Source organism: Heloderma suspectum, chromosome 4 (genome assembly GCF_057233095.1).
Source record: "Heloderma suspectum isolate Gila_16-S chromosome 4, 16-S_ref, whole genome shotgun sequence".
Lineage (NCBI taxonomy): Eukaryota > Metazoa > Chordata > Lepidosauria > Squamata > Helodermatidae > Heloderma > Heloderma suspectum.
The window spans coordinates 5,943,255-6,225,184 of NC_139461.1; the positions used below are offsets into that span (position 1 = coordinate 5,943,255).

A 281,930-nucleotide genomic window follows, 5' to 3' on the forward strand; every position below is an offset into this window, starting at 1 on the left:
GCAGCTTGGGACCATGCTATGCCTCCTCTCATATGAGCCTGCTTGGGTACAAAGATCTTTGGGGATGCCCTTTTCTTGGTACTGGCACCATCATAGGCGCGTTCGGTGGTGAAGTGAGAGAGGGCCTTATTGGTGGCCACTCCCAAGCTGTGGAACTCTCTGCTGAGGGAGGCTAGGTTGGCTCCCTCTCCACTGCCTTTCTACCAGCAGGCAAATATGTTTTTTTTATTCAAGCAGGCTTTGGCATGTAAGCTGGTTTGTGGCTGAAGGGGGTTTCAATTGGTTGGTGCTGCCTATTTCTTTTATTGTTGTGTTTTTAATGAATTTGGTTTTATTCTATGTTTCAATTAAGATATTGTTAATCTAGAGTGCACTGTTAGCTGCCTCGAGCAGCGTGTGTGTGTGTGTGTGTGTGTGTGTGTGTGTAAATGCAGGATGGAAAATAAATAGGCCTGCAGAATCGCTGACTGCAGTTGGGGAAGGCAGCTGAGAGACAGGGACTTGTTCAAGTTATCCAGCAATGTTCACAGCTGAGCTCTGATACGGAATCAGAAACCCTCCTGCTCAGAGTTCACACTCCATTGGAAAAACATTTCCTCACATTAAATGCACATGTATCCTCTCTGCTGCACTGCTGACAGGGGAGTTTGTCTTTCCCCACAGGAGTTATGATCAGTTTGAACTCTTTGTATCCCAAGCTTTGCACGCATAGACACAGGTCAGCCCAGGCAAGGCTTGAACTCAGGTGTCCGGATGCTGGCACCTCACTGGGCAAGGTGCTCCAGCAGTCTCCCTCCGCTTTAAGGCAGCTTCATATGTGAAAGACACATGCACCTGCATCAGGTTTTTCAGTCAACTGATGCTCACATAATAATACCACACACACGTTTTGAGATTGTGTCTGAGACGTCGTCCTAGGGCACTAGGGACCAGCATCTGCAGTAGACTGGTGTGGGAGTCACTTCTGCACTACCTAGAAAGGCAAATGCGTGGACAATTAAACCAGGGAAAGGATAGTGTAGATGGTGGGGTTAATGCAGCGTAGCTCAGGGGTGGAGCTCCTGCTTTGCATGCAGAAGGTCCCAAGTTCGATTCCCAGCATCTCCAGGCCCTAGGGCTAGGAAAGAATCCTGCCTGGAACCCTGGAGAGCCGCTTCCAGTTAGTGTTGGCAATACTGGCCTAGATGGGCCAAGGTCTGACTCAGTATAAGGCAGTTTCTGATGTTCCTAGCTGGAGCCGGGGAAGATTCCCAAGCAGTGATTCAATTTAGCCCCACCCTAGACTGCTTCTTTCCTTGCTGAATTGGCCTTTGTGAGGAAATCCCCACCCCAGCATTGCTTGTTTAAACCATCCTTCCCCAGCCTGGTACCTTCCAGATGTGCCCTTCTCGCTGTGGACGATTTTATTTAGTCTGTGTATCAGGCTCCTCTTAATGGCGTACGATCAGATTCAGTTAAAAACAGAAAAGTGACCATCATGTGGTTGACAACTGTACATGAAATGCAGGGGTGGGGGTGGGGATCTTGTCCTTTGCCCCAGGCAACAAAACATCATCAGCTGACCCTAAAATTAGAGTTGCACAAATTAAAGCTGCAATATGTTTAGGGCCACCAGTGACACAATCTGTGATTCTGTAAGAAATGCACAAGAGCGAGATGTCAGGAAGATTATTTTCCCCGCGCCCACACCCCTATCTGCCCAGCAGGGCTCAGATGTTGTAATCAGTTCCCTCTCCAAACACCCCCCTCCCCACTGGTATTTGAGGGGGGTTTCGAGACATCCCAGCTATGAGGAAGTGGCAGGAGTGATCTCCTGGGGGAATCCCCGAGGTCTCTTGCAATCCAAGATTCCTTCATGCTGAAAGAGTTCAGAATAATCTCCCATGAATGGGAAACACAAAGCCAGGTGAGCCCATGGTTTCCACTTGGCCTGAGAAACTCAGAAGCTAAAGGTGCACAATGAAGGAGAGAAGAGGAGGGAAGGAAGCCAGGACAGGGCCTTTTGTCCCAGTGCAAATTATTCTCCTTCTCCCCAGGTGCATAATCACGTCTCCCAGAGAGACAGAGGGGGGAGGGAGAGGGCGAGTCAGGCAGACCTGACTTTGTCATCCATGGGATGGCAGCTTGTACATCCGCCATGAAGAGCCTAACTCTTCTGTTCTATACGGTGCCCGGCACATGACTACATATGGCTGCGTTCCTTATGCCCCTGTGTCATCTCCAAAAGAACCAACTGGAGCAATTGCACTTTGGATGTGCGAAGTACTTTTACAGTCTTCATCATGCTCACAAACCCCTGTGAGGTGGGTCTCTCCTGTGCTCATTTCACAGACTGGGAACTGAGAGAGAGGCAGTGACTTCAGGGGCCAAGGTCTCCTGATGCCAGGTTCCTGCGGTGCTCTGCCAGCCAAACCAGGCTGGCTCACTAGGAAACACCCCCCGTGTCATTAGGCATAAGGGCAAGGCAAGATGGAGGGATGCTATTCTGGAGGTGACGGACTCGAGCTTGGGGGAGCTGGGGGAGACGACGGCCGACAGGAAGCTCTGGCGTGGGCTGGTCCATGCAGTCACGAAGAGTCGGAAGCGACTGACAAATAAACAACAACCACCAGCAGCACACCCAGCGATGCACAAGGCGGTGCTGTGGCGGAGGGCCCCAGGGTTGCCCCTGCCATTGGGCAGGTGAGACGGCCCCCTGGGGTGGCAGGTGCTGGGGGAGCCCCAGCAGCTCCTCCCAACCCTCCGCCACCACCCCTGTGTGAGCCACTCAGCCTGCTCTGCGCCTCGTAAGCTAGCCCGCTGCCCTCAAGGACAGCGGGCAGCTGGGGCACCAGCCTGTCCTTCAGCTCAGCAAGCTAAATGTCTCGGGCCAGCCTCACCAGTACAGCGCACTCTCCAGTTGCTGTTCTCCTGGTTCTTGTTTTTATTTTTACTGTTTTACTGGGTTCCCCCCGCACCCTGTGAAAATTCCAGTCCTGCGCTATCTGCTCACTTTCCTAGCTTCCCCTTTGTCCTCCCTCCCTACAATTTACTCCTGGTTCCACCTCACCAGGCAGCACCAGGGGAAGCTGTTCTGGACGGAGCTGGCCGTGGCTGCCATGCCGGCTGCTCCAGGAGAGAACCCGAGCCAGACGCTGCAATCACCCCAGCATAAGCAAACAGTGGGGTACCTTAGCAATGTCCACCTTGCAAGCACTGCATGATGCGTAAATAGCTGGCTAGTACAGGATTTAAGCACCCATCGCCCTCCAGATGTGTTAGACTGCAACTCCCATCACCCCGGTCAGCACTCCCATCACCCCCATCCACTGGCCATGCTGGGTGGGGATGATGGGAGTTGTAGACCAACACTTCTGGAGGGCCACAGGTTGGGGAAGGAGGGCTGGATTAAAGCAACAAAGAGCATTGTTGCTTTACAGCAGGGGTGCCAAAACCCTTTCAGCCCAAGGGCCGAATTACTCTCGTGGTGGGTGGGGCCAAAGGCAAGAGGGCAGGACCAAAATCCCAGAAGCCCCACCAAAACCCCCACCAGCATATTTTAGCTGGCAGTTCTTACTGCCGGCAATTAAGCCTTAGGAGAGGCATTTCAACCTTTTGGAATGAAGGGGCCGGGGTAGGGGGGTGGGATAACTGTGCAAAAGTCAGGAATCCACCAAATGATTGGGGGGGAAGGAGGGCCACTGCGGGAACCCTGGAAGGCTGGATTTGGCCTGCAAGCCTGAGGTTCAACACCCCTGCTTTAAAGACCACATTAAAGACTAACATAGGGATCTGCCTTATACTTTGTCAGACCGTTTGGTCTGCCCGTCTATGAGTGTGTGCCCTAGCTAGCAGCAACTGTCCAGGAACTCAGGCAGGGCACTTTCCTATCATCTGCTATCTGATCCTTTTGGGTAGAGATGCCCAGGTTTGCACCTGGGGGGGGTTGCATGCAGTGTGCTCTGGCACAGAGCTATGGCTCTTCTCCCAAATATCTATTGTGTCCTCAGCTTTTGTGAATTAAAGATCCACTTCCTCAGATGCATGAAGGGCTGTCCCTAGTTGGCAGACTGAGAAAGAGAGAGAGAGAGAGAGATTTACACAGGTATGAGGGCCGGGAACTGTAGACAGCAGGATTAACAACAGAATAGATCTGTGATCTTTCTGTATGAAGCTCAAATGGATACAAGGCAAGAGCAGGGACAGTTCACAGCGGTTGTAAGTGAGACTGTGGTTCCTTTTCCTATACAGCTGCTAGTTAACACAGCAAAGCTAGGATTATTATGTTATTACAGATTATTGCTGTTGTGGATGTTTACTGTGGTTATCTTGTAAACATTTGAACTTTGTACAGAAATGCCACGTGCGGTATCTCTGCAAGGAGATTGCAGAGAAGCTGAATGAATCCTTTTCATCTGTCTTCACTGCAGAAGATATAGGACAGATACTTGTGCCTGAACTGATGTTTTCAGGAAGGGAGTCTGAGGAACTGAGGCAAATAGTGGTGACAAACGATGAAGTTCTCAACCTTATTAATAAATTGAAAGCAAATAAATCAACAGGCCCAGGTAGTATCCATCCTTGTTGTTGTTGTTGTTGTTCAGTCGTTCAGTCATGTCCGACTCTTCGTGACCACACCACAAATTATGCAGTCGAGTTTCCCGCATTTGGGGAAATCGCAGGGGTCAGGCCTTCCTGTCCTGCGCTTTCTCCCGGAGCATGCTCAAGTCCATAGTATCCATCCTAGAGTTCTCAAAAAACTCAAATATGAAATTATTGATCTTCTAACCAAAATATGCAACTTGTTCCTAAGATCAGCTTCTATACCACAGGACTGGAAGATGGCCAATGTCACACCAACTTTCAAAAGGGGATCCAGGGGGGATCTGGGAAATTACAGGCTGGTTAGCTTAGTGTCTGTTCCAGGTAAATTGGTTGACAGCATTATTAAAGATGAAATTAGTAAGCATATACAAGGACAAGCCCTGCTGAAAAAGAATCAACACAGCTTCCACAAAGGTAAGTCCTGTCTCATTAACCTTTTAGAGTTCTTTGAGAGTGTCAATAAACATGTAGACAGGTGATCCAGTAGACATTGTTTACTTGGACTTCCAAAAGGCTTTTGACAAAGTCTCCCACCAAAGACTCCTGAGCAAACTTAGAAGTCATGGAATAAGAGAGGTCCTCTTATGGATCTGGTTAAAGACCAGAAAGCAAAGAGTAGGAATACATGGTAAATTCTCCCAATGGAGGGAAGTAACTAGTGGGGTCCCACAGGGATCGGAATTAGGACCAATGCTTTTCAACCTTTTCCTAAATGATCTGGAATTAGGAGCAAGCAGTGAAGTGGCCAAGTTTGCAGATGGCACCAAATTATTTAGGGTGGTTAAAACAAAAAGGGATTGTGAAGCGCTTCAGACAGATCTCTCCAAACTGGGAGAAAAGGCATCTAAATGGCAAATGAGGTTCAATGGAAGCAAGTGTAAAGTGGTGCACGCTGGGGCAAAAAATCCCAACTTCAAGCATAAGCTAATGGGATCTGAGCCAGCGGTGACTGACCAGGAACGAGATCTTGGGGTTGTGATGGACAGCTCAGTGAAGATGTCAAGCCAGTGTGCGGCCGCTGTAAAAAAGGCAAACTCCATGTTAGGCATAATTAGAAAAGGAACTGAGAATAAAACTGCCAACATCATACTGCCCCTATACGAATCTATGGTGCAGCCACACTTGGAATACTGTGTCCAGTTCTGGTCACCACACCTGAAAAAAGCTACTGTAGGGCTGGAAAAAGTGCAGAAAAGGGCAACTACAGTGATCAAGGGGCTGGAGCAATTCCCCTATGAGTGAAGGTTCCAACAGCTGGTATTGTTTAGCCTGGAAAAAAGGAGGGTAAGGGGAGACATGATAGAGGTCTACAAAATTATGCATGGTGTGGAGAAGGTGGATAGGGAGACATTTTTCTCCCTCTCTCAAAATACTAGAACCCAAATTCATCCCATGAACCTGATTGGTGGGAGATTCAGGACAGATAAAAGGAAGGACTCCTTCACACAGCACATAGTTAGACTATGGAATTCGCTACCACAAGATGTAGCGATGGCCACCAATTTGGATGGCTTTAAAAGGGGGGTTAGAAAAATTCCTGGAGGAAATGGCTATCAATGGCTACTAGTCCTGATGGCTACATGCTACCTCCAGTACCAGAGGCAGTGAGCCTCTGTACACCAGTTGCTAGGGAACATGGGTGGGAGGGCACTGTCACGCTCATTCCGTGCTTGTGGGTTCCCAGTCGACAGCTGGTTGACCACTTTGTGAACAGAATGCTGGACTATAGATGGACCCTTGGTCCGATCCAGCATGGCTCTTCATACGTTCTCTTGCATTTCATGCTATTTTGGCCCCGCTGTTTGCAATGTTTTTCCCATTGGAGCCATGTGTGTGTGTGTATCTATATCTATCTGCCATTGAGGAACTTCTTCATGTATCTAGGAACATAGGAAGCTGCCTTATACTGAGTTAGACCCTTGGTCCATCTAGGCCAGTATTCTCGACACTGACTGGCAGCAGCGGCTCTCCGGGGTGCCTGGCAGGAGTTTTTCCAGTCCTACTTGGAGATGCTGTGGATTGAACCTGGGCCTTCTGCATGCTCCACTATTGTGCTCAGCCCCTCCTTCTCTGAAAAAGTGGGTTCTAGCCAACCCAAACTTCCGCCCATCTGCCATGATGAATGTGTCGGTTTTTAAGATGCTCCAGGGCTCTTGTTTTGCCAAAACAGGCAGGAGGGAGGCCTGTGGCGCTGGAGACGGAACCTTAATTTCCTTGCTTTGGGCATTACTTAGCCCAGCCATCCCCAACCTGGCACCCTCCAGCCATTTTGTACTACAACTCCCATCATCCCCAGCCAAGCTGACTGTGAGAGTTGTCATTCAACATATTTGGAAGGCACCAAGTTGGGGAAGGCTGACCTAGCCCTTAGAGCAGCTCAGCCCTAGGGGTTCGGTTAAGCCTGGTTGGGGCCAGAGCAGTTGATCCAAGCTGGCTCCTAATGATTATCTTAAGGGTGGGGCAAGATTACAACCCTCAAACCAGAATGAATGGTCCTGCTCTGTTTGCTGTTTGTCTTGGCCACATTGCTCGGCCCATCAAGCTTCATGAGCTTAACCGCAAAAGGAAAGAAGAACAGCCTGACCTGGGAAAGGCCCGCCTTTGCACTTGAAGCCCTTCTGATTTCGCCGAACAGTACGGATGGAAATACTTAGAAGCACTGTCAGAGAGGATTTGCGTGGTCAGTGTGTGTATGCATGCGTACATCGTGGCCAGGTGCTGTGATTTTTAGAAAACCATCCTTGCAGGTTCTTTGTTCTTTTGTAGGTGAGACCGTTTCCAGAATGAGTTAGTCTGGTGCTGCAGAAACAACAGACAGACTTGTAGCTCCTTAGAGACTAGCAGCTTTTGTGGACTTGAAAACTTCCACTGCAGCTGGGAGTTGCACTCAAACACTTTACAGAGAGCACCAGGCTGAAGGCTGGTGCTTACTTTGAATCTGATGAAGCAGGTTCTTATCGACAAAAGCTTTTGCCACAGCAGAACTCTTGAATCTTTACAGTGCCACAATACTCTTTCTTTTCTTTGTAAATTAGAGTGACTTATAACCTAGAGCATTCAGAACACTCCCCGTACATTAGCTCCTTACAATGACTGTGTACGCTAGGCCAGTATTATTACCATCCCCATGTTTTAGGCTGGGGGCAATGGGTAGACAGGGAAAACATTGGGACTGAAGGAGCAACACAGGAACAGAGGAAGCTGCCTAAGACGGAGTCAGACCTGGGTCCATCTAGCTCAGTATTGTCCACACTGACTGGCAGCGGCTGTCTGGGGTTTCAGGCAGGATTCTTTCCCAGTCCTGCTTGGAGATGCTGTGGATTGAAACAGGGACCTTCTGCATGCCAAGCAAGGGCTCTACGACATTGCAGCTTGCCTATGGCCACCTAGGAAATTCTGGGCAGAAGGAAGACTTGAACTTGGGACTTCCTAATCTGCTCAGTTTCAGCCTCTATGTCAGGCTTGCTCATTCCGTTTTGGTTTGTAATAGTTTGCAACTTTAAGCTTTCATCAAACAAAAAAAGAGTTAATATAACATACGTAAAGGAGTGTTGCATTGTGATATTAATAGTGTACTGAAGGGTCAGTCCATGCTTTATGTGGCAGGAAACCTGGGTTGGCCATCATTTGTACACTCAGCAGGCAGCTGCGGCCAACCAATCCTGGTTTCCTGGGAAGTGTATTGGTCTGATGCACATGCCTCCAACCATGTATTTGCCTCATTCAGACTTTAATAGTCTGGTGGTATGCATTAAAAAAAATTAGGTGTACCCCTAAAAATGTAGTGTATAAAGCAGCCCTGTGCACCTCACACACACCCCGCATTAAAGTGATATCATATTCATTGCTTTTGTGTTGTCTGCCTGGACACTTCAGAAGGAGATGCTTGAGGTGGAGGAAAGTGCTTTCTGCTCTTCAAGCCATTGAACCTGGCTGAGATGACCCCTGGGTTCTCTTGCCAACTGCAAAAGGGGTGTGGCAGAGAAGCAACAGGATGATTCAAGATGCCTGGGTAGTTGGAGCAGGAAAAAGCTGGGTGAATCAGAATCCTTGCATTCTTGATCCCAGGTGAAGAAAAGAACAGAGACCTCTTCCCATCGCTTCAGTAGCTGGGTGGGAGAAGCCAAAGGAATGGTGGCAGGTGCATAACCATTCATCATTTCAGATTTATAAAGCACCAACATTAAACTATTGTATAGAGTATTTGCAGTGGAGTGAGCCAAGTGGGATCACAGCTCTTGCGAAGTCATCCATTGTGCCTGCTCCTTTGTTGCATGTGGCCACCCTCTTGCTCCTATCAGGGCTTCCTTCCCCACAAATGTCTCACGGCTGCTTTGACAAGCAGTGTCTAAATCAGTCTTTGTGGCCCCTGTATGAGAAACCTGCACTGCCTAAAACATACATTTCAATTTTATTTTTTTTGGTGGCTCTTTTTTGTTTTTCTATCAGAGGTTATCCACTTTTGTATTCAAAATTTCTGGCACCTTGAGCTGCTCTCCTCTGAGCATGCACAAAGTGCTTCCTCCAAGAGATGCAAGTACTTCTTAAGGAACTATGTGCAAAGTGCCTTTGAGCATGTGTGGAGCATCCTCCTTTGATGAGTATCCTTTCTCTCTCTCTCTCTCTCTCTCTCTTAATGCAGGCTATAGAAAGTAGGGAAATAATAAAAGACTGAACACACACTCCCCCGACCCCACCCGAACCTTCACCCCTTCAGTGCTGGCACCTGGCCTAGAGGATAGAATTCCGGCTGGGACAGTGATGCTTTAACTGTTCGGCAACGTTTCTGTTCGCTTGACGCCGCAGGCACAGGAGCGATTCCTTCTGGGCTGGAGAGGGATCTGAGCATCCCCTGAGGCACGAACCCGTCCAATGCCCCATCTCCTCCTCTTCCTCCGCCCAGCTTGGCTTGTGCGTCCCCTGCCACTCCAGGCGGGATGTGGTGGGTGAGCTCATAAGGGCGGTTGGGCAAGAGGCCGGGGCTCACTCGTTTCCGCCCTGGCTCGGGACGGCCGGCCGGCCCGCGCCTCGTGGCCCTCCCGCGCAAGCACGCCGCCGCCTCCCGCAGGGGCTGCTGCCGCTGGCCAAGGCTCGCCTCTCGACCGAGGCGCGGGATCCGCGGAGCCGGACGGGTCCTGTGGAATGGTTAACCCGAGGCAGTCGCGCCCTGAGCCAATCATCGCAGGCGCCGCAGCGGAGCAGCCAAGAGACTAGAGCGCCAAGCCTCCCGTCCGGTCCTTTCCCGGAGAAGCCTCCCGCCCGGGCAGCGGCGGCGGCGGCGGCCCTCCGCGCCCCAGACGGACAGCCTCCCCGGACAGCCCGCTCCGGCCTGCCCAGCCATGGCCCCGCTCCTGCTCCTCTGCCTGCTGGGGGCTGCCGCGGGGCTGCCCAGCCTGCAGCCCGCCGTGCCGGCGCTGTGGACTCTCCTGGCGTCGAGCGAGGAAGGCGCTCTGCCCCGGGGCGCCGTCGAGGACCTGTTAAATATCGCGGCGGCTCGTGCGCAGTGCCCGGCGGGGCCGTGTGGAAAGGTAACGAGGCCGCCGCGCCGCCGCCGGGTGCAAGCTGCCCCGGCCGGGCTGCAGGGAGACGTGCCTGGGTCAAACTCCAGCGCGGGGGCAAAGGGCTGGCGGCGCCAGGGAGGACGGGGCCGTGGGTGCGGGCGGCGAGGCTGAGGGGGGGAGGCGCCAAGGAGCCGGGCTCCGGCACGCAAGGCCACCGATGGGGCCGGGGGCGCGGGCGGGCAGGTGCGCCAACTCTCCCGACGTACCAGACGGCCCTGGCTCGCTGCCTCCCTCGTTCTGCGAGGGTTTGCTTTGGGGGAGGGGGCGTCGGTTAAATTGGTGGTCAGGGCAAGTTGCAAGACTTCCCGTCCGTCGGGTTTCTGCCTCCTGCCCCGGGACTACAGACGGGAATTTCCTGAGAAGTGTCTGTGTCCGTTTGTGCGTGTCCATCTTGTTTCTGATCCAACGTGTGAATGCACGCGCGCGTGCGCGCACATACACCCCCCCCCCCGTTAAGATGCCGCGCAGCGTGCATCCTGTGGTTTCATCCGCCGGCAAGACTCATTTTGAACGGTTAACGACAGGTTGCCGGACAATGATATTTTGCAACTATAACTTTAACCCGAACAGTGGAGTTTTGAAATTGGTGGAGAACGGGCTAATGCAGAAGAGATGAATGTAGCTCACAGATGAGTCACTAAAGCACCCTTCCCCGACCGGGCGCCCCCCGGATGTGCTGGACTACAATTCCCACCAGCCCCAGCCAGCACATCCGGGGGACGCCCGGTCGGGGAAGGGTGCACTAAAGGCTTCAGGAGTGTGCACGTGTTGGGGGGAGGCAACAATCCCTGGGCAGGAGAACTGGGGTGCTTCCAGAAGAGGCTGTTGTTGGGCAGTTGTCCTGCCTCATTCACGGAATTTGACAGGACGGCCAGGTGCTGCTGCCCTTCATTTGTAACCCTCCTGTGTTTTCCCACGTCTCCTTCCACTTTTTCCTTGCTAGGAAAAAAAAATCCGAGAAGGAGGAGAGGAAGGGATAGCTGCACAATGCCTTTTGACTGGTGGTGTGAGAAGCCCTCCCCAGCGCGAAGCGCTCTGGGGTCACTATTTTCACTTGTGTAATGTTGGGCAGGTATGAAATCGCCATCCCATCCATCTCACCAGGGAAGGCTCAACAGCCCCATAGATTACTGAAAGCAGAGAGGTAGAAGCACAGATTGTGCTCGCTCGCTCTCTTTCAGTGTGGGATTGTAGGTAAAGTGGGGGGGGGGTTAATCCATGCTCCTGGCTGTGAGTACAGAATGGTGGGTGGGTATTTATCCCAGACTAATAAACACAAAGGGACAAGAAATTGATTTTGGGGATATAACTTAGCACCTACAGGACTAAGGGCTGATGTAACAGGGACTAAGGGCCTATTAAATGCATTTTTCCCATCTATGGTGCTGTTTTTAAAAAATGCGAATAGCATTAGCTGAGTATGTGGTGAGGAGGGGAAACTGATGATTAATGGGCATGTGGAGAGGTGATTTAACTCTTTCCTCCCCTACTCCAGTCCTGGGGAAAACCCCTCTTCTGAAGCTAAGGGTACCACAAGGAGGATTTTCTTCTACAGCAAATACTACTATGACAAAGTCTGAATTCAACCCAGTGTGTACATCCTGGAAGAAGGAAACATTGAGCAACATCTTGTTTAACGATTTGCAATAAAGGGCCCCCCATGATATCTGAGCCACTGTTGTTTTGGGTCTCCTAATCCTCCAGGAACACCCCAGTGTGCTTTCCCCAGCAAAACAGGCAAAAGCAGCACCAGTTGGATTTCTCCTTACCATGCAGCTATCAAAGGTGCAGGTGCCCTGTTGGAATTGCCCTGTTGACAGGCCTGTCCCATGCAGCAGCAGAACTAAATGTTAAAGCCTGCTTCTGAGATGGCCAGTTTCTGAACCAGCCCCTGTAGCTGAGCCTTTAGTGGTAGCTTAACCTGCAGGAATTATCTGACTCTGACTCATCCTGCAGATCCAGCCTCTGTTAAAGGCATGGCTACAGGGATCAGTTCAAAAGATGCCAAATGTGCCTGTTTCTGGGGTCCCTTGGAAGAAAGGAGGGGGCTGGGCTGATTGGGTCAGGCCCTGGAGCCCCCTTTGCCTAAAGTGGCTCCCCCCCATGAGGATCCCCTCTGCATGGGACAGAATGTAAGAGGAAAGTCACACCTTATATTTCACTATTTACTTCCAAGAATACCATGGGGTCAGATATCTGGGGGGTGGGTTTGCAAATCTAGAAAAACAGTGGGTTGGATCCAGATGCAGTCATGCTTAGAGTAGACCCATTAAAACCAATGAGTTAGTTCTGACTAGCTTGTTCCATTGACTTCAGTGGGTCTACCCCTAAGCATGACAAAGTCAGGATCCCATATCCAGGAAGGAGGAAAAATTGAGCAAAAACTTGAGCGCCTTGCTCAGCCATACTGAAAATGTACCTTTGGCATCACCCAGCAAGTTAGGGCTGCTCCCCACAACTTGGGCAAAGGGCTGAAAATAAATGAAGAGTGGCTGGAAGACTCTTAAGCCTTGAATGGTGGTGTGGAAGAAGGAATCTTAAGTGCCACTTTGCTCAGCTCTGCAAGACCAGCTGCCGTTGCCCAAAGAGCTGCCTTTTGCAGCTTGCCAGGGCCAAAGGCGTACACACATTTCTTTGCCACCTGGAAGAGCTCCCCCCCCCCTCCCCTCACAAGGCATTATTTGTAAGAATTCTCAATGGTACTTGGAGCTCAGCAGGAATCTGGTCAATTATTAACAGTTCCTCCAGATCGTAAGCAGACCCCATTCTTCTCTGGTAGGAAGAAGCCCCTTTCTCTCCCCATGCCGTCTGATTATACGCTATATGCAAGTGTTCAGTCAAAAGGCAAGGGATTTTTAAATTTTAGCCCATCGTGTCTACAAATATTGTGATATGTCTTTTGGGAAACCACCCAACAAAGAATGAAACCTAAAAGCAAAAATTGTGTCTTGGGGCAACTGGAGTTGCCTGGGTAGTGAACTTCTGACTGTGGCAAAGAATAGACCACAAAGCAGCCTCCCAGTTTTAATTCAACAACTTCTTTTATACTAAAGTGTGTTAGATAGTTGTTAAGTACTAAGCCATTAAAAGGGCTTTAGAAAACCACAGTGGGAATGCAACCAGTCCACAAGATCCCAGCTGGGGCCATGGCTGCCAACTTTTTGACTGATAAGGGCTTCTGTGCCTCTGACAACTGGCTGACAGGCTGTAATGTGGCAGGTGACACTTCACTGCTTCTTCCGCCGCTTCATTTCCCTCTCGGTTAGAACAGAATGTGGTTAGAACAGAATGTTGTCTGCTACGTTTCAGCCTGTCTTGGTTGCATCTCTCTGTTTGGTCAATCCCCATTTAAAAAGCCTGTTAAAAGCTGCAGCCCTTGTAATGAAAAAAGGGAGAATTTTTCTGAAAACTAAACCGGGAAGTGGACTCCTGTCTTTTGACCTTTTCATCCAGTGCTGGAGGTCATGCAGTTGCTTTGTCCCTTGCTCTGCTGGGTTCATGATTTCTGCCCCATGTTTAGCCTGCAAAAACGATGGACTGTTGTGTCTTTTTTTTTTTATCACCATGGTGGCTCGAGTTCAAAAGTTTTGCTTCACACTTCAGGTGCAAAGGCATTTAGACAATGAGAGGCTGTCAGACTTGTGAATCATGCCTTGAATCATCTGGGACAGGATGAAGCCTGCCTCTGGGCAGGCCCAGCTTACGCAAGTGTCCCTCCAAGGGTTTTAGGGAAGCAGCGGCAGCACTCCTGGTTCCTGCATCACCCATTTGTCTTTAGAACTTTCATTTGACTTTTGACTGTCCCAGTCTTGGACAGACATGCCTCTGACCATGTGCAAGCAATGCCGATTTCCATGAATGACTGCAACTCGTTCCCACCTGGGAGTAGAGGAGAAGCAGGCTTTTGTGTCAAATGGGACAGCTTCTGAGCACAAATGAGCCCCCAGTACCTTTTCCTTTTACGAAATTGACCACCAGTGTACTGGAGGAGCTAGGCTTAAGAAGGCCCAAATGTCTGAACCCTCAGAGACTAGAGTCATGGGCAGGGTGGGGTGGGGGAGGGACATTTGCAGCCCTAGCCATTCCTTTGTTAGGGAAATTGCTTGTTAATGGCCCAGGGTGGTTGGTTGATGGTTTCTCAATGGGAGTGAATAGTTGGGAAACATCTGGAGATCTCTCTTGCCTGTTAGCCATCACAGCTACAGAGGAGGAGGCACCCACCCTCCCCCAGTCACCCACCATTGATTATGATGCCTGTGTGAGGGAACAAAAGAAGCAGCTGGGGAGGACAGATAGAAACAGAGGGAGGGAGGGAGAGACTGACTATTTTGCACCTAGCAAAAACCCAGAGTACTGGTTGAGTATGAATTGTTGAATTGTGGGTTGTTGTTGAATCATGGGTTGTCATTAATGTGTGAACCCTGCGCTATGGTTTAACGGTGGGTTGTTAAGCAAGAGCAACCCCAATTCCACAACTGAACAACAAACCATGGGTTCTCTTCCTGAGTTGCTCATGGTTAGCAACCCATACTTAAACCATTGTTCAGGGTTTGCTTGTAATGACAACCCACGATTCATCCCATGCTCTGGGTTGTCATTATGTGCAAATCAATACAGAGAGAGTGAGTATTGGCTGAAGGACCTTTGGGATGCACGGAATCTCTCCCTAGTGTTCTGAAGTAGAGGATATGCCATCCAGTAGAACTACAAATGGTGTTTGCTTCCATTATGCTCTACTTGTACATCCGTAAATAAAATCAGTATTACAAAAATGCCATGAATCTCCAGTGCTCTCTCCAGTCAAGGAAGCGCAGTCCAAGTGGTGCTGCTCCTGGAACTTCTCATTGCTCTCACAAGGGGTGGTGTGAGCCTAATGCTGGTGTAGGCAGTGGGATTGTGTTTCCTTGGAGAGAAAATGTTTGAGCTGGTATGACTGAGCCAGAATGGAGGAAGAAACAGCAATGCCCCTGAGCCCAAATGGAGACGTTGCAAGAGCAAACAGGAAGTGGAGGGGGTGAAACTAAGTGCTCCGTTAATTGTAACACATATGACTACCACGCTATGACTAGCATTTCTAGAAGTGACCAGCCAAACGCCTAATCTTAGAATTGTTCTTTGCTGGGAAATAAAACCAAATGAAAGCTGAGGGTATGATTTCAACACTTACGCTCTAGAGCAGCTACTGACGTTCTGTCCAAAAAACTCATGAAGTCTCATGCATTTTACTCAGGACTTCGCCAGCAGAAAGTTCTCTGTTCTCCTGCACAAGCCCCAGCGAAATGAACACGAGCAGGGCAGGAGCACTCCTGGCACAGCTGCCGTTCATTTCAATGGGGCTTGCGAAGGACAACTTCTTGCGGGGCCATGCCCTCATGATCTCTTCCTCCCACTTCTGTCTCTCACAGCACCCCAAATAAACCCACTGCCATCTCTGCAGGGCTGCCTTTAACTCCCCTGCCACTCACCGCCATTCACCATCACAGTTCATAAAGCTCTTCTAGCTGCTAGAAGGAAAAACACAACCGTCCCCATCTCCCTGCCCACCCTCCCCCACCGCTGTATGGCCTCCCCTTTGCTATGATTCACTGTCTAGAGAGGGTGGGATCAATAAAGCTATTATTTATTTACTGATTTGGCGAAGCCTTTGTTTCTTCCGCACATCAAAAACATTCAAATATTCTGTCCCTTCCTTCCCCACTTGATCTGTTTGTTTCCAGAAGAGGGATGAAGCAGCCAGTGTTTGGGTTGTCCTAGTTACCATCCAGAAAGCTCAGCTACGCTCTGGCCTGGGGTAAGTGGGTGGGTAAAACTTTTTTAAAAAGAGAACAGTGGTACTTTAATCCAGCACCCAACTTCAGTCCAATCACCAATAGCCCTTATAAATCAGCCTCCCCACCCTGGTACCCTCCAGGCGTGTTGGGTTACAACTCCCAACATCCCCTACCCCACATGGGATCCACCTCTTGGACCATGGGTTGCTTACTGCGATTGTTCAAAGCAGGGCTGTCGTCAAGAGTAGGCATGGTTGGGCACCTGCCGAGGGCCCACACCCCAGCAGGGGCCCCCTGATACAAGCCCCCCAGAGTTGTTCCTCCTCTTCACCATTGCAACCTGCTTATTTACCTACCTCTTGCTCTGGCCCAGACAACAGTGGTAAGAAGGCAGACACACTGAGGGAGGGGGGCCATGGAGGGCCCTCCAAAGCCTGGATCCAGCATTCTTCCAAAGGTTGGGTGGTGATCAGTCCAATTTTTTTGTCACTGGAGCAACCCTTCCCCCCACCCCTTCATTTCCAAGTGCAGCTTTGGTATAAGGCTGACATAGTTTCCTTAACCCAAAGTCACATGATAGAGCTGCCCCATCAGAGACGTCTGCTGGACACTTACAAGTGTGCATGTCTTACCACTTTCCCAAATCTGCTTGCTGCATAAACTGAGATTCAGCCCAAATAGATGGGATTGCAGATAAAAGGGCCATAGCTTAGTGGCACAGCGCCAGCTTTCTTTGCATTGCAAAGGTCCCAGTTCAGTCTCTTGGCATCCCCAGCCAAGGCTCCTGGGGAACTGGGACAGATCCCACTCCCTGCAAAACCCCACAGGACTAGCACTGGCCAGGGCAGGCAACGCTTGTGCTACATGGACTGGCGGTCCAATCTGGCAGAAGGTCACCTCACCTGTGCATGGGTGGTCACTGTTGGTGGCTGCGCCCTATACCATCCCGCCAAATGAAACATGGAAGCTGAGAAGCAGATCTGCATCTTACTTCCAAACATGCATGCGGACAGACTGCATGTCTCCAGGGGCACCCAGACACACTTAAGTTCCTGGATTCTCCCCCCCCCCCCGCCAAACCCACCTATATTTTTCCAAGGTTCCCCATTAATTTTTGGTACTCCTATTCCTGCTGGGCACGGGCTGCGGGGAGAGGAGAGCTATGTGTCCCAACCTGCTCTGCCTGCTTTACCTCTTCTTGTTTCGCAGCGAGGAGACATGCAGGCACCAAGAGCTTGAGTGAGAGAGACTCTGACTCTTTGATTTGTGCTGGATACACAGCAGATCTCATCCAGCACCAGGTGTGATGATCCCAGCCTCCCCTGGGGTGAAAGTGCACTACCCTCCTTGGCATGAAGAGAAGTGTGCATGCTCTCCGGAGGAAGAGATTGCTCACAGAGCAGAAAGAGAAGAGGCTGGCGATTGGTGACTGGAGGTTGGACTCGACGGTCTTATAGGCCCCTTCCAACCCTGCTTTGCTATGATTCTATGGTAACCAGATGCAAAGGAAGATAGAAGGCTTCCCGTATCTTTAATAATGGTGCCAAAGGAGTAGTTTCGGCAGGTGTGGCAGTGCTCCAGGGGGCAGAAAAGTTGCACCAGCTGAAGTTACAAGTGTTAAATACAGCTGCCCTACTGCCCACCATTGCTTAGAGAAGAGTTATTCCCCAGCATTATGAAAGAAGGTTTCGTAAACTTCATCAGTATCAGAGCTCCTCAAGTCAAGGGCAGTCATGGGGAGGGGTCATAGCTCAGTGGCAGACTTTGCAAGCAGAAGGTGCCAGTTTCAATCCCCGGCTTCTCCGGGTTAGGAAAAATCTTGCCTAAATTTTTAAAAATTTAAAACCCTGGAGAGCTGCTGCCAGTCAGAGTCAACATTACTGGGCTAGGTGGGCCAAGGATTTGACTCAGTTTAAAGCAGCTTCCTATGTTCCTCAATGTCTAAGCACTTCCAAATTTTAACTCGTTAAAGATAAGCTAGCTGGCTGGGGGCAGGCTGGGAATTGTAGGCCTTTTTTCTGTCTAAATCTGCATAGCATTGCACCCTTAATGTGTATGTAAGTGGGAAACTGACAGTCACATTTGACTTCAAAGGAGGAAACTCCTCTACAATGAGGGGGCTTGTTAAAAGGACCTTGAAATGGAAAGTCAAGAGGGTCAAATCTTCCCAGAATGCTTGGGTGTTACTCAAAATCAGAATAACAGAAGCTAGCCAGAATGCATACCACAGATGAGGAAAGGGGCCACCAGGTCCCAAAGGTCACCAGCATGGTTAATAAGCAGTGTCAAGGAAAGAAAAAGGGCTTCAGAAAATGGAACTCTTGCCCAAATGAGAACAAAAACAAGCACCAACTTGCACAAAAGAAATGCAAGCAAGCACATGCAAATAAGGATTTTGAGGAGGAGATAACATTAAGGCGAACAATTGCAAAATATGTTTAAATACACCAGAAGCAGGAAACCACCTAAGGAGGTGGTTGGACTGTGGGATGACAAGGGAGTTAAAGGAGTGCTAAAGGAGGATAAGAAGATTGCAGAGAAGCTGAATGAATTATTTGCAACTGTCTTCACTGTGAAAGGAGGGGGGCAGATAACCATGGGGACACCTGACAAGCCAGCATCCCCCCGTATGAAACCGACAAGGGTACAAACACCACCTCAGGATGATCCTGCCATGGAAAAGGACTAAGGGCCAAAGCAGACATGACTTTAAATGTGACTTTGCATTTAAGGAGCAGGTTTTTAGAAATACAGGTAGCATCAGCTATGGGGGCTGATAACTGTCAGAACCACAGCAGGCGAGGAGAGGGACTTCAGCCTTTTCTCTCCAGCTGCAGTCCTGAGAATAATCCTTCCTACGAAACTGGCATATACAGGTTTGTGAGGGGAGGTGTGAAAGTGCAAACAGCTCTTTTAGAGGGAGGGATCTTCCTCAGGACTTCAAAACCTGCACTTTAAAAGCAAAGATCTATGGTCCCCTCTCCTTCGATCCCAAGAGTTTTAATTAGCCTTTGAGACAAGTTGAGACTTGCTTATAGCACAAAGACTCTGCTGACATCCAGAATGACTTGCATGCATGAAACACAGTGTTACAGCCACAGGAAGCTGCTGCATACCATCTCAGACGATTTGTCAAGGCAGTATTGTTTACTCTGACTGGCAGCAGTTCCCCAGCCACGTCTCAGGCAGAGGTCTTTCACATCAGCTCCTAGCTGATTCCTTTAGCTTGAGATACCAGGATTTGAACCTGGGACTTTCTATACATGAGTCATCTGCTCTACCACTAAACTGAGGCTTCGCAGCTAATGGTCAGCTTCCCACTTCCAGCAGAAGGCATTTTAAGGGAGGCCTTCAGCATTTCATGCAGGTGGTGAGGTGATAATACACAAGTGGTATACCTGCATATATATATGTATACATATTATATTTATTATATTATGACATCTACATCCCACCATTTTTCTTCTAGCAAGGAACTCAAGGTGGCTCAGATGGCCCTCCTCCTCTCCATCTTATCCTCACAACAACCCTGTGAGGTAGGTGAGGCTGCGAGTCAGTGACTGGCGCCAAGTTACCAGCGAGCTTCATGGCTGAGTGGGGACTAGAACCTGGATCTCCTGAGCCCCAGTCCGACACTCTCACCACTACACCACAGTGGTTCTCAAGGGGCACAGAGCTTCACACTCTTGATGAACTCTGCTGAGTTTTGAATGTGATGAGCTGCTGTGTTGATAAGGCTCCCTATACCCATTGCAAGCGGGAATTTTTTTAAAGCCTAAAATTAATGTTTTCTTCTGTTACGTTTACTTTTTTGCTGATTGCCAATATTTTAAAGATGTTGCCGGGGCTACTATATTTTTGCTCATTTTAAAGTTGAACCCCCCCAATTAAATTATATATTAGCAATAAATAGTATATATTCCTCATGTGGGCAGGCAAGACAAATAAGGTTTGTATGATTTTTTCCTAGATGCCTGCCAAAATGGGAGTAATGACATCTTGCTTTGGCAAGGGATTGAGTCACTCTCTCCTGTTTAGATGGGCAATTGAGTTAATATTTCATAATGTTCCATCCACCTGCAATGCTCTGTGCCCAGCAGGTAGCGCAAAGAAAGAGGGTGTGGCACCCTTATCTCAAAAGGCAAGGGGGTCTCTGCCTCAGCGCACCTAGCAGCACTGACCTGAGCTGACACACAGGCTACAAGTAGTAGGGCCTGAAGCAACTGCTCACACTGCAAATGCTCAGTGAGCCTTTATCACTCAGCAGAGCAAGAGCCAAGGCCTGCATTGTTTGCCTCAGCACTGCTATCCCAACTGATGCAGGCACAGTGCAGCCTAATGCAGCCTACCCCAACCTGGGGCCCTCCAGATGTGTTGGACTACAACTCCCAGCATGCCCCAGTCAACACTATTAGAGATCAAAACATTATGTGCCTCAGAATTAAACAGAAAACAATCATCACGCAAATGTAATCATGGCAGAGAAAAACCCTACATTTCCTTTCTTCAGAGAACGAGGAAAAAGGAAACCTAGAGCTTCTTCACAGGAGGCTTTTGTCCTGCTATTGAGATTGGTTACTCACAGACATTTGTGGGTCCTTTAGATGACATCCTCCAGGGCGTCACCTGCACTAAATTACCTTTATTCGGTTTTTTTTAAAGATCAGAGATAATGAGCTATCAAATTACCCGGCTTGAGTTCCCTGGTGAAAAGAGGAAAACTGGCAATAAGAGGCGCTAGACTACAGCACCATCTAGTGGCTGTATAATGAAACATGGAAGACTTGGGGGAGGAGGACGAAGCATGGGTAAAGGGAGTCTGTCCTGATGCTGCATTTAAAACGGAAGCAGAAAGACCTGTTTTAAATGCGGGGTTTTAGGCTGGTGTAGAGATGCTCCTAATCTGCAGTTTAGCCAAAAAAACCAACAACAAAATTTGACGGAATAAGGATAACTTAACTTTGTGCTGGAATGCCCTATGGGAGGGAGCTAGCTGGACTTCCCACAGTGGGTAGTTCCATAGCCTGGGTGCTACGACAGAGAATAGAGAATATGCCAATGTAACAGCAGACCACATAGCTAGCCAACTCCTTAAGAATGGTAATTTAGAACAAATGCCTTTAGATCATAAGACTAAAATTAATAGAAAAAAGGAGGATGAAACAACTAACCTATCGTCCCCTTTTACTATGGAAGAGTTGAGAAATGCTATAAGGAAATGTAGACCACGGAAAGCTGCAGGCTTGGATGATATTCTTACCGAGCAGATAAAACATTTCGGGCTGGCAGCAAGGCAGTGGATATTAGAACGTTTAACGCCTGTTTGGAACAATGCAAGATCCCTGGTGTTTGGCGAAAGGCTAAGGTTATAGCAGTTCTAAAACCAGGTAAAGAGGCTAATAACCCTAAGAGCTACTGACCAATCTCTCTTTTATGCCATACTTATAAAATCTTTGAAAGACTGATACAAAATCACCTTGCTGTAGCTGTAGAACCCCTGCTTATACCTCAGCAGGCTGGATTTCGCCCCCAAAGAAGCTGTACTGCACAAATCCTTAATCTAACTCAATACATCAAAGATGGATTCCAAAAGAGTAGTGTAACAGGAACTGTATTTATAGATCTAACAGCTGCATACCATTAACCTTAGGGGACTGAAGCAGAAAGTATATGATATAACTAAGGACTTTAAACTTACAAACATTATTAGGAATCTGCTTCAGAAGTGTAGGTTTTTCTTGGAATTCCAGGGAAGACAAAGTAGGTGGAGGAATCAGAGGAATGGTCTACCACAGGGAAGTGTATTAGCTCCAACCCTCTTCAATACCTATACTAACGATCAACCACTTCCTGCAGGCACTACTAATTATATATATGCTGACGATCGGGCAATGGCCACACAAGGGAAAACATTTGAGGAGGTAGAACAACGATTAACCAAAGCTCTGGAAGAGCTGGATCGATGTTACTGCAAAAGCCAGCTAAGGCCAAATCCAGCAAAAACTCAGGCATGTGCCTTCCATCTATGCAATAAGCAGGCTGCAAATTACATGGGAAGGAGTGTTACTGGAGCATTGTACTAACCCTAAATATTTAGGGGTTACTTTGGATAGGGCCTTAACATATAGACAGCATTGCATCAACACTGAACTGAAGGTCAGCGGAAGAATAACATCATTAGGAAATTAACGAGCCCTACTTGGGGCGCTAAACCAAGGATCCTTAAGACTACAGCATTAGCCCTCTGCCACTCGGCCGGTGAATATGCCTGCCCAGTTTGGTATAAATCAGCACCTGCTAGGCAAGCTGATGTTGCTTCGAATGAAACAAGTAGAATCAAACAGAAACAAGTAGAATTACTGGATGTCTAAAACCTACTTCTCTAGATAAGATCTACCTTATAGCTGGCATTGCCCCGCCTGCTGTTCGTATAGAAGCAGCAGCATACAAAGAGAGGCTTAAATCCTCAATATCTAAACAACACCCTCTTTATGGCCTACAACCAGCTCCTCAGAGATTAAAATCCAGGAAAAGCTTCCTCAGATTGACGGAAAACTTTGATGAATTCAAAAGTAGAATGGACTTATGGAAAGCTACAAAGAATCAACCCTGGAGGGAACCAACAGAGGAGCGGGCACCCGGTTCCAATGAAAGCTGGGAAGTTTGGAAATCGATGAATAGACTGCGTACGGGTGTAACAAGATCTAGGGACACCTTGAATAAATGGGGTTATCCGGTGATCTCTGCCCTGTGCGACTGCGGAGACTTGCAGACAACAATATATATGTATACTTGCCATTTGTGCCCTGACCAATGTACACATGAGGACCTTATGACGGCGCGACAGAACACAATTAATGTTGCTAGTTTCTGGGCAAGATTTGTCTAATGTTTATATATTTTAACTTCTACATTTTATATTTTAAATGTTATGTGTTATAGTATGTTTTTTAATTGTGATGCTTCTGACACGAATAAATAAATAAATACTACAGAGAAAGCGCTCTGCCATGTGCCTGTCCATCAACACACAGTACTTCTGATGGGGCACAAAGCTGAGCTCCTCTACTGAGGTTGTTCTTTAGGTATGCAGGTCCCAAGCCGTGGCAGTGGTACCAAGTCCCCGTGGATGGGCTCAGAATGCTTTGAGGCCATTTCTGCTCATTCCTGCCCCATTAGACAGATAGCTGTGTGGTACCTCCTTTCCTTACCGCTAGGAACAATCGGTGTCGTTCCCCCGCCCCCATTTCCTCATTGCTTGTGTTGATGGGTTTCAATAAGTATCTTTCTTGTCTTTGTCCTCACAAAATAAAAAGTGTTCCAGTTTCTCCTATGCCCCTTCCTTCCCATGTGGACTGAGCACTGCAGTACTTCTCTTTCAACTCCCTTGCTTCAAATTGTGACTGCTTCTTTCTAACCATTTGAAGACGCACCATTTCCATGCTCCCCCCGCCCCCATGCAGAAAGTGTTTTTTCCCCTTCAAGTGAGCTGCCTTCATCTGTTGGGTTTAGAGTGAACTTTGTCCTTTTGGAGTTTCAGCTTCCAGTGGTCAGTTTGATGAGCGAGTCTGGCTCAGTTCTGCAGATGTTTAGTATTGTCAAGTAATCAGCTAGTGAAATAAGTCTGTAATGACGCAGATTCTAGTTTTGAATGAAATTCCAGCAACTTACAGATCTATTTCTCTACAAATGGGTAGAGAATATGGCTTGAGTGTGCTGAACCAACACATTTACTGTCTTCATAGAGAGTAAAAAAAAAAAGATAGAGACTTCAGTTCCATTTTTGCATAATGTTAGAAGGCAGTTCCAGAGATACTTGATGGAGACCCCCACCCACCCCTGAGATCCAAGCCACTGCCAGTCAAGATTGACAGAACTGGGCTCAACTGACTGACAGTATTCTCATACCTGGAAATGTATAAACCCTAAACCTTTCTTGTGTTGAGCAGGACTCAGTGATGCATGTCTCAGATTTCCCTGTAAAACATTCAGCTCACCAGCCACCAGTTGCTCTCAGAATGATGCACCACTTCCTAATGTGACCAAGTAATGTGATTTCCAACATATTCAGAAGTGTCTGTGCTAAAGAAAACAACAGGAAGTATAACTGAGGGCTGCTTGATCATGTCTAAATCCTTTTCTGAAGAAATGTGTCAGCTCTGAGCAATAATGACTATTTTTGCAGGAATCAAGTAGGTGTTTCCACTTTATTTCCCAATAATGAGCATTTCTACATGAGGCTTTTATTTCATGCTCATGATTGGTCATTCATGGAAGTTTGTGGGTCCTTTACATGATGTCGTCAACCTCCAGGGCACCTCCCACACTTTCTGACATTTATCCTGCTCTTTAAAAGATTGCAGACTAAATAAATTAATTTATTTTAATCCCCTGTAATGGCCGTGTGAAATTGTGCAGTTCCACTATAGCCACAGCGCCATCTAGTGGCTGTAAAATTAAACATATAGAACTTGGTGAGAAACAAAGCCTGGGAAAAAACAGCCCGTGTCAGCACATGTAAAGGAGCCGGCATTAATCCCACAAAGAATCTGGAAGCAGAAGCCCCAGTAAGGGTGCCGGATTTTAGCCTAGTGTGGTGAAGCCCAATAGGAGATACAAAATATGGAAGATGATGTCTTCATAGAATGATAGAATAGTAGGATTGGAATTTTATTTTCATGTAAGCAAGGTTTGGAACTACACTGAACTCGTCTTCAGATTCTCTCCGCTCTTTCTCTTGCAGTGCATCTTTGCCCCAGATATCTTTGAACTCACAGGGAAGAAAACGCCTGGTGATGCCAACCTCACATCCTCAGGGCTGCTGCACTTCTCTGTTGGCCTGATGTTCTACCTCACTGATCCCATGGCAGCCTGCCAGGCAGTGACAGGGGGAATTTGGGTGGAGAAGGCCCATGCTTTTCAGACCAAATTCTCAGAGGGGAACCCTGCGAGAGGGCCCACGCAGGAGAAAGTGGCTGAACTGATGGCGGTTATCCAGAGGAACATCAAGGGCACTGAGAGAGAAGAGGTAGGAAGGTGGCAGGTGGGGGTGGGGGGAGACAGTGTATTTATTTGTCCCCATGCTAGCTCCAGACATGGGCTTGGTTTATACACAAATACTGTACACAATATTGATTTGGCTTACAGGAATGTTTTTGATTCAACAACTACATATAGCGCCCCCCCCGGGGGGGGGTCAGGGTCAAGAAAAATATAATTCTTGGAATTCAAAGTCTGTCTATTGTTGTTGTTGTTGTTTTAAGAACATATTTTTGACAGAGGTGACCAGGAAATGTGGATTTTCCAGATAATTGATGGCAATGGCCACTGGAAAACATCACCCGGAGCGCTAGAACGGTTTTTGCCTTGCCAGAGCTCCTGTGCATTTAATGCATGGCTATTCTACAGATAAAGCTTTTCCTGCCATAGTGATGCACTGATGGGGAAAGCTTTGCCTGCTGAGTTTCTGTCTGTCATAGTTAAAGGCAGGGGGGTTGGCAACTCTGCAAAATCATCTTGAATGTTAATCATCTGGCCTTCTATACCCAGGAGGAGGAGGAAGACACAGCCTGGGAGTGGCTAAGAATGTGTCATAAAAATGAAACTTGCCCAGAACAAACTGTATGTGCTATTTTAAGTAGTATTTGCAAAAAATGAGCTGGGGGACACACACATTCTAAGAGTTACACAAAAGAGAAAAATCCCACCAAGCATGGTCACTCCTACTGCGGCACTGTGATGTCAAAATGTTCTCCATACAACTCTTAAAGGTACAGAATCAGATGCCTTCTCAGATCAAGAACCCTACTATAAATCTTCAAGACTACCTGCAAATGGCACAATCCTTTCTAGTGAAAGCATTTAGTATTAAATCTAAAGATTTTTAATTAGTTAAATGTGAGAAAAGCAACTTCTGCTCTTACAGCAACTTTCTAGTTAAGAAAAGAAAATTGTTAAGAAAAGTGTAAAAATATGCAGGATTTTTTTATTGTTATTGCTAATGTCCCATACATCTGTTCCTGCTTCATGCTCTCCCTTCCTCTGCTGCCATCTGTTGCTATTTCTTCGTATTTCAATATAATTGAATATTAATTAAATAATAGCATTTATTAGCCAATCTTCAGCCATGGCTCTCAGAGTGACTTACAAAAGAAAATATACATGGCTAAGCTGAGAAATCTCAGCAGCTCAACCTGCTGTCTGATCTACTCTTCTCCATCTCCCAGCCCTGCACAGGAGTGGCCCAGATCCTGGAGAACAGCACCAAGATCTCCAGCCGAGTAGCATCTGAACCAGCTGGGCAGGTGCTCACAGCCATTGCCTACCATGTGCTGAAGGGGGGGTGCTTCCATGCCCTCCCTCCCGAGCACTACTTCGTGGAATACATCTTTCAGCGCTATAGCAACAAGACTCACAACCTCACACTGGAAGGTAAGTCGTTGCACCACCACACCCTGCTGGGGAATTTGGTGCTCAGTCAGGCAGACAATGGCCCAGCGTTGTAGGTGGGTCTTCAGTCCTCCTGAGTCAGGTAGAAGGTTTGCTACAAGACTTACCTAATTCTTCATCAGTTCAGGACAGTTGTGCCTTCCAAGGAGGCTATTTGCCCAGGTTTTCTGCAACATTATGAGAATAAAAGAAAACACACAAAGAACCCTGCTGGATCAGAACAAAGTTCTATCTAGCACAGCATTCAGTGTCCAACAGCAATCAGCCAGAGGTCTTTGGAAGCTCACAGAGAGGGCCACAGAAGTTATGGTTTCTCCCTGTATATCCTCAGCATTTGCTATTCAGAGGTGCACTGCCATGGAACATGAAGGATCCATTTAGCTGTCAAGGCTAAAACTAACATATGACAACTGGCTTCCCTTAATTTGTCTAACCATTTTTTGAAGCCATCTGAGCTACTGGCCATTAACCACATTCTGTGGCAGTGAGTTCCATCAGTTAATTATGCCCCACTGAGATACACTTGGACGCAGTGTAGTCCCCGAATCTGGTATACAACCATCAAAAAGAATGGAACCAACACTGCCTGGGGTGTCCATGAATGTGCTGCTGTAACATAGGGGCTAAAGCTCACACCTTAATCCACCTCCCCCAATCTGGCGCCCTCCAGATGTGTTGGACTACAACTTCCATCACCCCAGCCAGTACATCTGGAGGGTGCCAGGCTGAAGAAGGCTGGATGAAGGTCTGAGTTTAAAAAGCCCCTGGTTCAGATGATCTCACCTCTGCCACCAGCTCCATAAGTAGGCTTATGTACACATGGGTTCCTTGTAGCCACAAGGCCATGGAATGGCCTTTGGCTTAGATGGCTTTAAAAGGGGATTTGAGAAATGCGTGGAGGAGAGTCGGTCCATCAGTGCATGTTCAGAGGCAACTCTGTATGCCTCCGAAAATCAGTTGCTGGGGCAACAGATGAAGGGCCTGCGTGCCCTGCTGCTTCTGGGCTTCCAGGAAGCATCTGGACATAGTTGGGAAATGGATGCTGATGAAAGATCGAACATAAGAAGAGCCCTGCTGGATCAGACCAAGGTTCATCTAGTCCAGCATTCTGCTCAGACAACCAGCTGCTTGTGGCAAGCCTAAAAGTAGGACATGCGTGCAACAGCACCTTCTGCCCATGTTCCCCAGCAACTGGTGTACAGAGACATACTGCCTCTGATAACTGGAGGTAGCATAGAGCCATCAGGACTAGTAGCCATTGAGAGCCTTCTCCAGGGATTTGTCCATTCCCCTTTTAAAGCCATTCAAAGTGGTGGCCATCACTACATTTTGTGGTAGCGAATTCCATAGTTTGACTATGTGCTGTGTGAAGAAGTCATTCCTGAATCTCCCACCAATCAGCTTCATGGTTTCAGCATTATGAGAGAGGGAAAAAATATCTCCCTTCTCACTTTTTCCACACTATGCATAATTTGGTACACCCCTATCATGTCACCCCTCACTCAACTTTTCTCTGAGTTAAACAGTCCTAGATGTTGTAATCTTTCCTCACAGGGGTGTTGCTCCAGCCCCTTCATCATTTCTGTAGTTTGCCCAACTCTACAATATCCTTTTTTAAGGTTTTTGTGTGTGTGTCTTGTATGCTTAAATTAGCAAAAGCAGGAGGAAGATATCCTGAGGTCTCTCTTAGACTTTACAGTCAGACCAGGCTTGGCCTGCCCCCAACTACAACTATTTTGGGTGGTCTCTGACAGAGAGGGCATAAAGTAAAGGTTTTAGAGAGTGATGGTGGTAAGTGGGTCGGCGGAGAAGATGTGATAAGGTCAGTGTCTCCTCTGTGTTTGCAACAGACTTGAACGGTCTAATGAAGCAGCTGGAGATAGGCCCTGAGGCATCCCACGAAGGACATGACCATGGCGACCATGCACATGAGCACAGCCATGACAGCCATGCACATGATGACCACCATGACCACTCACATGAGCATCATGGGCATGACCACAGCCATGGTGACCCTGAGGATCATGACCACAGCCATGGTGACCCTGACCATCACCATGGCAACGAAACAGACCATCACCATGGCAATGAAGCAGACCATCACCATGGCAACGAAACAGACCATCACCATGGCAATGAAACAGATCACCACCATGATGATGAAATGGACCACCATGGAAACAAATCGGAAAACAATTTGGTCCGCCAAAGGCGAAGTCTACCTGTCCCGGGAGAACAGGATGGAGTCTGGGACACGGTGAGTAGCATTATCTGTTATATCATAATTAACCTTGCAGAGACTCTGGACCTTGGTACCCTGGTCAGGATTTACTGGGTACCAATAGTACAAATGTTGCTAATAGGTTTCCCATCACTAGTGAAGGGCCTCTTTCTCCTCCATGTTCCACAAGGGAAAGGAACATTTGACCTGAAACCTTCAGTACCTGTGAATGGTTTTCTGTTTCCACCAGAGAGTGCCCATAAATTAAAGCAGTCAAACCGAAAACGGTCAAGCCCTTCCAAATGTTGCATTTTTCTTATACAGAAAACAGTTCCACACTGCACAGACATGTTTTTCACATATTCAGGGCCAGCCCTTTTGTGAGCCGTGTGGCTCATGCAGGGGAATGGGGGGGCTGTTACTGCTCCCCTACCCCTCACAACCGCAGCAGCTTCAGCCTGCCTGCCAGCCATCTTGTAGGCTTGCATGGTGGTGAAGAAGACTGTTAAATTTAAAACAATGTTTGTCAGTATGGGAAAGCAGCTGGCAGCACTCCGACAAGGCTCTCTGGAGCACACCTTGCCCAATGCTTCTCACTCTGAGGAAGGGGTCCTTTCTCGAAGTGAGGCATTGGGGAAAAGATGGCCCCAGAGAGTACCTGCATTATGTCACTTTGCTGCAACAACAACAAAGTATGTTTAAAGCTTAACTTAAGTTTAAATTGCCCAGAATGCCTCACTCTGAGGAAGGACCTCTTCTGCAGAGTGTGGCACTGAGGGGCGAGATGGACCCGGAAACGTCGAGATTGGCTGCATCATTCCCACTAACGCAGAATTAAAAATAAGGCAACCTGGAGGTGGGGAAGGAGGAGGGTCTATCTCACCTTAGGTGGTACAATGTCTTGTGCTGGCCCTACACATGTTGATTGGTAAATGTGACAAACTACACACAGGTTGCTTTCTGTGTAGGAAAAGTATCATGTATGAAGCACTCTTAGGTGAGAGTGTTGCTGCGAAGGCCACACATGCAAGACACCCTGTTGAGAAGTGAAAAGATCAGATATCTTAATCCCCCAGTGCCAAACAAAATGGCTGCCATGTGATAATGGCACAAAATGGAAGCCATTTTTAAGAGGTCAAGGCTGAGAAGATGAAATTAGATTCACTTTTTGAACTGACAGTTTGTGTGCTCCTTCAGCATTTGGTTTGAAATGACTCTGGGGTTCACTCCAGCAGCTGGTGACAGCACTACGGTCTGCAGGAAGAAAACAAGGCTCAAGAGCCTGTTCTTTTGCCTTTCCAAACAGAACACTGTGACAAGAACGTTGAGCGGTATGGCCTAGTTCACCCATAGCATGCCCATTTCAGCTTCATTGGCTATGTCTTTGCTTCCAGCCCCAATTCAAGATGCTGACTCTTACTTTTAAAGTCCTAACGTGGTTTGGGACCCAAACACTTGAAGGAGCACCTCCTCCGATATCAACATGCCCATTCTTTTAGATCTTCTGCCAAGGCCCTTCTCCATATACCTTGTCCACCAGAGGCCCGAAGGCCACCTACAAGGGCACGAGGCTTTCTTGGCAGTGGTGCCCTGGGTGCTGAATGCCCTCCCCAATGAGATTTGCCTGGCACCAACATTTGTTGTGCCTTTAATAGCAGGTTGATCTGCAGAAATCAGCAACGGAACCTGTTCACAGCATGGAGGTGGCTTCAGATCAAATTGATGTGAAAGGCATGATTACAGGGCCTGTTGCAAGTTGGCAACCCTGCACTCTCCCTCAGATCTGTGTGTTGCTCACGTGTCTTGGGGGCACTTCTTTCTTTCCAGGTCTGCCTCAGCCCTAATGACCTGTTTGAGATTTACGGGATTGATGCTGGCATAGGAATGTCCCGTCCTGATTTCGCTCGCCTGAGTCCAGCCCTGGTGCAGCAACGGCTTAGCAAGGCCTGCTCCACCCCACACAGTCCTCATATCGACGGGCAACTCACCACAGCAGAGAGTGAGTCCATCCTCCACGTGTCTCAAATCTGATTAGTAAAGTAGCTCCTTGATTCCTCTCGGAACTTGTCCAGAATTTAACAACTGGGTTGGAGGTCCTCCTGGGGGTGCTTCTGCCTTTAGAGGTTAGGTGGTTGGCAACCAAGGAAAAGGCCTTTTCAGTGGTGGCACCCAGGCTGCAACTGACACTTTTATTGTTTAGACATGATCATGCAGACTGTTCATTCTCCAAGGCTTTTTATGGGTGCTTGCTATTTTTATTGCCTTGCTCTCTCTGGCTTTATATGATCTCAGTTTGCTTTAAGTGCTGCTGTTGGTTTTTAAAAACGGGTTGGTTGTCTTTTTATTACTGTATTGAATTTTGTGGTGGTAAACTGTTTTGAATTTTTTATGTTTTATGTATTTATTTCATTTATTACATTTCCATACTGCCCAACAGCCAAAGCTCTCTGGGCAGTTCATAACAAAATACAACATGACATAATATAAAAATGTAAAACTATTGGTAAAATCCAACATAAGCCCTACTTAGAGTAGACCCACTGAAATGAATGGGACTTAAGTTAGTCATGACTAACTTAAATCCCATTCATTTCAGTGGGTATACTTCAAGTAGGGCTTATGTTGGATTTTACCCTATGGGATAAAGTAAAAATATAAACCAAAATAAAACCTAGCAGCAGTACAAAGATTTAAAATACAGGATAAGGTTTTAAAAATACAACAACAGAACCACTTAGAAATATTTTAAATATAGACAGCAATATATAAATCTATTAAATAAACAAACAAAAAAATGAAAGTCTAAAATGCCTGGGAAAATAAGCTCTTCACCTGGTGCCAAAAAGACCACAACGTAGGTGCCAGATGAAAAATGGGATGAAAAGCAGGATAGGCTGCTGTCTGTCAACAGGCAACATTTTCCCCATATATGGTGGGAAAGAGCCATTCTTGTTAAATTCCTGCTACAAATGTAACTGCAAAGTCAGAGCAATCCTGCTGGACAAAAATATGCCAGTCCTAGACCATGGCAACTATTTGCCCAGATGGCCTGTGGGTTTGAGTAGGACATAATTCCTAAGTGAGAGACACCAAGTGTTTTCAATCCCTTGCTTGTCCCTAATCCTCATCACTATGTTAAACTGGTTGTGGTAAATCAGTGGTGTGGGGGGGGTGGGGAGAAGAGAAACTCTGCATATGCTCAGAGGTACCAACATCTTTATTAATTACTCCATATGTTTCAGAGATATGAAAACAGGCTGTGAGGTAGCCCCTGGCTTCAAAGGATGGAAAATTGGATTAGAATGGCTGCGAGAATCGTGACATTTCTTTAGTTCATTTCTTTAGATTTAAAAAAAAAAATCTATTCCATTTCAAAGGCTCAGATTTTGTAACACACTCTTAAATCAAAACCTGACTAAAACCCATAAAAGCAAATGCCTGCTACAGTATAACATACTGTGTGTCATATGAAGCTAAAATGATCTGAGCCCCTGCCATCGCCACACACCAGCCAACTATAATAATTCATTTCTTACAGGCTTGAAGCACAGTCCAACAGGACATTCTCCTGTACCAACCTCATTAATTTCAATGGGGCTGGCACAGGAGAAATTCCTGGTGGATTGTGCCCATAGGCTTTGCCAAGCTACTGGGGCAGGGAGTTCCACAGGTGTGGGGCAGGCAGCCAACTGCCTCTGTATGCGCCAGTGCCTTGCAGACTTCCTGCATGGCTGGAACCATCATCAAGAGGGTCTACTGAAGCACCTGGTAGGAGGGACCAAAGGTCAGCAGTACAGCTCATGCTTTGCTTAGATGCAGAAAGTCCCAGGTTCAGTCCTGGCATCTCCAGGTAAAAGGATCAGGTAGCAAATGATGGGAAAAGCCTCACTCTGGCTGGGACCCTGGGCAGACGCTGTCAGTCAGAGTAGTCAGACTAGGTGAGCTAACTGTCAGATTGCAGGGACCCTGCTAGGGCTGTGGGCTCATCCACAGTGCCCTGAGGGGAAGGGCTTGGGGAGGGGATCACTCCATCTGTGGCCTATTTGTCTTCCAGTGCGTTGACTCTCCTTTCTTGGTGTCATTCACTGCTGCCCCTTCCCCTTCCAGAGTATATCTACGGCTCGCTGGCCACCCTGGTGATCTGCCTGTGTGCGCTTTTTGGCATCGTGGTTCTCCTGTGCACGGCTTGCATCAGTGCCTACCAGTATGTGATCCAGCTCTTCGTCAGCCTAGCTGTAGGATCCCTCACTGGGGACGCCATGCTGCACCTCATCCCCACGGTCAGTGCAAAGGGGACGGTCCAGGGGGGTTGAGGCTGTGCTGTGTGTGTGTGTGTGACAATTTGAAGGGTTCAAGTCTGCACAGGTGTGCGTGTTTGTATATTTGCAGAGTAGGTGCATTGTTTGTCTCTTTGTGGGTACTGGGCTAGACTAACCCTTGGTGTGAGCCAGCTGGGTCTTCTTATGTTCGTGTGTGTGTGTGAGAAAACCAGAATGGCTGTGTGTTTGTGTGCTGGGCTGGCTCCAGGTTTGAGAAGGCCCACCACAACATGCCTTCTGACCTACTATGTCGACATGCCTTCTGCCTCCCCCTGCCCCCCGGCAGCACAAGCTTACCTGGCAATAGTGCAGGTTACAGCAGGACTCTGATGGAGCCGCCATCTTAATTTCCCAGAATGCCCCAGAGCAACACTGCATCAGAGCATTGTGGGGAATTTAGACACCAGCTCCCCCGCAACCAGTGCTCGGATTGGACTGCTGGTTAGTGTGTGTTATTTGGGGGGTGGGGGGAGGTCAGGCATCGTGCTGGCCCTGCCAGAGTGCTGGCCTTTGGCCGCTGTGAGAGGATGAAGCATCTTGATGTTGAGCCTACTGGTATGCAGATGTGTGAGTTTGTGTGTCCTGGTGTGTAGGGCTGGTCCAGTCTGGTGATGTCCAAGCTGTGTGCCTATGTGCATTAGTGTGCCAAGAGAGGGGCTGTCATGTGCCTTGAAACATACTGGCTGTATCCACCACTCTATGACCATCAGACTGGGGAGGTCCCTTGCCACATTGTTCCCCCATTCTCTCTGCCGGTATGTGATATGTGATCAGTGACATCGTTCCAAATGGGAACAGGGATGAATCAGGAGCATCACTGTTTTGCCCAGAAAGCATGAGAAAATCTGTCTGTCTGTCTGTAACTACGATCAAGACAAGATATATTTTTCCACCTTCATTCTGGTTAGCTTCATCTTCACTGCAGCTCCCTAAAGACTGTTACTGAGATCTGTGTTTCCAAGTATGTCAGATCAAAGGAAGGCCCTTGGCAAGACAGGTCATCTGCTGATTAAATGAAGCCTTGCCAAACCTGCTCTTCGAGATCGAGCCCCTCAGCTCCTTTGCAAGTTGCTTGTGATAAATGTTATTACAGCTGGGCTGTCAGAGTGCTCAGGTCCTGCTCAGCAAGCTAAGCAGAAGAGATGGGCATATTGTCAATTACAGAGAAAACGATAAGGACTTAAATCTAATCCTTGTCTCCGAGGGACATCGACGCAACCTAGCGTGCAATGTGATCCTCAGCATTTACTAAGATCTTAGTCCCACTGAGTTCAATGGGTCCTTACTCCCTAGTCAGACTGCATGGGGTTGCTGCCTTGATGTTTTTGCTTTAGGCATTCATATTCGAGTATTATCTTAAGGAATGCAAATACTGAAATATGTGCCTTTGTTTTCTGGCCTGCCTTTCGCTGTGGGCCCAAAAGGAAGCCTTACAGTTCTCTCTTGGACATTCAAACTTGGGAATTATGGGTACTGAGAAAAACAAATGCATTTAATGGGCGAGTGAAAGTTTAAAAGTATCTGAATGCAAAATACATGAAATGTGCAAAGAGCTGACAGTTTGTTTGGAAAAAGAACTATGGGTGCATGACTGCATGTAACTCAGCCTTCCCCAACTGGGTGACCTCCAGATGTATTGGACTACAACTCCTAGCATCCTCTGCTGGCTGGGGGATGCTGGGAGTTGAGGGCCCAACAAATCTGGGGGGCCCCAGGCTGGGGAAGGCTGATATAACTCATCACAAGGGCGGGGCCTTCAGAAATTGGTTGCAGCCCCTTTGGCTTCGTGCCCCAAATCACGCTTTGCTCCCACTGTTCTCGTTGCAGTTCTTGGGCCTGCATTCCCACTCCCACGGCGATGGTCATGCACATGACCACCACGGAGCCGAGGGCCACGACACTCTGTGGAAGCTCCTGGCCGTGCTGGGGGGCCTCTACCTCTTCTTCCTCCTCGAGAAGTTCTTCATCCTCCTGGGACACTCAGACTGCGAGGTGGGTCAGCTGTCCATGTTTGGCCCACATTCTCCAAGGCAGCTAGTTTGGGCTGGATGGTGTGACAGAGAGCCAGGGATGTGGACGATGATGCCTGCATTCGCCATCTGCCTCTGCTAGAGGCAGCTGCAGGAGGTTGGGGCGCAAGGCCTGGGGGGCGGGGAGGGGGTGTTGTGCAGGCACAAGAGGAACATAAGCAGCTGCCTTATACTGAATGGGTCCGCCTGTTGGTCCATCTTGCCTACTGTTGTCAACACTAATTGGCGGCAGCAGCAGCTCTCTAGGGTTTCAGGCAGGAGTTTTTCCAGCCCTACCTGGAGATGGTGCCGGGGATCGCACTTGGGGCCTTCTGCACCTGTCCTGCACTTGGAATCATTGCACAGCCATTGTTTTGGGAAGTGCAGTAGTGCAGGGAAAACAAGAGGCCCTGCTACCCCAGTTGGGCTGCCCTGTACCTCCAGTGATGAACACACACACAAACACCAGTCTCCAGGCTCATGTTTGCTTGGAAGCCACCTCTTCTGATATGGAACTCCTTCCTCCTAGTCCCAGATATGCGAGAGCTGACTGTACACTCAGTGGTTAGACTGCTTTCTGGAGAAGTTCAGAGGCAGTGTTATCTTTATTAAGAATGTTAAGAAGAGCCGTGCTGGATCAGACCAAAGTCCTCTCTAGTCCAGCATTCTGTTCCCACAGTGGCCAGCTGGATGGCCCAATGGGAAGCCCACAAGCAGGATGTAAGTGCTGCTGTATTCTTATGTTGTGCCTTCTGAGGCAGCCTCCCCTAACCTTTTGCCCTGCAAATGTTTTGTACTTCAATTCCCATCAGCCCCAGCCAGCATGACCAATGACCAGGAATCCCGGGAGTTGTAGTCTAACCCATATGGAGGGCACCAGGTTGGGGAAGGCTGAGCCCTGAAACTGAGAACAGGTATGGGGCTAAACCTGAAACTCAAGTTAAGCCCTCTGCCTCTGCCCAGTTCCTAATTCCTAAAAAGCGAGGGGTGCGTTTCTGTGCCAGGTGGGTGCCATGCTTCCTTATCTCTTCCTAGGAGGAACTGAAGTCCAGCAAGGGGCACCAGTGCGACCATGGCCTGTCTCTGCAGCTATACCAAGATGAGATGAAGAGGAGGAAGCAGGAGAAAGGTGCTTCTAATGCTGACCTGGTAATTTCCCCACATTAATGCTATATTAATACTTCATCTTAGAGTCTTAACTACATTCAGTCTCTTGCTTGTTTACACCTTGCAGAGGCTGAGATTATTTGAAAGGCTGGAGATATGCCCAGAGCAAAATCAGCACCTCAGTATAGATGAGGACTGCTCCTTTCATCCAGGGCTGGCAGTCCTCATGTATACAGTAGTGGTTATCTTAACTCTGATGCCGAGAGGTGGCTTAGAGGCCTCTTCCACTATTCCAGGACCTGGGACTTGTCTCAGTCCAAAAGCATAAGGAGGGAAGGGGCTGGTATTTCGTGGAGAATCTGCCTTTGCTCATGGCTCTAGCAAGCTCTGATCTAGGGCCAGTACAGTATTTAGCCCCATCTAATGGTGGAGGAAGGAATAACCATGTGTGTGGAAGGAAACATGTGGGCATAGGAAACCACTTTTACGGAGTCAAACCACTGCTCCGTCTAGCCCAGTATTGTCTACGTTGACTAGCAGTAGCTCTCAAGGATCGCAGGCAGAAATAGGACTTTCCCTTCACCTGCAACCTGATCCTTTTAACTGGCAATGTTGGGGATTGAACCTGGGATTACAAAGCAGGAGCTCTACCACCGAGTGAAGGTCCCTCCCTGATTATGCTTGACTCCCCCTTTCATTAAAGCAAAAGCAGAATAAATGTGCCATCTGGGAGGGTGGGGTATGTGCACACACTCTTCAAAGATAAAAAGGAAAAGGAAAATGACCTTGTCACAACATTGCAGGGAAGTGACAGTGGGTCACTTTGTTGCCCTGCATCATATAAAAAGCACTATTGCTGAATGGTTGCTCTGGTGATGGGTTTCCAGAGCATAAGAAGAATCAGCAACCAAATAATTTTTGTAAAAAACACACACCCTACAAATATTTTATAAAATGGTATGGTCAAACTATGTTGTTAACCATTAAAGATATAATCACAAACAATATACAGTACATGCCTGTGACTTTGAGGAAACCACGTAGTCACCATAGCAGTAGATGCTCCATCTGAGGAAGAACTGCATTTTCTCAGATACAGAAATTGCAGTCTGAAGATTGGGAAAAGGCAACATCCTCATTACAGAAGCACAGCCACCAGGAAAGATGTGTAGACTGTGTGCAACAAACAAATAAACATGTGAATTTATTACACAAAAACCTGGTGGTGCAGAAAGCCCTTTCTAGGCTTTAGTGGCAAGAAGTCTTCTGGGCGCATGCTGCAAAAAAGACAAATGCAGTTTTAGGTTGCATCAGTAGAAGTATAGCTTCAAAATTGCAGGAAGTAAGAATTCTATTCTACTCTGCACTGGCCAGACCTCACCTCGAATACTGTTTCCAGTTCTGGACAACACACTTTAAGAAAGATTCAGATAAATTGGAACAAGTTCAGAGAAGGGCAACAAAGATGATCCAGGGACTAGAAATTAAGTCCTACGAGGAAAGATGGAAGGAACTGGTTGTGTTTAGCCTTGAAAAGACTGAGGGGGGATATGAGAGCACTTGCCAAATCCCTCAAGGGTCACACAGAAGAGGGCTGCAACCTCATCTCTGTCATCCAAGACTGTAGGACACGAAATAACAGGCTTAAGTTATAGGAAGGCAGATTTTGGTTGAACATCAGGAAAACTTCCTAATGGTCAGACCATGGAACCAACGGCCCAGGGAGGTGGTGGGCTCTCTGTCGTTGGAGGTATCCAAGCAAAGACTGGACGGCCACTTGGCAAGGATACTTTGAACTGGATTTCTACACTGAACAGGGGGATGGCCTAAATGGCCCCATCTAACTCTATATTTCTACGCCAGGGGCATCCAGCCACCTGCTTTGCCTGATGCTTTTGCACTAAACTGGAAGCTTGGGAAACTGACCAAAGGAAGGGATATGTCTTGAAAAAGCAGGTGCCTTCTTCTGCAGCCTTATAGCAGAACTCCTGCTGGGACCCTCTCACACCTCCTTCCTGCCTGTCTGTCCTTTCCCACAGGTGGTTATTGAAGAGGCTGAATTCGGCCAGGTGCGGAAGAAGGCGCGCAGTCGGGGTGAGGAGGGGCGTTGTGCCCCTAGAAATTGTACTGGAATCATAACCTGTCTTGAGGCCCTCAGTGCCAAAAAGCTGCTTCAATGAAATAGCTCCCCTAGAAGCAAAATAGGAGCTTTCTGTCAATCAAATCCAGTTGCATCTTACATTTTCCTCTATTCCCCAAGCAACTGCTTGAAGTTGTGTCTGCCTTCTGCCTTCTTAAAGAGTCCAGTCCTAAGGGCTGGAAACTTTGCCCTCCTCCAGTTCAAGTGAATTTCTGTTGTGTCCTAGATTCAGGAGGCTCACATGGTCGGGCCAGAACCACAGGATGACCCAGAAATCTAAACCTGGGATCTCCTTCCCCAGGGCTGTCTTGCTTGCTCCCACACCCAAGACATCTCTTTAGCTCCCAAAATTCCTGGCCTACCAAACTTTACTAGAATGCCTTCCTTCATTTAATCCTCCTTCTTTTACAAACAGTCTCTAATCCACCTATTTTCCATATCTGAGGTCCTGGCCATACATTTGCCTCCTTTGGGAAAAATAAAGGATACAGAAAAGAAAAAGCACACCGACCCAGGTGGGACTTGAACCCACAATCCCCAGCTCCGGAGGCTGATGCCTTATCCATTAGGCCACTGGGCCACTCCTGACACACCCCTTTAGTTGCTGGAACAAATGGTGTATTGTATTACTGATTGGATTCCTAGCCTGAGGGCCCTTTGGGAGGGTCACTGGCAGCTCAGGAAGTATCTGGCACTGGCCTCTGCTTTCCAGAAGCAGTCTAGTTATGTCATCTCCTCTGCCAAGCTACAGGGACAAAAGGCAGCCAGCAGGGAGGGAAAATGAAATGAGACTGAGGCCACCATTCCATGCTCAGTGGCACCCTGCCCTGTCATTTTCCTGCAGAGCTCCGCATGCTGCCATACATGATCACCATTGGAGACGCCATCCACAACTTCGCCGACGGACTGGCTGTTGGTGCTGCCTTCTCCTCCTCCTGGAAGACGGGGCTGGCCACCTCGCTGGCGGTCTTGTGCCATGAACTGCCCCATGAGCTAGGTGGGCACGAGGGAGTCAGCAGCAGCCGGGTCTTTTCATGCCTGTAGCATGGAGGGCAGGGGGCTTGGTGGCGACTGGTGAGGCTGGAGGGTGTACATCTTGGCACTTGAGCTTGGCTAGGAGTGACCTCCCCATCATCACCAAGGAAACAGATCACCGAGTCACATGCCCAGCACCAAAAAGCCATGTGGGTGGATCTCTGGGTTCAGGCAGTGGAGGGCGGGGGAAGTTCAGCACTTGGCCAATTTTTAGCTGGCTTTTGTTATAAACATCAGCCTCTGCTTATCGAGACTGCAGACATGTGCTTGTCGATGGACAATTTTTACCCCTGCATTAACATACGCAAAGGAGCCATGTTTTGTCCCTGTCGAAAAGTTCCTTGGGTGGTGCCAGGATGATGAAGGTTTATATTGCTTTTCTTTTTAAAAAACACTCAAAGCAATTTACAAAAGTTAAAAACAACAGCAAAACTTTACATCGGAAATATAATAATAGACAATGCACCACTTTTGCTTATTCGCTCACCGTGGCAAGGGCTCTCAGTGGGTCATGGCAGCTTCCTGATCATGCCTCTTCTAGAATGACGGAGCTTCGGCCTTGGCCATTGAGTGAGCACCATCCTTGAGCAGGGATATTAAAGTGAGTGTCTCATGTCCAGTCCCATTTCCATGGCCAGGGTGAATCCTTCAGGTCAGGATGTATCATTCGGGGAGGATGAGGCTATCAGTGGCTACCAGTCAGGATGGCTATATATGATCTCCAGTATCAGAGGCAGTATGCCTCTTTATGCCTGTTGCTGTGGAACACGAGAAGGAAGGTGCTGTTGCACTCATGTCCTACTTGTGGGCTTCCCTATGGGGCATCTGGTTAGCCACTGTGGGAACAGAAAACTGGATTAGAGAGGCTTCTTTGGTCTGATCTAGCATGGCTCTTCTTATGTTCTCACCTGGGGTGTTGTATGAGTAGGGATGAATGCATTACATAAAATCTGTTCTGTCTATGTTTCACAGGTTGTCAGGCTCCTTTTGTTCTGTTGTCTGCCCATTGACAGAACTGGATTTTGTTTTCGTTTCCGAATTTGCGCAAATTCGGGGGGGATTTTTGCGCATGCATTTTTTCACATGCAAAAATGCACAAATCCCTGCAAAATGCACATTTTCACGCTTTAGCCTATGGGGGAAATACACATTTTCGGCTGGCTTTTTAAAGTTTTTGTGTACTTTTCTATTATGAAATTTGCGCAAAATTTCCAAAGGTTAGAAACATGGGCCGCAAGTCCATGGAATCTGCCCAATGGGGAAAGCTGGTCCGCTGCAGAATCCGCGGGTCCGATTCATAAACTCATAAACTGATTCAACCCAACCCATTTGGTTCCGTTGCGGATTTCTCCAACATCCCTGTGTGAGTCCTGGCCAAGCCCCTCCCTTATGCCTTGCCTCTCCTCTCACCCTCACAGGGGACTTTGCAGCGCTACTGCATGCAGGGCTGAGCGTGAAGCGAGCCTTGCTGCTGAACTTTGTGAGCGCCCTCACAGCCTTCATCGGCCTCTACATTGCACTCTCTGTGAGCACTGGAGAGGAGTTTGAGGCGTGGATCTTTACTGTGGCCACTGGCCTTTTCCTCTATGTGGCACTGTGTGATATGGTGAGTGATGATTCCCTCCCCTCACCTCCTGTCCCAGTACAGGAGGTGAACCTCATAAACTCCTTTAATACTCATTCTTTTCTCACTCCAGTGACTCTTGGGAATTGTAGTTCTGTACTGGGGGCTAGGTATCAGCTGCTTTGGGCATGATTCATGGAAAAGTGGGATATAAATGTTTAAAATTAATAAGCAGGGAACTCTAGGGGAGTTTATTTATTAATTTATTAAATTTATTAATCGCCCATCTGGTTGGTCACCCAGCCAATCTGGGCAATGTACAGCATATAATAAAACAGTTTAAAACAATAAAATTCTACAATAAAAACGTTTTCTAAAATACCCTAACCCACCCCAAAGGTCTGCCTGAACAACCACGTTTTTAATGCACGGCGGAAGCACATTAAAGGGGGGGCATGGTGGAGTTCCCTAGGGAGGGAGTTCCTCAGAGTGGGGGCCACCACAGAAAAGGCCCTCTCCCTAGTCCCCACCAGTCTAGCTGTCCTGGCTGATGGGACAGAGAGAAGGCCATCCGAGGCTGATCTTGTTAAGCAGCCTGTCTGGTGTTGCTGGAGGCGCTCCTTAAGATAGGCTGGGCCGGAACCATATAGGGTTTTAAAGGTCAAAACCAACACCTTGAATTTGGCCCGGAAAACAACTGGTAACCAGTGCAACTCCTTCAGCACTGGAATGATGTGATCTCGCCGGCGGCTGTCTTTAATCAGGTGAGCCGCCGTGTTCTGTACCAGCTGCAGCTTCCGAACCGTCTTCAGGGGTAACCCCACGTAGAGCGCATTACAGTAGTCTAAACGAGAGACCAGGGCATGTACTACTGCTGGGAGCAGATGGTCGGGAAGGAAGGGGCACAGCCGCCGTATCAGATAGAGTTGATACAGTGCTGTCCGGCTCACAGCTGACACCTGAGCCTCCATGGACAGCTGGGAGTCCAAAATGACCCCCAGGCTGCGGACCTGGTCTTTCATGGGTAGCCGTACCCCATTCAACACCAGGTCAACATCCCCCAGCCTCCTCTTGTCTCCCACCAAAAGTACCTTGGTCTTGTCAGGGTTCAGCTTCAGCTTATTCCTCCCCATCCAGCCACTCACCGTCTCCAGACATTTGGACAGGGATTCTACAGCCAACCTTGGTGAAGACTTGAACGAGAGGTAGAGCTGCGTGAAGTTCTTGGCACCTTCACCAAACTACAATTCCCAGGATTCTTTGGGGGCAGCCATGTAAGGCTGCTAACTTTTTTTTTTTTGCCAGGGATCCTGTGTTTTTAACAGCTGTGTGACACAAAGTAATTCAGCAGGTGAAGCGTTTACCCTAAGGGCACTGCATGCTGGGAAAATCTTCACTTGCTGAATTTCAGCTTGTCACACAACTGGCTTTGAGTGAACCTCCCTACAGTAATGAAGACCACAGATATCCTTGCAGGAAAAAAAATCTAGACCCTTAAAGCCATAAAAGTCAAATTTATTTTACAGCAGCTTTCCCCAACCTGCCAGCATGGGAGTTGCAGTCCAACGCATCTGGAGAGTGCCCGGTTGGGGCAGGGTGCTGTAAAACCAATATAAGTTTGGAGGCTGCAGCTGGTTGAGAACAAGGAGGACCTCTGTAGCCTACACAGTCTTCACAGGCAGCCCTATGCAAACTGTGCATGACAGCTGTGAGTAAATTCAGAAGTGCAGCAGCAGGAGGGGGAAATTAAGGAAAGAGGCAGATGAAAACATTTGCTTCAAATCAGGGACACCAGAGGTATGACAGACTGTCTCTTTCCATATACCCCTGCCTGGACCCTAAGATTGTCCTCAGAGGCCCTTTTCTGGGTGCCCCCATCTGATGAAGAAAGGGGCTTTTCTGACCAAGGAAAGGGCCTTTTCAGTACTGGCACCTTGGTTGCAGAATGCCCTCCCCAGAGAGGCTTGACTGGCAGCTAAATTGCATTATTTTTGGTGCCAAGTGAAAACATTTCTATTTTCCCAGGCTTTTTAGTCCTTTGGTTTTAAAAATTGTGTTAGTGCGCTTTTAGATTTTTGCACTGCTGCTGGGCCCTTATCTTGGTTCTTACTCTAGTTTTATTCTGTTTTAAATTTATGGGTGTTTTTTAAATTATGTTTTACTATATTATCGTATTTTGTGGTTTTAAGTTTGGTTTGTGAACTGCCCAGAGAGCTTTGGCTAATGGACGGTATAGATATGTAATAGCTAGACAGATAGATTGGTGAGCCAGTAGTCTTTGGGGCCATTGCTAACCACTGCCTGCTCTCTCTCTTCCTTGCTGCAGCTCCCGGCCTTGATGAATGTGAAGGACAAGCACCCTTGGCTGCTCTTTGGCCTGCAAAACATTGGCTTGTTGGCAGGCTGGGCCATCCTCCTCCTGCTCTCGCTGTTTGAGGAGAATATCACGGTTTGAGCAGACCGCTCTTGACTGGCCAGGCGCTGGCACCTCTTGCTGACCCAGGAGGCATCAGGGCCTCTTGGGACCCGCCTGTGGGCATGGCAAGGTCCAGAATGTGCTTTACCACCAACTGGAGCAAAGGGGTGCAGCACCAGGAAAGGCAGACCAAGACCCTGTGATCAGCCTCTGAACCAGATGTAGGCATTGGCATTCAGAGAGAATGGGGTGTACGCAGACACACTTGTGCATGGCCCGTGCTCGAGTGATGTCCACGCTGCCCGTTCCCCCTTCTGCTATTTATTGTATTTATTATGGCTCTTTTCACACATCCCCCCACCCCCCAACTGGGAACCCCAGGACACCTGTACCCAAATGCACTTCACCAGCTCCGTTTCCTTACAGACTCTCATTTCTGCTCCAGTGCAGGTTGGGCCAGTTCAGTTTCCCACCAAGCAGCAGCGCCAAGAACCTAGAAGGTAGCTGGTGGTTCCCAGATGTGGTGGCCTTTTACCTCTGCCCTCTGCCTTTCCAAGAGAATCATGCTAGAGGAGCACCCTTCCCACTCCCAGAAATCAGCCTCACAAAAGACTCCCACATACTTATATTTGTTCCTTGGTTCTTACAGCCAAGACTTGTTGAGGAGGCCCTAACTCTTCCACTCTTCTGGAGCAGCCTTCCTCAATCTGGACTCCTCCAGTTGTGTTGGACTGCAACTCCCATCATTCCCCAGGCAGCATGGTCACTCCCCAGTTCTACCCCACCACTAGTCATAGTAGACGGTACTGGGCGAGGCTGATGAATGGTTAATTCCATAGAATTAGACATCTTCCTATGTCCAGTTTTCTGATGCACTGTGTTACATTTGAGAAATCGGCCCCACAATGTATTGGCTGGGGAAGGGCTGTGTCCTGTGCGCTTTGGAACTTTACCAGCAGAATCTATGGCCAATTTCTGAAGAGAGGTGCTTGTTGTTGTTGTTCAGTCGTTCAGTCGTGTCCGACTCTTCGTGACCCCATCGACCATAGCACGCCAGAGAGGTGCTGCTGGACCGCTAATCTACCTGGAAGCTGCACCTTTTGATTTGAAGGCCTCTTCCCCCCCGCCAATGCCAGGGGTCTGGAACAGGGCTGTGGATATTCTATGGTAAAGAAAACACACTCTGTATATGTGCCATTGCATTCTAATAATACTTCATTGGTACTTTAAAAGGAATTGGTTCTGTGACCTTGAGCCCAGTGAAGCCCCTCCATGGCACCAAATAATTTATCTGGGAGCCTCTGCTTCTCTCTGCACCTGAGATCCCTTCTCCAGAGAAACACAAACAGCTGTCCAAACACTGAGTTCTTTCCCACCCACCTGCGCTGCATTAGGCACCACAGCTGTCGAACACTCTGGGCAGACCAATGGGTACAGAAGAAGCTCCTGCATCCCCTTTGTGTGGGATCTATTGCATCATGTCTTATCAGTGATAAATAAAATCTAGCAATTTTAACATTTCATACCTGGTGTTGCATGACTTATTGGATCAGGGTAAGAGCTTGGGAAGGGTCCAAGGTAGAGCAAGTCTCTGGGGAGGGGGGCAATTTTCATGGAAGGGTGGATCCACAACCTGGAGGATAAAATGGCAGAAGCACAACTTACTCCCAACCCTAAAGAAAAGATACAGATACAGCATACATGTCACCGTCATCCGTTTTTGCAACAGGAGGGGGTGATGTCAAAAATCCCCCCTCCCCGCCCCCTCCCCACCTGGGACGGGTGCTTCCTAATTTGTTCATAAATGATTTAGAGTGAGGGATGAGTAGTGAGGTGTCCAGGTTTGCTGATGAACTAAACTATTTAGGGCATGTAAAACAAAAATGGATTGTGAATTGCTCCAAAAGGATGGCAGATGCAGTTCAGTGTAAGCAACTGTGACATGTTGCATATTGGGGCAAAAATTCCTAACCTCATATGTATACTGATGGGGTCTGAGCTGGTGTGACTGACCAAGAAAGAGGTCTTGGGGTTGTGGTGGAAAGCTCAATGAAAATGTCGACCCAGTGTGCGGCTGCTGTGAAAAAGGCAAACTCCATGTTAGGCATAATTAGAAAAGGAATCAAAAATAAAACTGCCAAATACTGCCATTAAACAAATCTATGGTGCACCCACATTTGGAATACTGTGTACAGTTCTGATCACTGCACCTAAAAAGGATATTGTAGAGCTGCAAAAGAGGCAGAAAAAGGCAAGTAAAATGATCAAGGGGCTGGAACAACTCCCCTATGCTGGAAGGTTAAAATAAAATATCTGTGACAGTTTAACTAGGAAAAAAGGTGAGTAAAGGGAGACATGACAGAAGTGTCTCTAAATTACGCATGCATAGGGAGGCATTTTTCTCCCTCTTATAATACCAGAAGCTGGGGTCATCCCATGAAGCTGACTGGTGGGAGATTCAGGGCAGATAAAAGGAGGTACTTCTTCACACAGTGTGGAGTTAAGCTATGGAATTTGCTACTACAAGATGTAGCGATGGCCACCAACCTGGATGGTTTAACTTGGACAATTTCTTGGAGGATAAGGCTATTGTTGGCTTCTAGTCGTGATGGCTATGTATTGCCTCCAGATTCAGAGGCAGTATGCCTCTGCATTTTAGTTGCTGGAGAACACAAGCAGGGGGGTGCTATTGCATTCATGTCCTGCTTTTGGGCTTCCCATCAGCATGTGGTTGGTCACTGTGGGAACAGAATGCTGGAGTAGATAGGCCTTTGGCTTGACCCTGCGGGGCTCTTATGTTGGGCATGCAAAAGTTCTGTAACTTAATTATTCAGGGAGCCTCCGATGCCTTACAGCTCAAGTAAGTACGTTTATTTCAGGAGCATTTTTACTGGTGTGGGGTGCAGCTGGTAACTTTAATGGAGTGACCTTCTAAAACATCTCCAGTTTCCCCCGAACTGTGTTACAGATACCAGTGCATCCTCTTGATCAGAAACAGACCAGGAATCCTACTCGCTGGGATTTAATGTTAGGTCTACTTTCTGGTCTGGTGAACTATTTTCCTGTATCTCTGATATGACCGGAACACTTGAGGTTGAAATATTCTAGTTCTTCTGGTGCGCCATGCCCTAGTTGCACCTAGAAGTCCAATTCTGTTCTTCATAACCCTCAATAATCCTCAAACAAGGGCTGAGCCTACACATAGCAGTTACACCATTATCATACCATTATCATCACTATTGGTACACATTACACCAGTGGGCACCAATAGTTATGATAATGGTATAACTGCTATGTGTAGATTCAGCCCAGGTTTCATGCAATTGAAGCGAACTATAGATGTGTGCCCCCTTCATGGATCACTGCCTTGTTGTGGCGAAGGGGCTTGCGTAACTCAGTGAAGCCATAAGCTATGCCGTGCAGGGCCACCCAAGACGGACAGGTCATGGCGGAGAGTTCTGACAAAATGTGGTCCACTGGAGAAGGAAATGGCAACCCACTCCAGTATTCTCGCCAAGAAAACCCCATGGAACGTATCACAAGGCGAAAAGATATGACGCCGGAAGATGAGCCCCTCAGGTCGGAAGGTGTCCAATATACTACTGGGGAAGAGCAGTGGGTATTTCCAAGTAGCGCCAGAAAGAGTGAAGCGGCTGGGCCAAAGCCGAAAGGACACTCAGCTGTGGATGTGTCTGGTGGAGAAAAGAAAATCTGATGCTGTAAAGAACAATATTGTTTAGGAACCTGGAATGTAAGATCAATGAATCAAGGTAAGCTGGAGGTGGTCAAACATGAGATGGCAAGATTGAACATCGACATCTTGGGAATCAGCGAACTCAAATGGACAGGCATGGGCGAATTTAATTCAGGTGACCATCATATCTACTACTGTGGGCAAGAATCCCTTAGAAGAAATGGAGTAGCACTCATAGTCAACAAAAGGGTGGGGAAAGCAGTACTGGGGTACAATCTCAAAAACGATAGAATGATCGCAGTACGAATCCAAGGCAAACCATTCAACATCACAGTAATTCAAGTCTATGCCCCAACCACTGAGGCCGAAGAAGCTGAGGTTGATCGGTTCTATGAAGACCTACAACACCTTCTAGAACTAACACCAAAAAAAGATGTCCTCTTCATCATAGGGGATTGGAATGCCAAAGTAGGAAGTCAAGAAATAACTGGGATAACAGGCAAGCATGGCCTTGGTGTACAAAATGAAGCAGGACAAAGGCTAATAGAGGTTTGCCAAGAGATCACGCTGATCATAGCAAACACTCTTTTCCAACAGCACAAGAGGCGACTCTACACATGGACATCACCAGATGGTCAATATCGAAATCAGATTGATTATGTCCTTTGCAGCCAAAGATGGAGAAGCTCTATACAGTCAGTCAAAACAAGACCTGGAGCTGACTGTGGCTCAGATCATGAGCTTCTTGTTGCAAAATTTCGGCTTGAATTGAAGAACGTAGGGAAAACCACGAAACCATTCAGGTATGACCTCAATCATATCCCTTATGAATATACAGTGGAGGTGAGGAATAGATTTGAGGGATTAGACCTGATAGACAGAGTGCCTGAGGAACTATGGACGGAGGTCCATAACATTGTTCAGGAGGTAGCAACTCAATCCATCCCAAAGAAAAAGAAATGCAAGAAAGCCAAGTGGCTGTCTGATGAGTCTTTACAAGTAGCTGAGGAAAGAAGGGAAGCAAAAAGCAAGGGAGAAAGGGGAAGATATATCCAACTGAATGCAGAGTTCCAGAGAACAGCAAGGAGAGACAAGAAGGCCGTCTTAAATGGACAATGCAAAGAAATCGAGGAAACAGAATGGGAAAGACTAGAGATCTCTTCAAGAAAATCGGAGATCTCAAGGGAACGTTTTATGCAAAGACGGGCATGATAAAGGACAAAGGAGGCAGGGACCTAACAGAAGCAGATGAGATTAAGAAGAGGTGGCAAGAATACACAGAAGAACTATACCGGAAAGGTCTGAATGTCCCTGATAGCCATGAGAGTGCGGTCACTGAACTTGAGCCGGACATCCTCGAGAGTGAAGTCAAGTGGGCCTTAGGAAGCATTAATAACAACAAAGCTAGCGGAGATGACAGTATTCCAGCTGAGCTATTTAAAATGCTAAAAGATGATGCTGGTAAAGTGCTGCACTCAATATGCCAACAAATTTGGAACACTCAACAGTGGCCACAAGACTGGAAAAGGTCAGTTTACATTCCAATTCCAAAGAAGGGCAATGCCAAAGAGTGTTCAAACTACCGTACAATTGCGCTCATTTCACATGCCAGCAAGGTGATGCTCAAAATCCTACAAGCTAGGCTTCAGCAGTATGCGAACCGAGAACTACCGGAAGTACAAGCTGGGTTCCGAAGAGGCAGAGGAACTAGAGATCAAATCACCAACATTCGCTGGATCATGGAGAAAGCAAGAGAATTCCAGAAAAACCTCTATTTCTGCTTCATTGACTACGCTAAAGCCTTTGATTGTGTGGATCACAACAAACTGTGGCAAATTCTTAAAGTGATGGGAATACCAGACCACCTTACCTGTCTCCTGAGAAACCTGTACGAGGGTCAAGAAGCAACAGTCAGAACCAGACATGGAACAACCGATTGGTTCAAAATTGGGAAAGGAGTACGACAAGGCTGCATATTGTCACCCTGCTTATTTAACTTATATGCAGAGTACATCATGAGAAACACCGGGTTGGATGAATCACAGGTTGGAATTAAGATTGCTAGGAGAATTATCAACAACCTCTGATATGCAGATGATACCATCCTAATGGCAGAAAGCGAAGAGGATCTAAAGAGCCTCTTGTTGAGGGTGAAAGAGGAGAGTGCAAAAGCTGGTTTGAAACTCAACATTACAAAAACGAAGATCATGGCATCTGGCCCCATCACTTCCTGGCACATAGAAGGGGAAGAAATGGAAGCAGTGACAGATTTTACTTTCTTGGGCTCCAAGATCACCGCAGATGGTGACTGTAGCCATGAAATTAAAAGACGCTTGCTCCTTGGGAGGAAAGCTATGGCAAACCTAGACAGCATAGTAAGAAGCAGAGACATCACCTTGCTGACAAAGGTCCGTTTAATCAAAGCTATGGTTTTCCCAGTAGTAATGTATGGCTGTGAGAGCTGGACTATAAGGAAGGTTGAGCGCCGGAGAATTGATGCTTTCGAACTGTGGTGCTGGAGAAGACTCTTACGAGTCCCCTGGACTGCAAGGAGGTAAAATCAGTCAATCCTAAAGGAAATCAACCCTGAGTGCTCATTGGAAGGACAGATAGTGAAGCTGAAGCTCCAATATTTTGGCCACCTAATGCGAAGAGAAAACTCTCTGGAAAAGACCCTGATGCTGGGAAAGACTGAAGGCAAAAGGAGAAGGGGACGGCAGAGGATGAGATGGCTAGATATTATCACCGATGCAATGAATATGAACTTGAGCACACTCTGGGAGAGAGCGGAGGACAGGAAGGCCTGGCGTGCTATGGTCCATGGGGTCACGAAGACTGAACAACAACATTTTGGGTTGCATTAATAGAAGCATAGCTTCCAAATCCCGGGAAGTACTAGTTCCCCTCTACTCAGCACTGGTTAGGCCTCACCTGGAGTACTGTGTCCAGTTCTGGGCACCACACTTTAAGAAGGATGCAGACAAACTGGAGAGGGTTCAGAGGAGGGCAACAAAGATGATCAGGGGACTGGAAACAAAGCCCTATGAGGAGAGACTGAAAGAACTGGGCATGTTTAGCCTTGAGAAGAGAAGACTGAAGGGAGATAGAATAGTGCTCTTCAAATACTTGAAAGGTTGGCCCAGTGTGGAAGGTCAGCATTTCTTCTTGATCATCCCAGGATGCAGGACATGGGATAATGGACTCAAGTGACAGGAATCAGATTTCAGCCGAACATCTGGAAAAACTTCCTGCCTGTTAGAGCAATACGACAATGGAACCGATTCCCTAGGGAGGTGGTGGGCTCTCCCATACCAGAGGCATTGAAGACAAGGCCGGACAGCCATCTGTCAGGGATGCTCTGACTTGGATTCCTGCATTGAGTAGGGAGTTGGACTCGATGGCCTAAATGGCCCCTTCCAACCCTACTGTTCTATGATTCCCCCCACTTCACTCACTCAGTCAATCAGCTCACAAATGCAAATCCACCATTCTCCCAGCCACCCATCTCTCTCTGTCACCCTAGAAATACTCACCGTGGGTCAGAGTTATAGAGGAATACATAACTATAACCATAACCTCATTATGTCATGTAACATCACAGTTCCCCTTTTGGTGGGGCTAGTACAAGGCACATCATTAAGGCAAATAAAGTTTTCCACTAAAGCTTGTGCAACTCTAACAGCATCCTGAGCTGCTTCCAGATGAGGCTTTTAATAACCCATTGCCCTGTCTGGTGTGTGTGAGACGCGGCCTGTCTTGCACCCCCTAAGCTAGCTTGCTCCCGTCAGGTGTGGTGGAGGATGCTTGCCTCTGCAGCTCTGAAGTAAGATTCAGCTGCCAGTCCAGTCATAGATGGGGTTGGGGGTGGAGGGGGTCCTTCATCTCAGGCAGCAAGGTATCTTGGGCCAGCCCTAACCCAATGGCACAAATGTTCAATTGTAAAGCAATGCGGGTTTTAAGTGCCCAGGACCTTTGGGGGAAGCCCTTCTTGGTCCTGCCTCATTCAGAGGCAGGCTTGGAGGTGACACAAGAGAAGGGCTTCTCAGCAGCCGCTCTCCGGCTGTGGAATTTCCTGCAGAGGGAGGCTAGCTTGGCACCCTCTCTGCAGGCTTTCCACAGGGAGGCAACAATTCAAGGAAGCCTTTGGCAAGCAAGCTCATGAGTGGCTGAAGGGCGTTTTGATGGGCTGGGCGCTGCCTGTTTCTTTCACTGTTGTGTTTTTGTGGATCTGTTTTTTATATGTTTTAATTAAGGTTTTGTTTCTAACCTGTATTTTATTATTCTGCACCATTTTTGGAGGAAAGGTGGTTATAATGAAAACTAAAAAGTAATAAATCTGCCAAGCCTGGCCCGTGTGGCCAGCGTTGCATTAACATTTGGGATTGGGAAAACTGGCTCTCAGCTACCCCATGTTTGCATATACGTGCAACTGAGGGTGACGCTTCGTGCATCTGATGACGTGCACTCTGAGCCACGAAAGCTGGTAATAAATGTGTTAGTCTCTAAGTGACACTCTACCCGTTTAGCTACTATTTCCAAGTCTATGATTCTATCCTTCTGAGCAATCAGGTATTGGACATCGCCCCATCACTCATTCCCCTTCTGACCAATCAGCCACTGGGAGTCGAAGGAGCTCTGTTTTCCTCTTCTCCACCTCCGCCTGCTCCTTGGCCAATCAGGCTCTGCGAATTCCCCCGCCGTTTTGCCCCTCCGGCGGACTCACTCCTGGCCCCGCCCTTGCGCTTGCGCCGCTCTAGACTCGCTTCTTGCGCACTCTCGCCTCCGCTGCTGCCTCGATGGTTCCGGCGGGGACTGTTTCCACACGGACCGATCGCCCTGGTGCTCCCCGCCGGCTGAGGGGGATTTGAGGAGTGGGGCGGGGGAGGTAAGCCCGGTTTCCCGGGGCGGGTAGCGGTGGGGGGTGGTAGGCAAGGAAATCCTGTGAGGCCGACCAACATTGCTCTCCCCCCAATTTACAGGCAGCCATTTCGACTCTCAGCCCGCCGTACCCAGAATTCTTGAGGCGGATGGCGGCTAAGCACAGGACCCCTGGGGCCAAACGCGCTGGCCCCTGAGGTCGTGGCAGGGATGGCTCGTCTTGAATGGACCCCCGGCTCCCTGCCCTGTGATGGGGAGAGAGCGACTGGCGGGGGGTCCGTTCGAGGCGGGGCTAAAACCGCTAGTTCGCCTCAGGGAGGCTCTCGACTCCACCTGATTTAACCCCCCCCATGGCAAATGCTTGGGTGGGCTGTGATTATGCAGTGGTGAAGGAAGCACACTTCCCTCGTACTCCCCTCACACTGCCCGTATACAAATGTATGGTGCAACCACACTTGGAATACTGTGGCCAGTTCCGCTCACTGCACCTAAAAAAAGATACTGTAGAGCTGGAAAATGTGCAGAAAAGGGCAACTAAACGGATCAAGGGGTGGAGCACGTCCCCTGTGAGGGAAGGTTACAACAGCGGGGATTGTTTAGCTTGGAAAAAAGGAGGGTAAGGGGAGACATGATAGAGGTGTACAAAATTATGCATGGTGTGGAGAATGTGGAGAGGGAGACCTTTTTCTCCCGCTCTCAAAATTGTTGTTGTTGTTCAGTCGTTCAGTCGTGTCTGACTCTTCGTGACCCCATGGACCATAGCACGCCAGGCCTTCCTGTCCTGCGCTCTCTCCCGGAGCGTGCTCAAGTTCATATTCATTGCATCCGTGATGCTATCTAGCCATCTCATCCTCTGCCATCCCCTTCTCCTTTTGCCTTCAGTCTTTCCCAGCATCAGGGTCTTTTCCAGGGAGTTTTCTCTTCGCATTAGGTGGCCAAAATATTGGAGCTTCAGCTTCAGTATCTGTCCTTCCAATGAGCACTCAGGGTTGATTTCCTTTAGGATGGACTGATTTGACCTCCTTGCAGTCCAGGGGACTCGGAAGAGTCTTCTCCAGCACCACAGTTCGAAAGCATCAATTCTTCGGCGCTCAGCCTTCCTTATAGTCCAGCTCTCACAGCCATACATTACTACTGGGAAAACCATAGCTTTGATTAGATGGACCTTTGTCGGCAAGGTGATGTCTCTGCTTCTTACTATGCTGTCTAGGTTTGCCATAGCTTTCCTCCCAAGGAGCAAGCGTCTTTTAATTTCATGGCTACAGTCACCATCTGCGGTGATCTTGGAGCCCAAGAAAGTAAAATCTGTCACTGCTTCCATTCTTCCCCTTCTATATGCCAGGAAGTGATAGGGCCAGATGACATGATCTTAGTTTTTTTAATGTTGAGTTTCAAACCAGATTTTGCACTCTCCTCTTTCACCTTCAACAAGAGGCTCTTGAGATCCTCTTTGCTTTCTGCCATTAGGGTGGTATCGTCTGCATGTCGGAGATTGTTGATAATTCTCCCGGCAATCTTAATTCCGACCTCTGATTCATCCAACCCGGCATTTCTCATGATGTACTCTGCATATAAGTTAAATAAGCAGGGTGACAATATGCAGCCTTGTCGTACTCCTTTCCCAATTTTGAACCAATCGGTTGTTCCATGTCTGGTTCTTACTGTTGCTTCTTGACCCTCGTACAGGTTTCTCAGGAGACAGGTAAGGTGGTCTGGTACTCCCATCACTTTAAGAATTTGCCACAGTTTGTTGTGATCCACACAATCAAAGGCTTTAGCATAGTCAATGAAGCAGAAATAGACGTTTTTCTGGAATTCTCTTGCTTTCTCCATGATGCAGCGAATGTTGGTGATTTGATCTCTAGTTCCTCTGCCTCTTCTAAACCCAGCTTGTACTTCCGGTAGTTCTCGGTTCGCATACTGCTGAAGCCTAGCTTGTAGGATTTTGAGCATCACCTTGCTGGCATGTGAAATGAGCGCAATTGTGCGGTAGTTTGAACACTCTTTGGCGTTGCCCTTCTTTGGAATTGGAATGTAAACTGACCTTTTCCAGTCTTGTGGCCACTGTTGAGTGTTCCAGATTTGTTGGCATATTGAATGCAGCACTTTAACAGCATCATCTTTTAGGATTTTAAATAGCTCGGCTGGAATACCGTCATCTCCGCTAGCTTTGTTGTTACTAATGCTTCCTAAGGCCCACTTGACTTCACTCTCGAGGATGTCCGGCTCAAGTTCAGTGACCGCACTCTCATGGCTATCAGGGACATTCAGATCTTTCCTGTATAGTTCTTCTGTGTATTCTTGCCACCTCTCAAAATACTAGAACCCAAAGGGGTCATCCCATGAAGCTGACTGGTGGGAGATTCAGGACAACCAAAAGGAAGGACTTCACACAGTGCAGAGTTAACCTATGGAATTTGCTACCACAGGATGGTTGGCCACTCTGAACAGAATGCTGGACTGGATGGATTCAGCAGGGCTGTTCTGATGTTCACACTCTGCACATGCTCTGAGGCACTCTAGTACTATTGCATTGGTATTTAAAAAACAGTTCTGGAGTCTTTGGGGTTTCTTTGGTTCCTTTCTATGGATTACTTGTTTGTTACCTTTATATCCTGCCTTTCCTCCAAGGAGCCCAAGGTGGTGTACATGATCCTTCTCTCAAATTTATCCTCACAACAACCCTGTGAGGTAGGTTAGGCTGAGAGTCAGCGACTGGCCCAAAGTCACCTAGTGAGCTTCATGGCCCAGGGAGAACTCGAACCTGGATCTCCTGAGTCCCAGTCCAACATTCTAACCACTACATCACACTGACTCTCACCTTAGGCTAGGGAGGACTAAGAATGCATCACACCAGGACTAACTCCTCTATTGCGCTCAGTGTCTTTCTTGTGGGCTTCCCGTGGGGGCCTTTGGCTGGCCAATGTGTGAACAGAATGCTGAACTAGATAGGCCTTTGGTCTGATCCAGCTTCAGGGCATTTCTTGTGTTCTTAGCCTTTGAAAGCAGCTTGAGTAGTCACTTCAGGCAGCAAACAAGCAGGATCCTTCACAATGTGGAGATGATGTGGAAGTCATAAGTCTCAAAGTGATCAAGTGCAGGTGTGCATAATCCAAGAATTATACTCCAGCACTCTCTGTGATTGTTGCAAGAGATCTGGAAATGTATCTCTTGGGCTGTGCGATGAAGAGGCAGAGTGTCAAGGGCTGGTCTTCATTTCATTCTCTTTGGTTGCTCACTCCCTTGGAAACCAACCCATTTCCCTCCTAGAATCCTCAAACTTCCCAATAAGCAAGATAATTGCTTCAGAAGAGCTGTGAAATCCTCTGTGGAGAATGTGGGAAAACAGAGAGGTGGTCATTTGTGGGTAGGGTTGATGCAAACATGTTTACAAGGAAATTGCTTTTGCTTCATGTACCAAAACATAGATTATATAACTGCATACGAAAGGAGGCAAGACAAATATAGAAAGCTAGCATTTATTACAATGTAATGAATATGAGCATTTCTGCAAACTCATTTGAAAAAAGGGTCTGTAGGCCACACTTTCCAAATTCCATTAAGTAAAGCAGGGAGTCCCCAGGAAATGTCTGCACAGGGCTCAGTGTTGCCCTGACTATCAGCAGCTATTATTTAGGGAAAGCCTAGGGCAAACCTCTGCTTATAGAGGACTGATTCGCATGTTCAAGTAACCTACTGTGGCTTATTAAAGCCATGGTAGGCTTTGGCATGTGCGGGTGGCCATTTTGAATATTCAAGCTGTGACTATGGCTTGTCACGGCATCTGAACCCAGTGAGGGTGGGTTGTTGCTGTAGTTAACAAACCACCCAGAACCCATGGGCTGTTTTAGGGTTGTGGGTGGTTTGTTAACCTTGCCAGCAACCCAGCCAACTATCCCCAGGTTTGGATGTCATGACAAGCTGCAATTGCAGCTTGAATATTCAAAAGCCTGCCGGCACACGCCATAACCCATCATGGCTTAAATAAGTCACGGTGGGCTGTGGTAATAGTATGAACCAGGTTAGTATGTGAACGACGTGGATGGATCAAATATTAGAATTGGCTGAGTCACCCCAAAGTACTTTCCACTTTTCATACATTTTCCTTTCAGCCCTTTCTGTTCTGATCACTTGAGGACAGAGATGGGGAATGCCTCTAGATATTTGTTGGGCTACAATTCCCATCACCCCACACCATTGCCTATGCTGGGTAGGGCTGATGGAATTTGTGGTCCAACAACATCTGGAGGGCCACATGTTCCCCATCTCTGCTCTAAGATAATACACTAGGATGCAAAGAAATTGTTGGGCTCTGACTATTGCAGATTAATTGGGTTAGCCATGTTGTTTTATGCTTATCTGTCAGTTAAAATAAATATTGTACTATCCACAAGGACAACTGTCAACATGGGCTGATACGTGGGTTCAGGAATGGAGTTATGTTACACAGTCAGATTGTGGTGTGGGTGTTGTCAAGGATCTTCCTCTTCTGTTGTTTGTCTGGCTTTTTTGTTACCAGCAATACTGTCAAATGCTAGAGTGGGGAAAGGAGACCTGACTTCTACTTCATGAACCAAGACTGGATATAATATGGGGATGGTTCAAATGTAGAACACTATTCCAGAACATTTAGACTGCTCAGTTCAGAGGGTGCACAGGATGGTTACTCAAGTTGCACCTGTGACCCTAGATTTATCTCTGACTTTGGCAAGCCTGCAAGTCCAAGTGTATGACCTACGCTGAAGCAGAACACGCTGATAACTGATGCCTTTGCTCATGTTCAGGAGTTTCCCCTTTATTTGGCGTGTCCTCCTCTCCCAGCATCGACTGGCTCTCTTGGTCACTTTAAAATTCCCAGACCAGTGATAATGGTTACTAGCTGTAAGGTCCGGTTTCTGTCAAGTTGCAGGGGTGGGCAAGCCAAGGTAAAGCATAGGCGAGGGTAGTCTCTTGCAGGGAACACAACAGCAGAGTCCCCGTGGAATGCCCTCCTTTGGCCAGAGCTGGTTGGTGGATAGGCTGACATCCCTCAGGCCGAGGTTCGGGAATTGCTGTGGGCTTAAGTCCTGACATTCGCCTCTCCACTGGCAGCTTTCCCTCACTGAGATGTGCCTCTCTGCAGGGAGCCTGCTGAGATGTATGCTGTGTACAAACAGGCCCACCCTCCTACAGGGCTGGAGTTCTCCATGTACTGCAACTTCTTCTCCAATGCCGAGCGCAACTTGGTGGTGGCAGGAACCTCTCAGCTGTATGTTTACAGGCTCAACCATGACTCTGAGGTACTCTGAACTACCTGTTTGTGGGCGATATTCACTTTGCTATGATTGTGCATGTTTGTTGGAGGGATGAAAGACTGAATCCTTACTTGATTCCTTTGCTTGTAATGAAAGAGGTGGGTGTTTGCCTTCTGAAAGTAACAGGTCGTGGATTTAACAAAAAACAAAGAACTTATTCTCCATGCAATGTAAAGTTGTCCTGTGGAACACATGAAGTTTTATAGAGGCCAAGCATATGACCTAGAGTCTCAAATAAGGAGGTTTGACAAATATCTGGAAACCTGGCCCAGCAGCGACTGAGAGTTGGTACAGGACCTAGCACTGTGCTCCTTGGACGAGCAGTTCACTCTTAATTTGCCCTGTGACATCCTTGGGTAGTGGCAGGAAGGTGGGACAGATTATGCTGGTCTGGTTAAGGTCTCATTTGCTTGATTCCAGCTTCACTAAGGAGCATACCCTGCAGGATTGGCTGTTTTTTATTGGTGTCATTAATGACTGATGCTCACTCCAAGCATGGATGCTTCTGTGGTATTCCAGCCATTGCTAAACCGCATTAGGAAAGAGAACGTCTGTGAGGACGGGAAGTGGTTCTCTATCCCCCACCCCCCAAACTTCTCTCACACACAAACATACATGCCCTGCATCCCTCCGGCTCTTGTGCCAGTTGGTGATCCTGGTCTATATTCTGAGATTAATTTGGCTTTTGCAGCGGCTCCAGGAAAGAGTAGTTTTGTCCCTATAGGATAGATTTGCTTACACACTGGTTTTAGAAGGAACTGAATGTGACATCCTTTGAGGGAGCTCTGAAAAATGATGAGCGTGTTCCCTAGGAGGATTGTTTAATCCATCCAAAGTCAGAGAGTGCAACTGAATGTCAGAACTGGGGGTTGATGCTGAGGTGGGGGAGACCTGAAGCTGCAATGGCAAAGCCTGAGAGATGGTCTTCAGAGCCATGGAATGATCTGAGAAGGAAAGTATTAAGATGCACTCTTATTAGTGGCAGAATATGAGGGGTGTGCAGTTCTGGAGACATGAGGAGCCCCCTGTTTCTGTAGTAAGATTTACTGCTCCTACCTTTCTCTCTGAAGTGTTAATGTCACTTTGAGGCTGATGCTGGTGCCTCTTTGGCACTTGGCCTGGCCACTCCATCTCCACCTTCTCTCCAGGGCAATCTGAGCAGGTCTGTGCAGCTGGTGCACTGCATTGTAACTGCAGGACTGATGATGTTCTTCTGCTTCTCTTCTAGACCGCAACCAAAAATGACAGAATCACAGGTGAGTGGATGGGAATGTGGGTGGTCTGGGCTGCAGGTGGTAGTGTGTGCTGGGCTCCTGGAAAAGAAATTGTGTGGGTGGGAAGCTACACTAAGGGAGACCCGCTATCCGATAATGCTTCAGAAGAAAGTTGTCCCCTGTTTAGGCTCTGTCTCTACCCCTCGAAGGAAGCCACCACTGCAGTCAGTGGGGCCAGTGATTTCCTTGCCTGGCATGCACTCCCAGGTGTTGTCGTGGGACTGCAGGCAATTACTTGCTTCCAGTGCCAGCTCCAGTGCCACCTTTCTCTCATAGTCTCCCTCTGCTGAAGCTGAAGAGCTACTTCTGGGCTAACCAGCTCTCTTAAGCTCCCAAGAGACCTCTTAGGATGCTTGGTACTTAACCCTCAAGCTTGTCACCAATTGCAGCTCAGTTCAGAAGTCATAGCTCAGTGATAGAGCACATGCTTTCCATGCAGAAGGTCAATCTTGGGTTCAGCCCCTCACATCTCCCATTAAGAGGAACACGAGCAGTAGGTTTTGGAAGGATCTCTACCTGAGACCTTGGGAGAGCCACTGCCATTCAGAGAAGACAATATTGGGATAGATGGACCAATGGCTAATAGCAGTTTCATGCATTTGCTATTCACTCTGCAGTCAGGGAATGTGGAAAGGAATGGCAAGGCCGCAGTCTTTACTGCCTTTTGTTTCCAATTGCACCACTCAGTAGTTTTCTGTGTTACGTCCACCTTCTCAGTATTGGTGGGTTAGACAGGAGATTTATGTGGGGCAGGCAGGAGGGATGGGGCCAGAGTACTGAAGGACAAAGGCAGACGGGGCAGGTCCAATATACAGACTACAAGGAACAGCTCCTCCCCCAACCCCCTGCAAGGGGAAGGCCTTCACCTGGAGCAGAACTTTCACCATCTCAGGCTGGTGTTGGGTAATGTCCATGGAGTTCAAACAGGGAGACACAAGCTGAAAGGCTTGGGAGGCTTATTTCAGGCAGAGAGGACTCTGTTGTAGGTAGGGGGCTGAGATGAAGGGGCCAGATAAGCACTGTGTGTGACTCCAACTTCACCTCTGACGTTGGCTCTCTATGTCACATTCTAATTTGCTGTCTTGCACAGAGGGCAAAGGTCACAAGGAGAAACTGGAGCTGGTGGCTGCCTTCTCTTTCTTTGGCAATGTCATGTCCATGGCCAGTGTACAGCTTGCAGGAGCCAAGAGAGATGCCCTCCTACTCAGCTTCAAGGATGCCAAGGTAGGTTGTCATCTGGAGAAGGAGGCATAGGTAGTCAGATTTCTGGAAGAGCTGTGCCATATAGTGTGTGTGAGAGTGTGAGGGAGGGAGGAACAGTTGTGGCCAGCCATGTTGAGCCTCAAAGCATCTTACAGTCTGCTCTGGCCAGTCTATCTATAACTAGCTCCTAATGGCAGTTTTGCTTGACGTGACATACAACAAAATGAGTACTTGGGCTCAGTGGAAACGGAGCCTCTTTTCAGCCAGCTTTCCAGACCACTGTGAGGAGAGAGGACCATGGAACTCTGAGTCCATTGTGTATTTCTGCAACAGCTAAAAATAGTTTGCATTTTGGGAAGGGAGAGCAATAGAAGAGTAGACGAAGCAAATTGGGGAGTAGGTCATGTCAGTATGAAGCAGTATACAGCAAGGTAACAATAAGCAGAAAACAATAGAATTCCATTGTATTTCAGCCAGCCATTCCACCATTGGATCTAAAAATAGGGGAGGGTAGTAATTATTCAGATTTAAAGTCTTTCCCTCTCAAGGTTTCAGTATGGGACATGTTCAATTTATAATTTTCATTTTGAAGAAAAAGACGAAATCTGAGCAGATGCCCTTCCCGTTAATTCCCTTTTCCTGCCTCCCAGCTCTCAGTGGTGGAATATGATCCTGGCACCCATGACCTGAAAACACTTTCTCTTCATTACTTTGAGGAGCCAGAGCTGAGGGTATGTACCTGAGGATTTGCAGTTTAATTTCAAAAGCCACTGTGAGAGGAGCTCTCATTCATCCTCCGAAAAGTCAAGAGACACTGGCAGGCCTCTCGCATCCCTAGGAAATTCCCTTGTGCCTATTCCCCCCCGCCCCCAATCTTGTCATTTGATGACATTCAAAGCAATAGCCATTAGCAGGTGAGAAGCTCCAGCCAGCCGAAGCAGAGAGACATTCAGACCTAAATGCTCAAAATGGAGTGTGGCACAGGGCACCACCTGCTAGCACTTAGGATGACATCTGCACCTTTCCCAGTGGGCACAACCAAGACTTCTCCCTTCCTAACTCCATCGCAACTCCATGCACTAGTTGGACTGTTTGGAAACAGTTGGGTAATCTCCATGGGCTGAGAGGCAGCATGTACTCCAGATGCAAAGGAGCATGTATGCCAGAAGAAGGACGGGCCAAGGGCTCCACTTGTGCTGCGCTCTCCGAGGCTCATGGCATGCTGTGTCTCTCACTCAGGATGGCTTCGTGCAGAACGTCCACATCCCCAAAGTGCGGGTGGACCCAGATGGGCGCTGTGCGGTAATGCTCATCTATGGCACTCGATTGGTGGTGCTGCCCTTCCGCAGAGACACGCTGACTGATGAGCATGAAGGGGTCATGGGTGAAGGGTAAGACACTGGTCAAGCTGATTGCTATCTGAATGAGAGAATGTCTAACATGATCAAAGGTTTAGGGTAGGTGAGGTTTGGAGAGAGGGGCAGCAATTAGGGACAGGGGACATTCTTGAAACTGCAGATGACTGTTTAAGAGAAACAGAGATATTTGTTCACACAAAGCATACGTTAGTCTGTGGAACTCAGTGCCATAGGATGTTGTTTTGGCAATGAGTGCAAAGGGGTTCCAAAAAGGATTAGATGGATACATGAAAGTCATGAAAGCTGAACCTTGAAGTTCACAGACTGTATGCCTCTGACCTGCAACTGCTGGGGTGTGTTGGTGGTACAGCTGAGGAGGGGTGTTGACATCAGGTCTTGCCTGCGGACCTCTGCTCATGGATATTGCTGTTGTCAAGAGAGAGGATGCTGAGCTTGATAGTGCAATTCCGATTGCTTCTTGGAACTGGTGGTGGTGGAAGGCTAAGGGGAACAGGTTTAAATGGAAGGTGCAGCATTTTAGCTGAGTGTTGTCATGGCTTTTCCATATTTGAGGGTAGGTATATAATCAGTAATGGGGACACTGTCTTCAGAATTTGCAAAGAACAGTTAAGTTAGAAATACAGGTTGTACATTTATCCAGGTTGTGTTCCCTCCTTAAGGCAGGTGGTTGGCTAGCTGTCACTTCAGTTAGCCTCTGGATCCTGAAGAGCAGCCTCCCCCAAGCTGGTGCCCTTCAGATATGTTGAGGCCCTCCTGATGTAGTGCAACACATCTGGAGGGCACCAGGTTAGGGAAGGCTGCTGAAAAGTTTCAGAGTTCAGCTGGCATAAGAAATAAAACCATAATCATAGTAGAAAAGAGACTAAAGCAATTATATTGCAACAACCCAAGGTGGCCTGCTAATCCCTTCCCCCAGATACTAAGCTCCAAAAGTCCAGCAAATTTTTCACCCACTTTGGTAAAGTGCTAAACAGCTGCTGGCCTTATGGGCATCCTGGGCCAGAGTGTTCCAGGTAGAAGGTGCCACCACTGAAAAGGCATATCAGACAAACCTCCAGTGGGGGCAGCAGAACAAGGTCTCTTGGATGATCTTAACACGCTGGGGTGGTGTCGTGGGGTGAAATTGAAGAGGGCCCAACCTAGCTATCATGGCAATTAGCTGTTGATAGTCCTGCACTCCACAAATGTGTTTAATCCTGTAAGGGTGCAATCCTATGCATCTTTAGACAGCTGGCTGGGGAATGCTGGGAGTTGTAGGACTTTTTTCTGTCTAAACATGCATAGGATTGTGCCCTATGCCACCTAAAGGCGGCTCCTCTGGACTTCTGCATGCAGACTATCTGGGGGGGATCCTCACATCTTTTTCCCTGCAGGGTCTCTCTGGCCCCGGTTAACTCCTTCGATCTCTTGTTGCAGCCAGAAGTCCAGTTTTCTGCCCAGCTACATCATTGACGTGCGGGAGCTGGACGAGAAGCTGCTCAACATCATTGACATGCAGTTCCTGTATGGCTACTATGAGCCCACCCTGCTCATCCTCTTCGAACCCAACCAGACCTGGCCTGGGTGTGTCCTTTCTTCCTCCTCCCCCTTGAACATCAGTCCTGACCCTGGCCTTCTGGGCAGAGGCCAGCTAGTTAGCTCCCAGTCTCAAAGGGGAAATGGAACTGCTGCTGCCATTTCTGTCTGCCTGCCTTGCGGGCAGTGGGAGATGTGTGAAGGCAGAACTCAGTTTGCAGATAGCTGAGTAAGAGCTGCAGGGCTAAATGTGGATGAGCTCCACTGTTAGTTGGGGAAGTGTGGCTGCACGGAGTCTGTTTTCCCTGGCCAGGTATGTGGTGTGACAGCACTGGGAGAATACCTGAGGCTTCTGGTGCGAAACCTGCAAAACCGGGAAGGGGGCGCCTGCTGTGACCTAAAGTGCAAGCAAGGCTTTGCAGCTGCCTTTTCCTACCTGGTGCCTCCAGATTTGTTGGACTGCAACCCCCAAAGGCCGTGCTGGCTGGGAATGATGGGAGTTACATTCTAACACATCTGGAAGGCACCAGGTTGGGGCAGGCTGCTTTTCAGAGTTGAAAGGGTTAAGAGCTGTTGCAGTGGTGCTTACTTATTTCTAAAGCACCTACATTTTATAGGGTAAAGTGTGGGTGGCGTAGTAGCAGGGAGGAAATGGGGAGAGGGTATGGCATACAGGAAGAAGGGGAGACAAGAGAGGCTGTTTTAGGATTGAACAGGGAGATCTATGTTTTATGTTTATCCGATGACCCGCCTGTACTCATAGAATTTCAGATAGTTTTGCCATAATTGTGACTTGCTGAATTTCTCAATGCTACAAGACCTGTTGCAGAATAGCTAGAGTTTATTTGAGCCATATCTGTTCTGAATTTTAGAGCCCAAACTTAGAATGTATGTAATAATTATAGAGAGATGACCTTTAGGCACCTGTAGAGTGTTTTCTCCACCGTTGAGCAATCACATTATGCTCCAGCACAGCAGAGGTTAGGGAGCAGGGCTTCCAGGTTGGAGGATGTGTTGGAAATGCTGCAGAATTCCGTACCATTGGTGGTGGGGAGGAGGCAAGGGGTGATGGGCCAGCCCTGGAGCACGTTCAACCCTGTTCCATCCCAGAACTCCATCTGGCATGTCCTCTTCTTTGGATCTGATCCTGCCAAGGACCATTCCCCATTCTCCCCTCCCCTCCCCTCCCCCCTCTCCGCTCCAGATTCATACTCATCTTGAACACCTCCCACCCCATTACGTAGACTATGAGAATGGGGGTGTTAAGTTGCAGAGCTCTTTCCTTCTCCCCCCCACTCCTTGCAGGCGAGTGGCTGTGCGCCAGGACACCTGCAGTATTGTGGCCATCTCCTTGAACATCATGCAGAAGGTCCATCCAGTCATCTGGTCCCTCAGCAACCTGCCCTTTGACTGCACACAGGCCCTGGCGGTGCCCAAGCCCATCGGTGAGAGGAATAATGGCCTTCTCTTGGCTGTAGCGTAGGGAGCGAATAGTGGGAGTGGTGGTGTTGGGGTGTCTGTGTGTAGAGCAGTGTGGTTGGAAATTGTGAACAGCTGTGGGGTGGAGCATTGGTTTTGAATGGAAATCCGAAGTGGTGGCAAAGCTGGTTGGACAATGTGGGGAGGCCGATAGCTTCGTAGGCACACGCTTTGCACATGTAAGCTCCCAGTATCTCCACTTAAAAAGAGATCTAAAGAGTTGGGAAGGATGTCTGCCTGAGACTTTGGACAGACTCTTCTGGTCAGCATAGACCAGGGCTGGGCAACTTGTGGCTTTCCATATGTTTTGGCCTAAAACACCCATCAGCCCTTGCCATTGATGATGTGGGCTAGGGCTGATGGGAGTTGTAGGACAAAACATCTGGAGAGCCACAACTTCGCCTCCCTGGCAAAGATAATACTGGGCTAGATAGACCAATGGCCTGACATATTTCTTCTGGTGTGTGCGTGCGTGACAGATGCCTTCACCCAGAAGATGACATAGAGAAACTCACCTTTCACCAGCTTCAGACCTGTGATTCAGAGTAACAACTCCATCTCTGCCTAACTCTCCTCTCCCCTCCTTCCTTCTAGGTGGTGTTGTGATCTTTGCAGTGAATTCACTGCTGTACCTGAACCAGAGTGTGCCACCTTATGGCGTGTCCCTCAACAGCCTCACCAATGGCACCACAGTCTTCCCACTAAGTATGCCTGCCTACTTTTCCTCCCCTTCCTTTATTGGAGGTTGGTGATCTGCCAGTAACCCTGGAGGTGGAACCATTGCAAAAGGGGTGTTTGTCCCTTACTGGCCTTGAATTAACCAGCTAGCTATATGCAAGCCCCTTTCCTTGTCCCTCTTGTTTCACTTCTCTGTATAGATGTGGGGTGCAGGGAAGGAATGATAGCCAGCTCCAAATCCCCTGTCCAGATCAGATAAGCTGCTGCTGCTGCTGTTCAACATACATTGTTCTTGGTCATGTCGGTTCATGATTTAGATTTTCAAATAATTTTATTGATTTTATTAATTTTATTGACTTGGATTGTATTGGGATGGGGGCAGATGGCATTTTCCCAAACTTTTTCTTGTAACCTTGAGTGCAGTCTGTCTCTCTCGCACACACATATATGGCCAGTCACTGACTCTCAGCCCAACCTACCTCACAGGGTTGTTGTTGTGAGAATAAAATGGAGAGGAGGAGGATTATGTACGCCTCCTTGGATTCCTTACGGAGGAAAAAAGGCAGGATATAAATGTAATAAATAAATATATATGTATATTTATGGAAAGCTGAGGCTTTCAGGTTCTCAAATTCTGCCCCAGTGAGCAACTTGTTTTGCAAACCTGAAAGTGGATGGAACATTCACAGTCTCAAGCAATCTTGCATGATAGAATGTGCTCCAGCGAGGCTATATCTGCCAAAGTAGACAGCTCTTGCATTGTCCTGAGTCCCTGGCCTATGCCCTGCTGCCCTGGGCTTGACTGACAACTCTCTTGCTGCTCTTTCCCCTTTGCAGGAGTCCAAGAGGGAGTGAAAATGACATTGGACTGCGCCCAGGCAACCTTCATCTCCTATGACAAGATGGTGATATCACTGAAAGGAGGCGAGATGTAAGGCTTCAGCTCGTTCTCATGTAACCACATGCAATCACTTTGGCATGTTTTCAGCAGGGAGCTGTTCTGTTCAGTCTTGCGCTGTTTCTGCTTTTGGCAAGGCTCGCTCAGTGTCTCTTGGGATTCTTGCACTATTTTGGCCAGACGCAAGGAGGCTGGCTCTTGCTATCCAGAGCCTTTGGAAACAGAGTGGGAGGAAGACCTCTTGTCCCCTAAACATCCAGACCATAAGAACCTGTTGCCATATGTCACAAGTGCCTTGTTCTGCCACTCAGAGGCAGCCTGATCCATGGTGAAATCAAAGGCTCTGGAAAGCTGACCTCTAAATCTCCCCAGGCCACCTTGCCTCCGAAGAGGCTCCTCCAATGCAGTGCAGTAGATAAATACCGAGTCTGCTTCAGTTTAGGCTGTGTGCATTTAGCTGCTTCTTTGCAGCACCAGTTAAGGAGCCAAGTGCAACTTGGGTGTTTGAACAGCAGCAACCCTAGACTTTTGCAATATTTGTTGGACAACTTGCTTCAGAAATCTAGGGCCAGACTCTTCAGACCATCTAGTTCTGCTTAGTTCCCACTATGTGGCAATTGCAAGGGTCAGTAGAGGAAAACAAGTGCTCTTCTGGGCCCCCCTGATGAGAGTACGCTGAAGCAGCAAAAGTGAGTGTAAGGTCAGCAGCTGGGGAGGGACTCCGATGTATGGTTGGTCTTTCAGCATTTGCCTCGAGTGTGGTGGTCTCTGTCTGATGTGTTGAGCCAGAACAGTGCCAGTGCAGGGCCTGGGTGGGCTCCTGCTTGTTATCCTGCTGTTTGACTCCACCATGCAGCAGACAGGAAGCCACTTGCCAGGCACAGATGGCACAGCCCGCTAATCCCGTAGTTCCCATCACCAGCCTTCTTCCTTTCCCCAGCTACGTGCTGACCCTCATCACCGATGGCATGCGGAGCGTCCGGTCCTTCCACTTCGACAAGGCGGCAGCCAGTGTCCTCACCACCTGTGTAAGTTCTGTTCGGCTGTGGAGTGGGCTCTGGCAGGGCACAGCAGACTCAGGGTGGAGTGACAAGCCATGGCATGGATGGGGAAACCACGATCTGCTTGGCAGCTGACAGCTGTGACACTGGGGTGGCTTTACTCTTATAAATCAGATGGCTGATGACATTCAGTGAATGGGGGCACCTGGTCCTGTTTGGCAGGGATGACCCCCAGAGAGAGGGGCTAGGCCTGAAGAAATTTAACCGGACTTTCAGAGGTGTGGTGCGGGGGAGCAAGGGAAGTTTTGTGTTGGAAAAAATACAAATGTTGCAATGGGAGTGGACTGTTTCTAGCTTTGGGGATTTTTAATTTAGAAAATTGGATGCCTTAAGGCTAGGAGCTATTTGAACACCCTCTTCTCCCTGGCCCAATAATATAAATTTCCATCCTGGCTCTGCAAAAATGCTTTTATATCTACATGATACAGAATTTGATGTATTATTTCTGAGATCAAAGATGTGCATCGAGATTGGTGTTTACAGTCAAATCAATATGGTAGATATTTCAGGTTTTCCCTTCAAGATTCCTGCTATGGTTTTGGGGTGGAAAAACAATCCTAGTAAGAAGTTTGAGTTTGTTTTTAAAACAAGGGTCCAACTTTCTGTTTTTTTAGACAGCAACTTCCAATCAAATTTAAAAAGAGTCAGATTTTTCTAAAGAAGTGACATCTCTGTGGTTCACATGTTTTGTCCACCACAGATTTGCCATGTGAAACAGACCTCAGTCTGGAAGGGTTTAGATGTAATGTAATGGATAGCATGTTGGGTTTGGCCCAGTGCGGCCTGGGTTCAAAGTATGACTGAGCCTTGAAGCTCACTGAGGGACAACCTTGGGCCACCCCCCCCCCCCCAATCTCTCCTACCTTGTAGGATTGAGTGGTGTAGCTCTGGTGTACATTCCATACTGAATGCCTTGGTGCAAAGGCGAGGTGCAGACATGATAAATGTGGCCTGTCCAGCCCAAAGAGATTGCTGGTGGCCTTGAAAGGTTACTAAGCCCAGGGGGCAGTGTGCTTGCCCTACTTTATCTCTGCCCCCAACCCCCTCACTGTCTTGTGGTACTTCTCTGACGTTGTCTGATGCTCAACTTCCCCTCTTTGCCTTTTAAACTTTGCTTTTCACATCATTGTTCTGGTTTCTAATGTTGTTTCCAATGTTTCACTATGTTTTTATTTATGTTTTTTGTGGTTTGAACTTTGTGTAAACTGCCTTGGTGGATCCCAGAAAGGCGGTATAGAAATACAATTATTATTAGTAGTATTGGTATTATTAATAATAATAGATTTGCCTTCTCTCTCTTGGATCTCAGATGATCACTATGGAACCTGGTTACCTCTTCCTGGGCTCACGTCTTGGAAACTCCCTCCTTCTGAAATATACCGAGAAGCTTCAAGAGGCCCCCATGAGCATTACCAAGGACTCCACCACAGAGAAGGTGGTGAGTCCAGCTGGACCTTTCCGTCCCCTTGACCAGAAGGGTGACTGTACTTTAGAGGCTGCCGTCCTCAGTACATTGCAAGTAAGGACGTCTGCCCTTTGGGGGCTTGCCAGACTTCTGCGGTGCACCCGACTTGGCTTGCATTTGTGAGCCAAGCTGCATGGCTTACCTGAATTCCGGGGACTTTTTATGCTGTTTAAAAAACTTGTGGAAATAGACATTTGCACAAATTGCAGCTGCATTTTGCACAAATTATGCCAATTGCGGGCAAAATTTGTTCAGATTATGCAAATTGCACCTGCAGTTTGCATAACTGTCTGTTTCTAAGATAAAAACAATACAGAAAATCTGCCAGCTGGCCCGACTCGCTGCAGACCAAGTTGAGCCAGCTGGTGGAAGACGGAATAGAGTCCGGGGGGCCAAGCTGACAAAAGCTCATCGACTGGATTCCTCTGACATCCCTAATTACAATCCCTGACCTATGTTCATGTGCAGCTTCACCAGAATGGGGCCCTCCAGCAGAGAATGTTGCTGTGTGTGTGTGTGCACAGAGGAGGGGAGCCCAGTATGCAGGTGTCAGCTGAAGGAGAGACCTGTTGGAGTACAAGCTGGCTGGGGTTGCTGCTGCACTAGTTGTGCTGAGTGAATGAACGGAGGCCTGGTTGGGGAGCGGTTCTCCTGGTTGTGGGGGCTGTTGGCTTCCAAAGGCAGCTGGACCCAGTACATGGGGTGGGCAACCTGTGGCCATCCAGATGTTGTTGGACTCCAGCTTCCATTGGCCCCAGCCAACTTGACCGGTGGTATCAGGGATGCTAGCAGTTGGAGTCCAACAACATCTGCGGGGGCACAAGGTGCCCATCTCCAATCTGGTGGGATTGATGAAGGCTGAGGGCTGGGGAAGTGGGGTGGTCTCCTCCTCTTGTCAGCATGTGACTTTCTTCCACTCTCAGGAGGAGCCTCCCATCAAGAAGAAACGTGTGGAGCAGCCTGCAAATTGGGCAGGTAGGTGGCTCAGCCCCACAGCGAAAGGGGCCTTGTTCTCATGGAGGCTGCGTGGGCTGTACCCTCTCTCCAATCAGGGCAGCTGGTATCTTCCATTAAGAGAAAGCCACGTTCTGTGTTAACTTTGCAAATGAATCAACATACTTTTCCGCTTGTTTTGCACAATTGATTCTGCTTCCAAGATCCAAGTTTCTGGTGGGTGCTGCCCTCTTCTTGCCCCCACCGCCCCCACCACTGCCCGCGATAGGGCTTCCAGAGCCTCCTGTGGACTGGCGTTTGTGGCCTTAGACATGTGGGGAAGGGGTTTCTTTATCACCTGGCTGTGTCCCTGGTACCTCCCTCTGTTGCATTCTCAAACGACTCCTCATTCATGTTGATACCAGGATGGCTCATGAGAATGCTCTGCTCTGCTTTGCCTGCTGGTCCATTGCACATCTCATGTGCGACCTGGAATCCCTTTCCAGACATCTTGCTGGCTGGGCAGCTGGGTCTGGTTCATCTCCAGCCTCCAGCACTCTCATCATGACTCATTTCTTCAGGATTGGGGGGGGGGGGGGCAACAACAGCGGGAGGATAATAGAAGAGGGGAAAGTGCCTGGGAATTGCTGATGAGCGGACTCTGGAGTGGGTGGCGTAGAAATAGAAGCCATGGGAGCGAGGCGAGGAGCTATTTCCAAGGCTTCTCCAGGACACATCCTAATCCATCCTGTGCAGGGGGAAAGTCAGCTCCACAGGACGAGGTGGACGAGATCGAGGTGTACGGCAGCGAAGCCCAGTCTGGGACCCAACTTGCCACCTACTCTTTCGAGGTACCCTTTGGCGGTTGCTTCTGAGGCGTGCTCTGAGAGCATGATGCCCACTCCGGCTTGTGTCTCCCTATTTCATGGAGGGGAGGGCAGGAGAGAAGGGCACCTCAGTGCCATGGATTTGATTCCTGGGTGATCTTCCCTCTCCTCTGCTAGACTGTTATTCTAAAGTGGGGACACATCAAAGCATCTCCTTGGGTCAGAAAAGTATTGAGTCTCCTGTACTCATTCTCCCCCCAAGACCTATTTCTTAGGTAGTAGTTAATCCATGTGTGTCTGATGTTCCCCTTTTCTCCGCTGCCCATGACAGGTGTGTGACAGTATCCTGAACATTGGTCCCTGTGCCAATGCCGCCATGGGTGAGCCTGCCTTCCTCTCTGAGGAGGTGCGTACTCTGCTTGTCTGACCCTGTTTCCTGGCTGCCCCTCCTCTTGGCCCTGTGTGGAGGGGGGCGGCTGCTCCTTGCTGCCTCTGGGAGTGGGGAGTAGGATGAAGTCTGGGGACTGAAGAAGAGGCCAAGTGCATGCCCTAAGGAGTCGGTGGAGGAGAACTCCATGGCCTTGGGGCTTCTGCTGTTCTAGAGGCATGATGGAAAGTAAGGGTTTCTACAGGAAATGACAGGCACTTGCTTTGCAGAAAGTGTGAGTGAGGCAGCTCCACCCCAGGCAAACTCCTCACCATGGCTCACATAGAATCATAGAACAGTAGGGTTGGAAGGGGCCTACAAGGCCATCAAGTCCAACCCCCTGCTCAATGCAGGCTGTCTGCCTCTCCTTTTCAGTTCCAGAATAGCCCTGAGCCTGACCTGGAAATTGTGGTGTGCTCAGGCTACGGCAAGAACGGGGCCCTCTCAGTTCTGCAGGTGAGTGAGGGTGCTCCTGGGGAGGGAGGTGCAGGGGTGCACTGTGCGAAGGCCTGGTCAGTGAGGAGAGTCTGGCGCAAGTCAGGTACCAGTGCCACAGCAGGAGCAGCGCCACGCCTGGGCTTACCAGGGCTGCCCCAGAGATTGTTGGAGCAGCCTGTAAATGCCTGGGGACGACAGGGGCAGGGGGTGGGAGGAGGAGGTGGTGGCCTCCAGGAGCCCCTCCAGGAGCGTGTCTCTGTTGGGGTCCTTCTCTGCGTCTTTTCAGCACATTTGCTCTATTCTGTCCCACACAGCACCTCTGATCCCAGCCAAACTTTTCTAAATTCCACACCAAGGCAATCAAAATTCCTGTGTGTAGTGTAACTTCTCTACCCCTCTCTACCTGCATGCCTGTTTTGCTTTGTTTTTCACTGAGTGACTGCCCTCAGCCTTTGGGGGCAGGATTTGAAGGGTCTTCTCAATATCATTTTTGGGAGATGTTTGGATTTTAAAAATTGTTTTGCAAGGAATTTTGCTGGTGATAGGAGAAGAGGGATGAGCAAGTGGTGGGGGATGAGAATAGGTGGCAGGGAACTGGAGATCACCATGGAGGGGGCTTCTATCTAGGGCTGTGAAGATCTCCTCCCCACCCCCCATTATTACATTTGCCATGAAATTTTGCTTCTTGAGAACTTCGTTTACTTGCTGTGTTTTTTAACAAACAAAATTCTGCTCTCCTGGCTTTAGTGTTTGGAAGTCATAGAATCATAGGGTTGGAAGGGGCTTACAAGACCATCGAGTCTAACCCCCTGCTCAATGCAGGAAGCCTGATTCCCAGGCGGTCTCCCATCCAAGTACTAACCAGGGCTGGCCCTGCTTAGCTTGTGTTTGTTTCCTGGTTTCACTTGGCTAAAGAAGGCTGATAACTCCTGTGGACAGTGACTGCTGAAACCTCAGAGGAGAGGGGTGGCTGAATCCAGTTTCCAGCAATCAGAGAGCAAAATTTCAGCGCCCTGCATAGCTGCTTGCTCATCCTCTGCCATTATTGAAGCAAGAATAAATTCTTCAAGGCAGTCAACACCGTGGAATAAATTGAACAAAATAAAACATGTGCCGACTTATGCAGTTGCATGACTTGTGCATGTCACAGAATTCAGCTTTTCTTGGTACAGAGTTTGGATTACCCTGGCAGAGAATTTTATTTTTTAAGCCAGATGGAGAGTCCTTGGCTCTCTAACAGTACAGATGGAATCAGAAGATCCGGCCTTTCACACAAGACCATTTTCCTTGATGGACCTTGCTTCCATGCAGGAAAACTTTGTGTACCCCATAAAGTGAGACAAGTGCACGCATTACAGTCTACATGCAGAATACCTGCCCAGAAGTGATACGCATGTTGAAGGCCCAACTTGAGGGCTGGAACCCTAATTTTCCCCTCTTCCCAATAGAAAAGCATCCGCCCTCAGGTAGTGACAACCTTTGAACTGCCCGGCTGCTATGACATGTGGACTGTGATCTCACCCCAGAAGAATGAAGAGGTGACAGTACGTGTGCCCTCTGTCCTCAGGGGCTTGGAAAGGGGCCATTGAGCTGCCATCTCTTGTGGCAGGGAGGGTGACCTATTGGCTGAGTCAGCCAAATGCCCCAGTGGGAAGCCCAGAAGCAGGGATTGAGGGCTGTTTGGTTCCTGGCAACTGGTACTCAATCTCTCCCCACAGCAGGAGGAAGACACTCTGGGGGAAAGTGCAGAGAAGGAGCCAACCCCGCCGGAGCCTGCAGATGATGGGAAGCGGCACGGGTTCCTCATACTGAGCCGCGAGGACTCCACCATGGTGAGTGCTGGGAGATGCCATGGCGAGCCGCATTGGCCTTGGATGCCCTGCTGAGCGTGCATGATTGGCAGCAGAGGGTGACCCCTGGGAGAGATCAGCCGAGTGGGTGGAGCCATGAGGGTTGGGGCATGTAGCGCTTTGCCAAATGATGGCAGTAGGAGACAGGACAGAACCTGCTCCTGCCCCTTCTCTGTAGCCACCAAGGACCGTGTCAGGAAGAAGTAAGGGAGGTCTGCCTGTACGTGGCCATGTGAACAGCTTGCTTACGTGGAGAAGTTGTGTCTGAACGGGTTAGCCACAGGCCACTTTCCTGGGGGCAATCCCGATTTCAGCCTTCCCCAACCTGGTGGCGTTGGATTATTTTCCCAGGCATTTTAGCTTTCTAAATTTTTATCTTTGCTGTTTTAAATCTGTATTTTAAACTCCTGTACTGCTGCTAGGTTTTATTGTGGTTGTATTGTTATATTGTGGTTTTAATGTTCTATATATTTTAAATTGTTTTATTGTGTGTTGTTTGGTTTTAGTTTTTGTGAACCGCCCAGAGAGCTTCGGCTATTGGGCGGTATAGAAATGAAATGAAATGAAATGAAATGAAATGAAATGGAATGAATGAATGAATGAATGAATGAATGAATGAATGAATAAATAAATAAATTACAGCTTCCAGCATCCCCCAGCAAGCCGTGCTGGGAGTTCTCGTTCAGCACATCTGGAGGGCACCAGGTTGGGGAAGACTGCCCCGATTTGATCCTCCTCACAGGAAATCTTCCTGGTGAAAGGTCCTGGGGGAGAATATTTCCAAACCCAGGCACCCCCTCCCTGCCACCCCCACTGTGCCAGTTCCTTGCTGAGCACCTTCTGCCATGCTTTTTGCCTCCGCCAGATCCTTCAGACTGGCCAGGAAATCATGGAGCTGGACACGAGTGGCTTTGCCACCCAGGGGCCCACGGTGTACTCCGGCAACATTGGCGAGAACCGGTACATCGTGCAGGTGTCTCCCCTGGGCATCCGCCTGTTGGAAGGAGGTGGGTGTAGCTGGGCTCTCCGGCTTAGTTTTCAAGGCAGCCTTTCCTGGACAGAGACCCATCCTGGAAAATGATCCACTCGATGGGGTGAAGAGGCAGGGCGAGATTGCGAGAGAGAGAGAGAAGTGGGTGGACTGGGAGGGCTCCTTTGCCAGGGTTCTGGTGCCACCATCCATTCTGGGGCTTTTGGTGCATGGGGGCGGGGGGCAGCCCAGAGGGGCGTGACCTGCTTCTGTCTGGGCTGAAGGGTCGGGGCTTGAGCTGCATCTCCACTGCTTGTGGCTCTGCCTCACAGTGAACCAGCTGCACTTCATCCCTGTGGATCTTGGCTCGCCTATCGTGCACTGTGCTGTGGCCGACCCCTACGTGGTGATCATGAGCTCTGAAGGGCAGGTCACAATGTTTGTGCTGAAGAGCGACACCTACGGGGGCCGGACGCACCGCCTCACCTTGCAGAAGCCACAGTTGCACCATGTGAGTAGGGGCTCCATGCAGGGTTGTGGAGTGGCCGCAACCTCTGGGAAAGGTGGCAGGTTTTCCTAGAATCAACTCTGCAATGGGAACATTAGCTTTCCATTCACATCGCGTCTTGCAAACTCAAAATCCACTGTCTGGTGCAGATTATGCTGCCCCAAGCATCTCTAAAAAGACAGCCATTTTTGAAAAGGAAATGACGTTTCTAGCCAATTTGGCATGTGGTTTGCATCTGTTGATTTGCATCTGTGCCTGGTGAACTGGCAAAGCTTAGCTTGGTGGAGACTCTCTGTAGGTCTTTTTATCCACCCCCAGAACCCGGCCAACGAAGCCGAATAAATTGTGCAAAACGTACTCATATTTGCTCAGTTTGCGCTGCTTATTTAGGCCTCCAAATTTTTATATCTTAACTAAGAGGACACACCGCCTGCTCAGACCTGAAGATGACGTAGCTTTGGGTATAGGAGAGCAGATTAGGTGGAAGGAGGTTTTTGCTGAAAAGGGAGAAAATGGTGTGTCTGCTTGCATGAGGCAATCTGTCGTTGCCCCCTCAGCAATCGAAGGTGATTGCCCTGTGTGTGTACCGGGATGTCAGCGGGATGTTCACCACTGAGAGCCATTCGTCCAGTTCCCGGGATGAGCTCTCCTTGAGGAGCCAGTCAGAAACGGAAGCTCCCATCCAGGACATCAGGTGGGGCTGAGGACATGATAAAGGGCTCTTTGTTTTGCAAATGGGGGCAGCTGTGCTCAGCCAAGAGGCTGGAGGAGGTAGCAAGGCCCCTCCCAGTTCCTAGACACTGGATCAGGAGCAAGATCCTGGGGAGTGAGGAAGGCAGTAGGAAAAACTGGCTGTGCTCTGCTCTCCTCAGGATTCTCTAGCCTTCCAGCCCTGCCTCATCTGGGGCTTGATTTGGACCAGGGCTCAGGAGGCGCCTGCTGTGTGTGGGGCTAGGGGTCACCCATTTCTCTCTGTGGGGAAGGGGCTAGGCGTTGCCACAGCTGTCCAGGCCTCCCAGAAGTAACTGCCTCCTTCTACCCTTCCTTTCTTCCCCCGGGTGCAGCAACACAGTAGATGATGAGGAGGAAATGCTATACGGGGACTCCGGCGCTCTGTTCAGTCCCAGCAAAGAGGAGCCCCGGCGCTCCAGCCTGCCCTCGGCTGACAGGGACCCCCACCAGTACAAGGCAGAGCCCACGCACTGGTGTGTGCTGGTCCGGGAGAACGGTGCCATGGAGGTGAGACCCACGTGGTGCCCTGTGGAGCAAGCCATGCCACAGCTGGGTCCCCACCCACAGCTGGGCCGCTACTTGCGCCGTCTCTTTCCCCGCAGATCTACCAGCTGCCCGAGTGGCGCCTGGTCTTCCTGGTGAAGAACTTCCCCATGGGCCAACGGGTGTTGGTGGACAGCTCCTTCGGGCAGCCCGCCAGCCAGGGTGAGGCCAAGAAGGAGGAGGTGATCCGTCAGACCGAGATGCCGCTGGTCAAGGAGGTGCTGCTGGTGGCCCTGGGAAATCGGCAAAGCCGGCCGTATCTGCTGGTGAGTGCTGCGAGTGGCCTCCTTTCTGAGAACGAGCCTTGTCTTGGCCGGCCTGCCTCTGAGTCTCCGTCCTGATCAAGAGGCAGTTCAGCATGCGGGCAAAATGGCCCAGCTGAAGCCCGGTCAAACAGATCTGTAGGCCTTCTGGAAGTTCAGTCCCCCTCCGCCATCAAGTGACGGCAGTATCAGAGGCCTCTTGAAGAGGTGTTGAGCATGTCCACCTGTCTGCTCCAAGTGAGCTTCAAAACAACATGGGGTAGGTTTGGTTTTGATCTGGCCTAGGAAGGGCCCAGTCAGAGACCCTCTGGAGCTAATCTCTTCGAACAGTGGTCTCTGCAATTTTTCGAATGGGAGCCACTTTGGCAAAAAGAACAAAAAAGAAATCAGTGTGAGAGGCACATTTAACTTACTACTAAAATTATTAATCAAATGCAAAATTTACTCTAACTGGATGTGCAAAAGTGTGGGGAAAGATGAGTTAATGTAATCCCCCACCCGTCAGAGAAGTCCCATTGTTCCCAATGCGCTTCCTTGTAATTTGTTTGTATATCCCATAATTAAAACACAACTCAAGCAGCAGCACCCTGTTAAGAAGAGCTGTGCTGGATCAGACCAATGGCCTCTCTAGTCCCCCAGCCACCCAATGCAAGCAGGCACAGGTGAGCCACTAGGGCCGCGATTCTGCACACACCTACTTGGAAGTAAGACTCATTGAACTCAGTGGGATTTACTTCTGAGTGGACATTGACTGGTGCTGTAATAGTGTTTTAGAGAAGAGGGGAGGGGAGGCTGGGAAGATGCTAATCATGGGTCTCTTGCACCACGCTCTGGATGTGAAGGGGGGAAACAGTTGTGACAGCGTAGAGACTTCTGGGTATTGAGGGGAGGGGGACACACCCACCTCTCCACTGTGCAGGGGCTTTCTCTTGAGCGGCAGCGGCTGTCCTGCAGGCAAGGGAGGCAGGAGTTGTTGTTGTTTATTCATTCATTTGCTTCCGACTCTTCATGACTTCATGGACCAGCCCACACCAGAGCTTCCTGTCGGCCATCGCCACCCCCAGCTCCCCCAAGCTGGAGTCTGTCACCTCCAGAGGCAGGAGGGGGTGGGTGAAATAAAGGGGCCAGCAGAGGGTGAAATGAAGGGACTAGCAGTAGCTAAGCACTGCAGTGGCTGGAGAGAGAGAGGCAGGGGGACAGATGGGGGCTGCACCTGGAGCCTTGGGGAGCTGCCAATGGCCTACGGGCCTTGCAATGTAGACCGTGGCCTTAGAGAATCATGCTAAGCCCGCACTGCCCTAGAAGCTGCGGTTCAGCCGAGACACAGGCGACTGACTAATTGCTGGGCTTACAGCGGGGATAATTTAAGGTGCTGCGTTTGACCTTTAAAGCCCTGGACATTCTGGGAGCTGGTTGGACTGCCTTGACCCACATGAACCCACCCAGTGTTTCAGATTGTCATCTCAGGCTCTGCTCTCTGGCCTCTTTTTAAATCTGACTAGTTTGGTGAGTACCAGAGATGGGGACTTTTTTGCAATGACACCTCTATTATGAAATCTGTCCCTGGAGGATCTGAGGAGACCCCCACCCCCACCCCCCAGTCTCTGTTTGTGCTTTTAGTTAAGTACACTATGAAAACATTTTTGTTCAGGATGGCCTTTTATGATTCGTTTTTAAATCTGTGTATGCTGACTAGTGTTTATAACTCCTTTTAACTGCTGTTTTTATTCTGTGTGTTTCACTGTTCTTATTGCAGTTGATATTTTTGCTTTTTTACAAAAGTTTGTGAGAGAACTTTCTGGAGGTCAGGGTACGAATCCTTAAAGTAAATGGTTGTGTGTGCCTGGGGGAGAGTTAATGCCAAGGAGGAGAAGCTGGCTATGTGCCTGTGCCGGAAGATTCCTTGTGGTTGGAGTCTGAGGAGGAGGATGCAGGAGCTGGAGGCCCTGTGGGTCTTGTTCTTCCTCCCCTCCAACACATCTGTCATTTGGGAGGTTGGAGTGGAGAAGCCCTGGGTTACCATCGTTTTGCCTCATCCAACAGCTGTGCCACCCTGGCCTGCCAGCGCCAGTCTGTGGACCAGAGAGCCAAGGGGACAGGCTGAAGCTTACTTTACTTCCACATCTTGTTGGCAGGTCCACGTAGATCAAGAGCTCCTCATCTATGAGGCCTTTAACCATGACTCCCAGCTGGGCCAGACCAACCTCAAAGTGCGGTTCAAGAAGGTAAGAGCTGCCCTGTTTTCTTCCCTGGCCACTGGAATGCTCTACCTTCCCTTGCAGTCTGACTTCTACTCTGAAGACAGACTGTCTTTGTTGATCTCCACCAGCCATTCTCCGCCTCCTAATTTATTGATTTTATTTTAAGTAAAAATCCAGCGTACTTCTGGATTCAGCCCTGACCCTGGATGCCCAGGTCTCAGCGGTAGCCAAGAGTGCTTTTGCACAGTTAAAGCCAGTGCGCCAGCTGCGCCCGTTCCTGGAGATGTCTGACTTGGCCACAGTGACACACGCCTTAGTTACATCCCGTCTGGATTACTGTAACGCACTCTACGTGAGCCTGCCTCTGAAGAGCGCTCGGAAACTTCAGCTGGTTCAAAGAGCTGCTGCCAGACTGTTGACTGGGGCTGGCTACAGGGAGCATACCCCTCCCCTGCTAAAACAGCTTCACTGGCTCCCAGTCTGTTTCTGGGCACAATTTAAAGTGCTGGTCATGTCCTGTATAAAGCCCTATAGGGCTTGGGTCCAGGTTAGCTGAAAGACCTTATTCTCCCCATGAGTCTACTCGTGCCCTGAGATCTTCAGGGGAGGCCCTTCTCACCGTCCCGCCACCATCACAGGCATATCTGGTGGGAACACGGGAGAGGGCCTTCTCGGTGGCTGCCCCAAGGCTCTGGAACTCCCTTCCCAGGGAGGCGAGAATGGCACCCTCCTTGACATGCTTTCGCAGGCATGCAAAAACTTTTTTGTTCCGACAGGCCTTTGGGGATAGCTAGTCTGGACCTGTGAGAGTAGGACAGATGGATACTATGGTTATATTTCTTGTTGTCTTTTAATGTTTTGATATTTTATACAATTTTAATATTTTTGATTTAATTATATTTTTAACTTTTGTATACGTCTATTTACAGGTTTTAATTGTACAAGTTTTAATGTTGTAAAGCCACCTTGAGTCCCAGTATTGGGGAAAAGGCGGGATATAAATAATAATATATTTTTATGTCACCAGTCATGCAAAAATATATCCATGCAGTGTACAGTAATAAAAACCGTGATATAAAAATACACAAGTATGCTGTATAAATATGCATAAATAGCTAAAAGGCCTGCTGCTCTTGGTTGCTTTTCTCGTCCTAACCAGGTTCCCCATAACATTAACTTCCGGGAGAAGAAGCCGCGGCTGTCCAAGAAGAAGCCGGAGAGTGTGAGCGGAGAGGAATCGGTTGCTCCACGGGGGCGGGTTGCCCGCTTCCGCTTCTTCGAAGACATCTACGGTTATTCGGGGGTGAGTCTCGAGGGGGGTGGCAGAGGGGGCAGCAGCAAGGGCAGTCTTCTTGTGGTTGGGGAACTTGGCGAGAGGAGACGAGGTCTCCTCGGGGAGTTGCTGGTCTCCAGGGGGAGGGGCTGTAGCTCAGTGGCAGAGGCCCCGCTTCGCCTGCAGGCGGTCACAGGTCCAACCTTGGCACCTCCATTTTAAAGGATCCATTGTAGCAAGGGTGGGGAGAGACTGTTCTCTGCCTGAGGGTTTGGAGAACTGTTGCTGGTATAGGCAGACCTTCTGGGGCTAGAGAGGTCAGTGGTCTGCCTTGGTAGGAGGCAGTTCCAGGTGTTCATAGATAGCCCGGGGCTCCATGCATCAGCCGTAGAAGTGGCGTCCGCTTTTTCTTCCCAGGTGTTCATCTGTGGCCCCTCTCCACACTGGCTGCTGGTGACATCTCGGGGGGCACTGCGCCTGCACCCCATGACCATAGATGGCCCCATTGAGTCCTTTGCCCCCTTCCACAACGTCAACTGCCCCAAGGGCTTCCTCTACTTCAACCGGCAGGTACGCCAGGCCCGGGGCCAGGAGCTGGAGGGTCTGGGCCCTCCCACCCTGGCTGGAATGTCTTGCCTTGTTTCCTTCATTTCCGTTTGAGGCAGCTCACGAAGTGCCTCTGCCGCGGGGGAGGGCGGGTCTGTGAGCGGGTGAGAACGAGGCCTTGCCTGTCTTCTGTGCTGCAGGGGGAGCTGCGTATCAGCGTCTTGCCTGCCTACCTTTCATACGATGCGCCGTGGCCCGTCCGGAAGATTCCACTGCGGTGCACTGCCCACTACGTAGCGTACCATGTCGAGTCCAAGGTAGGGCTGTGCAGGGTGGGCGATGGTGACTTGACACGCACAGGGGTGTGGGCTGGATCTGATACCTCGGATGTCCATCAGGGTGCCGATGTAAAGAGGAAGGAGGCAAAACGTTTAGCAGGCTGTTCTCGGGGGTGGAAGAGAGTGCCCCCTTGCCTCAGCCTGGCCCCAGAACTCGCCCACTCAGCTCTGCACCCCCCACGCCCCACTGTGCCTGCATGTATTCACCCTTCTTGGCAGGTCTATGCCGTGGCCACCAGCATCAACAACCCTTGCACTCGGATCCCTCGCATGACAGGAGAGGAGAAAGAGTTTGAGACTATTGAGCGAGGTGGGTGTGCTTGCGGCAGACAGTGGCTGGAAACCCAGTGCTCTGGGGAGGCTTTGCCCATTCAGATTGGTCCCTCCTATTAAGCTCCTGTGCACAAACGCTGTTGGCAGTCTTTACGCATTCCCTCGCGTGTTGCTGAGATTGTGAGGAGGGGGGAGGGAGGGGGCGAGGGGGGAGCCTGCTCCCCTACTGGCAAAGGAGCCCCCTGCCTCCTCGTGTGTTCAGGGGACCAGAGGGAGCAGCCTTAAACCGGGTCAGGCCCTTGGTCCATCTAGCTCAGTCTTGGTCTGCTCTGAGGGCAGCAGAGCTCCAGCAGGATCTCCAGCAGAGAAGAGTCTTTCCCCACTGGCCACCCAATCATTTTTCCTGGGGGTGCTGAGGATGGTGCCTCAGTCCTTCTGCAGGTAAGGCAGGAGCTTTGCCACGGAGCCATGGCCCCTCTTCTAGCTGGACAGCCCCCCGCTTTTATCCCCACCTCCAGATGATCGCTACATGCAGCCACTGCAGGAGGCCTTTTCCATTCAGCTGATCTCTCCGGTCAGCTGGGAAACGATCCCAAACACCAGGTGAGACGTGGAGGACGCCCAGGGCAGTAGGCTAAGGAGATGCCTTCACAGGCCAGCAGACCAGCCATCCTAGGGCGGGCAAGAGGGAGGGACTGGGCTAGGATCTGGCCAGTTTCCTGGTGTGGAGCCTTGCAGCTGGGTTAGAGCAGAGCTGCATCCAGTCCCGCATTCTGCTTCCTTCAGGGGCCGACCAGATACTTCTGGAAGCTCACAAATGGAGCTTATCCTTTCCAACCGCTCCCTCCCTCTCCCCCCTCCCATGTTTTGGGCAGTGGAAGTGCTTGGCGCTCAGTGGCAAACAAAGCCATCTCAAGATACATCACTGACTCCTAGTTCTCCACCAGAGACTGGTAAACCTGCCTGGGGAGGAGGGTTGCCTCCCCTTGGTTACCTGCAGAGCGTGGGGGCAGCTTGGCTGGGCTTTGTGTGGGAGGGGAGCAGCCCGGCTCTCCCACTCAATCCTTCCCCCTCCCCCCGCTCTGCTCTGCAGGATTGACCTGGAGGAGTGGGAGCACGTGACCTGCATGAAAACAGTGTCTCTGAAGAGTGAGGAGACGGTCTCGGGCCTGAAGGGCTACATTGCTGTGGGGACTTGCCTCATGCAGGGTGAAGAGGTGACCTGCCGGGGCCGGGTGAGTTGAGCCGGAGGCAGGACGGCCGCTTTTCTGCATACTTCCCCCCACCCTTGCCCCAAATCCCTCGGAGGTATTGCCCCACAAGGCTGCCTGTCTTCTTCACCACCGTGGTTGTGCAAAATGCCCCACCCCCTTTGGGCATGCGAAGCAAAGTTGATTCTCCCATCTTACTAAGTGTGTGTTTTGACAACAGTCTGTACCTGAAGGGTTGTTACGGTGCTCAGCACCAGAGGCAGGTCCAATGTGAGTGATCCAGGGAACGTGGCAGAATATCCAGTCCCCAAACATTTGAGCTCAGCACTGGGACACAACAGATGCTTTTAGCTCTCTTGTGCTTGAGTTGCCTTTCCCCCATGGCCCTTCATGGGTCTTATTCCTTTTGAGGCTTGTTGGATTTCCTCAAGGTCCTTGGCTTTTATTTGCGAGCCAAGCTGCAGCCTTTTCCCCCAAATCCAGGAACTTTTCTTGTGTTGTTTTTCCCTGTATATAGGAAAGTGCGCAAATTTCAGCTGTAATTTGCACAAATTCCACCTCGCAAATTGTGCAAATTATGGCCACAATTTGCGGAAGCTTCTATTTATGAAAAAAGAGGAAAATTTGCAAGCTGGCCCGACTTGATGCGATTGAGTCAGGCCAGCTTGTGGGGAGGCAAGCTGAAGTCTGGGGGCTGAGCTGCTTGAAAGCTCAGCGAACTCCACCACCCAGGTGGATTTCTCTGACATCCCTATGTTTCTTATAGCCATGCCATGTCCTCCCTTAACTGAGGGACCCAGAGCTTGACATGATGCTCAGAGTGCAGCAGAACTTGTAGTGTCACAACCTGGGGGTTTCCATCCCTACCTCTCTGCCATGCTCCCTGGGCAGGTGGAGGTTGTGTAGAACCAATATATTCCCAGCAGTGTTGGGGCAGACTGTTGAAAGGGGGCTTGGAGGCCCTCTGAACCCTCCAGATTTGCATTGTGCTCTGGATAGGGTCTTGTAAGCATTCTGGGTTTTGAACTTTTCAAGCAGAAGCTAGCTCATCCCTTGCATGAAGAAATGCGGCAAAGGCTTCAATGCCAAAAGAGTTAGGTTGCAACATCCCAGTCTAGAACAGGCAAGGGTCCCCTCTCTGTCCACCCATTCAAACTGAAAAGTAAATGCATCGCTTCACCCAGAGTGCCAATATATCTCCCTGGAAACATTCCAAGCTCCTCTTGCCATGCCCATGACCTTATGGCAGTTAATGCTGATAAACACAGCAGTATTTTGTGGGTCTGCTTTAGCGCCAGTCCACACATCTTCCCAACCACATTTATGGCAGGGCCCCGTCCCAGACGCCTCCCAGCCTGCAACGGAGAAGAGGAGGAGGCTGGATTTCTCATATAGCAATGCAAAACAGAGTACCCCTGATAGTGCAGGATGGCGCTTTCCTCCTTGCCCACTGCCCCGCCTGTCATTGCAGATCTTGATCATGGACATCATCGAGGTGGTTCCAGAGCCTGGGCAGCCCCTCACCAAGAACAAGTTCAAGGTGCTGTATGAGAAGGAGCAGAAGGGCCCCGTGACTGCCCTCTGCCACTGCAACGGCTACCTGGTGTCAGCCATTGGCCAGAAGGTGAGCAGCCCCTGCAAGGGATGATGGGATATAACTCTCAGGGTGATTATTCAAGACCATGGCTTTGTTGCTCCTGACCAGGGATGGACCTGCTGCAGGAGGCCTACAAGCCCCCTTGGCCAAGTCTCTCTGCCTGCCTGAGCCACAGTGTCTGTCCCTGCCACAGATCTTTTTGTGGAGCTTAAAGGACAACGACCTGACGGGCATGGCCTTCATCGACACGCAGCTCTACATCCACCAGATGATCAGCGTCAAGAACTTCATCCTGGCGGCCGATGTCATGAAAAGCATCTCGCTGCTCCGCTACCAGGAGGAGAGCAAGACGCTGTCCCTCGTCAGCCGGGTGTGGACCATGCAGGGGGTGGATGCGGGTAGTGTCTGGATGTGGCAGGTGGCCTGGCTGAGCCTGGCCCCACTGTGTTGACCCCTCTCTCTTGCCCCCAGGATGCCAAGCCTCTGGAAGTTTACAGCGTGGACTTCATGGTGGACAGTGCCCAGCTGGGGTTCCTGGGTTTGTAGCTTGAGCGTGGCACCTGGAGAAGGCAGAGCCTCTCAGTCTACTGCCAGGATGTTTGCTTGTCGGCGGTGGGGTGTGTGTGTCAGGCAGTTAGATTGCTGGGGAAGGCTCAAACATCCGCCCAGGCTTTACAGGTTGAGCAGGGAAACCCATCCGCAGTTCGCATTGTAGAGACTCTGATCCTGCATTTGGGGTGAGCCAAGGTACAGTCTTTGCATTGCTGAAGTGCACGTCAGTGAGAGTGTGGTGCCACTCCACCTATGCCCAGCATGGCTGGCTTAGGTTCACTTTGTGGCTGAAGCAGCCCTGCTGTTCTGGTTGCAGCCATCTTGAGATTGCTGAGGTCAGCTGCAGGGTCCCATGTTCAGGTGGACTCTGAATTAGAGATCCATTTAGAAGTGACCTTGTTGAGGGGACTGTTAAACCTAGTTAAAATTATATCCCCTAAAAACATCAATTATGGAGCATTGAGTAGCAGGATGTTTTGATGGCCAACAGTACATTTTCCAATCTCTTTTAAACTGCAAGTGTAGCCCAAGATGTCTACTCCCTATGCTTAAAAGTGAAATCAGATCAAAATTTTGCATTCAGCTAATCCAAATTCTGCAGGAGGCCTTGAATCACCTACATAAAATTGTATGTTAGTTTCTTTTTGCATATAGTTCATTCTGCTACTAAGAGTCATGGTTGTGGGGGCAACACACAAAACTATTGGACCCCCCCCCCATTAATCCTGCTATCCAAAAGTCCAGGCTAAAAAGAAAACAAACTGAACTCAGCTTGGGTATGGAGAAGAGGAACCTCTCCCCACTTCAGCTGCTTATAAGGGCAGGGGTGGAATCCTGCCTCATTGGCAGTGTGGATTTGACACTGATGCTGTGTGTTTGTTTGGGGCAAGGGCCTGCAGTCCTCTCCGCTGAGGATCCTGCAGGGCTGTGGTTCTGGCCTGGTCAGGCCACACCAGAGAGCTCTGGCTGAACTGTGCTGCTCTCTTTTGCAGTGTCTGACAGGGACCGGAATCTCCTGGTCTACATGTACCTGCCAGAAGGTGAGAGCAAAGCTAGTTATTGGTTCCATCTTTGTCCTGGGGAGATGTAGGTCAGCCCCTCCCCCTGCTTCCCATCACGAATGCAGTCTGGTTCTTCTACCTCCTCCCAGTCTTGGGGGCTCATAAAGAGTGCACTGGAAGGTGGGCAGCAGCCTGATAAGGGACTTTTCCAGGCTTTCTACTAGCAAGGACTGCTTGGGCTTTTGTAGAGAGATGTTGGCTAGGTGGTCTCCCCTGGGTCTCCCCTCCAAGGTCCTACTTTTTCCATGCTCCAAATGGCCTTATGGTATTTCCTCCTGCTCCCCCAACCCCTTTTGCCTCACGCTCCAGCCAAGGAAAGTTTTGGCGGGATGCGTCTCCTTCGTAGAGCCGATTTCCACGTGGGTGCCCATGTCAATGCCTTCTGGAGGACCCCTTGCCGTGGAGCCATGGACGGGCCCACCAAGAAATCCATTGCTTGGGAGAACAAGCACATCACCTGGTTTGGTATGTGGGGCCAGAGGCAGGTGGTGGGCCTGTGGGACAGGCTGGCAGGAGACCAAAGGAGCCATTTCTGTTAGTGTTGGAAGTGAATTGAACTTGGGACCTGCACTTCAGATTTAGCATGTCAGAATCTAATCCGGGGAAAATACCTTTGAAGTTTGCTTCAAAATACAGCGTTCTATTTTTGAATGTTGACAACTGAATACAAGGAAGGGAATTTATATTTTGGTGAAAACCACTCTTTTCTGAAGGGGGTACATTTCAAATATCCACGTCAGCTGACCTTTTAAAAATTTGATTTTTCACATTAGAGACTTATTAAATGTTGCATTGTGAGCCATGCCCTCACGTGACATCCATTGGGTGGGATGTGAATCCAGGTGGACAAAGATGTGTCTCTGAGCTTGCACTGTCATGCTGTAGCAAAAGGAGCTGACTTGAGCCTTCGTTTTGATGGGAGCAAGAAAACAAGCTCTGAAGGGGCTGCGTTTTTCTCCCCAGCCACTCTTGATGGTGGGATCGGGTTGCTGCTGCCCATGCAAGAGAAGACATACCGGCGCCTGCTGATGTTACAGAACGCCCTGACCACGATGCTGCCCCACCATGCTGGCCTCAATCCTCGCGCCTTCAGGTACTGGAGGGGTCTGGCGCTCATTCTCCTGGCCTCCCCCCACCCCTTCCCAGGTGTCTTTTGTACTTTGTGTGGACTGCGCCTAAACACCATCTGCAATAGCAGAATCTCCAGGGCTGAGCAGGATGGGTGCCTGAGTTGCTCTGGCTTGACTGCTACGTTCATCCCCCACTCCTTGGCTTGCTGACAAGGCAAGGCATTTCCCCAGGCCATCCTGGTTGCTTTTGAGGAGACAGGGACTCGTGTCACCATAAGAACCCCTTTTGCCTGACACGCTGCCTCCTCCCCACCCCTGCCCTCATTAGGATGCTGCACATGGATCGACGCATCTTACAGAACGCTGTGCGCAACATCTTGGACGGGGAGCTCCTCAACCGCTACTTGTACCTGAGCACCATGGAGCGCAGCGAGCTGGCCAAGAAGATCGGCACCACGCCCGACATCGTGAGTGGGGGGGGGGCAGAGCCAGAGCCACCTCGCTGCAAGGCGAGCTCAAGCTGGCAGGGGCGTTTCCCAACTCTCCGACCCTTGTTAGATCTTACTGCCTGTTGTGCTGGGCTGCCTGCAGTATCTGGGCATGCTGGCTTAGTGATCTGTGCTAAAAAACAGAGCCTTGGGAAGAAGACTCTTTAAACAAGGTAAGTTCCTTGAAGCCAGTTGTGCCAGGTCTTGTAGCCTCCAGGAGAGGGAGAAAATGCCCTGACCCTTTCCAGGATCCTCTCTCCTCGCAGGCCATTTGCTACAAGCTCAGCCTCTACTCTTGGCACAGTCTTCTCTCCTTCCTGGTTTCTTAGGAAAGGTTCCTCCTGTGCAAGCACCGAGTCATTGTTGAGTCCTAGAGGGACGCTGCTTTCGCTGGCGTTTTCATGGCAGACTGTGCGGGGTGGTTTGCCATTGCTTTCCCCATTCGTGACTACCTTTCCCCCAGCAAGCTGGGTACTCATTTTGCTGACCTCGGAAGGATGGAAGGCTGAGTCGACCTGAGCCGGCTACCTGGGACCCGGCTTCCGCTGGGATCGAACTCAGGCCGTGGGGAGAGTTTCGGTTGTAATACTGCCGCCTACCACTCTGCGCCACACGAGGCTCAGATCCTGGTTTCTTAACACCCCTGTTTTTTCTACTTTCCCTGCAGATCCTGGAAGATTTGCTGGAGATTGATCGTGTCACAGCTCATTTCTAGGGGTTTCTCTTCAAGTGGGGGTGAGAAGCAACTCTGTGTCCCTCTCACCGCCCCAAGGTGTAAAGTATTTCTGGCTGGGCTGCTTGGGTCCTTATCTATTATTGTATGTTTTTTATATAAAAGTGGAAAGGATTTGTAAAAAAAATCACAATGACTGAGCTGCCTGTTTGTGGAACTGTACAGGACTGGCCTTGAGAGAGGTAGGTGTGTGCGTGTGCATTATGGGATTACATCAGGCACCTGTTGGTACGTAGTTGGGGATTCGGAAGAGGGTAGTGTGGCCCAATGAGCCCAGAGCTGCTGCTACTGGGGAAGCTGGTGCCCATGGCGTTATGTGGGTGACGAGTTAGACAGTTACCCTGTGCTACTGGGGGATTATTTGGAACTAGGGGCTGTCTTTGCCCTCTCACTGCCTGAGGTGTTCTGGAAGTTTTGCTGTGGGCATAAGAGCAATCCAAAGACCCAGCATTCGGCTTCCCACAGTGGCCAACCAGAAGCACTGGACCTGAAGCCAACAACTCTCCCCTAGCATTGCCCTCCAGCCATTTAATGGCAGCTCTCTAGCTGCTATGAAAGATGACTCGAGTGGTGAATGCAATGGTGTGACTCTGTATGTCAGAAGCGGGCACAGAGTCCAAGGAACTAGAAGACTGGAGAGGATCCCACGCCTTCACAGAATCACTGAGAGTGGTAGTCCCACGCCCAGAGGGACTCGGTACTGAGGGCATTTTATTCCCCCCCCCCGCTCGAGCAAATTGCTGAGGATGTTCCAAGATGGAAAAGGACCAGGCAGGCAGCCATAAGAGGAAGTGTTATAATGAGGGGCCAGTTGCACACTGAGGTTACAGCAAAGACATTTCTGGATACCCTGAATGATTGTTCATAGGGTACAGTAAGTTATGGCACTGAAAAACTGTCAGACTGAGGTATAAAGAGACACTTTAAAATTTAAGAAGTAACTTGAGTCTGGACCAGAGTTCCTTAAACAACTGAAATGCAAAATTGCTGACCTGAGAACCTACAACACATCTTTGCAATTGGCCTCCTTCTCAAGGGAATTGGGGAGCAGTGTATTTTTAAGAAGGGAGACAGGAGCCTTACATACCATTTAGCCGCAAGTGCTGCAAAGCTTGCCAGAGGCATCTGGTTGGCTGCAGGGAAGCAAGATGCTGGGCCGCATGGCTCCTTGCTCTGATGCCTCTCTTGCGGTTGTTTCTCCTTTGGGGAGTGGGAGTCCTGGTGAACGTGGGGCCTTTGATTGGGAATCTCAGGGCTGGGAAGGAGCCACTGTCTCCCCAAACCCCACCACCACTGCAGAGTAGACAGGGCTGGCATTGGGGGCAAGGAGGCCACCCTCTCCCACGGCAAGGGTGACACAGCTCTCTTACATGGTCCTGGCTGTAGAGGGACTAGGAAGGATCACCCATATCAGGAAAACCCTCTTCCCGCTGAGGGAGAAAAACAGCAGCTCTCCCATTATTTGTTAGTTCAATGGAAGCAGCATTAACGACTGTCTTCCTCACTAATATGGGTGAGGGGAGGACGGCCTCTGGCTTTCCCCCACAGCCCAGGCATTATGCTTAAGGGGCTGCAACAATTTGCTTTTTTTCACTGCGTTTTAAATTTTATGTAGGGAGGCTCTTTGTAAACGTTTTTCAACTAATGAAAACAAGCAGGCATCATTTACAGTAGGTGCAGATCATCTACACAGCTTCTAAGATGCCTTTTTGGGCATGCAGAACACCTGCAGCCAGCAGACTTTTCCATCAATGCTGTAGCCGCTAGGATTTTATTAATACAAAAAAGGAGAAGGTCCTTCCCCAGTTCGTGGAAATGAAGGCTGTACGGTACTCGAGTCAGGCAGGGCATGCCTTCAGCCACCCTCCCTGTGAGGTTCTGAGCCCACTAGCTCCAGGTTGTGCCACCAGTACCAGGACTTATGCCTGCAGGAAATCATAGATCTCCTTCTGTTCCTCACTGGCTTGCAGGAAACCAGCATAAACCAGGCAGCGCAGAAAAGAGGTAGTTAGCTTCATAGAGATTATCTGGAACCTGCGGCAGAGAGGAAATGGCAGAGAAGAAAAGAGGGACGGGTCAGCAAGAGTGCCAGTGCAGCGCACAACCTCTGTTTGTTATACGGGGGCAGGGGGTTATAACACAGGGAGGCACTTCTCTCCTGCCACCTGGGAGATCCCCATTCCCCATTCTCTCACCTGAGTGCAAGCTCAAACACAAAGCCATTCCAGGCAGCACGGATCCAACGGAAGAGGATGACGTTGCTGAACCCACCAGATTTCCGGCTAACAGCATGGCTCCAGCACCTCACTGCACTGTGAAGACAGACAGCTTGAGCTGTGCGTGTTGCAGGGAGAATCTCCCGACCCAGAGTTTCTTGCCTCTCTGCAGGCAGCAGACCCCCCCCCCCCCCAACCAAGAAGGGTTCAGTGTGTTGGGCAAAAGCCCTGCCAGGCGGATCACGTGTTCTCTTTTGACAGGGCTTCAACACCAGGCCTGCATGCACCCTCAAGGTCACCAGGGCCGAGCAAGCCCCACTTGCCCAGATACCAGCAGCCACCACTGAGAGCACATTCAGGGCCAAAACGGATGGCCCATCCAAAAAGCAACACAAAAAGCAGGCCTGTGCGATGTGGGGACAGGGCAGCAACATCCTGGTGCTGCTTGGCAAGGGGTTGAGATGAGTTCCCTGGCCTAGGAACAGATCAGCAGTGCTGGCCCTCTTGTCCTGAAGCAGCAAGGAAAGCCGCTCTGGCCAAATTCCCCCCCACTGGGTCACAGTGGAAGGTAAAAGACCCCTCTGCCTTTGCGGGTGGCTGCAGTGCAGTCCCCGTCACAACAGTCTGCAATGAGAAGGGGGCGCACAATGACTAGAAAATGCACTCTACTTCAAATGCATTCTTAATTTTGGATGAAGTATAATTTTTCTTCTCCCCAGGCAGTATTTGCCCTAGAAGCAAGGAGGGGGAGAGGCTACACATAACGTGGTATTTGCTATTGCCAGCTGCCTGTTACAAATCAGAATCATCACAAGAAGCCCAGATCTAGAGCAAAGCAGGCAGTTGCCAGCTCCAGTCTCCTCCAAAGAGCAGGACTCCCACACTTCACTCTAGATCACACAGAGAGCAGGTACTACAGAGAACAGAGCACCATGCAACAGAAAGCGCCACAACACGCATCCCTCCCCAAGCAGCGCTTAGACTTTAACTGCCACAGGAGCAGCTACTAGGTGGACCAGCGCTGCCACCATCGGTCAGGGAAAGGCCCTTCCCGGACCTCGTTCTGCAGCCTCCAGGGTGCCCTGCCCACCTTTTGGCCATGATGTAGTAGCGGTCCACCGGGGTCCCCAAGGCCACGTTGATGCCTCGGACGGTGTTGATGTTGCGGAAGACGAGCAGCATGGAACGGGGGAGGTCCTTTAGCACTCGCATGATGCGATCAAAGCGGCTCTTGGCCATGTCTTGCATGTAAGCCGTCTCCTCTCGCGTCAGCACATTGGACAGCGCCAGCTCTGCCATGTTGATTGGCCGCTGCAGCAGGATCTCACAGAACAGGAAGTAATCCTGGGCTGGAGAGAAGGTCAGGAGCTTAGGGACAAGGACCCCCCCCTCCCCCCCAGTGTGACATAATGGCTAAAGGGGTTGGAGCTGGGGCCCAGGAAGGGGCTGGCTCAAATCTTGCCTAGGCTATGAATGCAGCAGGCGGCTTTAGGCCAGCCACTGACAATCCACCCTTCTACAAGATGGAAAAAATATTGACCAGGCAGAGCTCAAGCTGGCCTCTCCCCAAAAACTCTGCATAGGAATGTAAAATGTGTAATGTGGGTGTTGCGGCACTTGTGTCCTGCTTGTGGGTCTCCATGGGCAGCTACTGTGAACAAAATGCTGGGCTAGATGAGCCCTTGGCCTGATCCAGCCTCAGGACTCTTTGTTTCTTCTTAATGTGCTTTCATTAAAATTATCTTCAGAACAAACTGTCTTGTACAGCAGTTTTTTCAAGAATTCGTTTTTTTCAGCCTTTTCTAAAATCATTTTCAGTACTGGCTTATCTTGTGGGCAGCCTCCCCCTCCCCTGGTGCCCTCCAGAGGTGTTGGACTGCAACTCCCATCATTCCCAGCCAGCATGGCCATTGACTGCCTTAGGGGAGGGCTGCAAGGATTATTGGGAAGATCCGTGAAATGCTTTGGACTCTTTTAAACACTTTTTAAGCTGCTCCTCCTTCCAGGGCGGTCACTTTGCCTAGGCTGCTCCACAAACAGCATCAAAGGCAGGCTCAGCCCCCTAACCTGCTTTAACTAAGGGAAGCCGCTGTCTGGGAACTGTGGTAGGTGGCTAGGAAGGCATGAGGCAGGGGGCAGCAGCTCAAAATTAGACACAAGCAGGAGAAGCAACAAGCACGAGCGTGGACACGACACAGGCAGACATGTTTTCCTCGTACTTCCGTCCTCCACACCCCAGCGGGACAGACACCCCCCTCCCCTGAGGGGAGGGATTCTGCTTCTGCAAGGCACATCTGGAGAGAAGCTCAGGCTGCCCCAGTTCATTGTAGCCGCAGCAGCAGCGCTCCAGCTCCACCCTCACCTTTCACACCAAGCTGCTCGGAGCACGCCTGCATGGTCGTGTCGTCACGCAAGATGATCGCTCGCCACAGCTTGCACAGCGCTTCTCGTTCCCTGGGGAACCACAAGAGCCGTCAGAGGTGTGTGTGTGTGTGTGTGTGTGTGTGTGTGTGTGTGGAGGCGGTCTGGCCAGAGACTCATGCTGGGTCCAGCGGGGGCCCCTACTTCCTTCCTTCCCTCCCTCCCATGCAGTGTGCTACCGCATCAGCCATGTTTCTTACTTCTCGTGGAGGAATTCGTACAGGCCGTGATCGAGGAGGATGAGCCGGACCTTCCCATCGGGGCCCTTTTGCACCAGCACTGCAAGAGAGGGGGAGGGAGAGACACAGGCCGTGAAGAGTCTTGCCTGTGTGCTCCTGGCAGAAAGGCGGGGTACAAATGAAGCAAACAGAAGGCCAGAGTTAAGGGCAATCCTTGACCCACAAAGGACAGAACCCCCACGATCTGTCCTTCTCTAGGCCTGGCCGAGCTTGCTTCCCAGCTGCAGGGTGGCTGTTTTTCCCCACCTCCAGTCTGGAAAAGGGCAGCTCCCCTTCCAAACGCCACCTCGTCGTCTTACAGGGGCCGCCCGTTGCCACACCCCTCCTTCCTCTAAGCGCACAGTGCCAAGGCCCGGCAGCCACCACAAGCAGCAAGGGTGTGTGTGTGTGTGCGTGCGCGCGCTAATGGCCCCCAGAGCAGGAGGCCAGAGAGGTGGGCTCCACAGTGCAGTTCCGCGCCCGGCGCCAGTCCAGACCAGCAAGGTGGCCTGCCGCATCCCCAGTCCTGCCCCCTGGTGGCAGCTTTCCCTACCATTCCCTGGGTGCGGGTCGGCGTGGATGAATCCCGTGAGGAAGATCTGCTCGGCAAACGTCCGGATTAACTTGTGGGCCGCCTACAGGTAGACAGGTATGTGGGTGGAATGGCCGGGGGCTCCCGGGTCCTGCCTGAGCACAGCAGGTGGAGGAGTGGAGCCTCCAGCGGCATCCCGTTCCTCGACACCAAGAAAAAGCAGGGGACACACCCCATCGTGCCCACCACAAAGGCAGAACTTTAGAATCCAGCCAGCCCTTAAGGCAGCCTTTGCTGGCTGGGGGATGATGGAAGCTGTAGTGCAATGCGATGGGTGGGACTGAGGTTGGAGAGGTCTGCCTGGAGGCGCTGCAGGAGCACGAATGGCGCTGTGCCTGGGGTGGCACACAAAGGAGGCCAGCTCTGCGGCCAGCAAGACAAGCAGCAGCTCGGGGGAGCGCAGGAACGGCCCCCAGTGTTCTCCATCGCTTCCCGCAGGGAGTGGGCTCCCCGGCCTCTGCCTGCCCCCGCCCCCCCCACTTCAAGTCGCCCGGGCACTCACATCCTTGGGCTCCAGGCCTTGTCTCCGGATCCCTTCTATGTCGTTCATTTTGCAGCCTTCGTAGAAATCAGCTGTCAGGACCCGCTTGGGGGAGGCAGAAAGGAGAGAGGAAGTCAAGGAAGGCCGGCCCAATGTCGCTACACACGCACGCCTGTTTTTCTCCGTTTATGCTGGAAGCACAACCACCAGAGCCGAGAGGATGCTTCTGGGCAGACAGAAGAGGGAAAGAGGCCTCGCTGCACCCACAGGACATTTCTATTTCCACCAAAATACTGGGACGGACCTGCTCAGGCATGTGTGTGGCAAGGCCCCCTGGAACTTCAGAGCTCCTCACGAAACCCCAGAAGGGGGGGGCGGGGGAGAAGGGGAGGAACCCACAAACAAGAGCTATCATTTTGAACATACGTGAAGTTCGTGCCCAAATTACAAGTGCCTTAGCTTGAGGAGTGATGTGCATAGGGTGTGTGTGTGTGTGTGTGGAGAATGAGCCAGAGTAGGGCACTAAGAACTCATACCCCCCAAAACAAATTCAACCTATTTGGGCTGGAAGTGGCCACGTTCCCTGCCCACTCCACCCCCCGCTCCATCCCCCCGCCAGCTCTTTGTGCCCAGACACCCCTCCGTTCACCAGCTACTGCTTCACACAGATCCACCTTGCTGCTCTTGCCCCAGTGCACACGAGGAACCACTACGAAGCTGAGGTGCTTGAGTTCTTGGGCGCAGCGCTCTGAATTGCGCCCCTCGTGCTCAAAGTCAAGTTCCTGAGCGAGCGTCCCCTTCAGGTCCTGGAGGGAGGAGACGGCCGGGGGTGGGGGAGCAGAAGAGAAGAATGGCAGTGAGTGTGCATTGCGGGGACAGTCTCGGCTTGGCCGCACAAGCAGCCACAAGGGATTGGCCATGTTTCAAGTGTGCCAATGAAACTGCGCGCCACCGGGAAGGTGCGACTCGGAGACCCTTGCAGTGTCACAGAGCATGTTGGGGTACCAAGTCTCACAATGAAACAAATTGGGGCAGGGAAGAACGCAGAGATATTGGTCCCCACCCCCAAGAGGACCCCCAGGGGTATTCCCACCACTGTTACCTTCAAGACCCAACTGAACCCAAAACTGGGGTGCATAATTTCTACAATCTGCAACAGCAGCTCCAGCGTACGGATGTCGCTGTCAAACCGGTCCCTCAGGTCAATGTACTGGACCTGTAAAGCGGGGGGAAAGGGCATTGCCTGAGACCCCAGGGCTGCCTGGGAGGAGGGAGACAGCAGCAGTGAAGGGCCCCGCCGCACTCTAGGACTGCCTGGGAGTCTGCAGGCTGGTGCCACCACGAGCTCAGAGGCTGTAGCATTTCAGCACCGCCCACACCCACCTTCACAGCCACGGCAGTGCCGTCATGAAGCCGGGCCCGGTGCACCTGGGCCAAACTGGCGGCAGCAATTGGCTGGTAGTCAAACTCCAGGAAGAGCTGGTCGGCCCTGGCACTGAAATCTTCCAGGAAGAGATCGTCCACCTGGAGCAAGGAAGGGCCCCGTGGAGGGGACGGGAGAGTCAGCGAGAATCTGGTGCGGGGCAGTTCAAGAACAGCTGCTTACCAAGAGAAGAGGAGATCAGACGAATGGGGGCAGGGGTGGGGGCTTCCCAGCTAAAACTTGAGCTCTCATTGCCTTAGGAGCAGCAGGGTGGAAAGAACATTAGGGGAAGGGAAGCTTCGGCTATTGGGCGGTATAGAAATGAAATAAATAAATAAATAAATAAATAAATAAATAAGGGAAGAGCAATCAAGTGGAAGGAGGAGGGAAGTTGCCGAGTTTTTTCTGAGAGGGATCTCACGGTCTGCTGAAACACAACCTCAACACTTTAATAAACAAAGGGAGCCAGAAATGGAATGAGGGGGTTAAATCGAAGCTCTCTTGCATAAGCAGAATGATAGTTACGATTTGCAGGCATGGCCAAAAACAGGGCACCAGACTAGTCAAAAAACAAAATACACAAAATCACTGTTTATTTTTGTGCCAGCACACCCACTGTTTTTGGAGATCAGCTCCTTCCTCAGGGGTTACCTGTAACACAGAACTACATATTGTATATACATACATCCAAAACATACAGCACAAAAACACGATGGACTAATTGACTGCACCCATTCACAAATGCATTACACGCACATCCATCACAAGAACATTCACAAAAGAAACTCATAAATAAAAACCCATAAATAAATGTATTTCCCTCAAGAGATTTTGGGTCATTTTTGTTTTTACAAGAAAGAACATCTTGCCTAAACTTTTCAAGAAAAACAACTATTCCAGAAGAAAAGCCCTAACAGATTTCAATCTATAATAAACTCCGAAAATGATACACTTAGTATTTTGCAGCAACATTTTGAGGATGGAGGACTGGCTTTCCCAATTATTCCTAAAATATCATGCTGCAATAGTTTTAAGCATTTTCCAATGGAGGCTGAAGGCAAATGAAAATCAGTGCCAGCTTCTGAATATTAAGTTATGGATATCCTAATTCAATAGTGGATTTTTGCAGATACAAGAAGGGAAAGAATCATAGAATAGTAGGGTTGGAAGGGGCCTACAAGGCCATCGAGTCCAACCCCCTGCTTAATGCAGGAATCCAAGTCAGAGCATCCCTGACAGATGGCTGTCCAGCCTCGTCTTGAACGCCTCCAGTGTGGGAGAGCCCACCACCTCCCTAGGTAATTGGTTCCATTGTCGTATTGCTCCAACAGTCAGGAAGTTTTTCCTGATGTTCAGCCGGAATCTGGCTTCCTGTAACTTGAGCCCATGATTCCATGTCCTGAACTCTGGGAGGATCAAGATCCTGGCCTTCTTCTCTATGACAACCTTTCAAGTACTTGAAGAGTGCTATCCTATCTCCCCTCAGTCTTCTCTTCTCAAGGCTAAACATGCCCAGTTCTTTCAGTCTCTCCTCATAGGGCTTTGTTTCCAGTCCCCTGATCATCTTTGTTGCCCTCCTCTGAACCCTCTCCAGTTTGTCTGCATCCTTCTTCAAGTGTGGTGCCCAGAACTGGACACAGTACTCCAAATGAGGCCTAACCAGTGCTGAGTTGAGCAGAACTAGTCCTTCCTGGGATTTGGAAGCTATGCTTCTATGAATGCAGCCCAAAAGAGCATTGGCCTCTTTTGCAGCCACATCACATGGTTGGCTCATATTCAGCTTGTGATCGACAACAATTCCAAGATCCTTCTCGCTTGTAGTGTGGTTGAGCCACGTATCCCCCATCTTGTAACTGTGCATTTGGTTTCTTTTTCCTAGATGCAGAACCTGGCATTTATCCCTATTCAATGTCATTCTGTTGTTTTCTGCCCAGCGCTCCAGTCTATCCAGATCACTTTGAATTCTGTTTCTGTCTTCCAAAGTATTAGCTATCCCGCCCCATTTTGTGTCATCTGCAAATGTGATCAGCATTCCCTGCACCTCCTCCTCCAAGTCATTAATACAAATGTTGAAGAGCACTGGGCCCAGGACTGAGCCCTGCGGTACCCCACTCGTTACCTCTCCCCAGTTGGAGAAGATCCCATTGATAAGCACTCTTTGAGTCCAATCCTGTAGCCAACTGTGGATCCACCGGATCGTTGTTTCATCTAGCCCACTTTGAGCTAGTTTGCTCATCAGGATATCATGGGGCACTTTGTTGAAAGCTTTGCTGAAGTCGAGGTACATGATGTTGACAGCATTCCCACGGTCTACAAGGGAGGTGACTTGATCAAAAAATGAGATCAGATTTGTCTGGCAGGACTTGTTTTTGACAAATCCATGTTGGCTTCGAGGAATCACGGCATTGTTTTCAAGGTGCTTCCAGATGGAAGAAAGATGATTGCTTTCTCATCTGCTCCAGAATTTTCCCAGGGACTGATGTCAGACTGACTGGTCTGTAGTTCCCAGGTTCCTCCTTTTTACCCTTTTTGAAGATAGGGACATTAGCCCTTCTCCAGTCATCTGGCACTTCCCCCGTCCTCCATGATTTCTCAAAGAGAATAGACAGCGTAGACAAAGAGAAAAGAACAAGCCTAAGATAAAATCTATATATATATATAAAAAAAGCTATAGCAAAAGTAAAGGACTAATATATTTTTTAAAATCTCTGGCATATTCACCAATTGCCTTTGTTTTATAATATCAGAGGATTCTCTTTTGCAGGGCTGGGCAGTGATATTTCTGCAAGGGAAACGGCAAATATACAGAGACCTTCTGAATGTTGTATAAGACACACAGAAGTCGCATGCCTAATAAAATAGGAAACAAAATGCAAGATCAGCCTCCTACTTGTTCTAGAATTTACAAAAAAAGAAACGATATTAGACCCATGTAGGAAACACTTGGTAACAAGGAAGCTACCCAACAATGAACAAAGACCTGGAACAGTTAGAAACCTATAAATGCTGGGTAACTTCCTTGCCATCAAGCGAGTCCTACGTGGTTTTAATAAGCAGTTCCCTACCTGCAAATACTGGAACCAGCAGTATTTGAAGCAACCTCCAACACGGCGCAAGGAAGAAGCAGGTTGCAACTCTAGAAAGCCTCCGAGATTAGACAGGTATTGTTCTGGTGGAGAGTTCTTGGGTGCCAGTGTTATCACCTCAGTCCTCAAAAAACCTCCCCACAAAAATAGCCACCAGCCCACTGCTAACACCACACACTAAACCATCAACAACACATTGATGTGGAGAAGATCTCTGTGACAGCCTCCCCCAACCTGGGGCCCTCCAGACATGTTGGGTTAAAACTCCCAGAATCCCCCAGCTGGCTAGGGGATTCTGGGAGTTTTAGCCCAACACGTCTGGAGGGCCCCAGGTTGGGGGAGGCTGCTGCAAGTCAGTTGGCACTGTAATCTGAGCCGACCACAGAGGCCATCTGCCTCCTTCTGCCCCACCCTTAAGTCCCACCGCCTGAGCAGTGAGATACCGCCCCCCCGTGTCCCCGACTGGCCCCCTCACCTCGGTGTATCCGCGCTTCAGCGCCTTGTCCTCCAGCACGCGCAGGGTGTTGATGTACTCGGGGGGGAGGAGGTGGTTGAAGGCACACAGTCCTTGGCCCAGCTTGATGTAGAGCCCCCCATTCTGGATGGCACCAGAGACGATGCTGTTGGCCGACCGCTGGTGACAGCCTGACAGGACCGCCATGTACTCCGGGCTGTTCTGATGACAGGGAAGGGAGCGCGAGCAGCAGGGCGTCAGCGCCTGCCCAGCAGAGGCCTCTGCTCCAAGGACGTGGAAATCCCAGCACCCAGGCCCCATTCGGCCTACCAGGCCTCTACTGAGGCTCCTGCCCCAGAAGAAGGGAGAGGGGAGATGGCTCTGCTTGGAGCGGCCAGTACGAGGTGCCCGAAGCAGCTTCAAGCAACAGTTCGCAGGGTCTGACTGAGCCACTGCTGCAAAGAACTGCTGGTGCTCTGAGGCTTGCTTTGAGGCTTCCATGCAGGCCATGGTCCCATCCTCCTTTCCTGGCACAAGTGTGGCCTTCGGGCCAAAACAAGTTCCCCACCCATGTGCTAAGCCTGCCCCGCAGGAAACAAAGGGCACCTCCGAAGCCTCCGCCTGTTCCCCTCTCGGTCCCCCTGGCAGCCACCTCCAGCCCCGCAGAGAAGCGTTCCAGACTGGGCTCTTGGCGGACGGGGCACCACGCGAAATAGCAGTGCTCGCCTCCGTCCCTCGGCACCCTCGCCTCATGAGTGTGGCACCAGCTGCTGTAGAACTGCCTCGACTCCCCCCACTCTACCCGCTGCCCCTCACCGTGCTGGTTCCCTGCATGACATCGGCCAGAGAGAAACCCATGGGGCTGCAGAACTGAGCCCCCCCGCCCTCCCTGTTCAAAGGCAATAATCTCACAGTCAAGACATCCCTGCCTGGCTCACAGCTCACTGGCTTGGAGGGGCCCAGGGCTTCAGACAAAGGCTGCAGGTGCCGTACCTCATCCAGGCCCCGCAGCGAGACGTGGTGCGTCCACCAGTAATCCAGGGAGATCTGGAAGCCCAGCCACAGCGACCTTTGAGGGAGAGGGAGAGGACGAGGGAGGGGCAACTGAGGCAGAGGAAAGGTAGCGCAGCCCCCCGACACCCCCACACAACACCCCCACCCCCTTTGCCCCTGAGGGGCCTCCTTCCTCGCTGGGATATCTGCCCAGGGGTGGACAAGACCCCTCTCCTTCTGCGCAGGACCTCAGGCAGCTTCTCATGCGCTGGTGGCCTCCGAATGCCAGGACTTGGCCCCAGATCCCTGGAGGGGGACCCCTGCACATAAGCAGAGCACACTTCCCTTCCTGCTGAGTGGCCTCACCCTCGCTGGGATCAGGGGCAAGGACCACTGCTCAGTGCCAGAGCGCTTGGCACGGAGAAGATCCCCGGTTCAGCCCCCGGCACAGTTCTCCGGAGCAGGGGCTGGGAGAGGCCCCTCTCTGCCTGAGGCCGACATCTGCGGCGGCGTGGAACTTCCCCAACATGGGCCCTCCAGGCGTCGTTGGATCACAACTCTCAGGAGGATGGGAGCTGTAGTCCAAAACATCAGGAAGGCATCACTCCGGGGAAGGCTGGAGCAGGCCACCTCCCGCTTACCAAGGCCCCATGGCCTGACTCTGCACCGGGCTGCTTCCAGCGCCATTTCCCGGCAAGCCCCTCCCAGCCTTCCCCAGAAATGCCCCGAAAGTGCTCTCGCTTGCACAAGCTGCCTCTGGCCTGGAATCCAGCCTCATTAACCGCGCAACTGCGCTATTTTGCTGCTTTTAAGAGCGTCGGAAGGGCTCGGCTGGATCAGGCCAAGGGTCCGTCTAGTCCAGCATTCTGTTCCCACCCCGCGGCCCAAATGGGAAGCCCGTCGGCAGGACACGCGTGCTGTACGTGAGGCCTCTGAGGCAGGAGGCAGCACAGAGCCACCGAGACCAGGAGCCACCGACAGCCTGTTTGTGTCGCTTCTACGGTTATTGTAGCAGATATTGTTTTAACGGCATATCTGAAGCTGGGATTTTCATACCGCAACTGGTGAACCACGCAGGGATTTTATTAGATTGAGCGGTACGGAAATATTGGTAATAAAATAAAGGCATAAATGAACCCGACGCCTTCCAGATGGGCTTGGCAGCAGCTCCCACCGCCCTGCCTGAGGGATGCTGGGACTGCAGCCCAACTTGGGGAGGCTGCTCCCGCCACTCCAGCCCCCTCCTCTCCGAGGCCCCCCCAGCTTCGGGAGGGCACGGCAGGGGCAGAGGGGGCGCCCCAGGAGCCGAGGGGCGAGCGCGTGTGCATGGCCACCTGAGAAAGCGCCCAGTGCCACGGGCCAGCAGCCGCATCCGCCGCCGCTCCTGCTTCTCCGCCAGGCTGTAGCAGATCCCCATCGCCAGGGGCGTCCCCAGGGCCGCTCCCAGGAACACCTTCTGCAGGAGACCCCGCCGTCCACGAGCGCTGGGGGCAGGAGAGCGGGAGAGACGTGAACCGGGAGCAGTGGCACGACCCCCACACCTCCGGGGAGTCCCAGCCCATCTCCCCGCCTCCTGGCCCTCGCCAAACAGCGGGCACAACGGGGAGCGGCAGAAGGGGCCAGGCTGCGCGGGAATGCAGAGGCTGAATGTTCACGCGGCGTTGCGGTTAGGGCCCTGGACTGAGGCTGAGGAGACCTGGGTTCGAGTCCCCACTCACAGCGCGACTTTGGGCCAGTCAGACGCTCAGCCTGAGCTGCCTCATGAGGCTGTTGTGAGGGTCAGAGGAGGAGGAGGAGCACGAACGCCCCCTCGGGCTCCCTGGAGGAAAAGGCGGGATGGAAAAGCAACCGATGGCAAACGCATCTGAAACCCAAGCGAGGCACAGCGCCCAGAGCCACAGCGGAACAATGGCGCCAGCCGCATGGAGCGGGCCCCGCTCAGAACCAAGCACCTTGCAGGTCAGAGCAGGGCCGCCTGACAAGATAACCCCGTTGGAAGGGAGGCCAGCAAGACACACGCTGTTCCTAAGGCCGTACGCCTCCTCCAGGTGTGCTGGGCTGCAGTTCCCAGAATCCCGCTGCCAGCTACAAGAGCGGGCGTGAGTTACAGGCTGGACAAAAGGCCGGCGCCCTCTCTTCCAACGCCGCCAGTCAAATCAGCTGCAGCCCAGACGCAACAGGTGCGACAGAGCTGAGGCCAGCGGGACTACTTGGGCGTAGATCTGCACAGCTGCACCTTCACCCTAGAAGACCCGATCGCAGCCCACGTACCTGGCTGCCTGCACGGCGGAGCGCTGCCGACGGCGGGGGGCCGGGCGCGGCCAGGGCTGCTGCTTGCGCTGCAGCAGAAGCCAATGGAAGCGGCAGAGCTGCGCCTGGGGAAGAGAGACAGCACCCAGTGAGGGGCCCCGAAGGGCTGAAGACCAGAGGAACTCACAGATGCAGGGAGAGGCACGGCAACGTGCAGCTCACTTACGGAACTCGCTGCCACAAGAGGCAGCCCTCCCCACCATCGTTGAGGACTTCAAGAATGTCTAAGCCGAGTAACGGGTCGCCGCCCCCAGCTCTCGAGACACGGCCCGGGTTCGTGCAAGTCTCTGGCGAGGGTTCCACCAGTAAAGGTGGCCTGGGAATCATTTCAAATAGATAGGTAGATACCTTGGCCCAGGGCACGGTGTGGAGGGCAGCAGCAGCAGCCAGAGCCCCCACTTTGGGCCCTTCCTCCCCCCCACCCCCTGCTCTCCACGCCCGAGACCAGGGATGCACAACTGGCCAAATGCTGGATGCCTTGACTCCCCTCCCCCCGCAGCCAGATTTCCTCCCCCAGCCATCCTGATACAGACCAGGACCCTGTACCAGGGTGGCTGGGGCGGGGTGGGGAGAAGGCGCTCCACTCCCCGCTCCAGCCATCCGCATTCCGGTGGGTCTTTCTCCACGGCTGCTACCAGCGAGGACAGAGCCCCTGTGCTCTGGGGCGCAGCGCCTGAGCCCGCGTCATATGCAGCCCTCGGGGTCAAAAAGGCTGTGCACCCCTGCTCCTCACCAATGTCAGGTGCACCTGTCCTTCTCCGCTTTGAGATTTAGGCGTGACGGTGGCGAAAGGAGTGAGCACCCTGGTGGCTCCCCACCACCACCTTCAAGGGGTCCCAAATGAGCGCGTGCACAGCATGGGGGGGATCTAGGGTCCTCCCCCCAACCCAGTGGAGACAGTGGTCATGGGGGGCGGGGGTCTTGTCCAGCTTTGCATCTGACTCCAGGGAACAGCCAGCCCCAACGGGGATTGTGCCGCGACAGCCGCGGAGGAGTGGAGGCTCTTCCCAGCCCAGACCTCCCAAGAACAGCTGGCAGGAGGGGGCTGCAGTGATGGGGCTGGGGAGACCTTGATCTCCTGTTCCCAGCGCAGAGGAGACTGCCAAGGCTGCTGGGCGCTTTATCGCAGAGGACATCTGCAGGATGGCTCGAGGGGAACGGAGCGGGCCAAGGGGAGGGCCCAGCTAGGCTGCAAATCTCCGCGTTTCTTCCCATTAATAATAGCTCTCATTTGTGAAATGCCAAAAAGAAAGAACAAAGGCAAAGAGGTCGGGCACTGTACAAGACACAGACTGAAGTGAGAATGCAGATCATCTCAGTCAGCATGATGTCACCCTCCAAAAGGCGTTCAAAGGTTGGTCTCAGTCGTGCTGATGACAGGCCTGAAAGGGAAGCCATGATTATTACCTCCTATCGCAGATTGGAGGTGGCTGAGAGTGACCGGGGTGGAGGGGTCTTGCCAGAAGGGCTCAGAGTCACACCAGGGGCTTCCTGGCCCACTCTTCACCCCTGCGCAGTCCCACTCCCAGTGCAACTGCGCATCATGGGAGGTTTCTGCCCAAGGAAGGAGGGCCGGAAGTCCAGCTGCTCAAGAACAATATGTAGCCAGGTGCAGTAAACCAAAGCGGCTTCCTACGGCCGCTATGGGCTGCAGCTCAGTGGCGGAGCCCTTGCTTTGCATGCAGGGCCCAGACTCAACGTCCAGCATCTCCAGTTAAAAGGTCTGCGTAGTAGGCAATGGGAAGGACCCGTTTCCGTTTGAGACTTCAGAGAGCTGCTGATTGTCAGAGGTGGCAATTCTAGGCAAGACGGACCAATAGACTGACCTAGTCTAAAGCCAGGTTCCTAGACAGATGGCCCTGCTCACATGGCGCATCTACAGAGAACCAGCGCGTGTGCATGCATGCGCGCGTGCACGCGCACACCCACACTCACAGGCAACCAGCTTGCTATGTTCGTAACACTGCCTTGGTGGCATTTGGGCAAAGGAGGCGGTACAAAAATAATACTAGCAAATAAATACGTGTCACCCCTGTCAGGACCCGGAAAATCCACTGCAGTATGCCGAATGAGCTGCTTGCAGCGCCACAAGAAGATTCACACAGGCAGCCTGGCTCCTCAGGCCCCCTGCAAGCACAGGAGCCAGAGGGAGCCAGACAATGAGAGGGAGGGAGCGCATTCACGGGAGAAAAGCAGTCAGGGCCCCAGAAAACCCAGACAGCAGCTTCTCTGCAGCACCACGAGCAAGAAAGCTGCCCCCCCCCCCCCCGGTGCCCTGCTCGGCAGGGGGCATCATGACGAACAAGCGCTGTCCCCGTGGAGAGCTCAAGGGAAGCATCCACCTGGTGTGCAGCAGCTGGGGAAAAATGCGAGAGCCACACTGGGGAACCGCCACTGCTGTGATGCCTTTGCACAAATCTGTGGTGTGAGCGTATTTGTGTGCAGTTCTGGTCACCACACCTCAAGAGAGGCTCTCATAGGCCTGGAACAGGGCAACCCAAGCGGCCACAGGGAGGAGAAGCTCCCCTGGGAGGAAAAGCTGTGGATGGATGGGAGGGGAAAATCAGGGAGACGCTGCCAGGATGCGGCTGGGCACACAGGCAGCCTTCTCGCCAACAGCAGCCATTCTTCCACAGAGTTCCTGCAGCAGCTACATCCGCTTCCCCAGGGCTGCCCCCACGTCCACTTCCCTCGAGCAGTTCGGCCTCGGAATGGGTGCTTGTGCACTGATTTCCCAGTGTGCATACCTCCACGCGTTGTGTTCCTGGTGCTCGGAACTGCCCCCATTTCCAGGACTGCACCGTACAAACACAAAAGAAGACGGTAACCAGAGAAAAGCAGCTTCCACTTAAACCTAAGAACAAGCTCCTAGCCCTCTTCATTGCAGAGAAGTGCCCCTTGGTGACCCCTAGGAGAAGTCTCAGAAGACAGAGGGGGCTGCCAGAGTTCTGAGGGGCAGGTGGCAAACAGCTCAACAGCCCCACTTTGGGAAGAAAACGTGAAGCCAGCTAACCTGATGTACCCAGGAAGAAGGAAGCCGCAGACCTCCAGCAAGGACATGGGCAGGGGTTGATGCTGGAACTCGGGGGGGGGGGGCACACGGAATAAATCCCAGGAAGAGCAGCCTCTGGGCCTGGCCCCCAGAGCGCCCCCACAGGGGAAGGCAAGCTGGTGCCCACCAGGGGCTTTGGACTACCACACCCATCGGCCCCAGGCAGCATTCAGGGATTATGGGAGTTGTGGCCTGGAACATTTGGAGGGCCAAAGGTCTCGCTAGTCCAGTGTTCCCCCCACAATGGCCAGCCAGATGTCTCAACAGGAAGCCCACAAGGAGGCCGTGAGCGCAACAGCACCCATCTGCAGGTCCCCCCAGCAACTGCACTGACAGGCCTGCTGCCTCTGAACCTGGGGGCAATACATGGCCATCCGGACTCGTGGCCATTGATCGCCTGATGCTCCAGGAATGTGGATGCTTTAGACCATCCGGATTAGTGGCTATCACTACCTCTTGTGGTAGTGAATTACCTCTGCAAAGAAATCCTTCCTCTGGTCTGTCTTGAATCTCCCTGCAATCACCTTCACGGGAGGGCCCCATTGGGTTCCAGTATGATGAGAGAGGGAGAGGTTTTCCTCCCATGTTCTCCTAGAACTAGGTTTACTGGTTCTCCGAGAAGGGAGAACATTCCTGCATTGAGCAGGAGGTTGGACTTGATGGCCTTGGAGGCCCCTTCCAACCCTACTATTCTATGATTCTAAGGGAAAGCAGCATTAGCCACCTGGCAGGGAGCAAGGAGGGGCCGCCCTTGCCCCTGCGTGGCTCACCTCCTGTCCTTTTAAGCACATGGAGCCCTTCTTGCTACTGGGAATGTCTCCGAGGCTGTCACACAGAAGAGGGCAAAGAGACAAGACCTAATGGGATTAGGATAGATTTTGTTGGACCATTAGGGAAAACCTCCAGACAGTAAGAGCACTTTGGCCATGGAACAAATTGCCTGGGGGCAACTGTGGGTGGTTTCTCCCTGGTTGGAGGCCGTCAAGCAGAGGCTGGGCAGCCATCTGTTGGGGGTGCTCTCACACTGGATTTGCTGCACTGAGCAGGGGTTGGACTAGATGGCCTCCAAGGCCTCCTCCAGCTCTAGGATTCCATATTCAAGCCAGCCAGGTACAAGCTCCTGCTCTGCCTCTTTCCCCGTGAGCAGGAGATAGCAGCCTACTAGAAAAACACAGCTTACATGGTTTGGGGCTGCAATACCTGACGAAGCGTGTCTCTTGGCATGAACCTACCTGTTCACTGTGAGCAACACCTGAGGCACTCCTCTGAGTACCTCCTCCAAGGGAGACTTGGAGGATGGTGACAAGAGAGACAGCCTTCTCAGTAGTGGCCCCCTGATTGTGGACCAGACTCCCCAGTGAAGTCCATCTAGCAACAACATTGCCATCCTTTCAGCACCAGGCTAAGACTTTCCTCTACTTCTGGGATTTTTACTGTCAATTGTTTAAAATTGTTTTTATATTTTCATGTCTTAATGGTTCTATATTATGATATATGGCATGGCATTTTTAGGGTTTACATCATTGTAAACTGCCCAGAGAGCTTTGGCGATTGAGCGATGTAGAACTGGAATAAATGAAATGAAAAGCACTGCTTCTCCTGCCCACAGAGCAGCCTTCCCCAACCTGGTGCTGAGTTGGACTACAATTCCCAGTATTCCCGAGCCAGCCATGCAGCTTGTCCTTCAGACAAGAAAACTGGTTGTCCAGAGAGGGGGATGTGACTTCTGCCCATGTCTGGAGCATCTCAAGGTTGGACGAAATCACAGCTGGCACTCTGTCACCTGGCCAGGACAAATCCCAGCAGGGCCTCCGGGGAAAATACCCGAAACATTTCTGCCGCTGGGTCCTAGAACAGGCCTGGGAACTGGCCAAAGTTCTCCCCAAGCAGCGCAAGAAGCTGCCTTGCTTTGAACAGGCTCAGCAGCTGGTGAAGGACGGAGATCAAACAAGACACCGTTCTTTCGAAGATGTAATACGCGGGGCTCAAGTAACGCAGGCAGACGACCTGCTTCTTGCAGGGAAAAGCGCTACGCCACGAGATGCAGGCAGGTGTCCGCGGCGGCGCCATCCGCCCGGCTGGCCGGCGTTTCGCAAGCAACAGCGGGAATCCGATTCCACCGGAGGGGGAAAAACGCCCCCGACGCAACACCGTCAGGCCTTGTGTCTGCACCGGCGGGCAATCGCGCCACAGGCCACGCAGCTCACCGGGTGACCGACACCGACCCGCCGCCTATCCCCCCTCACAGGGCTGTTGCGAGGATAAAGGCGGAGAGCGGGAGGCTCCCGTGAGCCGCCCTGGGTTCCCCGCAAGAGGCGGAGAGGCGAGGCACGGGCGCCGCGACATGTCACGAACAGCCCCAGCATCACCCCGCCCGAGGCCAGCCCCGGGCGGCGCCGCCCTGGCGGCCGAGGGCTCCGCGCCGCTCCGCGGCGGGGCGCGCGCCCAGGGAGCGGCCTGGGCCGGGGCGGCGGCGGACGGGGAGCGCGCGCTCCGGCGCCCTGCCGCGGCAGCCCGGCCGCACCGGGCCGCAGAGGGCGGCGCTGCCCCTTCGCCCGGCGGGGCGCATCTCCGCTGGCCCCCGCCGGGTCTTCGCGCCGCAGCCTGCCCGGCTCCCCGCTCGAGCCCGCCCTCGGGAACCCGCCCGGGCAGGGAAGGCCTGGGGACACGCGCGCGCGTACGTGGACGCCTCGGGGCTGCCGTGATGCGCTGCGGGGCCCGGCGCGCCGGCCGGGCGGCGCCGCGGCGAGGTGCCGGAGCCGGCCGCCCCCCGGGCGGCCCGCGTGGCCAACGGCCGGGGCGCTGCCGCCCCAGCTGTCCGGCCGGGCCAGGTCGGGGGCTGCGCCTCGCTGCCCCCTTCCCCCGGGAGCGGGCCTGGGAGAGGGCGCCGCCCCCGAGACGCGCGCGGCCACCGCGATGCCCCGCGGGGAGGCCGCGGGAGGGGACGGTCCTCACCGCGCGCCGCAGCTCCATCTCCCGCCGCCGCCGCCAGCCCCAGCGCGCTCGGCCGCGACAGGACGGCTCTTGCGGCGGGAGGAGCCAGGCGGCGCGGCGGGGCGGGGCGCGGCGCGGCCGAGCCTCGGCGTCCGCGGAGCCGGGCGGGGCTCCTCCGGCGCCGGACGCGGAGGGCAGGGGGCGGGCGTCCTCGGCGAGCCCCCAGCGCCGGGGCAGCGGGCCTGCGCACCGCGGGGCGGGGGGCGCTGCGGCCTGCCCCCGTGCCGGCGGAAGGCCGGGCGCGGCGGCCCTGGGCCTGACCCAGCAGGGCCTCCTGATGTTGTGACGCCCCCTCGCAGGGAGGCGCCCCAGCCCCTTGGCCCGCGCCGTGGCCCTCTTCCAGCTCTGCAGTGTCCCTTTTTCGGCGTGCTGGCCGGAGCTGGACGCAGCATTCCAGGGGTGGCCGCGCCACAGATTTGTATAAGGGAAGGATGATGTGGGCAGCTTTATTCCCCATTCCTTTTCTAATTGTGCCTACCATGGAGCCCCCCCCCCCCTCCCGCCGCCGCCGCCGCCGCCGCCGCCGCCGCCGCCGCCTTCTTTACAGCAGCCACACACTTCATCGGGCTGCTCACCACAACCCCAAGATCTCTTTCCTGGTCGGTCACCACTAGCTCAGATCCCATCAGGCTATCCTTGAAGATGGGATTTTTTGCCCCAACGTGCATCACTTTACCCTTGCTTATATTGAACACATTTGCCATTTAGATGCCATTCTCCCAGTATGGAGAGATCCTTTTGGAGTTCCTCACGACCCCTTTTTGTTTTAGCCTCCTAAATAATTTGGTGTCATCAGCAAATTTAGCCGCGTCACTGCTCACTCCTAATTCCAGATCATTTAGGAACAGGTTGAAAAGCATTGGTCCCAATACCGATCCCTGTGGGACCCCACTATTTACTTCCCTCCATTGGGAGTATTTAGCATGTATTCCTGCTCTCTGCTCTTTAACCAGTTACTGATCCATAACAGAGCTTTTCCTCTTATTCCATGACTGCTGAATTTGATCAGGAGTCTTTGGTGAGGGACTTTGTCCAAGGCCTTTTGGAGATCCATTAAGGGCGCAATCCTATCGACCACCTATCCAGTGCAGAGCACCAGAAGCATGGAGGGGATCATCCCCTCTGTGCTTCAGCCATGTGGTAAGAGTAGAAAGCTACTCAGCAGGCACGTGTCTAGCATGGGTTCCGATTCTGCAATGGTAGACACCGGTAAGGTGCAAGATCTTATTCACTGCAGCGAAGCCTGTCTGTTCCAAAACAGAAGCAGCCTCAAATGCTGGTTCTCAAGGGTTTTTATACAGCAATACAAAAAAGTTACACAACAGAATATAATGTGCATGCATAGGTTATATAGGACATGGAAAGTACAGACTACACAGCTCATGTAAACATGTCCTTATGTGGATGTGTCATGTCAATTGATGCCCTTTGGTACTTTGGCGACATGTCTTGTTATTTGCTGACTCAGCGCATTGTGCACAGTTCAAAATTCAGGAAAAGAGAGAGGACTAATGCATACAAGATGGCAACGCTTTGGTTCAAATACATTCAGGTACACTAGTAGGTTCAGGCTTATTTCAACAGCCGCCCTGCATTTAAGGCTAGATAGCCGATTTTGGCTGTCTAGCCATGGGACCTCGGAGCGCAGGAAGCTGCAGCCGGACAACATGTAGGATGTGTCGTACCAGCATTTCCGACTTCCCTGCCCCGCCCCACCCCCAGGAACACCCCGTTTTTGCCGCTCCGCTCTCCTGAGTGTGGAGCATGGGACCATTCCGCACTGCCTAGAAGGCAGCGTGGGAGGGGGTGGAGGTGGGTTCTCAGGGAACCAACCTATCCTATGGCCATCTAGCCGCTGACTAGTGGCTATAGGATTGTGCCCTAAATTACTTTTGGGGCCTGGTATGGTCACCTTCAGCGATTCTGAGGAAAAGTCTGTCCCTTTTAAGGTTTTCTAGGCTGCTTGACCTTATGCTCCCCTTTGATGTACAGAGGGACACCTCCTCCACTATGCCCTTTCCTGTTATTATAGTTTGTATCTGCAGATGACCATATTCCACTGGTTCTCTTCATTCCAGTGTGGTGTGGTGGTTAGAGGCTTGGACTGGGACTCAGAAGACCTGGGTTCTAGTTCCCACTTGGGCCACGAAGCTCACTGGGGGACTTTGGGCCAGTCACCGAGTCTCAGCCTAACCTACCTCACAGGGTTGTTGTAAGGATAAAACAAAGAGGAAGACCACGTACGCTGCCTTGGGTTCCTTGTAAGAGGAAAAAGGGTGGGATATAATGTAATAATAAAATCCAAAATGAAAATAAATTCCACCAGGTTTCTGTTATGCCTACTGTAAGTTCTCCTTTAAAACCAGGCTCTCCAACTCTCCCATCTTGGCTCGGAGGCTTCTAGCATTAACACAGAAACACCTGTGCAGTGTCCCTCCCCAGATGTCTCAGACCCTGGCATGTGCATCTTCTGCTATGGTCCTTAGGCCTCTTTGATGAGCTATCATGGTTCACCATATGCTCACAGCCTCTTCCCTCCCTGTCCCCATCTAGGGAATTGGAAACACCTTCATCTTCATCCCCTAGGGATGATTCAACCTGAACCGGGTGCTTCCCAGGTCCTGTCAGCTTTCCCCCCAGCGTTCAGTTTAAAATCTGCTCTGTTACTTTATGTTAAATGCCAGCAGTCTGGTTCCATTCTGGTTCAAGTGGAGCCCATCCCTCTTGTACAGGCCCGGCTTGTCCCAGGATGTTCCCCAGTGCCTAACAAATCTGAAGCCCTCCTCCCGGCACCACTGTCTCATCCATGCATCGGGATGCCTCGGCTTCGCCTGTCTAGCTGGCCCTGTGTGTGGAACAAGTAGTGCTTCACAGGAAGCCACCTTGGTGGTCCTGGATTTCTAGCAACCTAAATTTGGCTTCTCTGGATTCTGTTTTAAAAACTGGTGTTACATCGGCCACTTTCCAGGCACAGAGGCTGATCTTCGGGACAAGCTACATGTTTTTATTAGAAGACCAACAATTTCACATTTCTTTAAACACTCCTGGGTGGATACCATCCAGACCTCGCGATCTGTTGATTTTTAAGTTGTCAGTGAGGCCTAGATTGTGCTGTGAGTGGCCCCTCCTTAGAGAGAGACAGACAGACAGACAGACAGACCAATGGTCTGCATCCTCCTAGGCTCAATGGGGTTCCGAAGCATGTTCAAGTGTGGCTCACCCCCAAGTCCCTACACCGTCTTGTAGCTAAGCCAAAGTACAGGTCATTGAAGGACCCACACATTCTCCCCCTGCTCCGCCAGGCCTCCACTCCCCCCTTCCTTCTGTTGTTTCCCCCATGTCTATTTTACCCTGTAAGCCCCTTGGGGCAGGGACCTGCCAAACCTATTCTTTGCACAGAGCCACGTACTTAGCACTATATAAATAAAGCATCATCAACGCCACGGCCACCCAGGGTGCAGCATTGACACCCACAGGCTCGGGAGGAGCCGGAGTCAAGCGGCCAGTTACCTCACGTTGCAACCTTGGAAGCAAGTCTCACCGTACTCACTTATAAAATGCTATTTATTTCTTCCTTGGATACCCCACCCTTCCTGGGGCGACTCACGCAGCACGTCTTTTGCCTGAACCGCAATGCCTTCCCTCTGGGAAGGTCCTTCACGGCCCTTCCTGGGAGAAAAATGTAGATGCACACGCCCCCTCCTGCAAGGCGGGCTGGCAAAGAGACGGGTTCGGGAGGCAGGCACGTTAATGGAGGGAGGAGGTTGGCCAGAGAAGGCTCCTGCCCTGCTTTCTCCCCGCAAAGAGCTGTGGGATTGCCCAGTGCTTTGCCGCCAGGGCCGCGGCAACCTGGGAAACTCCCTGCGCGTCTCTCTCCTGCTGACGGCAACCTGCTTCCTGTCAGAGCATCCTCCCAGTGGGGGCCATCATCTTCCAACCAGCAATAAGTACATGATGGAGGCGAAGGAGAGGCCGAGGAAGACGCCAAAGGCACGGGTGAAGCCCAGCCAGTCCACCAGGCTGCCTGCAAGGGTGCTGAAGACCAGCTTGCCCAGCACTTCCAGGGTGGCCAGGAAGCTGTAGTGAGTGGCCTGCGGGGAAAGGGAGGCCATGTGAGTGGAGCAGGATCTTGGACTGTGACCCCTGCCGCCTGCAACGAGCCCATCCGCAAAGGGTTACAACACTACAAGGGTCTGGGAAGCAGGGCCTCCAGATGTTTTGGCCTACAACTCCCAACAGCCCTAGCCAGCAAAGCCAATGGTGAGGCATGATGGGTGTTGTGGGCGAAAACATCTGGAGGGATGAGCCATACCTGTACCCCCCTGGCCTTGAGGGATGGGCCGTACCTGTACACTCTCCTTGGCCTTTTGGGTGCAGTACATCATCATGCTGAACGTCAGGGTTGTGATCAAGCCTGCAATGAAGTGCTGGACACAGATGCTCAGCACAGCTGTGACTGCAGAGGGAGGGGGGGGAGAGAGAGAGAGACAGAGACATCAGCCAGCCTAGAAGCAGCGGAAGGGGAAAAGCATCCAGTTGGCTGGTAGCAGCTTGAGGGAGTTTGGGCTCAAGGCTTTGGGAAGAGCAGCCTCACGTCAGCAAGGCCAAGCAGAAATCTGGTGCTGGACATAAATTCTTGGGGGACTCCATTTTGTTTGTCTAGCAAAAAGCAACATTCTGGCCCTCATGTTGCAAACGTGAATGTGCAAAGTGCAGGCAAGGTCTGCACGACTCCTGTGGCAGGCAGCAGATGCTTCTGAGCACTGAGTGGCTCTCAGCCCCCCAGCCCCCCCTGCCCTTTGGTCCTCTCCACTCCCATTCGTTAGTCTCATAATGTCCCCTGACTGTCCACAACCATCATTTATTTTTATTTATTTATTACATTTATATCCCGCCTTTTTCCTCCTTAAGGAACCCAAGGTGGCATACATAATCCTCCTCCTCACCGTTGTATCCTCACAACAACAACCCTGTGAGGTGGGTTGGGCTGAGAGTCTGTGACTGGCCCAAAGTCACCCAGTGAGCTTCCATGGCCGAGCGGGGACTAGAACCCAGGTCTCCCGACTCCTAGTCCAACACTCCAACCACTACACCACACTGGCTCTCATGACCACTGAATGAGGATGTGGCTTCCAGACCTTTGTTAGCTTTGTGGAGGGAGGGTGAGAAACGCTGCCTGGAACCATGTTCCTCTGCCACACTGCCATGAAAGGAGCAGGAGCCCCTCCTCCTCTGTAGACTCAGGCACCAAAGAAACCCGAGTGAAGCCATGTGCATAACCCTGTTGCGTAGCAGAAGTAGGTGGAACTCCCCCCCGCCCCAGGCTATCCACATCGTCTGGGATCCAGCCCAAACTGGGGAGCCCCAGGCAGGAGAAAGGCTGCTGCGCTGGGCTGCACTCACCTTCAGAGAAGGGCGCTTTGTCTTCATAGACGATCATCAGCAGGATCTGGAAGACGAGGCTGCAGGCACGGAGTGCCAACAAGGCCTTCAGCACAGGCAAGGGATGTCTGGGGAGAAGAAGCCGCACAGGAAGGTCAGCAAGGAAGGCGGCAAAGTCCGCTCTAGGGGAACCAAGCGGGAGGATGCTTTAGCCAGGTTGATCTGCCACGTGTGGGGCCTTGCAGAGAACCAGGATGGGCTGAAATTCCAGATTAGGAAGACAGGAAGTGCCAAATGGCACTGAAACAAAAAATAATCTGGGGCAAAGGAAGTCAGAGGGCAACAGAGGGTTGTGGGCAGGCATGTTAAAAAGGTACTTGCAAATCCCTCCAGAATCAATAGTGAGGTTTTTTTAAATAAAATGCTTCTAATCCTTGTGGCAGTGAAAATGCAGTTTCCAGATTTCAAATAGGGAACCCCCAATACCCATTCCCCCATCCCCACACATGTGTGGCAAGATTTGAAGACAGTCCCAGAATTCCGACTGACTGGGCCAAAGCACGGCAGGAAAGAGCAGCTTCACAGAAGTGAAAGGTCGCACACTGTGAAGAAGCAAAGAGATGTAGATCAGGCGGAGGAAGCAGCACACAGAGTGCCCATTTCACGGACGACAGGCTGGAGCTTCGCCAGACACTCTCGGTGGCCATTTACCTCTTCTTGGATATCAGATGCCCCCCCACTGAGGAGCCGACAATGGAGAAGATCATGGCCACAATCCCGTTCCAGAAGCCAAGCTTCTGCGCAGAGAAGTCACGCTCCAGAAGGAAGAGGGGGAACATGGAAATGGATCCTTGCTCGCCTGCGAGGAGAAGCAAGGTTCAGTTCCTGAAGCTGGCCCTTGACTGGGGGTCTTGAACAGCTGCAAAGACAGCAGGGCAGCCTCCCCAACCCGGCGCCCCCCAGATGCTTTAGACTCTATCTCCCAGAATTTCTGAGCACAGGCTAGGCTGGCTGCGGCTGATGGGGGGTGACAGATTGGGGAAGACGCTGTAGGGACTGTAGTGCAGGGAAACAACTGCGGTTGTAATGGTACACGCAAGTCACAAGATTTAGGCTAGCTCAGTGTGCCATTTAGAAGGCAGAGGCACACACACACGCTGGCTCAGAAAGTTGATGGTGGTCAAGAAAAGGGATTGTGGTTTGTGGTGCATGCCCTCATCCTCCCTTTGCTTCAGGGGAACAGCTTTTGCATGTTTTTGTATGGGTTGAAACATCACGGTGACCAGAGCCAACCGTGGGACAAAAGCCTCACCCTGTTTTCTTAGAAACAAATAGGTTGTATTCAATGTTAGTCCGACCTCACGTTAGACTAACACTGGATAGACCCTATCATCTACCTCCAACATCTTTTTCTTCTCATAGTACTGCAGCTTTTCTAGCAGCAATAAAAAAATCTGCTGTGTCAGTTAATTCCCCCAATGGCCTTAGTTTTAACATATTGTTTTTGTTTCCTCGAAGGAGGAGAAAATCAAGAACCCAAACCAGTAACCCTAAACTCGCCCAATGCCAAGGAATATTCAGTTCATCAGTCACTATGCAGCAACTCATCATACCCCCACCGAAAGTACACCAAAGGGATGCAGGGAATCTTTTATGTGGGGCTGCATTGCAAAAAATGGCATGGAAGGACTGTATCATGTGACTTTCCTGAAGCACACAGATTAGCCCCCAAACTAAGTTATGCTGGGGTCTTTGCTTGCCCTGCTGTCCAGATACCTGCCAACAACTCACCCAGCTTATAGATGAGGACAAAGCCAGCAGTCCAAGGAGTATCTGGCACACAGAGAAGCTCTCGGAGGATGCGCCAGGGGTTTACGGTCCTGTCTCTGACACAGCTGTCCTGAGACGGGTGACTCGGTCTCAGCCTCAGGTCAGAACGCCAGGTAACGACAATAGCCAGGGTGTACACGATAGCCAGGTACACAAAGAGGCTGCCCCAGCCCAGGCGGTGGAGGACGGTGAGCAGGCCGCCCCCCGCCAATACGGAGCCCAGCTTGTAGGCCACCACCTGGAGGGTGTTGCCATACCCCACCTCATCCCGCCCCAGCAGCTGGATGGCTACTCCGTCGGCTGCAATGTCCTGAATGGAGACAAAGACGTTCATGATCAGAAGGATGGTGGCCACAGGGAAGAAGTTTGCCTCTGGTGTCATGAGGGAGCAAGCCAGGCAGGCCAGAACCAAGCCCCACATGGTTAGCAACAGCCAGGTCTTCTTGGTGAAATATTGGTCCACTAAAGGTGCCCACATCACCTTGAGAATCCAAGGGGCGTACAGCACCTTAGCCAGGCTGATCTTGGTAAAGGAGAGGCCCACTGTTCGGAAGTAGATTGGCAGCAGTCCAGACTGGAGCCCATATGGGATTCCTTGGACAAAATACAGCATTCCCAGCACAACATATTTGAGGTTCATTGTTCTGCAACCAGCCACCAACCTGCAAGAAAGGCAAAGGAAGAAGGGCAGGCTTGAGATGGGTAGATCTGCAGAGCCTGGGGAAGAAAGGCTTTGAGCTGTCATGTGGGTTTGGGAGAAGAACGCTGGACTAGATGGACCCTTGGTCTGATCCAGCATGGCTTTTCTTACATTCTTATGACCAAGGAAAAATGGGTTTGCCTATTGATAATGGTGGAAGGAGTTCAGAGTTGGACTCGTTATGCAAGAATATCAGAAGAACCGGGCAACAGATTCAGCTTCCTCTGTGCAGCATCACCTTTTTGCAACTAGAGCTATTATAGAGACATGAGAAATTTGTGGGCAGTGACCTGGTCACCCTCCCATTCTAGAAAGGAGAGATGAGGAGTCTGGGATTCCATGACGTGATTTCATGGAATATGATCCTCCTTGTGAGAGAAGAGTGGGATGTGTACCTATATTTTATTTTTACTTAAGAATACTTACATCCTGTGGCTAGCAAAAAATACCAAAGTCTAATGAAATAATAAAATCACAAAAATGTTTCATAATATCCTAGAGGCCCCCTTCTCTTTTTGAATGAATGCGGAAGCAACCCTCCCACATTCCTATTATTCATGGATATCCTGAACAAAATGGGGAAAGAGGAGTAGAAAGGCAAAATGATGGAAAAGTTACACCCACAGATACAAAAGATAATTTTAGCTTTGTTGTTACAGTTTTCATGGTCTTGGAATCATTTCATTTTACCATGGTGTGTAAACATGAAGGACATCAAAGGCACAATCACTCTTATTTTACCAGGAGTTAATAAAAGGTAACCAGTCTTTTACAAAGTAACAATATTTGGCCTACCCTCTTTGATTCCAAAGGAATTTATTAATTTGCATACAATAGCATAGTTAAACCACCCACTTTCCTGCTAGAATTTTGCATGAGCTCCATTTAATGGACAGGACAGTAGAGCAGTAACCAGATCACCTCCTCACAGAGCTAATGTAGACGCGTCTATTCAGTAATGAGTTCTATCGAATTCAATGGGGCTTACTCCCAGTTCAGTTAGGATGCTTCCAGATGGAGTGGTCCTAACACTATCAGAAGGTATTGTACAGCTCTTCCCTCTTTTCTTTCTTAATGGATGAACTGTGGTAAGAGAAAAGATGGAAGTAGTGGTGGGAAAACACAGGAGGGTTAAGGGTTGAGGATGACATCTGGACCACCCCTTCAAAATTCTGTGAATGTGGCAGGACTGGCATGATAAGCCTTGTCTGGAAGCACCCTTGGCATAGGACTGCAGCCTTAAGGCAAATCCTATGCATGTTTAGACAGAAAAAAGTCCTACAACTCCCAGCATGGTGTCTGGGGAATGCTGGGAGTCGTAGGGCTTTTTCTATCTAAACATGCATAGGACTGTGCCCTTTGTGTATTTTAAGGAGACCTGATTGGGGTTTATAGCAAGACAGTATAGTACTAAATTATGCTTGGTGTGGAGAATGTGGACAGGGAGACATTTTTCTCCCTCTCTCATAATACTCGAACTCGGGGTCATCCCATGAAGCTGACGGGGAGGAGATTCAGGGCAGATAAAGGGAAGTCCTTCTTCACACTGCGCATAGTTAAACTATGGAATTCACTGCCACAGGAAGTGGTGATGGCCACCAGTCTGGACGGCTGCAAAGGGGGGTTGGAGACATTCACGGAGCGGAAGGGTATTTCATTCATTCGTTGCATTTCCTTCCAGGGGCCCCTTTGCTCAGATCCGGCATCAGGGCTCTTCTGATGCTCTTTGCCTAGGAAGCTGCTTTATACCGGATCAGACCCGTCCAGACGTGTGGGACTACACCTCCCAGCATTCCAAGCCAAATGATAGGCGCTGCAGTCCCGCACGCCCGGAGGGCGCCGCTTGGGAACCTGGACCGGTCCCGCCCGCCCTCGCGCCAGCGGCCCGCGGGGGAGGGCAGCGTCTTCCGCAGCGCCCGCGGCTTGGGGCCCTCCGCAACTGGAGAGGCTGCCAGGGCCGGGGGCTTCTCCCACTGAGGGGGCATCCGCAGCTGGGGCGGAGACCCTCAAGGCGGGCGCCCCTGCTGTCATGGCGACCCCGACTCACGCGGCCCTTTCGCGCGTCGGCCGCCAGAGGTCGCTGCCGAGGCACCCGGGGCCTCGCGCGCCCGGCCAGGCGCCCGGCTCCGGGTCTTTGCGGCGGCAGCGGAAGCGGGCGCCCCGCGCAGGAAGCGGAAGACAGCACCGCCGCGCCCCTAGAGGTAGAAAAGGTGTAGAGTCGCACGCACAGCCTACCCTTCGGGGGAGGCGCAGGAGCTGCCCCGGAAGTGGTGCTCGAGGGTGGTCGGGATGCAGCTGCCGTCGCCGCTGCCAGGAGCGGTGAGGGAAGAAAACGGGCAGTTTGTCACTCAAAAGGCCGAAGCTTCCGGCTCCGAACTGAAAGTCGCCGTGGGCCCCCAGCCTCCGGGCGGCATGAGTGGCGGCGCTCTGTGCCGCACCCTCTGTGGCGAGGACCCCCTCGGTTTGCATTGGCCGGGGGGGGGGGCAGAAGAGTTCGACTGAGAGCCGGAAAGGTGACGGGCGGCAGTGGAACTGCTCCCCTGTGCTTCGGGGCATGGAGGGAGGGGCGGCCCGCAGCCCGCGTCTCCCCTCGAAGCCGTCACGTGAAAGGCGGGACAGGGAAGCCGCTCTACCCCCACACGCTGGCCTGCCTTTGCCGCGGCGGCGCCGCGCCGTCGAACGGGCGCCGGAAGCGTCTCCATAGTCGTCCGCGCCCCTTGCTTGGAGCGGCCGTTCTAGGCAGCTGCAGGCGCTGCTCTGTGGCAGCTCGGCGGACCCCGCGCTGCGGCGGGGCGCGGCGCTTCCTGCCCGGGCGCCGGAGCGCCCATCCCGTGGCGGGCCTGTTTAAGATTCCAGGAAGCGCTGTGCGTTGTTTGGCCGCAACGGACCCGCCGAGCCGCCCCCTGGAAAGAGCCCGTCGTAGACGCTCGTCAGGACGCTCGGAAAGGCCCCGTAGGGCAGAGCAGCCTTTCCCAACCAGGCCCCCTCCCCGTGGGTTGGAGTACGGCCCCCACCATCCCCAGCCAGCAGTGGCTGATGGGAGCTGTAGCCCCGCCCGTCTGCAGGGTGCCGGGTTGGGGAACGCCGCAGCTGAGCTTCCCACCTTAACCCGGAGAGCGCTGTTCATCACCCATCGGCAGCATCGCCCCTCCTTGGTTGCATCAGAATACCCGAGTACGGCGCCCCGGCCCTTGGGTCTGCCACAGCGGGGGGCGGCTGTGGGCCTTTGCCCTTGCCAGCTAGCACTTTTTCCAGGAAATCAAGCCAGACTGCTCGCTTGAGGGAATGATATTAAAGGCAAAACTGAAATACTTTGGCCACATCATGAGAAGACAGGACACCCTCGAGAAAATGCTGATGCTAGGGACAGGAAGCTCCAGCGTGGGCTGGTCCATGAAGTCACGAAGAGTCGGAAGCGACTGAACGAATAAACAGCAACTGTGGCCATGCTGTATTCTCGGGAATCAGGCTAACTGCCTTCCATAGGAAGTGTTTCCTGGAAAAGAGGCTCAGGATTGCAGCTACAGTTTGTCCCCTTCTTGCCCCGCTATCTTTCTCTTGTGCATCTTTCCCATTTTAGAAAGCACATGTGCAAAGAGCAGCATAAAAGTTGCTTGCAAATAAATCCCTTAAGTTGTCATCTGAAGTAAAGCGTTTGCAGGAACACCACTCCACCTAATAGTCCATCCAAACATCATGGAGATATTGCAGGGCTGTGGCTGGCCACAAATGAGGCAGGGTTTTTTCTCACAACAAAACCAAGGAGTTGAGTCCTCATCAGACGCGGTAACTGAGATGAGGTGTGGACAAGACAAGCTGTTTCTTGCCTTATTGCAGGGAAGGGGAAAACAACCCAGCAGGTATTTTTTTCCTTTAAAAACTCTAAGAAAGGTAATGACACAGCCTCCCTATTCTACATTCTCTTGCTAATGAATTGCTCTCTTATACTCAGAAATTTGTGCCTACTTCGCTGGCATTTAGCCTTAGCAGATAGGATTCTGTTGAAAGATACTCTGGAGTAAAGAATAATACTCTTTCCACAGAGTTAAATGTCTGTATAATGGTTAACACACAAAAAATAAATGCATGTAATTGGAGTTGCATGCCTGTGTGTGTCTGATGGAACATGTTTTGGAAAAGTTTCAGAAGTTTGTCTAAGGATTATGATTTATATATGGATTGAACTGGGGATTATGTGGTCTGGCACCATGTGGGGGCAGGAAAAGCAGCCTTCAGCACCCTCAGCAGAAGTGGTGATGTTGTGGAAACAAAACCTTAGAGAGGAAATGACAGCAAGGAAAATACAAAGTATAAAACCTTACTTACCATACCAACTCCACTCACATGGAGGTGCAATCTTGCACAATTCTCCACCCATTCATTTTCTGCTCAAATGGCTGGGAAAAGTGAATATTGTTTTAGGATACACACACGCACACACACAGAAACTATATATATTTATTCACAGAAATACACAGAAAATATATTGGGGATCAAGTGAAATATCAGCACTAGATACAGATTGATGGTCATTTCAGGAAAAAAAATATAACAGTACAAGCTTATTTAGAGATACAGACTTAAAAGCCCCTGCATATGCTGTCTGAAGTAGATGTAAGATTCCACCTTTGAGCTGGGCAACAGGTAAACATTTAAAAGTTTCTAACAGCAATATACAAAGCAATGCTCACAATTCTCTTATGAAAGAGGAACTGCCTGTCAGTTCTTAGAAATGATGTTTAGAAATGTCAGTTAACCCTAAACCTCCCTTGATCGGCCTAAGCCTTCTTCCTCCCACCAACTCTAGCATCCTGGAGGAGAACGGGAAGTCATTCAGGCACCCCGAACATATGTACATTAATAAATCCCTAAGAAAAAGAGTTAGAAAAAGGGTTCCAAGCACCCTTCCTCAAGTCAATCAGGACAGATTTTACAAATACATAAAAAAGCTTTATATACAATGAATGGAAAAGCCTAGAGAGGAAAAACAACTATTATCCTTCAACCCTTGCTTATTCCAGGGCAATGGAGAACTTTATTCAGCTGACAAGACTGATTCCATGTGCACTGCAGAAGGTTTGAAGAAACCTCAGGGGGAGCCACAGCCTCTCTCTGGCCTGCAGCAGGCCCTTCCAGCGGCTGAGGGCTGGCATGTGGTCTGTTCCATCCTGCAGTTAGAGCAACCTGTGCATGGGTGCCAGGGAACCCTGTCGTTTTGCTGTAGGAGTTCAAGTGCATCTCTCGAGACTTCTGTGTGGGCTCAACTCACTTCCAGTGGATGATCTCCTCCGTGGCCAAGCGCATGATCTTGTTGAAGTCAAAGTGGATGTACTTCCTCCAGAAACGCCGATCTCTGCCATAAACCTGGGCAGGGTAGCATGGACTGCCTATCAAGACAGAGAAAACCCAATCAAGTTTCCATGAAAAAAAGAACAAAAATGTCACCAGTGAGCAATGGCTCTTCCCTCCCCAATAACTAGGAATTGCTGCAAGTGTATCCAAAATTGGTCTAGATTACTGGGAGCCTCCCTGCCCCCATCATTCAACAGTAAAATGCAGTCTTTGTTCAGCCACTTTCAGCTAAAACAGGATAGTTGAAGTAGCCCGGGGCTGGTAAGCAGGAGAGGCTCAATGCTGGGGTGTCACGTTGTCATGGCGCAATCAGCTAGCTTCTCTCTGGGCCCTGGAGCACACATTTGTCCTCAGGTTCCCTAACTCCTCTATCACCCTACCCCTCCAGACTCCTCAAACTACCCTGTAGCACCTAGTGAGTGTGGAGCTGTAATTTCCTGCTTCATCAATACAAACACCTCTGGCTCCATGAGAGATTTATGGCCAGTCAACCCTTCTTCAGCCATCCCCTTCCAAAAACCCACCCCACAGCTCTCACATCTGCTAGGACAGCATTTCATAAGAGAGCAGCAGGGCTTTTAAGAACTGGATGTCTCTTGTTTCAAGTTATGCCGTTGCTCATCGTCCCTCATTTAGGGCTTGTATAGAGGAGCACATTTCTCGAGCGAGAGGAGTGACTTTTCTTTTAGCACTATGCTGGCATCAGGCCTGAGCCTGCAGAAGGAATGAGAGCTCTCTACAAGCATCGTTGTTGGGGATAGACTTGCTGCAGTACAAAAAAAAAAAAACAGTTTGCAAGTAACAATGACAACACCTATGCAGGAAAAAAAACCCTTTATCCCTGATGTCGTTTTTTCTACACACCTGTTTTCTTGGTGTTTTTTTTTTAATATACTGACACCTGTTGTCACTTTGAAAAGTTTCTTTCCTCCCCTTAACAAAGAGAACATAACAGTGCTGCAGCTGGAGATATCTATATCTTCCATAAACAAGAGTTACAAACGCTTTGATTTTTTTTTTCAAAACGAAGAAAGGCATACAGCCCATCAGAATAGGGGTGGGCAACTTGGGGGGTCCAGGGGTGATTTTTGCCCCCCAGACTGCCCCCCTTGCAGGCTACACTCCACAGGATGTGCAGGGGGTGGGGGGAATTCAGTGGCAAACCACAACAGACCACTAAAAAGTCAAATTTAGCTTGTTCTCAAGCTACATTTGTCCTTTTACGCACTCCGTAGTGCTGAAATGGCCTACCTTTGACCAATTATTCCTGCTGCCAAATTTGGCGATGTGGCAGGACCATGTGTTGTCCACCCCAGCATTAGAAGGTCCAAGCTGAGCCACCCACTAGCCCATCATTGCTGACATACTTAAGGATACCAGTTTTGTTGCTGGCCCTGCAGCAGTGTGGCCAATATAATGTCCAATTATCTTTGTCTTTCTCAGTCTAAGAGATCAAGTCATGACTGAGCAAAAGTTCCTTCTAAGCTCTAAAATTTCCTTTTGTGGATTTCAGTATAATGCCAACATGGTGCTATATTCTGTGTGCTGTTGCTCAGTGCTGTCAGGGTAGCCTAGACCACAGAATCACCAGAGACTTGCACCTTACCAATGCCGTGGAATATCCTGGCCACAGCCCTTCCAGAGAACTTCTCATCTTGGCGGATGGATAAGAAGTTGCGGATGTCAGCTCGGATTTGCTCTTCCCAATCTCGAAGCTGCAATTAGGACGCAAAACCCACAGAAAGCGAGATGAGCGGGGCACGTTACACAGGCCCAATGTGGGGATACAGCACTGCAAGCAAGTGTGGGCTCTTCCACCTGAATGCAACTACTATCAAAACCTTCTTGACAAAATTCACACAGCTGGCAGTGAATTGTTTCCTATGAATTTCAACTTTAAACCAATCCAATCCTTTCGGTTTTACTAGCTCAATATCAATGGCACCATGTCAGATGACTGGTCTGTCCTTGTCCATCATTGCTTACTTTGACTGGAGTTGGCTCTCCAAGGTCTCTGGAAGGGATTTTCCCCCAGCTCTGGCTTGAAGGAGAAGGCGGGGCGGGGGGAGAGGAGGGAACTAGCTTCCCCTCCACACTAAGGGAAGGGTCCCTTTCTACTTGAGAGTGGGTAACGGTTTATTGCCTCCCCCCACAAGGCTTCATTGGACCTTATTAAGCTCCCTAGGGTCTCAGGCTGAAAAGGGACTTTCCCATCATCTGCTACCTGATCCTTTTAGCCAGAGATGCTACCTGGGATTGTCTCCACACAAGAAATAAGTCTCTAAGAGCCAACAGATAATCAGCAGAAAATACAAATAATCACCAGTAGATCTATTCATTGCAGCGGCCACTAACCACTCATAAATGCCTGGGTAAGCAAAGAGGTCTTAGCCTGGCACCAAAATGTTAGTAAAGTTGGTGCCAGGTGTACCTTTTGAGAGGGCATTCCAACGCTGGGGCGCCACCACGGACAACCTGCACCCTTGCCAGTGTGCTCTACCACCAAGCTACGGCCCCTCCTTTGACAAATAAGGGTAAGAAGCAGAAATAGAACCCAAACCCCCTCCTGGGAGACTCGAATGGCAAACCCTGGTCAGACTCGAATGGATGATCAATGCAGTCATGGAGCAGACTGCATCTATGAAGACCTGTTCCTACTTCTTGGGTAGTGTGCAGTAGACTGTGGTGAATTTCCATAGATAGCAACTGACAAGAGGTGTGGAAAGCTACCATCTGGACACTCAACTTGGTTTCCCCAGATAAATGTCAGTGTGATTCCATGTGCTTCAAGAGAAGTAATCAGTCGTCTTTCTCACTTTAATGTCCTGGAGGTCCTCAGCATCCTGCTCTTCATCCAAAACTGTATCCTTCTCAAAATAATCCATCAGCAGCGACTTCAGCTGGGCACTCCTCTCCTCACCCACATGGTCACAGCACAAGGCACAGGTTGGGAAAGCCACACTGCTCAAAAATGCAACAGACACATGAGAGAGTTGAAGGACAACCGACTACACAGCAGTACCCCAGAGAAAGGTTTAGGGATAAACTGAACTTGAGTCAATAGAGGATGACACCTTGCAAAATGTGGATGCTATTATTAAAGAACCTTCATTTCCATGACTTGGGAAATGCATTGCCCTGGCACTGCCCTATTTTCTTTCTGTCTTTCTGCCTTCATTTTCATAGCATTTTAATACCACCCATTAACAATGCATTCTCTGCATGGTGTGCAAAAAATAAAACCCTCCAATATAAAAATACAAAACAAACATAGATTAAAAACAAGTTTAAAAGCATCAGAATAAAACCAGCAACACAAGTGCTCAAGAGCTAAAAGGCACTAAAACAGGGTTTGAAAGCTGAAATGCCTAGGAAAATAAAAAGGTCTTCACCTGGTGCCGAAAAGACCAAAACGTAGATGCCAGGTGAACACTGGGGAGAGATTCCACAACCAGGGCACCATCACTGAAGAAGCCCTCTCCTTAGCAGACACCCATTTCACCTCATTTGGTGGGGAAACCTGAAGAAGGGCTTCTAAAAATTGGCTTGGGGTCTGGGCAGGCATATTAAGGGAGGCGACTGCCCTTCCGGTAACCTGGCCTCAAGCAATTTAGGGCTTTACACAGTGATACCAGCACTTTGAACTGGTCCCAGAAACGGAATGGGATCCAGTGCAGATCACAAAGCACTGGTGTAATAGACTGTATTGGCAAGCCCTCGTTAACAACCTTGCTGCTTATTCCGCACTATTATGGCCACATCTGGAGTGGCAGTCAGTTCTGGGCACCACAGTTCCACCAGGAAAGGCTTCAGGAGTGGGGCGCTCACTCAGCGGCCAAGCTCCTGCTTTGCGTGAGGAAGGTCGCCAGTTCAGTCCCTGACAGCATCTCCAGGTCGGGCTGGGATCAGAAACCCTGGGGAGCCACTGCTGCCGGTCAGTGTACACAACAGTGATCTAGGTGGGCAAAGGGTCTGACTCAGAACAAGGCAGCTTTCTAGGTTCCTATGAAGAGGACAATTAAGGGGCCAGAAAACACATGCATAATAAGAATGGCTGAAGACACCTGCAAAATTCTTCCAAGAGCAACTGAGATTCAGAAGGAATATGCTGACAGCAGAGCCTCAGAAAGCGGAAGGAGTTTCCGTCCAGCCAGCCACCCAGATTTATACCCGGCCTTTCCATCGTCTACCTCTTCAAGGCAGCTTACAATACAAAGGTATTTTGAATAAAGTCACTTTTAGTCTCAGTGGGGGTGATCTTCTGCATGTAGATCTTCCACACTAGATCAGCCCTTCAATAATGCCACCGTGGAGCCACCAGGGCAAAGGACAAGCCCCCTCCCCCCCGAAACACCCACCCAAGTAATCCAGGACCACAGAAAATGACAACGTCTGGATTGTTTGTTCATGCTCTACACCAGTGGCAGGACAAGAAGCAGGGCAAACAGACTGGATATGAGGCAGTTCAGAAATAGAACTGGCTCCCTACAGAGGGTACAGGCTTTCCTTTCTTGGAAAAGTATTATTTAGCTTCATTGACTTGTGTGAAGATTTGGGGCCTACAGAGGCAAAGGGAAAAAAGGTCACGCTTAAAGGCTTGAGGTTTTTGGTGGGAGGCGGTATCCCTGAGAACAGTAGTTTCATTTCCCCAGTTGTTTCATCTCTTCAGGTTTGAAACAATACTTTTGGTTTGGAGGGAGGAGGGTATATAAAGAGAGAGTAAGAAAGACCAGAGCAGGAAGAGCAGAGTCAGGAAGAGCAGAGCACAAAGAGGAATCCTGCCAGACAAATCTGATCTCATTTTTTGATCAGGTCACCTCCCTTGTGGACTGTGGGAATGCTGTGGACATAATATACCTCGACTTCAGCAAAGCTTTCGACAAAGTGCCCCATGATATCCTGATGAGCAAACTAGCTCAAAGTGGGCTAGACGAAACAACAATCCGGTGGATCCACAGTTGGCTACAGAATCGGACTCAAAGAGTGCTTATCAATGGGATCTTCTCAAACTGGGGAGAGGTAATGAGCGGGGAACCGCAGGGCTCAGTCCTGGGCCCAGTGTTCTTCACCGTTTTTATTAATGACTTGGAGGAGGTGCAGGGAATGCTGATCAAATTTGCAGAAGACACAAAATTGGGCAGGACAGCTAATACCCTAGAAGACAGAAACAAAATTCAACGTGATCTTGATAGGCTGGAGTGCTGGGCAGAAAACAGCAGAATATTTAATAGGGATAAATGCCAAGTTCTGCACCTAGGAAAAAGAAACCAAATGCACAGTTCCAAGATGGGGGATACTTGGCTCAATAATACTACAAGCGAGAAGGATCTTGGAATTGTTGTAGATCACAAGCTGAATATGAGCCAACAATGTGATGTGGCTGCAAAAAAGGCAAATGCTCTTTTGGGCTGCATTAATAGAAGTATAGCTTCCAAATCCTGTGAAGTACTAGTTCCCCTTTACTCAGCACTAGTTAGGCCTCATCTGGAGTACTGTGTCCAGTTCTGGGCACCACACTTGAAGAAGGATGCAGACAAACTGGAGAGGGTTCAGAGGAGGGCAATGAAGATGATCAGGGGACTAGAAACAAAGCCCTATGAGGAGAGACTGAAAGATCTGGGCATGTTTAGCCTTTAGAAGACTGAGGGGAGATAGGACAGCGCTCTTCAAGTACTTGAAAGGTTGTCCCAGAGAGGAAGACCAGGATTTCTTCTCGATCATCCCAGAGTGCAGGACACGGAATCATGGGCTCAAGTGACAGGAAGGCAGATTCCGGCTGAACATCAGGAAAAACTTCCTGTCAGAGCAATACGACAATGGAACCAATTCCCTAGGGAGGTGGTGGGCTCTCCCACACTGGAGGCATTCAAGACGAGGCTGGACAGCCATCTGTCAGAGATGCTCTGACTCAAGATTCCTGCATTGAGCAGGGGGTTGGACTCGATGGTCTTGTAGGCCCCTACAAACTCTACTATTCTATGATTCTATGATGTCTCGGTGCAGCCAGGGTGGAGGTACTTGTACTTCTTGCAAGTTTTATTTTTTCTTAATGCCTTTTGTATCACTCAGCAATATTGTGTAAATACCTTTAGTTATGATTTGCTTCTTTTAATTTACCAGTAGGCTGTTGTGGTTAAACCCTGTGCCTAGAGTGCCAGTCACCCCACATCTACAGCCTAATCCCCACGTTATTGGGAAGGAGAAGGTAGAAGAAGGAAGGTGGGACTCTTAAGGTGGCATGAGGTCCTTAAGGAGTTGCTCAGGGGGTCCAGGTCATAAGGGGAACCCTGGCAACATGCTAAGCAGATGGAAGGCTCACTGGGAAGGGGGATGCCACACAGGATTGACAAAAACAGTGGGTGTGTGGTGGGGTGAATCAGGCTCTGCACAAGGCAGCCCAGCTGTCTCCCTCAGCCTGCTTCCAAGGCAGGACTGTGGCTCTAGGAGATTGGCATCCCCAAAGGAGCCCATTTCTTCACCTCTGCTTTGTCCCACCTTCCTCAAGCTTCTTTTCCTTTTAGCACAGGGATGCTATCAAGATCCAAATTAAAACAAAAAAGGACCTAAATTTGCACAATGTGTTCCAAGCTCGTGTGGGAGTTCCCAAGAACACAATTCAGAAATGGAGCCCTGGCACAGCAGAAGGGACGCAACATCCACTGCGCGTTACAGGGAAGGCAGCTCCCTCTCCCACCCCACAAGTGGCTGGAACAGGAACTCTTCTCCCTCCCCACTCCTGCAACTGGACCTTTCACCCTCTCACGCCCAGCATCTTGGATGCAGCGGAGATATTTCTGGGAGGGAAAGGCTAGCAGGGCGTTTGCCAAATATCCAGCCACTCTCTGGTCCCCCGAGCAACAGTGTTTAAGCAGTACTGGTTTGCAGCTACCAACCTCTGGAAGGCCTGGAAGCACACTTGGAGCTGGCGGAGGGCTGCCTTTTCACGGCCCATCACTCGGTGGTACAGGAAGTCACACACAGAGTCCAGCTCCTCATCAGTGAGGTCACCGTAGGAGCGCAGGTGAAAGGAGAGCTCGCTAAACTCCACAAGGATCCTGCTCTTCCTAGGCTCCTGGGAAGCTGATCCACAGGAGGAGGAGAGAATTGTGAGTGGGGTCCCTGTGGTTCTCAATCACTGTCACCCACAGGGCCAAGAAGACTTCCACAGTGCAGCAGACTGCGGGGGAACCAGGAGGCATGCTCTGAAGGCCCACCCCCCATCCCCACCTGCTCTGATTAGATATGGCAGGGGTTCAAAAACTCTAATCTATCTCAGTTTAATCTGATTGGGGCTCAAGTCCCAATCCAGCCCTCCTGGGCCCCCAACTGGGCTCCCCACCTGCCTATACCCCCTCTGTCTGGCCCCACCCCCTTTCCACCAACCACTAACCATTTGGTTTCCAGGCTTTTGCATGTTCCCCACCCATTTGAAAGGGTTGAAATGCCTCTCCTACGTTATTCAGAGCTTTCAGCTCAGGTGTGCTGAAAATCTGGCCCCGCCCCTTTTGCCTTTGTCCCCGCCCACCCCTGGAACCCAGCCCCCGTGAGTGGCTCCAAAGTGAAATTCAGCCCTCAGGCTGAAAGAGGCTCCCCCCCCCACCCCAAAATAAGGGATGGGTGGTGAACAGGATGCAGCTTCTCTAGAAGGCCCGCCCCAGGATGGCCCTTTCCATGCTATCCCGCCAAGTCAGGATCCCTGTTTGGCTACCCTTCTGCAGCTGTGTGTCCCACTGCAGCTGACGGAGGGCTCGTTTCACAGGCAGGACCTCCCAGCCCATGGAGTCAGCCAGCTCAATGACATTAAAGTCCACAGCGCTGGTGTGAGTGTGACTGGTCCCTTTCAGGTGCTGCTGGGCCAGGCAGACTGCAAGAGGAGGGCACCTGTGGGAGAGAGAAGGAGGTGGGGGGTGGCAGGTGAGAAGCCCAAGTGGTCCAGCTGTAATCAGGAGGGAGAGGGCCAAGGTGTACCCGGCAAGACTGGTGCAGGGATGCAAGGAACATCAGGCTCCTTGGATATCAGTCAAGGCTCTGTGTGTCTTCTGCATGATCACACTGAGCAAGCATGGCATTCGGCATGGAACACGGGTCTTTTAAAAATAAGATTTCTAGCCCTCATGGCTACAGAGCTCAGCAGGAAAACAAATGTGCCACGTCTGTGGAAATCTCAGAAGCCTGGACGGGGGCTGGGGAAGAGGGCTGTACAGAACGGCCAGTGGTTTGCAAAGCTCTTTACCCCACCCTGCCCTGGCTACCAGAGACAGAAGAAATGATCATTAGGATCGTTATTTCAGTTTGTATCCTACTTTCCTATATGGAACCATATTCAAAGCAGCTACTGCAAAAACAAATGTGAAACAACAATTAGAATGGTTAAACCATTCCACACGCACAACTACAAAATCTACAACCATAACTATAATTTATTGGTCTATTAAAAGTGGAAATGAAGCCACCTCATGAGAATGTGCTTTGCCTGCATCAATTAACAAGGAAGCATAATCTTCAGAGTGGTTTTCAAGCAGGAGGTGCAATGCAGCTTTGCATCTATCAATGCCTGTAGTCCGAACCCTGGACTTGAGCGATGCCTGGGAACAGTCTTGTCCCTGGGCCCCTCAGCTGCCCATCCAGCTCCCCTCACTGTCTGCTGCTCTACTCCCTGCTTAGAACTAGCACGTCAGAGGACTCTCTCCCTGCCTCACCTTTGAGCCACTGCCCGCAGCTGCTGAGGGCTGCCATAGCACATCACCCGGCAGGACGAGAAGGTGGGGTGCAGGAGCTCCACCCACTGGTGGGGGTGCAATTCCAGGTAGCACAGAAGTGTCTCGATACCTGAACGAGGAAAGAAGGCCACTATTCAGGTGGGGGGGGCACTAGAGGATGTATTTGCTGCTGCTGTACACCCCTCTTTATAATCCTCTCCCTCCACACAGACAAAATCCAACTTCTCAGGGATTTATGCCATCTGTTTACAAAAGCAACCTGCATCTAGTTTAGAGTAAAAATAAAAACAAGCAGGGGACAGAATTGGGAAATCTCCCCCTGCCCCCAGCCTCAACATCTGACTGTGCTGCAGAGGAATGGTGGGCCAAATCTGAGATGAGCTCCCTCTGGCCCCTGGCAAGAGGGACTTGCAGATACCAACAAGGGCATAGGAGGGCAAGTGCATGGGGCAACAGACTGGGGGCAGGGACTCACCCCGCCCCACAGATTAATGGTGGAGCAGGGGAGGTGTGGGGAGTGATTAGAGGGTGGGGAGGCTGCCTCCTCCATCACCAGGCACAACCAGGACATTAGGGGAGGGGAGGGGAGGGGAGGGGGGGAAGCAAGCATCAGCCCCTGACAACCGTCATGTGAGTAGAGATAATATTTCAGCAGTGAGTGGCACATGCGTTCCTGGGACTGTGGCAGGCAGCTAGGGGAGTCGTTCCAGGAGCCAGGGGCCCAGGCACAAAGGCTGCCCTTGGAAGATCTAGTGGGAAGATGGTCCTGCGACTGCGGCCCTCTCCTTGGAAGCAGGCTGATGGCTGCAGCCAGGAGAGGGCCAGGGGAAGGCCGGCTCCTGGCCAGGCTGTCCCCAGGACCTCCTCACCTGCCTCTGAACAGGGATGGCTCTCCTGTATCTGGAACAAGCATGTATTTTGCAGCAGGCCCCATTCAAACAGGATTGAGGCCAGAATCACAGAATCATAGACTAGTAGGGTTGGAAGGGGCCTATAAGACCATCAAGTCCAACCCCCTTGCTCGGTTTTGCACAATTTATTCTGCTGTGGAGATTCAAGGATTTTTTTTTCTTTTTTGACAAGGAAGAGGTTGACGAGGCAAGGTTAGCGAAGACAGGTCACAGCAATCTACTCAAACCATCCCCCCTTCTGCACCAGCAAACCCACCAACATGCAAAATACCCCTCCTGCCCCCCAACTTATAGGCTCATCTCTCATCGAAGACTCTGGGAAGACAGTCTCTGATTCTCAGTGTCAGGCCACCTCACCTTCCTCTCGGAAGTCCAGGGCTTCCACAGTTGGCTGGATTGGGATGGCTCTCTCGTGTCTGAAGCACACTCTTGGTTGTCCATTGCCTGGGTCACGCTGTTCCTCCAGGCCTCCTTCCAAGGCAGCCAGCATCTCCGCATCCCCCACCTCACCACCCTGGGTGTAAAAGGTGCCTGTATCACATATAGGAGACACCAAAGGAGGGCAGCAGGGGAAGGAGGGGAGGGGGACATGCTCTGCAAGGCAACCTCTTTCATCTGCAATCTTTGGCTTAATGTTGCGGGCTGCCAGAGTCAGCTGTGCGCTATTGGCCATGATGCCATCCAATTGTACTGGAATAGCCTACTCTGGGGACAGAGTTTTATGCTGATGAAGGAACTGGCTTCTTCACCCCCTCAAAGGAGATGGGCTAGTACTCTTGAGAGGATTTGATGGACCAGGAGAAGAAGCAGGAGAGACAAGAACCTTGCTGACCTGGACTGGCAGCTGACAATGAACCTCAGGGATACTAGCCTTTCTGGCCTTGGGAGTAGCCAATTCTCCCCTGTTCTGAACAGGTCGTCTTGAGTTTAGCACAAGGTCATTCCTGTGAAGTTGGTAGCACAAGATGTAGTGATGGCCCCCAAACTGGTGGGGATTAGAAATATCTATGAAGGATAAAGCTATCAGTGGCTGCTAGTCCCAATGCCTATACATTATCTTCAGGACTGGAGGCAGCATACCTCTGTAGACCAATCACTGGGGAATCTGGGCAGAAGGGTGCTATTGCATTCATGTCCTACTTGTGGGTTTCCTGCAGGCGGTGGGTGGGCCAGTGTGTGAACAGGCTGCGGGACTAGATGGACCCTTGGTCTGATCCAGCAGGGCTCTTCTTGATCTTAAGCTGGCTGAAACGGTGGCTGCATTTTGGGGGCACAGACAAGCAGTTGTTCGGGTGCCTTGAAAAAAAATTGGGATTCAGCCATGCATGAAAGCTAGATGGTTCTTCACCACATACCCAGAGTCAGCTCATATACCCACAAAGACACACCCAGCCATGCTGGTTCTCAAAAGGCAAAATGCAGTTCCCAGAGAAGTCTCTGGCAAGTGTCCTCTGGCCCCGCCCCGCTCCTTTTTCCTGACCTTGCCGAGCTCCTGCTGCTTCTGGTGAAGTTCTCGGCACTTGCAGCCAGGGAAAACCTTCTGCACGAGCCTCTTCACTGTGAAGAAGTCGACTGTGTCCGTGTAGATGTGGCGCCTCAACTCATGCAGATCTTCACCCTGGAAAGGGAGAAAGCCAGGAATGTGAATTGGGGGACAGGGGGAAAGATCCAGCGAGAAGCTTCTAATCTGGACCGAGCGGCCATCACTTGTGCAGAGCCTACCTGACAGGGTAGTTGTGAGGATAAATGGGGATATCGAATGCTGCCTCAGGTTTCTTGGAAGGGCACAATACGAACGGCATGCCATAAATACACCCTGCATGGTAATGCGCTCAAGGCGGGGCTCCCTTTGGTGACTGGAATGTTCTGCTAGCGCTGAATGCAGCCGCCTGTCTTCTGGCAGGTCTGAGTCACCACAAGCACATTGTCTTAGTGCTCCAGTGTCTGCAGTGGCTCCCCACTGCTTTCCACACACGCTTCAAAGTGCCCGTCTTAACCCACAGAGACCTGAGCACCTTGGAGGCTACGTATGTCAGGGACCACAATTCCTTCTCCTCCCCCATGTTCCACCATGACCTGAAAAACTGAGAAGGGTGACTTCTGGATTGTACCAGTTGAGGGTCAAACATGCAGAAGGGCAGTCTCAAAGGCTGTCCCTTAACCGTGCAGCTCCCTGCCTCAGAGATTTGCCAAAGTCCCAGCCTGAGTATTTCCCGGAAACTTCGTAAAGCCTGGTTTTTATCAGTAGGAGCGACGCAGGAGTCAAGATTGTTTTAGCCTGTTTTTATAGAACTGTTTTTCACTGGGAATGTGATTCTGTTGTTTTTATGGTGTTAGGTTCTTGCAACTTGTTTACCTGCCCCAAGTCCCAGGATGGGGAAAGGAGGAAATGGAAAGCAATTCTCCTTCCACCAATGCTGCACCTGGCCCTGCTTCTGATGCTCCCCATAGCCACTGCCCCATTGTGCAAGCTCTTTAAGGGGGGTCACTGACTCCAAAAGCAAAATTTCATGTTCCTTTGCACAGAATGTGATGTGCAGTGTGTGCGCACGTGCGCCTACCCACAGGCAGCCTGGCTTTAAGCCTTGAAGCAGGAGCGATTTAATTCCTCCCAGAACCTCCCCACAATAAGCCTCACAGGCCTTACCTCTGGGTGCAGGAAGAGGTGGCACTGGGCCGGCTTGCCATCTCTTCCCGCCCGCCCAATCTCCTGCACGTATCTCTCAAAGTTCTTGGGCATGTTGTAGTGCACCACGCCACGCACGTCAGACTTGTCTAGCCCCATGCCGAAGGCCACTGTGGCCACTACGACTCGCAGCTGGCCAGACATGAAGTTCTTCTGCACCCGGCGGCGTTCAGCAGCGGACATGCCTGCGTGGTAGGCATCGGCGATCCATGTCAGAGGGCAGCGGATACTCTTTTTAGCTATGCAGGAATGGAAAGAGAATGGAAGCAAGGGTCACTCCACAGCCCTAACGAACACGCCCTTGATGGAACCCAAACCCAAACCAGGGATTCAAAGAGGCTGTTAAGAAGCTGGTTGCAGACCTTTGTGCCAGGAGCAAGGTCATTCTGCACAGCTACTTGGCCCCCAAATAATTACAAGGTGGCATCCCAGCTTTGGAATGTTCTCCCTTCCCAAGGAGGCTCATCTGCCATCTACTTGGATGTCATTTCAGCACCAGGCAAAGATCTTTTTATTTTCCCAAGCTTTTAAAATGGTTTAATCTAATCTGTTTTATCTCTGCTCATGGTTGTACACTGCGCTTTTAGAATATTGCTGCTTTTAGGATGTTGTTTTCAGCTGTTTTGATAATTTTTTTGGTAAGCTGCCCTGGGAATTTGCCTGAAGTGCCGAGCAGATGTTTCTGTAATAAAAAATAGATCAGCATGAGCCAGCACTTCCTAGGAGCCTGGTCCCAAGTCTTGTGAATAGTGAAACACGTTCCCAGATGTCTTGCCTATAATCCCTTTTTGGAGATATTGTTTGTACTGACCATGCATTAAAGCCATCCATAAGCTTGAATGGCTTCTGGTTCAACTTGCAGAAATACGCTGGTGCCTGTCAGGAAGTTGGGCATTACTTGAATCCATAGGTCTGCTTTCTCACCCAGCCTCCTGCATCTCCTGTCTTGCTGGCTGCACCTACATCCGGGTCCAGACATTCACCCTCTAAACCGCCCACGACAGGTGCATATGCCTCTGGTTTCTAGCAATTTGAGTTGCATTTTAACTGGATAGTTTAGCTTTCTCAAAATCTATTGTGATCAACACCAGGCCTTGGGATGGGGCAAGCTACAAATAAATACATTTTTGACTTAACATAGGAACAAGTACAACGAAGTGCAGGATTCCTGCCAGTTCTCATGTTTCCCAGCCACACCATTTTCCAGCCTGGCTTTCCCAGTAATCTTCAGCCAACTGCCACCTTTTGCTTTCTTCCTCTTTGCAGTGAGGCTTTCCTCCTCCTCCTCAGCATTGGGGGGTTCTTTGAGCGTCACACCCTGGAGACACGTGCGGATGAGCGCTGCAATGCGGGCCGTCTCCTCCCGGCGGGTGCAATAAACAATGACCGAGTCCAGGCTCCCAAATCTCTCCCCTTTCAGCAAGCTCACCAGGGCCTGTAATTAGTTGAAGAGAATCAAGCTGCCAGCCTAGAGATGCAGTACCGCTTCCCTGGCTACTCTAGGGAACGTTGCACCTACTGCTCAGTTTAAGAGAAGGGAGTGCCAAGAGACGTTTCTTATCTGAGAGACAAGGGACTTTCCAGACTGGAAAAACACATCCTATCTAGGTCCTTTTTATTGCACTGATATCCTCCTGCCCTTCCTCTAAGAAATGTGGATCAGCATAGTCACGAAGAGTCAGAAGCGACTGAACGAATAAACAAAACAATTCTGAAAAATAGAGACCCCCACAAGGCCTCCCAGATGGGCGGAGATTTGAACCAGGATGTTTTCCATCTCCAAACCCAACACTACCGCTCTCCATTTACCCTGGGACTACAACCCCCATCATCCCCATCACTGACTGTACTGGCAGGGGCTGATGGGAAGTTGTAGTCCCACACATCTGGAAGGTACCAGGCTGGAGAAGGTAGTTCTAGCTACTAATACCACGTGCAAACCCACGGTTTCTTACAAAATCTTTCTGAAAGTTTTCATCTAAAAGTGGCATTGGCTTCTGCATAGGAACTAAGTAAATCTAGTAGCACGGCATGTTGCTGTAGGTCATAAAAGGAAAACTAGCCCTGTTGAGTCTGCCTAAGTATAGTAGAAGTGCGGCCATGTGTATTCTGTGCTAAAATAAAATCCAGACTGCAGCAAGAAATGTAGATACCTACAAGCTGTTATATAATGAAAATTAGGCCAATTTGCATGTATTTGCTTACTTGGCATAATTTATTACTGTTCTGGTAGTCATGATGTGATATGGGGCAAAATAGCATGCATGGCAAGCAAGGCTGCTGTGCTCTTCAACACAAACCCAAAGCTAATGAAAACCCAAATAGGATTTTGCCCTGAAACATCTCATTCAAAATATTTTCCTAGAAAATCCAGGTGCTGCAACAAGAATTACTTAACTGCAAATTCATATCACGAACAGACACTGAAATTGCTTCTTTTGGTGTAAAACCTTGGGAGTGGGGTTACAGGTTGTGGAAATCTTTGCCAGAGACCATGACTAAAGAGATTAATATGAACCAGGAACCCTATTTACGCACAGGGTGAAGCAGGCGCAGGGCTGTGCTCCTGGCCCTGGCCTGGACTAGCCCTGCCCTCTGGCATCTGTGTGCTGGGTGTGGTCGCCTGCAAAGGAACTCCTCTGCATGAGCAGTTGCTTGCTCAGAGGTGCTCCACATGATTGCGATGCCTGTGCAGCCAGATGTCCTGATTGCACGGAGCCTGTATGCGTGAGCAGATGTTTATGAGCAGGGGCTCCTTTGCAGACAACTGTGCTCAAGAAGTGGATGGAGCTAGTCCAGGAGGCAGTGTTGGGGGTGGACCTAGGAGCTCCCCCCTCAACACACTCACACACTCTGGCTGTAGGGAAGCAGCTGGCTTGGCCCCAGACTTACTTGGTCCTTGTTTCTGTCTGTAGAGACTGAGAGATGCAGGTTTGGAGGGACGGCAGCAGAACGCACAGCAATGCCCTCACCCTCCGCGACGCCCAAGTGATGGGCCACGTCCCGTGCCGTAGAGAGGGTGGCGGTGGCTGTCAGGCCCAAGAAGCAGCGCACGCCCAAGCGATCCCGAAGAACCTGCCAAGGAGATGTTGTTATAGCCAGGCCTCCTACTGTGGAGAGTGTGGGAGGCCAAAAGCTCCCCCCACATGTCTGGGCAATGCTGGAGAAAGCCAAAGTGCTGTCTTTGTCCCAGGCACACTTGCCCCTTGTGCGCGTGCATGTGCAAGCTTTCATGTCATATACAACAGGATGGAAAGGGAAGCTAATATTCAGTGTGAGAAAGAGAGCAAGGTTGCTACTTGTGCAAAAGTTTGAACTCACTTCAGATAAAGCAAGCCTTCTCTGACCTGGTGCCTTCCAGATGTGTGGGGCTGCAATTCCCAGCCAGCATGGCCAACATATCTGAAACACTGAGCCAAAGACTGAGGAACACAAGAACTCCACTAACCCCTTTTTAAAACCAGGTTAGGCATATTTAATTCCCAAGCAGTACTTTGAGAGATGGTTGTACAGCTTTCTCTTGAATATAGGTGCTTACATTTCTCAAGCAAGGGATCTTATTCCTAGAAGACTTGAGAACTTAGGCATTTCTTCACTGGGTCAGCCTGCTCAGTGACGAGACATCAAACCTGGATTTGCAATCCTACGTAACCCTTTAAAAAGTATTTGCTTTCTTCCCCCTATGTCCATAGAAAAGCCCAATGCAGGACTTTAACCAGAATTTAATTTCTGCCCAGACAGAGAAGTATTGGGGGCTCAGCTCTGCTGGGAATATACATCACCACACCTAGAACCTTGGTCCCAGGTGTGTGGGAGTGGTTGTAGATACCCTGTGGTGAGGAAAAGGCACTCTGCGCATGCTCAGAGTCCTACCTGGTCCTCATATACTCCAGGGCATTACTTTTGACCCCTTCTATGTTTCAGTTTTTAGGACAAGTCCAGCATCATCTCCATGAACTTTTCCAGGCTAACAAGACTGAGAGTGCAACCAACCACAAGCAGTCTAGTCTTGCTGCTTTTAGTATCTCCCCTGAAGGGCAACACCCCAAGCAACACAGAGCCACATACTGTCATTTTTGCAACCATTAACAAGCACAACGGTTGCATGAAGTTGGTGACAGCTTTACCAGCCCCTATGGCAAAAGCTGGGACTTTCTCAAACGTCAGGGACCACTTTGTCACGCTCGATCTTCCGTTCTGTAAACTGGCCCCAAGTCCTTCCCAGAACATTGGCTTTTCAGGAGGCTGTGCTCGCTTTGTAAACTTGCACAGCAGCAGCAGCTGCACAGGGCTCAGCAATTTCCAAAAGCCTGCACAAGCCCCTCCTCAGTTACAAGTCCCCCCTGCCTTACCTTACAGAGCCGCAGGTAACACGGGCGGAAATTGTGGGACCACTCCGAGACACAGTGGGCTTCATCGATGCAGGCAAAAGCCACTGGAGGCAGCTGATCAGCAGGTGGGAGGCAGCTGGACCCCGAGAAGCCTCCCCCAACCAAGGCCTCAGGGGAGAGCAGAAGCACCTGGACCATCCCGGCCTTTACCTGCAAACATCCAAGCCCAGCCAGGCAGCAACAATTATTTCCATCTTAGCCTAGCTTCAAAAGTTCAGCCTCTGCTTTGTTTGGGGTGCGTTTCTCTGGACCCTCGATAGGCATGATTGGTTCCTGTTTCCTAGGACATCCATTACTACTGTTCTGAGCAAAAGGCAAGAGAAAAGTTCTCCTGCTGGCCTCCTGCCTCACCCTTCTTTCTGTCCTGCTTTTGGTAACCCTGGTTTCATCTGTGCTTTGTACCAGTCTGGAACTTTAAATTGTCTCTCATTAAGAGACTGAGCTATGAATCAGGGAGTCCCCAGTACGAATCTCACCTCTGTGCCATGAATTTACTTGGTGTCCTTAGGCAAGTGGCCTCTCTCAGCCTCAGTTCCCCCATCTGCAATATGGGGGAATAATAAGACTGACCTACTTTACACAGTGCTGTTGCAAGGATGAGAACGCTTGAAAGCGCTATAGGAATGTGAAGTATGATCATATTTACTATTTACAAGCTCCAAATTAGAGGCTGGGGGGAGTTCAGGATACAGGACCGTCCTGCAGGTACGGCAAGGAGGCAGTGGCCTCGGCATCAGTTGGCTCACCCTGTCTATAGCAGCTTCTCTCTGGGTCTTGGACATGTTGGAATGCATGCAGACTGCTTTCAGGTGCTGAGGAAGGCCGGAGACCTGTGGGAGAAGCAAAGAAGGCGCATCACTTGAGGGACAGACAGGGAGGGACATGGCACTGTGAAGACAGGGGCGCCCTCTCCATCAGCATCAATGGAAGCTGCTGTCTTGCCAGCCTCTCCTCCTGCTTCCCTTGAGGAAAAAAACATGCTGAACGGACTCTAGAACCAGGTGTGTCGAGCCTCTTTCAGCCTGAGGGCCAAATTCAATTTCAGAGAAGCTCTCAGGGGCCACATTCTGATGGGGGGGGGGGCAACATAGCAGCATATTTTAGCTTAAAACTCTTCCTGCCACTAACTCAGCCTTAGGAGAGGCTGGGGGATGTTGACCTGGTGTTGAATGGGGTACGGCTACCCTTGAAAGACCAGGTCCGCAGCCTGGGGGTCATTTTGGACTCCCAGCTGTCCATGGAGGCTCAGGTGTCAGCTGTGAGCTGGACAGCACTGTATCAACTCCATCTGATACGGCGGCTGCGCCCTTTCCTTCCTGACCATCTGCTCCCATCGTTAGTACATGCCCTGGTCTTCTCTCGTTTAGACTACTGTAATGCGCTCTACGTGGGGTTACCCTTGAAGACGGTTCGGAAGCTGCAGCTGGTACAGAACGCGGCGGCTCGCCTGATTAAAGGCAGCCGCCGGCGAGATCACATCACTCCAGTGCTGAAGGAGTTGCACTGGTTACCAGTTGTTTTCCGGGCCAAATTCAAGGTGTTGGTTTTGACCTTTAAAACCCTATATGGTTCCGGCCCAGCCTATCTTAAGGAGCGCCTCCAGCAGCACCAGACAGGCCGCTTAACAAGATCAGCCTCAGATGGCCTTCTCTCTGTCCCATCAGCCAGGACAGCTAGACTGGTGGGGACGAGGGAGAGGGCCTTCTCTGTGGTGGCCCCCACTCTGTGGAACTCCCTCCTTAGGGAACTCCGTCATGCCCCCTCTTTAATGAGCTTCCGTCGTGCATTAAAAACGTGGTTGTTCAGGCAGGCATTTGGGGTGGGTTAGGGTATTAAAAAAAAAAAATATATGGTAAAATTTTATTGTTTTAAATTGTTTTATGGGGGTTGTACATCGCCCAGAGTGGCTGGGTGACCAGTCAGATGGGCGATTAATAAATAAATAAATAGGAGAGTCATTTCAACCCTTTAGAATGGGGCGGGGGGCAACTGCACAACAGCCAGGAAACCACCAAATGATTGGCAGGCGGGAGAAAGGAAATGACGCAGGGGGAACGGGGTGACTAGGACCCCAAGTGGGCCAGATTTGGCCCATGGGCCTGAGGTTCAACACCCCTGCTCTAAATTCACACGTGCTGCCATGGTCTTGTCACCAGTCTCTGCATTGCTTTCCTGTCATTCCCTCCATCAGCTTTCAATGCATCTCTCTTTAGCATCTTTCCCTACTCTCTCAGCTTCTTCCCCTCCTACCTCTGTGACTCCTGGACGCAGCTACACCACCCAGCAAGCCACTTTCCTTCTTTCCTCCTCCTCCAAGTCCCTCCCCAAGACCAGCCACTGCCTCAGCAAAGCTTTTCCTGGTTGCCCGCCCCACACAGGCTTCAGCTGACCTGCTCCTCCATGGCCACCTCCCTCTCTCCTACCCTAGGCCACAGCCCATGCTTGAGATCTCTCCTCCAGCCTTGCTGTGTTGATCTAAGGCAGATTGTGGGCTGGGACTGTACCACTTCTGTGCTCTGTACAGCATCTAGTGTGCTGTTGACACTGAAAGAACATTGAGCAGTAGCACCCTGCCTATGAAAACGAGAGAGGAGAGACGTGGCTCTGACTCTTAGTTCAAGACCAAGACTTGATCTAGACTGGAGCTGAAATATGTCAGGAGACAAAGATGTGAGCAAATCCTTTCAATGGGAGTCCGCTTGCAAAAATAGGAATGTATATTCTTGTAGCCTGAACCTCTTAAGCAAAATTCCATATTATGGATACTGCTGCATACATCTGAAGCCTGCCTTCTACCAATTCAGGAAGCAACCACAGGTCCGGTCCAGTCCGGTATTGTTTGTCCTCACTAGCAGTGACTCAGGCAGTAGTCTTTCTAGCCCTGCTACCTAACATCATGACTTAAATCTAATCAAGAATTTCTTTTTGTACATGCCCTTCAAAATTAAATTTTGAAAACCAGATTTCAAATTTGTACCGACATGTTCCCTCCTTTAATTGATATCAGGTTGCCTTTGAATCCAGGCAGAAGCAATGGTTGTGATCCCTCCACTTGGAAAGGATCATATTTCAAGAAGCTGGAGGTTCTGAGAGAGTAATACCCCTGGAAGAACTGAAGTCACTGCCACCGTAACTCCTGTGGATACCAGAAAGGGACATCTGGAGCCCAGAGTGCTTCCTTCCCCTACTTTCCCTGGATCATAAGCAAGGAAATCACAACATGCCCACATCCAAAGGCATCTGCAAACTTACTTGGTCATCCATCAGTGACACCAATGGCGAGATCACCAAAGTGATGCATTTGGAGCGCTTGCTGTACAGGTAAGCAGGGAGCTGGTAACAGAGAGACTTTCCCATTCCTGTTGACAGGACCACCAGTGTAGGGAGCCCTGTTGGAGATGGGGGAGAATGAGGAAGGGCAGCAGCAGGATTGGCGGCTGGAGCTTCCTCTGCACTGGCCACCCTCATGCAGACTCTCTCTCCCTTTGCCTGCCCTGCAGACAAGGAGGCTTCAGCAGTGCACTCACTGCATTTGTGACGTTTTTATCCTGCCCATTCTCCAGGCAGCTCAGGGAGGTGGTGCACAGACCTGTCCAGTCCCAATTTTAGCCTCACAACCCTGCGCAGCCGGTTAGGTCAAGAGAGGGCAGCTTGCCCAAAGTCACCCAGTGACCTTTCTGACCGAGCTGGGATTTGAACCTGGCTCTCCCTGGTCCAGGCTGAATGCTACCCCACATTCTCTTTCATGCAGCGATTGCCACAGCTCCCTTCGGCACTAATGGCCCCTCACCTGAAACTCACTGTGCCGGGTTCAGAGACGTCCCACCCCCTCCATCTGTCCTTCTTGCAGAGCAGGGAAGCAAATGGGACCCACATGAGCATCATAGAATCATTCTATGATTCTATAATCTGGGATCAAACAGCAGGACAGGCGCTCCCACTGGGGAGACAGGAGGAGACCAGACCTCCAGGGGCTAGTAGCACTTGTTATGCAGTTAAGGTGAGCAGCGAGGGCTCCACCAACAAACTGCAGGAAGCCAGTCGAGAGACCTCTTCGAAGCCTATCTACCAGGCCAGCAGAAGCCCTGTGTGAGCACTTGAGGGCAGCGAGCTGTCCACAGAAGGCGGCTGCATGGGCGGTGCTGAAATCAGGCTGGAGAGCTGGCAAGGATGCACAGGGGCCTCTTGCACAGAACAGCAGAAACAGGGAAAAGCTGGAGGCTTCTCCCGGCTCCTGACAAAAAGTTCCAGCTACATAACACCTGGAGACTCCATTGTACATCTGAATGATTGGGGAATCTGTGCCATCCGTTGCCCAAAGAGACGAGAAGAGAAACGGGCATTGTTCCAGGTCATCTTTCCGCCCCACTTGTTTCAGAACAAGGAGCCACCCAGATATAAAGCAAAACATGCATTTTAATTGGGCCAGCTGACAGGCTTGAGACATAACAGCCACATATCCAGAGCATTCAAAAAGACCTCACAACTCAGGAAGAAAGTTGAGAAAGGCTGGATTCCCATGACCGCTGAAATTTACCCTAAGGCAGCCTTGTCTGTTGCCAACTGTAGCGTCAGAAGTATCCCAGAAAAGGCAGACAACTTTCCCACCAGGATTCATCTGGAATACCACCACATTGGTCCCTGCTGGTCCTTTGAACTGGTCAGAGACCAGCATGGACTGAAGCACCCTGCACATCTGGGCAGCAGGGGTGGAAACCAAAGGTGGCTATCTTCGCTTTTTATGTGTCTTGGGGAATACCATATTTAGCTGTTTGGGACAGAATCTACCACTAGAGAAAGATTATTTTTTACCACCTGAAGAGGGGCTTTGAATTTGAGGGTTCCATTCCCTACAGCCACTAGGTAATACTACACAATTTGGTTTTTTTACCTATTGCACCACCTAAAATTGATCTCCAGCTTTGCCAATATAAAGACCATCATGTTTCTCTTTACTTCTGCTCTCTATCCACCTAGGAACCTGTATATTTCATCCAAAGCAGGAGACAGATCTAGGTAACTGCTGGTCTTTACATTTTCAGAAATAGGAGTCAGCCTTCTTTGTCCCAGCATTCAAGGTCCCAGAATTTGTCCCAGAATTCATAACCTGATACCTGCAGCACCTATTAATTGACTAATTAATTCAATCTCCAATCTCCATCTTGAGTCTTGGTCTAAAATGAAGACCTCATGACCACAACATCTGGCCTAAATTTGGGGAGTTTTTTGTTTCTTCCCCCTCTCCTTGCTCTTTGTACCAAGTAGCTTAGCCTTCCCCAACCTAATGCCCTCCAGATGTTTGGGATTACAGCTCTCTCTGACCATGATGGGAATGATGGAACTTGCAGTCCAAAACATCTGAGGTCACCAGTTTGGCAAAGGATGTTGTAGCCCAATTAAGACTTCTGGAGAACTCAAAACCTTGCACACAATTTTGTGAAATTCTGGCGCACCCAATAAAGGTATATTATTCAAAACTGTGGATTTCAATTCCCTCCCTCTCGTGGACAAACATGGCTGTCCTTGCTTTTTATGTAAACCTTTCATTCACTTTGCTCCCAGTGACATGAGCAAGCATTTTGCCCTGGTTTAATGCAAGCAAACTGCCTTACCCGAGAGTATCCTCATCACTGCTGCTTCCTGCCCTGGCCGGAAGGAGGTGTAACCCAGCTCAGCCAGCGCTTGGAACACTTCAGGAGGGGTCTCTGCACAAGACACAGACACACACACACACACAGTCAGGAAAGAGACTGTGCCTGGCCCCAGCAAGGGTTCAACACCCATGGCAGCAGGAGGAGAGAACTAAGGCGTGTTACGCACAGCTTCAGCTGCCAAATGAAGGGACTCTGATCCAAGGCTTCTGGATTCCACTCCTAAGTTCTGGGCTACGGGCAGGCTCCCCCAGCCTGGTGCCCTCCAGATGTGTTGGACTGGCTGGGAATGATGGGAGCAGTAGCCCAACACATCTGGAGGGCACCAGGCTTGGTGAGGGTGGCTCAGTAGACTGCAACAGAAATCTGATGGCCCCAGCAACTAGGCTGTATTCCCAGCAGTAAGGTCTAATAAATTAGAGCAGAGACAACAAGGAGCACGGTCTGGGAGCCAGAACAACTGGGGTTTACCTACAACACGTGCAACAGGCACTGCTGCACAAGGCCTTTTTGTGTGGGGATCCAATGCACACATTCAGCACAGCCAGTCCTCACACGCCACTTGGTTCCCAAGCCGACCCTTTGCTTATCCACTGGTACAGCCAAAAGGAACCATGACATGAGACCAGATGCAAATTGGGAAGGCTGGGCTGGCGCATGATGGCTTGTGCCACATGACAAGTTCTGCCTCCCCGCTACATGGTGCTTGGCAATAGCTGGACTTCTTTCTGAGCCTTACCTCTCACCTTCCCATCCTGCTCCAGTTTGTAGAGAGGTTCTACTGGAGCAGGTGGAGGGAGGAGTTCGTACACAGGCCTCTGCACATGAAGGTAAACCTCTTGCTCCTGAGGAAGCTGCTTTGGGGCTCCTTGGCTGCTTTCACTCTTCACTGGGGAATAAGGAGGAAGAAGTTATGAATACCTACTGGGTAGGGAAATTACTGATTTTATTTATTACATTTCAAATCTTCCCAATAACTAATGTTCTCTGAGCAGATATTAAATGTTCTGTAGCTCACTTACAACACCTAAGGCTGGAAAAAAGACTGATGAAGAGACCCCATTTTCATTTTCTCTGTCAACCCAGCAGACGCAATGCCAAATTGTGAGTCTAGATTCCATGCTCACATGGCTCACACATAGCCCTGTGAACAGCTGGATGTGGTGCTGAGAATTCCTATCAGTGGCAGCGCTGTTGCTCCCATGAGTATCCTCCAAGTGGTGCTGAAGAGCCCGTCCAGAAGCCCCTCCTGTCCTGTCAGACCATCTCAATGTGCAATTATATATACTGATACTCATCTATCATTCTGTTGCCCACTGCCCAGTTTGGAAATCCTCCTCACAGTTTCCTTAGGATTTTATCATCCTGCAAACCTGGCTAACTTTGCTATTCATTCCTTTTCCAGATATTAAGTAGCATCACTCTCAAGATGAATGCTTGAAGCAAGGGACATTATACTGTTATGTGCAATTTGAACCCTCTGCTTATGCGTTTTTCTTATTCATTTGAGCAACTGCTTAAGTGAACAAATTGCAGGAAAAGCCCTTAGGTTACAATCTCATACAAACTTCCCTGGGAGTAAGCGATATTGCACTGTTAGAGCATGACTGGAGAAGTGTGTATGCACTTTCCTTTGGCTAGTGATAATGATGTAAGGTCTTCAGTTTTCACTTCATGTAGGAGATGTGTGCATTTGGCTTAAGTTGTAAAAGTTGTTTGTTCATGTAAAGCCATTATACTCGTATCTGCTTATAGAAAATAAATAAAAAACATTAAAAAGGGGGGATGGGGCAATGAAACCAGAAACCATGGACAGGGATAGGCCAGTGGAAGAACTGACACAGAACTGACAAATTATTCTTCATGGCTTGAGCCAACGTAGCAATAAACTAGACCAGGTTTATTTATTTATTTATTTCATTTCTATACCGCCCAATAGCCGAAGCTCTCTGGGCGGTTCACAAAAAGGTTCTCTAGCACTACCAGTGCAGCCTTTGTTCCCTACCTGAAAGCTTGCTGTAGGCTGTGTTAGTCATCTGAGCCACTTCCTCCAGAGTTAGCAGTGGCACTTCCTCTTCAGAAGCACAACCATTTTGCTCTAGTTTGGGGTCAGTAGCAGAGAGCTGTTCCACCACTGTGGTAAGAGAAGGGATGTTGCTTCAGAATATTCAAAACAATTAAAGAAAGAGCTTCCCCCTTTTGGGAAAGAGCCATAGCTCAGTGGTAGAGCACACTGTAAACAAAGGTTCAATCCCTGGCATCTCCTGTCTTGAAACCCTGGAGAGCTGTTGCCAATCAGTTTAGAGTCCATAGACAATAATGAACTAGATGGAACACTGGTCTAAAGCAGCTTCCTAACATCGTCATCCTTCTGCAAACATGGAAATCAACATATAAACATTTGTCCTGGTTCGTATGCAACACTAAACCACAGGATCATTAACCACAGTTTAATGTTATGTGCACGGCTCTCATGCTTGTGTGCGCCCCTCTCCTCCCTCAGCACAGTCACAAGGAGGTGAAAATAAGCTTTTGCTTCCTTTTCAACTAACTGCAGTTACTTATGATGTTCAAACCTGGACTATCAGTGGTTAGTACTAACACTTCGGTTTAGTGAAACAAGCCAGGATCATTAACCATGGTTAATCTTGGCCTGTTTCACTAAGCCACAGTTAACACTAACCACTGTTTGACTGGACAGAACAAGTAACTGCAGTTAGTTGAAAATGGAAGTGAACTTTTCCAATCTCCTCACAAGCTACACGACAGGAGGAAAGGGGAGGATGTGAACATACAAATGCAGCCATTATCTGCATGATATGCTAATCTTATGGCAAGAAAAAGGGTCTTTCATACAATACGCTCCATTAAGACACAGAATGTAGGTGGTCTTCATGGCCTTATTTTCTTTATTTTTATGCTGCTCCTCAGCCAAAAAGGCTCTTGGAGTGGCTTCCAAATAATAGGTAAAAGAAGACAGCCTTGCCTGCAAGCTCACAATTGAAAAAGACACAACACATAAGGAGAAAGGAATGGGGAGGGAATTGGGGCTGGTGGAATGGCTCTGTTTCTCCCTCTCATCTCCCTCAGCACAGCCTGCAGGAATGGCTGCTGGTGGTGACAGCTGACAGAGGAGGGTCCTTCTGCAAAGGTGTGAGAGGAAGCTTTTTCTAATGAGTTCATTCTGATTAATGAACCCACTATCCTGAAGGAAACACTCTCCCTTCTGTTTAACAGAAAAATTTTAAAGATGAAATTGCTGTTAAACAGAATGCCTCCCCTCCTTTTAGTGGAACTTTGCTCTGGCTACTCTCATTACCATTTGATTGCACATCAGTACTTATTTAAACTATTTTGCTCTGTAATGGCTCCAACATTCTGTAAATTCTGTAAGAATCAGAAAAAAACCCACATTCAAATTATTTAATGGGTTATGAAGAAAACTTTCCAGCCAGATTAAGAGCCTCACCCTACTGAAATTCTTCCTAATAGAAGGATATTGAGGGCTCATAGAGGTTTCTTATAAAATCAGTTTTCACGAGCCAAATGCATGTGGCTCCTCCTGCCCCTTCTTTTGTGCTTCTCTCTGCAGCCATCCAAAACATACTTGACTGGTCTTGTGCCTCTTTGTAGATTAAAATGAATGCAATCCATGCTAATACCTGGCCTGGATTCTATGACCTGGCCTTGGGGTTTGACCATGACAGCCAGACTTACCTCTCCCCTTGCACTGTGAAGCCCAGTGACCGAGTCCCCCACATCTGAAGCAAGTGTCAGAGCCTCGGTCCAAGGGTCTGCCACCTCCACCAAACTGTTCTCCCTTTTTCTGCCACTTCTGCTTCCATACCTGTGAAGACATCAAGCTGCAGGCTAAGCCAACAGGGGCCTGCCCTGCCCCTTCCTACATGGTTTGACTTCAGGGAACCAGGCAGAAGGGGGATTGGGACTAGCTTCTACCTCCACATGGGCCCCAGCACACCATATCCTCTAAGGAAAAGGCAGGCAACCTTTTGGGCCAGATTTTGGCAATCTGATAAACTGTCCTGGGCACCACCACAAAATGGCTGCCATGAGAGATGTGGCAAAGGATATGCAACTTGCCCAAAAGACTGAGCATAAGGCAGAAGTGGGGTCTGAGCCCAACACACTAAACAATTCCTTTGAATCCCCAGCTTTCAGCACTAGCAGAAACCTCAGCTGCTGGTAAGAAAACGTGTTGATTTTTTTTAAAAAAAGTGGGAGAGGTAGGGCACCTTGGTAAGCACCAAGAGAGGTGCCCAGGGGTGCATTGGTGCCTGCGGGCACTATGTTGCTCTAAGGCTTATTCCTATTGACCCATTAAAGGTGATTCTCTAGTTCAGCATGAAAAAAGTGAGTTAAGGACTGAAATGAAGACAAATGCAGACAGAGACCTCAGTCTGTTTAGTTGTCCCAGATCCAGAAAGTGATGCACCCACTTGGCAGTTCTACGTAACAGCCTATTTACTGTAACAGCCCTGTGCAATTCCATATTAAAGGGCTGTCAGCTTTGTCTAATTGGGACTGCAGTGAGAGGAAGGGAGATCAGACAGAGCTGCCCAAGTTAGAAGCTCAGGGCTCGTTTCCTCAAACACTTTGGAGCAAGAAAGGTACATGCAGTTCTCACCTGTGAGAACAGCCTCTGATTTACAAAAAGCCTGAGATTTCCTTCTGAGATACACTCACCTTTTGTGTTCATGGACTTGCATTTTAAGCCAACAATTTTGTCCAGTCATCCAATTAAGCAACATATATTCAACTGCAGTTATTAGATGAAGGCAGCACTGAAATGCACCCACCCTGGTCATGATCCAAGACTGTGGAGAGGCAGCCCTTAATCAAAAACTATTTATCACTGTATTTATCACTGTTTTATCACTGTATTTTTGTTTGATGATTCATTGTACACTGCCTTGGACAGTATACCAATGTTTGAAAGCTGTAGCTTTCTGAGACACCTATGCTGAACTCAGTTCCTAGAGGAGCCAAGAGATTCTCATTTGCAGGCCCAGGTGAAAGAGTGAAGGCAATAGTTCACAGTGAGCAAGTCAGTGATGGAAATCTCTTACTCAATGGATTTATGTGTGTTTGAAGTGAAAATAAGTTATCTACATGAAGTGACTAAAATGTTGACAAATGCAGTATCTACTTTGCTCTCTGTATAACGGAAGGCTACAAATGCTTTGTTAGTAGGTTTCCTCCAGGTGTTTTCTAGAACTAGGAATTTGTTACCATCAAGATGTGCACCTAAGCTAAGGGTCTGCTCACAGGTTTAGGCATCTACTCCCTGCCTAACAGGATAATGAATCAAAGGGGTGGGTGATAAAAAGAACACATACCTACTGTGTTATGTTCTGGGTAGCATCCATTTTCTAAACCCAAATTATTCACATCTCCCATTTATCTAAATTTGCTGGGTGGGCCTAAATTTGTTGGCGGGGGGCACCCCTGCAGAAGAGCTATGAGAAAGAGGGATGCCCACACCACAAGGAAAAATGAAGCGGCAACAAAGCCACTGGGCATGAGATTAGTTTGTAATTTCCCAAAATGTTTCAAATATAAATATTCTTTTTTGGGAAACTATTCAATATATTTATTTTTAAAAATCCTATATTCTAGTTTAAGTTCCATTCAGGTCTAGTGAGCGTGGGAGCCAAGGTTCCCTTATTCTAAAATGCCTAGAGAAATTTATTTTATATTCATACATTTAAGAAATAAATAACAAATAAAACCTTGTCTAAATTCATTCCAACTCTATCTCACCCAACAGGCTTGTAAATAACACTCTCTGGGTCAAGAGGCACTTCACCTGTTTACGAAGCTGTTTCCCCTTCAAGGCATACCCTTTCACGCATGATTTCTTCTTGAGATTGAGACGCACAAAGTTGCCCTCCTTCTTTGGTGGTGCCCTGGAAAGAGACAAGCTCTCTCTATCATAAAGACCACAACATTGTGCTTAAATTTAGCAGTTATTTTGCTCTGGCTGTGACAGACACTAACAAAAAGAGAGCAGGGTGCACATGCAGACTAAAAACTGGAGATGTTTTAAAGGGCTGATACACATGTCACATAGGAACATAAGAAGAGCACTGCTGGATCAGACCAAGGGTCCACTAGTCCAGCATTCTGTTCACACAGTATTTAGAATAGAATAGAATAGAATAGAATAGAATAGAATAGAATAGAATAGAAGGGTTGGAAGGGGCCTACAAGGCCATCGAGTCCAACCCCCTGCTCGATGCAGGAATCCAGGTCAGAGCATCCCTGACAGATGGCTGTCCAGCCTCGTCTTGAACACCTCCAGTGTGGGAGAGCCCACCACCTCCCTAGGTAATTGGTTCCATTGTCATATTGCTCTAACAGTCAGGAAGTTTTTCCTGATGTTCAGCCGGAAGCATCAGGAAAATTTATTTATTTATTTCATTTCTATACTGCCCAATAGCTGAAGCTCTCTGGGCAGGTGACAAAAATTAAAACCACAGAATGCAGCATAAAACAATATAAAATATGAAAGCTTAAAACCACAGCAGGTGACCAGCTGTCGACAGGAAAACCACAAGCAGGACATGAGTGCAATAGCACCCTCCTGCCCAAGTTCCCCAGCAACGGGTGTACATAGGCATACTGCCTTTGATACTGGAGGTGGCATAGAGGCATAAGGACTAGTAGGCCTTGATAGCCTTCTCCTCCAGGAATTTGTCTAACCCCCTTTTAAAGCCATCCAAATTGGTGGCCATCGCTACACCTCATGGTAGCAAATTCCATAGTTTGACTATGTGCTGTGTGGATAGGCCACCCTGAAAATAAGCTACAGTGGGTTTGTTGTTCACTCACTAACCCACGTTACTCCTGACAGACAGTGGCTTGTTTCCTCCTTAGTTCTCCTGCCCACTCCTGGAACATATCCCATGGGCCTTTGCAGTACAACCTACTCTGCTACTCCACTAACTAGCGCAAAAGCGTTCATTGGCAAAGCACAGTTTATTTTGTTTATTCACATAAGTGCAGTAGTTACTATGCTTTAGTGAATTTGCACAAATTTCCCCAAAAGTTTAATAATAATAAAGTTGAATTTGCACAAATCTTCCTGAAGTTGGAAAAACCCGTTAAATTTGTGCAAATCACCCAAAGTGAGAAAAAAAAATGGAGATGCCAGGGATCGAACTTGGGACCTTCTGTATGCAAAGCAGGTGCTCTACTACTGAGCGATGGCTCCTGCCCTTAGCTAACCACAGCCCCTGCATTGTTCCCAAGTTTCCCTGGGGAAGATGCATAAACAAGACTAGCTTTATGCAATACGCATGCCTTTAGAGAGAAGGGGAGGGGATCCCCTTTTCCCAAGTGTGAAATCACATCAGTTCTCCTCAATTACATTTTCAATATTCTTTTCCTTCCTAGCCCATTGGTCCATGCTATCTCACACATGGGTTTGGATCCTGTTAAATTTACTTAAGGAATTTCACAGAAAGAATGTTTCTGTCCTTCCTTCCCTCTTGGAGCCATCTGCACCATCCTGGAAAGCCTTACTGGTGGATTGCGAGGCCCTCCTGAACAATGTGGGATAAGGCATGGGGGCTGCTGGGGGATGACGGAATTGCCCCAAATGAGACTTAGATCCTAATTTGTTAACTTAGGGTGCAATCCTATGTATGTTTAGATAGAAAACAATCCTACAACTCCCAGCATGGCTGGCTGGGGAATGCTGGGAGTTGTAGGATTTTTTTTCTGTCTAAGCATGCATAGGATTGTGCCCTAAAGGAAGTACAAGGAAAGCTTCCCCATTTCCTCCTCCCTTCAGCAGCTTGCTCACATTATTAGGAGGGGCTTCTGAACTCTGGAGAGGCTTTTCAGGGGTCACAGGTAACTGCAGTGGAGAGGAGGGAATGGAAACTGGCTTTCAGCAAACTCCCTTTACAATGCAACCCTATACTCAGAGGTAAGCCCCATTATGTTCAATGGGACTAACTCCCTGGTAAGTGTGAAAAGGATTGCAGCTTAAGTTAGCTTATCTGAAAATCCAAGCCAATATGCTCTGTGAACTTGGCGCACTGTACTTTGCCTACACTTTGCAGCACACTGTCTTCAGCCATAATCACTGGATTGTTTTATTTATTATTTATTTATTTAATACATTTCTATCCCACCTTATATCATTAAGATCTCAGGGCGGCATACAGATAAAATCAATTTAAACAGTATAAAACAATAAATAATTTAAACACCTAAAAGCATATTCAACTACTAAACAAGCTAAAACCAGTTTGTGGTGGGGGGTGGTGGCCTTTGCTTTAAATGTATACATCATGATAAATTTTGCACATAATCTTTTTGATGTGGTTGAATTTATTGGGATATGCAAAAGAGGCTCTTGAAATGTCACCACAAGATCACAATATACCTACGTATAATTTCTGGGGAAAATTAGTAGAGCTGAAAAGAAGCATCTGTTTGGGAATAGCTTCTCCCAATTGGATTAGGGTAGGTCAGAGGCTTGAATAACACATTACATTATGACCACTACTAGTATGAAAAACATTGCAATAAGGTATTTCTTGAAATGACTATTTGATGAGATAGTAATTTGTGGAGTGAGGATCAGGACAGGCTGCATCATCCGACACAGCCTGCACAAACTCCTCTTTTCTAGTACAAGTCTATGTGAACTTAGCCCAACAGAGGAGGGAAGGTTACACGAGGTTATAACTGAGTGGGGGAGTTTTGCTCTAGGATGCTTGACTCAGCAAGGAGCAGGAGTGTTCAGTGAAACCTATCCAGCCAGCCTTTCTCCTAAAACTAAGGCCACACTTAGCAGCAACTCACCAGGCTGTTTCTGGGCCGCACAACAGAAATAAAACAGTTCCCAGTTCCAGAAAGGGACATACCTGCAAGCTGAGGTGCTGGATCGCTTGGGACACTCCTCTCCATTGACTTCCCCAAGTAGGTTTTCAGAGGGGAAGGGGGAAACTATTTCCCTTTCCTCTTGTACCTCTGCAGTATCCTGACCATCAAAGTCATATTCACCAAGACCTGGCTTTTGACTGACACTACGTCGCTTTTTGACACACTTCCCATCCCCCACTAGTTCTTTAGTCCTCTTGCGCTTTACACCAGAGGTGCCACCTTTGGAATGGTCCATGCCATCATCTTCATGGGCTTTGGCTTCCAGTAGTGTCTTTTTGCGAGAGGCTTTTCCTCTCCTGGGCAGACAAAGCTGCCCGTTCTCCACCTCACGGAAGGCACCTTTCAACCTTGATGATGCTTGTTCCAGAAGGTGCTCATCCGTTTTCTGAGCGGCACCCTTTACGTGAGTCTCCAGTGTATGGATATACTTGATGGTGGAAAACTCAGCTTTGGCTTCAGTGAGTGCTACATTTGCCCCTTCTTCGCTTGGGGTCTTACCTGCAGCCTGGTTATCCTGCATACTTGGCCTGCAGATGTTTCCACCGGTTTGGCCCAGGGGCTGCTTCTCTAGCATGTCTCCCTGGCAGTTACCCCTGGGAGAAATGCTATGTGTCTCCCATTTCCTCTCTCCAGTGTGGGGATGAGGACCCCATTTTTCCAGGAAATCAAGTTTTGGTGATCCTTGGCATGGCTCCATCCTGCCAACTGGGGCAGAACAGCAGTCTCCTAGGGGTCCCTCTCCAGACTGCAGGTCTTCCCCTTGGCACCTGTCCAGCCAACCAGGATCCAGGCTGCTCAGACGTTTGGTTACTGTCTGCTTCAGCTGCTGAAACTTATCTAGCAGCAATGGCTTTGGCTCAGATGCAGGAGGTTCAGCAGGAGTCAGCTCTGGAAATGAAAAAGAAAGGAGAGCTCCAAGTTCCTTGGGATTGGGGCCAGATGGTTGATCTGGACTATTTTTTAACAACGGAACCTCTGGTGGTTTGGAAGTCCCAGCCTTGGTGGTTTGATGCATGTCCTTCTGCACTAGTGTGATCGACTTCCTCCTGGGAGTGAGAGATTTCCTTGAAGTTACAGGACACTCCTGAGATCAAGAGTAAAAATCAGTTAGTTTTCTGCATGTGTATCTATCTGCATCCTAAAACAATCTCTCCTCTTGCTTTATGTGAGAAGTCCACCATCCCTCTACACAGAAAGTTTCTGAAACCAAGCATGAGAAGCAACTATCCCATCACAACTGAAGTCTTTCTGGATACACTTCTCTAAATGATTGGCTCCTGACCAGTAAGCTTTGGCCACTCATTTCTGCAGGGAGATGCACTGTGACTCAATGATCAAGCACTTGCTTTGCATGTAATATGTCTCAGGTTTGCTCCCCAATGTTTCCAGTTAAAGGATATCAGGTATGAGGGCTGAGAAAAAACGCTGCTGAGAACTTGGAAAACTATTCAGAGAAGATAGGGGCTGACCCAGTACAAAGAAATGCATGTGGTATGTACTCAAGTTCAAATAACACAGATGTGTAATCATTTTATCATATCAAAGGATGATTAAACAGTAAATGCAACTATTGTTCTTCACCCATTCAGTTGGTGTTTGTGACTGGAGCTCAGTTCTAAACAGAGCAATTACGAATATGAATACGGCAAGAATTTCAATTCATTCCAGAATGAGCTTTAGGGCATGAACTTGTATGTTTTGTATCAGAGGGTTAAGCTGGGAATCACAATAGAACTGAGCTCTTCTGGACTTAAGGGAACCTCTGCTCTAAAAGGTTCCCTCATTTTAGGTGACAAAAACAAGGAAAAGGTGCCCAAACTTTGCAAATGACCATTTGAATGGTCATTTCGCCTGGCTCAAGGTGCAAAGAGTACACTCATCAGATTTGCAGGCAACATCAAAACAGAAGGAAGTCCAAAGACCAGATAAGATTTAAGTTTTGAGAAGCAGGACATGGTGTGCTTATCGAATAGGACAAACAACGGGATAAAGGAATTGAATTTGGGGATAGGTAAGAGTATATAGAATGAGCACATGAGAGACTAATGAAGTGGGAGTTTTTGGGTTCCACAAGTTGGTGTGAAAACAAGCATATGCATAGAACACCTTCTTTGGATGGTTGACTAGTTGGGTGTTATAAAAATGTTTCTATAATATAATCATGGTATCCCAATGATTAAGGAAGATTAAGGACTGATTTGCTGAAAACATTTCTCAGAGTCACATACAAATTATCCCTTAACAGATTCCAGTGTCTTGTAGTCGCAACCTGGTTGGTTAAGGAGTGGGTCTTGCTACCTCCCCCCACCCCCAGTTTTACTGAACGATTATCGATTTGCAGTTCTGAACTATTAATATTAATGACCATGAGCATGGAGACATAGAGTAATGGCCATTCAGGACTAATTAATCCAGAGTATGAAGGTGTAACCTTATGTGTTTGGTGATGGACACATATTTTTGTTTTAATAGGGTTCATCCCTTTGGTTCTTAAAGGATCTTCAGCCTCCAGAAGCCAAGCTACTTCTGTACCCAGCCTGTGCTCAAGGCTACAGTTAGTCACCCACCAAACAAACCTTAATAGCTGCTCCCAGGTTGCATTTCAGCTTCATTCCAAAATACTGTGCAGAAGCCTGCAGTGTGTGCTGATCCCGTGGGGTCAGTTTAGGAACCACCTGGCCTCGATTCAGGTGCGTTCCCCAGCAATCTGAGCCAGGTACCTTAGGAAATATATATAAGAACATAAGATGAGCCCTGCTGGATCAGACCAAGGGTCCATCTAGTCCAGCATTCTGTTCATAAAGTGGCCAAACAGCTGTCAACCAGGAACTCTCAAGCAGGGCATGGGCGCAACAGCACCCTCTCACCCATGTTCCCAAGCAACTGGTGTGCGTGCATATAAAGAGAAAGAAAATGGAAGAAAACACTACTGTTGGGATACAACTACCAATCTGTAAAATTTATATTTAAAAAGAAAAGAAATGGAGCCATTGCAGAAAAGAATGATGATAAAGCTTCTAGATTTGTCTAGCTACCAAAACATATTCCAGCAATGCTGCAGCACTCACACTGTTTCCAATGCACCTACTCTGTTACTTAACAAAGTCAGGGATGGCTTGGAAGTCTTCATTTCTAGCAATGAAAGCTACTACAGCCACAAACTTTATTATTTATTTATTTATTTATTACATATCTATACTGCCCAATAGCCAAAGCTCTCTGGATGTTCTGATCTCCACTGCAGCCTTCACAGCTGGAATCCCTAGCCATCCTCCCATATAATGTGCTTAAGGGAGGAATCCTATGGCCCCTAGACAGTGTCTGAGGGGACACAGTATACTGCGGATTCCCCCTTCGAGGTCAGAGACAGTGCGCCGACCTCGGAAGGAAGAGCTGGAGACCTGACCCCCCCCCCCCCCCGTCTCCTCACAGCCGGTGTGGAGAGAACCATGCCAGCTGCCCTCCAAGGTTGGAAAAGCCACCTCAGAGAAGAAGAAAAGGAGGCCTTTTATTTGGTGGGTGGGTAGGGAGGTGAGGAAACTGGAGAGGCCAGGATACAAGCTCTCATGAGGCCTCTCCAGCCTCCTTCTTAGAAGCCTTCCCTTCAGGGCTTCCTATCATTGAGGGCACAATCGATAGGACTGTGCCCTTAGGTGCTGGAAGCAACAAGGATGGAGAAGGGGGTGTTTCAGGTGAGACTAAGAGGCTTTGAAGAAGCAGGAGGTTTTGATTAGAGAAGAGGAAAACAGTTTTGTATGAAATATTTCCCCTGTAAGATCAGGGTTTACAGAGAACAAGGTTTTTGCAAAGTGCAAATGCCCCTTTGTTACCTGTTCAGCTACTGGAGGTTCCTGAGTTCCTTGCTGGCAGCTTGTCTCAGAGACAGGGAGCCCTTGCTGCCCCTTGGTTCCCTTCAGTGCCTTGTACTCTTTGTACAGTTCTGTGCACAAACAGTTAAGAATGGATTCTGAGCACCATAGAAATCACCAGCCCAAATCAATTCCAGGGTCCATCAAATCCAGCATCCCCTCTCAGGTAATGGTAAAACCCAACTGTGCAGAGACAGGTGTGAAGGTTTTACAATAGGTAATTACTTAAGAACCAGCCTGTAGGGAGTTCTTGTTCTAACAGTTAATGGTTAAGAATTCACTAACTGGGTTAGGTATTGAGGTGTGCAGCATCAACTGAGCGAAGCTACAGCAGATATTGCAAGAGATGGGGAGAGACCTGGCTGTAGCACATGCTATGAACTTATGAAGCCTCAAGTTCAATTCATACAGTATATTTCAGGGTTCTCCAGTTTATGGGCACCACAGAGCTGCTGCCAGTCAGGAATGACAACACTCTACTGATGGACTGTTGGTCCAGCTCTGCTTATGGTAGCCACAGTAGCTTTTTGTAAACATGTTATAAACTGCGAACTCACAGCTCACAGCTGCAAACAAAGCATGGTAAATGATAAATGGGAAAGCACTTTGTACACTGAAAACCACTATTAAAGTAAGATATATTAATAAAAGTGCACCCACTGCCTGTTAACCTAATGCCAAAGCAGCAAACATTTGTCCTATTGATTAGCCTAAATCCAACATTCCATCCCTTCCACTATCCCAATACACAGAAAAGTTACATGCTGAGGAGAAGAATACCGCTTACTTTTGATTTCTTCAGGAGCCTCCAGAACATCAGTCTAGAAAGCAAATGCAAACTTGTCAAGGAGCAAATTTGGAAATCTGAATGGCTGCTGTGGTGCTATGGGATGTGTAACCCCAAGCTCAGATCCTATCCAGCGTGTTCCCCATACCTTGCTGGGTCTCCTCTGGTGCTCCTGAAGAAACGAAACTTCCCATTTTTTCAGTAGGAGTTTAACCTTGTTGCATCTGTCCATTACTTCCTCAGGCAGGTTTCCAAAAACTGTATGAGAAGACAAAAATTTCAGACTAACTTACTCCCCAAAACCTACAACCTGCCCTTCAGAAGCTTTGGCAGCAGACAGCAGGCAGGGGCCACACTGGCCATTATGAACAGGGCTACGTGCATTCTGGTACCCATCATCACACTCTAGGAACGTCCAGGGTTTGGTACAGGACAGACAGCTCAGCAGCTTGGAAACTTAGATTACAAATGTGTTGCTATTATTTATACAGTGTCAACAGATTACAGACTTTTAAAGCTTGATGTTTATAGCATCGTAGAGAGTATAACCATTTTTTGACCCAGTATATTTTGCTGCAAATTGAGATTTTTTACGTGGGTACACACTACCTTAGTCAAAAGAAGTTCTGTGAACCTTGCGATTGTTAGCCAATCCTACGAAAATAATTGGCTGTGTTCAGGCATAATGCTAAACCATGATTTATGTTAAGAATGGTTTGTTGCTTTAGCCATGAATTGTCTTGTAGATGAGCAAACAAACTGCAGCTTGTTTTCCCTTTTTCTGGTTTGTTTCTCTCCTGTCTATTTTGCCAGCCTTCGAGTAGTTTCATTTTCAGGGCTGAGTGCCTCTGTTTCAGGGCAGTTGTTGTTGTTCAGTCGTTAAGTCATGTCCGACTCTTCGTGACACCATGGACCATAGCACGCCAGGCCCTCCTGTCCTGAGCTCTCTCCCGGAGTGTGCTCAGGTTCATATTCATTGCATCGGTGATGCAATCTAGCCATCTCATCCTCTGCCATCCCCTTCTCCTTTTGCCTTCAATCTTTCCCAGCATCAGGGTCTTTTCCAGTGACTTTTCTCTTTGCATTAGGTGGCCAAAATATTTGAACTTCAGCTTCAGTATCTGTCCTTCCAATGAGCAGTCAGGGTTGATTTCCTTTAGGATTGACTGAATTGACCTCCTTGCAGTCCAGGGGACTCGTAAGAGTCTTCTCCAGCACCACAGTTCGAAAGCATCAATTCTTCGGCGCTCAGCCTTCTTTATAGTCCAGCTCTCACAGCCATACGTTGCTACTGGGAAAACCATAGCTTTGATTATACAGACCTTTGTCAGCAAGGTGATGTCTCTGCTTCTTACTCTGCTGTCTAGGTTTGCCATAGCTTCCCTCCCAAGGAGCAAGCATCTTTTAATGTCATGGCTACAGTCACCGTCTGTGGTGATCTTGGAGCCCAAGAAAATAAAATCTGAGTGCAGCACTTTAACAGCATCATCTTTTAGGATTTTAACTAGCTCAGCTGGAATACTGTCATCTCCGCTAGCTTTGTTGTTAGTAATGCTTCCTAAGGCCCACTTAGCCGAAATTTTGCATTAAGAAGCTCATGATCTGAGCCACAGTCAGCTCCAGGTCTTGTTTTTACTGACTGTATAGAGCTTCTCCATCTTTGGCTGCAAAGTACATAATCAATCTGATTTCGATATTGACCATCTGGTGATGTCCATGTTCAGGGCAGACAGCAGTGCAAACAAGCCAAGGAAAAGCCATGGTTCAGAACAAGCCATGGTTTAGGCAAGCCAGACTTTGTAAGCCAACAAGAAACCATGGCCTCTATTTGTCGCCTGTAGCTGGTTAATAAATCATGATTTGTTTGCAGGGGTTGGTTCGGACACAATGACAAGCCAAATTTCAATAAACCACACCATGGCTTAGTGCTATGCATGAACACTATGTATTATAATACAATTGCCATTTCAATTTTTTTTTAATGCACCCACACTATTGCCTTCATTTTTTAAATCAGAGCAACACCATTAGGAACAAGAGCAGTAATCAACTCGTAAACAGTCACACAAAAAGCCAAGCCAAATAAAATGATCTTTACTGCTTGCTGAAAGGCAAGCAGTGAGGGATTCAATATAACCTCCCAGGGAAGGGAGCTCCACAGATGGGGTGTCAAAACAGAAAAGGCCCTGTGCCATGTTCCCATCAGACTAATGCTGTTTGTTGACAGAACATGAAGCAGGGCTCCAGATGATGGTAAGGTACAGGCAGGCTCATATGGGATTTTTTATTTATTTCATTTCTATACCACCCAATAGCCGAAGCTCTCTGGGCGGTTTACAATTTAGGCTTCGTTTTGACTGAGGAAATGGGAAGAAGAGATGGCACCACGTATGTGGACGACTGGGGCGGAGGAGTGCATCTTCCGGCCTCAAGCACGCAGCTATGCCTCAGACGTGTAGGCACACTGCTTAGTGAAACCCCACAAGCTTGGGAAGGACTTACATGCAGGGACCATGATGCCGTGGGCCTTTAGCCCGCTAAGCACGGAAGTGATTACATTATGCAAAAGGGCAAAATATTTACAAGTTTATATGACTTATGCAGATTCCAACGGTTGGTTTTCAGAGCACAGAACTTGGATTTGGCGGTTGATGATGCAGCACGTACGTGTATGACAGAGCGCTCAAGCGAGGGAAGGGCACAAAGCAGGCAGCGCCCCTCCCCCAGGGACTAGGGACCCAGGCGTCCGAGCACCCTTTTTTCGTAGGCTGAAAGGGACCCAGGCGTCCGAGCTCCCCCTCCTTCCTCCCAGGCGAAAAGGAACCCCCCCCCTTACCTCCGCCTTTTTCCTAACGCGCCTTGCCTTCAAGCCTGACAGGATTCTCGGCTCCCGCGCGCCCAACGTGCCGGCCAATCAGCGAGCCGCTGTCCCTGGAGGGGTAGGCCTGCCCGGCCAATCAGCAGGCTCCTCCGGACGAACCTTCCCGTCTCCTTGGGAACGCCGAGGGGGAGGAGCAAAGTGGGAGGCGGCGGCTCCGGGCGACGTCCGCGCCTGCGCACAATGGGAAGTACGGCGGCCGTCAGGGGGGCGTCCGTGCGGCCTCGGGATGGGCTGAAGCCGAAGAACAAGCAGGGCCGCGAGAGGCAGGCGCCCGAGGCAGCGCGGGCACGGCGAGGGTAAGGGAGGCGGCTCCTCGCCCGGGCCGCGTTGCCATGGAGACGGGGGGTGAGCTCCCCTTGAGGGGGGAGGCGGCTGTTAGAAAGCCGGGAAGCGGGGCGGGGGTGGATGGTGCCTAGAGGGGCCGAGGTGCTTGATGGGATCTTCTGGGGAGCGGGGAGTGTTTAAGGTGGGGCGCGGAGTGGGGAAACAAAGGCAGGCCCCGCCCGCCCGGTTCAGGGAGGCAGCGGCGCCCGCGCCCAGGGCGCGTGGTACATGGGAGTGCAAAGGCGAGAGTGGCACCGACGTGCTGCAGCCTGGTCAGAAACCTTGCAGGCCGCTCCTGAGTAACTGGCAGCACCAGGTAGTTGTTGCTTGTTTAATGGGGGGGGGGAGCCGCTGAAGCAGGCTCTGAGGTCTTCTTCGCCTGGCTCCCTGCCTCTCCTCAGGCGCTGGCCATACGTGGGAGCATTGGTGACCTCGTGGCCCTTTGGACCTACTCTGCACCAAACATTGCTCCCACCTCTGTAACCATGCATGCGTACATCTGCCAGAACTGAGGCTAGCCCTTTATGCATCTGACGAAGTGGCCTGTAGGCCATGAAAGTCTCAGGCACAGGGGCGCAGAGCCTCAGGCTTGGGGTCCCAATCCGGGGTCTCCCAAATGGCCAAGCCCCTTTCCGTCCAACCACCAATCGTTTGGTGGTTTCCTGGCTTTTGTGCAGTCCCTGCCCCCTCTTCTAAAAGGTTGAAATGCCTCTCCTAAGTCTTAGGTACTGGCAGTAATAGCTTTAAGCTAAAATACACTGGTATTTTGGGGGGCAACTCCTTTTCTTTTGGCCACATCCACCCCAGGAATGCACACCCCCCACCCTAGCTTTTCTCAAATGGAATTCAGCTCTTGGGCTGAAGCAGGTTAAACAACCCTGTTTTGGTACAATAAAGTTTTAACGTGCTACAAGATCGTTTTTTGGATTTTGTTGCCATAGAACTATCTGTTGGAGTATTGGCTGTTTTCCCTATGGGGATTTAAGTGAAGACTCAAGGTGGGTTCTCTGCATTCAAAGGAAAATGGTGGCAGAGTCCTGGGGTAGCAGAATGAAGTTGAGGTTGTAAGGGGTAGGAGGTGTTGTCAGATTTTCAAAGTCTTCCATGGAGAGAATTCTTTGCAAGTAGAAAACAGGCATACCTGTGAGAGGGAAGTGTAGAACCTTTCTCTCTCATGTACTGGTCTCTTTAGTTGTAGGGATTTTTTTTACATGAGCATACAAACTTAGCATCCCCTTACTTCCCTGGAAGATGTAACTGGATGATACATGTGCTTGCAACTGTGTGTTGGTCAGGTTCACATGTTCCATATGTTGGTGTTCGCAATCCTGGGTACACTCCTAAAAAAAGAACATCAGGGAGGAATCGGGAAAGCAGGTAGGAAATCCTGTTGTGGGCCTGGTTTCCTGGGTGAAGATGATGGTGAGACGATTTCCCACAACCCAGATTTAGCATTATCACCTTAAAAACAACAGCAAATAGTGAGTTCTATGGCAAGACTGATGCTATTGTGGTTTCTGTCCTCTGATTTAAGCTAGTTATTCCTCAAACCAACATTGGAGAGTGGGGACTTACCCAAAGCCACTTACAGAGTGGTGCTGTGTGGCTGTGGCATATTTCCTCATATGAGTTAACCTAAGAACATAAATCAGAGCCTCCTTGCTGGGTCAGATCAAGTGCTCATCTTGTCCAGCATCATGTTTCCAATCGTAGCCAGCCAGATCCTTCTGGGAAGCTTCCGTGCAAGGCTTGGAGGCAAAAAAAAGATGCATTGCACAAATGAAGTTTGGTGTAGGGATCCACATACTGGTACTAATAGATAACAGTTTCCCAGTGGGCTGGGAGACTGTTAGGGATGCAGACCTCTTCAAGCAGCTTGAATTGGGTTCTACTTTTTGCAGTGAATGGGGAAAAGAGAACCAATTTCAGCCTTCTGGTGTCCTCTTGCACAAGCTTTGATGAATCTACTCCCAGGGTAATTAAGGGGTGAGTGAATGAGGTGATCATGAGGCTTTCACATCTGATTATTTGGCACTAACAAATTCTGGTATAAGCTTTCATGGACAGTGTCCACTTCATTGGATGCATGAAGTGTTAACCTCAAATTCACAGATCTGTATACATACCCTCCCCTTCATGGATCACTGCCTTGTTGTGGTGAAGGGGCTTGCGTAACTCAGTGAAGCCATAAGCTATGCCGTGCAGGGCCACCCAAGACAGACAGGTCATGACGGAGAGTTCTGACAAAATGTAGTCCACTGGAGAAGGAAATGGCAACCCAGTCCAGTATTCTTGCCAAGAAAACCCCATGGAATGTATCACAAGGCGAAAAGAGATGACGCCGGAAGATGAGCCCTTCAGGTCGGAAGGTGTCCAATATACTATTGGGAAGAGCAAAGGGTATTTCCAAGTAGCGCCAGAAAGAGTGAAGCGGCTGGGCCAAAGCCGAAAGGACACTCAGCTGTGGATGTGTCTGGTGAAAAAATCCAATGCTGTAAAGAACAATATTGTTTAGGAACCTGGAATGTCAGATCAATGAATCAAGGTAAGCTGGAGGTGGTCAAACATGAGATGGCAAGATTGAACATCGACATCTTGGGAATCAGCGAACTAAAATGGACAAGCATGGGCGAATTTAATTCAGGTGACCATTATATCTACTACTGTGGGCAAGAATCCCTTAGAAGAAATGGAGTAGCATTCATAGTCAACAAAAGGGTGGGAAAAGCAGTACTGGGGTATAATCTTAAAAACGATAGAATGATCTCAGTACGAATCCAAGGCAAACCATTCAGCATCACAGTAATTCAAGTCTATGCCCCAACCACTGAGGCCGAAGAAGCTGAGGTTGATCGGTTCTATGAAGACCTACAACACCTTCTAGAACTAACACCAAAAAAAGATGTCCTCTTCATCATAGGGGATTGGAATGCTAAAATAGGAAGTCAAGAAATCACCGGGATAACAGGCAGGCATGGCCTTGGTGTACAAAATGAAGCAGGACAAAAGCTAATAGAGTTTTGCCAAGAGAACACACTGATCATAGCAAACACTCTTTTCCAACAGCACAAGAGGCGACTCTACACATGGACGTCACCAGATAGTCAGTATGGAAATCAGATTGATTATGTACTTTGCAGCCAAAGATGGAGAAGCTCCATACATTCAGTAAAAACAAGACCTGGAGCTGACTGTGGCTCAGATCATGAGCTGCTTCTTGCAAAATTTCGGCTTAAATTGAAGAACGTCGGGAAAACCACTAAACCGTTCAGGTATGACCTAAATCATATCCCTGATGAATATACAGTGGAGGTGAGGAATAGATTTCAGGGATTAGACCTGATAGACAGAGTGCCTGAGGAACTATGGACGGAGGTCCGTAACATTGTTCAGGAGGCAGCAACGAAATCCATCCCAAAGAAAAAGAAATGCAAGAGAGCAAAGTGGCTGTCTGATGAGGCTTTACAAGTAGCTCACGAAAGAAGGGAAGCGAAAAGCAAGGGAGAAAGGGGAAGATATACCCAACTGAATGCAGAGTTCCAGAGAATAGCAAGGAGAGACAAGAACGCCTTCTTAAATGAACAATGCAAAGAAATCGAGGAAAACAACAGAATGGGAAAGAGTAGAGATCTCTTCAAGAAAATCGGAGATCTCAAGGGAACGTTTTGTGCACAGACGGGCATGATCAAGGACAAAGAAGGCAGGGACCTAACAGAAGCAGATGACATTAAGAAGAGGTGGCAAGAATACACAGAAGAACTATACAGGAAAGATCTGAATGTCCCTGATAGCCATGATAGTGCGCTTACTGAACTTGAGCCGGACATCCTCGAGAGTGAAGTCAAGTGGGCCTTAGGAAGCATTAGTAACAACAAAGCTAGCGGAGATGACAGTATTCCAGCCGAGCTATTTAAAATCCTAAAAGATGATGCTGTTAAAGTGCTGCATTCAATATGCCAACAAATCTGGAACACTCAACAGTGGCCACAAGACTGGAAAAGGTCAGTTTACATTCCAGTTACAAAGAAGGGCAACGCCAAAGAGTGTTCAAACTACCGCACCATTGCGCTCATTTCACATGCCAGCAAGGTGATGCTCAAAATCCTACAAGCTAGGCTTCAGCAGTATGCGAACCGAGAACTACCGGAAGTACAAGCTGGGTTTCGAAGAGGCAGAGGAACTAGAGATCAAATCGCCAACATTCGCTGCATCATGGAGAAAGCAAGAGAATAGCAGAAAAACGTCTATTTCTGCTTCATTGACTACGCTAAAGCCTTTGATTGTGTGGATCACAACAAACTGTGGCAAATTCTTAAAGTGATGGGAGTACCAGACCACCTTACCTGTCTCCTGAGAAACCTGTACGAGGGTCAAGAAGCAACAGTAAGAACCAGACATGGAACAACCGATTGGTTCAAAATTGGGAAAGGAGTACGACAAGGCTGCATATTGTCACCCTGCTTATTTAACTTATATGCAGAGTACATCATGAGAAATGCCGGGCTGGATGAATCAGAGGTCGGAATTAAGATTGCTGGGAGAATTATCAACAACCTCCGATATGCAGACGATACCACCCTAATGGCAGAAAGTGAAGAGGATTTCAAGAGCCTCTTGTTGAGGGTGAAAGAGGAGAGTGCAAAAGCTGGTTTGAAACTCAACATTACAAAAACGAAGATCATGGCATCTGGCCCGATCACTTCCTGGCATATAGAAGGGGAAGAAATGGAAGCAGTGACAGATTTTACTTTCTTGGGCTCCAAGATCACCGCAGACGGTGACTGTAGCCATGAAATTAAAAGACGCTTGCTCCTTGGGAGGAAAGCTATGGCCAACCTAGACAGCATAGTAAGAAGCAGAGACATCACCTTGCCGACAAAGGTCCGTCTAATCAAAGCTATGGTTTTCCCAGTAGTAATGTATGGCTGTGAGAGCTGGACTCTAAGGAAGGCTGAGCGCCGAAGAATTGATGCTTTCGAGCTGTGGTGCTGGAGAAGACTCTTACGAGTCCCCTGGACTGCAAGGAGGTCAAATCAGTCCATCCTAAAGGAAATCAACCCTGAGTGCTCATTGGAAGGACAGATAATGAAGCTGAAGCTCCAATATTTTGGCCACCTAATGCGAAAACTCCCTGGAAAAGACCCTGATGCTGGGAAAGACTGAAGGCAAAAGGAGAAGGGGACGGCAGAGGATGAGATGGCTAGATAGCATCACGGATGCAATGAATATGAACTTGAGCACGCTCCGGGAGAGAGCGCAGGACAGGAAGGCCTGGCATGCTATGGTCCATGGTGTCACGAAGAGTCGGACACGACTGAACAACAACCTCTCTCAAAAGTTCTTTGTTCAAGATTGGCCATCTTAAGGTTATTCATAGAGTGTCCTGGCAGGTTGAAGTGTTCCCCCACTGGTTTCTCAGCATTGCCATTCGTTATGTCAGATTTGTGTCCATTTATTCTTTTGCATAGACTGGCCTGTTTGGCCTATATAGAATGCAGTAGCAATGGGTATTGCTTGTAAATGATGGCATATATCACAATGGAATATGAATAGGTGTATGAATAGCTAATGTGGATGGCAGACTAACACAGCTACCGCTCTGGAAGTTATTGCAGTGATGTCTATGTTACCATCCGGCAACAATTTGTGAATGGCCACCGTTAAGGTAATAATCACTATCTGTACTTTTTTTGCATTTCTTCCCTCTGACAAAAGTTTACATTCCCCCCCACCCAACCATATGTGTGTGTGTATATAAATCTGCCATTTTGAGGTTAACAGTTCATGCATCTGGTGAAGTGGACAGTGTCCACAACAGCTTATGCCAGAGTAAATTTGTTAGTCTTGGAGAGAGCAGTCCTACGTGGGGGGTGGGGGGTGGGCGCTGGCTCCGAACTTGGAGATGACCACCCATCCACTGCGGGCTGGGAGGAACGGTGAGGATTGGATCTCCTCTGCCCTCCCACCACGCTGCTTTCGCAGCTAGACAGCTGGTTTTGGTCGTACTGGCACTTCCGAACTCCCCTCCCCGCCCCTAGGAAGGACCCATTTCCCCGGCTCTGCACTCTTATGAGTGCGGAGTGCGGGGCTGATCCGCGCTGCCTATGAGGCAACGCAGGAGGGGGTGGAGGGCGGTTCTCCAGGAACTGACCAATCCTATGGCCATGTAGCCGCTGACTAGTGCCCATAGGATTGTGCCTCAAGTTGCCATAGGACTCTTTGTTGTTTTTGTTGCAACATACTAACACAGCTGCCCCTTGGGAAATTTGGTTATTATTTGTGACAGATTTGCTCAAATTCAAAAGATGTGGAGATAGAGGAAGCCGAGCCAGTTGTTTTGTATGAGAATACTTGTTCAGTTATTTTATCAGTGCTAATCAATCAGAGCTGTTAGGGCTCCAGCTTAAAACAGTCACCCTTTTTCCTAACTGCCAGGGACAGAAACAAATAAAAGATGTCCATGAAAGCTTATGCCAGAATAAATTTCTTAGTCTTTAAAGTGCCACAAGACTCTTGGTTAGAAATAAAAGAGGTGAGAAGAATCCAGCGAGAGGCCTTCGATGCAGTTCTTACTTCAGATTAGCAGCATAAATGTTAACACATCTTTGTAAGATTGTTTGCATTTCTAATTAAGAGCTGTTTGGGTTCAGCTGGCTGAAGAGCCTTTTTAAAGCAAATGTGCAATGTGTTTTACAAGTTGAACCTTCACATGTTTACTCAGAAGTAAGTACCACTGAACTGGTTTAGATGGTTATTGTAGGCTAAACAAGACATGGCGGCTTGTTTAAGCCATGGTGCATGCCAGATGCCATTTGCCTAATTATCCAGCTGGGTGCAGTATGTCATGTCATTCAGACCTGGGCAGCATGGCTTGTTTGAGGGGGGAAACAACCCTTAAATAACCCAACAACAACCCATGGTGATCATGCGAACCAGCCCTCTGTTTGAGTATTTTGAATTAGGTGGGAGAGAAATTAAGCAAAATCATTCTTTCTACAGTTACGTGGTGTGGTGGTTCTGGCTTGCTGCTTGCCCTGTTGCACCATGCATTCCCTGGTATTCCTCTGTGCACAGAAGGTTGTCTCCCACTACGCTACCCTGCAAGATGCCTTGGGATTCCTCCCGAAAGAGCTCTATCCAGTCTTGTTCAAGGCAGCCTTTATGGACAAGAGGACTCCGTCACTGCAACAATTAGTGCAGACCTGGCCGTTCCCAGTCCTCAGTTTTCAGAAGCTCTTGCGGAAGTGTCAGCATTGTGAACGTGCCCTGATCCGGGAGAAACCAAACAAGTTGTGCATCCAGGCGGTTATTTTGGGGGTGGTGACATACCTGATTAAGATGCTAGAGGATCGACGCTGCATTAAGAGGTATCTGACAGTTCACGTGTCCCTGGTTTTCTTATAAAGGGGGCTGGTGGGGGGATATATATTGGCTAGTGGTACTATATTCATTGTGAGCCCTTTAGAGGCATGAAGGCATTAAAACCATCACTCTTGGAAACCTCTGATTTGTGGCTTCTCAGTTTTTAGACTAAATTGCCATCACATGTTTAGGATTCTCTTTACCATTTCTAAGATTGTGGAACTTAGACAAAAACTGAGATCCTCATGATATGTGCCCTGGGGTTCGCAGTTCATTGTTTGTTAAGGCCTTTCCATGTGAAGGTGCATTTTGGTCCTCATGTTTGCTCATCCTGCATGCCCAGCCCACCCAACTCATTTTCTGCAGTAGATGCTGATAATCCCAGGCAGTGCATGGTACCGCAGTGCATGCATGGGAATCTAGAATGCTGGCTCCATCTCATACTGTCTTCGCCACAGAGGGCTAACCTGAACTTCCAGGTGCGCCGTAAAGCACCTACCAGGGGTACAAATAATTATTCTTTATCATTGTGAAACTCTGATTGACTCGTTCACACATACTGCTAACCCATGGTTTATTTAAACCATGATTAAGCCATGGTTGTTGCACTATCCAAGGTTTGTCTGGCAGACAATCCAACAACCTATGGCTTCTTTTCTCAATTCCTGGGTTGTTTGTTTTCCTCCTTTGCCCTCTCCCTCCCTGTATCCCAAATGCCTTTGTGGCGCTATAGTATTGGCATGTAGAGCGGCAAGCGTTTTTGACCACTCTTGCCTACTGTCCCTGTAGCCTGGCAAAACAGCATGAATAACCAATTGTTCTGGGTTCACACACAACAACTACCTGTAGTTTAAACAACCCAACCACAAACCATGGATTCTCTTTCTGGGTGGATCGTGGTTAACAAACTATGGTTTGTTAGCATGACTGGGTTCGCACATCACGATACCCCAGAATTCAACAACCCATTGGTTAAATAAACCAGGTCACTGTGTTTTTGCCTTTCATAAGTATGTTGTCAGAGAATCCATTGACCTGTTCCTTTTTCTTTTTCTTTTTTGGAGGGTATTGATAATGAATGTTACTATTAAGGTGCCTTGGGAGGGTTTTCCCTAAAAGGCAACTTATACATCTTTTACAGAAAATAGAGAGTAGTCTCTCAGTGGTTGCAGTTCCGGACACAGGAATTGGCTGTGTTCTAGGTCAGACTATCCATCTAGCCCAGTATTTACTTTGACTGGCTGTGGTTCTCCCAGGTCTTGAGCAGGGGGAAGTCTTTTAACTGGAGATGTTAGGGATTAAACTTGGGACCTTCTCCATGCAGAACATATAGTCCCTCCCCAACAGAGAATCTCAAAATGTGTGGTGAGTCTACTTAATGGGATACAAGCAATTAAAAGAGGTGTGTTGACTCTGCTCTACAAAAGGAAGCTTGTGGTCTCATCTTGTGGTTAAACATGTTGCCCAGTTATCCACACGTAGTCACAAAATGTTCCTGCAGACCCAGTCAGCTGAACTTCGCCAGCTGGGCCTTGCTTCCTTTCTTGGGGGAGACACTAGTTTGCATTTTTTCTTCACTGTTACAGAGGCAATAAGCTGATTGTTCCCTCTCTTCTTCTTTTTTTATAAAGATGTTGGGAATTGGTGGGAATTGACAGGAGGCATTTTTCCACATGACCTGAATAGAAGCTTAGAGGCTACTACTAGAACTGCGATCTAGTGAATGGCATCACATCGCTAGATGCTGCTGCACCATAAAAACTACCGTAGCTCCATACGCATGCCCCAATCCATCAACATCATCCTGATCATCATCATCATTTATTATGTACCGCCATCAGTATGTGTGGCACTTTGCACAGGACAAGAGGACATGTCCCTGCCCTGAGGAGCCTGTAATCTAAAATTTGACACAGTGGAAACAACAGAAGACTGGGAGGAAAGTGGAGCAGGGTAAACAAGGAAGCTACAGTCATGTGAAAAAGAAAGTACATCCTCTTTGAGTTCTATGGTTTTATGCATTAGGACATAATAAAAATCATCTGGTCCTTAGCAGGTCTTAAAATATGTAAATACAACCTCCGATGAACAACACATGACATATTACACCGTGTCATTATTTATTTTACAGAAATAAAGCCAAAATGAAGAAGCCATGTGTGAAAAACTAAGTACACCTTATGATTCAATAGCTTGTAGAACCACCTTTAGCAGCAATAACTTGAAGTATGACTTTATCAGTCTCTCACATCGTTGAGGAGGAATTTTGGCCCACTCTTCTTTACAACATTGCTTCAGTTCATTAAGGTAGGGATGTACGAATCCCTTATATGGTTCCGGTTGGGGCATCCGCTCGGTGGGGGGAGGCGATCCGTTCCTCCCTCCGGAATCCTTGATGGGGTGGGAGGCGATCTGGTCCTCCTCCCCCCTGGAATCCTGCCTGGCTGGCTCTGCTCCCCAGCCATGCCGCATCAATCCACAGCAGGGCCTCCAGCCGCTGCCGGCTGGTGCAGACGCAAATGGCGTCCTGCGTATGGGATGCCATTTGCGTCCCTACGGTAGCCCATGATAGGCTACGTAAATACGTAGCCTATCACGGCTAAAGCAGGGACGCAAATGGCGGCCGCTACGCCATTTGCGCCCCTGCTGTTTGCCGTGATAGGCTACGTAAATACTTATATAGGCTATCACGGTAAAGGCAGCCACGCAAATGGCAGCCGCTACAACGGCTGCCATTTGCGGCCGCAGCAGTCCGGCAGCGGCTGGCCAGGAGACCAGCTGGAGCTGCTGCCACATCCGCTCCATGTAAGCTCCGTCCTGGGGGGATTCCACGGGGTGGTGGGGGGCAGGAGGCCGTTCCACCATGGATTCCGGGGGGCTGGATTCTAAAGAATCCGGCCTCACTGGAGTCTGTGGCAGAATTCTCTGACACCCTTCATTGAGGTTTGCAGGCATTTGTTTATGCACAGCGCTCTTAAGGTCCCGCCACAGCATTTCAATCGGGTTGAGGTCTGGACTTTGACTGGGCCATTGCAACACCTTGATTCTTTTCTTTTTCAGCCATTCTGTTGTAGATTTGCTGGTGTGCTTGGGATCATTGTCCTTTTGCATGACCCAATTTCGGCCAAGCTTTAGTTGTCGAACAGATGGCCTCACATTTGACTCTAGAATACTCTGGTATACAGAGGAGGTCATGGTCGACTCAGTGACTGCAAGGTGCCCAGGTCCTGTGGCTGCAAACCAAGCCCAAATCATCACCCCTCATCACCGTGCTTGACAGTTGGTATGAGATGTTTGTGCTGATATGCTGTGTTTGGTTTTCGCCAAACGTGGCGCTGTGCATTTTGGCCAAACATCTCCACTTTGGACATTGTTCCAGAAGTCTTGTGATTTGTTCAGATGCAACTTTGCAAACCTAAGCCATGCTGCCATGTTCTTTTTAGAAAGAAGAGGCTTTCTCCTGCCAACCCTTCCAAACAAACCATACTTGTTCAGTCTTTTTCTAATTGTACTGTCATGAACTTCAACATTTAACATGCTAACTGAGGCCTGTAGAGTCTGAGATGTAACTCTTGGATGTTTTGCAATTTCTCTGAGCATTGCACAGTCTGCCCCCGGGGTGAATTTGCTGGGACGTCCACTCCTAGGAAGATTGGCAACTGTCTTGAATGTTTTCCCACTTGTGAATAATCTTCCTTACTGTAGAATGATGGACTTTAAATTGTTTGGAAATGGCCTTATAACCCTTCCCAGATTGATGGGCAGCAACAATTGCTTCTCTAAGATCATTTCTGATGTCTTTACTCTTTGACATTGTGTTAACACACACCTGAATGCTCGAGACCAGCAAACTCCTGAGACTTCGGCTTTTACAGAGTTGGTCACACTCACTGATGATCAGTTAATCAAGGGCATTTGATTAGCAGCACCTGGCTGCTACTTAGCCTCTTCATACCTATGGAAGCAGGAAGGGTGTACTTAGTTTTTCACACATGGCTTCTCCATTTTGGCTTTATTTCTGTAAAATAAATAATGACACGGTGTAATATATCATGTGTTGTTGTTCATCTGAGGTTGTATTTACCTAATTTTAAGACCTGCTAAGGACCAGATGATTTTTATTATGTCCTCATACGTAAAACCACAGAACTCAAAGAGGGTGTACTTTCTTTTTCACATGACTGTATATGCCACTGTTTCAGTTGCATGAGCTTGGGCTGAGTTACAGGGTGGGCATGGAAGCTAGAGGGTAGCCCCTGGATTTTCTTACGATAGTGCGCATGCACTGTGCCTTAAGGAAATGTGGTGACTGATGGGCTGTGACAAGGCAGGGGACAATCTCAGGGAAGGGAGGGCCTTTAGTAGGGCAGGCTGGCCCAGCAGTAGGAGCAGGAAGTTATGCTGCTGCTCTGTTGACTTTGTTTGTTTGTCTTTGACAGCAAGGGGCAGCGGCTGCAGATCCTAGATATGACTGGCCTTCAGGATGAAGGGCAGGGCCCTGAAAGCATGAGCCTCTGGTCCAGGACAGTCACACTGGCAAAGGCTTGCCTTGACATCTCCAAGCAACAGAGCAGATGCGTGAAACGGGCATCCAAGAGGCGGAAAGGCCCCTATAACAACTCTGTTGCCCTGCCGCCCCCTCAGCCCGTGTCCGTGGATGTTTGGGTGGACCTTTTTGTGAACAGCACCTCCTACGGAGTCCTGAAGGACGCTTTGCAGACCAACAGTGGCAATGCGCTGCGGCTGAGGTGCCGGGACTTCCGGGCAGAGGAGCTCTCCATTGCCAGTACCGTGGGGCTCTTGGAGTTCCTGGACCCGGCTGGGGTCCGTCAGGTGGATCTGAGGTTCAACAACCTTGGACTCTCTGGCTTGAGAGTGGTCCTCCCACACTTGGCCAAGTTCACCAATCTGGCGAGCCTGAAGTTGCCCTACAGCAACATTGACGTGAGGCGCCTCACAGTGGGCATGGAAGGGAGCCTGCAGTACTTTGCCACCCAGCTCAGCCGCCTCACCTGCCTCAAGGAGCTGAACCTGGGCTCCTCCAGGCTTTCGGGAAAGCTAAGGCAGCTACTAGGGTAAGCTATTCAAGAAGGTGTGTGAGTGAGAGGGAGGAAGGGGGAGAGGGAGACAGGGAGGAAAACATCAGGTATCCAAACAAACCATGGTTTGGTACGAGATCTGAATGCTGAAAGAGAGAGAGAGGACACAAATATACTTGTAGTTGGCTCAGTGTGCCCCTGTGTGTATTTCATTCATCCATCCATCCATTCATTTCATTTCTATACCACCCAATAGCCAAAGCTGTCTGGGCAGTTCACAAAAATTACAGAACAAAAACATTATATAAAAACCTTTCACATACCAAGTGTAAAAGCTAAAAAACAGTTTCAGTTTTTGGGACTGCATGCTGGCCAGTTTTAAAAGGGCACTTGATTTCCTGCCCCCAACTGCACTAGCTTCCAGTCTGTTTCTGGGCACAATTCAAGGTGGTGGTGCTTACCTATAAACCCCAAAATGGTTTGGGTCCAGGATATCTGAAGGACTGCCTCCTCCCGTATAAGACCACCCATAGTTTAAGATCTGTTTCGGGAGCCCTGTTATGTGTCCTAACACCAGCAGAGGTTAGGTTGGTGGGCCATGGGACACGGTCTTCTTTAGCAGCACCCTGATTGTGGAACTCCCTCTTTAGGAAATCTCCTTCCTAGTTGAGGAGGTGTGTGTGTAAAAACTTTTGTCACATGTTTTTGTTCATTTGTCTTTAAAGATGGCTTTTCCTCTGGTTCTGATCTGTTCAGGCATGCTTCTTATAATATTATTTTACATGTTTTAATTTGTATATTGGCTTGGGGGCTTTTTGGGGGCCTAACAATTCTTAAACTATGGGCAGGCTTATATGGGAGGAGGTGGTCCTTGCAATATCCTGAACCCATGGTGGCTGGGGCTGCTAGGAACTGAAGTCCAAAATATGTTGAGGTTGAAGAAGGCTGGTCTAGTTTAACCCCCTGCTCAGTGCAGGCTCTGCAATGCAGAATGCATCTACAGTATCCCTGTCCAGCCTCTGTACAGTATGGCTGTCCAGCCTCTGCTTAAATACTCCCAATGAAGGAGAACCCACCACCTCCCGAAGCAGTCTGTTCCACTGCTGAACAGCCCTCATTGTTAGGCTGTTTCTCCTAATGTTAAGCTGAAATCTGCAATTTCCACCTGCTGATTCTAGTCTTTGTCTCTGGAGCAAAAGAGAACAAATCTGCTCCATCTTCTGCATGGCAGCCTTTCAGATATTTGAGGGCTACTATCATGACTCCCCTTAATATTATCTTCTCCAGGCTAATCATATCCAGCTCTTTCAACCGCTCCTCATAGGACTTGTTTTCCAGACCTCTCACCATCCTGGTTGCTCTTCTCTGAACATGGTCCAATTTGTCAATGTCCGTCTTAAAATGGGGCACCCAGAACTGGACACAGTACTCCAAATGCAGCCTGACTAAGGCAGAATAGAGAGGAACTATTTCTTCCCATGATCTGGACATTATGCTTCTGTTAATGCGATTGCATTACCTTTCTTGGCTGCTGCATAACACTGCTGGCTCATATTCAGTTTGTGATCCGCTAAGACACCTAGGTCCTTTTCACTTGTATTGCTGCCAAGCCAGGTCTCCCACATCCTATACGCATGCCTTTGATTTTGTAAGACTTTCCAATTATCTCTGCTGAGTTTCCCCCTTCATGGATCACTGCCTTGTTGTGGCAAAGGGGCTTGCGTAACTCAGTGAAGCCATAAGCTATGCCGTGCAGGGCCACCCAAGACGGACAGGTCATGGCAGAGAGTTCTGACAAAATGTGGTCCACTGGAGAAGGAAATGGCAACCCACTCCAGTATTCTTGCCAAGAAAACCCCATGGAACGTATCACAAGGCTAAAAGAGATGACGCCGGAAGATGAGCCCCTCAGGTCGGAAGGTGTCCAATATGCTACTGGGGAAGAGCAGAGGGTATTTCCAAGTAGCGCCAGAAAGAGTGAAGCGGCTGGGCCAAAGCCGAAAGGACACTCAGCTGTGGATGTGTCTGGCGGTGAAAAGAAAATCCGATGCTGTAAAGAACAATATTGTTTAGGAACCTGGAATGTCAGATCAGTGAATCAAGGTAAGCTGGAGGTGGTCAAACATGAGATGGCAAGATTGAACATCGACATCTTGAGAATCAGCGAACTAAAATGGACAGGCATGGGCGAATTTAATTCAGGTGACCATCATATCTACTATTGTGGGCAAGAATCCCTTAGAAGAAATGGAGTAGCACTCATAGTCAACAAAAGGGTGGGAAAAGCAGTACTGGGGTACAATCTTAAAAATGATAGAATGATCTCAGTACGAATCCAAGGCAAACCATTCAACATCACAGTAATTCAAGTCTATGCCCCAACCACTGAGGCCGAAGAAGCTGAGGTTGATCGGTTCTATGAAGACCTACAACACCTTCTAGAACTAACACCAAAAAAAGATGTCCTCTTCATTATAGGGGATTGGAATGCTAAAGTAGGAAGTCAAGAAATCACCGGGATAACAGGCAGGCATGGCCTTGGTGTACAAAATGAAGCAGGACAAAAGCTAATAGAGTTTTGCCAAGAGAACATGCTGATCATAGCAAACACTCTTTTCCAACAGCACAAGAGGCGACTCTACACATGGACGTCACCAGATGGTCAATATCGAAATCAGATTGATTATGTCCTTTGCAGCCAAAGATGGAGAAGCTCCATACAGTCAGTAAAAACAAGACCTGGAGCTGACTGTGGCTCAGATCATGAGCTGCTTCTTGCAAAATTTCGGCTTAAATTGAAGAACGTCGGGAAAACCACTAAACCGTTCAGGTATGACCTAAATCATATCCCTGATGAATATACAGTGGAGGTGAGGAATAGATTTCAGGGATTAGACCTGATAGACAGAGTGCCTGAGGAACTATGGACGGAGGTCCGTAACATTGTTCAGGAAGCAGCAACGAAATCCATCCCAAAGAAAAAGAAATGCAAGAAAGCAAAGTGGCTGTCTGATGAGGCTTTACAAGTAGCTCACGAAAGAAGGGAAGCGAAAAGCAAGGGAGAAAGGGGAAGATATACCCAACTGAATGCAGAGTTCCAGAGAATAGCAAGGAGAGACAAGAAGGCCTTCTTAAATGAACAATGCAAAGAAATTGAGGAAAACAACAGAATGGGAAAGAGTAGAGATCTCTTCAAGAAAATTGGAGATCTCAAGGGAACGTTTTGTGCAAAGACGGGCATGATCAAGGACAAAGAAGGCAGGGACCTAACAGAAGCAGATGAGATTAAGAAGAGGTGGCAAGAATACACAGAAGAACTATACAGGAAAGATCTGAATGTCCCTGATAGCCATAATAGTGCGGTCACTGAACTTGAGCCGGACATCCTCGAGAGTGAAGTCAAGTGGGCCTTAGGAAGCATTAGTAACAACAAAGCTAGCGGAGATGACAGTATTCCAGCCGAGCTATTTAAAATCCTAAAAGATTATGCTGTTAAAGTGCTGCATTCAATATGCCAACAAATCTGGAACACTCAACAGTGGCCACAAGACTGGAAAAGGTCAGTTTACATTCCAATTCCAAAGAAGGGCAACGCCAAAGAGTGTTCAAACTACCGCACCATTGCGCTCATTTCACATGCCAGCAAGGTGATGCTCAAAATCCTACAAGCTAGGCTTCAGCAGTATGCGAACCGAGAACTACCGGAAGTACAAGCTGGGTTTCGAAGAGGCAGAGGAACTAGAGATCAAATCGCCAACATTCGCTGCATCATGGAGAAAGCAAGAGAATTCCAGAAAAACATCTATTTCTGCTTCATTGACTACGCTAAAGCCTTTGATTGTGTGGATCACAACAAACTGTGGCAAATTCTTAAAGTGATGGGAGTACCAGACCACCTTACCTGTCTCCTGAGAAACCTGTACGAGGATCAAGAAGCAACAGTAAGAACCAGAGATGGAACAACCGATTGGTTCAAAATTGGGAAAGGAGTACGACAAGGCTGCATATTGTCACCCTGCTTATTTAACTTATATGCAGAGTACATCATGAGAAATGCCGGGTTGGATGAATCAGAGGTCGGAATTAAGATTGCTGGGAGAATTATCAACAACCTCCGATATGCAGACGATACCACCCTAATGGCAGAAAGCGAAGAGGATCTCAAGAGCCTCTTGTTGAGGGTGAAAGAGGAGAGTGCAAAAGCTGGTTTGAAACTCAACATTACAAAAACGAAGATCATGGCATCTGGCCCGATCACTTCCTGGCATATAGAAGGGGAAGAAATGGAAGCAGTGACAGATTTTACTTTCTTGGGCTCCAAGATCACCGCAGACGGTGACTGTAGCCATGAAATTAAAAGACGCTTGCTCCTTGGGAGGAAAGCTATGGCCAACCTAGACAGCATAGTAAGAAGCAGAGACATCACCTTGCCAACAAAGGTCCGTCTAATCAAAGCTATGGTTTTCCCAGTAGTAATGTATGGCTGTGAGAGCTGGACTATAAGGAAGGCTGAGCGCCGAAGAATTGATGCTTTCGAACTGTGGTGCTGGAGAAGACTCTTACGAGTCCCCTGGACTGCAAGGAGGTCAAATCAGTCCATCCTAAAGGAAATCAACCCTGAGTGCTCATTGGAAGGACAGATAATGAAGCTGAAGCTCCAATATTTTGGCCACCTAATGCGAAGAGAAAACTCCCTGGAAAAGACCCTGATGCTGGGAAAGACTGAAGGCAAAAGGAGAAGGGGACGGCAGAGGATGAGATGGCTAGATAGCATCACGGATGCAATGAATATGAACTTGAGCACGCTCCGGGAGAGAGCGCAGGACAGGAAGGCCTGGCGTGCTATGGTCCATGGGGTCACGAAGAGTCGGACACGACTGAACGACTGAACAACTGCTGAGTTTCATCTTACTAGCTTCAGCTCAGTTTTCCAGCCTGTCAAAATTCTTTTGAATCTTGATTCTGCCTTCTATATGGTATCGGGAATCCCAGATGTAATTCATCTGGAGTCTTGAACTCATTTAAGGAAGCTTGGTGTTCTCTAACCATCGGCTGCAATTCCCTCATAATCCATTTATGAGTCTCATCCCACCCAAGAGTCAGTGATACCTATCCAGTCATACTTACCATCCTGCATTAGGATTTCAAGTTCATGCTGTTTGTTTCCCATACTCTGTATATATAGACGTCGAAGACCATGGGTGTGGCACCTTCCCGCTTTCCCTGCTGTTTTGACCTGCAAATTGCAAGGCTCCACTTCCACTGTCTTGCCTCCTCCTTTGTCATTTGTGCTCTTGTCCCTAGTATGTACCTCAGTAATTAGCACTTGGCTTTTGCCACCCCAACCCCAGGAGTTGGTTTAAAGCTCTCTTGTTCAGGTTGGCAATGCTCCTGTCAAACACATTGTTCCTAGTCCAGTGCACCCCATTCTCCGCATGGATTTCTTCATAATGGTAGGCCATGGTCCACAAACCAAATCTTTCCCAGCGACTCTATCTGCATAGTCAGCCATTCACTTTCAGTATCCTCCTTTCTCTGCCAACATGGAGTGATGAAAAGACTACTTGTACCCTCAATTCACTTTTCTACCCATAGCCTCATAGTCTTTGGAGATCCATTCCTCTGGCTATATTGTTTGTTCCCACATGGATCAGTAGACAAGGGTGTTGATAGCCTCTCCTTCACATCTTGAATACATGCTACAGGAAGGCAACACACCTACCAAGATGGCATGTCTGGTCTTCATACGGCTGCCTCTGTCCCTCCCAGTAGGGAGTCTCCTGCCACCACCATGCTTCTCTCTCACTTTAACTCTCAAGCGAGGCAAGCCACTGTTTTCCCAGTGTGTGTTGGTTTTTGCAGTTAATAAGCGAGAAACTAGTTCAGCTAGACCACCTGAAAGTGCCTGACTGCCATCTCCACAGCTTATACGTATGTACACAGGGTATCCGGTGAGTGTTGGCTATAGAATTCATTATGTAGTGGGCTCATTCAAACAACCCAATTTCTCTCGATTTCTGCAGCATGGCAACTGCAGCAATTGCTACAAGAAGGGAGGTGGTGGTCTGGGCCCCTTTCAGTGAAAATGGGAATAAAGCACACTTCTATTATTTATAAAGCATTTCTATACCACTTCTTGGCTCTAAGAGGAGTCCCATGAACCGTGGGAGCCAGGAAGGACTGTAATAAGATGTGTTGTGGGTCTGTAACAAGTGTCCTTTTCTGTATCCACAGAGACTTGCAAAGCCCCTTAGAGAGCCTGGAGCTGGCCTTTTGTTACCTTCTGCCTAATGACTTCGCCTACCTTTCTCAAAGCCTCCACACACCTGCCCTGAAGAAGCTGGACCTCAGCGGGAACAACCTCTCCGACAGCCTCCTCCAGCCTTTCCAAGGCCTGCTGACTGAGGCTGCCTCAACTCTCCTCCACTTGGACATAATGGAGTGCCGCCTGATGGACACCCACCTGAACTTGCTCCTCCCCGCCCTCTGTCGCTGTTCCCAGCTTCGCTACCTGGGAGTGTTTGGCAATCCCATCTCGGCCAAGGGACTGAAGAACTTGCTCCACAGGGCAGTGGGCCTGTTGGACTTGAAGCTCGTCATCTACCCCTACCCTGTGGACTGCTATGGAGAAGACTTGCCATGGCCCCCCACCTCCTCCAACCTGCTCAATGGCTCTGTGGATGAGGAAAAGTTTGCTCGGGTCAGCAATGAACTCCAGCAGATGCTGCTGAGTGCAAACAGGGCAGATGCCATCTGGACCACGAACCTTTGCCGCCACAATAGCCTGGACTATTTCAGTTTATAGCCCTGCTGGCATCACTTCACTCTTGCCAATAGACCTAGAATGTGCCCCCCTCCCCTCCTGCCACTTATTCTCCCATGCTCCCTCTCTCTCGCTGTACTGTAGTGGGGCTGTCCGGGCACTTCTAAACCAAAAGATGTTGGTTTAGAAGTGGGATAGTCTTGAAAGCAATCTGACTGGCTGTGCTCTTTTTCTGGCACTTTAAAGAACCAGATGAGAGACCATGCAAAGCCATCATAACTCTACTCAGCTCTTTCTCCTGGCTAGGAGTATCACAGAGCTATCCCCTAGCCATAAGGGACAGGTGGACAGGATGGTCCTGGATTCCTTCCAGTCAGCAGAAAGTACCGTGGCAATTGTGGAACAGAGAACAGGCAGGCAAGTGGCGGGAGAGTGAGGAACACATGGTGCATTTGCATCTCAGTTAAAGACCAATGCCAACACTGATTGCCAGGTCAAAACATTTTTTCCATTTTGAAGTAAAGCCCTTTCTAGTGCATGCAGCAGTATCTGGGAGTAGTTTTTGTTTTGGGGAGGGGTTTTTTTAACACCTATTTTGTAACGTCTTATTTAGGACTAAACAAAGTGGGTATGATCTTTCTTGTGTGTTGCTGTGAGTGTCTGAGATGGAGGCCAGTTGGATGCTTTAAAAGCTATAGTATTTGATCCCTCTCTTGAATGGACTGGATTTGAGCAGGCAGTCTGATTTTCCCCGAATCTAGGAGACCTAATCCTAGTCAGGGCAAAAGCAAGGGAGGTGAGACTATAGAGATAACTTTCAACCTGAAATAAAAGATTATTCATCTGAGACCAACTGTGGTGTGTAGCATCTGCTTATGAGGAGGAGGTTTACTCTAGAATCAGTGAAAGAGTTCCAGTCAATGCTTTATGAAGTGCTGCTGAGAGCACATGGGACCTGGATTATGGCTGGGTGGAGAAGTGGATGTTGAATTAGGGGTATTGTACTGTTTAATTGCTGGTCAAGCTGAACACAATTAGGTAGCCTCTCCTATCAGAGCAAGTATAGGAGTTTAGCCCCAATTGTGGTGTACTTTTCCTCCATCCTGTAACAGAATGGAAAAAATGTGTACAATTCATTGAAAATCACGTGTATGTATTTTGACATTACTCATGTGCTCATGCTGCAGTTCCCATGCGTATTACCAGAGCAAAATACATCTGCAATTATCACACATGATGGTGTAATGGTGCCTTTCTCTTTGTAGGAAAATCCTCATATACTTGGTCTTGGGCAAATGAAAACCTAAAACTGGATTGCAGTGAGGATGAACTAAGTTAAGCGTAGCCCTCCCTCGCCTTTGGAGCAGCATGGGAAAGAAATCTATATACAATGGAGAATGTGAAGCAATGGTCTTACTCACCTGCATCTCTATGTCTTGCAATCATTTTTGTTTATCACACCGGGGATGTTGTGAGGAAACCTTCCTTGATCGCTGCAGAACTGAAAGTTGAGCACCAAACTAGATGAGATGCCTCCCACTGGCATGGATGGGAACTCTTCTTTCAGTGCAAACGGGGGGGGGGGGGCTTGATTGGCACTGCAATAGGGGGGCAGAGGATTAAAGTATCTTGTCATCTCATCAGGCTCCTGATCCAGGGCCCCCACACCTACTATTTACTTACAAGCCATTCACAAAGTCACTAATTACATGAATGGTCCCTCCTCCAGTTTGGCTGTTAAAGTAAATTGCCACAGGCCAAATTGTATTTTCCTAGCTAAGAAGAGATTTGAATTGTTCTGGAAGTGGGAACTCTGCCAGTTCTGGATTTATTTTCATTGAGTTTTATCCTGCTCAAACCAGCTTACAAAAAGAACCAGCTAACCATGACTGAAAGGCAACTAAAATTACCAAGGGACTGGAGCAACTCCCCTATGAGGAAAGGTTACAACATCTGGGACTGTTTAGCTTAGAAAAAAGGAGTGAGGGGATGATAGAGGTGTACAAAACTATGCGTGGTGTGGAGAAAGTGGATAGGGAGACATTTTCCCCGCTCTCTCGTAACACTAGAACCTGGGGCCATCCCATGAAGCTGATTGGTGGGAGATTCAGGACAGATAAAAGGAAGGATGTCTTCACACAACCCATAGTGTGGAATTCACGTCTGCAAGAAGTAGTGATGGCCACCAATTTGGATGGCTTGAAAAGGGGATTAGAGAAATTCATGCAGGAGAAAGCTATCAATGGCTACTAGTCCTGATGATTATGTGCTAGATCTCCAGTATCAGAGGCAGTATGCCTGTCCACCAGTTGCTAGGAACGTGGGTGGGAGGGTGCTGTTGTATTTGTCCTGCTAGTGGGTTTCCCATGGGCAGCTGGTTGGCCACTGTGTGAACAGAATGCTGGACTAGATGGACCCTTGGTCTGATCCAGCATGGCACTTATGGTCCAGGCTAATTCATCCTACCTGCAATTCACTTTATTTAAGCTGATGTATACCCTGCCTTTTTAATTTGATGGCCAAGGTGTGTAACAGTTTCAAAAGCACTCAAAATAAAGTTTCTATACAAGCATATCCACTCTCAGTCCCATGCCTCACTTAAACATTTACCTGCCCCTCATCCAGGCTAGCAGTAGAGCCACCCCAGAGCCCAACACACACCCTGTACACCATCCACCCTTTGCCCCTTCACCTAAAGCAGCTCCACACACAAACCATCCCCTGCCATAAGCCTGTTGCTCTCAACAAGGGGAATCCTTGCCTACTCCACTCTGACCTCATCAACCAAGTTTTAGACCTCAGTGAGCTACTGTTGCAAGAAAATTCCCTTCCTTCTTGCACTAGAATTCTGTAGTCGGCCACCTAACTGGACTAATAAGCATATCCAAAAGCTGCTGGTTGATGCAAAGGAAAACGACCATAATTCAGTGGTAGAACACATGCTTTGTATGCAGACGGTCCCAGCATCGGTGGATAGGAAGACCTCACTCTGCTTCAGACCCTGGAGAGCCATTACCAGTCAGAGGAGGCAATACTGGATTAGATGGACCAAAAGTGGCATATGGAGAGACGTTCTCAGCAGCTGTTCCACATCTGTGCAACTCTCTTTTCTTAGCAGTTCCCTGAAAATGCATGTTCTGATAGTGGCAAACTCATGATGGAACGTGAGCAAAAACGGGCTAGAGCTCACTTGAGAGTTTGCTTTGTGACAGTGAAGAAGGCCTGCTTCTGTGCTGCCATTATATCTTCACAGTGTGGTCCAGGGGAGCTGTTCCAAGAGGCTAGGGGCTGGTTATATCTGGGCCACGAAGATAAGGGGAGGAGCCCTCATGGGCCTGCTGTGATCAATTTGCTGGACATTTTGGTGGACCATTCTGCCCTAGATGCCACATTAACACAGGGAGGTTTCAGACTGCACCCGTGGCTTCTGTCTGCCCAGTTTTGATGGGTATCTTTCAACTTGTGCCACCAGAGGATGTGGACAAGAAGCTTGCTTGACACTAGCTCTTTGATCCTTGTCCCTCTGGCCTAACTGCAACTGCCTGAGGGCAAGAGCAGCCTCCTCATGTGATCTGCACTTTCACATTAAGCCAGAAGACAAGTCAAGGTCTAAAATGCATTATTTTACAACACTTGTGAGTTGCTGGCAATTGAGATCGAAGCATCCCTGATGATCAGGACCAAAAGGAGTAGTTGAATGGTTGCTTCCGTTGCCATCTGTTTTTGTCAAGGGTTCCTAGACCATACCTGTGAAGAACCCGGTAAGTAGGGATGCATCCACTTCCAACACAGGCTGCCAAACCGTGCTCTCTGGCGCGTGTGCGCACACACACAGTGTCACGGATGCAAAGCCCTCTGGCTGTGTAATGAGGCAGCAGAGACTGCAATCCACAAACTATTCAACTAATAGCACCTCTTCACCTCTCAAGCGACTACAAAAGCTTAGAGCTGTCCTCTAGGCCTAATTTGCAAAGTAAATCCTTAGGTAAGAGAGCTTCTGAAAGCAAATTAGTTGCCTTTCAACTCTGGATGGGTTTCTGGCTGTGCTCGGCTGGCTTTTTCTGAGCTGCTGCCTTCAGGGAGGATCCTCCAACGTCTGATGGGCCATCAATCTGGTGTGATGCCTCCCTTCTACTCTTCTCAACTCCGCCTGCTTGGCAAGCTCTGGCATCTGACAGTCCTGAAGCTCCCTCCCCCTCCGACAGAGCCGGGTTCCCGTGGGGGGAGGGGAGGATGGTCTCGGAGCCTGGCCCTCCTCAATAAGCCCCTGGGAAGGCTCTTTGCTGGCTCCTGGGGAGTCCTGGGGAATTTCTTCCCCCACACCCTGTTTGTGCTGGGCGTCTTCTAACTCTGTCTCCAAATCTGAATCAGAGCCTGAAACCAAAACAGAGGGCCTGGGCTCCATTCATTCATTCTCTCTCTCTGCCTCCCTGCCTGTGGTTGGTTGCACACAAGCCATGATGCCACAATTGTAGTGACATCACCAGGTGAGGTCATGCACCTCCAGAATTCTTGGCCCAAGCAAGAACTGGCTGAAACGTCCTCCAGAAAGGAGAGAACGGTGTGCAGGTACTGCCACCGCTGTGCAGGTATGGTGTAAATAGGAGAGAAATACAGAACACATTTGGGGGAGGGCCACCATCTGCCAGGATGTCCAGCCTCCCGCAAACTGTTCCCCTCTTTCCCAGGTCACATAGACCAACACATAGCAAAAGCACCATCTGGCTTCCCAAAGATCGACCTGGGGTGTCCTACTAGTCAGCCAAACCCCCTGTTTTAGCTACCATCAACCAAAAGGTGGTTTGTCTTTGTGGTCCTCCACTTTCTCTGTCGAAGAACAGCAACCCTAGGCAGATGTAGATGGCTGCTTCACCAAGCCCACACAGTGGCAGCAGTCCAAGGCCTCTCGCAGGCCTTGGACTGAACCAGTTCCAGGTTCGGCCCCGTATTGTCAACACCCACTAGCGGCGGCAGCTCGCCAGGGCTCAGGCAGAATTCCTTCCGAGCGCTACTTGGCAGTGCCCGGGATGCAAAACAGGTGCTCTGTCACTGAGCGAGGGCCCCTCTGGGGCAGAGTCCCTGGGCTGGATGGGGGCAGCAGCAATGGGATGAACGTAACCCGCCAGCCCCTTAGGGAGGGAGGGATCAGTCTGGATCAGTCTACTTGCAGTCTAGCATGCCAAGCAGGTGCTCTGCCACTGAGCCACAGCCCTTTGCCCGGTTCACGTTGCGAGAGCTCCTTCCTCCCCTGGACCCAGCACTGCAGTGCAGGTGAATGTGGACTGGCTGAGAGATTCCCCACCCCACTTCATCTAGGAGGGAACCTCTTCTCCTGTCCCAGGTACTCCTTAGTAGGAGTGAGACAATGAACAGCTTGGTTTGGACCAGGGAGTGCTTAAAGTTTTGGAGTAATACAGAGCTCTTTTTCATCTTCTGACACATGGGCATTGGTCTTATCAGCAAGGTCTGTTTGTAACCCAATTAACACCGGCATCCGCCTTGCTGAAATTCCTCCTCCTGTGTCTGGAAAGGTTGCAAGCTTTGTTCAGTAAAGTGTCCATCTTGACATCCACCACCACTACCTTTCTTGAAAAAGTAGAGTTCTGCTACCAGGGAGTAAGTCCCATTTATGCACCAGTTGACCTGGGTAAGGGCAATGGCTCACTTGCTTTGTGCATCGTGTTCTGTAGGACTTCTAATGTGACATATATTTTTAAGTGATGCCTCTTTTGCCAGTGTAGTGTAATAGCTGGGGGATTGTAGGGGATCTGGGCTTCAAATGTCAGCTTCCAGCTGGCTCCATGGCTTTAGGTCAGCCACTCTCCCCCGCCTTCAGCTCCCCATCTCTTATAAAAGGATCACAATAATGGCTGACCTCCCAGGCATCTTGTAAAGATAAAAGATGCAGTGGTCAGGGGAAGGGCTATTTCACTGTTGCCAACTCATAGACCTCCCTTTGTTCCAGAACATGGTTTGAAGCACTCCAATTCTGTAAAATGCTCATATTTTTAAAAGTTTGAAAGGGCAACCCTAATTTTTTATTTCTATTTTGGCTGTGGGACCGCATGGCTTACCTTGAAGCTTACCTTGAATATTACCTGTTCTTGGGCATGTTGATGCTAGGGAAAAGATCAAACAGTCCAATCCTAAAGCAGTGCACTTGAAAGTAAATCCTCCTGCTTCCATTGGCACTTAAACCCTGATAAGCATGCTTAACATTGGGGTCCCTTAGCCTGATCCAAGAATTGCTTTGCCAGAAGTGGGCAAGTCATCGCTTCTCTGGCTAACCTACCTCACAGGGTTGTTGTGGGTGTAAAAACAAATCTGTGTTTCTTGAAAGAAGAGTTGGCGATAAGGTCAATAAATACAGAATCTACACATGTGTAAAAAGGATATTAGACAGAGGAAGGAATGTTCTTTTTATCCTACCTACCGAGAGCAGGTCTTTGAGCAATGGGTTGATATTGCAGGGATGTAGGTTCAAGCTACATATTTGGGGAATGCTTCCCAAAAGACATCCAGCAAAAGGCAGGTACTATGTAAACAGAATGGCAAAAGTGAAGCAGACAGAGCTACCTGGGTATTAAGTGGGCCTGGCAAGCAAGGAAAAAGTGGAGTGTTAAAGTCAAGGTATGGGGCAGAGCAGATGTATAAAAGATACATGGACAAATCTGCAAAAAAAGCAGAATAAAATATACTTTACTGGGAGACGCATTCTCTCTCATCAGAGCTTTTTTACTTATTAGATTGTGTATGTGGAGGTCTGAATTATTGTTGGAGGTGTAAAAAGTCTCTTGAAAAAACACAAGCCCATCATTTTTAACTGGGAATAATTTTGAAACTGCCAGGAGTTGCATTGAGGGGGAGGAGGGAGGTTGGGGATTAAATGGGGATGAGAAATCTCAATATGCAAAGCTGATTAAGGGTGCAATCCTATGGGCTTTAGTCAGTGGCTCGACAGCCATGGATAGGTTGGTTCCCCGAGAACCAACCGCCACCTGTCTTGTGGGCAGGGCAGAATGGCCCCACGCTCCGTACTCGGAAGAGGAGCACAGAGCAGCGACAACAGGGTGTTACTGGGGGTGTATTGGGGTGGGGAAGTCAGAAATGCCCATACAACACATCCTACATGTCATCCAGCTGCCACTTCCCACGCTCCGACACCCCACAGCTAGACTGCTGAAATCAGTGTCTAGCCATAAATGCAGGGCGGCTAAAGTGCAGAGGGGACGATCCCTTCCGCGCTTCTCCTGCCCTGCATTGGATAGGTGGTCGCCTCCGAGTTTGTGGGCAGCTGCCTATACTGATAGGATTGCGCCCTAAGGGAGCAATCCTATGGTCGCTAGATAGCGTCTAGATGGCCATAGGATTTTTCGGTTTCTGGGAACCGAGCTCAGAGCTCTGGCTGAACTGAAAAATCCTATGGCTGCCTAGATGTTGTCTAGCGGACATAGGATTGCACCCTAAACATGCATAGGATTGCACCCTGAAACTACTTTTATTAGGTGACAGACATGTACTAAGAGTTAAAGAAAGAAAAGGAAGGTAACTGCAGCAGTAGAAAAGGCTGACCAGAGTGGTTGTGGGACCCACCTTCCCTGGAGGGCTTCATGGTGAAACTGGACAAGTTTCCATGTGGAATGCTTTCTCCGATGTGTGCCTTTTCCCAGGACAGGGCTGGGACAGCATCCTGCTGGGTGAAGGGGGTGCTGGTCTAGCTAGACCTTTGGGCTCATCCAGCAGGGCTCTTCTTACATTTAGCGTTGTTTCTTCTTCTTCTATGATGCTGTGAACAGCTTCTCTTCCTATAGGGAATTCCCAGCCTGATGCCTCAGTCAGCCCTGAGGCAGCTGCAAAAAGGTGTGATCAAGCGGGCGGAATTGACACGGGTGCATGAGAAAGGTAGGATGTTGTGCAGCTCCCCCACTTCCTCCCCCATTACCCCAGGCCCTGCCTAAGCTAGGCCTTAGAGCAGGGTGGGGAACCTCAGGCCCTGGGCCAAATCCCACCGGCCTGGATTTCGCCTAACCACCAATGGTTTGGTTGTTTCCTGGCTTTTGTGCAGTTTCCCTCCCATTCTACAAGGCTGAAATACCTCCCCTAAGGCTCATCTAGGGGCAGTAAGAGCTTTAAGCTACAATTTTCTATTTGTTGTATTTTTGGCCCCACCTTTAGAAGAAAGGGTAGGCAACTTGTGGACCTCCAGATGTGGGCAGGAGCACACAGGAGTAAAATTGGTCCAGGATTTTCCCCTCCTGCAGGCTAGCAACAAGGGAGTGGGCCTTCTCGGTGATGGCCCCCCAATGGTGGAATGATCTCCCCGATGAGGCCCACCTGGTACCAACATTATTATCTTTTCGGTGCCAACTCAATACTTTTCTCTTTTCCCAGGCATTTGGCAGCATGTGATGAGTTTTAATTGATCCTGGACTTGTTTTGTGGTTTGGCTGATTGCTCAAAGTTGTTCTTACATATGTGTTGTCTTTGTGTATACCGTTTGCTTGTGTGTTTTTTATGTTTTTAATCTATGTAAACCGCCCAGAGAGCTTTGGCTATGAGGCAGCATAGAAATGTAATAAATAATAATAACAAAATTAATAATAAAGTTAATAATAATATTAGCTCCCAGAACAGGGTGGTATCAAGCCAGGGGAAAACTGGTGCAGACAGTATTTTTTTATACAGGGTGCATTTAGAATTAAAAAAAAGAAATTCTGATAACTTTCAGAAGGGATCACTCTGCACATACTCAGAGGTACGTAAGTGAAACACTGATTTTAAAGAGTTGCTTCCCCTCAGAAGGGTAAGACAGACACTTTGCACAGTGCAGAAGCACTTTGTAGGCTCCTTTCAAAAAGAAAGCTCAGTTCTGCTCAGGGGGGAGGCACTCTGCATGTGCCAGAGGCACTCAGCCTGGGGTGCCAGAATTTGGGGTGGGGGAGGGAAACCGGGAACACTACTTGTGTGTAGCAATTGTATTTATTTGTTTACAAATACTTGCACCCCACCTTTTTGCTGGATATAGCAAGTGCCTAGGCTGGCTTAAAAAAAAGAGAGACACAATTAAAATTACAGGATAACAAAACATAAGCTGAAACCCACAGGATTAAGCAACTTGAGAGATCAAAATCTCAACTTCCATCAATCCTGTTGGTTCATTGAAATAAACCCATTTTTACCTTGTGTTGAAACACCGCTGGAAAGTTCCAGCGTCATTGTTTTTTCCAGCAAAAAACAATGGATTTGCCGACCGGACTTCTGCAGGTGGCGGGTTGCAGGGAAGTCCTTCCCCGGATGAGCCAAGTGGGCAGGCAGGTTCACTTATTAATTAATTAATTGATGGATTAATATTACTGAGGCTGGCAATGCTCCTATTGATTCAAATGCCCCCCTTCCACGAATTAACCTGGGGCATGATCCACCAGGAGTTCCCCTGGGAAAGCGCCACTGAAATTAATGGAGGGGAGGGGTGGGCATTTGGATTTTCAGCCTCAGACCCCAGACCCAGGGAATGAGTGAGAGAGAACTGGAGGGGGAGTCAGATGGTTGCTGAGGGCTGGGGGAGACATGGGGGGTTGTAAAAGGGTTTTGCTAAAGGAAGACACTTGAACACCAACAGGGAACAGCCTGGAAAACTACGTGCACAGGCAGGTAAGGGCGGAATGAGTCATTAGTAACAAATCCAAGTGTCAGCTCACATGGCGGAAGGCATGAAGATGCGAGAGGGAAACGGAGGAGGAGAGAGAAGATGAGGATGGGGACAGATTAATGGGAGATGCGGGAAACTGTCCTGTAGGGCAGAGTGGCAGAGGCCTTTCGAACTGAGGACAAGAAGCTTGAAGCTATGGTAGAATGGAAGAGGATGGAAGGAAGCGTACGGTATTTGTGGTACAGAGAGAAAAATGCCTGGTCATGTGAGCAGTGAGAAAAGAGCAGAAATTTAGGCAACCACGATGTGGGAAAGAGTTCATGAAGTCAGAATAGGGAGGGGCATGCCCCTAAAACGCAGGGGCTTGGAAAGAAAATCTGGCTATGTTGGGTACTCTGAGAATAGAGGCCGTGTCATGCTCCCATCCAAATCTCCAAATGGGACAGGGATTTCGGCTGACACACTAATGCCCGCCATTTCCCCCTTCTAGGATGGAAACCTACGAGGATCACCCATGGTGCCCCTACAGCTATCCGAGTGGGGAAGATGAGGAAGATGAGGAGGGGGAGCGCCACCATGACCCCCACCTAGCCAGGGTCCGGGTCCGGGCCCGAGCCCGGGCCCGGAGCAACAGCCACTCCCACCGGAGATCCTCCTTCCTGGTGGATGAACTAGACATGCTCATGGACAAGGCAGCCACCACCATCCAGGCCTCGTGGCGGGGCTTTCTGACGCGGAAGCAGATGGCGTCCAAGCACGCTGCTGCCTCCACCATCCAGGCAGCCTGGAGGCGTTTCATCACCCGGGAGTACATGGCCTTGCAGCAGGACCAGGTGCCCTCGTGGCAAGTGCATGGGCACCGGAGGAGAACGCCCTCCCCGGCCTCCTCAGAGGACGGCAGGAGATCGTGGGACCGCTCCCGGATGGGCAAAGAGCAAGCTGCCGAGGTCATTCAGGCACACTACCGGGGATACATGACCCGGCGGGCTCTTGACGAATGCAACCAGGCGGCCACCACCATCCAGGCCCACTGGAGGGGCTACCGCACCAGGCAGAACATGAGACCAAGGCCAGGCCGCCCCTGCCTTCGGGGTGGGCCACCCAGGACCTACTATGGCTACCCCAGCTACATGCCAGGGAGTTCTGCCTGGGTGGGCCCATACCCCAGGAAGCATTGGCACAAGTGTCTCGTGGGAGACCCGGAGGAGTGGGCAAGCAAGGTGCCGCGGACCCCACCTTCCCCAACAGAAAGAGAGCCCATGGAGGCCTCCCAGGCCAAGATATGCTCCCAGTGTGGGAGGTGCACCAGCGTCCGTGTGCTGGTGGGGGTTGGCAAGGGCCCTCCGCCCTCTGAATCGGACATGGATGAGAGTGAGTGTGAGGGCCACTCTGCTCGCCATCCTCCTGCCAGGCGGAAGAGCCCAGGCTCCAGGCTGCGGGAGCAGGTACCCACGAGGCCCCACCCTTCTGGGCCCCACGTGTCCTACCAGATGGGCCCCAACGCCTATTACCCCGATACCCACCGTGCAGCAGCGGAGGACCACCCCCGGAGACAGGGCCGGGACCCTGGAGGGTTAAGCCAGCGCTACACCACCGTACACACGTCCACGTGCTCGCGGCCCACGCGGGAGCGGAACGCGCCCCGGAGCCTCTCGTCCACCAGCCTCCAGCAGCAGGGGGCAGCGCCTGTCGGGACCTCAGAGTGGCTTTATGAAAATTACTGCAGCCGCCGGATGGGCGAAGGCCAGAGACGGGTGTTCAAGACCAGGAAACACGTGTGGCAAGTTGCGCGGGCAGCTACCCTCATCCAGGCCTTCTGGCGGGGCTGGAAGGCCCGAAAGGCCTTGCGCCTGCAGCAGGAAGCCGCTATCAAGATCCAGTCGGCCTACCGGGGGTACAAGACCAGGGTCTACCTCATAGAGGCGGGAGTGCTGAGTGAAGGAGAGATAGAGTAAAGTTGCTTTAAGAGCCCAGTGCCCAGTTATAGCCAACAGGGGGGTGGGTGTCGTCGCTGGATGTCTGTTCACACCCCTTTCCCTACCTCCCACATCAAACGAGCTTACATCCCAATAAATTGATCCTAATTACAAATGCTTTTGAATATCATCATAGTAACCACTACTTCGAGTTTGATTTTTTGGAGGGGGTTGCTTCCACACCAGCCCTTTTCTCTAGGAGTTAGGGCAGAAAACGGGGGGGGGGGGTGTCTTTTGGAATTCAGATTTATTTATTATTTATTTATTATTAAATTTATTAATCGCCCATCTGGCTGGTCACCCAGCCACTCTGGGCGATGTACAACATACAATAAAACAGTTTAAAACAATAAAATTCTACAATAAAAACGTTTTCTAAAATACCCTAACCCACCCCAAATGCCTGCCTGAACAACCACGTTTTTAATGCACGATGGAAGCTCATTAAAGAGGGGGCATAACGGAGTTCCCTAGGGAGGGAGTTCCACAGAGTGGGGGCCACCACAGAAAAGGCCCTCTCCCTCGTCCCCACCAGTCTAGCTGTCCTGGCTGATGGGACAGACAGAAGGCCATCCGAGGCTGATCTTGTTAAGCGGCCTGTCTGGTGCTGCTGGAGGCGCTCCTTAAGATAGGCTGGGCCGGAACTGTATAGGGTTTTAAAGGTCAAAACCAACACCTTGAATTTGGCCCGGAAAACAACTGGTAACCAGTGCAGCTCCTTCAGCACTGGAGTGATGTGATCTCGCCGGCGGCTGCCTTTAATCAGACGAGCCGCCGCGTTCTGTACCAGCTGCAGTTTCCGAACCGTCTTCAAGGGTAACCCCACGTAGAGCGCATTACAGTAGTCTAAACGAGAGGAGACCAGGGCATGTGCTACCGATGGGAGCAGATGGTCGGGAAGGAAGGGGCGCAGCCGCCGTATCAGATGGAGTTGATACAGCGCTGTCCGGCTCACAGCTGACACCTGAGCCTCCATGGACAGCTGGGAGTCCAAAATGACCCCCAGGCTGCGGACCTGGTCTTTCAAGGGTAGCCGTACCCCATTCAACACCAGACCAACATCCCCCAGCCTCCTCTTGTCTCCCACCAAAAGTACCTCGGTCTTGTCAGGGTTCAGCTTCAGCTTATTCCTCCCCATCCAGCCACTCACCGTCTCCAGACATTTGGACAGAGATTCTACGGCCAACCTTGGTGAAGATTTGAATGAGAGGTAGAGCTGCGTGTCATCCGCATATTGATGACACTGCACCCCAAACCTCCTGATGATAGCCCCCAGCGGCTTCACATAGATGTTAAATAGCATCGGGGAGAGGATGGAACCCTGTGGCACCCCACAAGTAAGTGGCCACGGGTCCGAAACCTCCTCTCCCAGTGCTACCCTCTGGTACCTGCCGGAGAGGAAGGACCGGAACCACCACAATACGGTGTCCCCAATGCCCAACCCCTCCAGGCGGTCCAGGAGGATACCGCGGTCAACAGTATCAAAAGCTGCTGAGAGATCGAGGAGAACAAGGAAGGAGCATTCACCCCTATCCAGAGCCCTCCTCATATCATCTACCAAGGCGACCATGGCCGTTTCTGTCCCATGCCCAAGTCTGAAGCCCGACTGAAATGGGTCTAGATAATCAGTTTCTTCCAAGTGTGCCTTCAACTGCACCGCCACCACCCGAGATTCCCACTTCTGCCTTGAATGTAGGCGTCTGGACAAGTTACTTTTCTTTTGCCCTCCCCTGGGAAATTGATGTCTTGTGGTTGGTCGCACACCCATTTTGTGAGAGTGCCCATGACATTCTCCCAGAATTTCAAATGTGCTCATCAGCCCAAAACGTTTCGGCATTCCTGCTATGGGGAACAGAGAACTCTATCGAGTGCCATCTGCAATTGCTTTAATTCCAGCTGACTACAAAAGAGCAATGCCTCAGCAGTGCTAACAAGCCCATGTGTGGCAGCAAACCCCTTCTTCAACATGCTTCATCATCCTTAGCCTGTATGCCCTCACTTAAAACCAAGGAGGGGAGATCATTGCTGTTCTGAGACCATTCAAAGCTGCATCTACATAAACAGCTACAAAACAGTTCAACAGGTTTTGTTCTTAAGTGAGGGAGATGGTTGGTACCAAGTCCACATCTGGTCTCGACCTCACGGGTGACCTGAGTGGGAGCTGGGCTCTGGCCTGTGCCCCAGCATCCCACAGTAGCCTAAGGAGGGAACTGCAAGGAGGCCAACCGAGAAAGCCCTCCCTGCACCAATAGGCCAGCGGGGGTCAAGAGATCCTTCCCAATTCCTATCAAAGCTTCTGAGTGAGGGTTGTAGCAAGGAGATCTGTTTTTGATGGCTGCAGGATTTGTCCATGCGGATGCCTCCAGAGTGAAGCTCACACCACCCTTTTCCAGGAAGTTCTGGACCACCAGAGAGAGAACGCATAGTGGCTCTCCCATGAGCCAAGAGGAGGCGACAGCCTCCGGGGCCAGATTTCAAGTGCCATTCAGGGGGATAGAGGGGGAGACAGGCAGGTTTGAACTGTGTGTGTGCGTCGGGGGGGGGCACAATCCAGTGGGAAGCTCTCCTGAGCAAGTCCCGTTTGTTCCTTTGTGGGATGTGCCACATCTAAACTTAGCATGACTGTGTGGAGCAGGCGGGGGGGGGGGGGCTGCCCATTTTCTACCTTGGGCGAAAAGGGATGTCAAGATGGAGGAGGGAGGGGCTGGCGAGGAAGGAAAAACAGTGGTGGGGGGAGGATGTGCAGCAGGACAACCTATGGGAGGGGGAAGGGGAAAGGCAGAAGACTTCTATGGTCCGAAGAGAAAACAGGGAGAAGGAGCAAGGTGGCCAAAAGACTGACGGGGGCGGGTCTAACATCTTTCAGCCTGAGGGCCAAATTCCATTTCGGAGCAGCTCTCCAAGGGGGGATGCGGGACTTTCCAGTGGGTGGGCCAAAGGTCAAAATACAGCACATTCTAACTTAAAGCTCTCCCTGCCAGTAACTGAGCCTCAGAGGAGGCATTTCAACCTTTTAGCATGGGGGGAAACATAGAAAACCCAAGAAACTACCAAATAATTGGTGGTCGGGAGAAAGGGGCCAGAAGGCGGGGGTGTGGCCACGTGGGGCACCCCAGGGGCCCAGATTGGGAGCCCCAGCAGGCCAGATTTGGTCCGGGAGCCTGAGGTTGAACACCCCTGTACTAGACTGACCCTTCAGGCTTGAAATGCAATCAGAAACTGGCCTTTCTAAATGGTAGCGGGCATCTCTTCAATAAACGGGCCATTAAAGCCTCCCTCCCCAAGGTGGTGTCTGCAGGCAGCATGACTGCTCTCAGCTCTCTTGGGCCTGGATTGCGTGGGGGCAGCAAGGCCAGGTAAATGGTAGTTGTTGGCCCTTTCTCCCTTTCCAGCTTTATGATTCTATGCAGAAGTATAGTCAGCAAGGAGACCACATACTGCAAGGCCTGGTTTGCAGTGCCTTCTGAGACAGCATCATAATGCTGTGTGTATGTAGAGAGAGAGGGGGAATGAAACTCTGCCCAATATATAGCTGTACAAATGAATCTATGTAGCAGTGAGTGTATTTTTTGCAAATGCATGTCGTGGTGTACACACAAAAGATGGATGGATCATGATCAGTAGCCCTTGGGTGAACCTCCCTTTCATCTCTTATTATCTAAAGCCCAAACAGATGGCCTCCATCCATCCCCGCTCTGGTTATTTCAGGACAAGAGAAAGTGATTTAAAAGCAAAGGGATCATGTTTATTTTCTGCTACAGCTTTCCTCTGCAATGCCATCTCTGTGGGGAGCATGAGAGTCCTTTGCTCATGACCAATCATTTTGCCTTGGCAACAATCCTGGAGTTCTTGGGGAGGCTTTGATGCAAACCATCATGGTATACTTCTGAACTATCTGGGTTGGGAGTTGGGGGCACCAGAGCTCTTAGCTCCTTCCTGACACAGCAGGTTTCAGAAAGTAGTGCTGCTGGATTCCATGGCACTCACGTGATCAAGTCTTGGTGACTGCACCTCCCATCATTCCCAGCCAGCATGGCCACTGAAGATACCATTCAACGTCTACATGAAACAGCTGGAAAGAGATCCCCTGGGAGTCATCAGTATGGTGACAGGTGAAGCAGGGGACATGCTAAACTGGTGTCTCCAGTCAGTAACGGGTTGGATGAGGACTAGCAAGCTGAAGCTCACTCCAGACAAGACAAAGGTATTTCTGACGGGGATTTTATTGATGGAAAAGGTGTCCGATCTGGATAGGGCTGCACTCCCTCTAATGAACAGATTTGCAGTCGCATGGTGCTTTTAGATCAGATCCTGATGATGGACACCCAGGTGCCTTGCACCAGCATTGGTTCTTAGGCCAGTTTTGATCTTGCCACAGTGGGCCATGCTCTTATAACACTGGGGATCAGGCCTCTGTGATGGGTAATGCACGAGGCTGCCTTGGAAAAATGTTCAGAAACGTCAGCTGGTCAAGGACATTGCCGTGAGGTTGCTTGTAGGAGTCTGCTACAGCGTCATATTTTACTGGTATTAGAAGAACCATCACAATTGCCAGTACGTTTCTGGACGCAATTCAAAATGCTGGCTTTAAGCTTAAAGCCCTAAATGATTTGGGAACAGGGTACCGGAACGGGTGGCTCCTTCAGTATGAGCCCACCTGTTCCTTTGAGGCCAGCTTCTGCCCCCCTCACCACCACTGACTGCATTCAGGGATCAGGCTGGAGGGTACTGAAGATCTGGTCTCCTTAGTGGTGGTGCTGTCTTTGGAATGTGCCCCCTCCCCGCCAGAGAAATTCAATTGGGACTTTTTCTTCTTTCATCCAAATGCCAACTAAGTATGTTTTCACGGGCATTTTGTTAAATCGGTTTTGTTATCTTCCTGGGAGGCTGGTTGAACCAGTGGACCGTTGTGGGTTGTTTTCCCACCGGATTTTAATGTTGTTGAATTAATTCTATTTTCGTTTCTTATGTGAACCATCTTGAGACTAGATATGGAAAGTTAGGCTAAGAAACATTGCCAGTGAATAAATAATGAATACATATCCTGGGCACACACACAACCCACCGCCCATATTGCCCTTTTGCTTCACGCTACAGACTTAAACCGCCAAGCCTGCTTCTGTATTGCTCTGCGGCCTCGTCAGCTTTGGGTGGTGCAGCCTCCTCCAGCCATTAGGTTTGCAGGGCCTGCAGCCAACTCCCCCTTGCAACTGCTGTGAGTCCTTCAGCCTCCAACTATGCAGGCTACAGAATGCACACCCCACTAAGACTGGGGCACTTTCCCTAGCAACAGGAATCATTTGACACAGGACTGTAGTGGGTATCCTCTCCAGAAAATGAAACACGGGATGACAGATTCCTGCCCCACTGCTTCCCACTGTCAATTTATCTGTTTCCACAATAAAAAAAGACAGACTCTTGGAAGCCCCTGCTACCAGCTACATTTTATTGGCTCCTTTGCTTGAACAACACTGCCTTTTCCTGCCCTGGTGCCTCCCCACTGACAGTGGCTTTCAGACTCCCATGGAAACCATATCGTGCAGCACCAGAAGAGGTGGCCTGGGCGGGTGGGGCGGTTCTTCTTTTGGGGCCTACAAATGCAGCAGTGCTGTTCAGTTCCTTGTGACTGTGACATTATTTTTATCCTTTAAAACTCCCAAACAGATAAACGGAAAAACAAAATTCCCATTTCTCCCTCATCAAGAAGGCATTCTCATCTTCGGTAAGAACGCGGACGTCTCCACAGTGTCCCTTGAAGGTCAGGGAAGGGAGAAATGGGTTGGTCAAGTTTGCACAGCGTATGACTTTTCCAGCCTCCTTTTCCAACTCCAGCTGCTTCTTTTCTGCCTGCTTAGGGAGTGGTTCCCTTTGTGTTCACTGAGTAGCAAGTTCCTACACTTCAACCACAGAGCATGGTGGAAGGCAAACAGCTGATTCTTAGGATGAATTCAGGGCAGAGCTTGTTGTTGTCCAGCAGTGGCCATCAGCTTGGCATCCCACAATGCCTGCTGCCACCAGAGTTCAGCTTTAGTGGGGGGCCTTGCGATCGCTCCCCTGTCTCTGTGGAGGGCGTTTGAAAAGCTCCAAAGGGAGTGTGCTTACCCCAAGGCATGGAAACAAGGGGCTGAAAGGGCAGAATATGCTCCAGTAGCAGCCACCTGGGGTGAGATTCCTCTCTGCGTTGTCAGGGAGAGGCTTAGAAATAAACCCTCCCTTGTCCCGTGGGGACTCACGGTCACCAAAGCATCTTGGATTCGTCTCCGATCACCTTAAATCAGAGGGAAAGCAGACCTATCGGACAGGCCGGGACAGAGGTGAAAGGTCTAGGAGGCTACAGCTGCTCCCCATGAGGGGGCACGCCCACACTAAAGCTTCCCGTTGCGCTCGCCCGTGGTTCTCCCCTAATCATTCAGCAGTGGATTTCATAAGCAATCTGAGGCTGGAACATCAGTCCCTGATTGGCAAAGAGCTCACTGGCGTCCGGTGGGCACTCCTCTTCCCCTTCCAGGGTCTGGGTGGCCTGGTCTTGCAGTTGTTCAGGGAAGACCCCCGCCAGGCCTTGGGGGTCCTTGTAGGTGGCAAAGAGGGGCTTGTTGCGATCAATGACAAACATCTCGTGGCCCCTCTCATCGCGGTACTCCTCCAGTTGGGCAAAGGTCGTGGGCCCGTCTGAGTAGTCGTTGACGTACAGGATGTTCTCCTCCTTCTTGGCCTTTTTCCGCTTGCGGTGCTTCCGGTAGATCATGATCACCAGGAGGAGGGCCACCAAGGCCAAGAGGGAGATGGCCACAGCAATGGCAGTCTGAGTGGCCATGCTGAGGGCATTGAAGTCCATGCTCTCCATGTCGTAGAGGGGCTCCTGGCCGATGTCCACCGAGGCTGGGTAACCCCGGGCGGGCTGCTGCTGCTGCTGCTGCGAGAGGTTGACCATGAGGTGGAACAGCACCCGGGCTGAGCCACCGGGGTTGGAGGCCTCGCACTCGTATTTGCCAGCGTGGGCCACCGTCACGTTGCTGAGGAAGAGCATCCCGCTGCCTGTGTCCGACTGCTCGAGGCGCTCCCCCACGCTGCGCTCGCTCAGCGCAAAGGCTCCCCCTGGCAGGCGGGCACTGCCAGCCTTGGACCCCACTGCTCGCCAGCGCGCCAGCTTACGCCACGTCACCAGGGGCTGTGGGTAGCCGGAGGCCTGGCAGGAGACGCGCAAGTCGTCCCCCGGCCGCGCCGTCATCTCCAGCGGCTCCACGTGCACCACGGGTGGGATGCAGACCAAGCTGTTGCCGGAGACATCCGCCAGGCTTTGGTAGGCCAGGCGGGGCGGCTCCGCACACACAATCTTCCTGCCCAGGGGACTCAAGAGCCTCTGCCCTTCCTCTTTGATCCAGGTACTCAGCCAGTGGAGGGAGCAGTCACAGCGCCAGGGGTTCTCTGACCAGAGGGAGAGAGTGGCCCAGTCAGTTAGGATGGCATCAGCCCACCCCGTTTCCACAAGTCAGCCTCGTCCCGTTAGCTCCACCGCTCACCCATCAGTCTCCATTCCATACCCCAGCACCCAAGATCTCATTTCCATCACCCACATTCTCACCAGAGGGCTAGACGGACAGACACACACACCAGCCACTAGCCGACTGGACCTGGTGGAACATTCTTTCCCATTTTGTTGCGTCCAATCTCCCAGGTGTGCCTGCCCCACGCTTGCCTCTTTTCTTCTTGCTCTCATCTCCTCCCAGCCTGACTGTCTTCTCTCTCTCTTCCTGAACCCAACTTTTCCGCCTGGGAGCCTGTTAGGCCGGGTGCTAGAGGCCTCTTTGAACATCACTAAGCTGAGATGTGCGCTCCTGGCCTGCAGGTGGTGCTAAGGAGCTGCCAATGCTATTCCCTCACCTGTCAGTAGGGAAGTCAGAGGAATCTGGTTTTGGGGTGGAGCTTGGTGAGTTTTCACCAGCTCTGCCCCCTGGATGCAAGCTCATGGATCCCCGAGCTTGCCCAACTAGGTGTGCGCCAAATTGGCCAAGCTTGCGGTTTCCCACTTTTCTGCAAGCCACCATTATGCGCAAAATGGTGGGACATCTATGTACGGAAATATTGCGATGTTGCACAAAATGGTGGCTTTAAACAGTAATTTGCGTAAAATTGCAGGCGTAAATGGTCTAACTAGAACATTTACACTTGTAACTGTGCACAAATCACACTATGTACAGCCGCCATTTTGCACAACACCGTGATTTCGGTAAATAGCTTACCCGTGATTTTGTGCAAAATGGCAGCTTGCAGAAAAGCGGGAAACTGCGAGCTCTTGCTGGGTGCCCATGGATCATCTGGCGGCTCACCCCGCACACCCACCAGCATCGGGCAAGTGGTGGGAGTCTGGCGAGCGGCTCGTGAGGAGGACGCGGGGGAGTTTGCCCATCTCTACCTGTCAGCCGCAGCACCTGCAGACTGATGAGGGGCCGCAGGGCCACCCGGCTGATGGTGTGGAGGTTGTTCTTGCTGAGGTCAAGCAGCGCCAGTGAGGACAGTCCAGCCAGGGCCTGGTCCTCCAGAGTCTCTATGCTGTTCTCCTGTAAGTGGAGTTCCTGCAGCCTCTGCAAAGGGAGAATCAAGCCACAAATCCATTAGAAAGAGACCTTGTACCATTTCAGCTCCTTCATCATGATTTTACTGCTGTCTTCACCTCATTAGTTTGGCTCACTTGCACAGTCCAATACAAATGGGTTGTTCTTGGCCAGGATGGATAGATAGACAGACAGTGTGTGTGTGTGTGTGTGTGTGTGTGTGAGAGAGAGAGAGCGAGAGAGCGAGAGAGCGCGCGAGCGCATGCATACTTCCACAGGGGTAGCTGTGTGCGTTGCAGAAACCAGTAGCACCTTAAAGATGAGCATAAACATCTGTCTGCACAATTCAGCCCTGCCTCCTCGGTTGCACAGGCCAGCCTGGGAGGCAAAAGAGAACTGAGCAGCAGTGGAGGTGCAGGGAAGCCCAGCCTGTGAGGGGTACAGGAAAGGTTTTGTGGGGAGAACCTTCAGAAAAGTTGTGAAGGCAAACAGGGAGACGGCCTAAGGAAGAGGAAAAAAGAAGGAGTATTTGGGTGGGTGGGGGAGGTTGTTGCAGATAAATGAACAATTCAGCAGGGACATGGGGCAGCGCAAGGAGGCAGAGAGCTGAATGTGCCAAACCAAGAGACTAATTTCACTTCTGTGACCTAGAGAACGGGAAAAAACAGCTGGCAGGGCAGGGATGAGGTGGAGCTCTTCGGAAGCCAATTAATGCCAGAACTCACCAGTGTGCCATCTTAATGATGTTAAAAAGGTGTTATTTCTAAATATACAGGCAACCCTTTTGTATAGGTTAACTGGTGTGAGATTGCTGTATGCAAAACACTGCTAACCCAGATCAAAACCTAAGGAGACGCAGTGGCACAGGAATTCTGGGAGCTCTGCCATTTAGCTACATTAACAGCATGTCAATGGTATTCTGCATGGCAGCAATCAGCACTTGAGCCACAGACCTCTTACTTTCATTCTGTATTGAATGCCCCTTATATTAACCGTGAGTACTCGGAACAAGACTTTGGTTTCTTTCTTTTGCTCTTTTCAGGTTGCTGCATCAACTCACATGTTATTTTACTTTGTGTTTTGTTTATATTGCCTTCTGACATATACATTATGAATAAAAAAAGGAGGTTGTGGTGGGATCCGGAATAAGCTCAGAGTCGGCTCCTCCAAGCTGCCCATTTATTTACATTTAGCCCCTGTGGCTGGGTTCAAACCCTGTCTAAATCACAGCCGTGCTCTCAGCCTCCATTCCCCAGCCTGGGAAGGCACTGATGAGCTGCTTTTGGTCCCGCCCCCTGCTGGCCTCACCTCCAGGCCACAGAAAGTGAAGTCAGGGAGCCGGGTGATCTGGTTGCCAGCCAGGTAGAGGACACGCAGGTGCTCCAAGCCCTTGAAGATGCTGCTGTTGATGAGGTGGATGCGGTTGCCGTTGAGCGCCAGTTCCAGCAGCCGGTTCTGGTTGCGGAAGGCACCCGGCTCCAGGGCCGAGATGGTGTTGTTCTGCATGTAGAGGTACTGCAGGCCCGAAAGAGAGGCCAGGTCTTGCTGGCGGATCTGTGTGATGCTGTTGTCCTGCAGGAAAACTGTCTGCAGGGGCAGCAAGGAAGGAAAGAGCGGGGCACAGAGAGTCATGAGAAGAGACAGCGATCAGCCTGGCTCTAGGCAACAAGGTTGGGAGAGTATAATCTCTTTCACGTGTGCAGGTTGCGTTGGGAGCCCAAAGACATTGTGTCACTATGCATGTGCACACCCACACACAAACCCACACTTTTACAAACGTCTCATTTTATTGGGTTAATATCTTTTTTTTCTAGCACTGCAGCCCCAAAAGGGTCTGGGTTGGTTGCTGTGGTTTAAAGCACATCCATGCCAGGTAAATTAAGCATACACACACCTCATTTGTAGCCTACTGAAAATAAATTGCAACACTTTCCATGAATACACCTCAAGAAAGCACTTGCACTGAATGGAAGAAGGCAAAAGAAGCACCAAGGAAAAAGATTTGCAATTTGGTTCCCTACTTCTGGAGGCCCATGTCACGTAGGCAATTTCCCTTTGCCCCTCTCCTCACCCCCTGTACAGGGAAGTAAGCCTTACCTGGGTGGAAGGGTGGATCCTGACTGGGATCTCCTTGAGGCCCAAAGAGCCACACTCCACAGTCATGCTGTAGCAGCGGCAGGTGGCAGGACACGTGTGGGCCTGGAGTGCCAGCAGCCCCAGCAGCAAGAGGGAGCCAAGTGGGGCCTCTGCCAGGGCCATCCTAGACCAGCTGCTAATGAGAGAGAGAGAGAGAGAGAGAGAAATAAAACCCAGAAGTTAGGGTAGGTGCTTAACAAACCACAGATCTAGGTAGAGGAGAGATGGGGTCACAAAATTCCCTGAGCTAAAAAAAAAATCCCCCCCCCTTTCTAGTGTTATTAATGAATTTTTTATCCCACCATTCCTTCAAGGAGCTCAGGGTAGCGTACATGGTTCCCCCCCTTTTATTATCACAACAACCCTACAAGGTAGGCTACCCTGAGAGTGTGTGTGACTGGGCCAAGATCACCCAGTGGGGCAGTTGAATTCAGGTCCCAATCCAACACTCAACTCACTCCATCCACTGGATCTCATGCTGCCTGATCCTATGCATGTTTACTCCAAATTAAGGGGCCTTCATTTATTCTCAGGCGAATTCCTAAGTGCCAGATTTGCCATGATTCCACAGCCACACTTGGAAAACCTGCTGTATGCCCCAGCCATGGGCTGCTAAGGTTTGGAGGTGCTGAGATAATGATAAGCCAGACCCAGGTTTGCTTACAAGGAGCCTTTATTGAGTACTTACAGCACACAGGCGTACCCAATGGTTGGATCAGACAGCTTCTCTGAACCCAGAGCCATGGGGTAAAATGGGCCTTATACCATACATGTCAGCAGTGAGGCAGCATGACAGCAGCAAGCGATAATTAGCGTTCATCTGCAACTTTTCCAGCATAGGCTAATAGTGCTTGTTCAGAAGGAAAACAATCAGAACTTTCCCAGCAGAGACACCTGTAACTCGGCATAAACATAGCCTCACTTCTCAGGCACATCCTAGGCCCTGATAAGATACTAGCCTTTGTTAGCATGGAATGTGCTGAGGCTGCGCTATCAACCTTTGACTCATCTCACATGCTCAGAGGCCCACTAGTGAGGGAATTGCACTTATAATGAACCTAAGCCAAGCATTATGGATCTCTAGGCCCCTAAAACTACAGGTGACTTGGTTATACTCCTGGGGCCATTACACCTGCACACGCCTGGGCGGTTAGGAGGGCATATGCCAGTTTCGAACCAGCAAACTTCATCACTAAGCTGAGGGAACCAAACGCATGGGCCCAGGCCCTCACCACAGCCAGCAAGGCCCTTCACCATTGTGGGCTGGAGAAAACGGCCTTGCTCGTGTGCTAAGGCAGAGGCGGGCAACATGCGGCCCACAAGCTGTGTGCACCCCCTCCCCTCTGCTGGGCCACCAAAAGTTGTGGCGGTGGCAGCAAAAAAAATGGGCGGCTTGCTGCTGAATTTTGGCAGCAAGCCACTATTGAAGGCCAAAACAGATACATTTAGTTTGCAAACAAGCTAAATCTGCCGATTTTACGCCTCCGTAGTGGTTTGCTGCACTATCAACTTTTATGCCACCACGTCTGGTGACACAGTTGTAGGAGTGCAGCCTGGGTCCCCAAAGTCGTCCCCCCCCCCCCCCAAGGGAACCAAAGGAGATCTGGTTTGAGGCCTTTACCAGCAGCAGCAGGCCTGGGCCTCCACCATCCTGGGCCCACCTGCTCTGTTGAAGGAATTCCAGAAATCAGTAAGAGCCTGGATTAAGATATGGTGCATCTTATTGCTTGCTAGGTGTTGGCCATTTCATGTATTTCATATTCAGACCTTGCAAGATCAGCATTTGGAAAAGTAGGATATCAATAAACTGCTGACCATCACCACTGATTATCATTTATTATTTTCATTTATTTTCAATGTATTACTACATTTATATCCCACCTTATATAGTCCTCTTCCTCTTCTCTATTTTACCCTCACCACAACACTGTGAGGTAAGTTAGGCTGAGAGCTAGCGCATGGCTCAAAGTCACCCAGTGAGCTTCACGGCCAAGTGGGGACGAGAACCCGGATCTCCCAAGTCCCAGTACACTACACTGGCTGTCAAGTTCTTAAAAGTACTTCTAAAGTTCTTTAAAAGGATTCAGCATTCTTAAAACACAAAGACTGCAGTCCTGCCCATGCTTACTTTGAAGAAAGCCCTAAACACAGTAGGTCTTACTTCTGAGTAAACATGCATAGGCTTGATTGGGCTGCATGGGCTTCATACTATAAGGGGCAAACTAAGTGGGACACAGGAGACCCATGGATAAGATGTCCTGTGTTTGTTTTGGATTAGGACCGTGGTGTTGTAGAGGGGGAACTGACCCTTTTCCCCATGCCATTTTCCCCAGTCAGAACTGCCCCCCACCAAGGTTATATCCATATAACTGTGCTCCATGAGATACAAATAACAGGTGTGCGTGACAAAGCGAAAGAGGAGGGGCGGGGAGAAAAAGCTTTTCTTTAAAAAGCTTCAATGCAATACCCCGGTAAGCAAATGCCTTCTTTTGCAAGGAATATCTTCAAATGGAGGTTGTGTGATCGCTTGTCACGGGCTGGGCCCATCTGTCGTAGAGACACTGCTTGTTTTGCAGGGTGCTGGAGAATTGAGGGGGGCATGTACTGTTGGACATGTGGCTGCTTTGATTTCTAGAGTTCTTTGTGGTTGCTCTGACAGCTGGTCTAGGAGTCTGGTGACCACAATGTCAACACCACAGGTGTGTGTAGGCACAGATGGGCACATACACACACATACCCTGTCCTTGGCCACTTTGGAGACGGACCTCTCTACTGTCTCCTCCCCAGCGTGAGCTGCTGTATCCCTCAGGCACTAAACCAGTTCTCCCTAGGATAAGGGCCCATGGGAGCCTCTGGATTCAGCCACCGGCTGTTACCGAGGTGCTGAATCTATGGTAACAAGCATCTAAAAATACAGGCACCTGTGGGATCATTGTCTCCTGGGGAAAATGCTTGTAGGGCTGGGGTGAAACTTGCAAGGCATAACACACTCACTTTGTACACCCAGCACGGGACTGTCTTGCCTTCCCTACTGCCCCTGAACAGGGGAGGGACAGCTTGGTAGTTCCTAAACCCATTAGAGGCTTTGGCCAGTGTCACCAGCAATCAAGGCAAAGCTCTATAATGGTAGAGGCATCCTGATGAGAGATTAAGGTGGGGCAGTCCATACACTGTGTGGGGTGATGGTCTTAAAGCCACCCCTGCTCTGATTCCAGAGAAAGAGAGTTGGTCAGGTGACATTGCAGTTGGAGATAAGCACGGGGGAGGATGGAGGGGTGAAGTATCATTGCTGTAAGAATAATACATTTGGGAGAGCTGGAGGGATGCAGAGATTGTTACCTGGGGAACTAGGATTTCCCGACTGATGGGAAACTACAATAACAGTAAGATTTACCAGCTTATTCAAGCTGGATGCTTCCAAGGCCTGCAATTTCTTAAAGAAATCTCTCCCATTTCCCCCCAAATCCAAGGCCCACCTATGAGACATTTTGCTGCCCTAACTGGCTGCACCACCCAAGAGGTGCACCCCAGGATTCCTTGCAAGGTTGCAGAAAATGCTGGGATAGATCAAGAGTCAGGGGGATGCAAGTGCGAGAATCTTGCTCCAGCAGCCTTGGTGATGTTCCTAGGGGATTTGGGGGTGCATCTGTACTATTGTGCACTGCTTCACTGGCACCATGAAATATACTGCTGCCCAAAGAGAGTGGATGGATTGCTTGTATAGTTGGGCCAGTCCTGCCCAAATCTTTTGCTGGGGTTCCCTGTTAATTTCTCCATCAATCTCAAGGTCCCTGTCCTTCTACGGCCACCTCTCTCTGTCTTGCCACCCCAAACTACAGCCATGCAGCTTTGCACTCATGCAATCTCCTGCTACAAAAGCAATTATCCCTCCTTTGGTGTTATAGCAAATGTTTGGTATTCATGTGCTGATGCTCCAGCAAATGCATATTATGTTTTGATGGTGTACTATTGTATTACTGTTCCACCCTCCAGCGATGCATTCACGGCATTCCAGTTATCTTTAGGTCTCATTTTGTCGACCTTGTTTTTCCTCAGCTCATCTGTGCCAGCTGCTTTTGTGATCCATTTCATGCATCTTGTGGGACAGGTTTTTGCCTATGTATGGCAGCTCTGGCCACAATAAAATAGCCAGTCTCAAAGCTGCCACAGGACCCCATGTCTTGTTGATATAGAGGCCAATGCAGCGGCTCTGCTGTGAGGACGCATACAAGGAGAAAATTATTTTGGAATGGTTTATTCACGGCACGTTGCCAGGATAACAACACTAGCAGGATGAGTGCAGTGCAGTGCAGTGAAGCGGCAAAGGGCTGGTGCACACATCTGAGGACTGCAGTATCTACACGTGTGAATGGGCCGCCACACCACAGATCCAACATTACAGACAGACACTTCGTGACATCACCTCAAGTGCAAGACTTTTCAAGGGAGGCAGTTCAAACACACATGAGCATATGGAGCGGCCTTCTGCCGGGTCACGCCCTTGGTCCAGCTAGCCTGGCTTCGTCCATTCAGACCTGCAGCGATCCTACGCACGCAAAACATGTGCTCCATCCAGTGGAGGCTGGTGTCTCCGATGTCAGTGGGGCAGGGAATCCTCCTTTGGAGTTCTGACTGAAACCTGGAGCAGATTCACCGCCCCACTGACATCAGAGACACCAGCCTCCACTGGCTCCATCACACAGCTATGGCCACTCCCTAGCTCAGCGGCCGGCTGTCAAGTGAAGACAGACACCATGACATTTTTGTTGGAGCCAGCCTTTCCAGCAGCCTTCCCCAAACTGGCGGCCTCCAGATGTGTTGAACCAGAGCCCCACCTCAATGGCCATGGTGGCTAGGGATGACGGGGGTTGTAAGTCCAACCCTTCTTGGGGGCGCCAGGTATTTAGGCGGCTTTAGGGCGCGGGAGTCTCCAGTTCCAATCTCACCTCAGCCATGCACTTACTTCAGGAAGCACCTGTTTGTTCAGCCTTAATGCCCTTCTCATGGCAAGAACTGCCATCGTCATCAGAAATCTCTTGTTGCTGACACCACAAGAGATACATGTATACAGAGATCTGTGCGCGTGTGGCGTGGGCAATTCACACAGAATCCAAGCTGCCTTGTCAGGCGCGACGTCGAGGGTAGGCCTGCTCAGGCACCCACCAAGGTCCACACCCCAGCGAAACCCACTGACAAGAGCCCCTGGAGTTGCTCCCCCTCTTCCGATGCCACTGCCCGCTGGCTCTCTGATGGTCAAGTGGCAGCAATGACGAGAAAGCAAAGCACCAGCAGGAGCTGGTGAAAATGGCAGGCAGAAGGCAGTTGGAGCCGCCCATCGAGGTGTCTTGCCCAAGGGCCTGTCCCGTTCCTTCATCCTCCCCCTTCAATCAACACGCTCCAAGATGCCAGGCTTCAGGCTCACTCCTTTATTAGTCCTTTATTAGTCGAGGACCAGGTCCTTTACAAATGCAAATTCCAGGAAACTCTCAGGCTACGAAGGAAACAGCTACTCCACACAATTAAGAACATCAACAGAGGAGCCATCAATAGGGGAGCTGAAGTGGAAGTCAGAGAAGTTGCCGGCAGTTTGAACAAGAATTTCCCGGCCAGACCAGCTCAGGGGATGCCCCTCCCTTACAGCGGCTCCCTCCAACCTGGGGGAGTGTCTGAGCTCCGCCTCTAACTCCTCCCGCTCCACTCTGGACCCCAGCATCCCTCAAGTCACGGCCCTCACTCGCCTCCTCCCTCGAGCCCTGGGTTCTCGTGGAGGAGGAAAGGGGGGCCCTCAGGTCGAGCCGTCTGTGTGCCGAGCTCTTGAGAAGAAGGCCTTGCCATACCTGAGCTCACTAGGGAGGGAGCCTTCCCCGGTTCTGGCTGTTCCCATTCTGTCTGAGCTGCTAACTATCTCCACATGCTCAGATTCCTTCCTGACAGGGGCTTACAAAACCTGGAGCCAGCGCTGTATCTTGTGTGGAGTTTCATTTTATTTTTGTTCAGCTGCACAGCCCCTGCTTATTATGCCTACAACAGCCTTGCCCTTGGTTTATAAAAATGCTTCTCTCCCCTCCTCTAGTGAATGAGCCATCTAATCCCTTGGGCAAGAGGGTTCCAGAGGTGGTACACCACCACAGAACAGGCCCTGTTCCACTTTCCCACCAGCCTAACCTCATTTCATGGGGGAACATGGAGCAGGGCCTCAGATGACTGACATAAAGTGCAGGCAGGCTCACAGAAGTATCCTGGCCCCAAGCCATTCAGAGATTTCTAGGTAAGAACAAGCACCTTGAACTGAGCCTGGAGACAGATTTCCAGCCAACGCAACCGTTGTAAGACTGGCATAATACGGTCCATACAAAGGCACGGCAGACAACAGTCTGGTTGGCACTTTTTGCACCAGCTATAGTTTCCAAACACTCTCGAAGGGCAGCCCCGTATAGACTGCATTCCAGTAGTCTAATGGGGAAGTGAGAAAGGCATGTGTCACCATGGCTAGAGCTTTCTTCTCCAGGAAAAAGCACAGCCGATGCACCAGCCAAAACTGGGCAAAAGCACCCCCCGCCACCTCTACTACCTGGGCATCCTGGAGCAGCACCTGTCTAGGAGGAGTAAAATTAGCAGTGGAAGAATAAAAAAGCAAGAACTGTCGGTCGCTCAGTGGCAGAGCCCCTGCTTTGCATGCACAAGGTCCCAGGTTCAATCTCCAGGTAGGGCTGGAAAAACCCTGCCTGAAACCCTGAAAAGCCACTGCCAGCCAGTGCGGACAAGACTGGGCTGGGGAGACCAATGTTCCGACTCTCTATAAGGCGACTCCCAAGGTTCCTATGTTCAAACTTGGGTCAGACGGTCTACTGACCAACAGAACATCTGTCTCCCATCTGGGATGTCCTGTCCAACTCAGAAGAACATACGAGGAGCCCTGCTGGATCAGATGAAAGGCCCCTCTAGCTGCGCGTTCGGTCTCCCACAGCGGCCAACCAAATGCCTCTGGGAAGCCCACAAGCAGGACCTGAGGGCAACAGCCCCCTCTCGCTGACTTCCCCCAACAACTGGGATGGAGAGGCTTGCTGCTGCCGCTGCCCTGGAGGGAGCATGCCACCGTCGGGCCTCGCAGCCACCATCTCCTCTTTACCACCCAGGCACTTGTCCAGCTGAGGAACTGTTGCTTGTATCACTGGCCCAAAGGGTTCCTCCCGCAGCATTCCGGCACTCAATCTCTTGCTCGGTTAATCGCCTCCCAGTCTCTTTAATGCATAATAAATAACAAGCAAGCGAGGCCTTATTAAACTTTCATCAGGAGCCTGCGGCCACCATCACAGGAGACCGGGGCGAAGGGGGGAGCTGCTGGCATCCATCTGCTCGCTCAAGGAAGTAGCTCAGCCACCCAGCAGATGAATTAGAGGAGCCCTGGAATGGCACTCATTTTCTGCTGAATTTATCAGTCATTGCCCTGCAAGAAAGCTTCATCAAGACCTCCCCAGGATGCCAGGCCATGCCAGGGAAAGGGTTGAAGTGGCAAATATGCTCCTCTATAGATCAGCCTTCCGCAACCTGATGCCCTCCAGATGTGCTGGACTAAGACTCCCTGCAGAGCTGCCTGGGGGCTGCTGGGAGTTGTAGTCCAACACATCTGAGGGGAACCAGGCTAGGGAAGGCTGATCTATAGATCCACAGCAGATCCACACTGTGAAGCAGCAGAAGTGCTGCTTTGCCTGGAACCCAAAGTCCCTGGCTTCTTTCCAGTATCCACAGCTCAGCTCTAGGAAATCAAGAGTGCACCTCTGAGCACCTGCAGAGTGCCTTTCCCACACCATTCAGCAAACCAGGCTTCACAAAACTGCATGGGTCACCCTCAATGTTGCTTTCCTAGTCACAGGTCTGGCAATGCATGTCAGAAGCCCAGGCCTCTTAAAAAAAATTAAAAATGAATCAATGTAGGCACCAGCGCTTTAGTGGTGTGATGCCCTCCCAAGCCATTTTCAAGTACTTGACCTGCAGGCATTCCAAGAGGTATTTTTGAGTTCCACTGCCCTAATTATGCAGGCTGCAAGACAGTTATTCTTCATGGATTGTGCCTGGTATGCCATCAAAAAGTGACATGGAGAAGTCCTGCTCAATTCTAGAATGGAACCAGTTGACAGCAAAGTGGCACATTTATGTGTCTGAGCAAAGAATGTAGAGTATTGAACCACAGACGTAAACCCCAGCCATGTTATCTGGGGTGATCTTTGCTCCTGGCAGCAGTGGTGAAAAAGGCAAACTCCATGTTAGGGATGATAAGGAAAGAGATTGAAAATAAACTGGCAAATATTGTCATTCCCTTATATATAAACCTGGGGGGCTAGAAAGGAGAACTAAAATGGCCAAGGGGTCGGAAGACCTTTCCTATGAGGAAAGACTAAAGACTTTTTTCAGAAAAGGCAACAACAGGTGTATAAAATGATGCATGACGTAGAGAAAGAGGATAGAGGCAGGGCTTTTTTCTCTCCCTCTCTCACAGGTTTTCTCCTGCTCTCATAGGGTTTTTTTCCTCCCTCTCTCATACAACAACTTGGGATCATCCAATGAAGCTGATCAGCAGTGGCCCAGTCCAGAAGAAAAGGAAGCACTTCCTCCCACAAGGAATGAATTTACAGAATTCACTGACTGCATTTGCACGACACTGTAAGCCATGAATCACAGCTTAATAAACCAGAATGTGAATGAGCAGCTCATTCGCCCCCATTTCTTCCTTCCCTTTGCATGTGTCAGTAAGCGAACCAGGAAAGGGAGAGCTTCCCGCGGGATCTGAGTCCGATATCCTGGTTTGTGGCTCCCAAACAAGCCAGGATCATAAGCCAGCAATGAAGCAGTTGCTGGCTTATGATCCTGGCTTGTTTGGGAGCAACAAACCAGTATCCCAGGTTCAGCCTTTATGGGAAGATTTCCTTTCCTCATTAGTTTACCTGCCCATGCAAAGAGGGGAGAAACGAGGCAAACAGGCCCTGCTTTTCCTCTCCCTTCACATTCTGGTTTATTAAGCTATAATTCATGGCTTAAAGTGCCATGCAAACACAGCTACTATTATCCCAAATGGAGGTGATGGCCACTAGTTTAGATGGCGACAAACAGGAATTAGACAGATTTATGGAGGTGGAGGACTACTGATGGGCATTAGGCCAAGATGGCGAAAATGAAACATCCATGTTCAGAAGCAGAACATCAGTTACAGGGGAGACAGCTGCTGCCTCTATGCATTGCTTGGGAGCTTCCTAAGCATATCTGGCTGGCCACTGCTGGAGGTGGACTGAACCTCCTGGACGGTTTGATCCAGCTGGCCTCTTCTCATCTTCTGCTTCCTGCCATATATTCATTCGAAGTTTCACACTTCTCAGATCCTTTGGCAACACTTCTCTGCTTTTCATGCCAACAAAGGAGCTCTGCATTTAATTAAAACTGAAAACCCTGAGCGCAATCCAGGAAAAGCTAATTATGTATTTATGGTCTACATCCCATCAAAAACACTGGAAGTGGCTCTTGTATTTGCAACTAACTTTTGCTGGATCGAACCCATTGTGTCTACACCCATAGCAGAACAAACTAGCCCCCAAAACTTTTTGTGAGGAGGGGGGTGGGAAAATTTCCATTTTTATAGCAGCAACAAAAATGCCAATTAATAAATTATGGGATGCTGTGAAAACCAACACCAGATTACAGCTTGAAATTCGAAACTCATTAGGATTGTGACGTTTGAAATTTGTGAGATGGAGGATTTTCTTCCCTGTCTTTGCTTCACCACTACTGAGTGCCAGAGGACTTAACAAATCATGCTCATGGGCAGATTAGACAACATGAGAAATGTGTGAATTAATTTCATGTACCATAAAAAAAATTATATAGCAGTGCCACCAGCCAGATCCAGAGCAGGACCACAGCATATAGTGAAGGGGTGGGGGGTTACCCCTTTCCCCCTGTACCTCAGTCCCAGTGAAAAGCACCCCTCATCCCTTAAGCTGCTCTTCCCTCTTGGAGGGAAGCTGTCATCGGCACCAATATTCCCTGCCCCACTTCAAGGATGTCGAAGGCCGGGGCATCCACAACAGGCTAGATCCAGGCCTCAATGCAATTTTATCTGACCCCCAAACCCCTGTGGATCTACCACACTGTAATCAAGCAAAGCCATTGCTCACAATGTCACTTGAAAACCATGTTCTTTTCCTTACAACCGTTGTGTCCGAGAGAGAGAGAGAGAGAGAGAGAGAGGGAGACAGGGAGACAGGCAGGCAAGACAGACAGTCTGTTATTATCTTCCTCTGAGTTTAGAATAGAACGACCTTACTGCCAAGTGGTGCTTCACTGCCAAGCCTCAGTACCTGTTATCTCTGGAGGATGGAATGTCGAAGCATAGATGAAATGCTTTAGCGGTTTTGAGAACAAAGTGGTTTACGGCCCAATCTTCAGTGCTGCTAGGCTGAGGCGTTGGCTCCCAAGATGCAGCAGTTAAGGATTCGGGCAGGAGAGTCGGGGGCAGCTTACATACCTGTGCCAGCAGTTGGGATGGCCTGCGGATCAAGCACAGCCGCTCTTTTCAGGAGTGCTCCTCTGCCTTAGCCAGCTGCAAAGTTTGCTTCAGTGCCAGCCGCCTTCTTCAGATCAGCTCCAGGTCCCTTGTACTGGACCCAGCCTCCCATGGCTCAGAGGCACTGTTGGCATGTTGGCCACGGCCGTGGCAGCACCCTTGCCTTCCAAAGCTAACCAGGCAATAAGCATTGACAATTTGGAACAGAGGAATCCAAGGCCGGGGATCTCCCCAACAGCAGTCCCAAGATGGGACCTACTGGCTGTGCATTCACGTAGCGATAAGCTCATCACAGAAAGGACCACTCTCCCTTGGGGGGCACTCTGCACGTGGCTCAAAGGCTATCGCAGCAAGAGCCAACACGTGAGCTGGGAAGCTTCCAAGTAATGGTGGAAATGTAAAAGCACATGCCTTGTAAATGTGAACGTGACGCCGTGTGTTCAGAAATGTAGGGAAATGCAGAATGTGACATTCTGGCCAGAATTCTAGGTGTGCTGCCTGACTCCATAGAAATGGCTTGGTCGTTTCCATCACCCAAAATGCATCTTGTTCTCTTAACGCTGCTCTTTTCAAACTGTGTTCCAGGGGAGTCTGGAGTCCCTCAGAAATTTACTAGAAGGCCCCCAATGGGAAGATTGGCGGACATGTTCCTTGAAGGCTGATCCACTACTACGGACCTTTCTCTGCCCTGCATGGGGGGAGCATTGGGTGTGTTCTAGGTCACCCTTTCAGTTCATGCAGAGCAACGTTGAGACAAGTGGTCCATGTGAACCAAGCGTGTGCCCTGAAATATGCCCCAGAACCTTTGCAGTTCATGCATATGGGCACTTGATGTGGAAATGGCTCAACCTAAGAGAGGGATTAGGTGCCCCTCAGGCTCACACACGCCTCCCCTTCCTCTCTCCTGCCTGAATTCCCCCCTCCCTTCCCTTCAGTGTTAACTATGGTTAGAGTTAAGTATGCATCAAATGTAAAGCTAACTAGTGGTTAGCGTTCAGCCAGAGCCTGAAACCAGTTAAAAGCTGATTTCAAACTCTGGCTTAAAGCTACAGCATTCAGCTTAGTGAAGGAATAATTAGCACTGAAAAGGCAAAGGAGGGGGGGATTTGTAGAGGGGAGGAGGAATTAAAACACCTGAGCCTGAAGGGTGCTCCTGAAGGCATCCCCATAATTGTGGTAAAGACACTGGAAAACATTACATTTAAAAAGGCCTGGCAGCCATTTTAAAGTGGCAAAAAAGACTGCTCCTCACAGTAAGTTCCTATTTTATTCTAACATCTCCCCCCGCCCCCAGATAGAGTTCAAATCCCTACTTGCTATGAATCTCCTACAGTGGCCTTGGGCAAGTAAGTCTCTCCCTCTCTGCACCTCAGCTTCTCCAGCTTTACAGCGGGAACAAAAGTGATTTACCTCAGGAAGCTGTGGTGAGGGGCAAACGGCGTGCAGAAAGTGCTTATAAATGAGATGAACATATAATGTGTTTTTTAAAATATTGTAATCCACTCTGATGCTCCAAGGATAGGAAGGGGATTAAATCTAACATTATCAGCCTCTTAATAATGAGGGATTATAAAATACCCTTCTTTGAGATTACAGTGGATCAAGGATGACGTTCCATCATAAAGCTCAAGAAAGAAAAAAAACAAACTTGACCTTGAGGTCTGATGTAGTGCAGTGGGATCACGTGGGAGCATCAATAGGCTGGCACAGGTAATGGCAGAGGGGATTGTGGGTAGGGAGTCCGTCAAGGTGCAGGGTAGGGAAGAGGGACAGATCTGCCAGGATGAACATCCATGGCGGCGGCAGATCGCCTGCATTTTGGCAGCATTCTGTTTGTCGTTTGGGGTGATGGACTCTTTCCAAAGCAAACCAAAGGCCTTGGAGAGTTGTTCCATTTTCCCAGAGAAGGACTGCCATGGATGTATGATGGTACAATTAGGCTTCTCTCTGTTGAGTTTCCTAGTGCATTTAGAGAGCTGCAACTAATTCTAAAGCAGCTTATGGGCAAAGGATTTGAAAGCTGGCTAGCTAAGGAGTCCACTTGACCGCCACCAAGAAACAACAGGCCTGCCCACACACCTGGCCGATTACGCAGGGCTGCGGCGCAACAGGGCCCCGGTGTCCGTCTCAGGCAGAGGGGCCCAGGGTGTGAACATGAACACCATGTGTAAACACCATTGGTGGCTACGGGACCAAATCTCTGGAATAAGGAGACCAGCTGCAGTCCCTCCCTGCAGTTTCTGGGGGGCAGGGGAGTTGTCAAAACTTTTTATTTACCCGGGTTTTTATCTAAAGTTAATTCCTAAAGTATTTATTTAAATACTGCTGCTCTCATTTTATTTAGGAACATAGGAAGCGGCCCTATACAGCACCAGACCATTGGTTCATTTAGCTTGATAGTCTACACTGACTGGAAGCGGCTCTCCAGGCAGGATCCTTTCCTAGCTCTACCTAGAGATGCTGCTGGGGATCAAACTTGGGGCCTTGTGCATGCAAAGCATGTACTCTCCCACTGCACTACAGCCCTTGCTTTTTTATTACTCCATTGCGAATTTTATGTTATCTGATTTTATTGTTGTTATACTGTTTTAGTCGTTAGGCTTTACAGCACAAACCTATACATGTTTGCTCAGATGTATGGCCACTGCGTTCAATGAGGCTGTCTCCCCGGTAAGCATGCAAAGGACGGTAGCCTCTCTCTCTCTCCCCTACTTGGAGCGTTGTGGCACCTGGGTGGTATATAAATTAAATCTGTACAACCCGACGCAGGAGAGACAACAGAGGAAGGGGAAGGAAGAAGTAATCAAGAGAGTGCCTCTGAGCATACACAAAATACATTTCTTGGACTTGCAAGTAATCACAGCTAGCGCCTACAGTTTGACAACTGGGACAGAGGTGGCAGGGTTCAAACAAATCAGCCAATACAGACCATAGTGCACTTAAGCCTGTTGAGATCGACACTTAATTCTGCTTTGGATTGTGGTGTGTGTGTGTGTGTGTGTGTGTGTGTGAGAAAGAGAGCGCGAGAGAGAATGAACTGTAATTGTGTACATACCAACTTGCAGTGTGAAGGAAGAGATGTATGGCCAAGTCATGGACAAATTACACAGATGTGTAGGACAGGCAAACTGGGCACACGTTGACCCGAAGTGGGCTCAGCAACATGACCGTGCAGGGGAAAGCAAGATTTAGGGCACTGCTGTATCTGGTGTTTGTGGCGCTGAACAGGCAAGGTGGGGGCAAGCCAAGGTTCACGAACATTTTCGCGCTGCCATAGTTCCCTGCTTGATCCCAGTTCTTCAACCAAACCACAGAGCAGACTCCAGGAGCCCTTCCAGCTGCCTCACGCTTCCCTCCTCCCCATTAACCTGTAGCCTCCTTCTGCCTGCCTTCTTGCCTTGACCTACAGACAGGCTGAGCCCAAGCTATTTGGCTGTCCCGAGGGGCTGCGCTGTGTGGCTTGAAAGAGGCATTCCCTCAATATCCTCCTGGACAATGAACAAGATTGTGGGTGCACCTCTCAGAGCACACTCCGCTGCTTCGTTGGTGTCCCTTAACATGCTGTCGTGCAACAGATCCAGCTCGGTGATAAACGCTGTACACTGGTGGCCATGGCAAGTCCTGTGGTTGGTCTCTCCCCTTTCCAGCAAGATGCTGGGTCTTTCCAGAGGGCTTGGTCAGTCCTGGCTGAAAGGCAACCCCAAGCAGATGCTAAACAGAGAGGCTCAATAAAGAAGTGCCAGAATGTGTGGCATTCCTCACTTTCCACAGTCTGCATGTGTCCCAGCAACAGAGAGACCCCCAGGGTCCCCACTTCCATCCTATACGCACACACAGATGCACATTTTTAGCAACTCCTTAAGAACAGAACCCTGCCACCCCCACAAAAAAACGCTTTACCTGCTGGCTTGTCACTGGACCCTGTTTGTGTTACAGTACACAAGTGTTCTCCTCAGCCTTCAATACTATAACAGCATGGTGGATAGCCCTAATACTGTAGATAAGAACAGGAACTCCATTCCCCTGGAGAATTACCAAAACCGAAGTTTTGAGCATATTTTAGAAATACGTCATTTACAGCATAATTCTGTGCATGTCAACTCAGACCTACTGTGTTCAATGGGGCTTATTCCCAGTTAAGTGTGCAAAGGAGTGCTGCCTGATTTGATTTATATAGTCTACCTTTCAGTGCAAATGCCCTCAAGCTGTCTTACACCAATCAATAAAAAGCAGTAACAATAAAAAACAATAAAACTGCACAATAAAGCCAGCAAGGATATTTTTACATTAGTTGTAGTTTCTGGATGCTTTTCAGAGGCAGCCCCATGGAGAATACATTACAGTAGTCTAGCCTAGATGTCAGCTGAGCGTAATTAACTGTGGTTGGACTATCTCACTCCAAGAATGAGTGCACGTGGTGTGCCAAGCAAACTTAGAAGAAAGTAAACAACCTAATAAGAGGATGGCATGAACATCAAGAAGTATGAGAAAGCTCTTCTATGGGATATCAGAGCTGGCATACTTCATTAAAAACAATTTACATTTCATTACTAGGGATATACGAGAAATTGGTTTCAGTTCATTTTTGCCCAGAAGTTTCCCAGCCTTCAGCTCCCAGAACTGAATGTAGATTTGACCAAAATCGACAAATTTGGGTTAAAAATGCATATTTTTCAAAAATACACAAATGCTTTGATCAGTGGGAGAAAAACTGATGCATGCGTTTGGAAAGGTGCGCATGAAAATACACACAAGTTTGTAACGGAAAAGGAAAGAACAACGCTCACGCTCAAATATGGACACAAGGGGGAATGAGTTTTGAGGTAGAAACAGGAGAACGTGCACTGTGCTGATTCACACAGCCCTATTCTCTACTAGTTACAGACACTCATTATTGCCTTTAGGTACATGAACAATATATAGATTTTGTAAATATCATACAAATCTAGAACCCAAATAGAACAGGCATAGTAGATTCAGGCTGCAATCCTATACACACTTACTTGGAATTAAGCAGAACTGAACACAATGGGATTTAATTCAGAATGAACATGTGTGGGATTGACCACACTCCTGGTGTAGTAGCCAAATGGTTAGATCCTGTGGCAAGGCAAGGCAAAGCAGCTGGTATCCATGTTCTGCAATTCACTGCAAATATAGACTACACCACCAGCTGATGATGCACATATGGCATGATCCACCAGGAACTTCTCCTGCACAAGGCCCAAGGAAATGAATGGGAGCTGCACAAGAACATTTCAGCAGAGCTTTTGTATCCTGATGGGCTGCATGGGATGCATGTTCACCTCTGCGAAAAGAAGAGGGAGTGCATACAGCAGCATTGCCAACGTGCCCAGGGACTCCTGCCCTCTCCAAGCCTCTGGGCATCGCTGGACACTTGAATGCGACGGCGCCTATGAATGTATCAGCATTTTAACTTGCCCACCTCCTAGCACAGAGGCTAAGCTATTCCCCATCCACTGTGCTGTCAAGCCAGTTTAAAACCAGCTCAGCAGCAGCCCCGCAAGATGCCATCTCTCTCTCTCTTTCTTGTGTACAGGAAGAGGAGTAGGTGGGTCTGTGAGATGTGCCCCCCTCCCTTGTTGCACACAGGGGCCCCATCTCCAACAGTGGATTTACTCATGACTCAAACATGGGCTGAGCTCCCCCACCCCCTTCAGAGAAGCAGGGAACTGGCTGCATAAGGTTGGGAGACATTGGGGGGGGGCTGCGCTGATGCCATAATGAGCGGGACCCCTAGGGCACAATTTCCTCATTTTGCTGTCATGGTGGCAGGCCCTTGTCAGACTGATTTAGGGTGTTTCACAATGAAGGCTTAAGAACGCAATTCATTCTCTGGAAGGCTCCACTTGTGAATGTAGTTAATATTCCAAAGTAGAAGGGGAAATGCTTCTCCTCCAACATGCCAATTTTTACATTTATATTATAGCATACCATCCAACAGCCCAACCTGGTGCCCCCCAGATGCTTTGGACCACAACTCCCATCATCCTCAGCCAGCATAGCCACTGGGGTGATGTGAGTTATAGCCCAACACATCTGGAGAGCAACAAATTGGGGAAGCTGCTCTGGGTTTTCTGGTTCCTGCCTGTGGGAAAACACTATCCCCATGTGGCTGTTAGATCCAGTATCACAGAAATGTTTCACTTCTTAAATGGGAGTTCGGTCTAGGGGCCAAGCCACATGTGCGAGCAATCCAAACAGCTGCTTGGTGGGGGGCAGGGGCGGCAGTGCAATGAAGTAGCTGTGCTCCCCAGGATTCTTTGCAATGAAGCAGAGGCTGTTGGGAGGGGGTCACTTTAGCATGCCTTTAAAGATTTCATGACAGGTAGAAATTAAATGGGTGAAGCTTTACAAATAAACAAAATTGCACAGAGCCACAGTTATGAGAAGCTGCACCTGTTGAATAACTGCTTGCCACACAGCTCGTAAGGGCACATCCTGCCAGGAAGAAGCGCACCCTGACCCTAGGGAGCAGCTTTGCACTCCAAGGTACCATCCTTGGCAAGGGTGTGTGTGGTTGTGTGTGTGGGGTTCTGCAACAGCTCAAGGAAGCCCCAGTCTTTGTTGCATACATGAGAAAGGCTGACACTCCCTGTTTGCTACTATTGTTCCATATCCTGGCAGTCTTTGCAGTAAGTAGCTATGGCAACCTATGCAAACCAGGGGATGCAGCTAGAGGCCATTCACAAGATTGTCATCCTATTCCACATTAGGCCATGTTTACACAAACAGCATTTTGCAAATTTGGATTCATAAACCCTTCATTGAACTTGCTTATAAAGGATTTAACATCAGGAGGGAGCAATACAAACACTTAATTTTTTGGAAGGAGTATCATACCTGACTCCTAAAGGATCAGCTCATGCGAAGGTTACCAGAGTATTGGACCCAGCTCACCCCCTCCCAGGATGGACACCTGCTGTTCTCCCAGACAGAAAAACAAGAGAACATGGGGATCTCCCTCCCATGAATTCATCCCTCCTATGAATTCAAGTCCAACCCCCATGGAGCGGGGGTTGGACTCGATGGCCTTCAAGGCCTCTTCCAACCCTACTATTCTATGATTCTATTCTATGATCATCCAGCTGAGACCCGGGGGTGGGGAGAAGGTTCTCAAGCCTACAAAGCAAAGCACGTAAGGGTAAAGGGATGTCCCTCCCCTTGAAAAACTTTGCCTTTGCGTACATGATGTTTGATCTGTCTGGCCCTAATAATTCAGGCATAGGCCTAATTCCATCTCCTCCTCCATTTTATTTATTAAGTTCAATCTCTAACGTACACACATAACCAAGGGCCAGGGAACAGGCAACAGCACTCAAACACCAAGAAAATCCCAGTGAAATCAACAGAACAGCTTTGCAAGTAGGCCCACAGAAGTTACTAGTCCACAACAATTTGGACAACAATGTGTGGGTATGATCTATTCGTACATCTCTGCATTGGACATTTGTTGTGACCAATGAAAGAGCCAATTATCTTCCAGTTTACGAAAATGTTTATCCCTTGTTTACCTGGAACAGTTTTTGCTCCCTAAAGGTGACAGTGATCAACTATTTACATGCCGGCAACAGATGAGAACAAGCCCTCCTCTCTAGTCCATATAAAATACTGTAATTAATTCACAGATAACCCCGAAGCCCAGGCACAAAACAAGAACTTCAGTAGCTTGCTTGGGCTCAAACTCTGCTGAGCCTCCAGGAGAAGGGTGCCCTCACTGATGCCAGGCGGTGTTCTCACGTGCTCTTAAAGATGCCGCGGGAACATCTTCAAGAGAAGCTGCTCATCAAAGGACGGAGTTCCCAAGTTACATTAGGCTTTATAGATTAAAGGCAGCACCTTGAGCGGTGCCTGCAGGGCAAAAATCAGCCTTGGTTGTGCACACGCGAGCACGGTGCTCATCTGTTTCCTGCAAGCTGCTCCAACGGCAGGTGCTGCCCAACCAGCCCCCTGGGACGGTGATCAGTGAAGCACCAGCATGCAACCTGGGAGGTGTATCCCACAGTCCTCTGAGCAAGAGAACCTGCAGCGCGCCTCCTCTCTCCTCATGGGGAAAGATTCTTGTTAGGGTACAAGAGGTCCCGGGTACGAATCTCAGACAAACCCTGCCCAGGGGGTGAGCTGGCGGTACCCTTTTTGGGGGTGCCTGTAGGTCGGGTAGAGCCTCTGCTTTGCACGCAGAGAGACCCTGAGTCGATCCCTGGCAGCATCTCCAGTTCAAGGGATCAGGTCCAATGGGATGGGTTCAGGTTCAAACTGTACCTGAAACTCTGGAGGGCCATGGCTGCCGGCCAGGGTGGGCAATACTGGGCTAGACGGAACCTCGGTCATACGAGGAGCCCGAACGGTTCACACCGAAGCTCTGATGCTTTGGACCATAACGCCCACAATCCCTGCCCATGGGCCACGCTGGCTGGGGGTGATGGGAGTTGAAGTCCAAAACTTCTGGAGGGTGCCCGGTTGGGAAGGCTGATTCAGGGGGGCCTTCCGCTGCGCCCGTTGGCTCCAGGCAGGCAGGGCCGCGGCCCGGAGCTGCCCCCTCCCTCGGGACGGGAGCTGCGTGCCAGCGTGCACGGCCAGGGCTCGGTCGGAGCAGCGCTGCCTGGCGCGGCGACCCTCCGCCACCCCAGAGGCGACGGCGCTTTGGGCGGCCGGGTGTCGCCTCCCGCACGCGAGACGCGCTCCTCCTCGTGCTCTCCCCCCTCGCCCTGGGCACCAGCCAGTGGCACCAGCCAGCGAGTCCCCGAGGCCGACCGGGACAGGGCGGCGAAGACGCGCTCCGGGTCGCGCGCCACCCGGCTCGGTCCAGACGTGGCGCGCCTCCGCGGACCTGCCCTCGGCGGCGAGTTCGGCGCGCGCGCCCCGGGCAGACGCGAGCTGGCGGCGTCCCTCGCTCGGGGCCCCGAGGGCCGCGGCGCCGGCTCCGGCCCCGCGGAGGCAGCCTCGGGGCTCCCGCCGCGGCGCAGTCACCCGCCCTTGCCGGAGAGCCGCGCGCGCGCTCACCTGCCGCGCCGGGCTCCCCGGGCTGGTCTCCATGGCATGTGCCGGCCGGGCTCCGGGGCGGGCGGGGCGAGCGACGACGGGGCGGGGCGCCCGCCCGGCCGCTCAGCCGGCGGCGGAGCGGGGCGCGGGCATCGCTCGGCGGCGTCCAAGGGCGCGCCCCGCTCTGCCCAGCCGGAGCGCCTCCGCCGCCCGCGCCCAGCGCGCTCGCCTTTTAACTCGGCGCGCGACGCGGCCGCGCGTCACGCCCGCCGCGGCCAACCACGCCGCTCCCACGTGACGTCAGCGCCGCCGGGCCCGCCGGCTGCACCCGGCGGGCGTCCCGGGAGGGGCGGGGGCGGGCCGTCGCCCGCCGGCACGCGCCCGCCTTGCGCAGCCGCGCGCCGGCCCTGGCCGCCCGCGCCCTCGGCGCTCGACACGAGCGGGGCCGACGGCGCGGCGGGAGCAAGCCCGCCCGCGCCACCGCCTCTGGGCAGCGCAAGGCGGCCCGCGGCGCGCCCGGGAGGCCACCGGCGGAACCCTCCGGGCCAGCGACGCCCCCGCGAGGGGGCCGCCAGGGCGACCCTGCCCCGCTGACCGCCCCTGCGGCCGAGCGGGCTCCAGGAGAACAGGGAGGCCGTGCCCAAGCGGGGCGGGCTGGGCCCGCGCAACACCAAGGGCCGCGGGCTGCTGCATCGCTTCCCCGCGCGTTCACGGCGCTTCCGAACGCGGGGGACGCTCACTGGCTTGGCCCTGCGGGAAGGCGGAAGCCCGGAATCCTCGGCGACGCCGCGAAGGCTCCCGGGGGCGCGCCTCTGGGCTGTGCAACGCCCGAGGGCGGCGAGGCTCCCGCGCTCCGCTGGTAGTACTGCGATTTAATGCGCTCAGGAGGGCTTCCTGGGCAGAGCCCCAGAACCTGTTTTCAGCGTCAAGGTTAAGAACATAAGAAGAGCCCTGCTGGATCAGACCAAAGGCCCCTCTAGTGCAGCATTCAGTTCACACAGTGGCCAACCAGCCGCCTGTGGGAAGCCCGCAAATAGGACATGAGCGCAACAGCACCCTCCCGCCCATGTTCCCCAGGTACTGGTCTACATCGGCATACTGCCTCTGATACTGGAGGTATCATATAGCAGTCAGGACTAGTAGCCGCTGACAGCCTTCTCCATGCTTTTGTCTAATCCCCTTTTAAAGCCATCCAGGTTGGTGGCCAGCCCTACATCTTGTTGTTCAGTCATTCAGTCGTGTCCGACTCTTTGTGACCCCATGGACCATAGCACGCCAGGCCTTCCTGTCCTGCGCTCTCTCCCGGAGCGTGCTCAAGTCCATATTCATTGCATCGGTGATGCTATCTAGCCATCTCATCCTCTGCCGTCCCCTTCTCCTTTAGGTAATCTAGTACCGTGGGAGGTGAGGTTTAGCTGGGCTCTTAAATTAGTTACTTTGTGGTTGTCCTTTTGTCTTTTCTTAAATTTGGGTGCAGTCTAAATTACTTGAACTTCTGTCCTGTTGACATCAATGTCACATCACATTTGACATTAAGTCCCATTCATTTCAGTGGGAGCAAAGTTTGTTTATATTTATTTATTTATTACATTTCTATTCTGCCTTTCCACTACAAATAGTGCTCAAGATGGCTAGCAACAATAAAACATAACATAAATGCATATTTATAATTAAAGCATAAAGGCAAAATCTTTAACTGAGTTCAGCTGGTTGGCGGTATATTAGTTAAACTATGAATTCCAGCCTCAGATTCGCAGAGGATACCACCCTAATGGCAGAAAGCAAAGAGGTTCTAAAGAGCCTCTTGTTGAGGGTGAAAGTGGAGAGTGCAAAAGCTGGTTTGAAACTCAACATTACAAAAACGAAGATCATGGCATCAGGCCCCATCACTTCCTGGCATATAGAAGGGGAAGAAATGGAAGCAGTGACAGATTATATTTTCTTGGGCTCTAATATCACCGCAGACGGTGACTGTAGCCATGAAATTAAAAGATGCTTGCTCCTGGGGAGGAAAGCTATGGCAAACCTAGACAGCATAGTAAGAAGCAGAGACATCACCTTGCCGACAAAGATTCGTATAATCGAAGCTATGGTTTTCCCAGTAGTAACGTATGGCTGTGAGAGCTGGACTATAAGGAAGGCTGAGCGCCGAAGAATTGATGCCTTCGAACTGTGGTGCTGGAGAAGACTCTTAGAGTCCCCTGGACTGCAAGGAGGTCAAATCAGTCCATCCTAAAGGAAATAAACCCTGACTGCTCATTGGAAGGACAGATACTGAAGCTGAAATTTTGGCCACCTAATGTGGAGAGAAAAGTCACTGGAAAAGACCCTGATGCTGGGAAAGATTGAAGGCAAAAGGAGAAGGGGGCGGCAGAGGATGAGATGGCTAGATAGCATCACCAATGCGATGAATATGAACTTGAGCACACCCAGGAGAGAGCGGAGGACAGGAAGGCCTGGCGTGCTATGGTCCATGGGGTCACAAAGAGTCGGACACAACTTAATGACTGAACAACAACAAAGAAGGAGCCCAAGCCTTTAAGCAGGTCACAACCTCCTTTGTATTGCTCATCTTTATACATGCAGGCAGGCGTGGGCCTATGCCTTCATCTAGAATAAAAGAAATGAATTGCCTCTGGCTGTCTTCCTTCAACACCTTTGGATGGATGCAAGGTAGTAGGCTCCACTCAGTCCCCCGGAATGTGGGGGAGCCCAGCCCACACCTCCCCTTTCACACCACCCCAGGCAGTGTGACTGCCAGCTCTGCACTCCACTCCCTACAGGCCCCCAGAAATGGCTTGGAGCTAATGGCTTGATGGAATCAATAACTAACTGCAGCTGTGATTTAAAGATGCTGGGTGGGGTGGGGGCAGCTGACAGCTTCAAGTGAGCAAGAGAAATGACCCAGACCACGGAATGTAGCAGTAGAAGTGGAGAGCACCAGATTGGCTGCAGGGCCCTTAGCAGAGAGACGGGGAAATGGAGTGCCCCAGAAAGGACGTGATGGGTGTCTTCAGATGGAAAGGATGCATATATACAGGGGGGCGCTGATACAAGATGCAGAGTAGTAGAAAGGTGAAGAGTATGACATGTAAGGTGATGCATGGGAAAGCACCAGAGTCAGGAAATAACAGACAAAGGAAGAAGACAAGTGAATGGATGATAAGACTATCCGTGATTGACGGCTAAATGGAACCTCATTCAGAGGCAGGATGTCTCTGAATGCCAGCTGTTAGGAGCACACACAGCTGGGGAAGGCCAGCATCACCCTAGGGACATAGGAAGAGCCTGGCTATCTACCAGGTCAGACCACTGGTCCATCTAGCCCAGTATTGCCTGCTCTGGCTGGCAGCAGCTCTCCAGCATTTTGGCAGAGAACGATCTTTCCTATTGCCTGCAACCTGGTCCTCTTAACTGGAGATGCTGGTGAGGACTGAACCTGGGGCCTTCTGCATGCCAAGCGGGGGCTCTGCCACTGAGCTATGGTCCCTTCCTGAAAGGAGCTCTGTTTGTGGGCATTTGTGGAATATCTGACTGGGCACTGGTGGAAATGAAATGCTGGACTAGACCTCTGGACCAATCCAGCAAGCCAATTTCTAAAGAGAAAAGGGCTGTGTGTACGATAATGGATGGACAGAAAGCATCTCTAGGGAACTGATAGATGTAGGCAGAAAGGAGGAAGGTAAGAAATAAAAGACTTCTTATGCCAGCAGGATTTTAATTATTTATCAACTCTATTTATATAGGCTGCCTTATGACCTATGTTCTCGGGGCAGTTCACAATATAATATTTAAAAATAATATCAAAGATAAATATGCAGCAGCATAAAAATAGTTTCACCAGAAGAGAAAAAGAAAAATACAATATAGCAGGACGTATAAACTATATATGTAAAAAGGCGAAGAAGGGGAGACATGATTAGAAAAAGGCGAGTAAGGGGAGATATGATAGAGATGTACAAAATTATGTCTGGTGTGGAGAAAGTGGATGGGGAGGCATTTTTCTTCCTCTTTCATAAGGACCTTCTCTCTTTGGAAGGTCCCCCTGCTGAAACAGCCCTTGCAAGCTTGCACTTCCTGGCACTGTCCCCTCTGTCACATCCTCATGACCCAATCCACACACCCCTCATGTGTTGCAAGGATAATGTCTGCAGTGGGGATCCTGCTGTAAGAGTGTAGGTTTCCTGTACGATTTAGAACCTTATTGCATATGGGGGAACATTCCTAAGTGTAGTGAATTCCACAAATTAATTTCGCCCCAGCAATTAGTTATACAGTGTGCAAAGTACACAGTTCTTCACTATCAAGCAAAATAGTAAATTCCCAGCTGTAATTACTCCCTCCCCCCTCCTCTGCTTTCCATTTACTGACACATTCAGTGGCCTCCTCTTTCTCTCCCATTTTCTCTTCTTTTTGGAACAGTTTCCACACACTGTTTGTGACCTACACAGCACATTTACTCAAGCGGAGACCCAGCATTGTAGGCTGTAACAAGAATTGGGGTCACCACTAAGTCAGCCCTGACTACCTAGTCGTATTACCTACCATGATGACTCGACATATACGAAGTATCCAAAGCTGACTGGAGAGTTTGGTTAAGTACATATGGAAGATGTCCCCTTTTCTGCACAACTAATCACTACTGCATGTGGTTGGCTTAGTGGGCAAGAACATAAGAAGAACCATGCTGGATCAGACCAAGGGTCCATCTAGTCCAGCATTCTGTTCACACAGTGGCCAACCAGCTGCCCATGGGAAGCCCACAAGCAGGACATGAGTGCAACAGCACCCTCCTGGCCATGTTCCCCAGCAACTGGCATACGTATAGGCATACTGCCTCTGATACTGGAGATAACCCATAGCCCTCAGGACTAGTAGCCATCGACAGCCTCCTCCTCCTCCATGAATTTGTCCAGCCCCCTTTTAAAGGCATCCAAATTGGTGGCCATCACTACATCCTGTGGTAGTGAGTTCCATAGTTTAACTACATGCTGTGTGAAGAAATCTTTCCTTTGATCTGTCCTGAATCTCCCACCAATCAGCTTCATGTGATGACCCTGGGTTCTAGTATTATGAGAGAGGGAGAAAAATGTCTCCTTCTCCACTTTCTCCACACCAGGCATAATTTTGTACACCTCTATCATGTCTACTCCCCACATTTTTTACAAGCGAAACAATCCCAGCTGTTGTAACCATCTCTCATAGGGGAATTGCTCCAGCCCCTTGATCATTCTAGTTGCCCTTTTCTGCTCTATTTCCAGCTGTACAGTATCTTTTTTTTTAGGTGTGGTGACCAGAACTGTACACAGCATTCCAACTGTGGTTGCACCATAGATTTGTATAGAGGCAGTATGATAATGGCAGTTTTATTCTCAGTCCCTTTTCTAACTATGCCTAACATGGAGTTTGCCTTTTTTACAGTGGCTGCACACTGGGTTGACATCTTCATTGAGCTGTCCACCACAACCCCAAGATTTCTTTCCTGGTTGGTCATTGCTAGCTCAGATCCCATCAGGCTATACTTGAAGTTGGGATTTTTTGCCCCAACGTGCATCACTTTACACTTGCTTACTTTGAACCACATTTGACATTTAGACGTCCATTCTCCAAGTTTGGAGAGATCCTTTTGGAGCTCCTCACAATCCCTTTTTGTTTCAACCACCCTAAATAATTTGATATCATTGGCAAACTTGGCCACTTCACTGCTCACTCTCAATTGCAGGTCATTTATGAATAAGCTGAAAATCATTGGACCCAATACAGATCCCTGTGCGACCCCACTATTTATATCCCTCTATTGGGAGAATTCACCATTTATTCTTGTTCTCTGCTTTCTGTTCTTTAACCAGTTACTAATCCAGTAACTGCATGCAATTTGTGCTGCAATTGAAATGAGACTTGCATGAAGGGGGAATATATGAAAGTCTAAAATGTTGATATTTGTGAAAGATTGACACTTGCTTCAGATGCTAAAGCAACTGTCAATCTTCCACAAATATAAAAAAATGCATATGGTTTTCAAAATGTGACATTTTAATATTTTACAATTTCGAATGAGAAGGTGGATTTCAGCATTTGGGGTGTATGGGTATAAGTTTGCAACCTGGAAAGTGGACATGATGGTGATCTAACTCTTGGAATTGTTGTTGAGGTGGAGCACAGTAAAGCACTTTGCATGTACAAAGTGATATAAATGCATGTGGGTGTTGTGTGCAAGCCTGTAACTTAATGGTACACAGTATCCAGTTCCCAGTGATGCCAGCCAAGAACAAGGTAACAAGATCAAAGGATGAGGGAGAAGTTCTTGTTTCAGAGGGGTACATTTATGATGACTTCACTTTGTTGTTGTTGTTGTTGTTGTTCAGTCGTTCAGTCGTGTCCGACTCTTCGTGACCCCATGGACCATAGCACTCCAGGCCTTCCTGTCCTGCGCTCTCTCCCGGAGCGTGCTCAAGTTCTGGGCCCATCCTATTTCATACCTATCAAGGAAGTATGACTGTAATCTGGCACTTATTATCTTACTGGTTGTTCATGCCAGTTTTGCTCCCTGGGATTCTGATGCTTCAAAAGCATCCCCATTTGGCCAGATACAAATGCAGCCAACAAGCTAAATATGGCCACTGCCCTTGCAAAGTGGAAAATGGAGGGACCCACATGCCAAGTAGTGCAAAATGTCTTGCGTTCCATACATTTATTATTCCTCTCCCCCCGTGGATCATTTCTTTGCCCTTGCCACTGATAGATAATGAGCTATCAAATTACCCCGCTTTTGTTCCACTTGAGTTCCCCCTGAAAAAGGAAAAGGTGCAAGAAGTGGAACTAGATCAATGAAACATATGGAAGACTCAGATAAGGGGGAGTTGGAGCGGGAAAGGAAAGGGGGGAAAGGAAGCATGTGTAAAGGGAGTCAGTCTGTTGTGATCCTGCATTTAAGACGGAAGCTGAACACCCCGTTTTAAATGCAGGATTTTAGAGTGGTATAGAGATGTGGATTCTGTTTAGTTGGAGCCCCCCCCCCCCCGGATACCGATGCCAATAATGCCTCAGAGGAGACGGACAAAGATATAAAAGAGTTTCAAAAGTGAGGCCCCTGAGAAAAACCAAGAAGATATGAGAATATTTAAGCTCCAGGAAACAGTCCATGGGGACAGGATGGCCAGAAAGAATACGGGTGGCAGGGGTTGTTTCTAAAAAAGAAGTGTACAAGTTGTTTCTAAAAAAGGAAAACAGATCAATTGTTCTCTGTGACCACTGAGAAAACAGGATCAAGTGACAGAAAGGAAGGTTTGAGCTAAAGTACACAGCAGACAAAAGTCTGCACATGAAAGCCGGATGGGTTTCCAAAGGACGGGAGGAAGGAGTGCACATTGCTAGAATGTTCCCCCAAAAGCAAGTTGAAGAAGCAGATAATGAAGTGGATTCTCTCATGACCCACCTCTGGACCTGCCCCTGAGTGCGACCTGGAGTCAGAGAAACCCACTCAGAAGGCACACAGCACTCAGGAAGACAGCCTCTGAGGAGGGAGGAGCCCTCCAAACAGAGGTTCAGAACTTCAGAACTAGTGTCACGTCCACCCTGCCTGGGGTTCAAATCCAGACCGATGGGCATCCCCAAATGGCCACACCCCTTCCCCTGGCCCCACCTTTCTTCCCCTTACAACGCTGGGTTTCCTGGCTGAAAAGGTAATCTGAAAAGGTTGCGATGCCTCTCCAACAGCTGAATTACTGGCAGGAAGAGATTGAAGCAAAAACGGGCTGGTGTTTTTGGCCCTGCCCCATTTGTCTTTGGCTCCACCCACCACTGGAATGCGGCCACCGAAAGCTCCGCCGAAGTGGAATTCAGCCCTCTGAATTCAGCCATCCCTGCATTCAAGGGACCTCTCTGAAGTTATCAGCCACTGGACCTGAGACTTGGTGCCTCACCTCCTTCAATGAGGTGTCTGGAAGCCCTCCTGCATCAGCCCACCACGCACCCAAGGCTGTCCCCTCCCCGAAGCATCCCCAGCTGAGGAGTTAACAGGCCCAGCTGAGGAGGCTGGCTGCCGTGCTGTTGAACCCATTCAGTTGGAAGGGCCTTGCATGAGAGAACCTTCCAGTGGATCATGGCCCATGGTTTCTCCCCTTAAAGACCCCCAACCCCAATCCCCTCTGCCAGCCTTCAGTATAACGGCAGTAAAGAAGAAAATGAAGTAGTGAAACTCCCTAATTAATAAGGCTCTCAAGATAAATACAACCTGGCCATGAAGAAGAAGGAGGAGGAGGAGAAGAAGAAGAAGAAGAAGAAGAAGAAGGCCAGTCCAATGGCAGTCCTAACAAAGACAATAAACCCAGGGGAAGTACTTTCATTTATCAATCCATTCTGGTCTCATAATGAAAACATTACAGTGTGAGCATCCTGCCTGTTTTGGTGGCTAAACAGTGCATCTCGGTCACTGGGATTCTGCTTCTGATCTGTAGATACATTCTAATCTACTTATTATTTTATATTTTGGGGAGAAAGTTTACATTCTGCTTTTCCATAAATCTCATAAGTCCCATGGTTTTCAGTGGGACTTAAAAGGTCTTAACTTTGGCTGGATCATGCTGAGGGTTTCTTAAGGTTCCACACATGCTACCAGATTCCCTGTTAAATCTTGCTGCATTCAGTGTGTCCTCTGACAGGAATTTCCCAAGTGTCTGCTGGAGTCATATGAAGAGCAGGCCTGCACAGTTTTTGACTGGTCGAGCAGAATGTGGCCCACGACCAGCCAAGTCTTGTTGTCTTTGACAACTGGCCTCTTTTTGCAGTCCCAGGCAGGAAGCAAAACTAGTTTTATTGATACCATGTAGGGTGTTCAGTGGGTCAGAAGAGGTTGTGCAGATCTAATGTAGAGCCACAAATTCTTTTCCTCCATACTTAGCGTCTTCAACATGAGACACCTCTCTTGGAGCCTGCCAGGATCCCTGTCCCTCCTACTTGGATTGCTTGATTGCATTTATATCCTGCCTTTCCCCCCCTCTTGCAAGGGACCCAAGGTGGCATACATAATCCTCCTCTCCATTTTATCTTCACAGCAACAACCCTGTGAGGTAGGTTGGGCTGAGAGTCTGTGACTGGCCCAAAGTCACCCAGGGAGCTTCCATGGCCGAGTGGGGACTAGAACCCTAATCTCCCGGCTCCCAGTCCAGCACTCTCAACACTACACCACACTGGCTCTAGTTTTAATTTTATTGTTTTAGATTATTTAGCTTTAAAATTTTAATTTGAAGGCTGTTATGTTGCAAGGCAAAGTGCTGGTCTCCAGCGCCATCCTTATTTCCAAGAATTCCTCTGGACTCCACATGGACTGCAGCTTGGAAAAGACAAATGGTGGGTGGCTGAAGCCCAGTGAAAAAAGAAAATATGTAAGGTAAGGTGTGGAATGGGTATGATCAAAAACAAAGATGGCAAGGACCTAACAGAAGCAGAAGAGATCAAGAAAAGGTGGCAAGAATATACGGAAGATCTGCATAGGAAGGATAATAATATCGGGGATAGATTTGACGGTGCGATCAGTGAGCTAGAGCCAGACATCCTGAAGAGTGAGGTTGAATGGGCCTTAAGAAGCATTGCTAATAACAAGGCAGCAGGAGATGACGGTATCCCAGCTGAACTGTTTGAATCTTGCAAGATGATGCTGTCAAGGTGATGCATGCCATATGCCAGCAAATTTGGAAAACGCAAGAATGGCCAACAGATTGGAAAAAATCAACCTATATCCCCATACCAAAAAAGGGAAGCACCAAAGAATGTTCAAACTATCGAACAGTGGCACTTATTTCACATGCCAGTAAGGTAATGCTCAAGATCTTGCAAGGTAGACTCCAGCAATTCATGGAACGAGAATTGCCAGATGTACAAGCTGGGTTTCAAAAAGGCAGAGGAACTAGAGACCACATTGCCAATATCCGCTGGATAATGGAGAAAGCCAGGGAGTTTCAGAAAAACATCTATTTCTGTTTTATTGACTATTCTAAAGCCTTTGACTGTGTGGATCATCACAAATTGTGGCAAGTTCTTGGTGGGATGGGGATACCAAGTCATCTTGTCTGCCTCCTGAGGAATCTGTATAACGACCAAGTAGCAACAGTAAGAACAGACCATGGAACAACGGACTGGTTTAAGATTGGGAAAGGAGTACGGCAGGGTTGTGCACTCTCACCCTACCTATTCAACCTGTACGCAGAATACATCATGCGATGTGCTGGGCTTGATGAAGTCAAGGCTGGAGTTAAATTGCTGGAAGAAACATTAACAATCTCCGATATGCAGATGATACCACTTTGATGGCTGAAAGTGAGGAGGAGCTGAGGAACCTCATGACGAAGGTGAAAGAAGAAAGTGCAAAAGCTGGGTTGCAGTTCAACCTCAAAAAAACCAAGATTATGGCAACCAGCTTGATTGAGAACTGGTAAATAGAGGGAGAAAACGTGGAGGCAGTGACAGACTTTGTCTTTCTAGGCGCAAAGATTACTATAGATGCTGACTGCAGCCAGGAAATCAGAAGACGTTTACTTCTTGGGAGGACAGCAATGACAAATCTTGATAAAATAGTTAAGAGCAGAGACATCACACTGACAATAAAGGTCTGCATAGTTAAAGCAATTGTATTTCCCATAGTAACCTATGGCTGCGAGAGCTAGAACATAAAGAAGGCTGAGCGAAGGAAGATAGATGCTTTTGAACGGTGGTGCTGAAGGAAAATTCTGAGAGTGCCTTGGACTGCAAGAAGATCAAACCAGTCCATCCTCCAGGAAATCAAGCCAGACTGCTCACTTGAGGGAAGGATATTAAAGGCAAAACTGAAGTACTTTGGCCACATCATGAGAAGACAGGATACCCTGGAGAAGATGCTGATGCTAGGGAAAGTGGAAGGCAAAAGGAAGAGGGGCCGACCAAGGGCAAGACGGATGGATGATATTCTGGAGGTGACGGACTCGACCTTGGGGGAGCTGGGGGTGGTGATAGCCAACAGGAAGCTCTGGCGTGGGCTGGTCCATGAAGTCACGAAGAGTTGGAAGCGACTGACCGAATAAACAACAGAAGGTAAGGTGGGAGGGGCTGACAGGGTGGGAGCGAGGGAAGGAGGATGTTTTGCCTATGTGTATGTTTCACCGTTTGTTTTTCGGGTGTGTGTTTGTGTTTTTGTGTTTCTATGAGCATCGCCAGTTTCCCTTCTGTGAAATGGGTATTTTGTCAGGCTTTGTGGGGGCAAATATGTGATTTAGCATTTGGGGCTCAGACCCCACCTGCACCTTGTACTCAGTTTCTTAGCTAAGTGACATGTCTCCGAGCCTCATCAGTTTGCATTCTGTGATGTGTGTTGGCACAGAAAATGCTGAGTTCAAAAGAGTGATGGGGGGTTGGGGTTGGAGCTCAGACAGCTCAGTTCTTGGACAAGTTACTTTTTTTTTTTTAGTCTCACTGGCTGGGTTCACACAGCATGCTAACCAACTCAGTGGTTGAGTGTGGGTTGTCATTGAATTGTGGGTTGTTGTTGAACTGTGGGTTATTGTGCTGATGAATGCAGCGCATTTTCCACACGGTGGATTGTTAACCACTCTGAACAACCCCATGACAAACTATGAGTTCTCAAGGTGTCTTGTTCGAGAAAAATAAGCCACGCTGCATGGTTAACAAGCCACACTGCAGAAAACATGCTGCATTCAGACAACACAATGACCCACAGTACAACAACCCACAGTACAACAACCCACACTCAACCACTAAGTGTGGGTTAGCGTGTTATGTGAATTCAATCACTATTTTTTCTTCTGGAAAATGGGTGTTTTGTGACTGGCCACACTTGAACTGGACAGCCCTTCCAATAGAGGATATCCTCAAAATAGAGGACTGTCCTCTGTAAAAGAGGACACCTGGCCACCTTATGAGGGAGCATTCTTTTTCGCTTGGCTGGCTTTCTCTAAGCAAGTACAGGCCTACTACCCAAAGCCTTTGAGAGAGATGTGTCATTGACCAGAACAGGCTGTAGATCACTGATGATACATTTGAGTGGTTTTAGCTAGGAGCTTGAGGGGATAACAAGTGACGTTCTGTCGTTTTCTCTTCTACATCTGTCCTGTAGTAAATTATTCCTACATCCCAGTCTGGCCCTGTTGATCTGCGTTTTTCTCTCGCTCTCTTTGTGAGGTAGGCATTGTCGTTGGATAAATGTCTGATGGAAATCCTTGGGTTGGGGGTCTCTGCCCAAAAAAGTTTGAATTCATAAGGTTGTATCATGGGACTTTGCTGTAGAAAATGGATTTTGTGGTGTGGTCTGGGTGGAAGCTGGAAATGTCTAAGTACATTTATGTACTTAAATGTCTAAGTACTGGAGAGCCAGTGTAGTGTAGTGGTGAGAGTGACGGACTGGGAGCCGGGAGATCCGGGTTCTAGTCCCCACTTGGCCATGGAAGCTCACTGGGTGACTTTGGGCCAGTCACAGACTCTCAGCCCAACCTACCTCACAGGGTTGTTGTTGTGAGGATACAACGGTGAGGAGGAGGATAATGTAAGCCGCCTTGAGTTCCTTGCGAGAGGGAGAAAGGCGGGGTATAAATGCAATAAATAAATAAATACATGTAGTGACCTGTAAGTTTCCCAATATAAGGTGGTGCTATATGTCCATTATGTCGTTGCACAGTAGTATCCAGAAAGTAAACCTGTGGTGTAGATTGCTCTAGGCTCAGACAATGGTGCTGTAGTACCACCAGGGATTATATTCCTCATGGCCTGTATTCTACCTTGGTGTGGGATACTGCTGTAAAACAGGAGTGGGGAACTTCTTCTGGGTGTGGGTGCGAGTAACCCCTCACCCAGCCCTTCACAGACTGGATTACATCAAGGGGATGTAATCCAGCCCTCAGCCAAAGCACTGGCTGGAGCAACTGCCGGCATGTCGATAAGGGGCTTAGCTTCGCTGCATGTGAGGAAAGCCCGCATGCAGCAAAGCCATCCAGACTGAGGCAGTAGCTGGAGGGATGCTCCACCCATCACCTTGGTCAGGGCTGCTTCACCTGCCCTGGGTCCCCCCCTCCAATATGTGTCTGATTCCCTTCCCCCCCCCTAAGCCCACAGTAGCCTTCAGGGTCCAGGGCCTGGGGAGAGGAGGGGCCGGTGAGGTGAGGGCAAAGCCTCTGCAGGCTGGAAAGGGAACCTTCATGGTAAAGGGATTCAGCACCCATGGAAGCTAAGATGGTATTCTCTGGGAGTTTGACAATGGACAAAAGGAGACTAGAACAAGAAACTGCTGCATTAACATTAATCAGGAGGTTCAATTCTATCTTCTGTGGCTTGAATCAAGAAAACGGGTTTGTTTTATCACAGTACATATGCTAATTAGCATACTCAGTGCCAGGATGTTTGTGCTATCAGCAACAACTTTTTGTGTAAATGGCAACTATTAATATTAATAACACAAGTATTAAATATTAATAATACAAGTATACTTCCTGTATTTCATTGCCCTCTGACCTCACTGTATACAATCCCCCCCCCCCCCGAGTATATATACCTGCACCTCAGGATAATGCTTCATGCATCTGTTGAAGTGGACTGTAATCCACAAACGCTTATGCTATAATAGATGTATTAATCTTTAAGGTGCTACAAGGCATAATTTTTTATGCAGTCTTCCCCAACATGAAGTCCTCCAGATATGTTGGACTTTAACTCCCATCAACCCCAGCCCATTTAGCCAATGGTCAGGAATCCTGGGAGCTGTAGTCCAAAGCATCCAGAGGTGGCCAGGCTGGGGAAGCTGCAATAGACTCATGTCTACCCCTGTGGAAGTTGCTGTCCTGGGGCAGCATCCCCTGAGCAGGCATCCTCCAGGTGTGTTGGACTGCACCTCCCATCGTTCCCAGCCAGCGTGGCCAACAGCAGCCCAACACATCTGGAGATGTGTTCCCCAGGTTGCAGAAGGCTGCTCGAGGAGAAGCTAGTTTGACCTTTTTGTTTACATTGTCAAGAATTCCAAGTGCTTAAATGACTGTCACTGTTCGTCCACAGGACCCTGGGTGGCTGCTGCACTCTTCCGACCAGTGCAGGAAAAGCGTGGGGGCCTTTCCGTTGGTTTATGTGTATGGGTAGAGTGCAGATAAGTCAGTTCCTCCCGCTCAGACCGCAGGACAAGTGACTGTGTGAAGCCCCTCCTTCCCGGATTACCTTTGAAAATAATAACCACAAAGTATCATGATGGAGATACATGCTGGCACCCCCCTGAGCCAGAAATGTTGCCTTCAGTCCTGGATATTTGTGCAACTGATTCTGAATGTAATTACTCAGTTGCACGGTAAAGGCACTTTGCATACACTCAGAAGCACTGACTACTTTAACCTTAATTCTCGGGTTGCAGAAGTGAGTGCTTCCTTAAAAGTAGATTCTGTGGTTGACCCCTGGCCTTACCCAGTGGCTGAAAACATCTGAGCAAGTCTGTGGGGAACAGGTCTGCCTTTGTCAGTTGGTGCTGACATCTTTGCTTCGGAAGACTGGTAGGTGTGGAAAGTCAGGTGTACATATCAGACGTTGGAATAGCAAACAGGATGCGGGCTACGACGGGCGGGGTTTGGGGATTAATTTACATGGCTGTTAGCCCTTTAAAACATCCATTTAACACGAGATGTCATTATAACTTTCCTTCAAGCTTTGTGTTCACAAGATGTAAGCTCTATAATATTTGTTCAGTTAATTGAGCATCAGTTGAGCATACAGTAGATGGCAACTACTACACCAGGGTTTGGCTGGAGCAACTCCTGTCCAGCATGCAGTTGTCTCTCCATTGTGGCCAGCTTTTGGGCCGCTGGTCAGGCCAACAGGGGGTCATCCACCCATTTGCCCCATGAGCCACCAACTGCCTACACCAGCCTTCCCCAATCTCGCATCCGCCAGATGTGTTGGGCTACAAGTCCCATTATTGGCCTGTAGCAGAACAGAGGGTGAGTTCTGGGGATGTGGCAGGCCCTTGAATTGCAGCAACTCCCACTCTTGAAATCCAGAAGGCAAATGTCGATTCTCACTTCAGGAGCCCCCATCCCCAATTCCATCCCTCTCTGCCGGTCTGCGACTGCAGTGAGCCCACAGAACTGCGCACCACTGGTGGCAACAGAGGCATCCTGACAACGAAGCAAAACAGAGGCCTTGGGACGCCCGAGCAGCTCCCATGCAGGTCAGCGAGGCTTCGGCGGTACAACTTCCCTGGTGGATTGGGCCATGAGCTAATTAATGGATGTGGTAGAGGTGCCATTCGGATTTTCTGCCTCAAGCTCCCAAATGTCTTGGGCAGGCCTTGGTAATAAGCACAGAGAATCCAAGGCCCCGTGCAGAGGGAACTGGGCCTTTGAAGTTAGGAGCAAAAATATTGCTTCATTAGTGTTGCCACGGCAATGTGCTTTCTCTCTCAACTCCCCCCCCCCCGCACCATTCCCGTTGCCATCTGCATCACATAGAACCAATTTCCTTCTCGTGCTGCTGATGCTGAAGGCGGAGGGGAGGGAGGAGAGAAACAGATGTAGAAAGATATAATAGAGAAAAAAAGAGATGCGTCTTGTTTGTGGCCGACTTGCACGTTCCTTCTGGCCACGCTGCAGCGCAGCATGTGTGTACTCGTGCATGCAGTGAAACACGGTCAGTCCCCGAATGTTTTCTGCACTACTATATTGATCATGAGTATATGGCAGGGGTAAAAGGGCACTGTTACATTGCAATTAGTGCTGAAAGCAGCACCAGCACATTGATCAATTTGTTAATTAAAGATTTTGTTAAGTGGGGTGCTATTTTTACTGGAATGCTTCCTGTAGGAGGGCACTCAGTTTGGTTCTACATTTGGTGCATCTGATACTGTTTTTCTTTTCATTAAACGTTACCATTCATTTTTACAATATAATTTCTACACAAAGAAGGGAAGCCATTGAACAGATACATAAAAATAACCATAGAAGTAAAACCAAACACCTGCACATCTCTGTTAAAACAGAAATTGATGTATCCATCTCAAAAAATAGATTACAAAACAGTTACAAATTACTGGGTAACCTGGATCAATTTATTGGTTTAGAACAGGGGTTGGGAACCATTTTCCTGTTAAGGTCCACATTACCTCAGCTGAAACATGTCAGGGCGTGGCCAGAGTTATTTTATTTATTTATTTATTTACAATATTTGTATACTGCTCCATATTTAAGACAGATTTCGGAGCAATGAACACAAAAGATAAAACAGTAAAATACTAAAAAGATTAAAACACCGTATTAGAATTATGCTAAAAAAACAAAACAGAATGCCAAAAGAAACCGTGGCTGGTCAATTAAGGGATGCCTCCTGGAACAGTGCTTGTTTTCAGGAGGCGCCAGAAACAACACCGTGTTGGTGCCTGCCTGACCTCCAGGGGCAGGGAGTTCCAAAGAGAGGGGGCCGCCGCACTGAAGGCTCTTCTCCTGGTGGACTCCAATCAGGCCATGGGTCCATGTGGAACCACCGGGGCATGCCCTCTGATTACCTCAGTGACCAGGCAGATTGGTAAGGGAGAAGGCGCTCTCTCACATATCCTGGTCCCAAGTGGTTTAGGGCTTTGTACACTAGTACCAAAAACTTAAGCCTGGCCCAGTAGCGAATAGGCAGCCAGTGCAGTTCCCTCAGCAAAGGAGTTATATGCTGAAAAGGGGCAGCGCCCGACAAGAGCTGAGCTGCTGCATTCTGCACTAGCTCCAGCTTCTGGAGCAGCCTCAGGGGCAGCCCCACATAGAGCGTGTTGCAATAACCCAGTCTTGAGGTTACTAGTGCCTGTACCACCGTGGCCAAGCTACCCCTGTCCAGGAGAGGCCGTCGCTGGCGAACCAGCTGAAGCTGGTAAAAGGCTCTCCCGAGCCGCCATGGCCACTTGGGCTTCCAGCGACAGTGATGGATCTAGGAGTAACCCCAAACTACGGACCTGATCTTTCAGAGGGAGTGCAACCCCACCCAGAACAGGCAGAGTTATGATGTGACTCTCACCTTTGTTCAGTACATTAGATCAGTGGTAGGCAGACATCCGGCTTGTGGGATCTACCTTGAGTTCTGCAGCCAGAGAGAGAAGCAAGAGAGTGGCAGGGGGCGGAGCCTGATGCAAAATGATGCATCAGGGCTGGAGCCAGTTACTTATTGCACCCCATAAGTCATAGGCTAGGATGATATACAAGTCCAAAATCTACATCTGCGTGACTGCATCTCGGGGATTTAACACAAAACTGTAACTGGCCAGCAGAGCAGCACAAAGACTTCCGCTCAAAGCCAACCAATTAATATGCATATTTGACAAGTGAGGAACCCTGAGGCTGGGGTATAAACCATTAGCACAAGACCAGCCATGGAAGATTATTTTGGCTAGTGTCAGAAACCCTTGCCAATGTACTGCAGATCACTCAGAACTTTACTTGTAGGTCCCAATCTACCTTTTGCCCATCCTGACACTGGATTGTAAACTGTAGATATGCACACAGAGAGATTCATTTACACAATATTTATAGTTGGATTGGACAGAACATGTTGCTAGTCCTCTTATTTTTCTCTTCTTGGCTGACTTCCCTTGCAATTCTACCAACTTTAGACTATGCAAGCTTGTAAGTGTTACTGGACTCTTTAGCACACGGGTGGGCAACTTGTGCCCCACCAGAAGTTTTGGCCTATAGCTTCCATAATCCCTGATGGGAGTTGTAGGCCAACACATCTGGAGTGCCACAAATTGCCCAGCCCTTCTTTAGCACTTGTGAGACGCAAAACACTGTGCATGCTCCCTACAGGAGACTCCCCTGCTGTCAGGTTTTCCAATCCCTCCAGTACACATGCTCAGGCAATCTGACACTGGACACCCAAATCAGTGAGATTTCTTTATTGCAGGGAATCCCACGGCAAAAGCTTAATGGTTACACTCTTCAGAAATCATATAGCTGATGGTCAGTAGCTATAGTCTCTATGTAATTCCAGAACAATCCAAAGCTAAACACTACCACCGTGACTGAGATCCTCATCAACGTGGTTTCTCCGTTGCCATCTCCACGGTTCTGAACACAAGGGAAGGGACTTGTACCCAACCCAGACAATCCTCTCACGCGGTTCCAACACTGGACATGGAAAGGGAATGATTCCGGGAATGAACCCCTCAGGCAATCAAGGGATAACTTCTTGAAAGGCCTAAACAGCTTTGAATCTTTTGTTGATAACTCCAGGCTACATGGTCAAGGCCCACTAAGATCAAGGGAAGGGCATACCCACACACACAAGGAGTTCCAGGCCACTGCTTTCACAGTGGCAACTCCATGCTGCATGAGTTCTGGCAGAGGGAAGTCCAAAAGTTGTAGATCAAACCCAGCCTGCCATACAGTGAGCTGGCTACAAACACTGACACACAGTCCACAACAGTGAGAGTTCAAGTCCATGAAAAGCCTCACAGTACTTTTCATGGCAAGTCCTTAACAATACAAAGTTCCAGTCCATGTGCAGAGTGCCTCCAAAAGCCCAGACGGTGATTTTATTTTATTTATTTTATTTATTACATTTCTTAATAGCCCATCTGGCTGGCCACTCTGGGCGATATACAACAATACAACAATCAAACCCAGTAAAGTTAAGCATTAAAACATCATGTTCTAAAAATACCCTAACCCACCCCAAATGCCTGCCTGAACAACCAAGTTTTCAATGCGTGGCGGAAGCTCATGAAAGAGGAGGCATGGCAGAGTTCTCTAGGGAGGGAGTTCCACAGAGTGGGGGCCACCACAGAGAAGGCCCTCTCCCTCGTCCTCACCAGCCTAGCTGGCCTGGCTGATGGGAAAGAGAGGAGGCCATCCAAGGCTGATCTTGCTGAGCAGCCTGTCTGGTGTTGCTGGAGGTGCTCCTTGAGATAGGCTGGGCTGGAACCGTATAGCGTTTTAAAGATCAAAGCCAACACCTTGAATTTGGCCCAGAAAACAACTGGTAGCCAGTGCAATCCCTTCTGCACTGGAGTGATGTGACCACGCTGATGGCTGCCTTTAGTCAGGTGAGCTGCCACGTTCTGCACCAAATGCAGCTTCCGAACCGTCTTCAAGGGTAACCCCACGTAGAGTGCATTACAGTAGTCTAGACGAGAAGGATCCAAACAGGGAAGGCTTTGGGCAATGAAGACGAGATGTTCCTAGCAAAGGCTCTTCACCTTTGCATCAGCTTAAAAGGGAAGGTGTGACTGTAAGACATCCTTGACAGACAAGGGCCTTTCGCCTTTCAGCAAGGCCCCTGTCTAAACAGGGCCTCACTGCTCAGCCCTCTAGCAGTGATGCTTCAACCTGGGCAATCATTCTGCAAACCCCACCCCACCCCACCCCACCTCCGTCACGTCCTCACAGACAGCTTCCAGCCTCCCTCCTTGCCAAGGCCGGACCAGCAGGTGGACAGGGAGGTGGGTGACTCCCCCTCGGTCTGCTCTGAGAACGCTGACAGAGATAAGCTCACACAGATTCTGACATTCCAGAGGCTGAATAGGCCCAGGCCCTTCCAGGCTTCTTCTAATCAAATCCTGGCTATAACGTACCAGGGCCACTGCAGTACTGAAGCCGGGCCCTGGCACCTGCCTCCTTTCCTGGAGAAGCCTGCCAGGTCCCTTCTGTAGGAACTTTCTGAAGACAAGTAAAAACATGACCTTTGGCCCCCCTTTGGGATTAAGAATCTATTTATGGTATTTCCATACCACCTTTCTGGGACCAAGATGGTTTACAAAAAGTTCAAAACACGGTCAAATAAAAACATAGTAAAATGTTTAAAACACCACTAAAAACTGTTAACGAGTTAAAAGGCCAAGTTAAAAAGATGTGTCTTGACCCCACTTCCTGAACACAGAGAGACTGGGGACCCGTCGCAACTCCAGAGAGGTGTGTTCCAGAGTTGGGGAGCAACACGGGAGAAAGCCCTTTCCCGCATGCCCAAGAAGCGGGCCTCTGCAAGCGAGGGTGTCTTCCAGAGGGCCTCTCGTGCTGGTATTAGTAACTGGGCAGGTTCGTACCAAGACAGGAAGTCCCTCAGATGGCTAGGTGCTAAGTGGTTTACAGCTTCAAAAGTTAACACCAGCACCTTAAATGGAGCCTAAAAAAAAGTGATAACCAGCTTGCAGGTCGCTTCGTGTTGGTCATGCCATGCACTGGTGTTTGGAATCAGCTGGTCCTTTAATGCTGATCACAAACACTCTGGCTGTTCCCTTGAAATTATTTTATTTTTGGTTGTGGTGGTGGGTGTTTTTCCGCTTATTCTTTTTATGAAAATTGTGACTACTGACTTTATTTTGTAAATTGCCCTCATTTTTTTTTTAAATGAATGACAGGATATTACATGGTTTTTCTATAGTAATGGAACTGAAATTATCCAACTTTCTTCTGCAGCTTCATCCCCTTTTAAAAAATATTCCTTCAGGTGGTGCAGGCAAACTTCTGCTACACTTTTCAGGTTTAGGCCCAAACTAGATGTGACAGGATTCTTGCCATGAGCAATTGTGTGAATAGTTTTAAAGTGTAAATAGCAGATGTGGGGTCCCAATCCAGATTGGGACCCCAGTGTGGGCAGGGTTTCTTCTGTCTGCTGCCCAGCGGAGCTGCTCAGAGTCATCTGGGGGCTGTAATGCATTTGCCAGGCACTTCCAGGCTGAGATCTCTGCATCCGCCAGGACTTGGACTCCAGTGTTATAGCAGGTGAATCTGGTGAGGTATCCAGAGCACAGCCTTGTCCTGTTCTCCTGGATGAGTTGCAGTTGGTGCAGCTCGAGGACGTCGACAAGGTGCTTGGATTGGACAGGTTCATGCAACCACTTCCGTACTGGATCCTTCCCCCTCTTGGCTTATAAAACTGGCAGGGATGGAACAGCTGGCTGGGACGGGGAGGTGATCAATGCCTCCTGGCGAGAGAGAATGGTCCTGGGCTGCCTCAAAGAGGTGGTAGTGAGACCACTCCTGAAAAAACCCTCCCTGAACCTGGAAAATCTTAGTAATTTTAGGCCAGTGGCAAATGTTCCTTTCCTGGGCAAGGTTCTTGAGCAGGTGGTTGCTGACCAGCTCCAGACACTCTTGGATGAGACCTATTATCTAGATCCATTTCAGTCAGGGTTCAGGCCAAGTTTTGGCACGGAAACAGCTTTGGTCGCCCTGAGTGATGACTTATGTCAGGAGAGAGACAGGGGGAGTGTGACCTTGTTGATTCTCCTTGATTTCTCAGTGGCTTTCAATACCATTGACCATGGTATCCTTCTGGGACAATTGTCTGAGCTGGGAGTGGGAGGCACCGCATTGCAGTGGTTTTGCTCCTACTTGGATGGTCAGCTCCAGAAGGTGGCGCTTGGAGAATTTGCTCAGTCCCGTAGATTCTCCAGTATGGGGTTCCACAGGAGTCAGTTCTGTCCCCCATGCTATTTAACATCTACATGAAACTGTTGAGTGAGGTCATCTGGCGTTTTGGAGCATGTTGTCATCAGTACGCTGATGACACACAGCTCGAATTCTCCTTTTCATCTTCTTCAGGTGAGGCTGTGGATGTGCTAAATTGGTGCCTGGCTGTGACAATGGACTTGATGCGGGCTAATAAACTGAAACTCAATCCAGACAAGACTGAGATGCTGTTGGTGGGTGGTTCTGCTGACCAGATGGAGGTTGCTCAACCTGTTCCGGATGGGGTTGCACTCACCCTGAAGGAGCAGGTCTGTAGCTTGGGGGTCCTCCTGGAGCCATCTTTGTCACTTGAGGCTCAGGTGGCCTCAGTGGCATGGAGTGACTTCTCCCAACTTTGGTTGGTGGCCCAGCTATGCCCCAGCTGGACAGGGATAACCTGGCTTCAGTTGTTTATGCACTAGTAATCTCCAAGTTACATTACTGCAAAACATTCTATGTGGGGCTGCCTTTGAAGATGGTTCAGTAGCTGCAGCTCGTGCAAAATGTGGTGGCCAGATTGATAACAGGGACCAAAAGACTGAACATATAAGCCTGACTCTGGCCCGCTTGCACTGGCTGCCGGTATGTTTCCAAGCCCAATTCAAGGTGCTGGTTTTACCCTATAAAGCCTTACACAACTTGGGACCACAATACCTGATGGAGCGCCTCTCCCAACATGATCCTACCCATACACTATACTCAACATCTAAGGCCCTCCTGTCACTGGCTTCCTGTCACTTGAGCCCATTATTCCATATCCTGCACTCTAGGATGATCGAGGTCCTGGCCTTCCTCTCTGTGACCACCTTTCAAGTGCTTGAAGAGTGCTACTCTATCTCCCTTCAGTCTTCTCTTCTCAAGGCTAAACATGCCCAGTTCTTTCAGTCTCTCCTCATAGGGCTTTGTTTCCAGTCCCCTGATCATCTTTGTTGCCCTCCTCTGAACCCTCTCCAGCTTGTCTGCATCCTTCGTAAAGTGTGGTGCCCAGAACTGGACACAGTACTCCAGGTGAGGCCTAACCAGTGCTGAGTCGAGGGGAATTAGTACTTCCCGGGATTTGGAAGCTATGCTTCTATTAATGCAGCCCCAAAGAGCATTTGCCTTGTTTGTAGCCATATCACATTGTTGGCTCATATTCAGCTTGTGATGGACAATTCCAAGATCCTTCTCACTTGTAGTGTGGTTGAGCCACGTATCCCCATCTTGTAACTGTGCATTTGGTTTCTTTTTCCGAGGTGCAGAACTTGGCATTTATCCCTATTAAATGTCATTGTTGTTTTCTGCCCAGCACTCGTCTATCAAGATCATTTTGGCTATTGGGTGGTATAGAAATGTAATAAATAAAGGGTTAAAGCCCCTCACACCCTACCAGGGTCCTCATCCAGACTGGCCCAAACACCTGGTATTTACACCTAAAACAACTACTCACTCAAATGCTAATTGTGTGCATGGTGTCATCTCTAGTTTGGACGTCTGGTTTCTGAGCTGGACTGGCCACTTCTCTTCTCTTTTGCAGACATGCAAATCCGTTGCTCTTTTGATGGCAGTACTGATAGGGGGCTTTCCACTTTTCCTCCTGTTTTTAAATTTTTTATTTTATCTTTTGTAATTTGTAATGCTACCTTTATCGTGCAATGCTTTGTGGAGCACTGATGGAAAACAGTTTATAAATGCTAAAAATTTAATGAATGAACAGCGCCAAGCTACCCTATAGAAGCAAAATAATGTTCCTGGCCCCAAACATGTGCCAACCCCTGAAAATAAACAAAGCCTACCCACCAAATCTCTCTAAAGGAGATGTAATTGGGTGCATAGTTGAGAAAAGCTCTCTCTCCATGCCAATTTCTGACTCGGTTTCGCCATTAAGAGTTTAGATTCCCATTCTAGTGACCCCTCTAGGGAGGGATGCATGATGATCAAATGGTTGCGGAGTACTTTGAAGATGAAAAGCGCAAAGTGGGTTGACTTTTCTTCCACTGCACAACTCAGGGCCCCCAAAAGGTTTTGGTGCAATGCTGGAAGGCAGCAACACGCTCCGCAGCTTCTCTGTGGCAAATTGCAGCATACAAGTAATTAACTCCTTCTCCCTGCTTTGCAGCTGGGAATAGCAGGGAAGCTGCCTGGGACAAGGCCTCCTTTGCCTGCACATGGGCCAGGATGGGGAGGGATTTCAGAAGAACTTCGTGCTGCCCATGAATTATGGTTATCAATGTTAAACGAGTCCTGTCTGACAGAAGCTGCCAAAGGCCAACACTATCTCCACCCGATATCCTTCAAAGGAGTTTAGCCAGGGTCACCTGCAAAACTGAGCTATTTAAGCCGCAGGCACAAAGTGCTTTTAAAAGCATCATTTTCTTTGCCCGTGCTCACAGCAGCCCCTTTATGTCCTTTAACTTTCTGACAATGGCTTGTTCTGCATGCTGTCCTGTCTAGCACGGCTCACATTTCCCCAGGGAGGTGATCTGAAGCAGTTGCATTTACTAGAAGGGCAGGGCAGAGTTGTCCAATGAAGCAGAGTCAAGTCCGGCTATGCAGGATGGCAAGGCAAGGTCAGACTAGGCAGTCTGTCAGGACCCCGGACAGTTCTATGCTGGCTGGAACTCACTCAGGAAGAGCTGCTGTCTCAGCAGCATACAGAGGCCTTCTGAGGCTTTATGAAGGCTGGCCGATCTGGGCCTGCTGTTAAACCTAGTGGGTAGGTTTAACAGGTAGGTTTAGGGCAGAAAGCTGGCATCGAAGACATAGCAGTCCATGCACCCTGGCAAAATGCATGCCACGTGTCCAGTTTACTACCTGTCACACCGGCTCTTTGTTTCTAAGATTCCAGTCATTCCAGGTTGAACAATGTGAAATGGACAACAGCTGAAGGAAGCACACCTAATCTGCAAGAGAGGATTGCTTCTTGTTCCAGTTTCTGGAAACAGCACTTGCAAGTGGCTCACCTGAAGGGGAAACGCGTCACAGGCCAGGGCCTGGCTCCGCAATTCACAGATCTGCCTGTTGTGGAAGCTGTTAGCCATTCAGACAGGAGCGCACTGTGCAGTATTTCTGATGGGTGCTGGAGGAGGAGGACATCCCAATGTTGATCTCACTCCACCACAGAGAGTCTGGACTGGGCAGTGCTTGGGAACTACATTAACTAACAGGCAAAAATAGAACCTCCCTGCAGCACCATGAGATGGACATGCCACAGAAAAACATCCCCATACAGCAGACCTCCTTTCTCATCTCTGCACTGCCTCTGGCTATCAGCGATATCTTTCCCTCTCTTCACTTTCCTTTCCCTTGCAAATCAGGCAGCAGGTGTGCATATTAACAGCTCTGCAGTACAGTAGGGGCTAGACCATATTACCCCAAATGCTCGAGCAGATCCTTTGAAGTCTGGCCATAATCTCGCATAACCCTAGGGGAGCAGCTGGTTGGGGACTGCCCTTGGGAAGAAGCTCTGTCACAGAATGCAGGAGAGTGTTTTTAAAACACAGGCATTAAGGCTGCTTAAGCCATTGGGCTCTCTGACTAATTCCAATTTCCTACCCTGCATTGAGAGTGCTTTGGAGATAAATCGTTTCAGATCCCAGCAGCATGAGCTTTTCACCGGGGCACCCATGGGATGAGAGAGCATGCAGGGCACAAGCCATGCAGGGCAGAGTACAGGTCTGGGTGCCTGGTCTGCACCGTCATGTGGCTTAGTATGCACCTAACAGCCACACGGTGCTGGCGCTGTACCCCAGGCTGGTCCCATCCCATAAAGACTGCAGAGTGCGGTCCCAGCCTATCCGGTGACATGCATGCCAACTCACAGCTTCCTCTGGATTAGCAAGGACAGGACTAGGAAACGGCAACAGAAGTCTGCCTCAGTGCAAACAACAAATGCTTGGCTGGAGAGCTTATGGGTCCTAGAGCATGTTAGGGTGGCAAGGACAAGATGGCAGTGCCCCCCCCATGCCACAGGGAGGAGCTTAGCCCAAGAGAGAGCATTATATTATTAATCCACAGAAACGCCCACCTGGGAATCCCTAAATCAACGGTGGGCACACTTTTTAAGCCTGTGGGCACGTTTGGCCATTTGAGAAACAGTCCTAGGCACCACCACAAAATGGCAGCCATGGCTAGTCACACAGGACAAGTAACCTGCCAAACAGACAGAGTACAAGGCAGAGGTGGGGCCTGAACCTCAATACACAAAACAACTCCTTTGAACCCAGTTTTCATCACCCTATTTCATAGAAGGCAAACTCTTCTTCACTCCCTGCTCCCCGCCAACCAACTTGTAAGTCCCATCTCCGTCTCAGTCTCTCTGGGTCACCACCCAGGCACGTGGTCTCCTCTCTCTTACTACACCCCCCCCAACTATTGTGAGATAGGGCTGGAATGACCACGATGAAGAGGGACGCGCCCCCCCTCATGGTGCTCACTCATGACCACACCCATCACAGACTGAGGACCTAGGTTTCTGCTGGTAATGGAAAAGGTGGGGAAGGACTCTTGCCCACGAGAGACGAAAGCCCCCGAAGCTTCTTCTCTTGACTGCTTGAACACACACCAGGCCTACAGCACAAGAGAGAGAACCATTTTATTCCGAGGGACTCTCTTCATGATCATCCCCAAGACGACGGCTGGCTGTGGACGCAAAGCTCTCCATCGGCTTCGTCAGACTGGTTGCTTGGAATTTTAAAAAGGCATGGGAATGATCAGAAGAACATTCCCCTCACAGAGAGGGACTCAAGGGGGTCCCATATTCTTCCATCGTGGGGCAGGGCTCTCAGGTCAGCGAAGGGAACCCTTGCAAGCGCCGACTCTAAGCTCCCTCCTCCTCTTTGTCCCTGATCAACGGCAGCAGTTCGTTAGTGAGGGCATGGCGTTTGTCCTGCCAGCGAAAATGGGTGGGGGGCCGGCCGGGTCCCTGCTCGTACTCAAAGCAGGGGCTCAGCTCAAAGGCCAGGGCCGACTTCACCAGCCCCACACCTCCGGCCTTCTCTGGGCCGGGGTGGTAGAGGCGCCCATTCTCAGGCAGCATCACCAGCTTCTTGGGCTGGAAGGGCACTGCCAGTCCCTCTGCCCCGCCACAGTAAGACAGCAGCTGCTCGCCAGACGCTCCCTGCAGGAGGTGGGTGAAGACGACGGGCCGGTCATCGCAGCGGATGTAGTTGTGCTCCCGACCGCAGGGTGACAGGTAGGGGAAGGCATCCTCGTAGCGCCCGCTCTGGTTCAGCTTGAGTTGCTTGAAGAAGAACACAAGGAACGGCTTATCTGGAGGAGCGAGACAAAGCAAAGGTTGGTCGCTGCATTCCCAGCAACACCCAGGCTTCAATTTGAGCCAAGCGGATTTGGGGAGGAGGGGAGAAGCAGGGGGAGGCACTGATGTCTGCCAAGTGCCTCTCCAGAATGGACAGAGGTGCCTTAAACTCAGGCAGAACCTTCAGAGCACCAGAAATGCTGGACAGCACAAACCTAGTTTGCGTGGGGTAAATGGGGGAAGGGGAAGACTGGGAGGGTCTTGGATAAAAGCAGCTGCGTTATCCAGAGCCAACCCATCGACCCACTGAACCCAGTACTGTCTGCTCCAGCTCTCCCCAACCCAACACCCTCCAGATTTGTTAGACTACAACTCCCAGCATCCCACACACAGCTGGAGACTGCCAGGTTGGGGAAGGATGTCTACCACAATTCTCCAAGAAGACACCAACTAGACAGAAAACAACCCCTCCTGGCTTGTTCCTGTGCCTTTCACAGAGGTCTGATGTGCAGAAATCAGCAAGCGTAGCTCTTCACGGATCATTGCTGGAGATCAACCTGCTGTTAAAGGGAGGTTTGCCACTCAGGCTCCAAGGTCTTGGCCAGCCCTGCCAAAGCTCTCTGGGTGGTTCACAGTTCACAAGATAAAATACAACCAGAGTGGCGAACCCTGGGTTCAGCCCTCTTTGGGGGTAGGGGATGGATTCAGTAGATGGCCTCCCCGCACGCCCCTTCTACCATTCTAAAGGAGGCAAACGTTTCAGCTTCCTGTTGGGAATTATCCACTTGACAATTCTGGGGACCCCAGTAACAGAGAGAAAGGAAGGCCAAGCACCTTCAGCATCCTCTCGGTGGCCCTCAGGGAGGCTGGCAGACACTTCAAGCAAAAACAAGCTACTCCTGGCACCTCATTCCCCCCGCCCCTGCTGCCACAGGCCTCCTTTTTCTGGTGGCTAATGGGGCATTTTCTTCCACAGCTTTCCCCTTGCCTTTTCCATAATGGTGCGTAGTGGTCTTCTGTTCAGGAGGGCAAGTGAGAACAGGGATGTTCATTCCCTTGAAATACAGCAGAAGGAAGGAAGAACCGCACACTGTGCTGCCAGCTCCAAGAAGAGAAGGCAGAGAGGCAACAGGAGAGCCTGTCTGGGTTCATACAATCAACAGGGGGAAAACCGTAGCATCTGTTATTTCTCCCACGTGTTCCTGTCGTGCAACCAGGATTACCCTAATTACCGACGCTGCACTGCACGCTGTTGTATTGTCTGAACCCAGCGTGTAGCACGGGCACAGTTCATTTTCACCCATGCTACAACCCACAGCTTGCAGTAGGGGTTGTAGGGTGGGTTTGGATGACACAGCAACCCGTGACGCTCTGTGGGTAATCCTGGTTGCGCGTCTGGCATGTGCGGGGGCAGCAACCGATGCTGTGTTGCTTGCCCCACTGATCGTCTGAACAACCCCACCATGGGTTCTCAAGGTGGCTTGTTTGGGAAAAATAAGCCACACTGCATGGTTAACGAGGCACCATGGCTGCGTTCAGACACCACTGTAACCCACGGTTCAACAAACGACCCAAGGTTCAAAACAACTCACACTCAACCACTGAGTGTGGGTCAGCATGTCGTGTGAATAGCCCCGCTGGCTCAAAGTGAGGCCATTAGAACATGTCTGACTTTTCGTTACCTATTAGCCAAACAGCACATAACTTGAGGCAGAATGGAGCTACAGCAGCCATTTGTGGCGGTCTTTTTTGCGTAGGTTTTTAAAAGAAAGGTGGGGGAGCAGGAAGAGTTGCAGACGGAGAGAGAGACAGGAAGACTGGCAGACAAGTATGTTTAAACAACAACCTGGCTGTGGCTGCGCCCATGTCTTAGGTCGGGGTTATAAGTGGGCCCTGCATCTCGAAAGGTGAAGGATGTCTGACCCAAACAGCCCTGGATCCCAAGAGGCTCCTCCCACAGGGTGGGGCCAGGTTGCTGGGAAGCCCTGGATTCAAAGAACAATGCTGATGGAGGGGTCTTGTTTTTCCAGTCATGGCAACTGACTGGGTTAGTTCATCAGTCCAAGCAATCCAGTTCACAATCCAGGATGATACAAATTGGGGTGTGTGGGCGGGATGTGCACGCGTGTGTGTAAAGACAGACCAATGAGGTGCGCCACAGAAAAGATGCTGGCAGAGCAGGTAGCTCCTGATGATTCAGGCTCTCTAGGAATTGGACTTGGGTGGAAACTGATCTGGCAGCTCCAAAGGTTACACCAAGGCAATGTCCACAGAAGGTTCCTGTGACTGGCCTCACTCAGCCTTCTGTGATTACCTCCCCCTCCCCAAAGCCTCTGCTCGTTCTTCCCCCGATCACTGCAATATACCCCCCGAAAGCCCCCTGATACCCCAAGCCTCTCCTGCCACTTCCCCATCTGTTAACAAGACATTCCAAGTTGAGACAAAACTCAAGGCAGCTTCACAGGTTTCTTACAAAAGTGTAGAGGAAGATCCGGCATACAACGTCTACACAGACCACACATGCATCTGTTTCACCACATATACAATTGTTGGGAACCCGCCGCCAAGCACAGCATCCCAGTGAGCAAATACCCCAAAGCCGCAGACATGAACAGTCTTTATTGAGGACAGCGTATATTATTCTTTACCTACACCAGTGTACATGTGTGAAGCAACCCTTAGACAGCAGGTCCTGATGGAGGAACACAAGTGGAACAACTTAATCAAAGCAAGCACGTAAGCCAAACATCTTGTTGATCAGCATCATTTATTGTGAGCGTAGAAGGATGTTTTCTTGCTGTGTGTTTTCCATTTCCTTGACATACGATTTGAATGTTCTTTTCTTTGGCACCAGGCCTGAAAAACTGTGGCCCCCGAGGCACCCGCCCAGCGGTATTTACAAGCACAAGCAACAGCACAAGCAGGTATACAAGTCATGAATTTGAGTTATTAATAGTGCAGCTGCAACCACGTAATTGGGGAAAGGAAATTAAGATGCAAAAGGCACCATGTTTGCTTTTGCTGGGAGCTGCTCTGGAGCGGCAAACAAGGCATGGGGGAAGTCAAGCCAGAAGGGGAAGAACGCTGCTGGCAAAAGGCCGACTCCAAGTTCATTATGTTGGGTGACGATGCAAAACCCACATGGATTTGGCAGGAAGATCTGTGAGCAGAAAACAAGATTTCTGCTCATAGATGTTCAAATCAGAAGGCAGCAGAGGAGAAGCCCACAGCTGGCTCTTCAAGCCTGGCAACAGTACGCTAGTTAGATGCATGGCCCAACATTCCCCTTTTTAATTTTAATAATAATAAGAGGAAGACGACGGTTGAGACTGAAAAAGGGCAGGGGTTGGGGGAAGACTCACCAATGGCAAAGCTTAACTGGATGCTGTTCAAACATTTGCAGCCAAACTGCAACAGACACAGCCCACGGTGGTCGCCCTGCTCCCCCAACGACTGTGCCGGGGCCAGGGCGCACCAGCTTAAAGAGGAATGATGGGCTATAAGGCAATCCAGTGCTGACAACGCTTCTGGTGAACCAGAGCCATGGCGCAGGGACAGCAGCCCTCTGCAGGGTGGTTTGCCGGGGGGGGGGGGGGGCTGTTGTACATCTGACCTGCAACTATCTCCGGCACAATGCAAATCACAAGAGCAGTTGCACATTAGCCTGCAGGTGTTTTTGTTCTCTCTCTCCCCATCCCCCAACTCCCTTTCAGGTGAATGAAATTCTTGACTGTAAAAGTACAAGTGGTGCTTTGGAAAATAAAAATGAGAAAGGTGGACAGCCCACCCAAAGCACCAGAGGAGGTGAAGGCCAAGCTCATTCTGCAGGAGGAACGACTACAGCACTTGCTATTTTTTTTAAATTACATTTGAACACACCCCAAGATGCTCACTAAAAGGGAAGGCCAAAGACACGCTACCTCCATGTTCTCACACGTTTATCAAACCTGCCAAATTTCTGATATAAGTTTCATCCTAAGCATGAGCGAAAATCTATTCATTGTGTCTCTCCAAAGAAAGCTTTATTCTGGCCCGAGTTCATGTCACCCAAGAACCTATCTGTGGTGGCAGCAGTGTCTGATACCCCAGAGGGAATTGGAAAACATCCTAAAATCTTAGGCTGGCCCTACAGACTACTTCCTGGCACCTCAGTGGGCCACAGGAGAAAACACACGGCCTATAACTTTCCATTCTTCAAAGCCAGAGTACCCTTTTTTCTTCTCTTGGTATAGTTTGATTGGGTTTTTTATGCTGTTTTTTGGTGAAGTAAAAAAGTTTCAATAGAAATATGTTTTTAAAATTTCAATAGAAGTATTAATTTAAAAAGGTGTCCCTCAAACATTTATCAAATTTGGGTTTTTCAACTGGTCAGGGGGCATGCTGGGAGTTGTAGGCCTTTTTCTGTCTAAACATGCATAGGATTGCACCTTAAGGTTCTTTCACCCATGACCCATGACCCATGATACGCAGGATGCAATAACCAGTGGAGGCAGGGAGAGCAACGGTGACTCACGAGACTGGAATCACCACACATAGCCACAGGCTGTGGACGGGTATGCTCAACCACCGCTCAGTGGGTTTTAGCCCCAAGTTGAGGAGTGTGCAAGGAAAAGGGGTTTATGTAAATCCTATGCCTGCTAATGGGGAAAGTATCACTGGACCTTAAAGCCCTACGAGGCCTTATTTAGCCAGCGATTTGCCACAGCACTCGTTGACTACTGTGTATGCCTATGGAAGGGTGCTGGATCAGCAAAAGCCTGTCTCGGGCTGGTGGGGCTGGTGGTAGAAGCCGCGGTAAGAAGCGGCTGAGGAGCAGCTGGTGCTCAACACTGGCTCAGCTGACAATGGGAAATAAATGGGGCTGCCATCCCAGCTTGCCTGTTACAGTCCTTGCCTTCCCCCCACTAAAACCAGGTGTAGAGCAACCTCAGGAACGCAGCTTTTGCTCTGGAGGGGCAGCTGCTCTTGTGGCGTGCCGGAGCCTTGCCGTGTCTGGCAGTGAGCCAGCCTGGATTCTAATACCCTGATTAAAGATTCTGCAGCCTTAATGCTGGAACACTGGAGGGGATGAGTGCAGTTCCGGAGGAGGTTAAAAGTGTCAAAGCGGGGATTTTCAGGATCATGAGACAACTTAGCAGCGCACCCTCAAATTCTCACCGGGAGATCTCGCTTACACAACTGTGAGCATTCAGAAAGAGCCCATCTGCTCGAGAGCGCCTGCCAAACCATGCATAACCCTCAAGGAAAAGTTATTTTCCACGATCAAGAGTCACAGGGCTAAAGTGCTCTCTGACCCACCTAAGCCCCTGATTTGTGGCCAAGCACTGGAGGTTAAAATGGAAGCTGAACCTCAGGCCAGCCCAAAACACCCAAGGCCTGAAGCAGAAAGTCCAGATGACACTCCCAGTTAGGATGGGGCACGATCCACCAGGAAGTTCTCCCACGCAAGCCTCACTGACATGAATGCACTAGAGCCATAGCTTAAGCCCAAAGCCACGCATGAGGAGCCATTTCTGAACTGGCAGCCCTTCACTCTTGCTGGCACTAGAGAGAGGCCCCAGAGGCTGGGAGGGTGGGAAGTTGCTGGCGGGCTGGATTCTGCCCAGGAGCTGCCGGTAGGTCATCTCTGCACTACAACAGCATCAACGACAGTGTGAAGAGGCCAGCTTGCAAGCCACACCGTAGCGTGTCCACTCCCAGGATGATGTCCCTGCCCCAGCGACCCTGCTCAGCTCATTCACAAAGGGGTGTCTGCATGCAAGGACAGGGGTGTATGGTCTGGGGTGCACTGAGGAGACATTACCTTTGAAACACGTGATGAAATTCTTGACTTTGGCATCGTCCAGGAAAAGCTGTGCAATATTGCCGGGGCGAGGGGGGAGGGGAGGGGGAGACAGAAAAAGAGAATGAGTCGGCAGCCCCTCTTCAATCCAGCAAAACACACGCATCAAACGGGCTGGGAGAGGGGTGCTGCCCCAAAGGGTCACGCGGAAGCAGCTGCAGCATCCGAGTGTGCTCCACAGCAGGCAAAGCCTGCACGCCTTGCTCACCCGCCCCAGCTGCTGTGTGCGCTGAACAGGCCTGTGCAGCATCCCACAGCAAGGCTGCCTGGGGATTTTCCTATTCTCATTGGCAGTACTCAACAAGTCAGGCCCTCAGTGAAACTGGGGGCCCTGCTGGGAGCTTCCAAGTGAAAAGTCTCCCCATCTTGCCTCTAGCAGTGAGCTCCTCGAAAAGTCTCTGCCGTCGCTGCTGTTTCTTCAGCACCAAATGGGGGAATGGGGGCTGCCAGGCACCCAGTTGCAAGGGGGAGCTGAATATTGGTTGTTGGTCTCCACAATGAGCAGAAAATTTTCCATAATGCCATGAATTTCAAGAACAAGACAACACAGAGTAGACAAGATGGTGGGAGGCTGTGACAGGGCCTTCTCAGTGGCTGCTCCCAGGCTCGGAAGGGGAGGCTGGCTCCCACTGTGCGGTCTTTCTGCCAGCAGGCAAAGACGTCCTTATTCATGTGGGCCTTTGGCCTGTAAGCTGGTCTGTTGGGTTGGGGGCCGTCTTTATTCTTTTATTTTTGTGTTCAATTGTGTTTGTAATGTATTTGTTTTATCATTGTTTTAACGAAGTTTTTATTTTAAATTTTGGTTCTTATGGTTGGTATCTGCCTTGAGCACCATTTCCTTGGTGGAATGGCGGGGTATAAAGCAAAGGAATGAATAAAGAGCCCCGTCTGTGCCCACCTTTTCTATGCGAATGCTGGCAGATGACCCCGTGCCTCACGGCTTCAAGGACACAGGGCCCCCCAATAGTCCAGCCAACCCTAACCCCACCCAAGGGTCTCTTAACCTGGACATGGCCCATAAATGTTGAGCAAAGGGGGAGGGGAAGGGGGAGCTAGGAAGGAGAAATTCTTCTGTGCAGGCGGGAGTCCGTTTGGGGGAAGGAAGCTGCTGAAAGGGCTGCTGCTCACTGTCTGACAAATACCAATAGTGGAGCTGCCTGCCTGCCTGCAATGGAGACTTTCTGCATTCTTCAGAACTGTTAATTTCCAGAGCACCAGGCCGGCCACAAACTCTTCTGTTAACACTAATTATGATGCCTAATCTCTCCCATAATGATTAATTCAGCACTAATTCGATACACCATTAATGCAGTGGAGGTGAGTGTGTGAATCGGCAGTTAATGCTAATGGTTTAAAAAGAGGCCCAAACAGCCCCAAGGCTTGGAACAGAGCCAAGCGGCACTTCCCGGTGCTCCGCAGATCTGCCGCTTAGCTGGTTTTAGATCTGCCCCAGAGGGGGCTCTTAGCAGTTTGCTCCAAAACTAACATTGCCAAGTGATCCCATTGCTAGGATAGTCTTCCTCCCCATGGAAAGTTAAGTTTGGCTTCCTTTCATACCTAGAGGTATAACACTGGGGAAGCAGAAATGTGCATTAGTCTTTAGAGAAGCATACACCATCTCTATCGTTAAACTGAGTGCCCATAAGGACAGACAAAATCTAGTGGTGCTGGCACAAGACATTTTGATGCTTGCAATGGCACCTGCATGCCCTCCCCCTCCCCCACCAGCTAGGACAGAACCAATTCCTCCCACCGGTGCCACCTGAAGCAGGTGATTTTTCCCTGCTGCATGAGAGGCCCAGCCCTGCAGCCAGAGTGGCCACTTATGAATCACCCAAAGGGGGGAAATGCATTACCAAAAAAAGAGTACAAAAGAGGGCACCAATTTGCATATGCTAATTTATATGTATATGCAATTTTAGAAATAATTATTGTAACTGAAATAGAAATATAGTACATCTCACTGTAGTGCAGAAGACTGATTCTAAGGGAAGCAAAAGCCGAGTGTAGCAAACGTGTACCCTGGATTTTAGGAAAGCTGATTTTAATAAACTCAGAACAATGATCAGTAAGGTCCCATGGCAAGCGACTCCAATGAGAAAAGGAGTCCAAGATGGGTGGGAGCTTTTAAAAAAGGAAATTCTCAAGGCACAATTACAAACCATTCCAACAAGAAGAAAATGTGGAAGACAACAGAAGAAGCCAATGTGGCTTCACAAAAAGCTTAGAGATGACCTGAAAACAAAAAAGCACACATATAGGGAGTGGAAAGAAGGCCAAGCAACAAAGGAAGAATGCAAGCAGGTAGCACAGAATTGCAGGGATGGCGTCAGGAAGGCTAAAGCTGAGAACGAGCTGACGTTAGCGAGGGATGCGAAAAACAAAAAGGCTTTCTTCAGCTACGTGCATAGTAAAAGGCAGAGGAAATAAATGGTGGTTCAGCTATTAAATAAGGATGGCAAAACGATAACAGATGACAAAGAAAAGGCAGAGGTGCTCAATTCCTACTTTGGCTCAGTCTTCTCCCAAAAGAGGGACTATGACCCCCCTGGCAAAGGCGAAGTACAGGCTGAAGGGGCAGGATTGCAACTTGAGATTGATAGGCATATGGTCAAGGAACACCTAATTACTTTGAATGAGTTCAAATCTCCAGGGCCAGATGAACTGCATCCTAGAGTCATAAAGGAACTGGCAGAACTCTCAGAACCGCTGTCTGTTCTCGTTGAGAAATCATGGAGGACGGGTGAAGTGCCAGATGACTGGAGGAGGGCTAATGTTGTCCCTATCTTCAAAAAGCGTAAAAAGGAGGAAGCTGGGAACTACAGACCAGTCAGCCTGACATCAATCCCTGGAAAAATTCTGGAGCAGATGATAAAGCAATTCACCTGTAAGCACCTTGAAAACAATGCAGAGATTACTCGAAGACAACATGGATTTGTCAAGAACAAGTCCTGCCAGACAAATCTGATCTCATTCTTTGATCAAGTAACCTCCCTTGTGGACCGTGGGAATGCTGTAGACATCATATACCTCGACTTCAGCAAAGCTTTCGACAAAGTGCCCCATGATCTCCTGATGAGCAAACTAGCTCAAAGTGGGCTAGATGAAACAACGATCCGGTGGATCCACAGTTGGCTACAGAATCGGACTCAAAGAGTGCTTATCAATGGGACCTTCTCCAACTGGGGTAACGGGTGGGGTACCGCAGGGCTCAGTCCTGGGCCCAGTGCTCTTCAACATTTGTATTAATGCCTTGGAGGAGGAGGTGCAGGGAATGCTGATCAAATTTGCAGATGACACAAAATTGGGCAGGACAGCTAATACTTTGGAAGACAGAAACAAAATTCAAAGTGATCTGGATAGACTGGAGCGCTGGACAGAAAACAATAGAATGACATTGAATAGGGAGAAATGCCAAGTTCTGCACCTAGGAAAAAGAAACCAAATGCACAGTTACAAGATGGGGGATACGTGGCTCAACAACACTACAAGAAAGAAAGATCTTGGAATTGTTATCGATCACAAGCTGAATATGAGCCAACCATGTGATGTGGCTGCAAAAAAGGCAAATGCTCTTTTGGGCTGCATTAATAGAAGCATAGCTTCCAAATCCCGGGAAGTACTAGTTCCCCTCTACTCAGCACTGGTTAGGCCTCATCTGGAGTACTGTGTCCAGTTCTGGGCACCACACTTTACGAAGGATGCAGACAAGCTGGAGAGGGTTCAGAGGAGGGAAACAAAGATGATCAGGGGACTGGAAACAAAGCCCTATGAAGAAAGACTGAAAGAACTGGACATGTTTAGCCTTGAGAAGAGAAGACTGGGGGGAGATATGATAGCGCTCTTCAAGTACTTGAAAGGTTGTCACAGAGAGGAAGACCAGCATCTCTTCTCAATCATCCCAGAGTGCAGGACACGGAATAATGGGCTCAAGTGACAGGAAGCCAGATTCTGGCTGGACATCAGGAGAAACTTCCTGACTGTTAGAGCAATACGACAATGGAACCAATTCCCTAGGGAGGTGGTGGGCTCTCCCACACTGGAGGCGTTCAAGACAAGGCTGGACAGCCACCTGTCAGGGATGCTCTGACTTGGATTCTTGAATTGAGCAGGGGGTTGGACTCAATGGCCTTGTAGGCCCCTTCCAACCCTACAATTCTATGACTGCCCAGCTGAGCTGTGTGCCTGCCTGTTCAGGCTGCTTCCCAAGTGCGAACTGGTGATGGTCAACAGTTCTTACAGTTTTTCATCTTTAAACTGGTATTGAATGGGACAGCCCTTCAAACAGAGGATACCTTCAAACAGAGGACTCTCCTCTGTAAAAGAAGACAACTGGCCACCCTACTGTAGCCCAGGATACTTTCTGCCTCTTCCTCAAGGTGTCTGAATCAGTGACAACGGCAGCCCAACCACGAGCACGAGGAGGTGGCAGACTTGGGGTATTACGAACAGTGGCAGAACAGGAGACAAACCAATCCCACTATGGGGCACAAAACACTGCAAAGTCCTCCTGCACATGCCTTGTCGAAGTGAAAAGGGTTTGCATCAGCATACAGGAGTGCTCTTTTAATGGGGCTTGCAGAAGAGAACTTGCCTGTGGATTGTGCTTTACATTAACTGGTGGAAGAGGGCTGGGGTGAGGATTTTGTTCCTCAGGCATCAAAATAGGAACATATGAGCCCAACTCATACTGAGAGAAACCACTGGCCCCATTGTCTGCTATGACTGGCAGGAGCTCTCCAAGGTGAAGGGACCTTTCCCAGCCAGGCTACCCAAGAGGCTTTTAGCTGGAGATGCCAGGGACTGAATCTGGGACCACGTGGGAGATTCCTGACAAAAGGTCTGGTTATTTCCTTTCCAGGACCACAGCAGAACTACGTGATGCCCTTGCTGGCATTCATTACACACAACTTTTCCTGTTGGGGAGAATGTGGAGAATGTATTCTTCCATACACTGGAACAATACTGTAGAAGTAAGATGCCAACTCCCAAATAACTCCTGAATCAGACTTCCTTGGCCTTTGATCATGGATGTGTAGTCCAAGGATGACACGGTTCAGAGGAGACTCACAATCTAGTCATGTTAGTTAAGAAGAGAACAATATTCTGGGTGTTTCAGAGAATGACTGACATGTAGGCAGCCTCCCCCCCCCCGTTTTGCTTAACATCCAACCTAAAGAAGCATTCTGGCGAACTCAAAAGCAAACATACTACTTTGGGACATGTTAGTTGGTCCTAATAAAGGTATTACTCTAGTGTGGCTTTTAGATTTTTTCTAATGGGCCAACATTGCTATTTATAATGTTTGGTAGTTCAGTTATGACATACTTTCTCCTCTTCCCCCGTCTTTCTTGCATGTCCCTCTTATCACCTTCCTTAAATAGAAATTTTGCATATCCAGGACATAATTCTACAGACAGTGTGGCTAAGCATCATGGGAACTTCATGGGTGTCCCATTTTGATATGCTTGAGGACTATACCTAAAATGAGTGAAATTAACACTCAGGGCCTTAGCTATGCCACTGCCCCCCCCCCCCCGCTTACTCAAGGACACATCAGCTCTGCCTATGGAAGGCGTTCTGGACGGCACCTATTCCATGTTAGCAGGAAGCTCTTACTGTGAAATCTGCTCATCGCTTTGATTGCTGGAGCCACACATTTTCAACTAAAAGAACTGCAAGGCAATAAATTACATTTAGTGCGGGTTTTCAGCTCTACCTTGGAACAAGACAAGAGTGCTGCCCTTTTAAAATTAAAATGTTACGCCATCCTGGATAAGACCCATCAAAGGGACAATACTGTGCAGCAGAGCAGCCACTTTAATAGGGAGCATCTGTGCCTTTAGGTATGGGATGCAATCCAGAATTTAATCCTCTCTAGGATAAAACAGCCCTAGAGGACAACGTCATTAGCGATTTAGTTTTATGTTTAGAACTGGGGAGGGCAGACTACAAGCTTATGTGCTGTACTTTGTGTTTTATGAGACCGCTGAGATCCACCAACTGGGAAGACAGGGCAAAAGGCGCATAACAGGGTGCTTCTGAACAGCTGCTGAGCACAGGAATTTGTTTTGAATATCAGAACTGAACTGAGGTCACAGTCCTTCACAAAAACCCACTCTTGGTAACCCCAAGCTTTCTTTATTTTAGCATTCTTTAGTGTGTGTGAGTGTGTGTAGGAGTCATTTTGTTGAAGAGGGTGACCCAGAATTCTAATGGGGGGGGGGGGCTCTCTCTATCCACATTCTTCACACTATGCATAATTTTAAAAATACCTCTAGCTTGTCTTCCTATAACCATCTATTTTCTAAACTAAAAAGTTCTAAACACGTTATCCTTTCTTTGTAGGGAAGGTGTTCTATCTCCCATCCCACTGAATAATTTGGGTTGTGCTCTTCTGCATGTTTTCCAGCTCTACAATTTCCTTTTTGAGACGGAGTGGCTGGAACTGTACAAAACAATCCAAATGCACCCATGTTATAGATTTATGTGAAATATTTACAATACTGGCAGTTTCATTAAAAAAAAAAAAACTCTTTCCCTAGCATGGAATCTGTCTTTTTTCACGGTTCCCACACACTGGTTCAATGTTTTCATGGAGCTATCTGCCATCACCCCAAGATTTCTTCCCTCTGCTTCTCATTCGGTTGTCGTGAAGATCCTGCCTCCCGCTGCCCGGGGTCATTCTGTGCCACTCCAGACCCCATCAGTGTATATGCGAATTTGGGATTCCCCCTAGCCCCCCGCAATGTGCGTCACTTTATCCTTATTCGTATTGAACCTCGTTTGCTGTTTTGCCACCCGTTCATCTGGCTTGGAGATGCTTTTGGAGCTCTTTGCTGCCCTTGTAGGTTTCCACCACCCTGAATAACTTGGTGCCATCTGCTAACCTGGCTACCTCTAATTCCAGATCACTTATGAGTGAGTTAAATAGCACCAACCGCAGTACAGATCCTTGGGAGACCCGATCTCTTCCCGCCATTGCGAGGACTTTATACCCATACGAAGTACTTCCCTACCCCTCGCCCCTGCAAACTGGACTAGCCAAGACATCCCGGGGTGTCCTCTTGAGAGAGCCCAAACGGCGCCTTCTCTCTCCCCGCCCCCCATACCTGCCCCTGGTGGTCGACGTAGTAGAAGTACTCGCGGGTGCGGGGCGAGGGGTTCTGGCCCTGCTGGTAGAGGGGCCGGCCGGGCCCGCGACGGATTCCCGGCCGCAGCAGGAAGCTGAGCCCGCCCCTCAGCAGCCGCATCCCAGCTTCGGTTCTTGACGACAGAAGCGAGCAGAACCCAGCTGGGAATTCGGCCTAGTCCAACCGGAAAAGCTCTGGGGGACCGGAAACATGACGGACCTGCTCCCCCGGCGCTCTATATGCGCGCAGAAGGGTTCCGCCCTCCAACCTCAACCGGGGCGAAGGGTTCCTGCGGAGAGAAGGAGGCTGTCCTCGGGTCTAGGCAGCCCTGGTCCATAAGTCACCCTTCTCTGGCCCAGACTGCCTTTTCTCAAGCAGCTCTACAGGCAGGGACCCTGACTCGCCCAGTGCTCTGCCCTTTTCAACACTCCCGCGCACATTCTTTACTCTACTACAGGGTAGGATCTGCGTCCTTCCAGCATTTGGGTTGTATCCAACATTAGTCTGATTTAAGTTCCATTCGTTTCAATGGGTCTAGACTAACACTGAATAGCCGCCGCCCCCCGCCCGCTTTTTAAGAAGCCACCTTTCTGAGCCATGTACACTCAGCATCTGATCATCCAAATCAAGTTTCCTCTTCCTCTTTTCTTTTTTAAAAACTGTTACTGTGTCTTTGACATCAGGACCCTGACAGGCAGAAATGCAGCAGGTGAAGTTTTTCCTGGCATGGAGAATGGAAATGATGTTTGACGTTCTGTGTTCCAGGCAGCTTTTCACGGCAGAAGGATCAACCAGAGCAGTTAAACAAAAAACAGAGAAGTTCTGACAGTGGGATATTTGTAGTCCAATCCTGTGCATGTTTACTCAAAAGTAAGCCGTTATGTCCAATGGGACACTTCCAAAAAGTGTGCAAGGCATTGCAGGCTCCAGTTCTCCCTGATTAAGGAATACCAGCTGTTCTCCCTTTCTCCTGTTAGTTCACCCATTATGAAAGTAAAGATGGCAAAACTGGGGTAGATATCGTAGTAGCTGTATTCAGGTAATTTACTGGCATGAATGCTAAAAGAAAACCTACAGCATAATCTTAAGCATGTTTGCTTAGAAGTAAGACACAGAGTTCAGTGGAACTTACTTTCGGGTAAGTGTGCATAGGATTAATTTAGCAAGGCGGACACCTCCTGCTTTTAGGATTGTGCCATGTTTAACAACTGTTCAACAGAAAGGGATTCAACAATTGTGTTTTTCATCACAGCATCTCCATACTGGAGAAGCTGCAGCCATTGAATTTCTGCACATCTCAAGAACACAGGAGTCTTGCTGGACAAAATAGTGGCACACTTAAACTTGCTCAGCTACCTTCTTGAGCCTGAAACAGCTTAGTTTACTTGACAATCAACTTGCTCAAACACTTTCCCCCAGAAAAGGAAGGCAGTCATGAAGAAAACAGGTCCCTGTCCAACAGCAGTTTCAGACAGCTGCTCTGTCCAAAAATTATACCTATTTGCCTTGACTTTGCTGGCTAGTGGAGAATGACCTAGCCAGAAGATTTTGATAAGCAGCTTTTCCTGATCTTCGGTCTGGCCCAAACATATCTCCTCTACTTCTTTTACCCCAGGGGGATAACTTTTACATGATACTCCGCTTGTGAAAGGCAGAAAAGGCATCTGTTTGGTAGACCCAAAACCAGAGAGTTGGGCTGCAGTCCTACACAGTCACATGGGAGAAAGCCCCATTGAACTCAGTCAGTTGGAGTCAACTTCTGAATAAACATGTACAGCAGGAGTGGGGAACCTTTCTTGGCCTAAGGGCCAGATTCCCCCGCCCCCTCCTGGGGGCCACATGCCAGGAGTGACTTCTGTACCATTAAAAGCATTTCTCGCTACTGCATGACAAATATGGCACCTTCCAAAATTCTTTCTTCTACTATTATGCCTTTGGCTTAATCCCTTCATTCCCATGCCATACTGCAATTAGGCCTATAACCAAGTCTAAGCACGTATAACTGAGACAATCACATATTCTTTCCCTATTTCCCTTCCTTTTCCTCTGTGTCAACTTTTAGACTGTAAACTTCTTGGGGCAGGGACCTGTCCCCTGGTATATACATAGGCACTTACATACAACAATGTATGTTCTTGTTTACTTACACTCTCTCACTCTACACTCACTTTTTTAAAAGGACAGGAGCCTTCTCTTCTTTGCTTCTGGCTACCTAATTACACTGTGCTATAGTTATGATGACTCATTTTTAAAGGCTCTGTTCATGTGTCTTTCATAGCAGCCAGACATGCAACATTTTAGTAGGTGAGCTTTCCCCATCTATTTATTTCCATGCCAGGAAGAGCATCTTCAGCTGCTAAATTTGTGTAAACCAAGAAGATAGCAGAGGCAAATAAAGCAACATCACCACCTGCTGATAATTAAAGAAACTATCACATTGGGCTTCAGTGATGCAACTGAGAGCTGCTATTGAGTGAAACGTTTGCTGCTTTGAAGGAGCTAGAAATAGCAAACCTTCAGTGCAGAGATCAACAGAAAAACACACACACATAGTAGATACATTCTTGATCAGATGGGTTTAGCACAGCAGCTGGCAAAAAATGGATGTCACTATGTGGTGCCTGGTCTGAAGTGAATACAGCAGAGGGACAAGACAGAGGTGCAGAAAATGATGCATGATGTGGAAGAAGTGGATAGGGGGAAGTTTTTCTCCCTCTCTCACAATGCTAGGACTCGGTGGGGTCATCCCATGAAGCTGACTGGTGGGAGATTCAGGACAGATAAAAGGACGTCTTCACACAGCACATAGTTGAACTATGGAATTCACTACTACATGTCATGCCTTCCCCTGTTGCCATGGTTTCAGAGGAAGAATCAGATTCAGAGATAGAAGAATCTGATTTAGGGGCTAGTCAAGGAATGGAGGCAAGGAATGGAGACATCTGTCACAGGTGACTTTACAAATGGCTGAGGAATGGCAATGACCTGTCAAGTTGATTCTAAAGCCAGTAGCATTGAAGCACATATAGGCTCCTAGCCATGGAAAGTATCTTTTCCATCTAATGTTGCCACATCATGATCAATGTTGTCAGCAGCCCATTGAACAAAGCTACCTGGAAAGACTGTTGTGCTTGATTCGGTTGTTTCTGATATGAAGATGGGGTGCTTGTACCTCCTCCTATCATCATATCCCACAGAAGAGCCATTTTGAGACAAACATGTGGCCCATTTCTATGCCAATCCCAAATAAGATGGGAGAGCATCCAAGCCTGGGATGAGGAATGCACTATGGCTTGCCAAGTGTCACTGCAGTATTCATCTGATGATAATACTACTTTAAGGAATGGGCATTAACCTTTATTTTTTTTCCCTTCCTCCAAACTCTCAGTCTTCTTGGTTGTTGGATAACATTTCTTTTCACTTTCTGTCTCTCTACTCTCTTAGCTATGAATATTTTTGCGGCTGCAAGGATTATACACTACTTTTCTTCATTAACATTCTCTTCTCATTCTATTGCTTACTATACAGGTAATGAGAAGATCCCATCTTTTATGCTTCTGTGTCACCTGAAATTGAAGAAAATAATTAATGATGCATGTTACTGCAACATTGCTCTAATGAAAGAGTTTCAAAGGAATTTCGATGTGATAGAGTAATACAATTCTATTTTTCATCTGTATTTCATTCTTTCAGCCATGTTTTGGATTTGGGTAGATTTTGGATATGTTATATACTTATTTATTAATTAATTAAAACATTTATATTCTGATTCCCACCTTTCCAGTAAAAAAATCCATGTCAGGAAATAATAATTAAAATACAATACAAATTTTAAAAAACACACACAATAAAAACAGAATAAAACCCAGACGCAATCAAAATATCACAAAGCCACCGATACAGCAACAAATAAATACAACTGGAGCTCAGCTCCAAAACTCTGATGGGTTCATATCTCATTTTAGCCCTTTTTTCCCTTCTGTATCATTTCTTCCAGGTATGGGCATATTTTTAGCTTTCACTGGCACACTTGGAAGGCATTGTAGAAGCCCTGTCCAGAGTATCTTACGGTCTGAAAGGGGTGATGATTCACGATGCTCTTTGCAGAGTGATTAGCTTAGTTTGTGCCCAGTGTGAAAGATCTCAAGTTGCAGCGAAGCACCGGGAGACTAAGAAGCAATGGGCATTCATTCCCCTTGGGAATATCAAAACCAGCAGGTATTTAAATCTGTCTCTACACTGATGATACCATCTAAACCAGGGATGGGGAACATGTAGCTCTCCAAATGTTGTTGGACTGCAATTCCCATAATCAACCACTGTTGGTTATGCTGGCTGGGGCTGATGGGAGTTGTAGTCCACCTGGAAGCCCACACATTCCCCACCCCTGTTCTAAGTAATAATAGCTGGCAACTGACAGTTTGGTGAAACAGTGTCAAACTGTTGTCAAGTTTTAAGAATTGCAACTATTCTATAGTTGAACGTTGCATACTGTTTGATGTACCATATATGTAAAATGTAAATGTACACTTTGTAGAAAAGCTCTGAACATGTGTTGTTCATACTTTACTGCTAAATGGCAGTAACTTTAATGTGGGGAGGGGGCAGTTTGTGTGGCAAAATAAACGTTTGGCTTCTAAACCAAGGGCGCTTCAAGACAGAGGGCTCCTAGCGCTACTGATCAGAGGACATTGTGCAGCTAATCTGCCCTTTTCTCCATAATGGATTTTCTGTAGCAGGAAAAAAGATGGAAGCAGCAGCAGGGAAATGCGGGAGGGTTACGAGTGAAAGAGATTGTTATCTGGACATCCCTGTAAAATACTGTAAATGAGGTCATACAATGGTGCAATAAAAGCCTCGTTGGGAAGCACCCCCAAACTCGCAGTAAATCCAGATGTTTGGGGAACAGACTGGCCTCTGAGAATTCAAAAGCTGCCTTTCTCTGATAGAGACCATTTTATAGTCAGACTGTGTGGCAGATTACTCCCTAATTAATTTGAATTTTTGCAGGTGAACTCACTTGTGAATTTGGGAACCAAGCAATTAAGCCAGATGAGACATGGCTGAGTCACACTAATGGAGCTTTGTAAGAGGGATGCTGTGTGTGGAAACAGCCTCCCTGCCAAAGATGCTTCTGTGGAGGCTGAAAATAATCAGGCAAGTTCAGCTGCCAGCCTTGCTTTGAAAATCTTTCAAAGAAACTGTGGATTAGCCTGATGAGATGAAAACCAACTTGGCAGGCAAAACCCTAGTTTGTATTTCCTTACCCTCTGGAGGCTGGTGTGCCATTTAGGCCTAAGCATACGCACAGCTGTATGTCTGCAAAATGTAGAACGGAAAGGGGTTTGATGGCCTGTGGATTTACGATGGGGGTAGATGGGTTGGGATCGCTGAGCCCTTTATGTAGTAGTCATAAGCTCCATGGCAGGCTAGCTCTCTGGATTCTGCAACAATCTTTGCAAGAGATCCTCAGGCACTTGTCTTTTTGGTTCGTTGGGGCAGTCATAATATTTTGAGCTGGCTCTGCAGTTAACCTTCTCCAGTCCTTACTCTTTTACGGAGATCTATCCTGCCCCTTTACATCTGTCCACTCTATCTTACAAAGATTATAAACTCTCTGGGAAGGTGCTGAATTTCTAGTGCACCATTGGTGGTAAATAAATCTTAGCTGTGGTAGTACTTGCAAAATGCAGCCTTCTAAATTTGCTCTGAATTTCAGACTATCTGCTCAGTGCACAACTGCAGGCAGTTGCATGCAGCCTCAGAATTCCCCGTAGGTGTGGGACATGAAGTGCTATGTCAGGTCTCATTCTTTGCAATCCTCCTCTCCAAGGTTTTGTTTCCTCAGCATCATCACTTCTGCTGTGGAGGACTGCCTCTCATCTCTCCACATATCCTAGATCACAACATTCCCAGTCAAATCCATGTATAAATAGGCCCTGGTCAGACAATCTAACATAAAACACGTGGCGCCACCCTAACACCATCTGATGCATGTGGGAACTGGTTGGAAGAAACTGCTACAGAAAATGGTTCTCAGCAGGCACTGATGTCCCTCTTTGCCCTGATGCTATGCATCTTTACTTGGCTGTGAGACTTACTGCATTCAACTGGATTTACTCCCAAGTAGGTATGCACAGGATTGTGGCTATATTACAGCCCAATCTTATGCAGACTATGCCACATGTAAAACCTGTGATTTCAATAGCTGTATGTGTGTTTAACTCTGCACAGGGTCAGGCTGTTAATTGCTCAGAGTAAGTTGTTGTTTATTCACTCAGTCGCTTCCGACTCTTTGTGACTTCATGGACCAGCCCACGCCAGAGCTTCCTGTCAGCCATCGCCACCCCCAGCTCCCCCAAGCTCGAGTCCGTCACCTCCAGAATATCCTCCATCCATCTTGCCCTTGGTCGGCCCCTCTTCCTTTTGCCTTCCACTTTCCCTAGCATCAGCATCTTCTCCAGGGTATCCTGTCTTCTCATGATGTGGCCAAAGTACTTCAGTTTTGCCTTTAATATCCTTCCCTCAAGTGAGCAGTCTGGCTTGATTTCCTGGAGGATGGACTGGTTTGATCTTCTTGCAGTCCAAGGCACTCTCAGAATTTTCCTCCAGCACCGCCATTCAAAAGCATCTATCTTCCTTCGCTCAGCCTTCCTTATGGTCCAGCTCTCACAGCCATAGGTTACTATAGGAAATACCATTGCTTTAACTATGCGGACCTTGGTTGTCAGTGTGATGTGTCTGCTCTTAAGTATTTTATCAAGATTTGTCATTGTCTGCTCTTAAGTATTTTATCAAGATTTGTCATTGCTGTCCTCCCAAGAAGTAAACGTCTTCTGATTTCCTGGCTGCAGTCAGCGTCTGCAGTAATCTTTGTGCCTAGAAGGACAAAGTCTGTCACTGCCTCCATGTTTTCTCCCTCCATGTGCCAGTTATCAATCAAGCTGGTTGCCATAATCTTGGTTTTTTTGAGGTTTAACTGCAACTCAGCTTTTGCACTTTCTTCTTTCACCTTTGTCATAAGGTTCCTCAGCACCTCCTCACTTTCAGCCATCAAAGTGGTATCATCTGCATATGTGAGACTGTTAATGTTTCTTCCAGCGATTTTAACTCCAGCCTTTTAACTCCATCAAGCCCAGCACGTCCCATGATGTGTTCTGCGTACAGGTTGAATAGGTAGGGTGAGAGTATACAACCCTGCCGTACTCCTTTCCCAATCTTAAACCAGTCTGTTGTTCCGTGGTCTGTTCTTACCGTTGCTACTTGGTCGTTATACAGATTCCTCAGGAGGCAGACAAGATGACTTGGTATCCCCATACCACCAAGAACTTGCCACAATTTATGATCCACACAGTCAAAGGCTTTAGAATAGTCAATAAAACAGAAGTAGATATTTTTCTGAAACTCCCTGGCTTTCTCCGTTATCCAGCGGATATTGGCAATTCGGTCTCTAGTTCCTCTGCCTTTTCGAAACCCAGCTTGTACATCTGGCAATTCTCGTTCCATGAATTGCTGGAGTCTACCTTGCAAGACCTTGAGCATTACCTTACTGGTATGTGAAATAAGTGCCACCGTTCGATAGTTTGAACATTCTTTAGTGTTTTCCTTTTTTGGTATGGGGATATAAGTTGATTTTTTCCAATCTGGTGGCCATTCTTGTGTTTTCCAAATTTGCTGGCATATGGCATGCATCACCTTGACAGCATCATCTTGCAAGATTTTAAACAGTTCAGCTGGGATACCATCATCTCCTGCTGCCTTGTTATTAGTAATGCTTCTTAAGGCCCATTCAACCTCACTCTTCAGGATGTCTGGCTCTAGCTCACTGACCACACCATCAAATCTATCCCCGATATTATCCTTCCTATACAGATCTTCCGTATATTCTTGCCACCTTTTCTTGATCTCTTCTGCTTCTGTTAGGTCCTTGCCATCTTTGTTTTTGATCACACCCATTTTTGCCTGGAATTTACCTCCGATGTTTCTAATTTTCTGGAAGAGGTCTCTTGTCCTTCCTATTCTATTATCTTCTTCCACTTCCGCGCATTGCTTGTTTAAAAATAATTCCTTATCTCTTCTGGCTAACCTCTGGAATTTTGCATTTAATTGGGCATATCTCCCCCTATCACTGTTGCCTTTCGCTTTCCTTCTTTCTTGGGCTACTTCCAGTGTCTCAGCAGACAGCCATCTTGCCTTCTTGGTTTTCTTTTTCTTTGGGACTTTTTTTGTTGCCGCCTCCTGAACAATGTTGTGAATTCTGTCCATAGTTCTTCCGGGACCCTATCTACTAAATCTAGTCCCTTAAATCTATTCTCCACCTCCACTGCATATTCATTAGGAATATTATGTCTGAATTGGATTCCTGCATTGAGCAGGGGGTTGGACTCGATGGCCTTGTAGGCCCCTTCCAACCCTACTATTCTATGATTCTATTAGTGAGCTCATATCTAACTGATCTGTGGGTCTTCCCTATTCTCTTTAGTCTGATTCTAAATTGTGCAATAAGAAGTTCATGGTCTGAACTACAGTCAGCTCCAGGTCTTGTTTTTACTGGTTGTATACAAAGCATGTAGTCAATCTGACTGCAGTGTCGACCGTCTGGTGAAGTCCATGTATAAAGTCGTCTCTTGGGTTGTTGGAGGAGAGTGTTTGTTATGCACAGTGAGTTGTCTTGGCAAAATTCTATCAGCCTATGTCCCGCTTCATTTTGTTCTCCCAGGCCATGCTTGCCTGTAATTCCAGGTGTCGTTTGACTACCCACCTTAGCATTCCAGTCTTCTGTAATGAAAATAACATCTCTTTTTGGCGTATTATTAGGCTGACCATATTTCCTTGAGACAAAAACAGGATACTGGGATGTCAAAAACGCGACGGGGTTATGTAATATTCCACTGTAATAAAAAAAATAGCTAACAGCCTGTTGAACCGAAATATGAGTCTGAAAAGTCCAAATCAAACTGAATGTAGGGCAGAAAGAATCTCTATGGGTGGAATGATGGTAGAAATAACAGTAAGACTCACCCTCCTGGCTCCCACACCCTGAATGGGGCTTAGCGATTGCCTCTTGAATTCCCCGCCACTGCAGACAAGCAAGGGGGCAACGTCTGATCGTCGCTAGCTCAAGAAGCCTGGCCCTGACTGGATAAAGTAAATGGAACTTCCTCTTTCGTCACACTAGTAGTTTTACTGCACGCATTGATTAGCATTTTGTTGTTGTTGTTTATGACTTCCGACTGTTCGTGACTTCATAGACCAGCCCACGCCAGAGCTTCCTGTCGGCTGTCGCCACCCCCAGTTCCCCCAAGGTTGTGTCTGTCACCTCCATAATATCATCCATCCGTCTTGCCCTTGGTTGGCCCCTCTTCCTTTTGCCATTGATTAGCATAGAGCCTTATAATAAACGTGTTCCGTTTTTAACAAAAAAATTAAAAACGGGACAAAATTGACATATTAAAAAGACGGGACGGTCGGGGAATATGAAAAAATGGTACTATCCCATTTAAAACCGTATGTATGGTCAGCCTACGTATTATCCAGTAGGTGCTGCAGATCCTCATAGAACTGATCTACTTCTGCTTCTTCAGCATCTGTGGTTGGGGCGTATATTTGGATCACTGTGATATTAAATGGCTTACCTGAATTCGAACTGAGATCATTATATCATTTTTTGGATTGTATCCAAGCACTGCTTTAGCCACTTTATTATTAATTATGAAGGCTACTCCATTTCTTCTGTGGTCCTATAATAGAATCATAGAACAGTAGGGTTGGAAGGGGCCTACAAGGCCATTGAGTCCAACCCCCTGCTCAATGCAGGAATCCAAGTCAGAGCATCCCTGACAGGTGGCTGTCCAGCCTCGTCTTGAACGCCTCCAGTGTGGGAGAGCCCACCACCTCCCTAGGTAATTGGTTCCATTATCGTATTGCTCTAACGGTCAGGAAGTTTTTCCTGATGTACAGCTGGAATCTGGCTTCCTGTAACTTGAGTCCATTATTCCGTGTCCTGCACTCTGGGATGATCAAGAAGAGATCCTGGCCTTCCTCTCTGGGACAACCTTTCAAGTCCTTGAAGAGCGCTATCCTCTCTTCCCTCAGTCTTCTCTTCTCAAGGCTAAACATGCCCAGTTCTTTCAGTCTCTCTTCATAGGGCTTTGTTTCCACTCCCCTGATCATCTTTGTTGCCCTCCTTTGAACCCTCTCCAGCTTGTTGGCATCCTTCTTAGTGTGGTGCCCAGAACTGGACACAGTACTTCAGATGAGGCCTAACCAGTGCTGAGTCAAGGGGAACTAGTACTTCCCGGGATTTGGAAGCGATATTTCTATTAATGCAGCCCAAAATAGCATGCAGCCCAAAATAGTCCTCTTGTCCACAGTAGCAGATCTGGTGGTCATCTGATGTGAAGCGGCCCATTCCAGTCTATTACAGTTCACTGACACCCCAAATGTCTATATTTTATAAATGTCAGAGTAAGAGCACAGAGCAAAACCATTAGACTGTGTCCGGGGGGTACACGGTTAACGACTCCACTAAGCCCTGTACGGGAACTGCCAGCCCACAATGGCATATCACCTGCCCCTCCCTTCTTCATAAGAGAGGTTTCGCAAACCATCCTTGCTGCAGGTCAGGGATAGGTTTGAAAAAAAAGGTCGGGCTTTTTTTTTGCCCGGCGGGGGCGGGGAGAGATTCTAGGCGAGGGGGTTTCAAACACATCGGCTTGTTGTTCAGTCGCGTCCGACTCTTGGTGACCCCATGGAGCACAGCACGCCAGGCCTTCCCGTCCTGCGCTCTCTCCCGGAGCGTCAAGTCCATACATAGGCTTGGCTGGTGCGTAAAACGTGGCATTTCAGAAGACTGGGCTGAGTGGTGCAATCGGGAAGTTTTGGTCATGGGAGCGCAAGCAGAGCCGTTCCACCCGCCCTGCTGAAAGACTTCTTTTCCTCTTCCCTCCCCGGCCCTTTGTCCTTGTGTGTCGTGCCTCCTTAGGTTGTGAGCCTGCGGGCCGGGCACGGCCTTCTTTTATTGGTATGTCAGCCGAAAAGGGAGCTTTTCCTGGTGAGGAGCTGCACGGAAATATTTTAAATAAAAAAAATAAACCCGTAGGCCAGCCTTCCCCAGCCACCGGCCGCGAGGGCGCCGGGCTGGGGAGGGCGCTCCGGCTGCGCTCCGCCCCGCCCCGGCCGTTTCCTAGGGGCAGGTCTCGCTCCTCCCCCCCGCCGCGGCGGCGGCGGCGGCAGGAAATGGCGTCCAAAGTAGCCAGGAAGTCCCGCCCGCAGCCAGGGGCACGGCCAGTCTGTGTTCCCTCTCTATGGCAAGCAGCTTCCTCTTCCGGGCGCGGGCGGCGAGGGCTGTCGTGCGGCTCCGCGGGGCCCTCCGGCGGGCGCGGCGCGGGGAGGAGAGGCTTGGAAGCAGCTGGCGGAAGAGCGGGGCAAACCTGGGAAGGACGAGCAGCCTCCTGCTCCCACTAAACGCGGGAGGGCTGCCCTGCGGTGGCAGGATCCTACCCAGCCGCGCTGGCTGCCATTACAGCGCGGCCCAGAGCTTCCAGGGTGGGTTGCAGACAGGTGTAAACGCTGCAGTGCAACAGATTGCAGCCTGTCGGAAGGCTGCCTTAAGTTCTGCGTTCTGCTCTCCTTGCCCTCCTGGCTGTTGGGCAGCATTTCCCAGCCTGGTGCCTGCCAGATGTTTTGGCCTACGAGCACCGTCAGCCCTAGCCTAGCCAGCACAGGTTATTAAGCCGCCCTTAATCTTGGCTGTGCATGATTACAGTACATACAAGTATGCCACACAGTAGATGGCTAACGGATCTTTGGAGGGCAAGACTACAAAAACCTGTAAGTCTCATAGTGGCTATTGGGCGGTACAGAAATAAATAAATAGGTACGAGTGCGGCTCCTATACTAAGAAAAAAATAGAAGGTGATTGACTTGTTAGGCAGCCCCCGAACCCATGTGCCAGTGCGGAGTGTGCCCTGCTATGTTAATATTTAATCTTTCAAATTGTGTTTAAGTGAGTAAAGAACTGCTCACCTGCCGCTGACCTCAGAATCTGAAGATGTCTGAAGATGAGGAAAAGGTTAATCTGCGTCGCCTTGAGCCAGCAATCCAGAAGTTTATTAAAGTCGCAGTTCCAACAGATCTGGAGAGGTTAAGAAAACATCAGATAAATATTGAAAAGGTTTATTTTTTCCCTCTTAATCTTAAGAAGACATTGTAGATGTGTGCTGGAAAATGTACTGATATCAGCCAAACTTAAGCAAAGCTGAATAGCTTTGATTTTGTAATATTGAGACTGCATGAAAGTGTGACTTAAGAGTAGACATGCAGTCCAGTCCTAACCATATTTATAGGACAGCAAGTCCCATTGATTTCCGTGGTGATTGACAGGGGTGTCCATGAGAAAAGTGTGGCACTAGTCACCGGTGGTAGGTGCCTGTGACTCTTGCACAACCTTAGTCTGTAGAGCATTCATAAAGTGAAAGTGATAATTGCATTTATCCAACAAGTTGTGCTTTGAGTGCTGGGTGAATGCAGTTTTCCACAACCACACTGGGAGGGTGGGAGTTCTTACATCCTCATTCAATGGATACGCTAACCTTGAGAATGTCATTGGGATCCTGTGCGTAACTCTAGCACAACATGCCTCTAGTGGGGCAGAAGAACCCTGTAGAACGTGTAATTCAGTCAATTCATGGAGCAGCCTGGTGAACAATGCTGCTGATAATAGAGATAAATAGATTGTGTTTGTAATCTTTACTTTTTCATTGATGGTGGATGTACTTAAGATTTCACAGTGTGCAAAAATGTTGTTTGTTGGTTTATTTATTTATGTTTAATCCTGCTCTTCCACCAAGGAGCTTTGGATGGCAAACATGCCCCCCCCCCTTTATCCCCACAACAGCCCTGCAAGGTAGGTTAGGCTGAGGGGTAGTGCTTGGCCCAAGCTTTGTAAGCTTTGTGGCTGAATGGGGACTTGATCCTGGGTCTCTAAGTCCAGCACTTAAGCTACTACACAGCACTGTCTCTCACTGTTTGAGATGGGAATGTTGAGAGAGAAAAGAGGACTGCTGCAGCTGAAAGAGTGAGACCTGTGCATCCAGCCAGGCTTTGGAAGGACTTGGACACACAGCTATCTGCGGTGCCGGGATACTGTTGAACATCTTCTGCCTAGGGCCCTGCAAAGTCTTGCAAATGAAAAAAATACACATTCCTAAATTGAGGAATTCATTCTTTCCAAATTCTGATACAAACTGAGCTCATATGCACATCCCGAGCTAATTTGCGGACCAGAATAGAGTTATCCTCCAGATTTTGCACTTCTCTGAATTTTGTGATGCACTTCTTAGCTCAGGAATGAAAATTGATTGATCAAGGGTGAAATCCTATGCATGTTTAGACAGAAAAAACTCTTATAACACCCAGAATCCCCTAGCTAGCCATGCTGTCTGAGGATGCTGGGAGTTGTAGGACTTTTCCCTGTCTATCAACACATAGGATTGTGCCCCCAGGTATTTTTCCTACGTTTGCTGTCAATCTATAATGGCTGCAAAACCTCAGGCCAAAATCCAGTCCTCTCGGGGTCTCTGGATGGCCAGGCTCTTTCCCCAGAATCAATCAATCACTCGATTGGTGGTTTCCCGGCTTTTGTTCATTTTCCCCCATTCTAAAGGTTGCAGCCTCCCACTTGAGGCTTGGTGGCTGGCAGCAAGAGCATTAAGGCTCAAATAGGCAGATGCTTTTGGCATTTTGGCACGTCCCTTTTGCCCTGCCCAGCAGTAGAGTGCGGCCCCCAAGAACTGCAAAATTTAATTTGGCTCTTTAGCTTAAAGAGGTTCAAGAGCCCTGGCCTATAAGAATAATTGCTCCATTTTTTGTCTTTTGTTTTTAGTATCAGAGGTCCAGACTGTGGGACAAATTACATGAGGAGCACATCAATGCAGGCCGTACTGTTCAGGTAAGCACTGAATTTTAGTTTGTATGCTCTCGGGTTAGAGACCTATTCATTTCCACTCTGTAAACCATAATTGGATTTTTTCAGTTCATTATAAGCCAAGTAGGGGAATGAAAGGTTTTTAAAAACAACATCCTAACTTCGTTATTACACGGACTGAAAAAATGTTGAAACTGGTCACTGTTTAAGGCAGGGATGGACAACTTGTGGCCCTTCAGGTATGTTGGTGTTCAACTGCCATCATCCTTCTCTGTTGGCTGTGCTGGCCAGGGTGATGGGAGTTATAGGCCAAAACGTCTGGAGGGCCACAAGTTGCCCACCCCTGCGGTAAGGACTGTGCCTTTTGTATTCATGTCCTTTTCATCTGATATGGAGTGTTTTGTTTTTAAAGAAATATGTACGGTGTGAAAATAGTGCTTTTTATTGGGCTGTGTTTCTGAAGCAGTTTTCCCCACAATATTACAAAAAGACTTTTTGAATTATTAACAGCAATTGCGAGCGAATATTAGAGAGATGGAGAAACTTTGTTTGCGGGTCCGTAAGGAAGACATCCAGAGCTTGCAGAGGATGATCAGCCCAGTGAAAGAGCAAGCCTCAGTTGCCATAAAAGAATTTCTGCGACTCCATTCAGAGTCTGCAGAAGAACTTAAAAAGCAGTTTAATGAGAGAGAGGCATCGTTGCAGTCTCCTTTAACCAGATCTACAACTATAGGAGCAGGTATTTCAAATTCATATGTGCCTTTTAGATAAGTATATTAGCATAAGAAATGTGTTGAGCTTTCTGTATAGGGCAGAACCAAAGATCTGAGAATTAATTTTACTGTCAGGTGATCCACAAATGTTGAGAACTATGGGAACGATCCAGCCAAAATTATATACATTTGATTTCCGTGCGAAACCAAGTTCCATTGATCTCCATGGAAAAGTTAAACATGTTTCAGTTTCTACCATTGAAAGCAATGGGCCTTTAATGGTGCTCTTTGCTTGTTAACTTAGGTTTACTATGACAAAAAATAACAATTTTGCAACTCTTCTAATATAAAAATCAGTGGAAGCATTTAAGTCAAATGTTTAAATAGCAAAATAAATTGGTTAACATTTCTCTAATGGCTGTGCAGTTCAGGTTTTTCCTATGAGAATGGTTTTTAAGAGAGTTTTGTCTGTAGAAGGCAGCCTGTATTTCAGATTTTATTGTAACGTTTAATTTCTACTGTATTTGCTACATCAATTTGCGTTACTGAATTCATTCTTGGGACAGACTTTATTTGCCAAAACATTTTGCAGCTGAAAATACAAGTAAATTTTTTGTGTTGTAAATTTAATATTTTTCTCTTTAAATTTCTAACCAATCCATAGCATACAGGGCATGGAATACATTTCACTAAAGCTACTGTTCTAGGAATAATTACTGGGTAAACGTTTCTGCTGAAATTGATGCGGCTGACTTCTCACCTTGGGAAGTATTTAGGTTTCGGGGTGGTAGGATACCCAGCTTTACCAGGGATGCAAACATTTTATAGTCCTTGGAGCTTGCTTACATATATTGTGAGTGCCAGGTTTTGAGATGCACTTGGGGATTCAAGTTTCCTCCTTTAGCCCTCCCATTTTAAAAGGCATGAAAAGGAGAATATATTCTGCACCTGCTCAGAAATGAGATTTCTGTCCCGTCTGTTGCATTTTATTTATTTATTTATTTATTTATTTATTTATTTCATTTCTATACCGCCCAATAGCCAAATAGCTTTTGATGCCCCAGTTCCATGAGCATCCATCCAGCTAGGTCGATACTGCTGGGAATGAATACCAAATTCCCTGAAGGGCCTTGGCAAACCCAAACAGTAGAGGTAGGAAGTATGGGTACCCCAGGTGCCCCCCCGAATTGATCATTGGTGCTGTGAGTCCCTGCCCCCTTTGCTTCACCAAGACTTCGATGGGGAAACCCCTACATGCTTTGTTGTACACACAGCGCGTGTACGAAATCTGCAGTCTCCTTCAGTGGAGCGTGTGTGTGTGTGTGTGTGTGTGTGAGAGAGAGAGAGAGAGATGGAGAGGCCCTCTTGCATGGATATGGAGTTCTTGAGGGACATACCTTGATGGAAGCCCTGGCATCAAGACTCCCTGACCTAGAGGCCTTCCCTTCTAATCCTGGTTGGGTAGACTGTAACCTTCGTTTAAAATCTCACATACGTGTGTTAAGGCAGAGCCCTGGCATTCACAACTAGCTTCTCAGCCTGCACTTTTTCCATAAACACTGCCTAGTTTCCCCTTTGCATGCTTTTACCCTAGCTGAGAATGGCTCCGATCCAGCAAAAGTCGATTGTGATTAAGTCCTGTTGAAACAAGTTAGTCATGGTAAACTGAAGTTCCACTGGAAGCACGGAGGTGTAGTCACGAGTAACTAGCTGGATTGGGGGCCCGGGTCCAGGAATGGTGCCCTTCTTTCTGCTATTGGACTGTTATTTGGTGCTCGACCTGAAGTGGGAGTGTGTGTGTATGTGTATGGTCAGTTTTTAGATTGTAAGCTCCTTGGGACAGGGACCTATCCTCCTGAACTTTGTAAAGGGCTGTGCATGTTGGTGGTGCTATACTAATAATAACTTAGCAGTGGCAGTTGATATAGATGAGCCTTCCCCAACCTGGTGCCCTCCAGTGATATTGGACTACAACTCCTATAATTCATGCTGTCTGGGAATGATAGTTGCAGTCCAGCACATCTGGGGGGCACCAGAATGGGGAAGGCTGATGTAACTTGTGTGTGTGTGTGGGGGGGAGAGAGATGGTTTGTCTTTTCATTTGTTAATATTGCACATTTCTAAGAATTTACAATGTTTTCATTCAGAAAACTTTTATAACCATGAAGATGAAGGAACCTCTCAGAGCTATAGCCAGGTATTTCTCCCACTCCCAGAAATCCCCCAGGATCAAAATGCAGCAGAATCATGGGAAATGCTAGAAGAGGTATTTTGGGCTTCCCTTATCATTGACCATTCTGTTATTGTTATGATTCCCTTAGCCATTCTGTAAGAACAGGATAGTGACAGTTTTTTTTAAATTTTGTTGTAGGACTTAATCGGGCTCAGCGACCTGGTGACTGACTTCTCTCTGCTAGTTAATGTACGTATAGCAAGACTTGTCTCTCAACATTTCTCCCGAATTCTAAAAAGAAGATCTAGGTTCTGTTTCAAGTGCCCACGAAAGAGCTAAAGCTTTCTTACCTTTACAATGATAATGCAATTCATATTTCTCCTTAGGAAGAAAAGACCGTACAAATCTTAACAACAAAAATAAGGTTGTTTTGTAGCGCTTAACTCCCATAGCATATATTTAATTCTGTCACTTCTGATTTAAAATTGCCTTTGAGTTAAAAAGGATGAACATCGATTTCAGCTAGGAAAGTGTTCTTGACTGCTTTTGGTTTCCAAATCCGCCCTTTTCAAAAACAAGCAGGGTCCAATAGTTGTATCCAATTCATTTCAATGGGTGTCTGGACCATCCTTTTGAAAACCAGATGCCCTAATAAATTTGTGAACATCTCGCTGCTCCTCTATGACGACATGACGGCAACAATCTTGGATAACAATGGCTCTCAAAGTGATCTATTTAAAGTGGGATCAGGCGTTAAACAGGGATGCATCATTGCTGCAACTTTATTCGCTATCTTCATCGCTATGATTCTACACCTTGTTGATGGGAAACTTCCCACTGGTGTAGAAATCATATATCGAACAGATGGAAAACTTTTTAATCTCAGTAGGCTGAAAGCAAAAAGTAATTACAACCTCTGTCATAGAACTTCAATATGCTGATGATAACGTAATCTGCGCACATTCAGAGGAAGATCTCCAAACGATCCTAAACATCTTTGCAGAAGCATATGAAAAGTTCGGCCTCTCGCTTAACATAAAAAAAAACCAAAGTGCTTTACCAGCAAGCACAAACCAATCCCTCTGTAGTGCCATCAATCCAGCTTAACGGTGTGACGCTGGAAAATTTCGATCACTTTTTTTTATCTTGGCAGCCATCTCTCCACAAAAGCTGACACAGATGCTGAAATTCAGCATTGCCTGAGCTCTGCGAGTGTTGTATTCTCTCAAATGAAGCGTAGAGTGTTCGAGGAACGGGACATTCGCAGGGAGACCAGAATGCTTGTTTACAAAGCCATTGTACTACCGACCTTGCTGTACGCCTGTGAAATATGGACCATCTATAAACGCCACTCCCAACTTCTCGAAAGATTTCATCAATGCTGCCTCCGAAAAATTCTGCAAATTACTTGGGAAGACAGACGGACTAACGTCAGTATATTGGAAGAAGCAAAGACCACCAGCGTTGAAACAATGATTCTCCAACATCAACTTCGCTGGACCAGCCATGTTGTTTGAATGCCTGATCATCGTCTACCAAAGCAGCTACTTTATTCCCAACTTATGAATGGAAAATGGAATATTGGTGGACAGCAAAAGAGATTTAAAGATGTTCTCAAAGCTAATCTAAAAAAATGTAACATAAGCACTGAGAACTGGGAAGCTCTAACCCATGAGCGTTCCAACTGGAGGTCAGCCTATATTAAAGGCGCTATGGACTTTGAAGAAGCACAAGTACAGGGCGAAAGGGAGAAATGAGCTCAGCGAAAGGCACGTCAAGCAAACCCTCACCGTGACCGCCTCCCATCTGGAAACCTATATCCTCACTGGGAGGCTGTGTGGATCCAGAATTGGCCTTCACAGCCACCTGCAGACCCACTGCTAAGACTCTACCCCTGGAAGACAATCTTACTTGGTCACGAGTGATTGCCATGATGATGACTCTAAGTAGGACTAGCATTGGCTACAACCTCATGTTTGCAGTCTAGTATTCCTTACGAAGCAGTGAAGCTGTGTTTTGAATGGAGGGCAATTTGAATTTGGGGGGCACTTTTGAAGATGCCACACTGACATAAAGCATAAAATTCCTTCCTGTCCCTTCTCAGTTCATACAGTTAAGGTATTTACATAGCATTCCCTGACCTGGGAAGGAGGGCGGCTGCATTCCAACACATTGGGAGGGCGCCAGGCTGGTGAAGGCTGTATTCAGAGCTCAGTCAAGACACACCAGTTTCTCTACAGAGTGCCATTTTGTATGATGTTGGTTCCTTTCCTAAAGCAGGATCAGACCCCTGAAAACCCAGGGGGATACGCAAGCATTTGTTAGGCTTGTTGCCCCAGTAGGAACACCCGGAATAATGGGCCCAAGTGACAGGAAGCCGGATTCCGGCTGAACATCAGGAGAAACTTCCTGACTGTTAGAGCAATAGGACAATGGAACCAATTACCTGGGGAGGTGGCGGGCTCTCCCACACTGGAGGCGTTCAAGACGAGGCTGGACAGCCATCTGTCAGGGATGCTTTGACTTGGATTCCTGCACTGAGCAGGGGGCTGGACTCGATGGCCTTATTGGACTCAGTGGTCCCCTTCCAAACCTATTATTCAATGATTTTATTTATTTATTTATTTATTTATTTCATTTAATTTCTATACCGCCCAATAGCCGAAGCTCTCTGGGCGGTTCACAAAAATTAAAACCAAACAACACACAATAAAACAATTTAAAATATATAGAACATTAAAACCACAATATAACAATACAACCACAATAAAACCTAGCAGCAGTGCAAGAGTTTAAAATACAGTTAAAACAGCAAAGATAAAAATTTAGAAAGCTAAAATGCCTGGGAAAATAAAAAGGTCTTCACCTGGCGCCGAAAGGAATACAATGTAAGCGCCAGGCGAACCTCACTAGGGAGCTCATTCCAGAGCCGGGGTGCCACAGCAGAAAAAGCGCTCCTCCTAGTAGCCACCCACCTCACTTCCTTTGGCAGGGGCTCATGGAGAAGGGCCGCTGAGGATGATCTTAAGGTCCGGGCAGGCACATATGGGAGGAGGCGATCCTTCAGGTAACCTGGCCCCAAGCCATTAAGGGCTTTGAATGTTAACACCAGCACTTTGAATCGGGCCCGGAAATGGACTGGCAGCCAGTGCAGCTGGAAAAGTACTGGCGTAATATGAGCTCGCAGGCCAGTCCCTGTTAACAATCTTGCTGCCCTATTTTGGACCAGCTGAAGTTTCCGGACCGTTTTCAAAGGCAGCCCCACGTATAACACATTGCAGTAATCCAGACGAGAAGTTATCAGAGGATGGATAACTGCAGCTAGGCTATCTCTGTCCAGATAAGGGCGTAGTTGGTATACCAGCCTAAGCTGATAAAAAGTGCTCCATGCCACTGAGTTCACCTGTGCCTCAAGTGACAGTTCTGGATCCAAGAGCACCCCCAAACTATGAACGTGATCCTTTGGGGGAGTGCAACCCCCTCCAGAACAGGTGGAATATCACCTAGCCGGGCAGACGAACCACCCACATATGATTCTATGACCCAGTCTATACAACTGAGAGTAAATTAAGTAATCTGTTGAGCAGCCATTTTAGCTTAACCTTTAACAATTCTCCATGTCATATTGCCCCATTATGTTACTAATAGTTAAATTCTATGATTCTATGAAATCCTTTTCTTTGCGTAACATTGTGCTTCTGATACCAGCCTATCAGAAACTGGTTTTAATTGTCGGAGGCCACCCTGAGTGGTGTGCCAGCATCGAAAGGGTGAGGATATGCATTTTCATAAAAACAAATAATAAGCTCATAATAAATATTAGATTTTTTAAAATCAGGTCTTGGATTTGATTGGTTGGTTGTTTAAAATTGTTTTTAGATATGTTGTCTGTGTGTGAGCTTTCTGTTTATATGTTTTTATGTAAATGGTTTTAAACTTTGTATAATGCATTTTAAATGGTTTGATTCTTGACAAACTGCCCAGAGAGCTTCAGCTCTGGGGAGGTATACAAATGTAGCAATAACAACAACAACAATAATGCAGTGCTCCTCGTAAGGCTGCGTAGCTGTGGTGGATGCACCCTGATCGTGGAACCTCAGGTGGTGTGGTGTTGGCTTGCTTGCCTTTCCCGTGTGGGAACCTCACTAGCAATTCCTTTGCATCCAGGCTCAGCAGGAGAAGGTCGACCGGATTGAAGACAATGTCAACACTGCTGCTGCAAATGTCGAAGAGGGAACCAAGCATTTGTCCAAGGTGGGGCTTTTCTGCTGATGGTCCAGTGGCTGTCTGCTTCTCAGCATCTTGCTGTTGTGGTTCCATTGGCCAGAGACGCCTTTCCTGTGAAGGAACCAGCAATTAAGGAAATAAGGAAGAAAGGACACATGGGTGGGGTGGGGAGGAAGAGAGCTGGATCTTTCTTGCAGAGTTTAGTCATGTTACGTTATACATTCTCCTTAACACCTTTGTAAAGTAAAGCACTTAACACTTAAAATATGCAAATCCCCTCAAGCTTTCTGAGCTCCCTTTCCTGCTTACTATACTCCATCATATGGCAAAATTATTCTAAGCAAATTTGTCACCATTTTAAGAAAATTACCCTGGTTTTCCCCTTTATGCCTCAGGTTATTAACTTTGGGAGAAGTGCTGGCATCCGTTTTCTTGCCTCTGGGTTAGCAATATATGCAAACCCCACTAATACTGTAAGGGTTATTTGTGCTGTGATGCTTGGGTGTGTCAAGCAAGTGAGGCGAAAGAGACGCTGCGGCAGGCCCGTGCTGTTAGAAACAATTCTCCTCTCTTTTACAGGCTGCGAAATACAAGCTGGCAGCTCTTCCTGTAGCTGGCGCCCTCATTGGGGGCGTTGTGGGAGGCCCCATCGGACTCCTGGCAGGCTTCAAAGTGGCTGGAATCGCGGCGGCGCTTGGTGGGGGCGTGTTGGGCTTCACGGGTGGAAAACTGATCCAGA

General features: G+C 49.3%; 10 protein-coding genes and 1 non-coding gene across 34 annotated transcripts in view; 5 read left to right on the forward strand and 6 right to left on the reverse strand.

Annotated features, from left to right (window-relative positions):
* The first annotated feature begins 9,394 nt into the window (after positions 1 to 9,394).
* On the forward strand, positions 9,395 to 44,699 carry SLC39A4 (solute carrier family 39 member 4). Its single transcript, XM_084848520.1, has 12 exons — positions 9,395 to 10,112; positions 24,660 to 24,944; positions 26,143 to 26,347; positions 28,216 to 28,622; positions 30,414 to 30,585; positions 32,694 to 32,866; positions 34,733 to 34,897; positions 35,950 to 36,063; positions 38,061 to 38,115; positions 39,006 to 39,158; positions 40,615 to 40,802; positions 43,087 to 44,699. The coding sequence occupies exons 1-12, from the start codon at positions 9,924 to 9,926 to the stop codon at positions 43,213 to 43,215; spliced, it is 2,235 nt and encodes a 744-aa protein (XP_084704646.1). The 5' UTR covers positions 9,395 to 9,923; the 3' UTR covers positions 43,216 to 44,699.
* TRNAR-CCG (transfer RNA arginine (anticodon CCG)) lies at positions 38,669 to 38,741 on the reverse strand. Its single transcript has one exon. It is a non-coding gene; the product is annotated as a tRNA-Arg (tRNA).
* A 6,897-nt stretch (positions 44,700 to 51,596) lies between the features above and the next one.
* On the forward strand, positions 51,597 to 86,948 carry CPSF1 (cleavage and polyadenylation specific factor 1). Of its 16 annotated transcripts, none has more exons than XM_084848534.1 (38): positions 51,597 to 51,755; positions 56,871 to 57,027; positions 58,271 to 58,298; positions 59,407 to 59,540; positions 60,170 to 60,250; positions 60,759 to 60,910; positions 62,315 to 62,461; positions 63,719 to 63,858; positions 64,487 to 64,597; positions 65,408 to 65,501; positions 66,409 to 66,496; positions 67,839 to 67,967; positions 68,918 to 68,969; positions 69,684 to 69,778; positions 70,086 to 70,160; positions 70,557 to 70,637; positions 72,068 to 72,157; positions 72,338 to 72,451; positions 73,335 to 73,476; positions 73,772 to 73,950; positions 74,505 to 74,641; positions 75,012 to 75,186; positions 75,282 to 75,488; positions 77,621 to 77,710; positions 78,846 to 78,989; positions 79,377 to 79,529; positions 79,706 to 79,822; positions 80,063 to 80,153; positions 80,635 to 80,719; positions 81,210 to 81,351; positions 82,799 to 82,951; positions 83,118 to 83,294; positions 83,396 to 83,462; positions 84,469 to 84,516; positions 84,847 to 85,002; positions 85,501 to 85,630; positions 85,936 to 86,074; positions 86,763 to 86,948. In XM_084848534.1, the coding sequence occupies exons 2-38, from the start codon at positions 56,884 to 56,886 to the stop codon at positions 86,808 to 86,810; spliced, it is 4,335 nt and encodes a 1,444-aa protein (XP_084704660.1). In that variant the 5' UTR covers positions 51,597 to 51,755; positions 56,871 to 56,883; the 3' UTR covers positions 86,811 to 86,948. The 16 variants fall into 16 exon arrangements, with proteins under 16 accessions (XP_084704660.1, XP_084704658.1, XP_084704655.1 ...); XM_084848532.1 differs by having other exon boundaries at positions 51,598 to 51,755; positions 72,068 to 72,163; XM_084848529.1 differs by having other exon boundaries at positions 51,657 to 51,755; positions 67,839 to 68,048; positions 72,068 to 72,163.
* Positions 86,949 to 87,606: 658 nt separating this feature from the next.
* ADCK5 (aarF domain containing kinase 5) lies at positions 87,607 to 107,536 on the reverse strand. 3 transcript variants are annotated; one of them, XM_084848541.1, is made up of 15 exons: positions 107,030 to 107,085; positions 100,984 to 101,087; positions 100,047 to 100,196; positions 98,713 to 98,788; positions 97,741 to 97,941; positions 94,140 to 94,280; positions 93,859 to 93,972; positions 93,431 to 93,562; positions 92,778 to 92,861; positions 92,237 to 92,318; positions 91,666 to 91,744; positions 91,407 to 91,498; positions 90,135 to 90,393; positions 89,024 to 89,140; positions 87,607 to 88,862 (listed from the first exon to the last, which is right to left on the reverse strand). In XM_084848541.1, exons 1-15 carry the CDS (start codon positions 107,045 to 107,047, stop codon positions 88,748 to 88,750), a joined length of 1,764 nt encoding a protein of 587 aa, XP_084704667.1. In that variant the 5' UTR covers positions 107,048 to 107,085; the 3' UTR covers positions 87,607 to 88,747. The 3 variants fall into 3 exon arrangements, 2 of the variants coding, with proteins under 2 accessions (XP_084704667.1, XP_084704666.1); XM_084848540.1 differs by having other exon boundaries at positions 87,609 to 88,862; positions 97,741 to 97,936; XR_014789950.1 differs by having other exon boundaries at positions 87,613 to 88,862; positions 92,778 to 92,982; positions 97,741 to 97,936; positions 107,030 to 107,536.
* Positions 107,537 to 108,343: 807 nt separating this feature from the next.
* On the reverse strand, positions 108,344 to 118,014 carry SLC33A2 (solute carrier family 33 member 2). 4 transcript variants are annotated; one of them, XM_084848545.1, is made up of 7 exons: positions 117,028 to 117,130; positions 115,969 to 116,063; positions 114,242 to 114,942; positions 113,162 to 113,309; positions 112,472 to 112,578; positions 111,415 to 111,524; positions 108,344 to 111,159 (listed from the first exon to the last, which is right to left on the reverse strand). In XM_084848545.1, the coding sequence occupies exons 3-7, from the start codon at positions 114,918 to 114,920 to the stop codon at positions 110,995 to 110,997; spliced, it is 1,209 nt and encodes a 402-aa protein (XP_084704671.1). In that variant the 5' UTR covers positions 114,921 to 114,942; positions 115,969 to 116,063; positions 117,028 to 117,130; the 3' UTR covers positions 108,344 to 110,994. The 4 variants fall into 4 exon arrangements, with proteins under 4 accessions (XP_084704671.1, XP_084704670.1, XP_084704669.1 ...); XM_084848544.1 differs by having other exon boundaries at positions 115,910 to 116,063; XM_084848543.1 differs by lacking the exons at positions 115,969 to 116,063; positions 117,028 to 117,130 and adding an exon at positions 117,216 to 118,014.
* A 1,404-nt stretch (positions 118,015 to 119,418) lies between these two features.
* RECQL4 (RecQ like helicase 4) lies at positions 119,419 to 159,155 on the reverse strand. The gene is made up of 25 exons (XM_084848539.1): positions 159,103 to 159,155; positions 156,415 to 156,524; positions 156,267 to 156,300; positions 155,441 to 155,550; positions 154,187 to 154,330; positions 151,592 to 152,694; positions 148,519 to 148,618; positions 146,409 to 146,538; positions 144,697 to 144,825; positions 143,431 to 143,580; positions 142,653 to 142,745; positions 140,293 to 140,429; positions 137,787 to 137,870; positions 137,002 to 137,190; positions 135,542 to 135,724; positions 133,892 to 134,084; positions 132,611 to 132,888; positions 131,444 to 131,581; positions 130,321 to 130,477; positions 129,032 to 129,161; positions 128,041 to 128,213; positions 127,226 to 127,412; positions 123,149 to 123,293; positions 121,939 to 122,047; positions 119,419 to 120,367 (listed from the first exon to the last, which is right to left on the reverse strand). Exons 2-25 carry the CDS (start codon positions 156,496 to 156,498, stop codon positions 120,246 to 120,248), a joined length of 4,302 nt encoding a protein of 1,433 aa, XP_084704665.1. The 5' UTR covers positions 156,499 to 156,524; positions 159,103 to 159,155; the 3' UTR covers positions 119,419 to 120,245.
* Positions 159,156 to 159,299: 144 nt separating this feature from the next.
* Positions 159,300 to 181,208, forward strand: LRRC14 (leucine rich repeat containing 14). Of its 2 annotated transcripts, XM_084848546.1 has the most exons (4): positions 159,323 to 159,443; positions 166,471 to 166,838; positions 171,273 to 171,908; positions 178,107 to 181,206. In XM_084848546.1, the coding sequence occupies exons 2-4, from the start codon at positions 166,516 to 166,518 to the stop codon at positions 178,675 to 178,677; spliced, it is 1,530 nt and encodes a 509-aa protein (XP_084704672.1). In that variant the 5' UTR covers positions 159,323 to 159,443; positions 166,471 to 166,515; the 3' UTR covers positions 178,678 to 181,206. The 2 variants fall into 2 exon arrangements, with proteins under 2 accessions (XP_084704673.1, XP_084704672.1); XM_084848547.1 differs by lacking the exon at positions 166,471 to 166,838 and having other exon boundaries at positions 159,300 to 159,443; positions 178,107 to 181,208.
* A 5,251-nt stretch (positions 181,209 to 186,459) lies between these two features.
* LOC146346483 (uncharacterized) lies at positions 186,460 to 190,239 on the forward strand. Its single transcript, XM_084847933.1, has 2 exons — positions 186,460 to 186,537; positions 188,775 to 190,239. Exon 2 carries the CDS (start codon positions 188,776 to 188,778, stop codon positions 190,237 to 190,239), a length of 1,464 nt encoding a protein of 487 aa, XP_084704059.1. The 5' UTR covers positions 186,460 to 186,537; position 188,775.
* A 3,747-nt stretch (positions 190,240 to 193,986) lies between these two features.
* LRRC24 (leucine rich repeat containing 24) lies at positions 193,987 to 220,811 on the reverse strand. Of its 2 annotated transcripts, none has more exons than XM_084847934.1 (5): positions 220,528 to 220,811; positions 200,910 to 201,084; positions 200,121 to 200,399; positions 198,674 to 198,842; positions 193,987 to 197,685 (listed from the first exon to the last, which is right to left on the reverse strand). In XM_084847934.1, the coding sequence occupies exons 1-5, from the start codon at positions 220,563 to 220,565 to the stop codon at positions 196,670 to 196,672; spliced, it is 1,677 nt and encodes a 558-aa protein (XP_084704060.1). In that variant the 5' UTR covers positions 220,566 to 220,811; the 3' UTR covers positions 193,987 to 196,669. The 2 variants fall into 2 exon arrangements, with proteins under 2 accessions (XP_084704060.1, XP_084704062.1); XM_084847936.1 differs by having other exon boundaries at positions 195,685 to 197,685; positions 200,910 to 201,081; positions 220,528 to 220,779.
* Positions 220,812 to 246,499: 25,688 nt separating this feature from the next.
* On the reverse strand, positions 246,500 to 260,332 carry C4H8orf82 (chromosome 4 C8orf82 homolog). 2 transcript variants are annotated; one of them, XM_084848550.1, is made up of 3 exons: positions 260,131 to 260,332; positions 252,980 to 253,028; positions 246,500 to 247,190 (listed from the first exon to the last, which is right to left on the reverse strand). In XM_084848550.1, exons 1-3 carry the CDS (start codon positions 260,269 to 260,271, stop codon positions 246,739 to 246,741), a joined length of 642 nt encoding a protein of 213 aa, XP_084704676.1. In that variant the 5' UTR covers positions 260,272 to 260,332; the 3' UTR covers positions 246,500 to 246,738. The 2 variants fall into 2 exon arrangements, with proteins under 2 accessions (XP_084704676.1, XP_084704675.1); XM_084848549.1 differs by lacking the exon at positions 260,131 to 260,332 and having other exon boundaries at positions 252,980 to 253,355.
* Positions 260,333 to 271,474: 11,142 nt separating this feature from the next.
* The window catches only part of STX17 (syntaxin 17), a 12,195-nt gene continuing 1,739 nt past the window's right edge, over positions 271,475 to 281,930 (forward strand). Inside the window, exons 1-8 of the mRNA XM_084848548.1 lie at positions 271,475 to 271,698; positions 272,160 to 272,326; positions 274,037 to 274,102; positions 274,589 to 274,817; positions 276,939 to 277,057; positions 277,163 to 277,213; positions 281,132 to 281,218; positions 281,771 to 281,930. The exon at positions 281,771 to 281,930 is cut by the window's right edge and continues 1,739 nt beyond it. Of these exons, the coding sequence (XP_084704674.1) occupies positions 272,204 to 272,326; positions 274,037 to 274,102; positions 274,589 to 274,817; positions 276,939 to 277,057; positions 277,163 to 277,213; positions 281,132 to 281,218; positions 281,771 to 281,930 (835 nt within the window). The 5' untranslated portion in view covers positions 271,475 to 271,698; positions 272,160 to 272,203. The remainder of the gene's footprint in view (positions 271,699 to 272,159; positions 272,327 to 274,036; positions 274,103 to 274,588; positions 274,818 to 276,938; positions 277,058 to 277,162; positions 277,214 to 281,131; positions 281,219 to 281,770) is intronic.

Coding starts and splice junctions, on each gene's coding strand:
- SLC39A4 (XM_084848520.1), top strand. CDS start 9,924: ATGGCCCCGCTCCTGCTCCTCTGCCTGCTGGGGGCTGCCGCGGGGCTG. Junction 34,898..35,949: donor TGGGACACTCAGACTGCGAG/GTGGGTCAGCTG, acceptor ATCTCTTCCTAG/GAGGAACTGAAGTCCAGCAA. Junction 40,803..43,086: donor ATGTGGCACTGTGTGATATG/GTGAGTGATGAT, acceptor TCCTTGCTGCAG/CTCCCGGCCTTGATGAATGT.
- CPSF1 (XM_084848521.1), top strand. CDS start 56,884: ATGTATGCTGTGTACAAACAGGCCCACCCTCCTACAGGGCTGGAGTTC. Junction 59,541..60,169: donor TCAGCTTCAAGGATGCCAAG/GTAGGTTGTCAT, acceptor CCTGCCTCCCAG/CTCTCAGTGGTGGAATATGA. Junction 80,720..81,209: donor GAAACGATCCCAAACACCAG/GTGAGACGTGGA, acceptor TCTGCTCTGCAG/GATTGACCTGGAGGAGTGGG.
- ADCK5 (XM_084848541.1), bottom strand. Junction 92,319..92,777: donor AAGGCCTGGAGCCCAAGGAT/GTGAGTGCCCGG, acceptor GTCTACCTGTAG/GCGGCCCACAAGTTAATCCG. Junction 91,745..92,236: donor CGACCCGCACCCAGGGAATG/GTAGGGAAAGCT, acceptor CCTCTCTTGCAG/TGCTGGTGCAAAAGGGCCCC.
- SLC33A2 (XM_084848543.1), bottom strand. CDS start 114,920: ATGAACCTCAAATATGTTGTGCTGGGAATGCTGTATTTTGTCCAAGGA. Junction 112,579..113,161: donor CATCTGATATCCAAGAAGAG/GTAAATGGCCAC, acceptor TCTTCTCCCCAG/ACATCCCTTGCCTGTGCTGA. Junction 111,160..111,414: donor AGGCCAAGGAGAGTGTACAG/GTACGGCCCATC, acceptor CTTTCCCCGCAG/GCCACTCACTACAGCTTCCT.
- RECQL4 (XM_084848539.1), bottom strand. CDS start 156,498: ATGGACAGATGCAACAAGGTTAAACTCCTACTGAAAAAATGGGAAGTT. Junction 131,582..132,610: donor ACCTCTTCCTGCACCCAGAG/GTAAGGCCTGTG, acceptor CTCCCTTTCCAG/GGTGAAGATCTGCATGAGTT. Junction 129,162..130,320: donor CCTGGACTTCCGAGAGGAAG/GTGAGGTGGCCT, acceptor TTCCTCGTTCAG/GTATCGAGACACTTCTGTGC.
- LRRC14 (XM_084848546.1), top strand. CDS start 166,516: ATGCATTCCCTGGTATTCCTCTGTGCACAGAAGGTTGTCTCCCACTAC. Junction 166,839..171,272: donor GATCGACGCTGCATTAAGAG/GTATCTGACAGT, acceptor TGTCTTTGACAG/CAAGGGGCAGCGGCTGCAGA. Junction 171,909..178,106: donor AAGCTAAGGCAGCTACTAGG/GTAAGCTATTCA, acceptor CTGTATCCACAG/AGACTTGCAAAGCCCCTTAG.
- LOC146346483 (XM_084847933.1), top strand. CDS start 188,776: ATGGAAACCTACGAGGATCACCCATGGTGCCCCTACAGCTATCCGAGT.
- LRRC24 (XM_084847934.1), bottom strand. CDS start 220,565: ATGCCATGGAGACCAGCCCGGGGAGCCCGGCGCGGCAG. Junction 201,085..220,527: donor CGGGGAGCCCGGCGCGGCAG/GTGAGCGCGCGC, acceptor CTCTCTCATTAG/CAGCTGGTCTAGGATGGCCC. Junction 198,843..200,120: donor TCACTTTCTGTGGCCTGGAG/GTGAGGCCAGCA, acceptor CTCCCTTTGCAG/AGGCTGCAGGAACTCCACTT.
- C4H8orf82 (XM_084848549.1), bottom strand. CDS start 253,268: ATGCTGCACAGGCCTGTTCAGCGCACACAGCAGCTGGGGCGGGTGAGC. Junction 247,191..252,979: donor TTTCATCACGTGTTTCAAAG/GTAATGTCTCCT, acceptor TCGCTCCTCCAG/ATAAGCCGTTCCTTGTGTTC.